Source organism: Aphelocoma coerulescens, chromosome 22 (assembly GCF_041296385.1).
Source record: "Aphelocoma coerulescens isolate FSJ_1873_10779 chromosome 22, UR_Acoe_1.0, whole genome shotgun sequence".
NCBI lineage: Eukaryota > Metazoa > Chordata > Aves > Passeriformes > Corvidae > Aphelocoma > Aphelocoma coerulescens.
Window position 1 is genome coordinate 1,434,195 of NC_091035.1, and position 277,524 is coordinate 1,711,718.

At 56.4% G+C, this 277,524-nt stretch overlaps 13 protein-coding genes, 1 long non-coding RNA gene and 1 other non-coding gene across 20 annotated transcripts; 5 read left to right on the forward strand and 10 right to left on the reverse strand.

Annotated features, from left to right (window-relative positions):
• Positions 1-29,237: 29,237 nt before the first annotated feature.
• Positions 29,238-32,894, reverse strand: LOC138121780 (interleukin-36 receptor antagonist protein-like). Its single transcript, XM_069035614.1, has 4 exons — positions 32,799-32,894; positions 31,607-31,756; positions 31,399-31,523; positions 29,238-29,550 (listed from the first exon to the last, which is right to left on the reverse strand). Exons 1-4 carry the CDS (start codon positions 32,857-32,859, stop codon positions 29,347-29,349), a joined length of 540 nt encoding a protein of 179 aa, XP_068891715.1. The 5' UTR covers positions 32,860-32,894; the 3' UTR covers positions 29,238-29,346.
• Positions 32,895-34,795: 1,901 nt separating this feature from the next.
• On the reverse strand, positions 34,796-37,673 carry LOC138121650 (interleukin-1 family member 10-like). 2 transcript variants are annotated; one of them, XM_069035378.1, is made up of 5 exons: positions 37,380-37,673; positions 37,124-37,184; positions 36,957-37,045; positions 36,737-36,870; positions 34,796-35,786 (listed from the first exon to the last, which is right to left on the reverse strand). In XM_069035378.1, exons 1-5 carry the CDS (start codon positions 37,381-37,383, stop codon positions 35,574-35,576), a joined length of 501 nt encoding a protein of 166 aa, XP_068891479.1. In that variant the 5' UTR covers positions 37,384-37,673; the 3' UTR covers positions 34,796-35,573. The 2 variants fall into 2 exon arrangements, with proteins under 2 accessions (XP_068891479.1, XP_068891478.1); XM_069035377.1 differs by having other exon boundaries at positions 37,124-37,673.
• Positions 37,674-37,860: 187 nt separating this feature from the next.
• TMED4 (transmembrane p24 trafficking protein 4) lies at positions 37,861-40,852 on the forward strand. Its single transcript, XM_069035613.1, has 5 exons — positions 37,861-38,041; positions 38,527-38,627; positions 40,034-40,159; positions 40,245-40,391; positions 40,472-40,852. The coding sequence occupies exons 1-5, from the start codon at positions 37,897-37,899 to the stop codon at positions 40,619-40,621; spliced, it is 669 nt and encodes a 222-aa protein (XP_068891714.1). The 5' UTR covers positions 37,861-37,896; the 3' UTR covers positions 40,622-40,852.
• Positions 40,853-41,122: 270 nt separating this feature from the next.
• Positions 41,123-57,876, forward strand: DDX56 (DEAD-box helicase 56). Its single transcript, XM_069035623.1, has 14 exons — positions 41,123-41,190; positions 42,117-42,278; positions 42,782-42,942; positions 43,501-43,671; positions 44,286-44,376; positions 47,345-47,589; positions 49,737-49,850; positions 50,334-50,468; positions 51,191-51,285; positions 51,796-51,869; positions 53,731-53,820; positions 55,115-55,220; positions 56,719-56,807; positions 57,062-57,876. The coding sequence occupies exons 1-14, from the start codon at positions 41,128-41,130 to the stop codon at positions 57,152-57,154; spliced, it is 1,689 nt and encodes a 562-aa protein (XP_068891724.1). The 5' UTR covers positions 41,123-41,127; the 3' UTR covers positions 57,155-57,876.
• An 818-nt stretch (positions 57,877-58,694) lies between these two features.
• On the forward strand, positions 58,695-77,390 carry NPC1L1 (NPC1 like intracellular cholesterol transporter 1). Its single transcript, XM_069035495.1, is given in 20 exon segments — positions 58,695-58,784; positions 58,786-58,890; positions 59,936-61,452; positions 62,326-62,426; positions 62,523-62,695; positions 63,656-63,784; positions 64,498-64,680; positions 65,096-65,210; positions 65,954-66,081; positions 66,534-66,671; positions 67,615-67,704; positions 69,317-69,507; positions 69,586-69,713; positions 70,954-71,068; positions 72,057-72,112; positions 73,340-73,490; positions 74,830-75,061; positions 75,872-75,985; positions 76,127-76,289; positions 77,207-77,390. Coding segments are annotated over 20 exon segments (4,074 nt in total). The 3' UTR covers positions 77,362-77,390.
• Positions 77,391-78,723: 1,333 nt separating this feature from the next.
• On the reverse strand, positions 78,724-81,001 carry MRPS24 (mitochondrial ribosomal protein S24). Its single transcript, XM_069035379.1, has 4 exons — positions 80,933-81,001; positions 80,026-80,094; positions 79,762-79,873; positions 78,724-79,033 (listed from the first exon to the last, which is right to left on the reverse strand). The coding sequence occupies exons 1-4, from the start codon at positions 80,957-80,959 to the stop codon at positions 78,750-78,752; spliced, it is 492 nt and encodes a 163-aa protein (XP_068891480.1). The 5' UTR covers positions 80,960-81,001; the 3' UTR covers positions 78,724-78,749.
• A 1,636-nt stretch (positions 81,002-82,637) lies between these two features.
• On the reverse strand, positions 82,638-97,645 carry C22H2orf42 (chromosome 22 C2orf42 homolog). The gene is made up of 9 exons (XM_069035603.1): positions 97,518-97,645; positions 96,243-97,045; positions 95,177-95,287; positions 94,302-94,436; positions 92,402-92,506; positions 89,226-89,333; positions 88,315-88,415; positions 85,793-85,955; positions 82,638-82,898 (listed from the first exon to the last, which is right to left on the reverse strand). Exons 1-9 carry the CDS (start codon positions 97,541-97,543, stop codon positions 82,702-82,704), a joined length of 1,749 nt encoding a protein of 582 aa, XP_068891704.1. The 5' UTR covers positions 97,544-97,645; the 3' UTR covers positions 82,638-82,701.
• Positions 97,646-99,955: 2,310 nt separating this feature from the next.
• On the reverse strand, positions 99,956-120,349 carry TIA1 (TIA1 cytotoxic granule associated RNA binding protein). Of its 5 annotated transcripts, XM_069035689.1 has the most exons (12): positions 120,189-120,349; positions 115,437-115,533; positions 114,896-114,994; positions 113,206-113,260; positions 111,271-111,358; positions 107,986-108,061; positions 105,888-105,996; positions 105,304-105,399; positions 105,114-105,198; positions 103,294-103,417; positions 102,166-102,305; positions 99,957-100,175 (listed from the first exon to the last, which is right to left on the reverse strand). In XM_069035689.1, exons 1-12 carry the CDS (start codon positions 120,212-120,214, stop codon positions 100,055-100,057), a joined length of 1,116 nt encoding a protein of 371 aa, XP_068891790.1. In that variant the 5' UTR covers positions 120,215-120,349; the 3' UTR covers positions 99,957-100,054. The 5 variants fall into 5 exon arrangements, with proteins under 5 accessions (XP_068891786.1, XP_068891785.1, XP_068891789.1 ...); XM_069035685.1 differs by lacking the exons at positions 114,896-114,994; positions 115,437-115,533; positions 120,189-120,349 and adding an exon at positions 113,443-114,476 and having other exon boundaries at positions 99,956-100,175; positions 103,312-103,417; XM_069035684.1 differs by lacking the exons at positions 114,896-114,994; positions 115,437-115,533; positions 120,189-120,349 and adding an exon at positions 113,443-114,474 and having other exon boundaries at positions 99,956-100,175.
• Positions 120,350-121,520: 1,171 nt separating this feature from the next.
• On the reverse strand, positions 121,521-121,591 carry TRNAG-CCC (transfer RNA glycine (anticodon CCC)). Its single transcript has one exon. It is a non-coding gene; the product is annotated as a tRNA-Gly (tRNA).
• Positions 121,592-121,690: 99 nt separating this feature from the next.
• On the forward strand, positions 121,691-127,032 carry PCYOX1 (prenylcysteine oxidase 1). Its single transcript, XM_069035683.1, has 6 exons — positions 121,691-121,788; positions 122,547-122,753; positions 123,473-123,647; positions 123,989-124,200; positions 124,282-124,434; positions 124,840-127,032. The coding sequence occupies exons 1-6, from the start codon at positions 121,695-121,697 to the stop codon at positions 125,496-125,498; spliced, it is 1,500 nt and encodes a 499-aa protein (XP_068891784.1). The 5' UTR covers positions 121,691-121,694; the 3' UTR covers positions 125,499-127,032.
• Positions 127,033-127,184: 152 nt separating this feature from the next.
• Positions 127,185-130,171, reverse strand: SNRPG (small nuclear ribonucleoprotein polypeptide G). The gene is made up of 4 exons (XM_069035691.1): positions 129,872-130,171; positions 129,587-129,609; positions 128,896-129,020; positions 127,185-127,348 (listed from the first exon to the last, which is right to left on the reverse strand). Exons 1-4 carry the CDS (start codon positions 129,901-129,903, stop codon positions 127,298-127,300), a joined length of 231 nt encoding a protein of 76 aa, XP_068891792.1. The 5' UTR covers positions 129,904-130,171; the 3' UTR covers positions 127,185-127,297.
• An 878-nt stretch (positions 130,172-131,049) lies between these two features.
• Positions 131,050-134,491, reverse strand: FAM136A (family with sequence similarity 136 member A). Its single transcript, XM_069035690.1, has 3 exons — positions 134,384-134,491; positions 132,219-132,359; positions 131,050-131,238 (listed from the first exon to the last, which is right to left on the reverse strand). The coding sequence occupies exons 1-3, from the start codon at positions 134,468-134,470 to the stop codon at positions 131,050-131,052; spliced, it is 417 nt and encodes a 138-aa protein (XP_068891791.1). The 5' UTR covers positions 134,471-134,491.
• A 1,567-nt stretch (positions 134,492-136,058) lies between these two features.
• Positions 136,059-148,090, reverse strand: TGFA (transforming growth factor alpha). The gene is made up of 6 exons (XM_069035398.1): positions 148,009-148,090; positions 144,709-144,762; positions 140,483-140,597; positions 138,639-138,788; positions 137,907-138,019; positions 136,059-136,762 (listed from the first exon to the last, which is right to left on the reverse strand). Exons 1-6 carry the CDS (start codon positions 148,037-148,039, stop codon positions 136,755-136,757), a joined length of 471 nt encoding a protein of 156 aa, XP_068891499.1. The 5' UTR covers positions 148,040-148,090; the 3' UTR covers positions 136,059-136,754.
• On the forward strand, positions 148,038-149,018 carry LOC138121615 (uncharacterized). Its single transcript, XM_069035309.1, has one exon. The coding sequence runs from the start codon at positions 148,038-148,040 to the stop codon at positions 149,016-149,018; it is 981 nt and encodes a 326-aa protein (XP_068891410.1).
• A 58,786-nt stretch (positions 149,019-207,804) lies between these two features.
• LOC138121801 (uncharacterized) lies at positions 207,805-213,813 on the reverse strand. Its single transcript, XR_011156266.1, has 4 exons — positions 211,621-213,813; positions 210,871-211,136; positions 209,609-210,061; positions 207,805-208,785 (listed from the first exon to the last, which is right to left on the reverse strand). It is a non-coding gene; the product is annotated as an uncharacterized lncRNA (long non-coding RNA).
• Between the last annotated feature and the right edge of the window lie 63,711 nt (positions 213,814-277,524).

Here is a 277,524-nt window from a genome sequence, read left to right on the forward strand (position 1 = left end):
TGGGAGGGGATTTTTGGGATGTGGGGGTGGATTTTTGGGATCTAGGGGGGATTTTGGGGGGATTTTTGGGGTCTAGGAGGGGATTTTTGGGATGTGGGGGCGGATTTTTGGGATTTGGGGGAGGATTTTTGGGGTCGGGGGGGATTTGTGGGATCTGGGGGGGATTTTTGGGGATTTGGGGGATTTTTGGGATCTGGAGGGGGATTTTTGGGGATTTGGGGGATTTTTGGGATCTGGAGGGGGATTTTTGGGTATTTGGGGGACTTTTGGGATCTGGGGGGGATTTTTGGGGATTTGGGGGACTTTTGGGATCTGGGGGGGATTTTTGGGGATTTGGGGGACTTTTGGGATCTGGGGGAGATTTTTGGGGATTTGGGGGTTTTTTGGGATCTGGAAGGGGGGGGTTGGGTTGGAAATTCCCTGAGTTGTTCCCAAATCCCGAGGAGGGGGGGGAGGGGGAGGGAATCGGGACCCCTCCCGGCCCCCCAAAAAAGAGCCTCGTACCGAGGGGGGGGAGGGGACATTGGGGGCTCCCCCCGGGGGTGTCGGGGACGATCCGGGGGTCCCGGGGGTGTCACAGCCGCTCCCGGTGCCGCTCGGGGACAATCCCGGGGTGTCGGGGACAATCCCGGGGTGTCGGGGACAATCCCGGGGTGTCGGGGACGATCCCGGTGGCTCTTGAGGACAATCCCGGGGGTGTCACAGCTGCTCCCGGTGGCTCTCCGGGACAATCCCAGGGTGTCGGGGACAATCCCGGGGTGTCGGGGACAATCCCGGGGTGTCGGGGACAATCCCGGTGGCTCTTGGGGACAATCCCGGGGGTGTCACAGCTGCTCCCGGTGCCGCCTGGGGACAATCCCGGGCTCCCGGGGGTGTCGGGGACTGTCCCGGTGCCGCTTGAAGACAATCCCGGGGTGCCGGGGACAGTCCCGGGGGTGTCGGGGACAATCCCGGTGGCTCTTGGGGACAATCCCGGGGTGTCACAGCGGCTCCCGGGGGTGTCGGGGATGATCCGGGGGTGTCACAGCGGCTCCCGGTGGTGTCGGGGACAATCCCGGGGTGTCGGGGACGATCCCGGTGGCTCTTGGGGACAATCCCGGGGGTGTCACAGCTGCTCCCGGTGGCTCTCCGGGACAATCCCGCGGTGTCTGGGACGATCCCGGGGTGTCAGGGACAATCCCGGGGTGTCGGGGACGATCCCGGTGGCTCTTGAGGACAATCCCGGGGGTGTCACAGCTGCTCCCGGTGGCTCTCCGGGACAATCCCGCGGTGTCGGGGACGATCCCGGGGTGTCGGGGACGATCCGGGGGTGTCACAGCCGCTCCCGGGGGTATCGGGGACAATCCCGGGGTGTCGGGGACAGTCCCAGGGGTGTCACAGCGGCTCCCGGTGCCGCCTGGGGACAATCCCGGGCTCCCGGGGGTGTCGGGGACTGTCCCGGTGCTGCTTGAAGACAATCCCGGGGTGCCGGGGACAGTCCCGGGGGTGTCGGGGACAATCCCGGTGGCTCTTGGGGACAATCCCGGGGTGTCACAGCGGCTCCCGGGGGTGTCGGGGATGATCCGGGGGTGTCACAGCGGCTCCCGGTGGCTCTCTGGGACAATCCCGCGGTGTCGGGGACAATCCCGGGGTGTCGGGGACGATCCCGGTGGCTCTTGGGGACAATCCCGGGGGTGTCACAGCTGCTCCCGGTGGCTCTCCGGGACAATCCCGGGGTGTCGGGGACAATCCCGGGTGTGTCACAGCGGCTGCCCGGGGGTGTCGGGGACAATCCGGGGGTGTCGGGGACAATCCGGGGGTGCCGGGGGTGTCACTTGGGGACGATCCTGCGGCTGGCCCTGCGCTCCGAGATGTGGCGGCGGACGCGGCCCGCGGGGCGCGGGGGGGGGCTCGGGGGCGAGCGAGGGGCTCGAGTGGGCTTTGGTGAGCGGCGCGGGGCCACGGGGACACTCCGGGCCAGCCCCGAGCTCCTCCAGGTCGCCGCGCAGCCACGAGCCCAAGGCCTGCACGTAGGTGTGGGAGCGCCGCCGCTGCGGGGACAGCGCGGGGTCACCGGGCGGGGACAGCGGTGGCACCTCCGGGCCGGGGCACCCCCCGGTGTCACCGTGGGACCCCCCGGGACACCGGGGCACCCTCTGTGTCACCCCCCGGGACACCGGGACACCCCTCAGGACACCGGGGCACCCTCTGTGTCACCCCCCGGGACACCGGGACACCCCTCAGGACACCGGGGCACCCTCTGTGTCACCCCCCGGGACACCGGGGCACCCCTCAGGACACCGGGGCACCCCCCGGGACACCGGGGCACCCTCTGTGTCACCCCCCGGGACACCGGGGCACCCCCTGGGACACCCCTCAGGACACCGGGGCACCCTCTGTGTCACCCCCCAGGGTCACCCTGTGTCACCCCCCCCCCCCCGTGTCCCTGTGTCCCCCCCATCCCAGTGTCCCCCTGTCCCCCGTGTCCCTCTGTCCCGCCCCCGTCCCCCTGTCCCTCTGTCCCTCTGTTCCCCCCTGTCCCCTTTGTCCCCCCCTGTCCCCCCCGTGTCCCCCCCGTCCTTCTGTTCCCCCCTGTCCCCCCGTGTCCCCTCTGTCCCCGTGTCCCCCCCGTCCCTCTGTCCCCCCGTGTCCCCTCTGTCCCTCTGTCCCCCCGTGTCCCCCCGTGTCCCTCTGTCCCCCCCGTCCCTCTGTCCCCCCCTGTCCCCGTGTCCCTCTGTCCCCCCGTGTCCCCCCGTGTCCCTCTGTCCCCCTCTGTCCCCGTGTCCCCCCTGTCCCTCTGTCCCCCCTGTATCCCTCTGTCCCCCCGTGTCCCCCCCATCCCTCTGTGCCCCCCCGTCCCTCTGTCCCCGTGTCCCTCTGTCCCCCCGTGTCCCTCTGTCCCCCCGTGTCCCCCCCTGTCCCTCTGTCCCCCCCTGTCCCCGTGTCCCCCCCTGTCCCTCTGTCCCCCCGTGTCCCCCCCTGTCCCTCTGTCCCCCCCTGTCCCCGTGTCCCCTCTGTCCCTCTGTCCCCCCGTGTCCCCCCGTGTCCCTCTGTCCCCCCGTGTCCCCTCTGTCCCCCCGTGTCCCCCCCTGTCCCTCTGTCCCCCCGTGTCCCTCTGTCCCTCTGTCCCCCTCTGTCCCCGTGTCCCCCCCGTCACCTCCTCCTGCAGGAACTCCCCCTGGGCCCGGTGCTCCTCCAGGTCCCGTCCCCGTCCCTCGGGCAGGAGCCGCTGGTGCTCCAGGAGCTGGCACGTGGCGGTGCCCAGCCAGCGCTGCAGGCGGCACAGCTGCTCCTCCTGGGGACACCGGGGACATCAGGGTGGCACAGGGTGACACGGGGTGACACAGGGGTGACACAGGGTGGCACAGGGTGACACAGGGTCACAGTGCCCAGCCAGCGCTGCAGGTGGCACAGCTGCTCCTCCTGGGGACACCGGGGACATCAGGGTGGCACAGGGTGGCACAGGGTGACACAGGGGTGACACAGGGTGACACAGGGACATGAGGTGACACAGGGTGACACAGGGTGACACGGGGTGACACAGGGACATGGGTGACACAGGGTGACACAGGGTGGCACAGGGACATGGGGTGGCACAGGGTGACACAGGGTCACAGTGCCCAGCCAGCGCTGCAGGTGGCACAGCTGCTCCTCCTGGGGACACGGGGTGACACAGGGTGACATCAGGGTGGCACAGGGACATCAGGGTGACACGGGGTGACACAGGGTGACACAGGGTGGCACAGGGTGACACAGGGTGACATGAGGTGACACAGGGTGACACAGGGTGGCACAGGGTGACACAGGGTGACATGAGGTGACACAGGGTGACACAGGGTCACAGTGCCCAGCCAGCGCTGCAGGTGGCACAGCTGCTCCTCCTGGGGACACCGGGGACATCAGGGTGGCACAGGGTGACACAGGGTGACATGAGGTGACACGGGGTGACACAGGGTGACACAGGGGTGACACAGGGTGACACGGGGTGACACAGGGTGGCACAGGGTGACACAGGGTCACAGTGCCCAGCCAGCGCTGCAGGCGGCACAGCTGCTCCTCCTGGGGACATCGGGGTGACACAGGGACACGGGGTGACACAGGGTGGCACAGGGTGGCACAGGGACATCAGGGTGACACAGGGTGACATCAGGGACATGGGTGACACAGGGACACGGGGTGACACAGGGTGACACGGGGTGACACAGGGTGGCACAGGGTGGCACAGGGACATGGGGTGACACAGGGTGACACAGGGTGGCACAGGGTGACACGGGGTGACACAGGGTCATCAGGGTGACACAGACACGGGGTGACACAGGGTGACACAGGGACATTGGGTGACACCGGGGTGACCCAGCTCCAATTTGGAAGTTTTGGGGTGTTTGGGGTCACTCGGGGCTATTTGGGATATTTGGGATATTTGGGCTTTTCTGGGATTTCGGTTGTTTGGGCTGTTTCGGGCTGTTTTGGGGTATTTTGGGGTGGTTTTGGGGTATTTTTGGGGTATTTTTGGGTATATTTGGGATATTTTTGGGGTCTCACCGGGGGGCTCCGGCTCGGCGCCGAGGGCAGGATGGGCCTGGGCTGGTTTGGGGTATTTTTGGGGTATTTTTGGGGTGTTTTTGGGGTGTTTTTGGGGTCTCACCGGGGGGCTCCGGCTCGGCGCCGAGGGCAGGATGGGCCTGGGCTGGTTTGGGGTATTTTTGGGGTGTTTTTGGGGTGTTTTTGGGGTCTCACCGGGGGGCTCCGGCTCGGCGCCGAGGGCAGGATGGGTCTGACGAAGCGGCGCCGGGAGGAGCCGACGGCCGCCGGGAACGGGGGCGACGAGAAGAGCGCGGCCGCCAGGTTGATCCCGGCCACCCACGAGCGCAGCTCGGCCGCCGAGCTGTGACGTCACCGGTGACGTCATCGCCGACGTCATCGCGGCGGTGGGGTGATGTCATAACCCCCCCCTCCCACACACACACGGAGTTACCCCAAATATCCCCAAATTTGCCCCCCCAAAACCTCCTCAGGGACCCCAAATCCCCAAAATCCCAAATCCACCCCCAAACCACCCCAAATCCACAAAACCCCAAAGCCCCAAATCCGCCCCAAAGATCCCAAATTCTCCTCAGAGACCCCAAATCCCCCAAAACCCCAAAACCCCCAAAAAACCCCCAAAACCCCAAACCAGCCCCAAAGATCCCAAATTCTCCTCAGAGACCCCAAAAACCCCAAAAAGCCCCAAAAACCCCAAAACCCCAAATCCACCCCCAAACCACCCCAAATCCACAAAACCCCAAACCCCAAATCCACCCCAAAGATCCCAAATCCCCCCCAGTGACCCCAAAACCCCAAAAACCCCAAATCCACCCCAAAACCCCAAATCTGCCCCAAACCACCCCCAAACCCCAAAGATCCCAAATCCCCCTCAGAGACCCCAAATCCCCCAAAAACCCCAAAATCCCAAATCCACCCCAAACCACCCCAAATCCCCAAAACCCCAAATCCACCCCAAATCTCCCCCCCCCAAACCCCAAATCTTCCCCTGCCTTGGGTTTTTGGGGGTTTTTTTAGGGTTTTTGGGTTTTTTTGGGGGGATTTTTGGGGTTTTAGGGGTTTTTTGGGGGGGATTTTTAGGTTTTTTTTTAGAATTTTGGGGTTGGTTTTTTTTTTGGGATTTGGGGTTTTTTTAGGATTTCGGGGTTTTTGTTTAGGATTTCGGGATTTTTGTTGAGGATTTCGGGGTTTTTGTTTAGGATTTCGGGGTTTTCCAGCACTGGGAATTTTTTAGGATTTCGGGATTTTTTTAGGATTTCGGGATTTTTTTAGGATTTCGGGGATTTTTGTTGAGGATTTCGGGGTTTTTTTAGGATTTCGGGATTTTTGTTTAGGATTTCGGGGTTTTTTAGGATTTCAGGGGGTTTTTTTAGGATCTCAGCACTGGGATTTTTTTAGGATTTCGGGGTTTTTGTTTAGGATTTGAGGATTTTTGTTGAGGATTTTGGGGGTTTTTGTTTAGGATTTCGGGGTTTTCCCGCACTGGGATTTTTTTAGGATTTGAGGACTTTTTTTTAGGATTTCGGGATTTTTGTTTAGGATTTCTGGGTTTTTGTTGAGGATTTTGGGGTTTTTTTAGGATTTGGGGATTTTTGTTGAGGATTTCGGGGTTTTCCAGCACTGGGATTTTTTTAGGATTTCGGGATTTTTTTTAGGATTTCTGGGGTTTTTTGTTGAGGATTTCGGGTTTTTTTAGGATTTCGGGGTTTTTGCTTAGGATTTGGGGATTTTTTTGTTTAGGATTTCGGGGTTTTCCAGCACTGGGATTTTTTTAGGATTTCTGGGGTTTTGTTTAGGATTTTGGGTTTTCTTTAGAATTTCGGGGTTTTTGTTTAGGATTTCGGGTTTTTTTAGGATTTCGGGGGTTTTTTTTAGGATTTCGGGGGTTTTTGTTGAGGATTTCAGGGTTTTTGTTTGGGATTTCGGGGTTTTTGTTTAGGATTTCGGGTTTTTTTAGGATTTCAGGGTTTTTGTTGAGCATTTTGGGATTTTTTTTTAGGATTTCGGGTTTTTGTTTAGGATTTCGGGGGGTTTTTTTAGGATTTGGGGGTTTTTGTTTAGGATTTCTGGATTTTTTTTTTAGGATTTCGGGATTTTTGTTGAGGATTTCGGGGATTTTTTTAGGATTTCGGGGGATTTTTGTTGAGCATTTCGGGGTTTCCCAGCCCTGCTGGTTTTTTTCCCCCAGCCCTGGCAGAGGGGGGGTGGGTTGTTTTTTTTAGGATTTCTGGCGCGGGGCACTCACGGCGCCTGGCACAGGAACTGGCGGCGGTCGGCGGCGCGCAGGCGGAACACGTGCGGCCGCTTGGTGTATTCGGGGTGGCCCTCGGCCAGCGCGTGGGGCAACCCCAGCGGCTCCTCGGGGCCGTCGGGGGGGTCCCGCACGAAGCTCAGGAGGGGCCCCCGCAGCTGCACCCGAAAACGCTTCCAGCCCCGCCGGCCCCACGGCGCTTTGGGGCGAAAAACCCCAAAAACGGGGTCGGGAAGCAGCCCCAGAAAGGAAAGGAGCAGCCCCGAAATGAGGGGGGAAGAGCCCCAAAATCTCTCCGGGAATGGTCACGGGGGAGCCCCAAAAGTGCCCCCCCTGAAATGTGCGGCGAAGCCCACCCGGAAGGGCCCGAAATCGCCCGAATTTGGCCCAAAATCGTGGGAGTTCCCGCCCAAATTCAGCCCCGGATTCGCCAGGAATCGTCCCCAAAATCAGCCCCAAAATCAGCCCCGAATTCACCCTGAAATCGCCCAAATTCGCCCCGAATCCTCCCCAAAATCGCCCAAATTCACCCCAAACCACCCAAAAAAAACCCCGAAATCCCCCCCAAATCCCTCCAAAATTCCCCCAAATCCCCCCAAATCAAATTCTCCCCAAAATCCCCCCAAATCCTCCCCAAAATCGCCCAAATTCACCCCAAACCACCCAAAAAAACCCCAAAATCCCCCCCAAATCCCTCCAAAATTCCCCCAAATCCCCCCAAATCAAATTCTCCCCAAAATCCCCCCAAATCCTCCCCAAAATCCCCCAAATTCGCCCCAAATCCTTCCCCAAAATCCTCCAAATTTGCCCCAAATCCCGTGAATTCCCTCCCGAATTCACCCTGAAGGTCCCAAAATCCCCCAAATTCACCCGGAAGGCCCCAAAATTGCCCAAATTCGCCCCAAATCCTTCCCAAAATTGCCCAAATTCCCCCCAAATCCCACAAATTCCCCCTGAAATCCACCCAAGACCCCAAAATCCCACAAATTCGCCCCAAAGGTCCCAAAATCACCCAAATTCGCCCTGAACCCTCCCCAAAATCGCCCAAATTTGCCCCAAATCCCGTGAATTCCCTCCCAAATTCACCCCCAAGGCCCCAAAATCCCCAAAATTCGCCCCAAATCCTCCCCCAATCACCCAAATTCACCCCAAATCCCACAAATTCCCCCTGAAATCCACCTAAGACCCCAAAATCCCCCAAATTCACCCCGAATCCTCCCCAAAATCGCCCAGATTCACCCTGAACCACCCAAAATGGCCCAAATTCACCCCAAATCCCGTGAATTCCCTCCCAAATTCACCCGGAAGGCCCCCAGATTGCCCAAATTCACCCCGAATCATCCCCCAAATCCCCCCCAAATTCCCCCCAATCCCCTCAAAATCCCCCCAAATCTCCCAAATCCCCCCAAACTCCTCCAAAAAACCCCGAAATCCCCCAAAATCCCCCCAAACTCCTCCAAAATTCCCCCAAATCCCCCCAAATCAATCCCAAATCCCCCAAAATCCACCAAATCCCCCCCAAAATCCCCCAAATCCCCCCAAATCCCCCCAAATCCCCCAAAAAACCCCGAAATCCCCCCAAATCCCCCCAAATCCCCCAAATCAATCCGAAATCCACCCCAAACCCCCCAAATCCCCCCCCAAATCCCCCCAAACTCCCCCAAAAAGCCCCGAAATCCCCTGAAATCCCCCCCAAACTCCCCCCAAAAACCCCGAAATCCCCTGAAATCCCCCCCAAATCAATCCCAAATCCCCCCAATTCCCCCCAAACTCCCCCAAAATCCCCCCAAACCCCCCCAAATCCCGAAATCCCCCCCAAATCCCCCCAAATCAATCCCAAACCCCCCCAAATCCCGAAATCCCCACGGACCTTTCTTCCCGTCCGTCTCTGCCAGGACCTTCCTGGCCAGGACCCCGCTGAGGGCGGGGGCGGCCCCGGAGCCCCCCGGCAGCTCCGGCGGCTTTGGGGGATTTTGGGGATTTTGGGGACCCCCCCCGGGGCCGGCGCCGGCCTCGTCCGAGTCCTCGTCGTCCCTAGAGAGGGGGAGGGGCGGGGGTCCCAGAAATTCCCATGAAATCCCAGAAAATCCCAATGAAATCCCATAAAAACCCATCAAATCCCAAAAAATCCCAATGAAATCCCATCAAATCCCAATGAAATCCCATAAAAACCCGTCAAATCCCAAAAAATCCCAAAAAATCCCAATGAAATCCCATCAAATCCCATCCAGATCCCATCAAATCCCATCAAATCCCATAAAATCCCATAAAAACCCATCAAATCCCAACCAAATCCCGTCAAATCCCAACCAAATCCCGTCAAATCCCAAAAAATCCCAATGAAATCCCAACCAAATCCCAATGAAATCCCATCAAATCCCAACCAGATCCCATCAAATCCCATAAAACCCATCAAATCCCAACCAAATCCCAAAAATCCCAAAAAATCCCAATGAAATCCCAACCAAATCCCAATGAAATCCCATCAAATCCCATCCAGATCCCATCAAATCCCATAAAAACCCATCAAATCCCATCAAATCCCAACCAAATCCCGTCAAATCCCAAAAAATCCCAATGAAATCCCAACCAAATCCCAATGAAATCCCATCAAATCCCATCCAGATCCCATCAAATCCCATAAAAACCCATCAAATCCCAACCAAATCCCAACCAAATCCCATCAAATCCCAAAAAATCCCAATGAAATCCCAGTGAAATCCCATTAAAATCCCATAAAATCCCAATGAAATCTCATCAAATCCCAACCAAATTCCCCCCAAAATCCCCCAAGATTCTCCCAAAATCCTGCAAAAATCCCCCCCAAATCCCCCAGAATTGCTCCAAATTCCCCCAAAAATCCCTCAAATTCCCCCAAACCCCCCCCAAAAATCCCACAGAATTCCCCCAAATCCCCCCAAATTCCCACAAAATTCCCCCCAAAATCCCCCAAATTCCCCCAAATTTCCCCCAAATTTCCCCCAAAAATCCCCCAAATTCCCCCAAAATTGCCCAAAATCCCCCCAAATTCCCCCAAAATGCCCCAATTTCCCCCAAAATGCCCCGAATTTGCCCAAAATGCCCCGAATTCGCCCCAAATCCGCACTCACGTCGCCCACTGGAGCTTCCGGCTGCGGATGGAGCCGTAGAGAGCCTGCGGGGGGAGGGGATTTGGGGGCTTTTTGGGGCTTTTTTGGGGTTTTTTGGGGTTTTTTGGGGTTTTTTGGGGTGGAATCCCCATTTTTCGTTTTTTTTTTGGGGTGGAAACCCCATTTTTGGGTTTTTTTTCCGTTTTTTTGGGGGGGTTTTTTGTTTTTTTTTTCTGAGGTTTTTTGGGGGTTTTCTGGGTTCTTTTGGGTTTTTGGGGTTTTCTGGGTTTTTTGGGGTTGTCTGGGTTTTTTGGGTTTTTTTTTGGGGTTTTTTTGGGGCTTTTTTTTGGTTTTTTGGGTTTTTTGGGGGGGTTTTTCTGAGGATTTTTTTGGGATTTTTTGGGGTTTTTTGGGGGGGTTTTGGGGGGGTCTTTGGGGGTTTTTTTCTGGTCTTTTTGGGGGGATTTTTTGGGGTTTTTGGGGGGGTTTTTTGGGTTTTTTGGGGGGGGGGTTTCTGAGGTTTTTTTTGGGATTTTTGGGGGTTTTCAGGGGGGTTTTTTGGGGGGGTTTTAGGGGTTTTTTTGGGGGGTTTTTCTGAGGTTTTTTTTGGGATTTTTTGGGAGTTTTTTTCTGGGTTTTTTGGGTTTTTTTTGGGGGGGTTTTGGGGGGTTTTTCTGAGGATTTCTGAGGATTTTTTGGGGTTTTTTGGGTTTTTTTTCCCCGTTTTTTTTCCTGGTTTTTGGGGGGGTTTTGGTGGGGTTTTGGGGGGTTTTTCTGAGGATTTTTTGGGTTTTTTTTTTGGGTTTTTTGGGGGGTTTTTGGGGTACCTTGAGCTGCTCACGGGGGAAGTCGCTGCCGTCCATCATCCCGCTCAGGTTGGCCACGAACTCGGAGCAGCTCATGGCCCGGCCCAGGCGCTGGGGGGGAGATTTGGGGGCCCAAAATCACCCCAAAAACGGGCAAAAAACCCCAAACCAGCCCCCCAGACCTGACCCACCCCAAAACCGCCTCAAATCCACCCCAAAACCGCCTCAAATCCACCCCAAATAGCCCCAAAACCGCCTCAAATCCACCCCAAATAGCCCCGAATCTGCCCCAAATCCGCCCCAAATCTGCCCTGGAACCCCAAAAACCCCAAATCCACCCCAAATCTGCCCCAAATAGCCCCAAATTTGCCCCTGGAACCCCAAATCCACCCCAAATCTGCCCCAAATCCACCCCAAATCCGCCCCAAATCTGCCCCTGGAACCCTAGAAACCCCAAAAACCCCAAACAGCCCCAAATCTGCCCCAAACCCGCCCCAAACCCGCCCCAAATCTGCCCCAAAAACCCCAAATCCACCCCAAATAGCCCCAAATCTGCCCCAAATCCGCCCCAAATCTGCCCCTGGAACCCCAAAAACCCCAAATCCGCCCCAAACTGCCCCAAACTGCCCCAAACCTGCCCCTGGAACCCCAAATCCGCCCCAAATCTGCCCCAATCCCCCCAGTCCCCCCCCCCCCAAATTCCAGGTGAGGATTTGAGAGGATTTTGGAGGATTTGGGGTTGATTTGGGGGGGGTTTGGGAGGATTTTGGGGATTTTTGGGGGGTTTGGGGGCAATTTTTGGGGTATTTTGGGAGTATTTTTGGGGTATTTTGGGCAGGTTTTGGGGGTATTTTGGGGGGTTTTGGGGCAGTTTTTGGGGTATCTTGGGGTATTTGGGGGTATTTTGGGCGGGTTATGGGGTATCTTGGGTGGTTTTTGGGGTATTTTGGGGAGTTTTGGGCAGGTTTGGGGGGTTTTGGGGTGGTTTTTGGGGTATTTGGGGGTATTTGGGGGTATTTTGGGGGGTTTTGGGTGGGTTTTGGGGGTTTTTTTGGGTATTTGGGGGTATTTTGGGTGGGTTTTGGGGTATTTTGGGCAGTTTTTGGGTTAGTTTGGGGTGTTTGGGGCGGTTTTTGGGGTGTTTTGGGCAGGTTTCTGGGGGTTTTGGGGCAGTTTTTGGGGTATTTTGGGTGGGTTTTGGGGTATCTTGGGTGGTTTTTGGGGTATTTTGGGGAGTTTTGGGCAGGTTTTGGGGGTTTTGGGGTGGTTTTTGGGGTATTTGGGGGTATTTGAGGGTATTTTGGGCGGTTTTGGGGGTATTTTGGGGTATTTTAGGGGTATTTCGGGGGTTTTGGGGCGGTTTTTGGGGTATTTTGGGGTATTTAGGGGTATTTTGGGGGTTTTGGGGCGGTTTTTGGGGTCCCCCCTCACCTGGCCGTGCAGGTCGGTGTTGAGCAGCATCAGGGCACAGGTGAGGGCGTGAACCGAGTCTGGGGGGGATTTGGGGTTTGGGGGGGTCAGAAGGGCCCCAAAATCCCCCAAAGAGCTCCCAAAATCCCCCAAACGAGGCCGCCCCCCCCCCCGCCCCAAACCCCTGAACCCCAAAAGGGCAACGGGGGAAGGTGGGAGGGGAAACTGAGGCACGGGGGGGGAGGGGAAAGGGTTGGGGGGTTTGGGGTGGATTTGGGGTGGGTTTGGGGTGGATTTGGGGAGGGTTTGGGGTGGATTTGGGGAGGGTTTGGGGTGGGTTTGGGGTTGGTTTGGGGTGGATTTGGGGTGGGTTTGGGGTGGGTTTGGGGTGGATTTGGGGTGGGTTTGGGAGTTTTGGGGTGGGTTTGGGGTTGGATTTGGGGTGGATTTGGGGTGGATTTGGGGGTTTTAGGGTGGGTTTGGGGTCTCACCCGAGGACGGGAACGCTGCGGGGTTTGGGGTGGGTTTGGGTCGGATTTGGGGGTTTTAAGGTGGGTTTGGGGTCTCACCCGAGGACGGGAACGCTGCGGGGTTTGGGGGTGGATTTGGGTTGGATTTGGGGTGGGTTTGGGGTCTCACCCGAGAACGGGAACGCTGTGGGGTTTGGGGTGGGTTTGGGGTGGATTTGGGGTGGGTTTGGGGTGGGTTTGGGGTCTCACCCGAGAACGGGAACGCTGCGGGGTTTGGGGTGGGTTTGGGGTGGATTTGGGGGTTTTAGGGTGGGTTTGGGGTGGGTTTGGGGTCTCACCCGAGGATGGGAACGCTGCGGGGTTTGGGGTGGGTTTGGGTTGGATTTGGGGTGGATTTGGGGTGGATTTGGGGGTTTTAGGGTGGGTTTGGGGTGGGTTTGGGGTCTCACCCGAGGACGGGAACGCTGCGGGGTTTGGGGTGGGTTTGGGGTGGATTTGGGGGTTTTAGGGTGGGTTTGGGGTGGGTTTGGGGTCTCACCAGAGGACGGGAACGCTGCGGGGTTTGGGGTGGGTTTGGGGTGGATTTGGGGGTTTTAGGGTGGGTTTGGGGTGGGTTTGGGGTCTCACCAGAGGACGGGAACGCTGCGGGGTTTGGGGTGGGTTTGGGTTGGATTTGGGGTGGATTTGGGGTGGATTTGGGGGTTTTAGGGTGGGTTTGGGGTGGGTTTGGGGTCTCACCCGAGGACGGGAACGCTGCGGGGTTTGGGTTGGATTTGGGGTGGGTTTGGGGTGGATTTGGGGGTTTTAGGGTGGGTTTGGGGTGGGTTTGGGGTCTCACCCGAGGACGGGAACGCTGCGGGGTTTGGGGTGGGTTTGGGTTGGATTTGGGGTGGATTTGGGGTGGATTTGGGGGTTTTAGGGTGGGTTTGGGGTGGGTTTGGGGTCTCACCAGAGGACGGGAACGCTGCGGGGTTTGGGGTGGGTTTGGGGTGGATTTGGGGGTTTTAGGGTGGGTTTGGGGTGGGTTTGGGGTCTCACCCGAGGATGGGAACGCTGCGGGGTTTGGGGTGGGTTTGGGTTGGATTTGGGGTGGATTTGGGGTGGATTTGGGGGTTTTAGGGTGGGTTTGGGGTGGGTTTGGGGTCTCACCCGAGGACGGGAACGCTGCGGGGTTTGGGGTGGGTTTGGGGTGGATTTGGGGGTTTTAGGGTGGGTTTGGGGTGGGTTTGGGGTCTCACCCGAGGACGGGAACGCTGCGGGGTTTGGGGTGGGTTTGGGGTGGGTTTGGGGTGGGTTTGGGGGTTTTAGGGTGGGTTTGGGGTGGGTTTGGGGTCTCACCCGAGGACGGGAACGCTGCGGGGTTGCAGCGGTGGAAGCGCCTCGAGAAGTGCCCCAGGACCCGCTCGCGCTCCTGCGTCTCCCCCGAGAGCACCAGAGCCCGCAGGAACTGCCTGGGGACCCCAAAGGCGCCTGGGCACCCCAAAAGCACCCCAAAAGCACCCCAGAACACCCCCGAAACCCCACAAAACACCCCAAAACAGCTCAAAACACCCCAACCCCCCCCGAAACACCCCCAAACCAGCCCAAAAACAGCCGAAAAACACCCCAAAAACACCCCGGAACACCCCCAAAACACCCCCAAAACCCCACAAAACACCCCAAAACAGCTCAAAACACCCCAACCCCCCCCAAAACACCCCAAAAACACCCTGAAACACCCCGGAACACCCCAAAACCACCCCAAAACACCCCAAAACATCCCAAAAACACCTCAAAACACCCCCAAAACCACCCTGGAACACCCCAACCCCCCCCCCCCAATCCCCCCAAATCCCCCCAAAATCCCTCAAATCCTCAAAATCCCCCCAAATCTCCCCCCAAAATCCCCCCAAAATCCCCAAAACCCCCAAAACCATCCCAAAACCCCCCCAAAATCCCAATTTCCCCCCGACCCCCCAAAATCCCCCCCAAACCTCTCCAAATCCCCCCAAATCCCCCCCAAACCTCCCCAAGTCCCCCCAAACCATCCCAAACCCCCCCCAATTTCCCCCCGACCCCCCAAAATCCACCCAAAATCCCCCCCAAACCTCCCCAAGTCCCCCAAAACCCCCCCAATTTCCCCCCGACTCCCCAAAATCCACCCAAAATCCCCCCCAAACCTCTCCAAATCCCCCCAAACCATCCCAAAACCCCCCCAATTTCCCCCCAAACCCTCCCAAAATCCCTCAAAATCCCCCCAAATCCCCCCTAAACCATCCCAAATCCCCCCCAAAACCCCCCTAATTTCCCCCCGACCCCCCCAAAATCCCCCCAAATCCCCCCAAACCTCCCCTAATCCCCCCAAACCATCCCAAAACCCCCCAAAACCCCCCCAAAACCCCCCCAATTTCCCCCCGACCCCCCCAAAATCCCCCCAAATCCCCCCCAAACCATCCCAACCCCCCCCAAACCCCCCCAATTTCCCCCCGACCCCCCCAAAATCCCCCCAAAACCCCCCCAAACCTCCCCAAATTCCCCCCAAACCCTCCCAAAATCCCTCAAAATCCCCCCAAATCCCCCCCAAACCATCCCAAATCCCCCCCAAATCCCCCCCAATTTCCCCCCGACCCCCCAAAATCCCCCCAAATCCCCCCAAACCTCCCCTAATCCCCCCAAACCATCCCAAAACCCCCCAAAACCCCCCCAAAACCCCTCCAAACCTCCCCAATTTCCCCCCAAACCCTCCCAAAATCCCTCAAAATCCCCCCAAATCCCCCCCAAACCATCCCAAATCCCCCCCAAAACCCCCTCAATTTCCCCCCGACCCCCCCAAAATCCCCCCAAATCCCCCCCAAACCTCCCCTAATCCCCCCAAACCATCCCAAAACCCCCCCAAAACCCCCGCAAACCTCCCCAATTTCCCCCCAAACCCTCTCAAAATCCCCCCAAATCCCCCCCAAACCATCCCAAATCCCCCCCAAAACCCCCCCAATTTCCCCCCGACCCCCCCAAATCCCCCCAAATCCCCCCAATCCCCACCTGAGCGCCTGGTCCAGGCTCAGCCCCCGGAACTGGAACAACTCCAGGTATTCCCGCGCCACCCGAGCGCTGAAATCGTTGCTGGGGAGGGGGCGGGGACGGGAATTTGGGGGGGGGTCCCGACCCCAGGGACCCCCAAACCCTCAATTCCCCCCCAAAATCCCCATTTCCTCCCCCAAAATCCCCATTTTTCTGCAGCAAATCGTCATTTTTCCCCCCAAAATCCGCTTTTTTCTCACCCCAAATCCCCATTTTTCCCCCAAATCTCCATTTTTTTCCACCCCAATTCCTCCTTCCCTCCCCCCAAATCCCCATTTTTTCCCCAAAATCCCCAATTTTTCCACCCCAATCCCCATTTTCTGCCCCAAATCCTCGCTATTTTTCCCAAAATCCACATTTTTTCCCCCCAAAATCCGTACCTGCCTCCCCAAAATCCAAAATTTTTCCCCCAAAATCCCCATTTTTCCTCCCCAAAATCCTCGGCTTTTTCCCCCCCAAAATCCCCATTTTTCCCCAAAATCCCCATTTTCCGCCCAAAATCCTTGCTATTTTTCCCCAAATCCACATTTCCCCCCCCCCAAATCCCCATTTTTGCCCCCAAATCTTCAATTTTTCCCCCAAAAATTCCCTTTTTCCCCCCAAAATCCCCATTTTTTTTGCCCCAAATCCACATTTTCCCCCCAAAAATTCCCTTTTTTCCCCCCAAATCCCCATTTTTCCCCCCAAAATCCCCATTTTCCGCCCAAAATCCTCGCTCCTTTTCCCTCCCAAAATCCACATTTTTCCCCCCAAAATCCCCTTTTTTTTGCCAAAATCCCCATTTTTTCCCCCCAAAATCCCCCTTTTTCCCCAAAAATCCCCATTTTCCACCCAAAATCCGCGCTATTTTTCCCAAAATCCCCATTTCCCCCCCCCCAAACCCCCGGTTTTGCCCAAAATCCCCCTTTTTTGCCCCAAATTCCGCACTTTTTCCGCAGGAACGAGGCCACCTGGGACTTCCGGACCCCGTCCAGGCGGAAGAGCCGCGAGGCCAAAGCCCGGGGGTCCTCCCTGGGGGGAGAAACGGCGATTTTGGGGGGAAAAACGGCGATTTTGGGCAAAAATGGGGGTTTGGGGGAAAAAATGGGGATTTTGGGAAAAAAACCCGGGGATTTTAGGGGGGAAAATGGGGATTTGGGGGGAGGGGAAAGGGGATTTTGGGGAATAAAAATGGGGATTTTGGGAGGAATAAAAAGAGATTTTGGGGGGAAAAATGGGGATTTTGGGCAAAAAAATGGGGATTTGGGGGGGGAAAAGGGGATTTTTGGGGGAAAAATTGAGGATTTGGGGAGAAGAACGGGGATTTGGGGGAAAAATGGAGATTGGGGAAGAAAAAGGGGATTTTGGGGGGAAAACGGGGATTTGGGGAATAAAATGGGGATTTTGGAAAAAAAGTGGGATTTTGGAGAGGAAAATGGGGATTTGGGGGAAAAAATGGGGATTTGGGGGGAAAAAATTGGGATTTTGGGGAAAAAATGGGGATTTGGGGGGAAAATGGGGATTTGGGGGGGAAAAAGCCGAGGATTTGGGGGGAAAAAAGGGGAATTTGGGAAAGGAAAAGGAGGATTTTGGGGAAAAAAAGGCGAATTTTGGGGGGAAAACGGGAAAAAAGGAGGGGGGTGGGGGTTGGGGGGGGACGGGACACCCCAAAATCTGCCCGGGGGGGTCTGGGAGGGTCCAATGGGGTTGGGGGGGGGGGTCTGGACAGGATTTTTGGGGGGGTTTGGGGTGGGGGGACCCCCAAAAATCTGTCCCGGGGCTGGGGGAGGGGAGAGGGGATTTTGGGGGGGGTTTTGGGGGGATTTTGGGGGTTTTGGGGGGATTTGGGGGGATTTGGGGGGGATTTGGGATGGTTTGGGGGGGTTTGGGGGGAATTTGGGGGGATTTTGGGGGGATTTGGGGGGTTTTAGGGGGGATTTGGGATGGTTTGGGGGGAATTTGGGGGGAATTTGGGGGGATTTGGGGGGATTTGGGGGGGATTTGGGAGGCATTTGGGGGGTTTTGGGGGGATTTGAGGAGATTGGGGGGGATTTGGGGGGTTTTGGGGGGGATCTGGGAGGCATTTGGGGGGTTTTGGGGGGATTTGGGGAGATTGGGGGGGATTTGGGGGGTTTTGGGGGGATTTGGGGGGCATTTGGGGGGATTTGAGGGGGTTTTGGGGGTGGTTTTTGGGGGTTTGGGGGGGATTTGGGGCGGATTTGGTGGTGGTTTTGGGGGGATTTGGGGGGTTTTGGGGGGGTTTTGGGGGATTTTGGGGGGATTTGGGGGGTTTTGGGGGGGTCCTCACCCGGGGGGGTCCCGTGGGGGGTCCGGGCCCGTCTTGGGGGGCGGCTCCTCGGGGTCTGGGGGCGGCGCTGGGGGGGGACCCCCCTGAACCCCACCCTGGGACCCCCCTGAGTCCCCCCCTGGGGCCTGGGGGGGTTTGGGGGGGTCCTGGGGGGGTTTGGGGGGGCTATGGGGAGGTTTTGAGGGGTCCTGGGGGGTTTTGGGGGGGTCCTGAGGGATTTTGGGGGGGCTATGGGGAGGTTTTGGGGGGTCCTGGGGGGTTTTGGGGGGGTCCTGGGGCGTTTTGGGGGGGCTCAGGGGGGGTTTAAGGGGGGTCAGGGGGTCCTGGGGGGTTTGGGGGGGGCTCAGGAGGGTTTTTGGGGTGGTCAGGGGGCTCAGGGGGGGTTTTAGGGGGGTCAAGGGGATTTGGGGGGGTTTTGGGGGGCTCAGGGGGGGTTTAAGGGGGGTCAGGGGGATTTGGGGGGGTTTTGGGGGGCTCAGGGGGGGTTTAAGGGGGGTCAGGGGGATTTGGGGGGGTTTTGGGGGGCTCAAGGGGGGTTTTAGGGGGGTCAGGGGGATTTGGGGGGGTTTTGGGGGGCTCAGGGGGGGTTTTAGGGGGGTCAGGGGGATTTGGGGGGGTTTTAGGGGGGTCAGGGGGCTGGAGGGGCTCTGGTGTAAATTGGGGGGGGGCAAAGGCAGCTGGACCCCCCCTTTTGGGGGCAAATTTGGGGGGGCCTCGTGCCCCCCTTTTTGGGGCAAGTCTGGGGGGTTTTGGGGAGGTTGGAGCCCCCATTTTTGAGGCACATCTGGGGGGCTTTGGGGGCCCCATTTTTGGGGCAAATTTGGGGGGTTTTGGGGAGGTTGGAGCCCCCCTTTTTGGGGCACATTGGGGGGCTTTTGGGGGGGCTCTTGTTCCTCTTTTTGGGGCAGATCTGGGCGTTCTGGGGGGGTTTTGTCCCCCCCTTTTTGGGGCAAATCTGGGGGGGTTTGGGGGCTCCCCTTTGGGGGCAAATCTGGGGGGGCTGGGGGAGGTTGGACCCCCCCTTTTTGGGGTAAATCTTGGGGGGCTGGGAGGGTTTGGGGTCCCTCTTTTTGGGGCAAATCTGGGGGGATTTGGGAACCTCCTTTTTGGGGTAAATCTTGGGGGGCTGGGAGGGTTTGGGGTCCCTCTTTTTGGGGCAAATCTGGGGGGATTTGAGAACCTCCTTTTTGGGGTAAATCTTGGGGGGCTGGGAGGGTTTGGGGTCCCTCTTTTTGGGGCAAATCTGGAGGGGTTTGGGACCCTCCTTTTTGGGGTAAATCTTGGGGGGCTGGGAGGGTTTGGTGCCCCCCTTTTTGGGGCAAATCTGGGGGGGTTTGGGACCCTCCTTTTTGGGGTAAATCTTGGGGGTCCCAAGGGCTGGGGGAGTCCCCCCCACCCCTCTCTGGGGTGACCTCCAGGGGGGTGCGGGGAGAGTCCAGCCCCCCCCACTCGGGGTCCATCCGAGGGCCGGGGGGGTCCCCAAAAGTTGGGGGCGGATCCGGGGGGTCGGCGAGCGCCGGCTCGGGGGGTCTGGGGGGTCCTGGGGGAGGAGAAGACACAAGGAAAGGGGGGGGGGGGGGTCCCCATCAACATCCGTGTGACCCCTCCCCCAAATGAACCCCCCCCCCGGAAGGTTTGGGGTCACCACACTCACCCCACCCCAGGGTGCCACCGATGTCCCCGACGGCGGCTCCTCCCGAGGGGTGACACCGGAGGGTGGCACCGAGGGTGGCACCGGGCAGGGTGGCACCGTGCGGGCGGTAGAGGGGCACCCCCGGGGGCAGCCGGCTCTGGAACAGGGGGTTGGTGTGGAAATGGGGCTCCTCGTCCTCCTCCAGGTCCTCCTCCAGGTCCTCCTCCAGGTCCTCCTCCAGGTCCTCCTCCAGGTCCTCCTCATCCTCGTCCTCCTCCAGGTCCTCCTCATCCTCGTCCTCCTCCAGGTCCTCCTTGTCCTCCTCCAGGTCCTTCTCCAGGTCCTTCTCCAGGTCCTCCTCGTCCTCCTCCAGGTCCTTCTCCAGGTCCTCCTTGTTCTCCTCCAGGTCCTTCTCCAGGTCCTCCTTGTTCTCCTCCAGGTCCTCCTCCAGGTCCTCCTCGTCCTCCCGGGAGGAGCCGCCGTGGTCGTCGGCGTCGTCGGTGTCAGCGTGGTCGTGGTCGTGGTCGTGGTCACCTTCCTCTTCCTCCTGGCTGCGTTCGGGGGCTCGGGGTCTGGGGGAGATGGGACTGTCCGTGGTCATGGTCTGGGATGAGGTGGGACCGTCCGTGGTCATGGGTCTGGGGGAGATGGGACCGTCTGGGGAGGTGGGTCTGGGGGAGATGGGATCATCCATGGTCATGGTGTGGGATGAGATGGGACCCTCCGTGGTCATGGGTCTGGGGGAGATGGGACTGTCCGGGGTCATGGGTCTGGGGGAGATGGGACCATCCATGGGCAGGTGCTCCAGAGAAAGGGTCCCACCCCTGATCATGGGTCTGGGGGAGATGGGACTGTCCATGGTCATGGGTCTGGGGGAGATGGGACCATCCATGGTCATGGGTCTGGGGGAGATGGGACCATCCGGGGTCATGGGGCTGGACAAGGTGGTCCCATCCATGGTCATGGACTCGGATGAGATCCTTGAATCCGTGGGAACGTCCGGCGGAGAGGTGGACCCATCCGTGGTCATGGATCTGGGGGAGAGGGTTCCACCCACGGTCACGGTCTTGGACAAGGTGCTCCCATCCGTGGTCATGGTCTGGGATGAGATGGTCAAATCCATGAGCAGGTGCTCCAGAGGAAGGGTCCCATCCATGGCCACGGGGTTGGACAAGGTGGCCCCATCCATGGTCATGGACTCGGATGAGATCCTTGAACCCATGGGAACGTCCTCCACAGAGATGGATCCATCTGGGGTCAGGGATCTGGGTGAGATGGGACCATCCATGGTCACGGACTTGGGGGAGATGGTTGAACCCGTGGGCAGGGGCTCTGGAGAGATGGACCCATCCATGGCCATGGGTTTGGACAAGGTGGTTCCACCCACGGGCGTGGGCGTGGATGAGATCCTTGAATCCATGGGAACATCCTCCAGAGGAATTGTTTCATCCGGGGTGATGGACTTGGGTGAGATGGGACCATCCATGGCCATGGGCTGGCATGAGTTGGTCAAATCGGTGGGCACGTGTTCTGGAGAAATGGTGCCATCCGTGGTCATGGATTTGGGTGAGATGGGACCATCCACGGTCGCAGTCTTGGACAAATTGGTGACATCCATGGTCATGGGTTGGGATGAGGTCCTCGAATCCATGGGAAGGGGCTCCAGAGAGATGGACTCATCCATGGTCATGGACTTGGGTGAGATGGTTCCACCCATGGTCATGGGTTGGGATGAGGTCCTCGAATCCATGGGCAGATGCTCCAGAGAAGGGGTCCCATCAACGGCCATGGGTTTGGGTGAGATGGTCCCACCCACGGTCATGGTCTTGGATGAGCTCCTCGAGTCCATGGGAAGGGGCTCTGGAGAGATGCACCCACCCATGGTCATGGGTTTGGGTGAGGTCCTCAAATCCATGGGAAGGGGCTCCAGAGAAAGGGTCCCATCCGTGGCCATGGACTTGGATGAGACGGTCCCACCCATGGTCATGGTCTTGGATGAGCTCCTCGAATCCATGGGAAGAGGCTCCGGAGAGATGCACCCACCCATGGCCATGGGTTTGGGTGAGATGGTCCCACCCATGGTCACGGTCTTGGCCAAGCCAATCTCATCCACACTCATGGAGTTGGGTGAGGCGGGACCTTCCATGGCCACGGATTTGGATGAGATGGTCCCACCTACGGTCATGGTCTTGGGCAAGCTGGTGCCATCCATGGCCACGGGCTGGGATGAGGTGTCCGAAGCCGTGGATGTGCAGGAGATGTCCCCACCCATGGTCACGGTCCACGATGAGATGTCCGAAGGCACGGACACGTGGGGGATGTCCCCACCCATGGTGACGACAGCGGGTGAGACGCTCCTGTCCCTCCGCACGCACTCCCAGCGCTCGGACAGCTCAGTCCTGGGTGAGGTGGTCCCGTCCGTTGTCACCTGGCCGTGGGAGGTGTCCCCACCCATGGACGTCTGGAAGATGCTCCCGAAGAGGAACCCAAAGCGTTGGTCCTCGGGGAAGGTGCTCCCGTCCACGGGAACGGCCTGGGGTGGGATGTCCTTATCCATGGCCATGGGATTGGGTGGGATGGGCTCATCCATGGACACGTGGAGAATGTCCTCAAATGGGGATCCGTGGCTTTGGAGCTCCTGGAAGATGTTCCCATCCATGGCCATGGGTTTGGGTGGGATGGAGCCATCTGTGGACACCTGGAAGATGTCCTCAAATGGGGATTCATGGCTTTGGAGCTCCTGGAAGATGCTCCCATCCATGGCCATGGGCTTGGGTGGGATGTCCTCGTTCACGGCCATAGATTTGGGTGGGATGGGCTCATCCGTGGACACCTGGAAGATGTCCTCAGATGGGGGTCTGTGGCTTTGGAGCTCCTGGAAGATGCTCCCACCCACAGTCACGGACACAGGTGGGATGTCCTCAGCCTCGGCCATGGATTTGGGTGGGATGTCCCCACCCGTGGACACCTGGAAGATGCTCTCGTGGGTGGATCCAAGGTTTTGGTGCTGCTGGAAGATGTTCTCATCCTTGGCCATGCATTTGGGTGGGATGCCCTGGACATCCTGGAGAACGTCCTCAAATGTGGATCCGTGGGTCTCCTGGAAGATGCTCCCACCCATGGTCATGGACAGGGGTGGGATGGACCCATCTGTGGACATCTGGAAGATGCTCTTAGAGGTGGATCCATGACTTTGGTGCTCCTGGAAGATGTTCTCATCCATGGTCATGGACAGGGATGGGATGTCCTCATCCTTGGGCATGGATTTGGGTGGGATGTCCTCATCCTTGGCCATGCATTTGGGTGGGATGTCCCCACCCATGGACACCTGGAAGATGCTCTCGTGGGTGGATCCATGACTTTGGTGCTCCTGGAAGATGTTCTCACGCGTGGTCATGGACACGGGTGGGATGGACCCATCTGTGGACACCTGGAAGATGCTCTCATGGGTGGATCCATGGAACTGGTGCTGCTGGAAGATGTTCTCACCCATGGTCATGGACAGGGGTGGGATGTCCTCATCCTTGGCCATGGATTTGGGTGGGATGTCCCCACCCATGGACACCTGGAAGATGCTCTCGTGGGTGGATCCAAGGTTTTGGTGCTGCTGGAAGATGTTCTCATCCTTGGCCATGCATTTGGGTGGGATGTCCTCATCCATGACGATGGATTTGGTTGGGATGTCCCCACCCATGGACACCTGGAAGATGCTCTTGTTGGTGGATCCATGGAACTGGTGCTCCTGGAAGATGTTCTTATCCATGACCATGGATTTGGGTGGGATGTCCTCATCCTTGGCCATGGACTGAGATGGGATGTCCTCATCCTTGGCCATGGATTTGGGTGGGATGTCCCCACCCGTGGACACCTGGAAGATGCTCTCGTGGCTGGATCCAAGGTTTTGGTGCTGCTGGAAGATGTTCTCATCCTTGGCCATGGACTGAGATGGGATGTCCTCATCCTTGGCCATGGATTTGGGTGGGATGTCCTCCCCCACGGACACCTGGAGGATGTCCTCAAGCCCACACCCGTGGCCTTGGATCTCTTGGGAGACTCTCCCAGCCCCATCCAGGGGCTCCGGACCCCCGGGCAGGGGGAGGTCCCCGGTGTCCGGCTGCCCCTCGATGGCCCCCTGGAGCTCCTGGACACAGAGCTGGACACGGAGCAGGCTGGCCCAGAACACGTCGGGGGCGGGGGCAGGGGGCCGGGCGGGGGGCAGGGTGGGGGTCAGGGTGGGGACTGGAGTGGTCAGAGTAGAGGTCAGTGCAGGGGTCAAGGTGGGGGTCAGGGTGGGGGCCAGGGAAGCGGTCAGGGTGGGGGTCAGGGTGGGGGTCAGTGCAGGGGTCAAGGTGGGGGTCAGGGTGGGGGCCAGGGAAGCGGTCAGGGTGGGGGTCAAGGTGGAGGTCACGGTGGGGGTCAGTGCAGGGGTCAAGGCAGAGGTCAGGGTGGGGGTCAGGGTGGGGGCTGGTGCAGGGGTCAGGGTGGGGGTCAGGGTCGGCACAGGGGTCAGTGCAGGGGTCAGTGCAGTGGTCAGGGTGGGGGTCAGGGTGGGGGTCAAGGCAGAGGTCAGGGTGGGGGTCAGTGCAGGGGTCAGCACAGGGGTCAGGGTCAGGGTGGGGGTCAGGGTGGGGGTCAGCGCAGGGGTCAGGGTGGGGGTCAGGGTCAGGGTGGGGGTCAGGGTGGGGGTCAGCGCAGGGGTCAGTGCGGGGGTCTCGGCCCCTCCCCCCGAGAAGGCGATGGCGTCCAGCGCTGCCAGGACCCCGGGGGCGGGGGGGGCCCCGGGCGGCTCCATGGGTCAGCCCCTCCCTACGGCCACCGGACAGCGCGGAGCGGCCCCGGAGTGGCCGGAGTGGCCGGAGGAGTGGCCATGGCGTGGGGAGGCCCTGGGGAGAGGGAGGAGAGGGGAGAGGGTGAGGGGAGGGAGGGAGAGGAGGATGGAGGAGGGAGGAGAGAGGAGAGAGGGAGGAAGGAGGGAGAGAGGGAGGAAGGAGGGAGAGGAGGAAGGAGGGAAGGAAGGAGGAAGAGGAGAGGGAGGGAGGGGGGAGGGAAGAGGAGGAGGAGGGAGAGAAGGACCGTGGAGGAAGGGAGGGAGGAGGGAGAGGGAAGGAAGGGTGGGAGGGAGGGAGGAAGGAGGGAAGAAGGGAAGGAGAGAGGGAGGAAGGAGGAGGAAGAGGAGGACGGGGGGAAGGAAGGGAGGGAGGAGGGAGAGGGAAGGAAGGGAGGGAGGGAGAGGAGAAGGAAGGGAGGGAGGGAGGGAGGGAAGAAGGAAGGGAAGGAGAGAGGGAGGAAGGAGGAGGAAGAGGAGGAAGGAGGGAAGGAAGGGAAGGAGGAGGGAGGGAAGGAGGGGAGAAGGAAGTTGAGAGGAAGAAGGAGAGATGGAGGAGGGAAAAGGGTGGGAGGGAAGGAGGGAGGGAAGGGAGGGAGGATCCAGGAAGAGGGAGGAAAGGCGGCGGGGGGGGGGAGGGCAGCGGGAGCGAGGAGAGAGGGAAGGAGGAAGCGCAGGAGGAGAGAGGGAAGGACGGAGGGAGGGCTCGGAGGAGGAAGGAGGAAGAGGAAGAGGAGGAGGAGGAGGAGGAGGAGGAAGGAGAGGCTGGGGAGGGGTCTGGGGGTCCTCCCTCCCTCCTTCCGCACCTGCAGCCGGCGCGGTCACCCCGCGGCCACCCCGTGCCACCCGTGGCACCCGTGGCACCCACGGCCACCCCGCCTCACCGTCCCCCTGTCACCCGTGGCACCCACAGCCACCCACGGCCACCCAGGGCCACCCAGGGCCACCCCGTGTCACCCACGGCCACCCCGCCTCACCGTCCCCGTGTCACCCGTGGCACCCACGGCCACCCACGGCCACCCCGCGGCCACCCAGGGCCACCCAGGGCCACCCAGGGCCACCCCGCGGCCACCCAGGGCCACCCAGGGCCACCCAGGGCCACCCCGTGGCCACCCCGCCTCACCGTCCCCGCCTCACCCGCGCCGCTTCCGCCCCGCCGGGACAGGAAACGGGGGAGGGGGGACCCCAAAAACTCCCAAGCACCCCAAAAAGACCCCTCCCCCCCCCGAACCGGGGGGAGGGGAAACCCCAACGATCCCCCGGGGGGAGGGGAGGGGGGGCTGCACCCCCAAATTGTGCCCCCCCCCTTCCCCCTTCCCTCCCCCCCCCCAACCCCGGAGAAGCCACTTCAGGGTCGGGGGTCCCGGACCCCTCCCCCCTCCCCCGGACCCCAATTCTGTAGGGGGGGAGGGGGGCAGCACCCCAAAATTGAGGGGGGGGGTCTTGCACCCTGCCGCGAGTGCTGATTGGATGGGGGAGGGGGGCCCCCCAAAATCTGGTGAGGCCCCGCCCCCCCCCAAGTCACCCCCCCCACCCGGAAGTGGGGTTTGGGGGGGGGGGCTCAGAGGTTTTGGGGGGGTCACGAGGGGTGGGGGGGGGCCCCCCAAAAAGGGGCAAAGGTGACCTAAAACGTGGGGGGGGGGGCCCAAAAGTGGGGGGGCAGAGATCTGTGGGGGCTCCGGGGGCACTGTCAGCACCCAGGGGGGGACCCCAAAATTATAGGGGACCCCAAAAGGGGCAGGGGTGACTTCGAAGGGGTGGGGGGGACCCCAAAACGGACAGGAGGGGCAGAGATTTGGGGGGGGGGGGGGCGTTCCAGGGGGACCCTCAGAGTCCGGGGGGGGAGTGTGGACTCCAAGGACCCCAAAAGGTGCAGGAGTGACCCCAAAAGTTATAAGGGACCCCAAAAGTTATGGGGGCCCCCAAAAGTTATGAGGGGGGGGAGGGCAAAGGTTACGGGGGGCCCCAAGCGCGGCCCCGAGTTTTTGGGGTGCCCCTGACATTTGGGGGGGCTCTCCCGGCGGGGGGGGGAGCTCTGGGGGTCTCTGGGGACTCTCTGGGGACCCTCAGGGGACCCCTGACCCCCCCCCCGGGCCTTGGGGACCCCCGGGTGCCGCCCCCTCCCCTCCCCTCCCCCTTCCCTTACCGGCACTGCCGCGCGCGGGGGGGCGTGGTCTGGGGTGGCCACGCCCCCTTTGAGGGCGGGAGGGATTATTAGCATACAAAGCCACGCCCACCCCCGTGAGGCCACGCCCCCGGCTGAGGCCACGCCCCCTCCCGGCGCGGGGGGATCGGGCCCAAAAGGGTCCTGAGCCCAAAAAGGGGGGTTCTGAGCCCAAAAAGGGGGGGTCCTGAGCCCAAAAAGGGGGGTTCTGAGCCCAAAAGGAGGGTCCTGAGCCACCCCAAAAGGGTCCTGAGCCCAAAAAGGGGGGGTTCTGACCCCAAAAAGGAGGGTCCTGAGCCCAAAAAGGGGGGTTCTGACCCCAAAAAGGAGGGTTCTGAGCCCAAAAAGGGGGGTCCTGAGCCCAAAAAGGGGGGTTCTGAGCCCAAAAAGGGGGGTTCTGACCCCAAAAAGGGGGGTTCTGAGCCCAAAAGGGGGGTCCTGAGCCCAAAAAGGGGGGTCCTGAGCCCAAAAAGGGGGGTTCTGAGCCCAAAAAGAGGGGTCCTGAACCCAAAAAGGGGGGGTTCTGAGCCCAAAAAGGGGGGTCCTGAGCCCAAAAAGGGGGGGTTCTGAGCCCAAAAAGGGGGGTCCTGAGCCCAAAAAGGGGGGTTCTGAGCCCAAAAGGAGGGTCCTGAGCCACCCCAAAAGGGTCCTGAGCCCAAAAAGGGGGGTTCTGACCCCAAAAAGGAGGGTTCTGAGCCCAAAAAGGGGGGTCCTGAGCCCAAAAAGGGAGGGTCCTGAGCCCAAAAAGGAGGGTCCTGAGCCCAAAAAGGGGGGTTCTGAGCCCAAAAGGAGGGTCCTGAGCCCAAAAAGGGGGGTTCTGAGCCCAAAAAGGGGGGTCCTGAGCCCAAAAAGCGGGGGGCTGAGCCCAAAAGGAGGGTCCTGAGCCACCCCAAAAGGGTCCTGAGCCCAAAAAGGGGGGTTCTGAGCCCAAAAAGGGGGGGTTCTGAGCCCAAAAGGAGGGTCCTGAGCCCAAAAAGGGGGGTTCTGAGCCCAAAAAGCGGGGGGCTGAGCCCAAAAGGAGGGTCCTGAGCCCAAAAAGGGGGGTTCTGAGCCCAAAAAGGGGGGTTCTGAGCCCAAAAGGAGGGTCCTGAGCCCCCCCAAAAGGTTTCTGAGCTCCCCCAGAACGTCCTGACCCCAAAAAGGGGGGTCCTGAGCCCAAAAAGGGGGGTTCTGAGCCCAAAAGGAGGGTCCTGAGCCCCTCCAAAAGGGTTCTGAGCTCCCCCGGAACGTCCTGACCCCAAAAGGAGGGTCCTGACCCCAAAGGGAGGGTCCTGGTTCCCCCAAAGGGGTTCCTGCCCCCCCCCACCCCCCCGGAGCGGTTCTGCCCCCCCCCAGCCACACCCCACGAGGTGACCCCAACGTCCGGCCAGCGCTTTATTGGGAGCGGAGCCACAGCGGCCATGGAGGTGTCCCCAGCATGGAGGTGTCCCCAACATGGAGGTGTCCCCACCATGGAGGTCCCCAAGTCCTGGAGGGCCCCCAACATGGAGGTCCCCTCACCACGGATGTCCCCAAGCCCTGGATGTGTCCCCAAGCCCTGGAGGTCCCCCCGCCATGGATGTCCCTCACCATGGATGTCCCTCACCATGGAGGTCCCCAAGCCCTGGAGGTCACCCCCACCATGGATGTCCCCCCCCATGGATGTCCCCCCCAAGCCCTGGAGGTCCCCAAGCCCTGGATGTGTCCCCAGCCATGGCTGCCCCTCCAACCACGGATGTCCCCAAGCCCTGGAGGTCCCCCCCAAGCCCTGGAGGTCCCCCCCAAGACCTAGAGGTCCCCCCACCATGAATGTCCCTCACCATGGATGTCCCTCGCCACGAATGTCCCCAAACCCTGGATGCGTCCCCAAGCCCTAGAGGTCCCCCCACTATGGACGTCCCTCACCATGGATGTCCCCCCACCATGGATGTCCCCCCACCATGGAGGTCCCCCCACCATGGATGTCCCTCACCATGGATGTCCCTCACCATGGATGTCCCTCACCATGGAGGTCCCCAAGCCCTGGAGGTCCCCCCACCATGGATGTCCCCCCCAAGCCCTGGAGGTCCCCAAGCCCTGGATGTGTCCCCAGCCATGGCTGCCACTCCAACCACGGATGTCCCCAAGCCCTGGAGGTCCCCCCCAAGCCCTAGAGGTCCCCCCACCATGGACGTCCCTCACCATGGATGTCCTCACCCCCATGGATGTCCCCCACCATGGAGATTCCCCAGGCCCTGGATGTGTCCCCAGCCATGGCTGCCCCTCCAACCACGGATGTCCCCAAGCCCTGGAGGTCCCCCCACCATGGATGTCCCTCACCATGGACGTCCCCCACCATGGAGGTCCTCAAGCCCTGGATGTGTCCCCAAGCCCTGGAGGTCCCCCCTCCATGGATGTCCCCCCCATGCCCTGGATGTGTCCCAAGCCCTGGAGGTCCCCCCCCACCATGGAGGTCCCCAAGCCCTGGAAGTGTCCCCACCATGGACGTCCCTCACCATGGACGTCCCTCACCATGGATGTCCTCACCCCCATGGATGTCCCCCACCATGGAGGTCCCCAAACCCTGGATGTGTCCCCAAGCCCTGGAGGTCCCCCCACCATGGACGTCCCTCACCATGGACGTCCCTCACCATGGATGTCCCCCACCATGGAGGTCCCCCACCATGGAGGTCCCCAAGCCCTGGATGTGTCCCCACCATGGATGTCCCTCACCATGGACGTTCCCCCCCACCCACAGACGCCCCCTCGGCGGCGCCGCTGTCACTCGCGGCCCGGGCAGGGAGCAGCGGCAGACGGGGACGTCCCCCCCAGCACGGACGTGTCCCCTCGAGGTGTCCCCGCGGCGCTGGCACCGTCACTTGCGGCGCAGATAGAAGGCGGTGGCACCGGGGGGCGGTGCCAGGGCCAGCGCCTCCCCCGGGCCCGGGGCCGTGCTGAGGAAGAGCCCGGGGAAGGCGGCGGCCTCGAAGGTGTGCGTGGAGCCCCCGAAGGTCTTGTAGAAGGTGAACGGGGTGGCCCGGGCCTGGTCACTGGAGAACAGCTCCTGTATCCCCACGTCCTGCCCGGGGAGGGGACGGCAATGGGACACCGCCCACGGGGGCACCATGCCCAGGGGGTACCACCTCCAGGTGACACCACCTCAAGGTGACCCCCCATCTCCTGTTGACGCCATCTGAAGGTGGCCCCACCACCTCCAGGTGACACCACCTCAAGGAAGGCCCCCTCCAGGTGACACCATCTCTTGGTGACACCATCTCCAGAGGACCCCATCTGAAGGTGGCCCCACCACCTCCAGGTGACCCCCCATCTCCAGGTGACCCCCCATCTCCAGGTGACCCCCCTTCTCCTGGTGACCCCACCTCCACGTGACCGCCCCATCTCCTGGTGACCCCATCTGAAGGTGGCACCACCTCCTACTGACACCACCCCCAGGTGAGCCCACCTCCTGGTGACACTATCTCCAGGTGACCCCACCTCCACGTGACCCCCCCCATCTCCTGGTGACACTATCTCCAGGTGACCCCACCTCCAGGTGACCCCCCATGTCCAGGTGACCCCATCTGAAGGTGACCCCCCCCTCTCCAGGTAACCCCACCTCCACGTGACCCCCCCTCATCTCCTGGTGACCCCCTATCTCCAGGTGACACCACCTCCAGGTAACCCCACCTCCACATGACCCCCCTCATCTCCTGGTGACTCCCTATCTCCAGGTGACCCCATCTCCAGGTGACCCCATCTCCAGGTGACCCCATCTGAAGGTGACCCCACCAGGTGACCCCATCTGAAGGTGACCCCCCATCTCCAGTTGACCCCACCTCCACATGACCCCCCCCATCTCCTGGTGACCCCCTATCTCCAGGTGACCCCGTCTGAAGGTGACCCCACCTCCAGGTGACCCCATCTGAAGGTGACCCCACCTCCAGGTGAGGCCATCATTAAGTGACACCGCCCTGGGGAATCCCCACTTCCAGGTGACCCCACCTCCAGGTGGCACCGTTCTGGGATGACATCACTTTAGGATTGCCCCACCTTGGGTTGACCCAACTTGGATTGACCCACCTTGAGTTGGCCAATCTTGGGCTTTCCATCTTGGCTTGACCCGCCTTGTCTTGACCCACTTTGGGTTGACCCATCTCTGGGTGCCCCACCTTGGGTCATCCACTCTGAGTTGATCCAACTCAAGTTGACCCACCTTGAATTGTCCACCTTGGGTTGTCCACCTTGGATTGACCCACCTTGAGTTGACCCACCTTGGATTGACCCACTGGGGGTTGACCATCTTGGGTTGACCATTTTGAATTGACCATCTTGAGCTGACCCACCTTGGGTTGCCCACCTTGGGTTGACCCACCTTGAGTTGACCCATTGGGAGTTGACCATCTTGGGTTGACCATCTTGAATTGACCACTTTGAGTTGACCCACCTTGGGCTGTCCACCTTGAGTTGACCACCTTGAGTTGACCCACCTTGGGTCGTCCACCTTGGATTGACCCACCTTGAGTTGACCCACCTTGGGTCGTCCATCTTGGATTGACCCACCTTGAGTTGTCCACCTTGGGCTGACCATCCTGGGTTGACCACCTTGGATTGACCCACCTTGAGTTGACCCACTGGGGGTTGACCCGCCTTGACTTGTCCACCTTGGATTGACCCACCTTGAGTCGTCCACCTTGGATTGACCCACCTTGACTTGTCCACCTTGGCTTGACCCATCTTGGCTCATCCACCTTGGCTTGACCCACCTCGAGCCAACCCAACTTGCACTGACCCAACCTGGCTTGACCCACCTCAAGTTGACCCACCTTGGGCCAAGACCTTGGCCTGTCCCACCTTTGTGTCCCCCCCACCCCAGCTTGCCCCACATCGAGTTGTCCCCCCCTGGTCACCCCCAGGTCCCCCCGGTCACCTCCAGGCTCAGCCGGGGCTCGGGGCCGGTGCCGCAGGACAGCGCCCGGGTGCCACCGCGGATGCCCACGATGAGGGGACAGCGCCGGCGCTCCAGGTGCCGGTTGGGCACGACGCTGATGGGCTCTGCGGGACACGGGGGGTGGGCGGGGGTCCCACGGCGGGGGGGTCACCGCTGTCCCCCCCCCCCACCCCAGAGGGACACCCACCTTCCTGGGGGGCGTTGGCGCCCTGCAGGCTGGTGGCCACCAGGTGACCGTCCCGCAGGCACAGCCCCTTCTGCTCCGTGTCCCGCAGCACGTAGTGGTACGGCTGCGCCGGCGGGCGCGGCGCCACCGGGGCCACCTCGGTGGTCATCTCTGAGGGGACACGGGGACGTGGGGATGTGGGGACACAGGGATGTGGGGCAAGGGGATGTGGGGATGTGGGGACGTGGGGCAAGGGGATATGGGGATGTGGGGATGTGGGGATGTGGGGACACGGGGATATGGGGATGTGGGGACACAGGGATATGGGGACACGGGGATGTGGGGCAAGGGGATGTGGGGATGTGGGGCAAGGGGGGGACACAGGGATGTGGGGATGTGGGGACACAGGGACACAGGGACACGGGGATGTAAGAATGTGGGGACATGGGGATGTGGGGATGTGGGGACACAGGGACATGGGGATGTGGGGATGTGGGGATGTGGGGCAAGGGGGGGACATGGGGATGTGGGGACACAGGAATGCGGGGACGTGGGGGCGTGGGGACGTGGGGATGTGGGAATGTGGGGATGTGGGGATGTGGGGACACAGGGATGCGGGGATGTGGGGCAAGGGGGGACATGGGGACGTGGGGATGTGGGGATGTGGGGCAAGGGGACGTGGGGATGTGGGGACGTGGGGATGTGGGGATGTGGGGCAAGGGGGGGACATGGGGATGTGGGGACATGGGGCAAGGGGATATGGGGATGTGGGGATGTGGGGACACAGGGACACAGGGACACAGGGACACAGGGACACGGGGATGTAAGAATGTGGGGACGTGGGGATGTGGGGCAAGGGGATGTGGGGATGTGGGGACACAGGGATATGGGGACATGGGGATGTGGGGATGTGGGGACATGGGGACACGGGGACGGGGCACAGGGGGTGATGGGTATGTGGGATGGGGACATGGGGACACGGGGCTGGGACACGTGGGGGTGGCGGGCCCGTGGGCGTGAGGGACACGGGGACACGCAGGGGACGCCCAGGGAGTTTGGGCCACGAGGACATGGCAGGGACATGGGGACATGTGGGGCAGGGACACGGGCATGGGAACACGGGCACAGGGACATGGGGACAGGGACAGGGGGACAGGGACATGGGGACACGGGGACAGGGACACGGGGGCCACCAGCACCCGGCAGGCACTACCTGTCCCCAGGAAGTCCTCGAACAAGGCCACCATGTCGGGGTCGATGACGGGCTCGGCCATGTCCCCGCTGCCCGCCACGAGCCCCACGGGGCGTCCCCGGGGTGTCCCCCTGTGGGGACAGGGGGGTCAGGGGAGGTGACACCGGGGGGGAGGGGTGAGGAGGGGGAGGGGACAGCCCCGTCCCCGCGCTGTCCCCGCTCACCTGAGGGCAGCTCTGGACGTGCAGGACATGGCTGGGCCTGCGGAGAGGGTGGCACGCGGGTGGCACGGGTGACACGGGTGGGGACACGCGTGCCAGCAGCAGCGAACGCCCTTGGGGTTGTCCCCGAGCAGGAGGCGGCTTCGTGCCCGTCCCCAGCGGTACCTGCGGATGTGTCACCTCCCGGGATCCCGTCCCGCGCGCTCTGGGCTGTCCCCACGGGTGACAGCGGCTTTATAGGGCCGGCCGGGCGGGCGGGGGACAGAGCCCGCCCCGCTAATTGGAGGGATGGGTGACGGTGACGCCGAGCGGTGGCGAAATGCCACCTCGTGCCAGCGTCCCCAGCGATGGCCGCGGTCACCGTGGCGAGGATGTCACCTGGGCCATCCCCCTGGGCCGTGTCCCCTGGGCCAGCCCCGTCCCTGCAGTGTCCCCTGGCAGCGGGTGGCCCCTGGGTGGTCCCTGCCAGGCCCCCGTGCCCTGTCCCCAAGGTGCCGTGGGCCTTGTCACCATTGTCACCGTGAGCCCCGTCCCCAAGGTGCTGTGAGCGCTGTCCCCAAACTCCCAGGTGCTCCATCCCCGTGGTCCTGTGTGCCTTGTCCCCAAGGTCCCACATTCCCTGCCCCCAAATCCCCACATTTCCTGTCCCCGTGGTCCCACATTCCCTGTCCCCAAGGTCCCACATGTTCTACCCCCAAGGTCCCACATTCCCTGTCCCCAAGGTCCCGTGTGCCTTGTCCCCAAGTCCCCACATTCCCTGTCCCCAAGATCCCACATTCCCTGTCCCCAAGATCCCACATTCCCTGTCTCCGTGGTCCCACATTCCCTGTCCCCAAGATCCCACGTTCCCTGTCCCCAAGGTCCCCCATGTTCCATCCCCAAGGTCCCGTGTGCCTTTTCCCCAAGTCCCCACATTCCCTGTCCCCAAGGTCCCACATTCCCTGTCCCCAAACTCCCAGGTGCCCCATGCCCATGGTCCTGTGTGCTTGTCCCCATGGTCCTGTGTGCCTTGTCCCCATGATGCCACGTGCTCTGTCCCCATGGTGACCAGTCCCCAAAACGCCACATCCCCTGTCCCTATTGTCCCCATCCCCTGTCCCCACGTTCCCGTGTGTCCTGTCCCTGGGCTTGTGCCCCTTGTCCCCATTGTCCCCATTCCCTGTCCCCAAGATCATTCGTGTCCTGTCCCCACAGTGTCCCCTGTCCTTATTGTCCCCCATTCCCTGTCCCCACATTCCCCCATACCCCGTGTCCCTTCTGCGCCCTGTCCCCGGGTCCCACACCCCCTGTTCCCACGGTGTCCTGTCCCCCAAATCCCGTGTCCCCTGTCCCCACAGTGTCCTGTCCCCCAAATCCCATGTCCCCTGTCCCCACAGTGTCCTGTCCCCCAAATCCCGTGTCCCCTGTCCCCACCGTGTCCTGTCCCCCCAAATCCCGTGTCCCCTGTCCCCACGGTGTCCCCTGTCCCCACCGTGTCCTGTCCCCCAAATCCCGTGTCCCCTGTCCCCACAGTGTCCTGTCCCCCCAAATCCCGTGTCCCCTGTCCCCACGGTCCCCTGTCCCCACGGTGTCCCCCGTGCTGCGCGGTGTCCCCGGGCGTCCCCACAGGATCCGGGAAGGGGCCGGGCCGCGGGGCCGCGTCACCCTCGCCCGGGGATGTCCCGTTCTGTCCCCATCGCGCGGGTGGCGCAAGAGCGGCCACCCCGCCGCGGTGACGCGGCCAGCGGGGCCACCAACCCCGCCCTGGCCCCGCCCTGGCCCCTCCGTGCCACCCACGCCGCGGGCACCGCGTGGCATCAGCATCTTTATTCCCTCACCGCCCCGGGTGAGCGTGTGGCTGTCGCCGGGGGGATGGCACTGTCCCCAAGGGGATGGCACTGTCCCCAAGGGGATGGCACCGACGGCGGAGGGGGGCGGAGGAGGTGTCACCATCCCTGCTGGGGTGGCACCGTCCTGCGGGTGATGTCGCCACTCCGGGGAAGACGCCACCGAGGAGCAAGGATGTCACCATGCCTGGGTGAGGATGGCACCGTCCCTGGTGGGGATGTCACCGTCCTCGGGGGGATGTCACCCTCCCCAGGGGGATGTCGCCATCCTGGGGGGGATGCCACCCTCCCCAGAGGGATGTCGCCGTCCTGGGGTGAGGATGTCACCCTCCCCAGGAGGCTGTCACCCTCTCCAGGAGGATGTCACCATCCCTGGGGTGAGGATGCCACCCTTCCCAGGAGGCTGTCACCCTCCCCAGGAGGCTGTCACCCTCTCCAGGAGGATGTCACCATCCCTGGGGTGAGGATGCCACCCTTCCCAGGAGGCTGTCACCCTCTCCAGGAGGATGTCACCATCCCTGGGGTGAGGATGGCACCTTCCCAGTGAGGATGCCACCCTCCCCAGGGGGATGTCACCCTCCCCAGGGGGCTGTCACCATCCCTGGGGTGAGGATGCCACCCTCCCCAGGGAGCTGTCACCATCCCTGGGGTGAGGATGGCACCTTCCCCAGTGAGGATGCCACCCTCCCCAGGGGGCTGTCACCATTCCCGGGGCTCGGCTGTCCCCGCGCCGGTGGCCGGGGAGGGGCTCAGCAGAGCTGGAAGTAGAAGTCGAGCAGCTGGGAGGTGACATCGCGGTGGCGGCAGAGAGCCAGGGGCTGGTGGCCGCGCGGGGACGTGCACAGGAACCAGCCGGGGTGCGCGGCCGACTCGAAGCGCCACAGCCCGTCCCGGTAGGAGCGGAAGAAGGTGAAGGCGGCCGCGCTGTCCCCGGCGCGGGGCAGCTCCCGGATGTCCACGTCCTGCGGGCCACCCCCGTGTCACCCGCGGCGCGGGGACACCGCCCGGAGCACCCCCGTGCTCCATCGGCCCGGCGCGGTGTGGCCCCGTCCGGAGGTCCCCGTGTCCTCCTCACCCGCGTGGTGTCCCCGCGTCCCCCCAGGTGTTCCCTCCCCACGGTGTCCCCATGCCCGTGGTGTCCCCATCCCTTTGGCATCCCTGTCCCCACGGTGTCGCCGTGCCCGTGGTGTCCCCACGGTGTCCCCATCCCTTTGGCATCCCTGTCCCCATCGCTGCAGTGTCCCCACTCTCACGGTGTCCCCACAGTGTCCCCATCTCCATGGCTCTTGGGTCCCCATCTTTAACCCTTTCCCCATCCCCATTCTCATCCCTGTGGTGTCCCCATCCCTGTCCCCGTGGTGTCCCCATCCCTCTGCTGTCCCCATCCCTGTCCCCTTGATGTCCCCATGCCTGTGGCACCCCCATCCCCGCGGTGTCCCCTTGGCATCCCCATCCCCGCGGTGTCCCCATCCCCTTGGCATCCCCATCCCCTTGGCATCCTCATCTCTGTCCCCTTGATGTCCCCATGCCCTTGGCACCTCCATCCCCGCGGCGTCCCCGCGGTGTCCCCATCCCTCTGGTGTCCCCATCCCCTTGGCATTCCCATCCCCTTGGCATCCCCATCCCCGCGCTGTCCCCATCCCCTTGCTGCCCCCATCCCCGTGCTGTCCCCATCCCCTTGGCATCCCCATCCCCGCGCTGTCCCCTTGCTGCCCCCATCCCCGTGCTGTCCCCATCCCCTTGCTGTCCCCATCCCCGCGCTGTCCCCGTGCTGTCCCCATCCCCTTGGCATCCCCATCCCCGCGCTGTCCCCTTGCTGTCCCCATCCCCGTGCTGTCCCCATCCCCTTGCTGTCCCCATCCCCTTGGCATCCCCATCCCCTTGGCATCCCCATCCCCGCGCTGTCCCCGACCTGCAGCCGCAGCTGGGGCGCTGCTCCGGCCCGCCCGCGCTCGGCGCTCAGGCAGCGGGAGCCGTGGCGAATGCCCAGGATGACGGGCAGCCGGGCGGGCTCGAAGGCGCGGTTGGGCACCCAGAACACCTTCTCTGCGGGCGACACGGGCACACGGGGAGCCGTCAGCGCGTGTGCCAGCCGCGTGTGCCACCCGCGTGTCCCCGTGTCCCCGTGTCACCTTCCAGCGCGGCGTTGGCGCCCTGCAGGTGCCCGGCCAGCAGCTGGTCATCGCGCAGGTACAGCGACTTCTGGTTCACGTCCCAAAGCCTGCGGGGCGGGGGGACGGCCAGCGGTGCCACCGCGCTGCCCCCGCCACCCCCGGTGTCCCCCCGGGCTGTCCCTTACCGGTACTGGAAGACTTTGGTCTGCAGGGCGGGCGCGTGGCAGAGGGCGAAGCCTTCGGCCTCTGCGCAGAGGAAGAGGAGGGCGAGGCTGAGGGCGGCCGCCGTGGCCCCCCGGAGCCCCCTGCCCGCGCCCCCCGAGCCTTTGGGACCCCTCCTCAAATCCGGGGGGGTCCCCGAGGTGTCACCGTCGGTGCCAAGCGCTCCGTGTGCCCTCCCGCCCGGCCGGGCCGTGCCCGGGGTCGCCGGGCAGCGCTCACCCATGGGACCCCCGACTCCGGGCGCTGCGGGCACCGCGCGGGCGACGCCGAGAGAAGAAGGAAGGAAGGAGGGTGGCGGTGGTGTTGCCACACTGCCTGGAAGGGCGGGCCCCGCCCTGGCCGTTGCTCAGCACCCCCGCGGGGCGACAACCGAGGGGACACATGGCGGGGGGCGACAGCGCGGCACCACGGGGGGGGACACCGCGACCCCCGCGGCAGCGCTGGCGGGGCTCGAATCCTCGACCTCAGCAGCGAGGGAGCGGCGCCCTCCCTGTTGCGCCACCGCGGCGGCGGGCGCGCATGCGCAGTGCGGGAGCGGCGGGAGCCCCGCCGGGGCGGCGTGGGGAGCGCTGAGTGGCCGCGGGCGAGCGGCGCATGCGCAGAGCGAGGCGCGGAGCCGCGGGCGGGCGGGCCGGGCGCTGAGGGCGGCACTGCGCGTGCGCGCTGAACCGGGAGTGAGGTGCCCGCGCATGCGCAGAGCGCCCCCCGGCGGCCGGGCAGGCGGGCGGGAGGGACCATGGCGGCGCTGGGGGAGGCGCTGAGGGCGGCGGTGGCCGCGGTGCTGCTGCTGGGCTGGGGCGCCCACGGGCTGTACTTCCACATCGGTGAGACCGAGAAGCGCTGCTTCATCGAGGAGATCCCCGACGAGACCATGGTCATCGGTGAGGGCGGCGGGGGCGGCGGCAGGGACCACCGGGGAGTGGCGGCGGGGGGTGGGGGGGAGAGGGGGTAGGCGGGAGAGACCACTGGGCACTTGTGGGTGGGGAGGGGGGGGAGACACGCACACACAATTTAGGGCCGGGGGGAGTTAACGGGAGGGACCACTGGGCTGGAGGGGGGGAGATGAGGAGACCACCGGGACCGGGGGTGGCAACGGGAGAGACCCCCAGGGCCAGGGGTGTGGGCGAGACCACCGGGGGTGATGGAAACGACCACTGGGGACCGGGACGGGGGGGGCGGAATTTAACGGGAGGGACCATTAGGGACCGGAGAGGGGTGCTGAGACTACCGGGGACCGGGAGGAACCATTGCGGGATGGGGGGGGGAAGGAAGAGACCACCGGGATGCGGGGCGGGCAGCGGGGCCGGGGGTACCGGGCCGGGGGTCCGGGTCCGGGCCGACCCCGTGCTCCCGTCGCGGCTGCCAGGGAATTACCGGACGCAGCTGTGGGACAAACAGTCCGAGTCCTTCCTGCCCTCCACGCCGGGGCTGGGCATGCACGTGGAGGTCAAAGACCCCGACGGAAAGGTGGGGAGGGGGCTCTGGGGGGCTTCGGGTACCCCCTGGGCATGGGGAGGGGGCTCTGGGAGGGTTTGGGTACCCCCTGGGCATGGGGCGGGGGCTCTGGGGGCTTGGGGCACCCCCTGGGCATGGGGAGGGGGCTCTGGGGGGCCTGGGTACCCCCTGGGCATGGGGAGGGGGCTCTGGGGGAGCTTGGGCACCCCGGGGCATGGGGAGGGGGCTCTGGGGGGTTGGGGCACCCCCTGGGCATGGGGAGGGGGCTCTGGGGGGTTGAGGCACCCCCTGGGCATGGGGAGGGGGCTCTGGGGGGTTGGGGCACCCCCTGGGCATGGGGAGGGGGCTCTGCGGGGGGTTTCCCCTGGGTGCTACTGCAGCTGGGATGGGGGTCCCTGAGGGTCCCTTGGGTGCCGCTCCATCCTGGCCAGGGGTTCCTGAGGGTCCCTTGGGTGCCGCTCCATCCTGGCCAGGGGTCCCTGAGGGTCCCTTGGGTGCCGCTCCATCCTGGCCAGGGGTCCCTGAGGGTCCCTTGGGTGCCGCTCCATCCTGGCCAGGGGTCCCTGAGGGTCCCTTGGGTGCCGCTCCATCCTGGCCAGGGGTCCCCGGCCCAGCCCAGCCACATCCCAGTGCCTGGGGCTGACAGAGGCCACGTCTCGGTCCCCGCGGGGTGACAATGACTGTGCCCCGGTGCCCGGAGCGGTGCCAGTGTTCACACCCCGGTGCCCGGGCAGTGACCACGTCCGTGTGGTGGCCCAGGGGGTGCCACCATCCGTGCCCCGGTACCCAGGGCAGTGCCAATGTCCATACCCAGGGTGGTGCCACTGTCCATACGCTGGTGCCCGGAGTGGTGCCAGTGTCCATACCCAGGGTGGTGCCACTGTCCACACCCTGGTGCCCGGAGTGGTGCCAGTGTCCATACCCAGGGCGGTGCCACTATCCATACCCCGGTGCCCGGAGCAGTGCCACTGTCCACGCCCCGGTGCCCGGGCAGTGACAGTGTCTGTGTGGTGGCCCAGGGGCTGACAATGACTGTGCCCCAGTGCCTGGGAGGTGCCAGTGTCCATACCCCGGGTGGTGCCACTGTCCACGCCCCGGTGCCTGGAGCGGTGCCAGTGTCCATACCCGGGGCAGTGCCACTGTCCACGCCCCGGTGCCCGGGCAGTGACCACGTCCGTGTGGTGGCCCAGGGGGTGCCACCATCTGTGCCCCGGTACCCAGGGCAGTGCCAATGTCCATACCCGGGGTGGTGCCACTGTCCACACCCCGGTGCCCGGAGCGGTGCCAGTGTCCATACCCAGGGCAGTGCCACTGTCCACACCCCGGTGCCCGGAGCGGTGCCAGCGTCCATACCCAGGGCAGTGCCACTGTCCACGCCCCGGTGCCCGGGCAGTGACCGCGTCCCCGCCGTGCCGCAGGTGGTCCTGTCCCGGCAGTACGGCTCCGAGGGCCGCTTCACCTTCACGTCGCACACGCCGGGCGAGCACCAGATCTGCCTGCACTCCAACTCCACCCGCATGGCCCTGTTCGCCGGCGGCAAACTGGTAACGCCACCGGCGCTCCCCTCCGTGCCCCGGGGCCGTGCCAGCGCTGCCCGCAGCCCCGGTGACGGCCCCGTGCCCCGCGCAGAGGGTGCACCTGGACATCCAGGTGGGCGAGCACACCAACAACTACCCCGAGATCGCCGCCAAGGACAAGCTGACCGAGCTGCAGCTGCGTGCCCGGCAACTGCTGGACCAGGTGGAGCAGATCCAGAAGGAGCAGAACTACCAGAGGGTGAGCGAGAGGGCGGGGAGGTGGTTCTGGGGTGAATCCAGGCGGTTTTGGTGCCTGGTTGACTCCGGTTGCCGCGGCAGTACCGGGAGGAGCGGTTCCGCATGACCAGCGAGAGCACGAACCAGCGCGTGCTGTGGTGGTCCATAGCCCAGACCATCATCCTCATCCTCACCGGCATCTGGCAGATGAGGCACCTCAAGAGCTTCTTCGAGGCCAAGAAGTTGGTGTAGCCCCCCCCCGTGCCCACCCCCAAACCCACCCTCAACCCCCACACCCCCATTCCAAGGGGGGTGCCCACCCACCTCTGGCTTTGGGGAGGGATCCTTGGTGTCTGCTGGGACCCCCGGGGGGGAGGTGGGTGGGTTTGGGGGTTTGGGGGGAGCAGAGGGGCCGCCCTCCCCCCCCTCTCCCCTCGATGGGGTTATTTTGGGGGGAATAAAGGGTTTTTTTTTGGTTCCACCGAGAGTCGTCAGTTATTTTTGGGGTGGGGATGGGGGTCCTCGTGCTCCAGGCGTTCAGGTGCCTGTCTAAAGGGCGTTTTCTCGTTGCCGGAGAGGGGGGGGTGAATCCTCGCCAAAAATGATCCCGGTGGGGGAGGGGATTTTGGGGTGTCACGGGGTGAGGGGGGGGGGGTATGCTGTCAGTCCTCCACCGCCAGGGGGCGCTGTAAGCTCCCAGCCGCCCTGGCGGCGCTCTGGGCGCGCGACCGGAAGTGTCTGTGGGCGACAGGGCCGAGATGGCGGCGGAGGCGGAGGCGAAGGGCTTCGAGCACATGGGGCTGGACGGGCGGCTGCTGCGGGTGCGGGGGGCAACGGGGGGCGTGAGGGGGGCAACGGGGGGCTGCGGGCACCGGGAGAGGGGCTCAGCCCCCGGGGGGGGCTCTGAGGGGCCGGGGAGGAGCGGGGTGTGGGGGGGGGTAGCGGTCGACGACGTCCCGTGAGGGGGTGTGGGGGCCTGGGGTCGCTCCTTGGGGAGGGGATCGGGGTCTTTTTGGGGGTGGGGAGGGGATTGGGACACCGAGGGTCGCTGGGGTGGGTGGGGGGGATTGTGGGGTCAGTTTGGAGGTGGGACATTGCGGGCCCTCAGTGAGGGGCGGACCGGGACGTGGGGACGCTCTGAGGGGGTGTCCGGGAGGGGCTCTGGAGACCCCCACAGTGGGGAGGGGGTGTCTATGGGGCCGTGGGGTGACACTGGGGACCCCCACAGTGGGGAGGGGTGTCTGTGGGACCATGGGGTGACACTGGGGACCCCCACAGTGGTGGGGGGGGGGGGTCTGTGGGGCCGTGGGGTGACACTGGGGACCCCCACAGTGGAGAGGGGGTGTCTGTGGGGTGACACTGGGGACCCCCACAGTGGGGAGGGGGGTGTCTGTGGGACCATGGGGTGACACTGGGGACCCCCACAGTGGGGAGGGGGTGTCTGTGGGACCGTGGGGTGACACTGGGGACCCCCACAGTGGGGAAGGGGTGTCTGTGAGGGGGCACTGGGGGTTGTGCCGTGGACGTGGGGCTGTCCATGGGGTGACCCTGGGCACCCTGCCATGGGGAGGGGGTGTCTGTGGGACCACGGGGTGACCCTGGGCACCCTGCCGTGGGGAGGGGGTGTCCATGGGGTGACCCTGGGCACCCTGCCATGGGGAGGGGGTGTCGATGGGGGGACACTGGGTGCCCCCGCCATGGGAAGGAGGTGTCCCCGTGGTGCCACCGAGTCCCCCCGTGCCCGCAGGCGGTGGCAGAGCTGGGCTGGGCAGTGCCCACGGCCGTCCAGGCGCAGGCCATCCCGCTGGCCCTGGAGGGCCGGGACGTGCTGGCCCGGGCTAGGACGGGCTCCGGGAAAACGGGAGCGTACGGGCTGCCCCTGCTGCAGAAACTGCTGGGCATCAAGGAGGTGAGGGGCACTGGGGGGCACTGAGGGGTCTGGGGGGCACTGGGGGTATTGGGGGGCACTGGGGGTTACTGGGGGGCACTGGGGGATTGGGAATGTGGGGGCTGCCCCTGCTGCAGAAACTGTTGGGCATCAAGGAGGTGAGGGGCACTGGGGGTACTGGGGGGCACTCAGGGGGCTCTGGGAGTTACTGGAGGGCACTGGGGGCACTGGGGCATCCAGGGGGCACTGGGGGGTCTACGGGGCACTGGGGGGCCTGGGGGCCCAGGGGGGTCTGGGGGGTACAGGGGGGTCTGGGGGGCACTGGGGGGTCTGGGGGGCACTGGGTGGTCTGGGGGGCACTGCCAGGGGGGTTTGGGAGTGGGGCAGGCTGGGGGGCACTGGGGGCACTGGGACGGGAGGCGAGTGGGGGTCTGGGGGGCGATGGGGGCGGAGGGGGATCGGGGTGACCCCGGTGACCCCAGTGTGACCCCGGTGTGACCCCGGTGACCCCGGTGTGTCCGCAGGCGTCCCCGGCGGTGCCGCAGGCCGTGCGGGCGCTGGTGCTGGTGCCCTCGGCGGAGCTGGCGCGGCAGGTCGGGCACACCCTGCGCCGCCTCTCGGCCTTCTGCGCCCGCCAGCTGCGCGTGGCCGAGCTCTGCGGCCACTCCGACCTGGCTGACCAGCGGTCAGTGAGCCCTGAGAGCCCCCGGTGTCCCCAGCTGCACCCCCCCGCTGTTCCTGAGCCTCCTCCCTGTGCCCGCTGGCCGGTGCAGCCGGACATGGTGGTGGGCACTCCTGGCACACGTGGCTGGGCACAGCCTGAGCCCTGAGACCCCTCGGTGTCCCTGACCCCTCCCTGGGTGTCCCCTCAATGTCCCCAATCCCTCCCTGGGGGTCCCCAAGCCCCCCTGTGCCCACAGGCCGGTGCTGCTGGACATCATGGTGGGCACCCCAGGCCATGTCCTGGCACACGTGGCCGGGCACAGCCTGAGCCCTGAGACCCCTGGGTGTCCCTGACCCCTCCCTGGGTGTTCCTGACCCCTCCCTGGGTGTCCCCAAGCCCCCCTGACCCCTCCCTGGGTGTCCCCAAGCCCCCCTGTGCCCGCTGGCTGGTGCAGCCGGACATGGTGGTGGGCACTCCTGGCACACGTGGCCGGGCACAGCCTGAGCCCTGAGACCCCTCGGTGTCCCTGACCCCTCCCTGGGTGTCCCCCAGCCCCCCTGACCCCCCCTGTGCCCGCAGGCCGGTGCTGATGGAGCAGCCGGACATCGTGGTGGGCACTCCGGGCCGTGTCCTGGCACACGTGGCCGGGCACAGCCTGGCACTGCGGCCGTGGCTGGAGGTGCTGGTGCTGGACGAGGCCGATCTGCTGCTGTCCTTCGGCTTCGGGGACGACATCAAAGCCCTGCTCTGGTGGGGACGTGGGGGGCACAGGGGGAGGGACATGGGGGGCACAGGGGGGGCACAGGGGGGGCACAGGGAGAGGGAAATGGGGGGCACACGGGGGGCACATGGGGGGCACACGGGGGGCACACGGGGAGGGATATGGGGGGCACACGGGGGGCACAGGGGGAGGGACATGGGGGGCACAGGGGGGGCACACAGGGGGCACACAGGGGGAGGGACATGGGGGGCACAGTGTGGGTTCTTGGGGTGCCCCGAGAGATTTTGGGGCCACCCCTGATGGGTTTCAGAGTGCACTGAGAGGTTTTGGGGTGCTCCAAAGGTTTCGGGGTGTCCCGAGAAGTTTTGGGGTGCTCTGAAGGTTTTGGGCTGTCCCTGAGGGTGTTTGGGGCGTCCCGAGAGGTTTTGGGGTGCTCTGAAGGTTTTGGGCTGTCCCCGAGGGGATTTGGGGCCACCCCTGAGAGGTTTTGGGGTGCCCTGAGGGGTTTCAGAGTGCACTGAGCGGTTTTGGGGTGCACTGACGGTTTTTGGGGTGCCCTGAGGGGGTTTTTGGGGTGCAGTGACGTTTTTTGGGGTGCACTGATGGTTTTTGGGGTGCCCCTGACCCCCCCGGTGCCCCCCAGCCACCTGCCCAAGATCTGCCAGGCGCTGCTGGTGTCGGCCACGCTGAACCCCGAGCTGGAGGCGCTGCAGGAGCTGGTGCTGCACAACCCCGTGAGCGCTGGGATTCGGGGATTTTGGGGCATTTTGGGGGGATTTTGGGGGATTTGGGGGTGCCAGAGGGGGTTTGGGGCTTGCAGAGCGGGCACAGAGATGGAAAACACCGGGATTTGGGGCACACCCCGTCCCCAGGAGTGCAGTTTGGGGCCGTAGTCTGGGATTTTGGGGATGGGAAAACAGTGGGATTTGGGGCACATTTGGGGCTGGGAAATCACCGGGATTTGGGGCACATTTGGGACCATAACGAGGAATTTTGGGGCTGGGAAAACACCGGGATTTGAGGCACATTTTGAGACTGTAACATGGAATTTTGGGGATGGGAAAACACCAGGATTTGGGGCACATTTGGGGCTGTGAAATCACCAGGATTTGGGGCACATTTAGGGCACATTTGGGGCTGTGAAGTCACCAGGATTTGGGGCACATTTGGGGCTGTGAAATCACCGGGATTTGGGGCACATTTAGGGCACATTTGGGGCTGTGAAATCACCGGGATTTGGGGTACATTTAGGGCACATTTGGGGCTGTGAAATCACCGGGATTTAGGGCACATTTGGGGCTGTGAAATCACCGGGATTTGGGGCACATTTAGGGCACATTTGGGGCACATTTGGGGCTGTGAAATCACCGGGATTTGGGGCACATTTAGGGCACATTTGGGGCACATTTGGGGCTGTGAAATCACCGGGATTTGGGGCACATTTAGGGCACATTTGGGGCACATTTGGGGCTGGGAATTTCAGCGCTGTTACAACACCAGAATTTAGCCTCACCCCATTCCCCTTCCACCGCTTCCCAAACCCCAAACCCCAAACCCCAAATCTGCGCTGCCAGGTGCAGGTGCTGCCCCCGGAGCCGCGGCTGGGAAATCACCAGGATTTGGGGCACATTTGGGGCTGGGAAATCACCAGGATTTGGGGCGCATTTAGGGCACATTTAGGGCACATTTGGGGCACATTTAGGGCACACTTAGGGCACATTTGGGGCATATTTGGGGCTGTGAAATCACTTGGATTTGGGGCACATTTAGGGCACATTTGGGGCACATTTAGGGCACATTTACAGTACATTTGGGGCACATTTGGGGCACATTTGGGGCTGGGAATTTCAGGGCTGTTACAACACCAGAATTTAGCCTCACCCCATTCCCCTTCCACCGCTTCCCAAACCCCAAATCCGCGATGCCAGGTGCAGGTGCTGCCCCCGGAGCCGCGGCTGGGAAATCACCAGGATTTGGGGCACATTTGGGGCTGGGAAATCACCAGGATTTGGGGCGCATTTAGGGCACATTTAGGGCACATTTGGGGCACATTTAGGGCACACTTAGGGCACATTTGGGGCATATTTGGGGCTGTGAAATCACTTGGATTTGGGGCACATTTAGGGCACATTTGGGGCACATTTAGGGCACATTTACGGTACATTTGGGGCACATTTGGGGCACATTTGGGGCTGGGAATTTCAGGGCTGTTACAACACCAGAATTTAGCCTCACCCCATTCCCCTTCCACCGCTTCCCAAACCCCCAACCCCAAATCCGCGATGCCAGGTGCAGGTGCTGCCCCCGGAGCCGCGGCTGGGAAATCACCAGGATTTGGGGCACATTTGGGGCTGGGAAATCACCAGGATTTGGGGCACATTTAGGGCACATTTAGGGCACATTTGGGGCTGGGAAATCACCAGGATTTGGGGTGCATTTAGGGCACATTTACGGTACATTTGGGGCACATTTGGGGCTGGGAGATCACCAGGATTTGGGGCTGTGAAATCACCGGGATTTGGGGCACATTTAGGGCACATTTGGGGCACATTTGGGGCTGGGAATTTCAGCGCTGTTACAACACCAGAATTTAGCCCCACCGCTTCCCAAACCCCAAACCCCAAATCCGCGATGCCAGGTGCAGGTGCTGCCCCCGGAGCCGGGGCTGGGAAATCACCAGGATTTGGGGCGCATTTAGGGCACATTTAGGGCACATTTGGGGCTGGGAAATCACCAGGATTTGGGGCGCATTTAGGGCACATTTAGGGCACATTTGGGGCTGTGAAATCACCAGGATTTGGGGCGCATTTAGGGCACATTTAGGGCACATTTGGGGCTGTGAAATCACCAGGATTTGGGGCACATTTAGGGCACACCTAGGGCACATTTGGGGCGTATTTGGGGCTGTGAAATCACTTGGATTTGGGCCACATTTAGGGCACATTTGGGGCACGTTTGGGGCTGTGAAATCACCAGGATTTGGGGCTGTGAAATCACCGGGATTTGGGGCTGTGAAATCACCAGGATTTGGGGCACATTTAGGGCACATTTGGGGCACATTTAGGGCACATTTACGGTACATTTGGGGCACATTTGGGGCTGGGAATTTCAGGGCTGTTACAACACCAGAATTTAGCCCCACCACTTCCCAAACCCCAAACCCCAAATCCGCGATGCCAGGTGCAGGTGCTGCCCCCGGAGCCGGGGCTGGGAAATCACCAGGATTTGGGGCACATTTGGGGCTGGGAAATCACCAGGATTTGGGGCGCATTTAGGGCACATTTAGGGCACATTTGGGGCACATTTAGGGCACACTTAGGGCACATTTGGGGCATATTTGGGGCTGTGAAATCACTTGGATTTGGGGCACAGTTAGGGCACATTTGGGGCACATTTAGGGCACATTTACGGTACATTTGGGGCACATTTGGGGCACATTTGGGGCTGGGAATTTCAGGGCTGTTACAACACCAGAACTTAGCCTCACCCCATTCCCCTTCCACCGCTTCCCAAACCCCAAATCCCAAACCCCAAATCCGCGATGCCAGGTGCAGGTGCTGCCCCCGGAGCCGCGGCTGGGAAATCACCGGGATTTGGGGCACATTTGGGGCACATTTGGGGCTGGGAATTTCAGCGCTGTTACAACACCAGAACTTAGCCCCACCGCTTCCCAAACCCCAAACCCCAAATCCGCGCTGCCAGGTGCAGGTGCTGCCCCCGGAGCCGCTCCTGCCGGGCCGCCGGCAGCTGCAGCAGTTCCGCCTGAGCTGCGGCACCGAGGAGGACAAATTCCTGCTGCTGGCGGCGCTGCTGAAGCTGCGGCTGCTGCGGGGCCGGGCGCTGCTCTTCGCTGCCAGCCTGGCCCGTGCCCTGCGCCTCAAACTCTTCCTGGAGCAGTTCGGCATCGCCGCCTGCGCCCTCAACCCGCAGCTGCCAGCCCGGTCCCGGTGAGTGCTGAAGGGTTAGTGGGGTGGGAGCGATGGGAAATCCTATTTGTGTCCTAAATCTGCGCTGCCAGCCAGGTAACGGTGAGTCCTAAAGGGAAATCATGGGGTGGGATCAATGGGATCAATGGGAAATCCTATTTGTGTCCTAAATCTGTGTTGTCTGTAAGGTAACAGTGAATCCTAAAGGTTAGTGGGGTGGGAGTGATGGGAAATCCTATTTGTGTCCTAAATCTGTGCTGTCTGTGAAGTCATGGTGAGTGCTGAAGGGTTAGTGGGGTGGGATCGATGGGAAATCCTATTTGTGTCCTAAACCCGCAGCTGCCAGCCAGGTCCCGGTGAGTCCTAAAGGGTTAGTGGGGTGGGAGCGATGGGAAATCCTATTTGTGTCCTAAGTCTACGCTGCCAGCCAGGTAACGGTGAGTCCTAAAGGGAAATCATGGGGTAGGATCAATGGGATCGATGGGAAATCCTATTTGTGTCCTAAACCCGCAGCTGCCAGCCCGGTCCCGGTGAGTGCTGAAGGGAAATCATGGGGTGGGATCGATGGGAAATCCTATTTGTGTCCTAAATCTGCACTGCCAGCCCGGTCCTGGTGAGTGCTGAAGGGAAATCATGGGGTGGGAGCGATGGGAAATCCTATTTGTGTCCTAAACCTGCACTGCCAGCCCGGTCCCGGTGAGTGCTGAAGGGTTAATGGGGTGGGATCGATGGAATCAATGGGAAATCGTATTTGTGTCCTAAACCCGCAGCTGCCAGCCCGGTCCCGGTGAGTCCTAAAGGGTTAGTGGGGTGGGAGCGATGGGAAATCCTATTTGTGTCCTAAATCTACACTGCCAGCCAGGTAACGGTGAGTCCTAAAGGGAAATCATGGGGTAGGATCAATGGGATCAATGGGAAATCCTATTTGTGTCCTAAATCTGTGCTGTCTGTGAAGTCATGGTGAGTGCTGAAGGGTTAGTGGGGTGGGATCAATGGGAAATCCTATTTGTGTCCTAAACCTGTGCTGTCAGCCAGTTCTCCGTGAGTGCTGAAGGGTTAATGGGGTGGGAGCGATGGGAAATCCTATTTGTGTCCTAAACCTGCACTGCCAGCCCGGTCCCGGTGAGTGCTGAAGGGTTAATGGGGTGGGATCAATGGGATCGATGGGAAATCCTATTTGTGTCCTAAACCTGCACTGCCAGCCCGGTCCCGGTGAGTCCTAAAGGGTTAGTGGGGTGGGAGTGATGGGAAATCCTATTTGTGTCCTAAATCTGTGCTGTCTGTGAAGTCATGGTGAGTGCTAAAGGGTTAATGGGGTTGGAGTGATGGGGAATCCTATTTGTGTCCTAAACCTGCGCTGTCAGCCCGGTCCCGGTGAGTGCTGAAGGGTTAATGGGGTGGGAGTGATGGGATCAATGGGATCAATGGGAAATCCTATTTGTGTCCTAAATCTGCAGTGCCAGCCAGGTCCCGGTGAGTGCTGAAGGGTTAATGGGTGGGAGTGATGAGAAATCCTATTTGTGTCCTAAATCTGCGCTGTCTGTAAGGTAACAGTGAATCTTAAAGAGTTAATGGGATGGGAGCGATGGGAAATCCTGTTTGTGTCCTAAACCCGCAGCTGTCCCCGTTGGTCCCCGCTGATGTCCCTGTCCCAGGTGCCTGGGGGCACTGGGGGGTCCCTGGTGACACTGGGGGGTTCCTGGGGGCATTGGGGGTGTCCCTGTCCCAGGTCCCTGGTGACACTGGGGGGGTCCCAGGTGACACTGGGGTGTCCCTGTCCCAGGTCCCAGGTGCCACTGGGGGTGTCCCAGGTGCCACTGGGGGGTCCCTGGTGACACTGGCCTGTCCCAGGTCCCTGGTGGCACTGGGGGTGTCCCAGGTGCCACTGGGGGGTCCCTGTCCCAGGTCCCAGGTGCCACTGGGGGGTCCCAGGTACCACTGGGGTGTCCCTGTCCCTGGTGCCACTGGGGGTGTCCCTGGTGACACTGGCCTGTCCCAGGTCCCTGGTGGCACTGGGGGGTCCCTGTCCCAGGTCCCTGGTGCCACTGGGGGGTCCCAGGTGACACTGGGGGTGTCCCTGGTGACACTGGGGGGTCCCTGGTGCCACTGGGGGTGTCCCTGGTGACACTGGGGGTGTCCCTGGTGACACTGGCCCGTCCCTGTCGCAGGTGCCACGTCATTGCCCAGTTTAACCGTGGCCTCTACGACGTCATCGTGGCCACCGACGAGGAGGGGCCGGCGGAGCCCCCCCGGCACCAGCCACGCAAGGGGGGCACAGCGAGGTGAGCCCTGGGGAGAGCGAGGGGACACTGGGGGTGTCCCTGAGTGTCCCCTGCGTGTCCCTGAGTGTCACCTGAGTGTCCTCTGGGTGTCCTCTGAGTGTCCCCGTGTCCCTGAGTGTCCCTGAGTGTCCCCTGCGTGTCCCCTGAGTGTCCCCTGCGTGTCCCCTGCGTGTCCCCTGCGTGTCCTTGAGTGTCACCTGAGTGTCCCTGAGTGTCCCCTGAGTGTCACCTGAGTGTCACCTGAGTGTCCCCTGAGTGTCCCCTGAGTGTCCCCTGAGTGTCCCTGCGTGTCCCCTGCGTGTCCCTGAGTGTCACCTGAGTGTCACCTGAGTGTCCCTGAGTGTCCCCATGTCCCCTGAGTGTCCCCTGAGTGTCCCTGAGTGTCCCCATGTCCCCTGAGTGTCTGTGAGTGCCCCCTGAATGTCCCCTGAATCTCCCCTGAGTGTCCCTGAATGTCCCCTGAGTGTCCCCCTGTCCCCCCAGGAAGGGGCAGCCCCCTGAGTGTCCCCAGGACCCCGAATTTGGGGTCTCCCGGGGCATCGATTTCCACAACGTCGCCGCCGTCCTCAACTTCGACGTCCCCGGCTCGGTGGAGTCCTACATCCACCGTGTGGGCAGGTGGGGTCACCGGGGGTCACCTGGGGTCACTGGGGGTCACCTGGGGTCACCAGGGTCACCAGGGTCACCAGGGGTCATCAGGGGTCACCAGGGGGTCACCAGGGGGTCACCAGAGGGGCCTGGGGGTGCTCAGGGGGGTCTGGGTGTCCCCAAGGGGTCTGTGGTCCCAGGAGCTCTGGGGTGTCCCAGCGTGTCCCCAGGGGGGTTTTGGGGGTGTCCCCAGGGGTCTCTGGGTGTCCCCAGGGGCTCGGGGGAGTCCCAGCGTGTCCCCAGGGGGGTTTGGGGTATCCCCAGGGGTCTCTGGGTGTCCCCAGGGGTGTTTGGGATGTCCCCGGGGGGGTCTGGGGTGTCCCCAGGGGGGCTTGGGGGTGTCCCCAGGGGTGTTTGGGGTGTCCCCAGGGAGGTTTGGGGTGTCCCCAGGGGCTCGGGGGTGTCCCAGCATGTCCCCTGTCCCCAGGGGGGTTTGAGGTGTCCCCAGGGGGGTTTGGGGTGTCCCCAGGGCTCTGGGGGGGGGGTCCCAGCGTGTCCCCTGTCCCCAGGGGTCTCTGGGTGTCCCCAGGGGGGTTTGAGGTGTCCCCAGGGCTCTGGGGGGGGGGTCCCAGCGTGTCCCCTGTCCCCAGGGGGGTTTGGGGTGTCCCCAGAGGGGTTTGGGGTGTCCCCAGGGGGGTTTGGGGTGTCCCCAGGGCTCTGGGGGGGGGTCCCAGCGTGTCCCCTGTCCCCAGGACGGCGCGCGGGGACAACCCTGGCACGGCGCTGACGCTGGCACTGCCCGAGGAGCTCGAGCGGCTGCGGCGCATCGAGGACGCGCTGGCCGGAGGTCGGGGGGTGCTGGGGGGGTTTTGGGGGTGTTAGGGGGGGATTTTAGGGGTCCTGGGGGTGTTCAGGGGGGATTTTGGGGGCTCCTGCAGGGTTTTTAAGGGGTCTGGGGGACACTGGGGTGACCCCACAGGCCTGGAAGCTTCACATGGAGTAGATGGGTCTGGGGGGAGTTCTAGGGGATTTTGGGGGTCCTGGGGGGGTTCAGGGGGGATTTTGGGGGTCCTGGGGGTGTCCAGGGGGGATTTTGGGGGTCCTGGGGGCGTTCAGGGGGGATTTTGGGGGCTCCTGCAGGGTTTTTAAGCGGTGAGGGGACACTGGGGGACACCGGGGTGACCCCACAGGCCTGGAAGTTTCGCATGGAGGAGATGGGTCCGGGATGGTTTGAGGGGGATTTTGGGGAGTTCTGAGAGGTTTTGGAGCTCCTGGGGGGGTTTAAGGGGTGCTGGGGGTGTTTGGGGACACCGAGGGGACGCCGAGGGGACGCTGAGGTGGCCCCGTGGTCCCACAGAGAACGGCCAGTCCATGCTGCAGCCCTACGAGTTCCGCATGGAGGAGATCGAGACACTGAGATACCGCTGCCGGGTAGGGGACGGCGAGGGGACACGGGGGGGGACACGGGGGGACACGGGGGGACACTGAGGGGACAGCGAGGGGACACGGGGGGACACGGGGGGACAGCGAGGGGACACGGGGGGGACACGGGGGGGACACTGAGGGGACAGCGAGGGGACACGGGGGGGGACACGGGGGGGACACGGGGGGACAGCGAGGGGACAGCGAGGGGACACGGGGGGGACACGGGGGGACACTGAGGGGACAGCGAGGGGACACGGGGGGGACAGGGAGGGGACAGGGAGGGGACAGAGAGGGGACAGCGAGGGGACAGGGAGGGGACAGCGAGGGGACACGGGGGGACAGCGAGGGGACAGCGAGGGGACACGGGGGGGACACGGGGGGGACACGGGGGGACACTGAGGGGACAGCGAGGGGACAGGGGGGGGACACGGGGGGGACACGGGGGGACAGCGAGGGGACACGGGGGGGGACAGGGAGGGGACAGCGAGGGGACACGGGGGGGACAGTGAGGGGACAGGGAGGGGACAGCGAGGGGACACGGGGGGACAGGGAGGGGACAGCGAGGGGACACGGGGGGGGACACGGGGGGGACACGGGGGGACACTGAGGGGACAGGGAGGGGACACGGGGGGGACACGGGGGGACAGCGAGGGGACAGCGAGGGGACACGGGGGGGGGGACACGGGGGGACACGGGGGGGACACTGAGGGGACAGCGATGGGGGACAGGGAGGGGACACTGAGGGGGGACAGGGAGGGGACACTGGAGGGGGCTGGTGCCACCCAGTGTCCCCTGCTGAGGATGTGATGGGGGTGTCCCAATGCTGTCCCCTGTGACCCCCTCTGTGCCCCTGGACACTGTGGGGGTGTCCCTGCCGGTGTCCCCATTGATGTCCCCAATGTCCCCAGGACGCCATGCGCTCGGTGACCCCAATGCTGACCCCAATGACCCCAATGCTGACCCCAGTGACCCCACTGCTGACCCCAATGACCCCAATGCTGACCCCAATGACCCCAATGACCCCAGTGACCCCACTGCTGACCCCACTGACCCCATTGCTGTCCCCAGGATGCCATGCGCTCGGTGACCCCAATGCTGACCCCAATGACCCCAATGACCCCATTGCTGACCCCATTGCTGTCCCCAGGACGCCATGCGCTCGGTGACCCCAATGCTGACCCCAATGACCCCACTGCTGACCCCAATGACCCCAATGACCCCAGTGACCCCACTGCTGACCCCACTGACCCCATTGCTGTCCCCAGGACACCATGCGCTCGGTGACCCCAATGCTGACCCCAATGACCCCACTGCTGACCCCAATGACCCCAATGACCCCACTGCTGACCCCAATGACCCCAATGACCCCAATGACCCCATTGCTGACCCCGTTGCTGTCCCCAGGACGCCATGCGCTCGGTGACCCCACTGCTGACCCCAATGACCCCAGTGACCCCAGTGACCCCACTGCTGACCCCAATGACCCCAATGACCCCATTGCTGACCCCACTGCTGTCCCCAGGACGCCATGCGCTCGGTGACCCCAATGCTGACCCCAATGACTCCAATGACCCCAATGCTGACCCCAATGACCCCAGTGACCCCAGTGACCCCACTGCTGACCCCAATGACCCCATTGCTGACCCCGTTGCTGTCCCCAGGACGCCATGCGCTCGGTGACCCCAATGCTGACCCCAATGACCCCACTGCTGACCCCAATGACCCCAATGACCCCAGTGACCCCACTGCTGACCCCACTGACCCCATTGCTGTCCCCAGGACGCCATGCGCTCGGTGACCCCAATGCTGACCCCAATGACCCCAATGACCCCAATGACCCCATTGCTGACCCCGTTGCTGTCCCCAGGACGCCATGCGCTCGGTGACCAAGCAGGCCGTGCGGGAGGCGCGGCTGCGGGAGCTGCGCCAGGAGCTGCTCAACTCCGAGAAGCTCAAGGTGAGCCCGACCCCAACCGCCCCAAACCGGGGATAAAAACCCCTAAATCGGGATAAAAACCCCAAAATCAGGCTAAACCCGCCAAAATCGGGATTAAAAAAACGCCAAAATCGGGATAAAAACCCCAAAATCTGTATAAAAACCCCAAAATCAGGCTAAACCCGCCCAAAATCCGGACCAACCCCTGCTTTTCGTGCCGATGATCCCGGGATTTGTTCCCAGGTGGGAATCCCAAAATTCCCAACTCCACGGCCCCAAATTGCCCCAATTTCCCCCATTTCCGCCCAGGAATCGATGCCGGATGTCGGTTCTTGATGACGTCATCCCGTTTGTTAATTAGCAAGCCCGTCAGTTATTGATTTGTTAATTATGCTGATTAACCCTGGGCTTTTATTTGGCTTTTATTTGGCCTTTATTAGGCCTTTATTAGGCCTTTATTAGGCTTTTATTAGTCCTTTATCAGGCCTTTATTAGGCTTTTATTTGGCCTTTATTAGGCCTTTATTAGGCCTGTATTAGGCCTTTATTAGGCTGTTATTTGGCTTTTATTAGTCCTTTATCAGGCCTTTATTAGTCCTTTATTAGTCCTTTTTTAGGCCTTTATTAGGCTTTTATTTGGCCTTTATTAGGCCTTTATTAGGCTTTTATTTGGCTTTTATTAGGCCTTTATTAGGCCTGTATTAGGCCTTTATTAGGCCTTTATTAGGCTTTTATTAGTTCTTTATTAGGCTTTTATTAGGTTTTTATTAGTCCTTTATTAGTCCTTTATTAGGCTTTTAATAGTTCTTTGTTAGGCCTTTATTCGGCTTTTATTTGGCCTTTATTAGTTCTTTATTAGGCCTTTATTAGGCTTTTATTAGTCCTTTATTAGGCCTTTATTAGGCCTGTATTAGGCCTTTACTAGGCTTTTATTAGTCCTTTATTAGGCCCCATTAATTCCCCAATAATTCCCGATTAATTCCCCATTAATTCCCCAATAATTCCCCATTAATCCCCCATTAATTCCCGATTAATCCCCCATTAATTCCTGAATAATTCCCCATTAATTCCCCATTAATTCCTCAATAATTCCCGATTAATTCTCAATTAATTCCCCAATAATTCCCCATTAATTCCCAATTAATTCTCAATTAATTCCCCAATAATTCCCCAATAATTCCCGATTAATCCCCCATTAATCCCCCATTAATCCCCCATTAATTCCCCATTAATCTCCCATTAATCCCCTATTAATCCCCCATTAATTCCCCATTAATTACCACTCAGGGGTTAATTGCTGCTCCGGTTGTTCCCAGGTTTATTTCGAGGACAATCCCCGGGACCTGCAGGCGCTGAGGCACGACCGGCCCCTGCACCCGGCCAGCGTGCAGCCCCAGCTGGCACACGTGCCCGACTACCTGGGTACGGGGTGGGCAGAAATGGGGCAAAAACGGGCAAAAATGGGCAAAAAACGGGGAAAAACGGTGAAAAAATGGGGAAAAACGGGCAAAAAATGGGCAAAACTGGGTGGGAAATGGGGCAATGGGAGCGGCCCCTGCACCCGGCCAGCGTGCAGCCCCAGCTGGCACACGTGCCCGACTACCTGGGTACGGGGTGGGCAGAAATGGGGCAAAACCGGGCAAAAATGGGCAAAAAACGGGGAAAAACGGTGAAAAAATGGGGCAAAACCGGGCAAAAATGGGCAAAAAACGGGGAAAAACGGTGAAAAATGGGGAAAAACGGGCAAAAAATGGGCAAAACTGGGTGGGAAAAGGGGCAATGGGAGCGGTCCCTGCACCCGGGCAGCGTGCAGCCCCAGCTGGCACACGTGCCCGACTACCTGGGTACGGAATGGAGCAAAAATGGGGCAAAATGGGCAAAAAATGGGCAAAAACGGTGAAAAAATGGGGAAAAATGGGCAAAAAATGGGCAAGAAATGGGCAAAAATCAGGGAAAAAAACAGGGAAAAAATGGGCGAAAAACGGGCAAAAATGGGCAAAAAATGGGGCAATAACGGGCACAAATGGGGAAAATGGGGCAAAAATGGGGAAAAATAGGGAAAAACTGTGAAAAAATGGGCAGAAATGGGCAAAAAGTGGGGGAAAATGGGGCAAAACTGGGTGGGAAATGGGGCAATGGGAGCGGCCCCTGCACCCGGGCAGCGTGCAGCCCCAGCTGGCACACGTGCCCGACTACCTGGGTACGGAATGGGGCAAAAACAGGCAAAAATGGGGCAAAACGGGGAAAAAAGGTGAAAAAATGGGGAAAAACAGGCAAAAAATGGGGAAAAAATGGGGAAAAAATGGGGCAAAAATGGGGCAAAAAATGGGGAAAAAACCGGGAAAAAATGGGCAAAAACGGGCAAAAATGGGGCGAAAATGGGGGAAAATGGGCAAAAAACGGGGAAAAATGGGCAAAAAACGGGGTAAAAATGGGGAAAAAACAGGGCAAAAAATGGGGAAAAATGGGCATAAAAGGGCCAAAACAGGGAAAAACCGGGAAAAAAACGGGCAAAAACCAGGGAAAAAAATGAGGAAAAAAACGGGAAAAATGGGGAAAAACAGGCAGGAAATGGGGAAAATGGGGAAATAATGGGAGAAATGGGGGGGAATGGGGAAAAATGGGGAAGTAATGGGAGAAATGTGAGGAAAAAGGGGGAAATTGGGGGAAAATGTGGGAAAAACAGGGGGGAAGTGGGAAAAATTGGGGGGAAGTGGAGGGAAAATGGGAAAAACGGGGATTGGGAATGGTTTGGGGGGTGGGGAGAACCCCCTGATTGGGACAAAACGGGGTCCTGGGGTGGTTTTGGGGTGGGGAGTGGGGTGAAATGGGGCCTGGGGTGGTTTTGGGGTGGGGAATGGGGTGAAACGGGGCCCAGGGGTGGTTTTGGGGTGCCATAACCCCATTTTTGCCCCCCCAGTGCCCCCCAGCCTCCGCGGCATCGCCAAGCCCGGCCCCAAGAAGAAAAAACATCCCCGAGGAGCCGGGGCCCGCCGTTTGGGGAACAAGGTGAGGGACCCCAAAATCGCCCTGAACCCCCCCAAAACCCCAAAATCACCCCCCAAAACCTCAAATCCCCCCCCCAAGTTCTCCCCAAATCCCCCAAATCCTTCCCACCGCCCCCCCAGATTCCTTCCCCTTCCCTCCCAGGGGTCCCGCCGGGCTGGTCCAAGATGAGGGACCCCCCCTGAGGCACCCCCAAATCCCAAAATCCCCCCAAATCCCCCCCAAATCCCCCCTAAACCCCCCTGGTTCTCTTGCAGCCCCGCGGCTCCGGGAATCCCCTGCAGAGCTTCAGGTTCGCCCAGCGAGGGACCAAGAGAGGGAGCAAGCGCGGGGCTGGGGGCACCCCCTGAGCCCGGGGCCACCTGGGGCCACCCTGGGGCCACCCCAGGGACACCTTAGGGACACCCTGGGGACACCCTGGAGTCACCACGGCCACCCCCTGAGCCTGGGGCCACCCTGGGGCCACCCCAGGGGACACCCTCGGGGCACCCTGGGGACACCCTGGAGTCACCACGGCCACCCCCTGAGCCCCTGGGGCCACCCCGGGGCCACCCCAGGGACACCTTGGGGACACCCTGGGGACACCCTGGTCACCATGGCCACCTCCTGAGCCCCTGGGGCCACCTGGGGACACCTTGGGGACACCCTGGAGTCACCATGGCCACCCCCTGAGCCCCTGGGGCCACCTGGGGACACCCTGGGGACATCATGGCCACCCCCTGACCCACCTTGGGGACACTGTGACCGCCCTGGGGACACCGTGGCCACCTCCTGACCCACCCTGGGGACATCGTGGCCACCCTGGGGACATCGTGGCCACCCCCTGACCCACCCTGGGGACATCATGGCCACCCCCTGTGCCACCCTGGGGACATCGTGGCCACCCTGGGGTCACCATGGCCACCTCCTGAGGGCCGGGGGGGTCTCTACGGTGCCCACCGGGCTTGGTGACAATAAAGGTGCCCGGGCACCGCTCTGCTGGGCCCCGCTGTCCCGTGGTGGCCGCGTGGCACGGCCGTGCTGGGGACAGCGCCAGGCGGGTGACGGGGACACCTCGGGGCCAGGCTCGTGATTGAGGCGTGGGGTGCGGGCAAAGGTGCCAGGGCGGGACCCCCGTTATCGCCCCCCCCCCGCCCTTATCACCCCCCTTATCTCGCCAAGGCCACCCGGGCCATGAGCGGCGGGCCGGGGACAGCCCGCGGTGGCACCGCTGGCATCGGGGGGGACTCGGAGCCCCGCGGGGACCCGGCGGGGACCCGGCGCGGGCTCGGGGGTGGCACCGGGACCGGGGGGGGGGGGTGCGGGTGTGGCACTGCCACGCCCCGGTGACGTCAGCGGCGGGGGTGGCCCTGCCCTTATCGGGGCGGCAGCGCCTTATCGGGGTCCAAGGCTGCCCTGGTGGCCCTGAACCCGCCGGGCACGGAGACACAGGGCACCGGGGTGGCCCTGCCGCTGCTGGGATGGCACCGGGGTGGTTCTGTCACCGCCGGGATGGCACCGGGGTGGTTCTGTCACCGCCGGGGTGGTCCTGTCATCTCCGGGATGGCACCGGTGTGGTCCTGTCACCACCGCGATGGCAGCGGCACTGCCTGGATGGCACCGGGGTGGTCCTGTCACCTCCGGGATGGCAGCGGCACCGCAGGGTCCCTGCCCGCGCCGTGGGGGACACCGGGGCGGGATGTGGCACTGGCACTGTCACAGGGCCCGTGGGTGACGCCCCGTGCCACCCTGAGCTCCCAAATTCCCGGTTTCTCTCCCCAAACTGGCACCCATGGGTGACCCCTGCTGGCTCTGCCGCCCCGCGCTCCCGAATTCCCGGCTTCTCTCCCCAGATCGGCGCCGGCGTTGCCGCGGCCCCGCCCGTCGGGATCGATCGATCGATCCGGGTTAATGATCCCGGGATTTACGGCCCCGCGCGGGGCTGATTGGCCCCGGGGCCATCAGGCCAGCAGGGCCCTCCCTGGGTGGCACCGCGGGGGCGGGGGGGGCGGTTTATAGGGCCCGGTGGCACCGGGGACACCCCCCCGTCAGCATGGCCGGCAGCCTGGCACTGCCCGCAGCCCTGCTCGCCGCACTCCTGGCGCTGGTAGGGGACCGGCGACACCGCGGGTGGCACCGGGAGGGACGCGGGGACGGCGGGGGCGGAGGGTGGCACGGGGGGGGGACAGCGGTGCCCGTGGGGTGACACCGGGGAGGGGCTGAGGGTGGCCCAGGGGGTCGTGGTGCCCTTTGGGTGCCATTCGGGGCCACTGGGGGTGGCAGAACCAGGGGACATCGTTGTGGCGCCTGTTGGGTGGCATTTCGAGGGGCTGGGGGTGGCACAGGGTTGGGGGGACACCGGTGCGGGTGACATTTGTGGGCTGGAGGTGGCAGAGCCAGGGACCCTCGTGGTGGCATCCATTGGGTGATGTTTGGGTGGCACCTGGGAGGTTTGGGGGTGGCAGAACCAGGGGACACCCTCATGGTGCCCATCAGGTGCCATTTAGAGGTGGCAGAGCCAAGACCCCGTTGTGGCACCCAGCGGGTACCGTTTGGGTGCCATTTAGAGGTGGCAGGGCCAGGGAGGTGCCCTTTGGATGCCGCTCGGGGGTGATTCGGAGCAGCTGGGAGTGGCAGAGCCGCTCCTTGTGGTGCCCTTTGGGTGACAGCTGGGTGTGATTTGGAGGGGCAGAGGGTGGCACTGAGGGGACACCCTGGTGCGGTGCCCTTTGGGTGCCCTTTGGGTGCCCTTTGGAAGGGCTCTGGTGACAGTGGGGGGCGACACTGGTGTGGTGCCCTTTGGGTGCCCTTTGGGTGCCATTTGGAGGGGCTGGGGGTGACAGTGTGGGGGGGACACTGGTGTGGTGCCCTTTGGGTGCCACTTGGGTGCCATTTGACGCAACTGAAGGTGGCAGAGCTGTGGGGACACCTCCTCAGTGCCCATCAGGTGCCGCCTGGGTGCCATCTGGAGGGGCTGGGGGGGTGACAGAGAGGGGGGGACACTGCAGTGCGCCCACTGGGTGCCACTTGGGTGCCACTTGACGCAACCAAAGGTGGCAGAGCTGCGGGGACACCTCCTCAGCACCCATCAGGGCGGCTCCTCGAGGTGCCACCTCCACGCCACCAACCCGTCCCCGTGCCCATCCCCGCAGGCATCGCCGTCGCTGACCCCCACGCACCGGGCGGGCGTCTGCGCCTTCTACGGCGAGTGCGGCACCAACCCCGAGGTCAACGTGTCGCTGGTGTCCTCCAGGGTGCCCTGCCTGTCCAACACGCCGGCGCGGGTGGCCTCGGGGGCACTGCTGGCACTGCTGCGCTCCGTGTGCCCCGAGCTGGTGCGCGGCGACAACGACACCACGCGCGTCTGCTGCACCTACGGGCAGCTCGTCGCGCTGCGCTTCAGCGTGGGGCTGTCGGGCGCCGTGCTGGCACGGTGCCCCGCCTGTGCCCGCAACTTCGCCAACCTCTACTGCCACAACATCTGCAGCCCCGACCAGAGCCTGTTCACCAACGTCACCCGCGTCACCGACTACGCCCCGGTGCCCGGTGCCCGCGCCGTGCTGGAGTACCAGCTCTTCTACCGCTCCCGCTACGCCGAGGCCGCCTTCGCCTCGTGCCAGGGCGTGCGGCTGCCGGCCACCGGCGGCTACGCCATCGCCACCATGTGCGGCCGCTACGGTGCCCAGCTGTGCACGGCCCAGCGCTGGCTGGACTTCCAGGGCGACAAGAACAACGGGCTGGCACCGCTGCAGATCGACTTCCACCTGCTGCCCAACGGCTCCGAGCCCGGCCAGGACATCGCCCCGCTGGACGCGCCCGTGTGGAGCTGCGACCAAGCGCCCAGCGCTGACCAGGAGCCCTGCTCGTGCCAGGACTGCGCCCAGGCCTGCCCGCCCGTGGTGCCGCCCGCGGACCCGCCGCCGCCGTTCCGCGTGGGCGAGGCCGATGGCGCGCTGGTCATCTGCATCCTGATCTTCGCCGTCCTCGCCCTCGTCTTCCTGGTGGCCGTGCTGTGCCGCAGGGGCACCGCCGAGGTGCCACAGAAGCCACGCGGCCGCGGTCGCTCGGAGCGGGCGAGCGACAATTGGCACCGCGCCCTGGAGCAGGCGTTCCGCTGGTGGGGCACGACGGTGGCCTCGCACCCCGTGGCCGTGCTGGCGGTGGCCGTGCTGGCGACCGGCGGGCTCTCGGCCGGGCTGGTGACCCTGCGCCTCACCACGGACCCCGTGGAGCTGTGGTCGGCGCCGGGCAGCCGTGCCAGGCAGGAGAAGGCGTTCCACGACCGCCACTTCGGGCCCTTCCTGCGCACCAACCAGGTGATCGTGACGGCGCCGGGGCGCCCCGGGCTCACCTACGACTCCGTGGTGTTGGGGACGAAGAACTTCAGCGGGGTCCTGGCCGAGGACGTGCTGCGGGCACTGCTGGAGCTGCAGGACACGCTGGCAGCCACCACGGCGTGGGCACCGCGCGCGGGCAGGAACGTGAGCCTGCAGGACGTGTGCTATGCCCCCCTGAACCCCACCGAGCCCGGCGTGGGCGACTGCGCCGTGTCCAGCGTCACCCAGTACTTCCAGAACAACGGCAGCCACCTGGCGCTCACGGCCACGCAGGAGGTTGGCAAGGACCAGGGCACCGTGGACTGGCACGACCACCTCATGTACTGCGTCAAGTGCGTGCTGCGGGCGCGGGGGGCTGCGGGGGAGGGCGAGGGGCTGGGGGTGGGGGCACGGTGACTGTGGGGTGCCCAGCTGTGGGGTCAGGTGACATCTGGAGGTGGCACGGTGACCGTGGGGTGCCCAGCTGTGGGGTCAGGTGACATCTGGAGGTGGCACGGTGACCGTGGGGTGCCCAGCTGTGGGGCTGGAGTGCCACCGCTGTGTCCCCCAGCACGTCCAGGTGCCCGTGAGGTGCCAGGTTCTGGGGCTGGGGTGCTCTTGGTGTGACCCCCAGCACAGCTGGGGTGCCACCCGCGTGTCCCCCATCAGTGTAGGGTGCTCTGAGGTGGCACCTGCGTGTCCCCCATCAGTGTAGGGTGCTCTGAGGTGGCACCTCTGTGTCCCCCATCACTGTAGGGTGCTCTGGGGTGCCACCCACGTGTCCCCCATCACTGTAGGGTCCCCTGAAGTGCCACCTCTGTGTCCCCCATCAGTGTAGGGTGCTCTGAGGTGCCACCCGTGTGTCCCCCATCACTGTAGGGTCCCCTGAAGTGCCACCTCTGTGTCCCCCATCACTGTAGGGTGCTCTGGGGTGCCACCCACGTGTCCCTCATCACTGTAGGGTGCTCTGGGGTGCCACCCACGTGTCCCCCATCACTGTAGGGTCCCCTGAGGTGCCACCTCTGTGTCCCCCATCAGTGTAGGGTCCCCTGGGGTGCCACCCGTGTGTCCCCCATCACTGTAGGGTCCCCTGAAGTGCCACCTCTCTGTCCCCCATCACAGCGGGGTGCTCCCAGGTGCCCCCCCCCCGAGCGCTGGCGGGCACAGGGCAGGGGCCGGAGCGGGCACAGCCCCCGCTGACCCCCCCCGGGCCGTGTCCCCACCAGCTCCCCGCTCTCCTTCAAGGACATCACGGCGCTGGAGCTGAGCTGCATGGCCGCGTACGGCGGGCCCGTGTTCCCCTACATCGCCCTGGGCGGCTACCGCGGTACGGGGGGCACCGGCCGGGCACCGGGGGGGTGGGGGGGGCACCGGGGATGCCACCCACGCGTGTCCCCGCGCCCTCACCGCCGTGTCCCCGCAGACTCGGAGTACACGGAGGCCGAGGCGCTGATCGTCACCTACTCGCTGAACAACTTCGCCCCGGGGGACCCGCGCCTCGAGTGGGTGCAGAGCTGGGAGCGCCGCTTCCTGCAGGTCGTGCGCGACTTCCAGCGGCAGCACGGCCGCAACCTCTCGGTCACCTTCATGGCAGAGGTGCGGCCCCCGCCGTGCCCCCGCTGTGCCCTCGGTGCCCACCATGGTCCTGTGCCCCCGCTGTGCCGTCGGTGTGCCCCCGCAGTGTCCCCTCTGTGCCCCCGTTGTGTCCCCGTTGTGCCCCCGCTGTGCCCCCGCTGTGCCGTCGGTGTGCCCCCGCAGTGTCCCCTCTGTGCCCCCGTTGTGCCCCCGTTGTGTCCCCGTTGTGCCCCCGCTGTGCCTCCGCCGTGTCCCCGCCGTGTCCCCGCAGTGCCTCTGCATTGCCCTCGGTGCCCCCCATGGTCCGGTGTCCCCTCCGTGTCCCCCGTGCCCCCCATGGTTCCGTGTCCTCTGCCTCCCCGCTGTGCCCCCGGTGGCCCCCGTGTCCCCTCCATGTCCCTGTGCCCCCCCTGTCCTTGTGTCCCCTCCATGCCCCTGTGCCCCTGGTGCCCCCGTGTCCCCGGTGCTCCACAGGTCCCCCACACTCCTGTGCCTCCTCCGTGCCCCCCGTGGCCCCCGTGTCCCTCCCATGTCCCCTGTGCCCCCCGTGTCCCTGTGCCCCCCATGGTTCCGTGTCCTCTGCCCCCCCGCAGTGCCCCCGGTGCCCCCCGTGTCCCCTCCATGCCCCTGTGCCCCCCCCGTCCCTGTGTCCCCTCCGTGCCCCCTGTGCCCCTGGTGCCCCCGTGTCCCTGGTGCTCCCCATGTCCCCCACACTCCTGTGCCCCCCCGTGTCCCTGTGTCCCCTCCATGTCCCTGTACCCCCCGTGCCCCCTCCATGCCCCCCCATGTCCCTGGTGCTCCCGTGTTCCTTCCTGTCCCCGTGTCCCCCCCATGTCCCTGGGTGCCCCCCAGTGCCCCCCATGTCCCTGCTCCCCCTCTATATCCCCGTGCCCCCGGTACCCCCCGTGCCCCTTGTGCCCCCCCCCATCTTTGCGGGGCGGGGGGTGCGCGGTGCCCCCTCAGCTGTCGCTGTGCCCTCAGCGCTCTCTGGAGGACGAGATCAACCGCACGAGCGGGGAGGACATCCCGGTGTTCGCCACCAGCTACCTGCTGGTCTTCGTCTACATCGCGCTGGCCCTGGGCGAGTACACGGCCTGGAGGAGGGTCCTGGTGAGCCCGGGGGGCACGGGGGGGGGCACGGGGGAGATGGAGGGTCCCGGTGCGCCCTGGGGGGGGGGGTTCAGGGGTGGCAGAGGGTCCCGGTGCGCCCCGGGAGGGGGTTCGGGGGTGCTGGAGGGTCCCGGTGCGCCCCGGGAGGGGGTTCGGGGGTGCTGGAGGGTCCTGGTGTGCCCCGGGAGGGGGTTCAGGGGTGGCAGAGGGTCCCGGTGCGCCCCGGGAGGGGGTTCGGGGGTGCTGGAGGGTCCCGGTGCGCCCCGGGAGGGGGTTCGGGGGTGGCAGAGGGTCCCGGTGCGCCCCGGGAGGGGGTTCGGGGGTGCTGGAGGGTCCCGGTGCGCCCCGGGAGGGGGTTCAGGGGTGGCAGAGGGTCCTGGTGCGCCCCGGGGGGGTTCGGGGGTGCTGGAGGGTCTCGGTGCTCCCCGGGGGGGTTCGGGGGTGCTGGAGGGTCCCGGTGCTCCCCGGGGGGGTTCGGGGGTGCTGGAGGGTCCCGGTGCGCCCCGGGAGGGGGTTCAGGGGTGGCAGAGGGTCCTGGTGTGCCCCGGGAGGGTTCGGGGGTGCTGGAGGGTCTCGGTGCACCCCGGGGGGGTTCGGGGGTGCTGGAGGGTCCCGGTGCGCCCCGGGGGGGTTCGGGGGTGGCAGAGGGTCCCGGTGTGCCCCGGGAGGGGGTTCGGGGGTGACCTGGGGGTGCTGGGCTCGGGGTGCCGCAGGTGGAGTCGAAGGTGACGCTGGCGCTGGGTGGCATCGCCGTGGTGCTGGGCGCCGTGCTGGCATCCATGGGGCTCCTGGCGCTGCTGGGGCTGCCCTCGTCCCTCATCATCATCGAGGTCGTGCCCTTCCTCGTGCTGGCCGTGGGCGCCGACAACATCTTCATCTTCGTGCAGGAGTTCCAGGTCCGTGACGTGGGGCTGTCCGTGGGGCACCTGTGGGGCACCTGTGGGGCATCTAGGGCATGGGGGTGTCCGTGGGGCACGGGGGCACCTGTGGGGCACCTGTGGGGCATCTAGGGTATGGGGGTGTCCGTGGGGCACGGGGGCACCTTTGGGGACAGGTGTCCCCATGGGGCACGGGGGCACTTTTGGGATTCCCATGGGGAATGTGTCCCTAAGGGGGGTGCTGGGGGGTCCCCGCGGGGCAGGTGGGCACCCTCGGGTGGGCAGGTGGGCACCCTCGGGTGGGCGGGCGGGAGGTGCCCCTGGGGCACCGGGGGGGGTTTCCGGCGGGTGTCTGCTCGGAGCGGGGGGCTCCTGCGGGGGTCCCCCGGAGCGGGGGGTGCCCGGGCTGCCCCTGACCCGGCCCGGGCAGCAGCAGTCGCAGCGGGAGCCGGGCGAGACGCGGGAGCAGCACCTGGGGCGGGTGCTGGCACAGGTGGCACCCAGCATGCTGCTCTGCAGCCTCTCCGAGGCCGTCTGCTTCCTGCTCGGTGAGTCGGGGGCGACCGGAGGGCACCGGGGGCACCGCGGGGCACGGGGGGCACCAGGGCTACAGGGACATGGAGGGCACTGGGGGGCACAGGGGGATGGAGGTGGCACGGGGGGCACAGGGACATGGGGGTGCTCAGGGACACATGGGGGGCACAGGGACACATGGGGGTGCTCAGGGGCACATGGGGGGCACAGGGACATGGGGGGCACAGGGACACATGGGGGGCACAGGGACACATGGGGGTGCTCAGGGGCACATGGGGGCCACAGGGACATGGGGGGCACAGGGACACATGGGGGGCACAGGGACACATGGGGGTGCTCAGGGGCACACGGAGGGCACAGGGACATGGGGGGCACAGGGACACATGGGGGGCACAGGGACACATGGGGGTGCTCAGGGGCACACGGAGGGCACAGGGACATGGGGGGCACAGGGGCACATGGGGGCACAGGGACATGGGGGACAAGGGGGACAGGACGGGGGGGGTGGCGTGGTGTGGGGGGGCTGGCATGGGGTCCTGGCGACACGGGAGTGCCAGGGGAGGCGACACGGGTGCCACGGAGGGTCCCGGTGCCCCGGGGGTGCCCGGTGACCCGGGAGCGCAGGCGTGGTGCCCGGGCAGTGTCCGGTGGGTGAGCCGGGGGGTGGCCGGGCAGTGTCCGGTGGGTGAGCCGGGGGGTGGCCGGGCAGTGCCCAGAGGAGGTCCCGCTGACCCGGGGGTGGCCGGGGGTCCCGCAGGTGCCCTCTCGTCCATGCCCGCCGTGCGCACGTTCGCGCTGACGGCCGCGCTCGCCATCGCCTTCGACTTCGCGCTGCAGATGTCGGGGTTCGTGGGGCTGGTGGCCCTGGACAACCGGCGGCAGGAGGTGGCACCGGGGGGCACCGGGGGGGCGAGGGGACGGGGCACGGGGTGGGCACGGGGTGGGTATAGAGTGCCCAGGGTGAGCGTGGGGTTCCCAGGGTGGGTGTGGGGTGGGTGTGGGGTGGATATAGGGTGCTCAGGGTGGGTGTGGGGCCCCCAGGGTGGGTGTGAGGTGGGTGTGGGGTCCCCAGGGTGGGTGTGGGGTCCCCAGGGTGGGTGTGGGGTGGATATAGGGTGCTCAGGGTGGGTGTGGGGTGGATATAGGGTGCTCAGGGTGGGTTTGGGGTCCCCAGGGTGGGTGTGGGGTGGATATAGGGTGCCCAGGGTGGGTGTGGGGTGGGTATAGGCTGCCCAGGGTGGGTGTGGGGTGCCCAGGCTGTGCCCGGGCTGTGCAGGGGACACCCGCGGGGTGCGGGGGGGCCCGGAGCTGCTGTGCCAACCCCGCCGTGCCCCCAGGCCGGGCGCTTCGACCTCTGCTGCTGCTGCGGGACGGGCACGGGCGGCCCGGGCGGGGCGGGGGTGCGGCTGCTGCGCCCCTTCCTCGAGCGCTACTACACCCCCCTGCTGCTGCACCCCCTCGTGCGGCCCGCCGTGGTGAGGGGCACGGGGGGCACGGGGGGCACGGGGGGAATGGGGGGAATGGGGGGAATGGGGGGCACAGGGGGGAATGGGGGGAATGGGGGAAATGGGGGGAATTGGGGGCATGGGGGGCACAGGGGGGAATGGGGGGAATGGGGGGAATTGGGGGCACGGGGGGCACAGGGGGGAATGGGGGGAATGGGGGGAATTGGGGGAATTGGGGGCACAGGGGGCACGGGGGGGCACGGGGGGAATGGGGGGAATGGGGGGCACGGGGGGCACGGGGGAATGGGGAGCATTGGGGCACTGGGGGGCACGGGGGGAATGGGGGGCACACGGGGGAGCACTGGGGGACATGCGGGGCATTGGGGAGCACTGGGGGCACGGGGGGCACGAGGGACACGGGGGGCACGGGGGGAATGAGGGGCACGGGGGCACTGGGGGGGCACTGGGGAGCACTGGGGGGCACTGGGAGCACTGGGGGGCACTGGGGAGCATTGGGGGGCACTGGGGGGCACGGGGGGGCACTGGGGAGCATTGGGGGGCACTGGGGGGGCACTGGGGGGCACTGGGCGGCACTGGGGAGCATTGGGGGGCACTGGGGGGCACTAGGGGGCACTGGGGGGCACTGGGGAGCTACTGGGGGGCACTGGGGGGCACTGGGGAGGTATGGGGGGTTTGGGAGTATGGGGGAGTCCTTGGGGGGTTTGGGGGGTCGGTGGGGCTGTTTGGGGGATATGGGGAGTCCATGGGGGGGTTTGGGGAGTCCATGAGGGGGTTTGGGGGGGTCCTTGGAGGGGTATGGGGGGTTTGGGGGTATGGGGGGTCCTTGGGGGGTTTTGGGGAGTCCGTGGGGGGGTTTGGGGGTCGATGGGGTTGTTTGGGGGATATGAGGAGTCCACGGGGGGGTTTGGAGGGGTCCCGGGGGTCCCTGAACAGGAGCCCCCCGCCCCCCCAGGTGCTGCTGTTCCTGTTCCTGGCCTGCGCCGGGCTCTTCCTGCTGCTCCAGGTGTCCGTGGGGCTGGACCAGGAGCTGGCCCTGCCCGAGGTGGGGGCACGCGAGGGGCCAGCGGGGCCGTGGGGGGGCATCGGGGGGTGGCACCCATGGGGGCAGCTTGGGGGCGTGTGGGGGTGACACGGCCCTATAAGGGACATGTGGGGTGACACGGCCCTATAAGGGGCACGTGGGGGTGACACGGCCCTATACAGGGACATGTGGGGTGACACGGCCCTATACAGGGACATGTGGGGTGACACGGCCCTATAAGGGACATGTGGGGTGACACGGCCCTATGCAGGGACATGTGGAGTGACACGGCCCTATAAGGGACATGTGGGGTGACACGGCCCTATGCAGGGACATGTGGGGGTGACACGGCCCTACAAGGGACATGTGGGGTGACACGGCCCTACAAGGGGCACGTGGGGGTGACACAGCCCTATACAGGGACATGTGGAGTGACACGGCCCTATAAGGGACATGTGGGGGTGACACGGCCCTACAAGGGACATGTGGGGTGACACGGCCCTATACAGGGACATGTGGGGTGACACAGCCCTATAAGGGACATGTGGGGGTGACACAGCCCTATAAGGGACATGTGGGGTGACACGGCCCTATAAGGGACACGTGGGGGTGACACAGCCCTATACAGGGACATGTGGGGGTGACACGGCCCTATAAGGGACACGTGGGGTGACCCCTCTGAGTCACCCCTGTGGGTGCTGGGTGGGTGACGTGGCCCCGTATGGGGACACGTGGAGGGAGCTGACACAGCCCAACACAGGGACCCCTTTTGGGGACCCCCCAGGACCCTGAGGGTGCCAGAGCGGGTGACACGGCCCCATGTGGGGACACACAGGGATGCTGGGACCCTTTTGGGACCCTTTTTGGGACCCCTTTTGGGACCTTTTTTGGACCCCTTTTGGGACCCTTTTTGGGACCCCTTTGGGGACCCTTTTTGGGGACCCTTTTTGGGACCCCTTTTGGGACCCTTTTGGGACCCCTTTGGGGACTCCTTTTGGGACCCTTTTGGGACCCTTTTTGGGACTCTTTTTGGGACCCTTTTTGGGACCCCTTTTGGGACCCTTTTGGGACCCCTTTGGGGACCCCTTTTGGGACCCTTTTTGGGGACCCCTTTTGGGACCCTTTTTGGACCCCTTTTGGGACCCTTTTTGGGACCCTTTTTGGGACCCCTTTTGGGACCCTTTAGGGACCCCTTTTGGGACCCTTTTTGGGACCCCTTTTGGGACCCCTTTTGGGACCCTTTTGGGACCCCTTTGGGGACCCCTTTTGGGACCCCTTTTGAGACCCTTTTTGGGACCCTTTTTGGGACTCCTTTTGGGACCCCTTTTGGGACCCTTTTGGGACCCCTTTGGGGACCCCTTTGGGGACCCTTTTTGGGCCTGTTTTGGGACCCCTCTGGGGACCCCTTTGGGGACCCTTTTTGGGCCTGTTTTGGGACCCCTTCTGGGGACCCTTTTGGGACCCCTTTGGGGACCCTTTTTGGGCCTGTTTTGGGACCCCTTTGGGGACTCCTTTTGGGGACCCTTTTTGGGCCTGTTTTGGGACCCCTTCTGGGGACCCTTTTGGGACCCTTTTGGGGCCCCCTTTGTGGCGCCCCGTGGGTGCCGCGGCGCTGACGCGGGGCCGTCCCCAGGACTCGTACATGCTCCAGTACTTCTCGGCGCTGAACCGGTACCTGGCCGTGGGTGTCCCCACCTACTTCATCACCACGGGTGGCTACAACTTCTCCTCGGCCAACGGCACCAACGCCATCTGCTCCAGCGCCGGCTGCGACGCCGACTCGCTCACCCAGACCATCCAGCTGGCCACGCTCTTCCCCAACGTGTGAGTGACCCTGGGGCCACCCACAGGGCACCTGGGCTGGCCGTGCCCGGCTTCTGACAGCCCCGTGTCCCCACCCAGGTCCTACCTGGCCATCCCGGCCACCTCGTGGGTGGACGATTTCCTGGACTGGTTGAACCCCATGGGGCGCTGCTGCCGCTTCCACCAGTCCGGGGTGGATGAGGGGAAGTTCTGCCCTTCCACCAGCAGTGAGTGTGGGGCCTGGGGGGCAGAGGGTGCTCTGTGGTGGCCATTGGGTGGTCATTGGGTGGCCACTATGGTGGTCCTTGGTGTCCATTCAGTGTCCACCGCAATGGCCATTGGGTGCCCACCATGGTGGTCCATGGGTGTATGTTGAGTGACCATCATGATGGCCATTGGGTGCCCACCATGATGGTCCTTGGGTGAATGTTGGGTGACTGTCATGATGGCCATTGGGTGGCCATTGGGTACCCACCATGGTGGTCATTGGGTGCCCACCATGGTGGTCCTTGGTGTCCATTCAGTGTCCACCGCAATGGCCATTGGGTAGCCACCATGGTGGTCCTTGGGTGTATGTTGGGTCATCATCACGATAGGCATTGGGTGGCCACCATGGTGGTCCTTGGGCGTATGTTGGGTGAGCATCATGGTGGCCATTGGGTGGCCGTTGGGTGGCCACCATGGTGGTCCTTGGGCGTATGTTGGGTGAGCATCATGGTCACCATTGGGTGGCCATTGGGTGCCTACTGTGGTGGCCATTGGGTGCACATTGAGTGTCCATTGGGTGACCATGTGATGGCCATTGGGTGGCCATTGGGTGCCCACCATGGTGGCCATTGGGCGACCATTGGTGCTCACTGGGTGCCCACTTGGTGCCCACTGCAATGACCATTGGGTACCCGTTAGGTGTCCATTGGGTACCCACTGTGATGGCCACTGGGTGTCCTTGGGTGTCCATGGTGGCCATCAGGTGGCCATCAGGTGCCCTTTGGGTGCCCACTGTGACGACCATTGGGTGCCCGTTGGGTATCCATTGGGTGCCCACCATGGTGGCCATTGAGTGCCCACTGTGACGACCATTGGGTATCCATTGGGTGCCCACCATGGTGGTCATTGGGTGCCCACTGTGATGACCATTGGGTGCCCATTGGGTATCCATGGGGTGCTGACCATGGTGGCCATTGGGTGCCCACTGTGACGACCATTGGGTGCCCATTGGGTGCTCACCATGGTGGCCATTGAGTGCCCACTGTGACGACCACTGGGTGCCTGTTGGGTGTCCATTGGGTGCTGACCATGGTGGCCATTGAGTGCCCACTGTGACGACCATTGGGTGCCTGCTGGGTATCCATTGGGTGGCCACTAGCTGCCTACCACGGTTCCCACTGGGTGCCCACTGAGATGACCACTGGGTGCCCTTTGGACGTCCACCGCGATGCCCGCGCTGACCCCGCCGTGTGCCCGCAGGTGACCTGAGCTGCCGGCAGTGCCTGCAGTGGATGCGGCGCCCCACGGCCGAGGAGTTCCAGCGCTTCCTGCCCTGGTTCCTGCAGGACCGGCCCACCCTGCACTGCGCCAAGGGGTGCGTGGCACCGGGGGTGGCACCGGGGGCGGCACCGGGGGCGGCACTGAGGGGTGGTACCAGGGGGACACACGGGGTAGATGTCACCCAGGGGGACACAGAGGTGGGTGGCACTGTGGGGCATCTAGGGGTGGGTGCCACCTGTGGGGTCGCTCAGGGGTTGGTGTCATCTGGAGGAGTACCTGGGGGTGGGTGCCACCTGGGGGGACACCCAGGGCTTGGTGCCACCTGTGGGGACACCGAGGGGTGGGTGCCACCTGTGGGGACACCCGGGGCTCGGTGCCACCTGTGGGGACACATGGGTGGGTTCCACCTGAGGGGACACATGGGTGGGTACCACCTGAGGGGACACCGAGGGCTCGGTGCCACCTGTGGGGACACATGGGTGGGTGCCACCTGAGGGGACACATGGGTGGGTGCCACCTGAGGGGACACCGAGGGCTCGGTGCCACCTGTGGGGACATCTAGGGGTGGGTGCCACCTGTGAGGACACCCGGGGCTCGGTGCCACCTGTGGGGACACATGGATGGGTGCCACCTGTGGGGACACATGGGTGGGTGCCACCTGTGGGGACACCGAGGGCTCGGTGCCACCTGTGGGGACACATGGGTGGGTGCCACCTGTGGGGACACCGAGGGCTCGGTGCCACCTGTGGGGACACATGGGTGGGTGCCACCTGAGGGGACACCGAGGGCTCGGTGCCACCTGTGGGGACACATGGATGGGTGCCACCTGAGGGGACACATGGGTGGGTGCCACCTGAGGGGACACCGAGGGCTCGGTGCCACCTGTGGGGACACATGGATGGGTGCCACCTGAGGGGACACATGGGTGGGTGCCACCTGAGGGGACACCCAGGGCTCGGTGCCACCTGTGGGGACACCCGCAGGGTCCCGGCCAGTGAGGCCCAGCACGGCCCCAGCGTGGGCACTCGCCGGGTGTCCCCGGGTGCCCGCTGACCCCCCCGGGTGGCCCCCTGTCCCCACAGGGGCCTGGGCGCCTACGACACCGCGGTGAGCATGGATGCCAACGGCACCATCCTGGGTGAGTGCGGGGGCACACGGGTGGGACAGGGCTCCGGGGGTGGCCACTGAACCTGCTGGTGGCCACTGACCCCCGTGGTAGCCACTGTCCCTGCTGGTGGCCACTGACCCCCGTGGTAGCCAGTGTCCCTGGCGGTGACTGCTGATTCCTGGCGGTGGCTGCTGTCTTCTGTGGTGGCCGCTGGCCCCATGGTGGCCACTGACCACAGGGGTGACCACTGCCCCCCGGGGTGGCCACTGTCCCCCGGCAGTGACCACTGGTTGCCGGCGGTGACGGCTGTGGCCCGTGGTGGCTGCTGACCCCGCGGGTAGCCACTGCCCCCCTGGAGGTGACTGCTGCCCTCGGGGTGGCCACTGCCCTCTGGAGTGCCCACTGGCCCCTGGAGTGACCACGGCTCCCGTGGTGCCCGCTGTCCCCGGAGTGCCCACTGGCCCCTGGAGTGACCGCTGCCACCCGGAGTGATTGCTGTGCCCATGGTGCCCGCTGTCCCCGTGGTGATCACTGCCCCCAGAGTGACCAGTAGCCCCCATGGTGCCCGCTGTCCCCGGAGTGACCGCTGCCCCCATGGTGCCCGCTGCACCCGGAGTGACCAGCGGCCCCCATGGTGCCCGCTGCACCCGGAGTGACCACTGTCCCTGGAGTGACCAGTGGCCCCCATGGTGCCCGCTGCCCTCCGGAGTGTCCCCTGCCCCCTGGAGTAACCGCTGTCCCCGGAGTGACCACTGCCCCCGGAGTGACCACTGCTCCCATGGTGCCCGCTGCCCCCAGAGTGCCCCGTGCCCCCGGAGTGACCACTGCCCCCAGAGTGACCACTGCCCCCAGAGTGCCCCGTGCCCCCAGAGTGACCACTGCCCCCAGAATGCCCCGTGCCCCTGGAGTGACCACTGCCCTCAGAGTGCCCCGTGCCCCCGGAGAGACCGCTGCCCCCGGAGTGACCACTGCCCTCAGAGTGCCCCGTGCCCCCGGAGTGACCACTGCCCCCGGAGTGACCACTGCCCCCAGAGTGCCCCGTGCCCCTGGAGTGACCACTGCCCCCAGAATGCCCCATGACCCCAGAGTGCCCGCTGCCCCCAGAGCGCCCCGTGCCCCCAGAGTGACCACTGCCCCCAGAATGCCCCGTGCCCCCGGAGTGACCACTGCCCCCAGAGTGCCCACTGCCCCCGGAGAGACCGCTGCCCCCGGAGTGCCCCGTGCCCCCGGAGTGACCGCTGCCCCCGGTGCCCGCAGCGTCGCGGTTCATGGTGTACCAGCGGCCGCTCCGCACCTCGCAGGAGTTCACGGCCGCCCTGCGCGCTGCCCGCGCCCTGGCCGAGCGCATCACCCACACCCTGCGCAGGGTGCCCGGCACCGACCCCGCCTTCCACGTCTTCCCCTACACGTGAGTGGCACCGCGGGGACGCCACGGGGGTCAGCAGCGGGTGCCCAGCGAGGGGTGCCCATTCTGGTGCTGGGGGTGCCCAGAGCCCCTCACGGGGGTCATGGGTAGGTGCCCCAGGCAGGGGTTCCCAGTTAAGGAGTTCCCAGTTAGAGGTGCCCAGGTCGGGGTGCCCGTTCGGGGGTGCTGGGCTGGTGGGGTCACAAGTGGGTGCCCCGGTCAGGGGTCAGTGTGGGTGCCCATTTTAGGGGTTGCCAGTTAGAGGTGCCCAGGTCAGGGTGCCCATCCTGGGGTGCTGGGGGTGCCCCAGAACTTGTGATGGGGGTCACAAATGGGTGCCCAGACAGGGATTAGAGGGGTCCCCAACTCAGGCAGGGCCCAGGTAAGGGATGACCACTTAAGGGGTGCCCATGTCAGGGTGCCTGGTGCTGCTTTGGGGTGCCCAGTGCCTGTATCAGGGTGCCCAATGCCCATGCTGGGATGCCCAGTGGCCATATCAGTGTACCTGGTGCCCATTTTGGGGTGCCCGATGCTGTATTGGGGTGCCCAGTGGCCATATCAGGGTACCTGGTGCCCATTTTGGAGTGCCCAGTGCCATTCTGGGGAGCCAAAGTGCCCCTGTCAGCGTACCCGGTGTCCGTTTTGGGGTGCCCAGTGCCCACACCAGTGTACCCAGTGCCCCTATCAGCATATCCAGTGCCCATTTTGGGGTACCCAGTGCCCACACCAGTGTACCCAGTGCCCCTATCAGCATATCCAGTGCCCATTTTGGGGTGCCCAGTGCCCCTATCAGCATACCCAGTGCCCCTATCAGCCTATCCAGTGCCCGTTTTGGGGTGCCCAGTGCCCCTATCAGCATATCCAGTGCCCATTTTGGGGTGCCCAGTGCCCACACCAGTGTACCCAGTGCCCCTATCAGCGTACCCAGTGCCTGTTTTGGGGTGCCCAGTGCCCACACCAGTGTACCCAGTGCCCATTTTGGGGTGCCCAGTGCCCACACCAGTGTACCCAGTGCCCCTATCAGCGTACCCAGTGCCTGTTTTGGAGTGCCCAGTGCCCACACCAGTGTACCCAGTGCCCCTATCAGCGTACCTAGTGCCTGTTTTGGGGTGCCCAGTGCCCACACCAGTGTACCCAGTGCCCATTTTGGGGTGCCCAGTGCCCCTATCAGCATATCCAGTGCCCATTTTGAGGTGCCCAGTGCCCACACCAGTGTACCCAGTGCCCATATCCATGTGCCTGGTGCCCGCTTTGGGGTGCTCGATGCCCATCTCAGACTCCCAGCGCCACGCCGGTGCCCCAGCCGGTGCCAAGCGGTGCCCCCGCGGCGCTGTCCCCGCAGGGTGACCTACGTGTACTACGAGCAGTACCTGACCGTGGTGTACGAGGGGCTGATGACGCTGGTGCTGTGCCTCGTGCCCACCTTCGCCGTGTCCTTCCTGCTGCTGGGCATGGACCTGCGCTCCAGCCTGGCCACGCTGCTGACCATCACCATGGTGCTGCTGGACACCGTGGGCTGCATGGCACTCTGGAGCGTGCCCTACAACGCCGTGGCACTCATCAACCTCGTGGCGGTGCGGGCACAGCGGGGATATGGGGTGGCATGGGGACATGGGGCATGTGGGGTGGCACAGGGACGTGGCGGTTATGGGGTGGCACAGGGACATGGGGATATGGGGTGGCACAGGGACATGGGGATATGGGGTGGCACGGGGACATGGGGGACATGGGGTGGCACAGGGACATGGGGGACATGGGGTGGCACAGGGACATGGGGATATGGGGTGGCACAGGGACATGGGGGACATGGGGTGGCACAGGGACATGGGGATATGGGGTGGCATGGGGACATGGGGATATGAGGTGGCACAGGGACATGGCGGTTATGGGGTGGCACAAGGACATGGAGGATATGGGGTGGCACAGGGACATGGGGATATGGGGTGGCACAGGGACATGGGGATATGAGGTGGCACAGGGACATGGGGGACATGGGGTGGCACAGGGACATGGGGATATGGGGTGGCACAGGGACATGGGGGACATGGGGTGGCACAGGGACATGGGGATATGGGGTGGCACGGGGACATGGGGATATGGGGTGGCACAGGGACATGGGGGACATGGGGTGGCACAGGGACATGGGGACATGGGGTGGCACAGGGACATGGGGATATGGGGTGGTATGGGGACATGGGGATATGAGGTGGCACAGGGACATGGCGGTTATGGGGTGGCACAAGGACATGGAGGATATGGGGTGGCATGGGGACATGGGGATATGGGGTGGCACAGGGACCTGGGGTGGCACAGGGCCATGGGGCACAGGGGGTGGCTCTGGGGGTACGGGCGGTGCCCGGGGTGACAGCGCGGTGTCCCCGCAGGCTGTGGGCATCTCGGTGGAGTTCGTGTCCCACATCACCTGCGCCTTCGCCCACAGCCGCCAGCCCACGCGGGTGGCACGAGCCACCGAGGCCACGGTCACCATGGGCAGCAAGGTGGGCATGGGGGACACTGGGGACACCCGATGGGATGGGGGTGACAGCGGGGGATTCCCTCTGGGGCCGGGAGGTGACACCGCGGGGTGCCCTCCCCTCCTCGCCAGCCCGTGTCGCTGAGGGTGGCCGCTGTCCCCGCAGGTGGTGGCCGGGGTGGCCATGACCAACCTGCCGGGCGTGGTGGTGCTGGCCTTCGCCAAGGCGCGGCTCGTCCAGATCTTCTTCTTCCGCCTCAACCTCATCATCACCCTGGTGGGGCTGGCACACGGCCTGATCTTCCTGCCCGTGCTGCTCAGCTACATCGGTACGGGCTGAGTCACATCCCCCCGGGGACAGGGACAGGCTGGCACCGGCACCACTGTACCCCCGGGTCACACCCCAGGGGACAGGGACAGGCTGGCACCGGCACCACTGTACCCCCGGGTCACCCCCCCAGGGGACAGGGACAGGCTGGCACCGGCACCACTGTACCCCCGGGTCACCCCCGGGGACAGGGACAGGCTGGCACCGGCACCACTGTACCCCCGGGTCACCCCCGGGGACAGGGACAGGCTGGCACCGACCCCGTTGTCCCCTGTATCCTCATCCCCGGGTCTCAGGGACAGCCTGGCACCATCCCTGTTGTCCCCCCATTGTCCCCACCCTGGCCCTGTGCCCTCCAGGCCCCCGGGTCTCAGGGACAGCCTGGCACCGACCCCGTTGTCCCCACGCCATCCCCGTGTCCCCCACTGCCTGGGGGCACAGGGACAGCCTGGCACCGACCCCATTGTTCCCACCCCATCCCCGTGTCCCCCACAGCCTGGGGGCACAGGGACAGCCTGGCACCGACCCCATTGTTCCCACCCCATCCCCGTGTCCCCCACAGCCTGGGGGCACAGGGACAGCCTGGCACCATCCCTGTTGTCCCCACACCATCCCCGCATCCCCCACAGCCTGGGGGCACAGGGACAGCCTGGCACCGACCCCGTTGTCCCCACGCCATCCCCGCATCCCCCACAGCCTGGGGGCACAGGGACAGCCTGGCACCGTCCCCGTTGTCCCCACGCCATCCCCGCATCCCCCACAGCCTGGGGGCACAGGGACAGCCTGGCACCGTCCCCGTTGTCCCCCGTATCCCCATCCCCGGGGCACAGGGACAGCCTGGCACCGTCCCCGTTGTCCCCCGTATCCCCATCCCCGGGGCACAGGGACAGCCTGGCACCGTCCCCGTTGTCCCCACAGGGCCCAGGCCGCGGCTGCCAGCGGGGGAGGACACGGCGGGGGACACGGCACGGGGTGCGGGGCTGGTCCTTGGCAACCCCTACTTCAAGGACACGGACAAGGACAAGGACAAGGACAAGGACAAGGACAAGGAGGGGGTGTCCGGGAAAGGCTGAGCCCCCCCGCCCCCCAGTTTCCCCCCCTGTGCCCCCCCCTTTCTATTTACACTGGTTTTGTCAGATCCTGGACTGGTTGGACTGGGATGGGCAGGGGGGTGGGGAAGGGGTGCTGCGCCTCGGCTCCCAAATGTGCCAGGGGTTGGGGACGTGGGGACACGATGTGGGGCACAAGGACACTGTGGGGACAGGGGCGTGTGGGGCACGCGGGAACACGGTGGGGACAAGCTGATGGGCACTGTGGGCACAGGGGCGTGTGGGGCACAGGGGGACATCATGGGGCACGGCCCCATGGGGCACACGGGCATTGTGGGCACAGGGACATGGCCCCATGGGGCACTGTGGGGACAGGGACATAGAGGGCACAGGGACACGGCCCCATGGGGCACGGGGGCACTGTGGGGACAGGGACATGGAGGGCACAGGGACACGGCCCCATGGGGCACGGGGGCACTGTGGGGACAGGGACATGGAGGGCACAGGGACACGGCCCCATGGGGCACTGTGGGGACACCGTGGGCACAGGGGTGAGGCTGGATGAAGCCCCACAGGGCACACGGATACGGTGGGGGCAGGGCCATGGGGGCACGAGGCCACCACAGGGATGGGACCAGGTGCCCACAAACCCTCCCGCCCTTGGGTCAGATCCTGGACTGGTTGAACTGGGATGGCCGGAGCGGGGAAGGGGGCATGGGGGATATCCCAGAGCGTTATTTAGGGACCTTCATAGGGTTATCCCTGGCACTATGGGCACTTGCAGGGCACACAGGGGATATCCCAGAGCATTCCTTTTCAGATCTTTATCCCTGGCACTATGGGCACTTGCAGGGCACACAGGGGATATCCCAGAGCATTCCTTTTCAGATCTTTATCCCTGGCACTACGGGCACTTGTAGGGCACACAGGGGATATCCCAGAGCATTCCTTTTCGGATCTTTATTCCTGGCACTATGGGCACTTGTAGGGCACACAGGGGATATCCCAAAGCATTCCCTGTGGGATCTTTATCCCTGGCACTATGGGCACTTGTAGGGCACACTGAGGATATCCCAAAGCATTCCCTGTGGGATCTTTATCCCTGGCACTATGGGCACTTGTAGGGCACACTGAGGATATCCCAAAGCATTCCCTGTGGGATGTTCCCAGGTTTATCCCTGGCACTATGGGCACTTGCAGGGCACACTGAGGATATCCCAAAGCACTCCCCGTGGGATGTTCCCAGGTTTATCCCTGGCACTATGGGCACTTGCAGGGCACACTGAGGATATCCCAAAGCACTCCCCGTGGGATGTTCCCAGGTTTATCCCTGGCACTATGGGCACTTGCAGGGCACACTGAGGATATCCCAAAGCACTCCCCGTGGGATGTTCCCAGGTTTATTCCCGGCCCTACAGGTACTTGTAGGGCACGCGGGCGGGCACGGTCTGCAGCTCCAGGCGCACGGGGCACTTGTAGAAGTGTCCGAGCAGGGTCTCGGCGTAGCCCAGCAGGAAGTAGAGCTTGGGGGGTGGCAGTGCCTGTGCCAGCAGGGCACCGATGACCAGCAGGTTCCCGCGGCGCTTCAGCACCACCTCGTCCGCCAGCAGCCCCGGGAAGGTCCCGTACAGGAAGCGCCGCAGGAACGCGTCCTCCAGCGCCCGCTGCGCCGCGCCCGCCTCGCCACACAGGTTCCCTGCGGGGACAGGGACAGCGGTGGCAATGCTGGTGGCACTGGGTGCCAGCCCAGGCATGCTCCTGGCCCCGCAGGACTCGTGTGTGCCATCCCTGGGATGCTCATGGGTACCACGGGTCCCTGTCCATGCCATGCCCACGTGTCCCATGTGTCCCTATTCCTCACGTGTCTCTGTGTCCCGTCCCCAGGATGCCCACGTCACTGTCCCCACTGTGCCCACGTGTCCCATGTCCCATCCCCAGGATGCCCACGTCACTGTCCCCACTGTGCCCATGTGTCCCATGCCCAGGATGCCCACGTGTCCCTGTGTCCCATGCCCAGGATGCCCACATGTCCCATGTCCCATGCCCAGGATGCCCACATCACTGTCCCCACTGTGCCCATATGTCCCATCCCCGGGATGCCCATGTCACTGTGCCCACTGTGTCCACATGTCCCTGTGTCCCTGTGTCCCATCCCCAGGATGTCCCCTATGTCCAATCCCTGCGTCCCACACCCTCCTGCCCATGCCATGCCCATGTGCCCCACACGTCCCTGTCCCCACCATGTCCCTGTGTCCCATCCCCACGACACCCATGTGCCCCACAATGCCCAGTCCCCACAATGCCCCCGTGTCCCCATCCCCACAGTCCCCTCCTGCTCCACCTCCCTGTCCCCACAACGCCCCGTGACCCTTCCCCAGAGTGCCCTCAGGTCCCCGCTGTGCCCGCTGTGCCCGCGTCACCCACCGGTGTGCAGGGACAGCCAGCCCTTGCGGTGGCCGATGTAGTGGGGCGGGTGTGCCCGCTCGTAGGTCACCAGCTTGTCGCCCTTGCCCACGCGCACCCGCGCCGCTCGCGTCTGTGGGGACAGCGGGCTCAGCGGGGACACCGCGGCTGGCCCCGGGGGGACACGGGGGGACACGGGGGGACATAGGGACACGGGGGGACACGGGGACACGGGGGGACATAGGGACACGGGGGGACACGGCCCCGGGGTCCCCAAGGACTCACCTTGAGGCAGGCGGGGGTGGTGTGGAGGTGCCGGGTGGCGCTGGGGACGTGGAGCGCACAGGGCACTACCTGGAGAAGGGGGCACGGGGCTGGGGACAGCCTGGCAGGGGCACGGCCCGGTCCCCCGGCCCCAACAGCAGCCGGCGCGTCCCCGGGAGCCCCCCGGAGCAGTGCCGGGGTCCCCGGAGTGGGCACAGCGCCGGCGGGAGCCCACAGCTGGTGCCCCCCATCCCCAGTGACCCCACAGCCCTTCCCTTGGCTCTTATCCAGTGCCCCCCATCCCCAGTGCCCCCCATCCCCATGACCCCACAGCCCTTCCCTTGGCTCTTATCCAGTGCCCCCCATCCCCAGTGCCCCCCATCCCCATGACCCCACAGCCCTTCCCTTGGCTCTTATCCAGTGCCCCCATCCCCAGTGACCCCACAGCCCTTCCCTTGGCTCTTATCCAGTGCCCCCCATCCCCAGTGCCCCCCATCCTCAGTGCCCCCATTCCCGGTGCCCCCCATTCCCGGTATCCCCCCACACCTGGTGTCCCCAGAGCCCCCCGCGGCCCGTGTCCCCCACAGGCCTGCAGCCCCCGCTGTCCCCGCTGTGCCCTCCCGTTCGCGTCGTCCACCCCATTCCCGGTGCTGTTTTTCCCCCATTCCCGGTGCTGTTTTTCCCCCATTCCCGGTGCTGTTTTCCCCCATTCCCCGTGCTGTTTTCCCCCATTCCCGGTGTTTTTCCCCCATTCCCCGTGCTGTTTTTCCCCCCTTCCCGGTGCTGTTTTCCCCCATTGCCGGTGTTTTTCCCCCATTCCCGGTGTTTTTCCCCCATTGCCGGTGTTTTTCCCCCCTTCCCGGTGCTGTTTTCCCCCATTCCCGGTGTTTTTCCCCCATTCCCGGTGTTTTTCCCTCTCTCCCCTCACCTGCAGCGCGCGCACGGCCGCCGCCATCTTGGCTGGGGGCGGGGCGGGACGGCGGCGCCCCCTGGCGGCGGGAGGTCAGCGCGGGGGGGGCACTGGGGGGAACTGGGGGGAACTGGGAGCACTGGGGGGGAACTGGGAGCACTGGGAGGGAACTGGGAGCACTGGGGGGGAACTGGGAGCACTGGGGGGAACTGGGGAGAACTGGGAGCACTGGGAGGGAACTGGGAGCACTGGGGGGGAACTGGGAGCACTGGGGGGAACTGGGGGGGGACTGGGAGCACTGGGGGGGAACTGGGGAGAACTGGGAGCACTGGGGGGGAACTGGGAGCACTGGGGGGGAACTGGGAGCACTGGGGGGAACTGGGGGGGAACTGGGAGCACTGGGGGGAACTGGGGGGGACTGGGAGCACTGGGGGGGACTGGGAGCACTGGGGGGGAACTGGGAGCACTGGGGGGAACTGGAGGGGACTGGGAGCACTGGGGGGGACTGGGAGCACTGGGGGGGAACTGGGAGCACTGGGGGGAACTGGGGGGGACTGGGAGCACTGGGGGGGAACTGGGAGCACTGGGGGAACTGGGGGGGACTGGGAGCACTGGGGGGAACTGGGGGGAACTGGGAGCACTGGGGGGAACTGGGGGGGACTGGGATCACAGGGAGTACTGCAAGCACTGCGGATACTGGGGGCGAACTGGGAGCACTGGGGAGAAGGGGGATACTGGGAACCCTGGATACTGGGAACACTGGGGATATTGGGAGTACTGGGGGCTCTTGAAGGCAACTGGGAGCCTACTGGGAACTGCTGAGTGCTTACTGGGAGCAACTGGGAGCCTACTGGGAACTGCTGAGTGCTTACTGGGAGCAACTGGGAGCCTACTGGGAACTAGGTCCCGCTTACTGGGAGGTCTTGAGGGCCCCTGAAGGTAACTGTGATCTGAGGGCAACTGGGAGCAACTGGGCGCCTACTGGGAGCCAGCTGCTGTTTACTGGGAGCTTCTGCGTGCAACTGGGAGCAACTGGGAGCAACTGGACACCTACTGGGGGTGCTGGGGGTCTTTGCTGGGCATCCCCCGCTACCACTGGGGGGGTCTTGGAGGGTGTCCCCCCATTTTGGGGTCTCCCCCCCAATACTGGGGTCTCCCAGGTGCCCCCTCGTATTTTGGGGTCTCCCCCCATTATTGGGATCTCCCAGGTCCCCCTCCCTCATTATTGGGGCCTCCCAGATTCCCCCCCCCCTGTTTTGGGGTCCCCCCGTTATTTTGGGGTCTCCCCCCATTATTGGGATCTCCCAGGTCCCCGTCCCCTATTTTGGGGTCTCCCCCCCAATACTGGGGTCTCCCAGGTGCCCCCTCTTATTTTGGGGTCTCCCCGCATTATTGAGGCCTCCCAGGTGACCCCCCTATTTTGGGGTTCCCCCGTTATTTTGGGGTCTCCCCCCATTATTGGGATCTCCCAGGTCCTCCCCCCCCCCCTTATTTTGGGGTCTCCTCCCCAATATTGGCATCTCTCATGTCCCCCCCCATTCTGTCATCTCCCCCCAATATTGGGGTCTCTCAGGTCTCCCCCCTTTCCCCCCACTCCGGTGTGTCCCCCCCCCATTTTGGGGTCTCTCCCCCCATTTTGAGGGTCCCCCAGCCCCCCCTCCCCGCTCCGGGTGCCCCCCCAGACACTCAGCACACTGTGGGGTGGGGGTGGCACTGCTTTATTTTGGGGGGGGGTCTGCCCGGTGCCCTGCCCACGCCGAGCCCCCCGTGCCCCTTTCTCGGGGGGCTCAGGAGAAGGTGCCGGTGCCCGGGGGGGGCTCGGGGCCGGGGGGGGTCCCGCGGGGGGCGGGGGGCTGCCGGGGCCCCCCGTGGTGGCCGTACTGGAAGTTGAGGCGCAGCTCCCCGAGGCGCGAGCGGGGCAGGATGTCGGGGATCCACTCGATGGTGAACGGGGTGGGCTCCTTCTGCGTGGGGGACGTGTGTCCTGGGGGGGCACGGGGGTGCTGCAGGCCCGGCCCGCCCAGCCCCCCACCCTCTGGGACCCCCCTTTTCCATCCTCTGAACCCCCCAACCCTCTGGGAGCCCTTTTCCCATCCCTTGGAGCCCCCCCAACCCTCTGGGAGCCCCCCTCTTCCATCCCGTGGAGCCCCCCACCCTCTGGGACCCCCCTTTTCCATCCTCTGAACCCCCCAACCCTCTGGGACCCCCCCTTTTCCATCGCTTGAAGGCCCCGCCTCTGGGACCCCTTTTCCCATCCCTTGGAGCCCCCCAACCCTCTGGGAGCCCCCCTCTTCCATCCCTTGGAGCCCCCCACTCTCTGGGACCCCCCTTTTCCATCCCCTGAAGCCCCCAACCCTCTGGGACCCCCTTTTCCATCCCTTGGAGCCCCCAACCCTCTGGGAGCCCCTTTTCCATCCCCTAAAGCCCCCAACCCTCTGGGAGCCCCCCTTTTCCATCCCCTGAAGCCCCCAACCCTCTGGGACCCCCTTTTCCATCCCCTAAAGCCCCCAACCCTCTGGGAGCCCCCCTCTTCCATCCCTTGGAGCCCCCCACCCTCTGGGACCCCCCTTTTCCATCCCCTGAAGCCCCCAACCCTCTGGGACCCCCTTTCCCCCTCCCCTGAAGCCCCCCCGCCTCCGGGACCCCTCCTTTTCCATCCCCTGAAGCCCCAACCCTTTAGAACCCCCTTTTCCATCCCCTAAAGCCCCCAACCCTCTGGGACCCCCCCCTTTCCCATCCCTTGGAGCCCCCCAACCCTCTGGGAGCCCCCCTTTTCCATCCCTTGGAGCCCCCCAACCCTCTGGGAGCCCCCCTTTTCCATCCCTTGAAGCCCCCAACCCTTGAAGCCCCCTTTTCCCATCTCTTCTTTTGGGGTCCCCCCCTGCCCTTCCTGGGGGCTGTTTTGGGGTTCCCCCTTGCCCCTCCCTGGGGCTGTTTTGGGGTCTTACCCTGCCCTTCCCGGGGCTGTTTTGGGGTCCAGCCCTGCCCCTTCCCAGAGCTGTTTCGGGATTCCCCCCTGCCCCTCCCTGGGGCTATTTTGGGGTTCCCCCCTGCCCCTCCCTGGAGCTGTTTTGGGGTCCCCCCCTGCCCTTCCTGGAGCTGTTTTGGGGGTCTCACTGTGCCCTTCCCGGGGCTATTTTGGGATTACCCCCCTGCCCTCCCCAGAGCTGTTTCGGGGTTCCCCCCTTGCCCCTCCCGGCTGTGTTTCGGGGTCTCACTGTGCCCTTCCTGGGGCTCTTTTGGGGTTCCCCCCTGCCCTCCCCAGAGCTATTTTTGGGGTTCCCCCCTGCCCTCCCCAGAGCTGTTTTGGGATTCCCCCCCTGCCCTCCCCAGAGCTATTTTGGGCTTCCCCCCTGCCCTCCCCAGAGCTATTTTTGGGGTTCGCCCCTGCCCTCCCTGGGGCTATTTTGGGGTTCCTCCCTGCCCCTCCCGGGTGTGTTTTGGGGTCCCCCGGTGCCGCTCCTGGATGGGTTTTGGGATCCCCCCCCTGCCCTCCCTGGGACTATTTTGGGCTCCCCCCCTGCCCTCCCCGGAGCTATTTTTGGGGTCCCCCCTTGCCCCTCCCGGCTGTGTTTCGGGGTCCCCCGGTGCCCCTCCCTGGAGCTATTTTTGGGGTCCCCCCTGCCCCTCCCGGCTGTGTTTCGGGGTCCCCCGGTGCCACTCCCGGATGGGTTTTGGGATCCCCCCCCTGCCCTCCCCAGGACTATTTTGGGCTTCCCCCCTGCCCTCCCTGGAGCTATTTTTGGGCTTCCCCCCTGCCCTCCCCAGAGCTGTTTTGGGGTTCCCCCCTGCCCATCCCGGGGCTGTTTTGGGGTTTCCCCTTGCCCCTCCCTGGGGCTGTTTTGGGGTTCCCCCCTTGCCCCTCCCTGGGCTGTTTTGGGGTTTCCCCCTGCCCTCCCCAGAGCTGTTTTGGGGTTCCCCCCTGCCCTCCCTGGGACTATTTTGGGCTTCCCCCCGCCCTCCCCAGAGCTGTTTTGGGGTTTCCCCCTGCCCTCCCCAGAGCTATTTTTGGGGTTCCCCCCTGCCCTCCCTGGGGCTATTTTGGGGTTCCTCCCTGCCCCTCCCGGGTGTGTTTTGGGGTCCCCCGGTGCCGCTCCCGGATGGGTTTTGGGATCCCCCCCCTGCCCTCCCTGGGACTATTTTGGGCTTCTCCCCTGCCCTCCCCGGAGCTATTTTTGGGGTCCCCCCTTGCCCCTCCCGGCTGTGTTTCGGGGTGCCCCGGTGCCCCTCCCTGGGGCTATTTTTGGGGTTCCCCCCTACCCCTCCTGGCTGTGTTTTGGGGTCCCCCGGTGCCCCTCCCGGATGGGTTTTGGGCTTCCCCCCTGCCCTCCCTGGAGCTATTTTTGGGGTTCCCCCCTGCCCTCCCCAGAGCTGTTTTGGGATTCCCCCCCTGCCCTCCCCAGAGCTGTTTCTGGGGTTCCCCCATGCCCTCCCCAGAGCTGTTTTGGGGTTCCCCCCTGCCCTCCCCAGAGCTATTTTTGGGGTTCCCCCCTGCCCTCCCTGGAGCTATTTTTGGGGTACCCCCCTGCCCTCCCCAGAGCTGTTTTGGGGTTCCCCCCTGCCCTCCCCAGAGCTATTTTTGGGGTTTCCCCCTGCCCTCCCTGGGGCTATTTTGGGGTTCCTCCCTGCCCCTCCCGGGTGTGTTTTGGGGTCCCCCGGTGCCGCTCCCGGATGGGTTTTGGGATCCCCCCCTGCCCTCCCTGGGACTATTTTGGGCTTCTCCCCTGCCCTCCCCGGAGCTATTTTTGGGGTCCCCCCTTGCCCCTCCCGGCTGTGTTTCGGGGTGCCCCGGTGCCCCTCCCTGGGGCTATTTTGGGGTTCCCCCCTTGCCCCTCCCGGCTGTGTTTCGGGGTGCCCCGGTGCCCCCCCGGCTCTCACCGACTTTGAGGAAGGTCTGCAGCTCGAGGGGCCGCAGCGGGGGCTGCTTCTCGGGGGGGCCCAGCCCCTCGGGAAGCCGCTCCACCTCCACGCGGGGGCTGCGGAAGGGCTCGAAGGAGCCGTCCCGGTTCTGCACGAAGCTCCGCGTGATCTCCAGCGGCACCTGGAGAGCCAGCAGAGGGGGTTTGGGACCCCCAAGGAGTCGGTTTAGGGGGTTTGGGGACCCCCCAAGGAGGTTGGTTTAAGGGATTTGGGATCCTCCCAAAGAAGGTGGTTTTAGGGGATTTGGGACCCCCCCAAAAAGGTGGTTTTAGGGCATTTGAACCCCCTTAAGGAAGTCAGTTTAAGGGATTTGGGACCCCCCCTAAGGAGGTCGGTTTAGGGGATTTGGGACCCCCCCAAAGAAGGTGGTTTTAGGGGATTTGGGACCCCATCAGGAGGTGGTTTTAGGGGATTTGGGACCCCCTAAGGAGGTCGGTTTAGGGGGTTTGGGACCCCCAAGGAGTCGGTTTAGGGGGTTTGGGGACCCCCCAAGGAGGTTGGTTTAAGGGATTTGGGATCCTCCCAAAGAAGGTGGTTTTAGGGGATTTGGGACCTCCCCAAAAAAGGTGATTTTAGGGGACTTGGGACCCCATCAGGAGGTGGTTTTAGGGGATTTGGGACCCCCTAAGGAGGTCGGTTTAGGGGGTTTGGGACCCCCAAGGAGTCGGCTTAGGGGATTTGGGGACCCCCCCAAAGAAGGTGGTTTTAGGGCATTTGGGACCCCTTAAGGATGTCAGTTTAAGGGATTTGGGACCCCCCTAAGGAGGTCAGTTTAGGGGGTTTGGGACCCCCAAGGAGTCGGTTTAGGGGGTTTGGGGACCCCCCAAGGAGGTTGGTTTAAGGGATTTGGGATCCTCCCAAAGAAGGTGGTTTTAGGGGATTTGGGACCCCCCCAAAAAAGGTGATTTTAGGGGACTTGGGACCCCATCAGGAGGTGGTTTTAGGGGATTTGGGACCCCCTAAGGAGGTCGGTTTAGGGGGTTTGGGACCCCCAAGGAGTCGGTTTAGGGGATTTGGGGACCCCCCCAAAGAAGGTGGTTTTAGGGCATTTGGGACCCCTTAAGGATGTCAGTTTAAGGGATTTGGGACCCCCCTAAGGAGGTCAGTTTAGGGGATTTGGGACCTCCTAAGGAGGTCAGTTTAGGGGATTTGGGACCCCCCCAAAGAAGGTGGTTTTAGGGGATTTGGAACCCCCCCAAAGAAGGTGGTTTTAGGGGATTTGGGACCCCCCCAAAAAGGTGGTTTTAGGGCATTTGGACCCCCTTAAGGAAGTCAGTTTAAGGGATTTGGGACCCCCCTAAGGAGGTCGGTTTAGGGGATTTGGGACCCCCCCAAAGAAGGTGGTTTTAGGGCATTTGGGACCCCCCCAAAAAGGTGGTTTTAGGGCATTTGGACCCCCTTAAGGAAGTCAGTTTAAGGGATTTGGGACCCCTTAAGGAAGTCGGTTTAGGGGATTTGGGACCCCCCCAAAGAAGGTGGTTTTAAGGGATTTGGGACCCCCCTAAGGAGGTCGGTCTAGGGGATTTGGGACCCCATCAGGAGGTGGTTTTAGGGGATTTGGGACCCCCCCCCCCCAAAAAGGTGGTTTTAGGGGATTTGGGACCCCCCAAAAAAGGTGATTTTAGGGGACTTGGGACCCCATCAGGAGGTGGTTTTAGGGGATTTGGGACCCCCCTAAGGAGGTCGGTTTAAGGGATTTGGGACCCCCACAAAGAAGGTGGTTTTAGGGCATTTGGGACCCCCCCAAAAAGGTGGTTTTAGGGCATTTGGACCCCCTTAAGGAAGTCAGTTTAAGGGATTTGGGACCCCCCTAAGGAGGTCGGTTTAGGGGATTTGGGACCCCCCCAAAGAAGGTGGTTTTAAGGGATTTGGGACCCCCCTAAGGAGGTCGGTCTAGGGGATTTGGGACCCCATCAGGAGGTGGTTTTAGGGGATTTGGGACCCCCCCCAAAAAAGGTGGTTTTAGGGGATTTGGGACCCCCCAAAAAAGGTGATTTTAGGGGACTTGGGACCCCATCAGGAGGTGGTTTTAGGGGATTTGGGACCCCCCTAAGGAGGTCGGTTTAAGGGATTTGGGACCCCCACAAAGAAGGTGGTTTTAGGGCATTTGGGACCCCACCAGGAGGTTGATTTAGGGGACTTGGGGACCTCCAGCAGAGCTCAGCAGGGGCTCAGGGCCGGGGCCTGGTCCCCGAGTGTACCCCACTCTCTGAGGGGTCCCAAATCCCCCCCCAATCACCTCCTGGTGGGTCCCAAAATGCACTAAAAGTACCTCATGATGAGGTCCCAAATGCCCTAAAACCATCTCCTTAGGGTGGTCCCAAATCCCCTAAAACCACCCTGCCCTCCCCGGGGCTGTTTTGGGGTCCCACCCTGCCCTCCCCGGGGCTGTTTTGGGGTCCCTCCCTCCCTGCCCTCCCCGGGGCTGTTTTGGGGTCCCTCCCTGCCCTCCCCGGGGCTGTTTTGGGGTCCCCCCTTGCCTGGGGCGTGTCGAAGATCTGCTTCACCTGCAGGACGTTGGTGATGTGCCAGGTGTACTTGGAGAAGGTGCCCAGGGGCAGCGCGTCCCTGCGCACGAAGGCTGCGGGCAGGGGTGGGCAGGGGTGGGCAGGGGCTCGGGGGGGCCCTTTGCCCCCTTTCTTTTTCCCTTTCCTTCCCCTTTTTCCCCTCTTTCCCCCCATTTTTGCCTCTTTCCCCCCATTTTTTGCCACTTTTCCCCCATTTTTGCCTCTTTTCCCCCTTTTTCCCCTCCCCCCCATTTTTGCCTCTTTCTGCCCCCATTTTTTGCCACTTTTCCCCCCTTTTTTCCCCTTCTCCCGTCCCCCCCATTTTTGCCTCTTCCCCCCATTTTTGCCTCTTTCCCCCATTTTTTTTGCCTTTTTCCCCCCCATTTTTGCCTCTTCCCCCCATTTTTGCCTCTTTCTCCCCCCTTTTTTCCCGTTTCCCCCCAGTTTTGCCTCTTCCCCCTCTTTTTTCCTCTTCCCTCTTTATTTTTCCCTTTCCTTCCCCCTTCCCCCCCCATTTTTTGCCTCTTTTCCCCCATTTTTGCCTCTTTTCCTCTTTATTTTTCCCTTCCTTCCCCATTTTTTGCCTCTTTTTCCCCCCTTTATTTCCCATCCCTCTTTTTCCCCCCCTTTATTTCCCATCCCTCTTTTTCCCCCTTTTATTTCCCATCCCTCTTTCCCCCCCTTTATTTCCCATCCCTCTTTTTCCCCCCTTTATTTCCCATCCCTCTCTCCCCCTGCTTTTCCCTCTCAGCATTTCCCACTCGGCACCAGCCAAGAAAAATCCGGGCAGCGCCGAATCCTCTCCGTGCCCCCGATTATCCCCCCAAACACAGCTCCCAGAGGGGTTTTCCCAGGTTTTCCCCCTTTTCCTTGGGATCCCTCACCCGTGGTGGAATTGGGGAGCCTCTTCTTGCCGCTGCCGCTGGAGATGCGCTGCTGGAGCGCCTCGAAGAAGGACTGGGGGATGTGGAAAACCAGCGGCTCCGGGCGGCCTGGGATGGCCACAGTGGGGTCAGGGGTGTCCCAAACCCCCATCCCAAAGTGGCCCTGCAGCTCATGGGATCAGCAGGGCAGGGCTCTGCTTGAATTCCCAGGAAAATGTCTGGGATTTGGAGGCTGGCCCTGTTTTGGGGGGTCCCTGTGGAGGATGCGGTGGAGGGGGGTGGTGACAGTGGCATTGGAGCTGAGAGGCACAGATGGTAAGGATGTGGTTCCCAAAATGGCACCCAAAAGTGGTCCCAAAATGGCACCCAAAAGTGGTCCCAAAAAGGGACACGGTGTTCCCAAAATGGCACCAAAGTCGTCCCCAAAAAGGGACACGGTGTTCCTAAAATGGCACCAAAAGTGTTCCCAAAAAGGGACACAGTGTTCCCAAAATGGCACCAAAAGTGTTCACCAAAAAGGGACACGGTGTTCCCAAAAAGGGACACAGTGTTCCCAAAATGGCACCAAAGTCGTCCCCAAAAAGGGACACAGTGTTCCCAAAATGGCACCAAAAGTGTTCCCAAAATGGCACCAAAAGTGTTCACCAAAAAGGGACACGGTGTTCCCAAAATGGCACCAAAGTCGTCCCCAAAAAGGGACACAGTGTTCCCAAAATGGCACCCAAAAGTGTTCCCAAAAAGGGACACAGTGTTCCCAAAATGGCACCAAAAGTGTTCCCAAAATGGCACCAAAAGTGTTCACCAAAAAGGGACACGGTGTTCCCAAAATGGCACCAAAGTCGTCCCCAAAAAGGGACACGGTGTTCCCAAAATGGCACCAAAAGTGTTCCCAAAAAGGGACACAGTGCTCCCAAAATGGCACCGAAAGTGTTCCCAAAATGGCACCAAAAGTGTTCACCAAAAAGGGACATGGTGTTCCCAAAATGGCATCAAAAGTGTTCCCAAAATGGCATCAAAAATGTTCCCAAAATGGCACCCAAAAGTGTTCCCAAAAAGGGACACGGCGTTCTCAAAATGGCACCAAAGGTGTTCCCAAGATGGCACCAAAAGTGTTCCCAAAAAAAGGACACACTGCCCCCAAAATGGCACCAAATGGTTCCCAAAATGGCACCAAAAATGTTTCCAAAATGACACCGAAGTCGTCCCCAAAAGGGACACAGTGTTCCCAAAATGGCACCAAAAGTGTTCCCAAAAAGGGACACAGTGTTCCCAAAATGGCACCAAAAGTGTTCCCAAAATGGCACCAAAAGTGTTCACCAAAAAGGGACCAAAGTCGTCCCCAAAAAAGGGACACGCTGTTCCCAAAATGGCATCAAAAATGTTAACGAATGGCACCAAAAGTACCCCCAAAATGGGACCAAAAGTGTTCCCAAAATGGCACCCAAGTGCTCCCAAAAAAGGGACACAGTGCTCCCAAAATGTCCCCCAAATTGTTCCCAAAATGTCCCCAAAATCATCCCCAGAAAGGGACACGGTGTTCCTGAAATGGCACCAAAGGTACCCCCAAAATGGCACCCAATGGTCCCCATAAAGGGACATGGTGTTCTCAAAATGGCACCCAAATGGTTCCCAAAAATGGCACCCAAATGGTTCCCAAAAATGGTTCGCAAAAGTCCTTCCCAAACTGGCACCAAAAGTACCCCCAAAATGGCACCACCCAATGGTCCCCAAAAGGGACACGGTGTACCCAAAATGGCACCGAATGGTCCCCAAAAAGGGACACGGTGTTCCCAAAAAGGCAGCAAAAGGACCCCCAAAATGGCACCCAATGGTCCCCAAAAGGGACACGGCGTTCCCAAAATGGCACCCAAATGGTTCCCAAAATGGCCCCCAAATGGTCCCCAAAAGGGACACGGCGTTCCCAAGATGGCACCCAATGGTCCCCAAAAGGGACACAGTGCTCCCAAAATGTCCCCCAAATTGTTCCCAAAATGTCCCCAAAATCATCCCCAGAAAGGGACACGGTGTTCCTGAAATGGCACCAAAGGTACCCCCAAAATGGCACCCAATGGTCCCCATAAAGGGACATGGTGTTCTCAAAATGGCACCCAAATGGTTCCCAAAATGGCACCCAAATGGTTCCCAAAAATGGTTCGCAAAAGTCCTTCCCAAACTGGCACCAAAAGTACCCCCAAAATGGCACCACCCAATGGTCCCCAAAAGGGACACGGTGTACCCAAAATGGCACCGAATGGTCCCCAAAAAGGGACACGGTGTTCCCAAAAAGGCACCAAAAGGACCCCCAAAATGGCACCCAATGGTCCCCAAAAGGGACACAGCGTTCCCAAAATGGCACCCAATGGTCCCCAAAAGGGACACGGCGTTCCCAAAATGGCACCCAAATGGTTCCCAAAATGGCCCCCAAATGGTCCCCAAAAGGGACACGGCGTTCCCAAAATGGCCCCCAAATGGTCCCCAAAAGGGACACGGCGTTCCCAAGATGGCACCCAATGGTCCCCAAAAGGGACACGGTGTTCCCAAAATGGCACCCAATGGTCCCCAAAAGGGACACGGCGTTCCCAAGATGGCACCCAACGAGCAGAGGGCCTTGAGAACCCTGGAATCACGGGATGGTTTGGGGTGGGACGGGCCCTAAATCCCGTCCAGTCCCACCCAGGGACACCTCCCCTGTCCCAGGGGGCTCCAGCCTGGCCTGGGACACTCCCAGGGATCCAGGGGCAGCCACAGCTGCTCTGGGAATTCCAGCCCAGCCAGGAATTCCTCCCCAAAATCCCATTTAAATCTCCCCTTTCCCACTGGGAAGCCGTTCCCTGTGTCCTGTCCCTCCACCCCTGTGTCCCCAGTCCCTCTCCAGCTCTCCTGGAGCCCCTTTAGGGCCTGGAATGTTCTGGAAGCTCTCCCTGGATCCTTCCCTTCTCCAGGGGAACATTCCCAGCTCTCCCAGCCCCACTCCAGAGGGGACTCTGGGAGCCCCGAGCTGCAGGTGGGGTCTCACCTGAGCGGGGCAGAGGGACAGAATTCCCCAAAATGACACCAAATCCTCCCCAAATTTGAAGTGCCTGCTCTTGATGTGACCTGGATCAAATCCCAGAAAACTTCCCAGGGGGAAAATCCACATCCTGCAGCCGGACAAAGGCCTTGGAGGGGACACTCACCCTCGAACTGGTAGTGCATGGTCTGGTGGATGCGCTCCGTGACGCTGGCCAGCCACTCCTGGAAGGACAGGGACACCTGGGATTCATCCAGAGCCTGGTGACAGCCTGCAGGAGACAGGGCAGGGACACTGGAATGCCACCCTGATGCCACCCTGATGTCACCCTGCTGCCACCCTGATGTCATCCTGATGTCACCCTGCACCAAACCACAACCCCACAGAGCTCTGTGACACTGGAATGCCACTCCTGAAGGGACAGGGACACCTGGGACTCATCCAGAGCCTGGTAACAGCCTGCAGGACACAGGGGACACTGGAATGCCACCCTGATGCCACCCTGATGTCACCCTGATGCCACCCTGGACACATCCCCACAGAGCTCTGTGACACTGGAATGCCAATCCTGAAGGGACAGGGACACCTGGGATTCGTCCAGAGCCTGGTGACAGCCTGCAGGAGACAGGGCAGGGACACTGGAATGCCACCCTGATGCCACCCTGATGCCACTCTGATGCCACCCTGATGTCACCCTGCACCAAACCATAACCCCACAGAGCTCTGTGACACTGGAATGCCACTCCTGAAGGGACAGGGACACCTGGGATTCATCCAGAGCCTGGTGACAGCCTACAGGAGGCAGGGCAGGGACACTGGAATGCCACCCTGATGCCACCCTGATGCCACCCTGCACCAAACCTTGCCCCCCAGAGCTCTGTGGGAGCTGAACCAGCCCTCTGGGGCAGGATGGGCGAGCTCCATGCCAGGGAAAAGCAGGAGAAGGAGGGATTTGTACCAATTTCCATGCCAAAGGGAAGCCAAGAGCGGGAAGAGCAGCAAGCAGAGGCTGCTGGCCTGGCACGGGGCAGTGCCAGCGTGGAGAGAGGGCTTCCCACAGGGCTGTGGGGAAACCCACAGGATTCCACGGTGCTGGAGGGACTTTTCCTCTCCCGACATCCCACACAAACCCAACGCAAATAACTCATGGAATCAGGGAGTGCTTTGGGGTGGAAGGGACCCTAAAGCTCATCCTGCTCCAGCAGGGACATCCTCCCCAAGACCAGGTTGTTCCAACCTCCAGGGATCCAGGGACATCCAATATTTCTTCCCAATATCCCATCTAAACCTGCACTTGGAATCCTGGAATGGTTTGGGTTGGAAGGGACCCTAAATCCCATTCCATCCATCCCACCCCGATCCCATCCCATCCATGCCATGCCATGCCATGCCATGCCATGCCATGCCATGCCATGCCATCCTATCCCATCGCATTCCATCCCATCCCTTCCAATCCCTTCCCATCCCATCCCATCCTATCCCTTCCCATGCCATGCCATGCCATGCCATGCCATGCCATGCCATCCCTGCCATGGGCAGGGACATTTTCCCCTATCCCAGGGTGCTCCAAGCCGGCCTTGGGCACTTCCAGGGATCCAGGGATGGCCACAGTTTCCCTGGGAATTCCAGCCCAGCCCCTCCCCACCCTCATTCCTTCCCAAGATCCCATTTAAATCTCCCCTTTCCCACTGGGAAGCCGTTCCCTGTGTCCTGTCCCTCCATGCCTTGTCCCCAATCCCTCTCCAGCTCTCCTGGAGCCTCTCCAGGCCCTGCAAGGGGCTCTGAGCTCTCCTCTGGGCAACTTCGCCACCCTCACAGTCAAAAATCCCATCCCAAAATCCCATCCGAAGCAGCCCACAGGGTCCTGGAATGGTTTGGGGTGGAAGGGACCTTAAATCCCATCCCACGAAATCACCTTCAATCGCCTTCCTCTGTCCCAGGGTGCTCCAGCCCGGCCTGGGGCACTCCCAGGGATCCAGGGATGGCCACAACCCCTCTGGGAATTCCCTCCCAGCCAGGAATTCCTTCCCAAAATCCACATCAATCCACGCAACCCCAGCGCTCACCGTGTCTCTTCAGCGAGGAGGAGGACGAGGAAGAGGAGGATGAGGAGGAGGCGGCCGGCGGCTTCCTCAGGCTGCTCCTCCTGGGGCCGGGATGAGCCGGGTCTGGAGCCAGGAGGGGCCCGGGCCCCTGCGGCCCTGAGGGAGCGCTGGTCACTCACAGCCACGGGGCTGCCCCTGCTGGTCACTCACAGCCCCCGGGGCTGGCCCGGCACCCGCTGGTCACTCACAGCCCCCGCTGGTCACTCACAGCCCCCGGGGCTGCCCCGGCACCCCCCAGCCCCACTGACCCCCTCGGGCCCGGGGCAAGAGAGAGCCCAACAGCTGGAGCTGCCCCGGAGGCTCCAACAGCTGGATCTGACCCCATGGAGCCGCCCCGGAGGCTCCAACAGCTGGATCTGACCCCAGGGAGCTGCCCCAGAGGCTGCAACAGCTGGATCTGACCCCAGGGAGCTGCCCCGGAGGCTCCAACAGCTGGATCTGACCCCAGGGAGCCGCTCCAGAGGCTGCAACAGCTGGATCTGACCCCAGGGAGCTGCCCCGGAGGCTGCAACAGCTGGATCTGACCCCAGGGAGCCGCTCCAGAGGCTCCAACAGCTGGATCTGACCCCAGGGAGCTGCCCCGGAGGCTCCAACAGCTGGATCTGACCCCAGGGAGCCGCTCCAGAGACTCCAACAGCTGGATCTGACCCCAGGGAGCTGCCCCGGAGGCTGCAACAGCTGGATCTGACCCCAGGGAGCCGCTCCAGAGACTCCAACAGCTGGATCTGACCCCAGGGAGCTGCCCCAGAGGCTCCAACAGCTGGATCTGACCCCAGGGAGCTGCCCGGGGGGATTTCAGCTCCCTGCCACCCCCAGCCCTCCGCAGGGACACTCACCTGGCCCCACGTCCCTTCTCCTCCTCTTGGCCTTGGCAGCAGCCGCCCCCCGAGGCCGCGCCATGGCTCCGGGGCCGCGGAGCAGCTGCGGGGTCACCGTCCCCTTCAGACCTGGGGACACAAGTCCTGTCCCTAAAAACATCCCAACCACGAGCCACGGGGCCACAGAGGGACAGAGCGACCGCCCAGCACATCCCAAATGTCCCCAAGGACCCCCCACCCTCCCAACAGGGGGGACACGGAGGGGAGGGGGGATTTTATCCCGCTCCCGTTGGGCCTTCAGGGTGCGTTTTCACCTTTGGGGTGCCCAAGGACTGGGTGGGGTTATTGGGGTGCACCTTTTGGGGTGCAGAACCCTGTTAATGGGGTGAATCCCGGATATTCCTGCTCTGGGAGGGGTTTGGGGGATGAACCCCAGATATTCCTGCTGTGGGAGGGGTTTATGGGATGAACCCCAGATATTCCTGCTCTGGGGGGTTTGGGGGATGAACCCCAGATATTCCTGCTGTGGGAGGGGTTTATGGGATGAACCCCAGATATTCCTGCTGTGGGAGGGGTTTGGGGGATGAACCCCAGATATTCCTGCTGTGGGAGGGGTTTATGGGATGAACCCCAGATATTCCTGCTCTGGGAGGGGTTTGGGGGATGAACCCCAGATATTCCTGCTGTGGGAGGGGTTTGGGGGATGAACCCCAGATATTCCTGCTGTGGGAGGGGTTTATGGGATGAACCGCAGATATTCCTGCCCTGGGAGGGGGCTCACAGGGAATGAACCCCAGAGGCTGCTCTGGGAAGGGGTTCAGAGTTTCCAGCCCTGCTAAAGGACCCCCAACCCAGCGGGATCTGCCCCCCCAGCTCCCAGCAGAGCCCCCCACTCTGCTCCCACAGGAGCTGGCTGCATCCCGGTGCAAATCCCTCCCCAGGGACGGGGCAGGACACAAACCCAACCCCAGCTGATGGGAAGCACCCACTGGGAGCCACGGGATGGCTGCTGGGAGAACCCAGGCAGGCGTTTGGGGTGACCCCAAGCCCCCGGACCCCCCCCCCAACCCCTGCCCGCTCCCACCGCCGGCATCGGAGGCCAGGAACTCAGAGAACTCCTGGGCCAGGCTCTCGTCGCTGGCGAAGGCGCAGATGCAGGCGAGGAAGTGGATGCAGCGTGGGGGGGGCGACTCTTCCTCCTCCTCCTCCTCCTCCTCCTCGTCCTCCCCCTTGCTGGGGCCGTGCCCGGGGGCGCGGCAGGCGCAGGAGAAGCGGCGCTGGCCGAAGCTGGCGTGCAGGTAGCCCAGGCTGTGCCTCTGGCTGGCCTTGCACTTGACCACCAGCACGCTCTTGGTGACCCTCTGCACCAGTGGCCCCGTGGGCTCGGTGGCCAGCTCCCACAGGCTCTGCTTGGCCTCGGCGGGCGCCTGCACGGCGCCCAGCACCGAGCTCTTGAGCGGCAGCGGCGTGGCCTCGGCCTGGCAGCCCAGCGCCAGCTTCAGGTGTTGGCACTGCTTGTCGGCCGCCGCCTTGGAGCAGGCGGGCGCGTGGCAGCGCCCCGAGCTCAGCTGGGTGATCAGGGTGCCCTCGGGGGTCTGGATGGCCGTCTCGGACACCCCCAGCTCCACGAAGCAGCGGGAGTCGCGCTGGCGCACGGAGTAGAGCTGGCTGTGGGAGCCGGTGAGGACGCGCACGGCGTCGGCGCCCGGCTGGCGCCGCGTGCCCGCGCGGAACACGGTGCCACACGTCTTGTTCTTGCAGCTCAGCCCCCGCGTGCCGTTGTAGGTGCCGCAGCGCGGGCACTTGCGGATGCCCCGCAGCGTGGCCTTGCCCAGGTCTGACAGGAAGGACGGGGCTTTGGGCCTGGCCGGGCACGGATCCATGGAGCTGGGGGGAGAGAGATGGGGAGAGGGGAGTGAGGGCGTGGGGGGGGACCTGCTGGGCACAGGGGCATCCTGGCAGGTCTGGGCTGCCCCAGTGGTCACCCTGAGAGTCCCTGTGCCACCCCAGTGGCCACTCTGGCAGTCCCTGTGCCACCCCAATGGCTACCCCGACAGTCCCTGTGCCACCCCAATGGCCACCCCAACAGTCCTTGTGCCACCCCAGTGGCCACCCCAACAGTCCCTGTGCCACCCTCACAGTCCCTGTGCCACTCCAGCAGTCCCTGTGCCACCCTAATGGCCACCCTGACAATCCCTGTGCCACCTTGAGGCCCGAGGTCTCTCCCCTCACGGCCAGGCTCTCCCCTCACCACCAGGCCCCGGCTCCCCTCACGGCCAGGCCCGGGGGCTCTCCCCTCACCACCAGGCCGAGGGTCTCTCCCCTCACGGCCAGGCCCGGGGGTCTCTCTCTCCCTCACCGGCGTCTCTCAAGGTTTCCCAGCATCCCTCGGAGCCCGTGACGTCACCTCCGCCGCCGGGCCCACCCCGGTACCTGGGCCCCGTTACCGCCGCCGAGAGCGCCGTGAAGGGAGTCCCGCTACCGCCATCGACGCACTCCTATTGGTTCGCTGGTACCACGTGGTGCCCCGCAGAGGCTGCTGGGAGATGTAGTCCAAGAAGGCGCTGAAACCCTAAGAGCGCTTAGACTACAACTCCCATCGGCCCCCGCGGCGAGAATTCCCCACTTTCCCCTTTTTCCCCCCAAATTTCGCCTTTTCCCCCGCCCAAATTCCACTTTTTTCCCCCACCAAATCCCACCAGCTCCACCCGCCCCCTCTCAGCCCCAACGCAGCACCAGCTGAGACACCACCCAACAAAACACAGCACACAAGCAGCTCGGTTTTTTCATTTTTCCTTTTTTTTTTTTTTTAAAAAAAAAAAGCTTTTCGTATTTTTTTTCCATTTTTGTGTTTTTTTTTTTTTTTTTAAAGGCTGGGCAAGAGGTAGGATAGAAAAGGGCGTTTTTGGCCTCTGATAGGTCAGGTTTGGGAGCTCTTCTCACCTTCACTCCCTTGTGAAACACACCTGGGCTACTGAGGGAATTTCACACAACGGATTAAAAACTTTATATTCCAAGAGAAAGCTCATATTCACAAAAACACTTAAAAAAAAAAACCAAAAAGAGGAAGATTTGAGGCATAAATCCCATCCAAAGCCTCCGTGTCCTACCTTTAAATAAGGAAAAGTACAAAAGTGGCCAAGGGTTGTGCAAAAAACTCTTCAATTTGCTCGAATATTTTACAGAATCAGTACAGGAAAATGTAGAAATCAGTAAAAAATAAAAAATAAAAAATAAAACAAATCAAAACCGACAAGAACGACCTCCTGGAGGGCTTTGTCACGTTCTAGCAAGAGGAATTTTGCTGTCCCAGGGTGGCAACCTTGGCTCACGTGGGGAGTTGGGCACTTTCAGGTCCCTTTTTTTTTTTAAAATTTATTTTTTTTTCTTTTTCTTTCCCCAGCATAAGGCAAAACCGACCCTGAAAAACACACTGAGATCCACAAAAAGGATGTAAACGAAGGATTTATCTGCCCAAAAAACCTTTTCCCCTCCCCCGGTGGAACAAAAGGGGGAGGGATTCTCCCAGAGGCTCCTAAAAAGCAGAGGGTGGGAGGCTGAAGGCAGCTCCAGCGTTCCCACACTTTTGGCTTCTTTTTGGGGCTTTTTTCTTTCTTTTTTGTATTTTTTTGTTGGTTTTTTTCCCCAGCTGTTTCTGGTTTCTCCGAGGGGAAAAAAAAATCCCCTCTAAAAACAAAAAATTGATTAAAAACTAAAATTACAAACCCCCCCCCGAGGATGACTTTGTGCAATTCCTGCCTCGATTCTCAGCTAAGGCAGTGAAGTCCCTGCATTCGTGTTTTCAAAAACATTAAAAAACAAACAAACAAAACCCCACGGATTTAAGAAACACAAAAAATAAAATAAAATAAAATAATATAAAACAACAAAAATAAATTAAAAAAGAAAATAAAAGATAAAATAAAATAATTAAAAGAAAATAAAATAAAAATTAAAATAATAAAAAGAAAATAAAAAAGAAAATGAAACAAAATGAAATTAAAAAATGAAAATGAAAATAAAATAAAATAAAATAAAACAAAACTAAACTAAAATAAAATAATTAAAATAGAATAGAATAGAATAGAATAGAATAGAATAGAATAGAATAGAATAAAATCAAATCAAAATAAAAGGAAAGGAAAGGAAAGAAAAACAAAATAAAATAAAACAAAATAAAACAAAAAATAAAATAAAAAAATTAAAATAGAATAGAATAGAATAGAATAAAATCAAATAAAAATAAATAAAAAGGAATGGAAAGAAAATAAAAACAAAATAAAATAAAATAAAACAAATAAAAATCAAAACAAAAAATAAAAAAATAGAATAGAATAGAATAGAATAGAATAGAATAGAATAGAATAAAATAAAATAAAAAAGGAAAGAAAAGAAAAGAAAAGAATAAAATAAATAAACAATAAAATAAAACAAAACAAAATAAAATAAAATAAATAAAACAAAACTAAATAAATAAAACAAAACAAAATAAAATAAGATAAAATAAATAAAACAAAACAAAATAAAATAAAATGAAATAAAATGAAATAAAATAAAATGAAATAAAATGAAATAAAATAAAATAAAAATAAAATGAAATAAAATGAAATAAAATAAAATAAAATAAAATAAAATAAAATAAAATAAAATAAAATAAAATAAAATAAAAACCACCAAACCAAACCAAACAACAAACAAAAAGGACAAACAAACCCGAAGGCGGCAGAAGGCGGCGGCGGTGGCGATCCAGCATCTGGGTTTTGTTTTTTGGGGGAGGGGAGAGGAGGAAAAGGGGGGAGGGGAGGGGGGGGATTCTGTCAAATCTGAGCGCTGGGGGAGGGCTGGCTCCATGCTGGCCCCCGGAGGTGCTGCGGCAATGAACAGCGGGCTCGCGGCTCAGGGCGCCTCGAAGCCCACGCGGAAGCCGGGCTGGGCCGGCAGCACGGCGCCGTTGTGGCCCTGAGCCGCCGGCACGCCGAACGCGGGGCCCATCCACGGCGCCGACGGCGAGCTCTGCCTGCGGGCAACGGCACGGCTTGGGGGGCGAGCCAAGGCTTGGGGGGCGAGCCAAGGCTTGGGGGGCGAGCCAAGGCCGGGGGCGAGCCAAGGCTTGGGGGGCGAGCCAAGGCTTGGGGGGCGAGCCAAGGCTTGGGGGGCGAGCCAAGGCTTGGGGGGCGAGCCAAGGCTTGGGGGGCGAGCCAAGGCTTGGGGGGCGAGCCAAGGCCGGGGGCGAGCCAAGGCCGGCGGGGCTGCGGCTGCCCCGGCCCATCCCCGACAGGCGGGCGAGCGGCGGCTCAGGAGGCTCAGCCGCACCCGCGGGCAGTGCCCGGGCACAAACAACTGCCCTCCCTTGTTGGGGCAAGTGCCCGGGCACAAACAACTCCCTCCCTTGTTGGGGCAGTGCCCGGGCACAAACAACCGCCCTCCCTTGTTGGGGAAAGTGCCCGGGCACAAACAACTCCCTCCCTTGTTGGGGAAAGTGCCCGGGCACAAACAACCGCCCTCCCTTGCCCAGGAAAGTGCCCGGTTCCTCGGTGGTTCGCTGGCTCTCTGTTGGATCTCCCCCCTCCCTCCCTGTTTACCCCAGTGGTTCTTTTGGTGGATTGTATCCCCCCCTTGGCTGTTTGCCCCTTTCACCGGGGTTTTCAAATTCCCTATAAAACTGAGGGCGAGCCTCAGGGGATGAGCCCATCCCATTGCATCCCATTGCATCCCATTGCATCCCATCCCATTGCATCCCATTGCATCCCATTGCATCCCATTGCATCCCATCCCATTGCATCCCATCCCATTGCATCCCATCCCATTGCATCCCATTGCATCCCATTGCATCCCATCACTTCCCATCCCATTGCATCCCATTGCATCCCATCCCATCCCATCGCATTCCATCCCATCCCTTCCAATCCCTTCCCATCCCATGCCATCCCATCACTTCCCATGCCATGCCATGCCATGCCATACCATGCCATGCCATGCCATGCCATCCTATCCCATCGCATTCCATCCCATTCCTTCCAATTCCTTCCCATCCCAATCCAATCCATCCCAACCCAATCCATCCCATCCCATCCATCCCACCCCATCCCTTCCCATCCCATCCCATCCCATCCCATCCCATCCCATCCCATCCCATCCCATCCCATCCCATCCCATCCCATCCCATCCCATCCCATCCCTTCCCATCCCATCCCTTCCCATCACTTCCCATGCCATGCCATGCCATCCTATCCCATTGCATTCCATCCTATTCCTTCCAATCCCATCCCATCCCATGCCATCCCATCCCATCCCATCCCATCCCATCCCATCCCATCCCATCCCATCCCATCCCATCCCAATCCAATCCATCCCAACCCATCCCATCCCATCCCATCCCATCCCATCCCATCCCATCCCATGCCATCCCATCCCATCCCATCCCATCCCATTAATTCCATCCCATCCCATCCCATCCCATCCCATCCCATCCCATCCCATCCCATCCCATCCCATCCCATCCCATCCCATCCCATCCCATCCCACCCCTTCCCACCCCACCCCATCCCATCCCAGCTCGTTCTGCTTCTGAAACTTCCAACACTGAACCTGTCAGGAGCCAGCCCAGAGCGGCCTCTCTGTCCCTTTGTCCCCGAGCCAACGGGAGCCGATCCCGCCGGCTCCTGCCCCGTTCCCTCTGGAAGAACCCAGCGAGCCAGCCCAGCCAGCAGCACCTTCCTGACCCCAACATCGCTTCTGCGACCCACAGAACGCAGCTGGACTCTCTCTGACCTGGGGCACGCCCGTGCCTCGAGCACCACAATTAGGGGGCAAACCAATCCTTTAGGAATTCCTAACCAAACCCCACAGCTCGGCAGGGACGGGGTTCAGGCAGGATCGGGGCGCTCCGGGGCTGTTGTGACCCGCCCGAGCTGCGGGATGGCTCCGCTGTGGGATGGCTCCGCTGAGGTGCAAAAATCGCTTCCCAGGGGGGATAAAAATTGGGATAAAAAGGGCTCTGGACTCACCCAAATCCCTGCTGGTTCCAGGCCTGGCCGTAGACGCCGTAGGTGGGCACCTGCCAGCCGTTGGGCACGTACTGGCCCAGCTGGGCGCCGCCGTACCACTGTCCCCACTGCCCGTAGGCCGGCGGGTAGCTCAGCTGGCTCTGGGGACAGGGAATGACGGAATTAGGGAATTCTCACCCCCTGCTAGACAGACCTGGTGGCTCCAGCCTGGCCATGGATGTTTGCAGCTGCTCAGGGAATCCCATCCCTGCCCAAAATCCCGTCTATCCCTGTCCTGTGCCACGCTGATCCCCATGTTCTCTGGGCCGAGCCCCTTTCCCCGCTCCCTCAGGAATTGCACATCTCTGGACTCTCTCCAACCCCATAACCCATCCCTGGATGCTCTCCAACCCCATAACCCACCCCTGGACGCTCTCCAACCCCATAACCCATCCCTGGACGCTCTCCAACCCCATAACCCATCCCTGGATGCTCTCCAACCCCATAACCCATCCCTGGATGCTCTCCAACCCCATAACCCATCCCTGGACGCTCTCCAACCCCATAACCCATCCCTGGACGCTCTCCAACCCCATAACCCATCCCTGGATGCTCTCCAACCCCATAACCCATCCCTGGACAATCTCCAACCCCATAACCCATCCCTGGATGCTCTCCAACCCCATAACCCACCCCTGGACAGTCTCCAACCCCATAACCCATCCCTGGACAATCTCCAACCCCATAACCCATCCCTGGATGCTCTCCAACCCCATAACCCACCCCTGGACAGTCTCCAACCCCATAACCCATCTTTGGACAATCTCCAACCCCATAACCCATCCCTGGATGCTCTCCAACCCCATAACCCACCCCTGGACAGTCTCCAACCCCATAACCCATCTTTGGACAATCTCCAACCCCATAACCCATCCCTGGACGCTCTCCAAACCCATAACCCACCCCTGATCTCCCTTTTCTCCAGGCTGAGCCCCTTTCCCAGCTCCCTTAGGAATTCCCCATCCCTGGACGCTCCCCCTCCCCACACCCCACCCCATATCCCCCTTTTCTCCAGGCCCAGCCCCTTTCCCAGCTCACTCCCACTCCCCATCCCTGACCAGGCTGAGGAGCGAGCAGGGCACCCCTGACCTGCTGGACGGGGCTGACCATGTCGGGCGTCTCCTTGCCCCAGTAGCACTTCACCACGTGGCCCTCGATGGTGGTGCCGTTGACGGAGACGATGGCATGGGCAGCGCTCTCGTGGGCACTGAACCTGGCGGGGTGCAGGATGGGGATTTGAGAGGGAAGGACTCAGCTGGGAACAACCCCAGAGAGGATTGGGGTGGGTCAGAGCTGGAGGTGTCCCCATGCCCCACAGTGGGTGCAGGACTGGGATTTGAGCGGGAAGGACTCGGGAAGCACACCAGGAACAACCCCAGAGAGGATTGGGGTGGGTCAGAGCTGGAGGTGTCCCCATGCCCCACAGTGGGTGCAGGACTGGGATTTGAGCGGGAAGGACTCGGGAAGCACACCAGGAACAACCCCAGAGAGGACTGGGGTGGGTCAGAGCTGGAGGTGTCCCCATGCCCCACAGTGGGTGCAGGACTGGGATTTGAGCGGGAAGGACTCGGGAAGCACACCAGGATCAGCCCCAGAGAGGATTGGGGTGGGTTAGAAGCAGGCTGGGTGCCAGAGGTGTCCCCGTGCCCCACAGTGGGCGCGGGATCGGGATTTGAGCGGGAAGCACACCGGGAACAACCCCAGAGAGGACTGGGGTGGGTCAGAGGCAGAGCTGTCCCTGTGCCCCACAGCGGGTGCAGGATTGGGATTTGAGTGGGAAGCACACCGGGAACAACCCCAGAGAGGATTGGGGTGGGTCAGAGCCAGGCTGATGGAGATCCTAAATCACAAAGGGTCCTGCTCCAAGGGGTTTCTGGGGTTTTCCCCCACTTGTTAAGGCCATAAACTCCTCTTCAGACCACAGGAAGGAAAAACCCTCTAATCTGGGAGGCTTCAGTGACTCCTCTGTGCTGATGGAGATCCTAAATCCCACAGGGCCCTGTTCCAAGGGGTTTCTGGGCTTTCCCCCACTTGTTACAACCACAAACCCTCCTCAGAGCAGAAACCCTCTAATCTGGGAGGGCTCAGTAACTCCTCTGTGGTGTTCCAAGGGGTTTCTGGGGTTTCCCCCACTTGTTACAGCCATAAACTCCTCCTCAGAGCAGAAAGAGCAGAAATCCTCTAATCTGGGAGGCTTCAGTGACTCCTCCGTGCTGATGGAGATCCTAAATCACACAGGGCCCTGCTCCAAGGGGTTTCTGGGCTTTCCCCCACTTGTTACAACCCCAAACCCTCCTCAGAGCAGAAATCCTCTAATCTGGGAGGCTTCAGTGACTCCTCTGTGCTGATGGAGACCCTAAATCACAAAAGGCCCTGCTCCATGGGGACCTTAAATCACAAAAGGCCCTGCCCCATGGGGACCCTAAATCACACAGGGCCCTGCTCCATGGGGACCTTAAATCACAAAAAGCCCTGCTCCATGGGGACCTTAAATCACAAAAGGCCCTGCTCCATGGGGACCCTAAATCACACAGGGCCCTGCTCCATGGGGACCTTAAATCACAAAAGGCCCTGCTCCATGGGGACCTTAAATCACAAAAGGCCCTGCCCCATGGGGACCTTAAATCACAAAAGGCCCTGCCCCATGGGGACCTTAAATCACAAAAGGCCCTGCTCCATGGGGACCCTAAATCACACAGGGCCCTGCTCCATGGGGACCTTAAATCACAAAAGGCCCTGCTCCATGGGGACCCTAAATCACACAGGGCCCTGCTCCAAGGGGTTTCTGGGCTTTCCCCCACTTGTTACAACCACAAACCCTCCTCAGAGCAGAGGAAGGAAAAACCCCTTGACATCCAGGACGCTCCCACCCTTGCAAAGCTCCCCTCCCTCCCCAAACCCCGCCGCACCTGACGAAGGAGTAGCCTTTATCCGGGAACACTCGGATCTCCATGATTTGCCCGAAGGGGGAGAAGGTCTGGCGCATCAGCTGCTCTGGAGCAGGAAGGACAAGAGAGAGAGCGGCGTGAGGCAGCCGTGGTGGCACGGGGACAGCGGGCACAGCGGGCACAGCGGGCACGGGGGCGAGGCCACACGTACCTGTGAGGCCCGAGGTGACCCCCCCGCAGTACACGGTGCAGTTGCTGGGGCTGGACTGAGTGACCACCTCGTCGTAGGACAATTGTTTGGTGTTGGCTGGAAGAGATTGCACGGGGATTTTTAAGGGATGGGATGGGAATTGGGGAGGAGTTTTAGTCCTGACTGGAACGGGACTTGGAGCACAACCCACAAACACCTGCTGGGGTCATGGAGGATCTCTACAGGGAGAGCTCAGAGCCCCTTGTAGGGCCTGGAGGGGCTCCATGAGAGCTGGAGAGGGACTGGGGACAAGGGCTGGAGGGACAGGGCACGGGGAATGGCTTCCCAGTGGGAAAGGGGAGATTTAAATGGGATCTTGGGAAGGAATGAGGGTGGGGAGGGGCTGGGCTGGAATTCCCAGAGCAGCTGTGGCTGCCCCTGGATCCCTGGAAGTGCCCAAGGCCAGGCTGGAGCCCCCTGGGACAGCGGGAGGTGTCCCTGCCCGTGGCAGGGGTGGCACTGGGTGGGCTCTGAGGTCCTTCCCACCCCAAGGACAGCGGGATCCCCCGCCCCAGGAGCTGGCAGGGCACAGGGTGGGCACCTACTCTCATAGGTGCTCTTGGGAGCCGGAGGTTTCCTCGTGGCCCAGTTGGTCCGGATCTGCCGCCCCCCGAGCCACTGCCCCCCCATCTGCTGGATGGCGTTCTCGGCGTCCTGGCACAGAGGGAGACAAAAACCCCCCTGCTGGCACCGGGTCCTTTGGGACAGAGCCACGGGAACGACAGCACTGCCCTCCTGAGGGACCCATCCCTGCGAGTGTCCCTGGCCAGGCTGGATGGGGATTGGAGGTGTCCCTGCCCACGGCTGGGGTGGCGCTGGATGGGATTTAAGGTCCTTTCAGCCCAAATCGTTGTGGGACTCTGTCATGGGTTAGTAAGCAGAGTCCTGGAAGTGATGTCCTTGCCAAGGGGTGCTTACAGCTTCCTGTGTGACCTGACAGGGCCTAGCAGTGGCCAGTTTGCATATGGACAATTCTTTGAGCCACTTAAAGCTGTGACCACCTCTGTGATGCACACCTAAGAACAGAAGCCCTGAGGCAGAGGCTCTGGCTCGTTTCTGGTGTTGGGACAGGTGGCTGCGGGCCCCATGTGGGGGCCAGTGGGCTACGACCATCCTGGAGCCGATGGCCCTGTTCCACCCACGGAATCCCCCCCACAGCCCTGCAGCCAGGGCGGGCTCTTCCCCCCTCCACTTCGATAGCCACATTCCAGCTGCAAGGCCGAGGTGAGATTAACCCTTTTATTGCTGTGGAGAGCTGAAAACCTGAGGGAAGAGAAAGAGGAGATGCTTAGAGCTGAAATTCTGTTGTGAAGCTCTGATATATCAGAGTATCCCGTTGTAATTTCATGGAGATCTGGCGGGTGGAGTGTTCAACTCGTGAGCAAAAGCACCTGCGCTGAGATAGGCAGATGCTGACACAGCTGTAATTTCATGAGAAGTTTGGACAGGGAGAGATGGAAGCCATGAGGACTTTTGCTCCAAATGGGAAAGGAGAAACCTCAGTCTCTAGAGATGGACCAGATGAGGATTTTGGTTCCAAATGGGAAAGGAGAAACCTCAGTTCCTAGAGATGCTCCCAGAGATAGTCCTAAAGATGAAGATGAGGAGGACCCTTTGCTCCCAGGGAAGGAGAAGGGCCTCTGTTCTTAGAGATGAAATGTTCCCAGAGATGGGTGAAGAGAACTTTTGTTTCTGAATGGCTCAACCTTAAAATTGTACCCCAAAAACCTTCAAGAGTGGACCCTCGAAAGCAGTTGTGGGAAAAGCTGCAGGTCAGGGAAGGGACTCACATGGGAGCAGAGAGACTCCTCTTCCTAAATGGACTGAACAATATTTGGAAGTGGGTGGCTGTCTCAGTGTGATACTGTTTTCATAGCATGAGCAAGAAGAGAATTTCTCTTCCTAAATGGACTGAACAAGGTTATTATGGAAGTGGTAAACAGACTGAACATCTTAAGGGTTGTCTTTTTATATTGTCAGTGGGAGAAGGGAGGAAGGTGGGAAGAGGAGAAGTGTTCTGAAGGTATGGTATGATTTTTTTCCCCTTCTTTTAGGTCTGTTCATAAACTTCTTTATATTCTTTCAAGTTTGGTGCCTGCTTTGCATTTCTCCTAATTCTTATCTCACAGAAGATAAACAAGAATGAATATTTTGGGCCAAACCACTACATTAAATTGGGGTTTCTGCCTGATTACAAACCCAACCTGCTACAGATTCTGTGACTTCTGTGGATTTAGAAACAGAGAGAGAAGCTTGCCCTTGTTACAGGCAGGGAAACCAAAGTGAAAATCAGCTGGGGAAGCTCGAGTGTGACAGAGATTCAGCTGCTCACCAGAGAGGGAAATGAAGGGATCTTCCCTTTTAATGGGGAAGGAAACAGAAGGAAATGAAGGAGGAAATGAAGGAGGAAATGAAGGAGGAAATGAAGGAGGAAATGAAGGAGGAAATGAAGGAGGAAATGAAGGGATCTTTCCCATTTATTGGAGAGGGAAATGAAAGCATTTTACTCATTTATTGAAGAGGGAAACAGAGGGCTCTTACCCATTTATTGGAGAGGGAAATGAAAGGATTTTACCCATTTTTTGGAGAGAGAAATGACGGGATTGGACCCATTTTTTGGAGAAGGAAATGAAGGGCTCTTACCCATTTATTGAAGAAGGAGACGAAGCCGTAGCCCTTGGACTTGCCCGTGGCCATGTCCTTGACCACCCGTGCATCCCTAAAAAGCACAAACAGGAGCCAGCTCAGCCCCCCCAGCCCGGCTGGGGCAGGCTCAGCTCCACCTCTTCCCCTGCACCAGCACCACACTCAAAGCAAAAAAGGCTCCTTGTCTACACACAGCTCGGCTAAAGGAGCAAAATTAAATTTAAAACATGCAAATCAAAGAGCTTCTCTAACAAATGGCTGCGTTTTACAGCTGGCTCCTGCTCCAGACACTGTCACAGGCTGGGGAAGACACAAAGCGTGGTCAAAGCAGCTGTTCCAAATCACTTCAGGAGCTTGGCTGGCTCTCTGGAACCATGCAATTTTTTAAAGTCTTAATTTATTTGCCAGCACATTCTACCTGCTCATTCCAAAGACTGAATAGAAAATAAAAATGAAAATCAAAAATAATAAAAAAAAATAGGAATTAAAAGGCATACGTCGCCTGTTAACTGAATTCTTTAATTCTCGGGTCAATTCGTTACCCCCTTTTTGGGCTGTGGGCAGCTGTAAATTTTGAGAGATTGATATTTCAGAAATTACTGAGGAAAAGAAAACATATTTCAACTCTTCAAACCACACATCATCGGCACAACAGCAATCAAATGGGAGTGATTGGAACTACGAGGTGTAGGAAGAAAAAAAGGGGGGGGGGAAAGGGATAAAATGGATAAAATGAAATAAAACTACAACGTTTGTCCACTGTGAAGCTTGTGGTTAGCCATGGAATTCTGTCCATTCTTCAGGGACACTCTGCAAAATAACCAGAGCCCCGTTATTTGGGATTGAGGTAGGAGAGATCCCAGCTCCAGAGCCAAACCCACCGGTGGCACAGGGCGCTGCTCGGGCAATCCGGGCACAAAGGCAGCCTTGGGGGGACGTGTCCTCAGCCCCAGGCCACCCTCTGCTCCCCTCCCCACAGGGACAGGCAGGGAAAGAAACAGAAAAAAAAAACCCCAAACCCAGTCAGGAAATGATGGAAGTGAAAAGAGAGGGGGGGCAGAGAAACCAGCAGAGCACGGGCACAGCACTGAGCCACGGCGGGCACAGAGTTCATTAAGGCTCGGAGGTTTGAAGCCTTAATTAAGAGTAATTCTGGCACCCACAGGGGCAGATGCCTGAGGAAAAGCCCTCTCCAAAGCAGCAGGGATATTTGTTCTCTGTTACATCCCTCTTCCTCTTGAACTTCCCTAGAATTCGGGTCCAAAGTCCCAAATTGCCTGGAAAAGCCACTCCGGGGAGCTGAGCTGGGCTTGCTTGAGAGGGAAGGGGGGAAAAACTCCCCTCTACTCCCCCTCAACTGAAAATTTGGGAATAAAGACTCAAAACAGGAGCAGAGTGAGCACAAAGGGAGGGAGAGGGTGTTTGACAGGGATTCAAACCAGCCAGAGGCCAAGAATCACCCCAGCTCCTCTCTGTGCTCATCATGACTCGAGGTCATCAGTAAAAATTAGTTTAGCACCAGTAAAGATTCAAATTAAAAGGAATCAATCAGGAAACAGTCAATTAGCAGCACATTTCCAGAGGTGAAACACAGCTGGAGAAGTCACTTCATTCCACCCTGTGGTTTTCCAGGGTGGATTTAAATAAGGAGAAAATCCTTTGTGGTTTGGAACGAGAGTTCAAAAGGGAGAATTCTGCTTTTTGGGGGAAAAAACTGAAGTTTGAGGTTGGATGGTGAGTCTGAGCCAGCGTGAGCTTCGTTCCCTTCCCGCCAGCACCGGGCAGGGACAGCTCTTGTAGGGGAAAAAACTCTTCCAGGGAAGGTGGGACAAAGGGCCTGGCCCCAGCTGTGGGGTTGGGAGGGAATTCGGGGGTTCTGGGGGAGTTTTGTGCAAGGTGCTCACTGCCACCAGGGATGGGAAACTCTCACACCAACACCCTGCCTGCTCCTGCCTCCCTCCTGCACCATTCCAGCTGTGCCAGCCCCTCAGCCCTTCATCCAGCCACAGCTGGCCAGAGGCTGGACCCCCTGGAGCCTCATCCCTTCCTTCCAGCCACATCTGGCCAGAGGTTGGACCCCCTGGAGCCTCATCCCTTCTATTCAGCCACATCTGGCCAGAGGTTGAACCCCCTGGAGCCCCATCCCTGCTATTCAGCTACATCTGGCCAGAGGTTGGACTCCCTGGAGCCTCATCCCTTCCTTCCAGCCACATCTGGCCAGAGGTTGGACTCCCTGGAGCCTCATCCCTTCCTTCCAGCCACATCTGGCCAGAGGTTGGACTCCCTGGAGCCTCATCCCTTCCTTCCAGCCACATCTGGCCAGAGGATGAACCCCCTGGAGCCTCATCCCTTCCCTCCAGCCACATCTGGCCAGAGGATGAACCCCCTGGAGCCCCATTCCTTCCCTCCAGCCACATCTGGCCAGAGGTTGGACTCCCTGGAGCCCCATCCCTTCCCTCCAGAGGATGAACCCCCTGGAGCCCTCCCTCTGCACTCCCTGGTGCCCCTGAGCTGCCCTCAGGGGACGTCCGAAGCAAAAAAAAAATCCCATTTACAGAACTTTTTAAACCTTCTAATAAAAGCAAATCAAGCTGGCACGAAAAAGAGGAATAAACTGCAACTCTTGAGGAGGGGTGGGGAGAAAAATATAAAGCAACAAAAACCAAACTTACTTCAATTAAATGCTTCACTACCCAACACTCCAAAGCACTCTATGTTCTTACATCCAATGTCCAGTACAGACAACACTACAAGGAAAATTAAGGGTTTACGTTTGGGGGCTGGAATGGAGGTGCTGCTCCTCGCTCTGCTGCAGCCTGGCAGGGACAGGCTGGCAGGGAGAGCCTGGCACCAGCATGGGACATGCTGGGACCGTCCCAGCTCCCTGACCCAAAGGGTTTGGACAAAGCTCTGGGGCCTCAGGACAAAGTGATGCTGCCCCAACGTGCTCCAAAAAAAAGCTCGTTTTGAGGGAAATGGGAATTAACTCCATAAAAAAATGCTGGCTGTGGGTGGCTGGCAGCAAAAATCCGGAGTGCCAAGGGACTCTGGGGGTAGGGAATGCACAGCCCAGGTGCAGGACCTGCATTTTCCAGCTTTGCCCAACGAGGCAAGGAGGACAAAGTCAAAGCAAGCTGGATGCAACTTCCCTGGGAAAGCAGAAGAGAGGGGGATAAAGGATGTGGCTGGGGGAGAGGGAACCCCTGCACTGCCACGGTGACCCTCACTCCAGCACAAAGCTGCCTCCACTCAGGAGCTGATCTGCCCTAAAAAAGGACTTACGAGATTCTTCCAAAGGGAGCGAAGGCTGCTTTGATGTCTTCAGTTGTGATTTCGGGGCTGAGGTCTCCAACAAAGACGTGGAAATGGTCTTTGGGGGAAGAAGAGAAAGGAGGGTTCAGTGGCTGAAGTGAAGAAATGAAGTGCTTTACTCTGAGCAGAGCAGAGGAAAGAAACTCTTCTACAAAGCCCTTTATTAAAGCTCCAGCTGCTATTCAAAATACATTGTTAAAAAGCACAAAAATACCTATTAGACACCACAAAAACCCATCCTGGATGCTACAGGAAGAGCAGAGTTCGCTGTGGAACAGAATTCCTGCTGTTCCTGACAGCCCCTGCGCTTGGCAGTGCCACAAGGCCGTGATTTGAAGGGCACACATTTGGATCTCGAATTTTTACAATCTGCTTTTAAGGCCTGCCAGCATTTACTGCACAAATCTGAGATTATTTACACTTGGTGTGCCCAGTCCCCAGGAAAATCTCTCTGTCTCCCTGGGCCAGCATTAAGCTGTGATGTGGAATCCTGCAATGGTGGGGTGGGAAGGGATTTAAACCCATCCAGTGCCAGGGGCAGGGACACCTCCCACTGCCCCAGGCTGCTCCAGCCTGGCCTTGGGCACTGCCAGGGATGGGGCAGCTGCAGTGAGCCAGGACTGAAGGTGTCAGGATGGAAAGAGGGATCCCTTCCTGATGAAAACAGGCACAAAAGGCCTGAATCCGAGGAGTTTTCCATCCCAATCCTACAGTGTGTGGCCCAGACTGAGCTGTGCCACAGCAGGCACCAACCTCTCCACTCTGCTTGGGCACTGACAGGGTTTAGCCCCATCGGCCTGAAATTCCAAGATTTTCTGCACAGAAATAGTTGGGAGTGATGGAACCTGTTTTGGAAGGAGCCTGGATGCTGCCAAGGAGCAGCAGCCCTGCTGGGAGATGCTGAATGTGCCTCAAAAAGCACAGAATGAGCCTTTGGGGCTTAAATCACAACTGCCCTGGTACCAAACAGCCACGGGTTTGCACCAACCCGAAACTCTGGACACCAAATCCCTTCCTGATGCTACAGGGAAATGAAAGGGAAGTCTTTCCATAAAAAAATAAATGGAAAACAAACCCAAACCCCCCAAACTTAGCTTCAGGGACCACCCTGGAGATCCACCATTTGCTGTTGAAGAAGACACAATTAATTACCTTGTGAACACTGTGCGAACCTGATGGCAAAGATCAGATTTGCCCTGAAGTTTAATTAACACAAACACAATAAATAATTAGGATTCCAATCAGAACCATTCCCACAGAGCTCTGCGTGGTGCATTTCTGTTTAAGAACTTGCACAGCTCGGGGCACAGGTGACACTGAGCCAAGGTTTTAAAAGGTTGAAATTTTAGCTAAGAGTTAGAAGAAATTGGCATTAATTAAGACACAAAGTAGAAAAACAAAAGATAAGTTAATGATTATTAGATGCCTAAGCTAGAGCCAAGTGATGCATTATTTGCCATGATATTTTAAAGTTTTGTTTCTAGAAGGAAACAGAATGAATGAACTGTCATCAAAAGAAATTGAAACTAACAGAACCAAGAACAGCACCTGGGGCTTGTAACAATTAATCAAAAGTAGGAGATCCTGGGCTGTGCCAAGAGGTCATGAAGGCAAGGAGGTAAAAAGGTCACGGTGAGGAAGACGTTCCTGACTTCATCGAGAGCACTGACCCAATTTGAGAGAGAAACTGCTCATAATGACCTCATTTGCATATAAAGGGAGGTGCTGGGGCCACACAAACCTGGAGTGAGTAACAACCAGAGAACAGAGAACCTGGCACTCGGCTGGCACGTCCCATGCTGCTCCCATGCCACCTGCCAGTGCCTGGATAAACACCCCACTGTCTAACTTTAATTAGAGGGGCTTTTGTCCGTGGATATCGGGATTTAACCAATCAACACTTACTGCTGGTGTCTTTCTTCTGGCTGCTGGGGGTGGTGGCCCAGTTCACTTTGACCTCCTGCAAATGGGAATCACACATCAGGTTTGGTAAATCCCAAAAAGGTCAGACACATCCAGTGCTTAGTTCTGACTTTACAGGGCCCCCCCCCAGGTGCAAGGCTGGGGTTAAAACTCAAGTTTAAGACGTTTTTCTAGGGAGAGGGTTTGTTTTTAAATTAACAGGGGCTGAGGGGTGCTCACCTGGAGAAGGGAAAGATCCAGGGAGAGCTCAGAACCCCTTGCAGGGCCTAAAGGGGCTCCAGGAGAGCTGGAGAGGGACTGGGGACAAGGGATGAAGGGACAGGACACAGGGAATGGCTTCCAGATGTCTTTGGGGTGAGCGTGAAGAGGATGGGGATAGACCCTTATCAGTGGTGCCCAGTGACAGGGTAAGGGGCAAGGACTGAAACATGGGAAGTTCCACCTCAACATGAGGAAAATAAGAAGGAAAATAAGAAGGAAAATATGAGGGAAAACTTTCCTTTGAGGCCTGGGACAGGCTGTGGCATCTCCTTCCCTGCAAACACCAAAACCCTGCCTGGACACGACCCTGTGCATCCTGATCTGAATGGACCTCAGGACGGGATCATCTCCGGAGGTGCCTTCCAACCCCACCCACTCTGGAATTCTGAGATTTTTCTCCAAGTTCCACATCCCCAGCTCCCTCTGAACTCCTCCCAGCACCCTGAACTCCTGCTCCCGACACCCGAACCTCTCCCGACACTCTGAACTCCTCCTTCCGACACTCTGAACTCCTGCTCCCGACACTCTGAACCTCTCCCGACACTCTGAACTCCTCCTCCCGACACTCCGAACCTCTCCCGACACTCTGAACCCCTCCCGACACTCTGAACCTCTCCCGACACCCTGAACTCCTCCTCCCGACACTCTGAACCCCTCCCAGCACCCTGAACTCCTCCTCCCGACACTCTGAACCTCTCCCGACACTCTGAACTCCTCCTCCCGACACTCTGAACCTCTCCCGACACCCTGAACTCCTCCTCCCGACACTCTGAACCTCTCCCGACACTCTGAACTCCTCCTCCCGACACTCTGAACCTCTCCCGACACTCTGAACTGCTCCTCCCGACACTCCGAACCCCTCCCGACACTCTGAACCTCTCCCGACACTCTGAACCTCTCCCGACACTCTGAACTCCTCCTCCCGACACTCTGAACTCCTCCTCCCGACACTCTGAACTCCTCCTCCCGACACTCTGAACTCCTCCTCCCAACACTCTGAACCTCTTCCGACACTCTGAACCTCTCCCGACACTCCGAACCTCTCCCGACACTCCGAACCTCTCCCGACACTCCGAACCCCTCCCGACACTCCGAACCCCTCCCGACACTCTGAACTCCTCCTCCCGACACTCTGAACTCCTCCTCCCGACACTCTGAACCTCTCCCGACACTCCGAACTCCTCCTCCCGACACTCTGAATTGTTCCTCCCAGCACGCTGAACTCCTCCTCCCGACACTCTGAACCTCTCCCGACACTCTGAACTCCTCCTCCCAGTCACATCCCATCAAGCTCTCCACCCCAAACGAAGAGTCCCCATGGCCCGCAGCGGGATGTGCCCCTGGAAGGCCGCAGGGCCCCTGGCCCAGCCCGTGTGGCAGCCCAAACTCACCCCGGGCCATGGCAGCTTACCTTACCCATTATCTTCCTGCCGTTCATGGCGGCCAGCGCGGCGGCCGCGTGCCGGTGCTCGTAGAACTCCACGAAGCAGTAGGGATCATTCCCAGCTGTCTGAGACAGGAAACGAGCCCGGGATTAGGGATACAAACCCGGACTCCGGCTGCTCTGCTCAGCCTCTGATTGCTGACACCTCCACAGCCCCGTGTGGACAGGTTTTCTGACTCTACAGGGAGAGTTTTCTTACTCTTACTCTACTACCAATGCTCCCAGAGGTTTCAATTCCGCTTTAGAAAGGTAAAATTACGGTGAAAAATTTGTAAAACCTCATTTACAACCTCCCCGTGATTTAATGAATTCATTGCCCCTCTCCATGTCCACCCATCCTTAAATTGACCACCAGGCATGTGGCAGAAATGATGCCAAGAACACCTGACTGCATCTCCAGATTTATTTAAGGTGGCTGTGTGTTTCCAGAGGAATTCCCAGACCCACAAGCACAGCCTGGAGCCAGCAGCTCTCAGGAACAGGGGAATCAGAGGATTCAGGCTCTTACATCCATGATCATCTTGCAGTTCTTGCAGGGTCCGATCTGACTGAAGAGCTGGAGGATCAGAGCCTCGGTCACGTCCCTGGAGAGGTTCCCCACGTACCTGAGGGTCAAACACAGGGATGGACACGGATGTTGGACATGCTGGAACCTGGGGAGGGGCCTGGGATAAGGGATGGAGAGACAGGAAAAGGGGGAATGGCTTCCCAGTGCTGGGGGGCTGGGTGAGATGGGATAAGGGGAAGGAATGAGGGTGGGGAGGGGCTGGGCTGGAATTCCCAGAGCAGCTGTGGCTGCCCCTGGATCCCTGGAAGTGCCCAAAGCCAGGCTGGAGACCCCTGGGACAGCAGGAGGTGTCCCTGCCCATGGCAGGGGTGGCACTGGGTGGGTTTAATGTCCCTTCCCACCCAAATCATTCCATGATCCCATGACTCCATGAACTCGACCTTCCAAACTGATTTCCCAGTACAGACTCCAGTTCCCACATCCCTACACCCATTTACTTCCCAGTACAGAAACTCCAGTTCCCATATCCCTACACCCATTTACTTCCCAGTAGACTCCAGTTCCCACATCCCTACACCCATTTACTTCCCAGTACAGAAACTCCAGTTCCCATATCCCTACACCCATTTACTTCCCAGTACAGACGCCAGTTCCCACATCCCTACACCCATTTACTTCCCAGTACAGACTCCAGTTCCCATATCCCTACACCCATTTACTTCCCAGTACAGACTCCAGTTCCCACATCCCTACACCCATTTACTTCCCAGTACAGAAACTCCAGTTCCCATATCCCTACACCCATTTACTTCCCAGTACAGAAACTCCAGTTCCCATATCCCTACACCCATTTACTTCCCAGTACAGACGCCAGTTCCCACATCCCTACACCCATTTACTTCCCAGTACAGACTCCAGTTCCCATATCCCTACACCCATTTACTTCCCAGTACAGACTCCAGTTCCCACATCCCTACACCCATTTACTTCCCAGTACAGACTCCAGTTCCCACATCCCTACACCCATTTACTTCCCAGTACAGAAACTCCAACTCCCATATCCCTGCACCACCACCCCTTCCTGAGCACCACTTCCCAGCTGCCCCAGCAGCTCAGGCTGGTGTTTATCCACGTTCTTCACAACATTTGGTCGGTTCCTCCCAAAGCCCTCAGGTTTTGGAAGCACCAGATCTGCCTGGAATAACCGAGGGCCAACGTGCTTGGGGGCACACATTCCCAATTCGGGCATGCATCAGCCTCCTCAAGCACAACCACATCCCAAATCCCCACTCCCACCTGGGATTTTGGCTTCCTTGGCCACGAAGCCCATTCGTGACCCACGGGTGGCTGCTGCTGTTGTTGTTGTTGAGCCCAAGTCACGGGATTTTTATAAAAAGCCCAGCGAGAAACCTCAGCCCCCGAGGTGTGGCCGCAGCTTCCCGCAGAGGAACGTCCCACGGGAAACCTCTGCCACGGGAATCCCGGCCAAAACACCTGCAGTGCCCCCTGAGCTGCTGCCAGAGGGGCAAAGGGGCTGTCAGGAAACCACCAGGAGCGGATCCAGGCTCTGCTCACGCTCCTGCTGCTGCCACCAGGCCGGGAAGGTTGGGTCACGCAGGGAATGTGGGAAGGAGACAGAGTTTTGTGGCAGAAGGGCTCAGACAGGAGCTCTGTGTTCATCGTCTGGAAAACTGCTCAGCCAGGAGGCAGGATTGGGTTTGAAAATCTCCAAACTTTCACAGGCATTGTCTTGCTCTAAGGGAGCGATTCCTGCACTTCTGAAAAGTTCCCTTAAAAAAAGGGAGGGATTAGAGCACTTCATTAAAGTAATTAACACCAGGACATTGTCCCCCCAGCAAGTCCAACTGAGAGGGGCAATCGGAGAGGCTGGAAAAGACCTCCAAGATCAGAGTCCAACCTTTGATCCATCACCACCTCGTTAACCAGAGCAGAACTAGCAAGGCCTCTCTTTAACTCCCTGTTTTTTTATATCTTATAATTATTTGGATAACAGATCAATGGAAGCAGCAGAGGGATGAGCCTCACGGGACCTTCTGGGTCCCAACTAATTAATTTGTGACCGGAAGATTCCCAAACAGGGGAATCAGGGTCCCTGACCTCTGCACTAAGGGGATTTCATCCCCACAAACAGGCGTCTCCTGAAGCATTCCTGACCTCAGCACTGGGTTCAGCTGGAGAGAGCAGGTTTTAGGGAATCTCGGCATGCCCAAAGGCATTCCCTCAAGGATCCACTGCAGGAACACGTGTGCACACACACAGAGCGTGCCAAGGCGGGTGGGGAACACCCAGAGCTGCAACCCCACTCTGAGCCACGAACTGCTGCCTGACTTTTCCATGGAATTTCGGTGCTGCTCCACGTCCCACGGAGCTGGCACAGGCAGGATCCAGCACACCTGGACCTTGTCCTGGGCCACTCACACACAAATAACCCAGCACCCAGGTGACCCTGCCAGGAAACAACTGAGGAGAGCTCAGCCCTGGCTCTTCCCGCACCTCTCCCACCCCTCTCTTTCCTGCTAATTGCACGAGAATCCAATTAACGAATCAGTTGATGACTTTGCAGGTGAAAGGCTGTGTTATCCACATTAATCTCGAGAAGCCCAACCCAACTGCTGCCAGCACTTGCGCGTGCTTCAGACCACAAATTGATTTAATTTAGGACACGTACGCCACGTGCACCCACGGAAAACACAAACAACAGGACTCTGCTGCCTCGTAACTGCTCTGCAGATCCATGACCTGCTGCTGAAAGTGCCTGTCAAGGAAGGGGACTGCCCACGGGAGAAGGAGCTGCCTCTCCAGGAATTCATTTACACGAGGAAAAACAGCTCGTAACGAACACGGGGCTCTGCACCCCTCTCACTAAACATGGGTGAGGTGGGAAAGGCAAAACCAAGGAGTTCCTTCCAGGAGTGTCTGTGATCTGCTCCAGAAAAACAACTGGAATGTGCTAAAGGAAGGAAAGGACAGGGTGCAGAGGGCTTTGGGGGCCACACAACTGAGGGAGCCCCCAAATGCACACACAGGGGGGTTTTCTGGAGCAGAAATCCTACAGAAATCCCCGTGTGAGCGTGGATTTAAAGATCACCTTTAGCTGCACTTTCTGCCTTCACCTGCTCCTTCTAAACCCGACCTGTGACACCCAGCTGGTGACAACTCCCTGTGTGAGCCCAGAAAGTCACTGGGGTCAGAGAAATCTGTGCTGTTGCTCAGTCCTCAGCTGTTTTAGGGCTGGACTCGGTGATCCTGGAGGTCCTTTCCAGCCTCACTGGTTCCCTGTCCGTGCCACCAGCCGCACGTGCTCCAGGACAGGGACCTGCTTCCCTTGGCACATGCCGAGGCCACCAGGCCCCACACGACCCTTGGGATGGGGGGAAAACATCTTCCCAAATAAACACACAAACACACCAGCGGCTCTGTGTTTGCAGAGGCCAGGAATAGCTCCCCAAATGTGGGAAAACACTGGGATTTGGGTGGCAGAGAGTGGTCACTGCTCAGGACAGCTGGGGCGAGGCACGTCAGGGTCTTGTTGTCCTGTGGTCACTCGGCCAAGTCGTTTCTCAACCCCTGGGGAGGGGCAGCAGTCCAAGGGCACAACATTCCCTCACCCTGGAATGATTCCCTCTCCCTCCTGTCTTTCCTGCTGCACTAGAGAACAAGGCTTCTAGAGGTGGGATGCGAAGACTGGAGCCTGATTTCCCTGATCCAAACACAGGAAAACTACTCCAGATAACACCTGCCTGAGAAAAGGAGGGAAACACAGCCCAGGTGTGCACAGGAGCTGCGGGGAAACAGTCAGGTGTGCACAGGACCAGCACCTTTTGCTAAAATCCAACCTAAACCTCCCCTGACGTGGCTTCGTAATTCATTCCTTGGGAAGCAACAGGTTCAGAGAGTGCTTTGAACACGGGGACAAGCACTGGATCCGTGGGCACCAGCAACCACGGAGGTGCTGAGCATGGCAGTGGGGCTCCGGCTGCTTGCCAGCCAGTCGCTCACAAAAACCTACATGGGTCATGCAGAATGACAGGATCATCATCATCATCATCATCATGGAATGGTTTGGGGTGGAAGGGACTTGGATCATCCAGTTCTATCCCCTGCCATGGGCTGGGATGGACTGGGGAGCGGGGGGACACACACCTTCCAGACTCCCTTTCCCTCCAGACGTGAGCGTGGATGTACCAGGGAGGGGGGGACACCTTCGACACTGCCCTTCCCTCCAGATGTGACCTGGGATGGACTGGGGAGAGTGGCACACACTTTCCAGACCCCCTTTCTATCCAGGACAAGGGGACACACACCTTCCAGACCACTTTTCCCTCCGGATGTGACCTGGGATGGACTAGTAAGGGGGACACACCTTCCAGACCCCTTTTCCCTCCAAATGTGAGTTGGGATGTACTGGGGAAGGGACACACAGCTTCCACACAGCCCTGTCCCTCCACATGTGAGCTGGAGGCCCAGGGTAACGCCCGGAGCGTAGGGCAGGCCGGCGGTGCCCAGCACTGGGAACGGGGAAAGGGCAGGAATACCGCGGGAGCCGGGCTCCCCCCGCTGCCGGAGGGGGCCGGCTACCCCTCAGCCCCGGGCGGGGGTCGCTCCCTCAGCACTGCGGGCGGCTGAGGGTCCGCGGCGGAGCCCTGAGGGGCCCGTCCGTGAGGCGACCCCGGGGCCGCCCCTCCCCGCGGAGCCGGGAACAATAGGCGGTCTCGCCCCCTCCCCACTCACAGGGTCTTGGGCATTTCATCCTCCATGGCGCCGCCGCCGCCCGCCCCGGCTCTTCCCGCCCGCCGGGGCGGCCCCGTGAGCCCTGGGCAGCCCGGGCAGCCCGAGCGGCGCCGGCCCCGCCGGCGGACGGTCCCGCGGCGGCTCCTCGCAAGATGGCGGCGGGCGGGCGGGCTGAGGGGCTGGGGGGGGCTGGACGGGGGGGAGAAGGGGGAGGGAGGAGCCGGGGGCGGGAACGCGCGTGCGCGGGGAGAGCGCGGGAACGGCGCGGGGACGCGCGGCCCGCCCGCCGCGGCCGCTCCGCGCATGCGCGGCCGTGAGGCGAGGAAAGTGGTGAAAATTGATTTAAAATCAAGGCGTTAAACGTAAAGGGGTGAGAAATGAAGGGGTGAGAAGGAAAAGGCTTCAAAGTGAAAGGGTTAAAAGAAAAGCGCTTAAAAGCGGGGTGAAAAGGCGCTGGCGGGCACGGGGGTATCAGCGCGGGGAAATGACAATAAAGGGGTGAAAATAAAGGTGTTGAAAGGAATTTAAAATTGAGGCATTAAAAAGAAAATACCTAAAAGTAAAAGGGTTAAAACCGCGGTGGAAAGGGGTATGGGAGTCAGGGACATGTGGGGTGCTGGGAATGGGGGCAGCAGGGCTGGGAAATAGAAATAAAGGGAGTTAGAATAAAGGAGTTAAAGGAGTTAAAATAGAGGAGTTTAAAATGGAGGAGTGTAAAATTACAGGATTGTAAATGAAAGAATTGAAAGTAAAGTCGGGGTGAAAAGGGACGTGTGGGCATTGGGAACGGGGCACCGGGGTGGGGAAATAAAAATAAAGTTTATAAAATACAGGGACTAAAAGTAAAGGAGCTAAAATAAAGTAATTAAAAATAAATGAATTAAAATTAATTAATTAAAGGGATTAGAAATGAAAGAATCAAAAGTGAAGGGTTTAAAAGCAGGATGAAAAGATTCATGTGGGCACCAGGAATAGAGGCCTTGGGGGGGGGGTGATAAAAATAAAAAAGTTAAAATAAGGTAACTAAAAATAAAGGAGTTTAAAACAAAAGGGTTGAGACTAAAGGAATTTGAAACGAAGGAGTTGAAAGAATTAGAAGTAAAGGGATTAAAAGTAAAGGGATTAAAAGCAGGGTGAGAAAGTACGTGTGGGCACCGAGAAAGGGGGTGCCTTCCACAGGGGCGGGGAAATTAAAATAAAGGAGTTAAAGTGAAGAAAGTAAATCAAAGGAAGTAAAAGGAAGGCATTGGAAAAAAAAAATTCAAAGGGAAGTAAAAGAAAGGACTTTGGAATTCAGGACAGAAGAATTCAAAGGGACGTACAAAAGATTTCTGCGCCGCCCGGGAATCGAACCCGGGTCGCAAGAATGGGAATCTTGCATGATACCACTACACCAGCGGCGCGCACGGGAGAGCCGCTCCCCGTGCCCCTGATGTTCCCGCCGCCCGCTGCCTGCCCGGGCAGCTCTCCCAGCCCGCCCATCGCCCTCTGCCCTCGGCAGGCGCCATGCCGGGCCTCCGCCGGCTCCTGCTGCTGCTGCTGCTGCTCGCCGCGCTCTGCCCGCCCGCCCTGAGCCTCCGCGATGGGCCCGGCAGGATCGGTGCGGCGCGGGAGAGAGGGGTTAAGGACGTGGGGGTGTGAGGGGAGGCGTGAGGGGCACGGGGTGAGAGGAGGGGAGCTGGGGGGGTTGTGTGAGGGAGGGCGGGTGTCAGGGAGGGGGTGGGGGGCGAGAGGGGGACTCTTTGAGGGGTCTGTGAAAGATCTGTGAGGGGGGAATCTCTTAAAGGGGTCTGGCGGAGGGGGTATGGCGGGGGGGGGTCCCTTGAAAGGATCTGGGGGGGGAGACTGAGGGGATCTGTGAGGGGCGGGGGGTGCGAGAGGGATCCTTTGAGGGGATTCGTGAGGAAGGTGTGAGGGGAGAATAATTCAAGGGACCTTGAGGGGCTTCGTCATGGGAGGCCCGTGAGGGGATCTATGAGGGGCAGGGAGTGTGAGGGGGTGTCCCTCGAGGGATCTGAAGTGGGGGGACCCCGTGAGGGGTCTGAGAGGGTCGGGGGGTGTGAGGGGAATCCTTTGAGGGGATCTGTGAGGAAGGTGCGATGAAGGGACCCCTCAAGGTCCCTGGAGGTCAGGGGGGGCCATGAGGGGATCTGTGAGGGGCGGGGGACACGAAAGGGGATCTCTTGAGGGGATCGGGCTGGGGGGACCATGAGGGATCTTTGAGGGGGGGTCCCTTGAGGGGATCTGTCGTGCAGGGATCTGTGAGGGGTGGGGGGTGTGAAGTGGGGGTCCCGTGGGGGGATCCGTGAGGATCGGGGCCCCTGGGGGTGTGAAGGTGACCGGGCCCGCTTCTCCCAGCCGTGGTGGGGGGCGGCATCGGCGGCTCGGCCGCCGCGTATTTCCTCCGGCAGAAGTTCGGCCGCAGCGTGCAGCTGCACGTGCTGGAGAAGGCGGTGGTGGGCGGCCGGCTGAACACGCTGGACGTGGAGGGGGCCACCTACGAGGCAGGGGGGTCCGTGATCCACCCCCTTAACCTGCACATGAAGCACTTTGTCAAGGAGCTGGGTGAGCAGGGACCCCCCATACCGGTGTCCCCGAGCCCCAAAGTTATCCTTCCGTCCCAAAATTATCCCCCTGGGGTGTTCTGGGTCCCACTCTGCTGGGGGATATCCCTTGAAAGAACAAGGCTTGGTAGCCCCTTATCCATCCCCAGTAGGCCTCATATCCTTATCCAGTAGTCTCGCTTCTTCCCCAGTAACCCCCATATCCTTCCCCAATAGCCCCCCCTTCTTCTCCCAATATTCTCCCCATATCCTTCCCCAATAGCCCCCCTTTCTTCTCCCAATATTCTCCTCATATCCTTCCCCAGTAGCCCCCCCCCTTTTTCTCCCAATATTCCCCCCATGTACTTCCCTAGTAATCACCTTTCTCCAAAATCCCTCCCCCACAGGCCACTTTCCTTTCCCAGGTAGCCCCCCATCACCTCCCCCATGCCCCCTGTGCTATCCCAGCCCCACTCCAGGCAAAGGAAACCTACATCCCAATGGGAATGGTCCCCCCCTCCCCACAGGTGACCCACTAAGGGCATCATAAAGGTCCAAAAGTCACTTCCAATCATTCCCTGGCTCCTGGTCAAGGGCTAATTCCATTTTCCATGCCTTGGGACTCCAATCTTCAATCACTCACCCTTATCAGCATGAAGCCAGGATGTCTCAGGAAGTTAAAACTGAGTTGGAATAGCTCTGCCTTTCCCTGAATTACCTTTTTCCATCCTTTTCCCAAAGGCCTCTCGGTCGCCTCAGCCCAGGGCAGCCTCGCCGGTGTTTACAACGGGGAGGAATTTGTGTTTGAGGAGAGCAGCTGGTCCTTCATCAACCTCCTCAAGCTGCTCTGGCACTACGGCCTCAACCCCCTGCGCATGTCCATGTGGGTGGAGGACATCCTGGACAAGTTCATGAGGTGGGCTGGGGTCCTGAGGGGGAAAAAGTGGGAAAGGCCATTAAAAACACCTCATTCCATGGCCAGGGACACCTTCCACTATCCCAGGTTGCTCCAAGCCCTGTCCAGCCTGGCCTTGGACACTTCCAGGGATGGGACAGCCCCAGCTTCTCTGGGAAAACTGTGCCAGGACCTCACCATCCTCACAAAACTCCCCAATATCCAACCTAAACCTCCCCTCTTTGTCCTGTCCCTCCAGGCCCTTGTCCTGCAGCTCCCACAAAGCCACGCCATGAGATCCCCTGCAGCTTCCAGGGCCCCAGAGCTCATTAACAGAGACAATTTCTTGTGTGCAATTAAAGGATCTACCGGTACCAGATGCACGACTACGCCTTCAGCAGCAACGAGCGCCTGCTCCACGCCCTGGGAGGCAACGACTTCACCCGGCTGCTCAACCAGACCATCGACGAGGCCATGCAGAAAGCGGGCTTCTCCCAGAAATTCATCAACGAGGTCGTTTGTCCGGCCATGAGGGTGAATTACGGGCAAGGGGTCACCATCAATGGCTTTGTAGGTGAGTGTTTTGGGATTTATCCCCCTAATTTTCCAGTTTTTCCAGTGTTTCCTTGCTCTGACAGTGGTGGTTTCCTTGCAGGTGCTGTGTCCCTGGCTGGGGTGCAGTCAGGCCTTTGGTCTGTGAAAGGGGGGAACAAACTCGTGTGCTCCGGCCTCATCTACTCCTCCAAGGCCGAGGTTATCCCGGGAACAGTCGTGTCCATAGAGCCGAAAATCAGACAGAGGCCTGGCGGTGAGTGGGGTTGGAATTCCCTTCAGTGGGGAGGGGAACGGTGATGCTGGAGGCCAACCTCGGCCCCTTAGGGTTTCAAAATGAAAATTCCTCCCTGGGAGGGTGGGGAGGGGCTGGGATGGAATTCCCAGAGAAGCTGGGATCCCTGGAAGTGCCCAAGGCCAGGCTGGACAGGGCTTGGAGCAGCCTGGGGACAGTGGGAGGTATCCCTGCCCATGGCAGGGGTGGCATTGGATGGGCTTTAAGGTCCCTTCCAATCCAAGCCATTCCAGGATTCCATGAAAAGAGGGCTCAGAACGCAGCTGTACAAGTCTATAAACCCAAACGCGGTGGCATTTTGAAATGCCAGGGACAGTCGGGATTCCCTCCCACCCCGGATCAGGATAACCTAGCTGTTCTCCGCAGGGGACCCGGTGAAGCTGTACCAGGTCACCTACAACACCTCCTCGGGGCTGACAGGGGACACCTACGACATCGTCATCATCGCGGCCCCGCTCGGCCGCAGGATGGCCAACATCACCTTCCGCAACTTCGACCCTCCCATCCCAGAATTCCCAAATCCCTACCACCAGACCGTCACCACCTTGGTGCACGGGCGCTTGAACACCTCTTTCTTCGGCTACCGGGACCCCCAGGCCTTTCACTTCGGGGCCATTTTCACCACGGACAACCCCAAACTGTTCATCAACAGCCTGGGCGTGGTTTCCCCCGTGGGGGACACCGGCGTGGGCGGGAAGCTGCCCTTACAGTCGGCCGTCTGGAAGGTGTTTTCCAAGGAAGTGCTCACCAAGGAGCAGCTCAGTTTGCTCTTCTCCTCGTACGACTCGGTGAAGGTGAAGCCGTGGTTGGCGTATCCCCAGTACAGGCCTCCCGAGAAGTGCCCTCCCATCATCCTGCACGAGCAGCTGTACTACCTGAACGGGCTGGAGCGCGCGGCCAGCGCCATGGAGATGAGCGCCATCTCCGCCCGCAACGCCGCCCTGCTCGCCTTCCACCGCTGGCACGGCCACAGCGCCAGCATCGACCAGGAGGACCTGCACGAGAAGCTCAAAACAGAGCTCTGAGACCCCTCCCGGGGCTTAATTAACACTAATGAACTCTGTGCTTCACCCCTCTGAAGAGGTGTTCTGTAGGATCGTGGGATCCTTAAGGTTGGAAGACCTTCAAGATTGTCAAGACCTTCAAGATTGTCAAGACCTTCAAGATGGTCAAGACCTTCAAGATCAAGACCTTCAAGACCATCAAGATGCCGTAATTAACACCAATGAACTCCATACCATCTCCATACTTTGCCCCTCCAAGGAGGTGTTTCATAGGATCATGGGATCCTCAAGGTTGGAAGATCTTCAAGATCATCAAGATCTGGAAGAACATCAAGACAATCAAGACCTTCAAGATGATCAAGACCTTCAAGACCATCAAGATTCCGTAATTAACACTAACAAACTCCATACTTCACCTCTCCAAGGAGATGTTTCATAGGATCATGGGATCCTTAAGGTTGGAAGATCTTCAAGATCATCAAGACCTTCAAGATCTTCAAGACCTTCAAGACCATCAGGATGCCGTAATTAATACTAATGAACTCCATACTTCACCCCTCCAAGAAGGTGTTTTGTAGGATCATAGGATCCTTAAGGTTGGAAGATCTTCAAGATCATCAAGACCTTCAGGATCTTCAAGACCTTCAAGACCATCAAGATACCGTAATTAACACCAATGAACTCCATACCATCTCCATACTTTGCCCCTCCAAGGAGGTGTTTCATAGGATCATGGGATCCTCAAGGTTGGAAGATCTTCAAGATCTTCAAGATCATCAAGACCTTCAGGATCTTCAAGACCTTCAAGATCTTCAAGACGCCATAATTAACATTAATGAACTCTGTGCTTTGCCCCTCCAAGGAGGTGTTTTGAAAGATCATGGGATCCTTAAGGTTGGAAGATCTTCAAGACCTTCAAGATCATCAAGACCTTCAAGTCCAACCATCAACCCAACCACGTTCACCATTAACGATGTCCTCAAGTGCCGCGTCCGTGCGTTGTTCGGACACTTCCAGAGATGGTGACTCCACCACTGACCTCGGCTGGACAACCCTTCCATGACACCCCGTTATCTCATCTCAACCTCCCCTGGTGCCACTTGGAAGCCGTTTGCCCAACTCAGGCGGGAGCAGGACAGCAGTGAAGCGTTCCCAAGTAAGCCAGGACATCTTCCTCAAGCAAATTCCTCCCAGTTTTCCTCCAAACCCTCCATTCATGCCTGTCTGAGATTGGGGAATTGGTTCAAAGTTCCCTATTCACCCCAAAAGTGCCCTGCAGCTGGGGATCTCTGTGAAGCCACGCCCATCCCATGCCCTCTCCAGCTGGGAATATCGACTCCCTGCCTCTCCAGCCCTCTGCCCCAACTTTTCCAAAGGAATTACTCCTCAGGGTGGAAATGGGGGCTTTGTTTGCTTCCCAAACTTCACTGTAGCCTAAGGATGGGGGGGAATGGAGCGCTGGGAGCTGCCAAAATGGGTGGGAAAGAGGAAAAACCGCCGGTATCTGTCGCTGTGTAGAGGTGTGAAGGAGTTAATAAAGAATTTAATGACCTGAGTGCTTTTTAAGGAGAAAACCACCCAAAAGAACACAAATTTAACACCCGCTTCAATAAATTCAGCCGCCTCAAAGTTTTCCCAGGAGATTTCCCAGGATTTGGAGTGGAATTAACACCCAGCTGCCAAAAACTGATGCAAGAAAGGCTTGAGTTAGGTCAACCATTACAAAATTTAATTAACAACAAAATAATTGTACACTTGTGGGCGGCGTCTTGGACGAGGGAACGGAACCGGTGGGTTGGGATTTGAGGTTCTCCAGGGTTTTATACTCGTTCCAAAGCTTCCAGCATGATGATGCTGTTCCCTCGGATCACCTGGAAGGGGCAAGTTGAGAGTTGTTACCTCCCATCTCAGGGTTCTTTCCTTCCAGTTTTATTTCCCCAAAGCACTGATCCTTGGAAAACCGGCTGGAATTCCCCCACAAGGATGAAAATGGGTTGATTTTAACCTTGAATCCCCAAGGATTACAGAATCCCAGAATCCTTGAGTGTGGAAAAGCCCTTGGGATCATCGAGTCCAACCTTGTCCCCAGCCCAGAGCCCTGAGTGCCACCTCCAGGAGTTCCTGGGACACCTCCAGGGATGGGCACTCCAAACCTCCCTGGGCAGCCCCTGCCAAGGCCAGACCACCCTTTCCATGGAGAAATTCCTGCTGGTGTCCACCCTGAGCCTCCCCTGGCCCAGCCTGAGGCCGTTCCCTCTCCTCCTGTCCCTGTTCCCTGGCAGCAGAGCCCGACCCCCCCGGCTGCCCCCTCCTGTCAGGGACTTGTGCAGAGCCACAAGGTCCCCCCTGATCCCCCTTTGCTCCAGCCTGAGCCCCTTTCCCAGCTCCCTGAGCTGCTCCTGGGGCTCCAGCCCCTTTTCCCAGCTCCCTCAGCCACTCCTGGGGCTCCAGCCCCTTTTCCAGACAATCCACATCCCTCCCACCATGGTGCCATCTGTAAATTCACAGAGGGTGCCCTTAATCCCCTCGCCCAAATCATTGATGAAGATATTACACAGGACTGGATCCAATCCTGATCCACGGGGACATCACTGATGCCTGGCCCCAGTTGGATTTGGCCCCATCCCCACCAATCCTTGGGTCTGTCCATCCATCCATCATCCATCCCTCCATCCCTGTGTCCATCCCTCTATCCATCATCCATCCCTGTGTCCGTCCGTCCATCCATCCATCCATCCATCCATCCATCCATCCATCCATCCATCCATCCATCCATCCATCCCTGTGTCCGTCCATCCATCCATCCATCCATCCATCCATCCATCCATCCATCCATCCATCCATCCATCCATCCCTGTGTCCATCCATCCATCATCCATCCCTGTGTCCGTCCATCCATCATCCATCCCTGTGTCCGTCCATCCATCATCCATCCCTGTGTCCGTCCATCCATCATCCATCCGTGTGTCTGTCCATCCATCCATCATCCATCTGTGTGTCCATCCATCCATCCATCCATCCCTGTGTTCATCTGTCCATCCCTCCCTCCCTCCATCCATCCCTCCCTCCCTCCATCCACCCATGTCCATCCATCCCTCCCTCCCTCCCTCCCTCCATCCATCCATCCCTGTGTCCATCTGTCCATCCATCCATCCCTGTGTTCATCTGTCCATCCCTCCCTCCCTCCATCCACCCGTGTCCATCCCTCCCTCCCTCCCTCCATCCATCCATCCATCCCTCCCTGTGTCCCTCCCTCCACACCTCCATCCAGGTGTTTCCAGCCAAGCCTTCACCTCTCTGGGAAGGAGAAGCACCCAAAGCTCTGCTGAAGTCCCCGCTGACACATCCCAAACCTGTCCCGCTCATTCCGCCCACGGCGGCCCCACCAGTGGCTCCCAGTGCTCCCAGTGGCGCTCACCACCATGCCGATGTTGTTCTGCTGCCCGCCCGGCGCCATCTCCACGCACTCGTCGATGACCAGGTTCATGAAGGGGTCGAAGCCCCGCAGGATGCCCTGGACGTGCCGGCCGCCGTTCAGCTTCACTGCGGGGAATGCGGGCTCTTAGGGGTGGCAATTCCCAAAACGGGACCGTTTCCCCCCAAAACTGCAGCGTGGAAGGAGCGGGACCCGCGGGGAGGGTGAATGGAAAGGATTAAGCACAGCCCATGGATGGGGTAAGGAAAGGGGGCAAAGAGTGAAGTTTTGTATTATAAAAGTATTATAAGTTAAATTAACGAACTACGGCTTAAATGAACGGATTGTTTTAATTAATTATTTTCATTTTAATTAATAGCTTGTGAGGCCTGAAGTCAGTCAGGACCTGCTCCAGGCGGGCTGTTCTGAGCACCAGCCTCAGCGGCCGGGACCCCTCCCTGAGCACCGTGAGGGGTGCCCGGGGGTCCCCAAAACCGGGCGGGGGGCTGAGGAGGAGTCCCCAACAGCGGGGGCCATGAGGGGGAAGCGCGGCTGGGGAGGATCCCCCAAACCGGGCGTTGTTGGGGGGCGCGGGGCGGGTTCCCAACAGCGGGGGCCGTGAGGGGGCTCAGGGCGGGCGGGGGTCGCCGGGCACCGCGAGGGGGAGCGGGGTGGGATCAGCTCCAGCACTCACACGACAGCTTCTTGTCCATGAACCTGCAACGAGATGGCACCGGGTCAGCACCGGCGGGAAGGGGGGGACGGGGCCAGAGACCCCCACCCGTCACCCCCTCATGACACCGGGGCGAGCCCCTCGTCCCCCCCCCGCCGCCGCCATGACACCGGGCCCGCGGTGCACGCCGGGACACCGGCAGGCGGCGGATCGCGCCGTTTCGGTTCCCGCTCCCCGCCACACCCTCCCCAGCTCCCCTCGCCCCCCGGCCCAGCCCCGGCCCCGGCCCGGCGCCCCCAGACCCACTTTTTCAGCTCGGGCGGGTGCGCTTTGCTCATGGCGCCCACAGCCCCCGGCCCGTCTCTGCCGCGCGCCGCGCTCTGACGTCAGCGCGCCGTGCGTCTCCCCGCGCCGGCCAACGGCAGCCAATGATGGCCCGCGGGGCGCTACCGCATTCACCCGAGTAGCGGCGCAGCGGAGGGGAATGTAGCGGGGCGGTAAGAGGGCAGAGCAGGGGGCGGTGGGGGAGTGCGCGGCTACACGGGGAGGTACAGCGACATGGCGGCCATGGTGTGCGGTGCGAGTGAGCACGTGTGCGAGTGAGCGCGTGCGTGTCTGTGCATGTGTGTCCGTCTGTCCACACGTGTGTCCGTCTGTCCGTGCGTGTGTGTCCACGTGTGTGTAGGTGTGCACGGCCTGGGGACCGCGCGCCCGCCCTGCACACGCGCAGGGTCACCGCGTGCACTGCACACGCACAGGGGCTGCCCCTGTCCCTTGCACACGCCCGGGGACAGCCCAAGCCTTGCACAGCACACACCTGGGTCACCCCACACCTGGGTCACCCCACACCTGCGTCACCCCACAGGGGCTCCCCCCACTGTGCCCCCATCCCCCCCAGTGCCCCCCATCACCTGCAGCATCCCCTCCAGTGCCCCCCATCACCCCCCAGTGCCCCCATCACCTCCCAGTGCCCCTCATCACCTTCCCAGTGCCCCCCATCACCTGCAGTGTCCCCATCACCAACCCCATCACCCCCAGTGCCCCCCATCACCCCCTTAGGGCTCCCCATCACCTTCCCAGTGCCCCCCATCACCTGCAGTGTCCCCATTACCCACCCCATCACCCCCAGTGCCCCCCATCACCCCCTTAGGGCCCCCCATCACCTTCCCAGTGCCCCCCATCACCTGCAGTGTCCCCATCACCAACCCCATCACCCCCAGTGCCCCCCATCACCCCCTTAGGGCTCCCCATCACCTTCCCAGTGCCCCCCATCACCTGCAGCATCCCCTCAGCACCAACCCCATTCCCCCTCCAGTGCCCCCCATCACCCCCCAGTGCCCCCCATCACCTTCCCAGTGCCCCCCATCACCCCCCAGCGCCCCCCATCACCCCCTTAGAGCCCCCCATCCCCCCCATCCCCCGCGGTCGCTGGCAGGTGCCCCTCGCCTTTCCTGAGCGCGCGGGTGCCCGGGGGTGCCGCGCTGTCACTGCTCGATGGCCGCCAGCCCGTCCCGCATCTTCTTGGCCATGGCGGGCACGAGGCGCAGGTGCTGGTCCCCGCAGGTGGCCAGGCACGCGTCCAGCTGGCCCCGCACGCGCGGCTCCGAGCCCCCCGACTCCAGCGCGTCCTTGGCCTGGTCCGAGCACTGCAGCGAGCAGCGGCTCAGCCGGTCCTGGGGACAGCGGGGCCAGCGGGGTCAGCGGGGGACTGGGGGAGTCAGTGGGGTCAGGGGGGGACAGCGGGGTCAGTGGGGGGGACAGCGGGGTCAGTGGGGTCAGTGGGGGTCAGCAGGGTCAGCGGGGGACTGGGGGAGTCAGTGGGGTCAGGGGGGGACAGCAGGGGGGACAGTGGGGTCAGTGGGGTCAGTGGGGGTCAGCAGGGTCAGCGGGGTCAGTGGGGGACTGGGGGAGTCAGTGGGGTCGGGGGGGACAGCAGGGGACAGCAGGGGGGACAGTGGGGTCAGTGGGGGTCAGCAGGGTCAGCGGGGGACTGGGGGAGTCAGCAGGGGGACAGCGGGGTCAGTGGAGGGGACAGCAGGGGACAGCAGGGGGGACAGTGGGGTCAGTGGGGGTCAGCAGGGTCAGTGGGGTCAGCAGGGGGACTGGGGGAGTCAGCAGGGTCAGTGGGGGACTGGGGGAGTCAGTGGGGTCGGGGGGGACAGCAGGGGACAGCAGGGGGGACAGTGGGGTCAGCGGGGGACAGCAGGGTCAGTGGGGTCAGCAGGGGGACTGGGGGGTCAGCGGGGGGACTGGAGGGTCAGCGGGGGACAGCGGGGGGACTGGGGTGTCAGGGGGGGAACAGCAGGGGACAGCGGGGTCAGTGGGGTCAGCAGGGGGACTGGGGGGTCAGTGGGGGGACTGGGGGGTCAGCAGGGTCAGCAGGGGGACAGCAGGGTCAGTGGGGTCAGTGGGGGGACAGCGGGGTCAGTGGGGGGACTGGAGGTGAGGGGCACAAGGGGTGTCTGTGGGGGGCACAGGGGATGGATTGGGGGGCACAGGGGATGTTGGGGGGCACAGGGTGTATTTAGGGGGGCCCAGGGTGTATTTAGGGGGGCCACAGGGAACGCACTGGGGGGCACAGAACGGGCAGTGGGAATTGTAGAGATTTGGGGCATTCCGGGTTTTCCCGGGGGGTCCCGGTGCCCGTCCTCACCTGGAAGTGCTCGAGCTCGGCGGTGACGATGGCCTGGGCGCGTGCCAGGGGCGCGTGGCAGCGCTCGATGCAGCGCTGCACCTCCTGCATCGAGGCCGCCGCGTCCTCGCAGCACCGCGCGCTGCACCGGAACATCGTCCCCTGGGGGGGCACGGGGGTCACACCGGGGGCACACCGGGGGCACACCGGCACCCGGGGGACACTGCGGGCACCGGGGACACCGTGGGCACCAGGGGCACACTAGGGGCACACCGGGGGCACACCGGGGGCACACCAGCACCCGGGGGACACTGCGGGCACCGGGGACACCGCGGGCACCAGGGGCACACTGGGGGCACACCGGGGGCACACCGGCACCCGGGGGACACTGCGGGCACCGGGGGCACACTGGGGGCACACCGGGGACACTGCGGGCACGGGGGTCACACGGGGACCCGGGGTACACCGTGGGCACACTGGGGAAACACTGGGGGCACACCGGCACCCAGGGGACACCGTGGGCATGGGGGTCACACGGGCACCCAGGGGACACAACTGGCACCCAGGGGACACCGCAGGCACACCGGGGAAACACTGGGGGCACCCAGGGGACACCGTGGGCACGGGGGTCACACCGGGGGCACCCAGGGGACACTACGGGCACGGGGGTCACAGCGGCACCCGGGGGTCACACCGCGGGCACACCGGGAACACAGCGGGCATGGGGGTCACACGGGGACCCGGGGGACACTGGAGCACCCTGGGGACACTGTGGGGACAGGGTCACACCGGCACCCGGGGGCACCCTGGGGACGCTGGGGTCAGAGAGGGCACCCTGGGGACACTGGGAGTTAATGGGGGGCACCCTGGGGACACCACGGTTAATGGGGGGTGCCCTGGGCACGTGGCGGTTGATGGGGACAGCCTGGGGACACCGGGGCTCAGAGGGGCACCCTGGGGACCTGGGGGTCAGTGGGGGGCACCCTGGGGGATTCCTGGGAATAAGGGGACACCCTGGGGACCTGGGGGTCAGTGGGGCACCCTGGGGGATTCCTGGGAATAAGGGGACACCCTGGGGACCTGGGGGTCAGTGGGGCACCCTGGGGGTCAGTGGGGGGCACCCTGGGGGATTCCTGGGAATAAGGGGACACCCTGGGGACCTGGGGGTCAGTGGGGCACCCTGGGGGTCAGTGGGGGGCACCCTGGGGGATTCCTGGGAATAAGGGGACACCCTGGGGACACCCTGGGGACACCCTGGGGACCCGGTGGGGAGGGAGGGTCGGCCTGGGGGGACACGGTGGGGGTGTCAGTGGGGGCACCCCCAGGGCCATGGTGGGGCGGGGGGGGTCATCTGGGGGACACGGGGGGCAAGGGGTCAGTGGGGGGCACCCGGGAGGAGCTGGGTGTGCCCTAAGCACGGGGGGGCACGGGGGGTGTTGGGGACACCGGGAATGTTGGGGGGCACGGGGTGTATCTGGGGGGCACGGGGGGTGCCCTGGGGGGGGCACAGGGTGTATTTAGGGGATCCAGGACGTGCCCTGGGAGGGTGCAGGGATTGGGGGGGCTCAAGGTTGTTCTGGGGGGGCTCTCAGTGAATTGGGGGAGGGTTCCAGGGTTGTTCTGGGGGGGGGGCTCAGTGAATTGGGGGGGGTCCCAGTGAATTGGGGGGGGCTCAGGGTTGTTCTGGGGGGGCTCAGTGAATTGGGGGGGGTCCCAGTGAATTGGGGGGGGCTCAGGGTTGTTCTTGGGGGAGGTCCCAGGGTCGTTCTGGGGGGGGGTCCCAGTGAATTGGGGGAGCTCAGGATTGTTTTTGGGGGGTCCCAGTGAATTGGGGGGGGCTCAGGGTTGTTCTGGGGGGGCTTAGTGAATTGGGGGGTCCCAGTGAATTGGGGGGACTCAGGGTTGGTTTTGGGGGGGTCTCAGTGAATTGGGAGGGCTCAGGATTGTTTTTGGGCGGTCTCAGTGAATTGGGGGGGGGTCCCAGTGAACTGGGAGGGCTCAGGGTTGTTCTGGGGGGGGGTCTCAGTGAACTGGGGGGGGTCTCAGTGAATTGGGGGGGGTCCCAGGGCCGGTCCCGGCGCTGCCCGGGGCACGCACGTGTGTGGTGGCGATGTGGGGTGGGGGGTGGGGGGGTTGCAGCCGCAGCCCCGGGACGCCCCCAGACCCCTCCCCGCCGTGCCCGGTACCTGCATGGCGCGGATCCGCTCCCGCTCCAGCCCCTGCACCGCGCTCTCCACCGCGGCCTGGACCCGGCCCTGCGCCGCCTCCGCCATCGGCCCGCTGCGTGCCCTGAGCCCGCCCTAAACCCGCCCTAAACCCGCCCTAAACACCGCCCTAAACCTGCCCCGAACCGCCCTAAACCCGCCCTAAACCCGCCCTAAACACCGCCCTAAACCTGCCCTAAACACCGCCCTAAACACCGCCCTAAACCCGCCCTAAACCCGCCCCGAACCGCCCTAAACCCGCCCTAAACCCGCCCTAAACCTGCCCTAAAACTGCCCCGAATCGCCCTAAACACCGCCCTAAACCCGCCCTAAACCCGCCCTAAACACCGCCCTAAACCTGCCCCGAACCGCCCTAAACCCGCCCTAAACCCGCCCTAAACACCGCCCTAAACCTGCCCTAAACACCGCCCTAAAACTGCCCCGAACCGCCCTAAACCTGCCCCGAACCGCCCTAAACCCGCCTTAAACCCGCCCTAAACACCGCCCTAAACACCGCCCTAAACCCGCCCTAAACCCGCCCCGAACCGCCCTTAAACCCGCCCTAAACACCGCCCTAAAACTGCCCCGAACCTCCCTTAAACCCGCCCTAAACACCGCCCTAAAACTGCCCCGAACCGCCCTAAACCTGCCCTAAACCTGCCCTAAACCGCCCTAAAACCCCGCCCCAAACCGCCCTAAAACCCGCCCCAGAACCGTCCCTAACCGCCCTAAACCCGCCCCAAAACCGCCCCAAACCCCGCCCCCAAACCCCGCCCCCGAACCGCCCTAAACCCGCCCCGAACCGCCCCAAAACCCGCCCCAAACCTCACGGGAACCGCCCTAAAGCCCGCCTGGAACCGCCCTAAACCCGCCCTAAAACCCGCCCCAAACCTGAGCGGAACCGCCCCCAAACCGCTGGGAAACCCAAAAGCGCCGGGGACCGCCCCAAACCTGAGGGGAATCGTCCCAAAACCTCCGGGAACCGCCCCGAACCCTCTGAGAAACCCAAAAGCGCCCAAAACCTGCCGGGAATTGTCCCCAAACTGCCCCAAAACTTCTGGAAAATCCCAAAGCGCCCTGAACCCACCTGGAACCGCCCCAAAAGCGCCCCAAACCTGCTGGAAATCACCCGAAACCCGCCCCAAAACTGCCGGGAATCGCCCCAAAACTGTCGGGAATCGCCCCAAAACTGCCGGGAATTGTCCTAAAACTGTCGGGAATCGCCCCAAAAGTGCCGGGAATTGTCCTAAAACTGCCGGGAATCGCCCCAAAAGTGCCGGGAATTGTCCTAAAAGGGCTCCAAAGCCGCCCCGAATTCCGCTGGGAATTGCCCCAAACCTGCTAAACCCAAAACTGGGACATTGGGGCTTCAAAAATTTGGGATGAAATCATGGAAAAATGGGGCTGAATCCATTATTGGGGCATCAGACCTTCAAAATTTGGGATGAAATCATGGAAAAATGGGGCTTGGCAATCCCTGGGGATATTCCCCCGACTCCCACCTGTGGGATCCAGCATCTCCTTCCCAAATATCCCCCCCAAAAAAGCCCCAAACCACGAATTTCCTGAAAAACATTTGCCTTTTATATCCCTTAAACACCTCAAATCCAGGTTTTTTAGGACGGGGATAAAAACAAACAAAGCCCCGAGACCAGGCGATGACAAGAACATATTTATAGGAATCAAAATTAATTTAAACCACGCAAAATAAATTAAAACATTAAATATTAACTTTCAGTGCAACATATACAGAAGACATGAGAGTAACCATGACTTTAAAAAAAAAAAAAAACCAACAACAAACCCCAAAAACGGCCCCAAAACAGAGGGAAAAGCTCCGGGTTGGTTAAAGGACTATGGGGGGAATTAAGGCCGGGCTGGAGGTTGGAGCTCTGGCCCGAGGAGGTTTCCTAGGATTTATGATCATTAATTATTCATAAAAAGCTGGGATCTGTCCCCAAAAAATGAGCTGGGGTTTGGGTTTTTTTTTTTTGGTTTTTTTTGGGTTTTTTTTGGGTTTTTTTGATTTTTTTGGGTTTTTTTTGGGGTTTTTTTGGGGTTTTTTTTTGTTTGTTGTTTTTTTTTTTTGTTGGTGTTTTGTTTTTTTTCTCTGTAGAAAAATAAAGCCCCACATCCTGCCGGGGGTTCTGCTTTAAACCCCAAATTCCTGGGAGGGTGAAAATCCCGGGAAAACAACCCAAAAGCCAAGGGGGAAACTCGGGGCTCGGCTCCCGCGGCGCGCGGCGTCCCGAGGAAAATGAGGGAAAACGGGGAAACGGCCCCAAAAAGGATCCCAAAGAGAGGATGGGGGTGCGGGGCCGCTCTCGGGGTGTCCCCGGGGGTCCCGGATCTGTCACACACCTGTGGGGTGGGAATGGAGGAGGTCACAGCCCCGGGCGCTGGCACCGGGGCCCCAGCGGGCAGGGGACAGCAGCAGGTGCCACCCCCTGGGTGACCCTCACCTGGCGCAGGAGGTGCCACCCCCAAGTGACCCCCGTGTCCCTCACCTGGCTCAGGAGGTGCCACCCCTGGGTGTCCCCTTGTCCCTCACCTGGCTCAGAAGGTGCCACCCCCGCTGTCCCTGACCTGGCTCAGGAGGTGCCACCCCCCGGTGTCCCCGTGTCCCTCACCTGGCTCAGAAGGTGCCACCCCCGCTGTCCCTCACCTGGCGCAGAAGGTGCCACCCCCCGGTGTCCCCGTGTCCCTCACCTGGCTCAGGAGGTGCCACTCCCCATGTCCCTCACCTGGCTCAGAAGGTACCACCCCCGGTGTCCCTGACCTGGCTCAGGAGGTGCCACCCCCCGGTGTCCCCGTGTCCCTCACCTGGCTCAGGAGGTGCCACCCCCGGTGTCCCTCACCTGGCACAGGAGGTGCCACCCCCAGGTGTCCCCGTGTCCCTGACCTGGCTCAGCAGGTGCCACCCCCTGGGTGACCCTCACCTGGCTCAGAAGGTGCCACCCCCGGGTGTCCCTCACCTGGCTCAGAAGGTGCCACCCTCAGGTGTCCCAGTGTCCCTCACCTGGCACAGGAGGTGCCACCCCCAGGTGTCCCCATGTCCCTCACCTGGCTCAGCAGGTGCCACCCCCGGGTGTCCCTCACCTGGCTCAGGAGGTGCCACCCCCGGGTGTCCCTCACCTGGCTCAGGAAGTGCCACCCCCAGGTGTCCCCGTGTCCCTGACCTGGCTCAGGAGGTGCCACCCCCAGTGTCCCTGACCTGGCTCAGGAGGTGCCACCCCTGGGTGTCCCCATGTCCCTCACCTGGCTCAGGAGGTGCCACCCCCGGGCGTCCCTGACCTGGCTCAGGAGGTGCCACCCCTGGGTGTCCCCATGTCCCTCACCTGGCTCAGGAGGTGCCACCCCCGGTGTCCCTCACCTGGCTCAGGAGGTGCCACCCCCAGGTGTCCCCTTGTCCCTGACCTGGCGCAGGAGGTGCCACCCCCAGGTGTCCCCATGTCCCTCACCTGGCTCAGGAGGTGCCACCCCCAGGTGTCCCCGTGTCCCTCACCTGTCTCGGGGTGGCAGCAGGACGCTCCCCCCTTGAGCAGCCCCCCCGGTTTGTCCTGGCCGGCTCCGGGCTCCCGGCACCACCCGGGGCAGCGCCTCCGCAGGCGGCAGCAGCTGTGGGGACAGGGATGGGATGGGATGGGATGGGATGGGGTGGGATGGGATGGGATGGGATGGGATGGGATGGGATGGGATGGGGTGGGATGGGGTGGGATGGGGTGGGATGGGGTGGGATGGGATGGGATGGGATGGGATGGGATGGGATGGGATGGGATGGGATGGGATGGGATGGGATGGGATGGGATGGGATGGGATGGGATGGGATGGGGTGGGGTGGGATGGGATGGGGTGGGGTGGGATGAGATGGGGACAGGGACGGGGATGGGGATGGGGATGGGGATGGGGATGGGGATGGGGATGAGATGGGATGGGGACAAGGATGGGATGGGGACAGGGACCGGGATGGGACGGGGTCAGGATGGAGTCAGGGACAGGAACAGGGTGGGGCCAGGGTCAGGGACCGGGTCAGGGATGGTACCAAGGACTGGGTCATGGATGGGGGTCAGGGACGGGATGGGGTCGAGGACAGGTTCAGGGCTGAGGCCAGGAATGGGATCAGGTCAGGGGTCTGGGCCAGGGCCAGGGCCAGGGCCAGGTCAGGGATGGGGTCAGGGCTGGGGTCAGGGGGTCCCTTGTCCCCGGATGCCCCCGGGAATTCCCGGCCGGCACTCACTGGACCAGGACGCAGACGGTGACGAGCAGCGCCGAGGCCACCACGGCCACCACGAGCAGGGCCGTGATCGTCTGCTTCTTCTGGTTGGCTGCCACCACGGCCAGCAGGTCAGCGTGCTCACAGCGTGTCCCCACAAACCCTGAGTGACACCTGGGGGACAGGGAGCGGGTCAGGGTGCTCACAGCGTGTCCCCACAAACCCTGAGTGACACCTGGGGGACAGGGAGCGGGTCAGGGTGCTCACAGCGTGTCCCCACAAACCCCCAGTGACACCTGGGGGACAGGGAGCGGGTCAGGGTGCTCACAGCGTGTCCCCACAAACCCTGAGTGACACCTGGGGGACAGGGAGCGGGTCAGGGTGCTCACAGTGCACCCACAGCGTGTCCCCACAAACCCTGAGTGACACCTGGGGGACAGGGAGCGGGTCAGGGTGCTCACAGCGTGTCCCCACAAAGCCCGAGTGACACCTGGGGGACAGGGAGCGGGTCAGGGTGCTCACAGTGCACCCACAGCGTGTCCCCACAAACCCTGAGTGACACCTGGGGGACAGGGAGTGGGTCAGGGCACCCACAGTGCACCCACAGCGTGTCCCCACAAACCCTGAGTGACACCTGGGGGACAGGGAGCGGGTCAGGGTGCTCACAGTGCACCCACAGCGTGTCCCCACAAACCCTGAGTGACACCTGGGGGACAGGGAGCGGGTCAGGGTGCTCACAGTGTGTCCCCACAAACCCCAGTGACACCTGGGGGACAGGGAGCGGGTCAGGGTGCTCACAGCGTGTCCCCACAAAGCCCAGTGACACCTGGGGGACAGGGAATCATCCTGGGACAGGGAGTCACCCCGGGACAGGGACACACGGGATGGACATCAGGGTCAGCCCAGGACCCACCAGGAGCGTGGCCAAACCTGGTGTTTGGGGGATTCCTGGGACACCAAACCCGGTGTTTTTGGGATCCCCAGGACACCAGATCTGGCTGTTCTGGGATGCCCAGCAGGAGCACCCCGGTGTTTTGGGGTGCCCTGGACCCCGACCCCGGTGTCTTGGGCTCCCAGGATGAGCACCCCGGTGCTTTGGGATGCCCAGGAGGAGCACCCCGTGTTTTGGGCACCAAACCCAGTGCTTTGGGCTCCCAGCAGGAGCTCCCCGGTGTTTTGGGATGCCCAGGACCCCGACCCTGCTGCTTTGGGCTCCCAGGATGAGCACCCCAGTGCTTTGGAACGCCCAGGACCCTGACCCCGCTGCTTTGGGATGCCCAGCAGGAGCACCCCGGTGTTTTGGGATGCCCAGCAGGAGCACCCCAGTGCTTTGGAACGCCCAGGACCCTGACCCCGCTGCTTTGGGATGCCCAGCAGGAGCACCCCGGTGTTTTGGGATGCCCAGCAGGAGCACCCCCAGTGCTTTGGGATGCCCAGGACCCTGACCCCGGTGTTTTGGGATGCCCAGCAGGAGCACCCCCGGTGCTTTGGGGTGCCCTGGACCCCGACCCCGGTGCTTTGGGCTCCCAGCAGGAGCACCCCAGTGTTTTGGGATGCCCAGGACCTGGACCCCGGTGTTTTGGGCTCCCAGGATGAGCACTCCGGTGTTTTGGGATGCCCAGGACCCCGACCCTGGTGCTTTGGGGTGCCCAGGACCCCGACCCCGCTGCTTTGGGCTCCCAGCAGGAGCACCCCAGTGTTTTGGGCTCCCAGGATGAGCACCCTGGTGCTTTGGGATGCCCAGCAGGAGCACCCCCAGTGCTTTGGGATGCCCAGGACCCTGACCCCCGTGCTTTGGGGTGCCCAGGACCCCGACCCCGCTGCTTTGGGCTCCCAGCAGGAGCACCCCGGTGCTCGTGGGCACTCACACGCAGGCGGGTTTGTCCTCCTGCACCAGGAAGCGGCAGGTGCCGTGGAAGCAGAACTGCCGGTGCGAGTCGGGGCACTCGTGGAAGTGGGACCTCACCGCCGCCGCCACCGGAGCTGCCGGGAAAACGGGGAGAGAACGGCGGCTTTGGGATCCCCCTGGGCTGGCACCAACCCAGCTGGGCTTTAGGGCCAGCGGGGATCCCCAGGACACCAAACCTGGCTTTTTTGGGATCCCCGGGACACCAAACCTGGTGCTTGGGGGTCGCCAGGACACCAAACCCGGGGTTTTGGGATAACCAGGACACCAAACCCGGTGCTTGGGGGTCGCCAGGACACCAAACCCGGCTTTTCTGGGATCCCCAGGATGCTAAACCCAGTGTTTTGGGCACCAAACCTGGCTTTTTTGGGATCACCAGGACACCAAACCCAGGGTTGTGGGCACCAAAGCCGGGGTTTTGGGATCCCCGGGACACCAAACCCAGCTCTTTTGGGATCCCTGGGACACCAAACCTGGCTTTTTTGGGATCCCCAGGACACCAAACCTGGGGTTTTGGGATAACCAGGACACCAAACCCAGCTTTTTAGGAATCCCCAGGACACCAAACCCAGTTTTTTTGGGAGCTGGGGTTTTGGGATCCCCGGGACACCAAACCCAGCTTTTTAGGGATCTCCGGGACACCAAACCCAGGTTTTTGGATCCCTGGGACACCGACCCCACTGTTCTGGGATGGCCAGGACACCAAACCCGGGGTTTTGGGATCCCCAGGACACCAAACCCACTGTTCTGGGATGGCCCAGGATACCAAACCCGGGGTTTTGGGCACTAAAGCCGGGGTTTTGGGATCCCCAGGATACCAAACCCGGGGTTTTGGGCACTAAAGCCGGGGTTTTGGAATCCCCAGGACACCAAACCCGGGGTTTTGGGCACTAAAGCCGGGGTTTTGGGATCCCCAGGACACCAAACCCGGGGTTTTGGGCACTAAAGCTGGGGTTTTGGGATCCCCAGGACACCAAACCCGTGGTTTTGGGATCCCCAAACAACATTATTTGGGATGGCCGTGTCGGACACAATCCAGCGGCCACCGACAGAGCCCAGGCAGCTCCTGCTCAAACCAGCAGGGAAAATAATCCCAAAGGAATTTCCTAAAGAGCTTAAAAAGGAGGAGGAGAGAGTTAAACCCTAAAGCAGGCCGGGGCTGCTTTTGGGATCCTGTTTCCCATTACATCCCACGCTGGTTCGAATTATCCTGCGGGAAGGGAATATCCTGATCCCGGCAGCGAGGCACATCCGATCGCTGCCCTTTCAAAGCCACCTCCAGTTCCTGCGCCGTGGATTTGTGGCCGCCCCAGAAGGAGCCGGGGATCCCAAAACCGCTCCCAGGTTTTTTTAAGGAAAGCGCAGGAATTCCCCGTGCGGGTGGAATGATGGAGAATGGGGGGGGGGGGGGGGTCCCGGTGGGAATGACCTCCCTGAGCCGCCCCTTTTTGGGGGGACAGAGGGGCTCCCCCCTGGCCTGGAGCATTCCCAGCAGCTGTTTTCCCTGGATTTGACCCCATTAAACCCACGGATGTGGGAATGCTGCCGGATCCTCGGGATGTCTCCCGTGTCCCCAGCTCTGAGGAGGGCTCGGAGCTGGGATTTGGGGTGGGAATCACCGCTGGAATCCTCTCCAGGGAAACCCCCGACAGCTCCATCCCTGGGGGTGGATTTATCCCAGATCCCTGCCGCTGGAATAGCCCCACAAAACTCCCCTTTTTAGGGTTTTACCCCTCAAATCCGCCAGCCCCCCCCGGATGGGACCCTCTATCCCTGCGGTGCATCCCGATCCCGGAGTGTCCTGGCTCCCGCTCAGCCCCGCTCGCAGCTGTCGCCCACATTGCAGCTTCCTCCTCCTCCTCCTCCTCCTCCTCCCACCCCACAGATCCGTCCCTGTCCCTGTAGGGTCCCCTCGGAGCGGCCCCTGCCCTGCAGCCCCCGGGATGGGCACGATCCCATCGGGAATGGGGCTGCCAGCACCCTCGGGGTGACGGGAATGCCACGGGGCTTTGCTCCCAAGCGATGCCGTTGAGCCATCCCCTTTTCCACCCCGAAAGGGAGATTGTCCACCCCAAAAAAGGACATTTCCTGGCCCCACAAGGGAGATTGTGGAGATTTTCCACCCCAAAAAGGAGATTTTCCACCCCAAAAGGGAGATTTTCCACCCCAAAAGGGAGGTTGGGCACAAATCCATCAGGAAAGGAGCTACTGTGGGGTTTTGCTCTAAAGCCTCCCAGCACCGTTCCCATTATTGCTTCCCAATCTCCTTTTCCAGCCCCAGAAGGGATTTCTTCCACCCCAAAAGATTTCTCTGCCCCAAGAGGGAGATTTTCCACCCCAAAAGAGAGGTTGGGCACAAATCCATTGGGAAAGGAGCAGCCAGCACCCTGGGGGTGCCGGGAATGCCCCAGGACTTTGCTCTGAAACCTCCTGGTCCCACATCCCAAATAATGCTGTGGAACCATCCCATTCTCCAGCCCCACAAGGAGAGGGCTCCAGCCCCAAAAGGAAAGGGTTTCCAGCCCCACATGGAGAGGGTTTCCGGCCCCACAAGGAGAGGGTTTCCAGCCCCACAAGGAGAAGGTTTCCAGCCCCACAAGGAGAGGGCTCCAGCCCCAAAAGGAAAGGGTTTCCAGCCCCACATGGAGAGGGTTTCCGGCCCCACAAGGTGAGGGTTTCCAGCCCCACAAGGAGAAGGTTTCCAGCCCCACAAGGAGAGGGCTCCAGCCCCAAAAGGAAAGGGTTTCCAGCCCCACATGGAGAGGGTTTCCGGCCCCACAAGGTGAGGGTTTCCGGCCCCACATGGTGAGGGTTTTTGGCCCCACAAGGTGAGGGTTTTTGGCCCCAAAGGAAAGGGTTTCTGGCCCCACAAGGAGAGGGTTTCCAGCCCCAAAGGAAAGGGTTTCCAGCCCCAAAGGGGGAGGGTTTCTGGCCCCAGAGGAAAGGGTTTCTGGCCCCAAAGGGAGAGGGTTTCCAGCCCCAAAGGGAGAGGGTTTCCAGCCCCAGAGGAAAGGGTTTCTGGCCCCACAAGGAGAGGGTTTTTGGCCCCAAAGGAAAGGGTTTCTGGCCCCACAAGGAGAGGGTTTCTGGCCCCAAAGGAAAGGGTTTCTGGCCCCACAAGGAAAAGGTTTCTGGCCCCACAAGGAGAGGGTTTCTGGCCCCAAAGGAAAGGGTTTCTGGCCCCACAAGGAAAGGGTTTCTGGCCCCACAAGGAGAGAGTTTCCAGCCCCACAAGGAGAGGGTTTCCAGCCCCAGAGGAGGTCTCCCCTCACCGCCCCCGGCCCTGCCCAGGCTCTCGTGGCTCTGCAGGGCCCGGGGCTGCCCCGGCCGCTGTGGCCCTGCCATGAATGAGCCGATTGATGCTCTGGAGTCAGGCACGGCACTTCCCGCTGGGAGCGCAGCTTCCCACTGGGAACGCACCTCCGAGCGTCCCTGAGCTGGGACTTTTGGGAATTCTGCCCCCCAAAACAATGTGCACGCACAACACCCACCACAGAGCCTTTCCTTTCCTGGTGGGGCTGGAAACCTTTTCCTTGGGGGGCTGGAAACCTTTTCCTCGTGGGGCTGGAAACCTTTTCCTTGTAGGGCTGGAAACCTTTTCCTCGTGGGGCTGGAAACCTTTTCCTTGGGGGGCTGGAAACCTTTTCCTTGTAGGGCTGGAAACCTCTTCCCTTTGGGGCTGGAAACCTTTTCCTCGTGGGGCTGGAAACCTTTTCCTTGTAGGGCTGGAAACCTTTTCCTTGGGGGGCTGGAAACCTCTTCCCTTTGGGGCTGGAAACCTTTTCCTCGTGGGGCTGGAAACCTCTTCCCTTTGGGGCTGGAAACCTTTTCCTCGTGGGGCTGGAAACCTTTTCCTTGGGGGGCTGGAAACTCTTCCTCGTGGGGCTGGAAACTCTTCCTTTTAGGGACAACCCCCTTTTTTTTGGGGCTGGAAACCACTCCCAGTTTTCCACGGGGATCAAGGGCCGGGACCCCACCCAGGGCCCCCTTATCCCCCCAAGGGAGAGGGCTGGGATGCCGCAGCATCCCTTTGGGGCTGGAAACCCTTTCTTTTGGGGACAAACCCCTTTATTTTGGGGATGGAAACCATTCCCGGTTTTCCCACGGGGATCAAGGGCCGGGATCCCACCCAGGGCTCCGTTATCCCACAGAGAGGGGGGGCGGGATGTCCCGGGAATTCTCACTCACCGTTCTGGGCGGCCGTGGTGTTCTCCAGCGCGTGGCACGCGGCCAGCAGGACACCTGCGGGGACGGACACACGGCGTCAGCTGCACCCTGACCCCAAAACCCCGGCGGGAGCCCCAGAAGGAGCCGGGCTTCCCAAAACCGCTCCCAGGTTTTTAAGGAAAGCGCAGGAATTCCCTGCGCGGGCGGAATGATGGAGAACGGGTGGGGGGGTCTCGGCGGGAATGACCCCCCTGAGCCGCCCCTTTGTGGGGACAGAGGGCCCCCCCCGGCTGGGAGCATTCCCAGGGCACGGAGCCAGCGGCCGTTTTCCCTGGATTTGACCCAATTTCCCGCACGGATTCGATCGAACGGCGCGGAAAAGGCGGCGGGCGGGAGACGGAGCCTGAGGCGGCACATCCCGCAAATCCTGGCGCCACCGGAGCCTCGGGGATCCACTGGGGCTTTGGGGATGCTCCCTGGCTTCAGGGATCCTCCACAGCCTCAGGGATCCACTGGAGCTTCAGGGATCCTCCACGGCCCCAGGGATCCATCCTGGCTTCAGGGATCCTCCACAGCCTCAGGGATCCACCGGAGCTTCAGGGATCCTCCCTGGCTTCAAGAATCCACGAGAGCTTCAGGGATCCTCCATGGCCTCAGGGATCCACCGGAGCTTCAGGGATCCTCTACGGCTTCAAGAATCCACCAGAGCTTCAGGGATCCACCGGAGCTTCAGGGATCCTCTACGGCTTCAAGAATCCACCAGAGCTTCAGGGATCCTCCACAGCCTCAGGGATCCACTGGAACTTCAGGGATCCATCCTGGCTTCAGGGATCCTCCACGGCCTCAGGGATCCACTGGAACTTCAGGGATCCATCCCAGCTTCAGGGATCCACCAGAACTTCAGGGATCCTCCTCCAGAGCTTCAAGAATCCACCAGAGCTTCAGGGATCCTCCATGGCCTCAGGGATCCATCCCGGCTTCAGGGATCCTCCACGGCCTCAGGGATCCACCGGAGCTTCAGGGATCCATCCCGGCTTCAGGGATCCTCCACGGCCTCCTCGGTTTCCTCGCAGACCTCGAGGATTCTCCTCCCGCCGAAATCCAGTCAGGAGTCCCATCTCATCCCAGCTTTTCCCATTTTTCCTGCCCCGGGGCTTCGTCCTCCGGCCCCACTGGTGCCGATCACGACCTCACTCCGGGGTTTTTTGGGAAATGGCCCATCCTGTGGGATGGGGTGGGCGTCCATCCCCTCGGCATTCCGGCTCCTCCGCTCTCCGGCTGGGACCCGCTCGGCTCCGGTGCCTCTTCCCAAAGCTCCGCTCCGTGGGCAGGTGGAGAGCCCAGCCCTCATCCTTGATCCCAGCCCTCATCCTTGATCCCAGCCCTCATCCCCAATCCTGGCCCTGATCCCTGATCCTGGCCCTGATCCCTGATCCTGGCCCTGATCCTGGCCCTGATCCCTGATCCCGACCCTCATCCCCGATCCTGGCTCTCATCCCCGATCCTGGCTCTCATCCCCGATCCTGGCCCTCATCCCTGATCCCGGCCCTCATCCCTGATCCCGGCCCTGATCCCCGATCCCCGATCCTGGCCCTGATCCTGGCCCTGATCCTGGCCCTGATCCCTGATCCCAGCCCTCATCCCCAATCCCCGATCCTGACCCCGATCCTGGCCCTGATCCTGGCCCTGATCCCTGATCGCAGCCCTCATCCCCGATCCCTGATCCTGGCTCTGATCCCGGCCCTCATCCCCGATCCTGGCTCCGATCCCGGCCCTCATCCCCGATCCCTGACCCTTGGCCCTTGGCCGCAGTTTTCCAGCCCCTGGGCCGATGTGGGGACTCCGGACACCTCCTGGACACTCGGACACTCCACACCCTCGGTGCCTCCGAGCCCCGGAGCGGGGCTGCACCCACCCACCCTCCCCCCCTCCCCCGCTTGGTTTTCCAGCCCCATCCCACCCCGTTCCCCGGGATTTTCGGGAATCGCCCCCGCCAGCCCAGCCCCCCTGAGCTCAGCCTCCCGGCAGGAGCCCCCCGACTCTCCAAAGCGCTCCCAAGCCTTCCCAACGCGCTTCCAGCAGCTCCATCCCGCTAATTCCCAGCCCCCGGCTCTCCCCACGGCGTCTCCCAGCTCCCCGTTATCCCTGGGGTTCGTTCCCCGCTCCAAGCTTTCCCCCCGGATCCGCCCGGCCCCATTCCCGCTCGGCTCCATCCCGGAGGTGTGGGGAGCTCGACGGGTCCCCCCTTTCCTTCCCCGCCATCCCAAGGGGATGCTCCGATCCGCTGGGGTTTATCCAGGGCTCCTCTCCCACCCGGATCCGATCCGGGATGGGAACCGGGAGCAGCCAGCGCCGGCTTCAGGGATCCACCAGGGCTTCAGGGATCCACCTGAGCTTCAGGGATCCTCCACGGCCTCAGGGACCAACCGGATCTTCAGGGATTGGGGTTCCCAGACAGGTGGGAAAGGCGCGGCTCAACCCTCCGGTTGCGCGACCACCGGGAGACCCGGAGCCACGGGAATGGGAAGGAGCAGGGAGGGAGGAAAAGGGACACGGGAGCTCTGGATGAGCCGAGGAAGAAGGGACACCCCGCCGGAGCCACCGACCCCCCGAGGGACGCCCGGACCCCCCGAGGGCCGCTCGGCGCAGGAGCGGGACCGGGACACGCCGCGGCCGTGCCGGAGCCAGAACGGCAGCGCCGGGAGCTGGAGCGGGGCCAAGCCCAGCCGCTTTCCCGAATCCAAGCGCTCCAAAGCGCCGCTTTCCCACCGGGATAGAACCCCCCGGAGCTGCGGGTGACACGGGCGGGGACAGCGGGACAAAGCCAGCCGGGCTCCAGCCACCCGCACCGGGATCCTTCCCCCGGGAGCATCCCCGGTGCCGCTCCCGTCCCGTCCCATCCCGTCCCGTCCCGTCCCCGCATCGCCCCGCTCCAGCCCGGAGCACCCCCAGTTCCCACCGCTGCCCCTTCCCCCCGACACCCACCCCCCACCAACTCTAATTAGCCCCGGGCCCTAATTAACCGCCCTAATTAAGCGTCTGACCGTGGCCGTACTCACGCGTCGCGGCGAAGGCGCCTTTCCCACAGGGAACGAACTTCGGGAGCGCCCGCGCGGGGGATTTTTATGGGGTTTTTATGGGGTTTTCACCGCGTTACCGCAATTCACGGAGCCGACCCCCACACCCCACCCCCAGAACCCTCCGAGCCCTCGGGACCGCCCCGGTCCGGGGGCGCCGCGGGCGCTTCCCCCCTCGGCGGGGTCTGCCCGGGGTTGGGGGCGCGGAGCCCCCCGGGCCGAGCCCCCCGCGCCCCGCACGTACCGAGGGCGAGCGCGGCCGGGCCGCCCGCCATGGCGGGGCTGCACCGGAGCGAGCGGGGCCGGGCCGGGCCGGGCGGGCGCTGGCGGCGGGGCCGCTGCGGGGCCGAGGGGCGGCTCCGCCCGGCGGAAATGGGCGGCACCGGCCGGGCCGGGGCGGGGACAGCGCGGGCAGCGGCACCGCCGGACCCGCCCGGACACCCTGCGGGACCCGCCCGGACACCCTGCGGGACCCCCTCGGGAATCCCCCGGGGACCCGCCCCGGACACTCTGCGGGATCCTCTCCCCGAGACCACCCGGGACCCGCCCCGGACACCCTGCGGGACCTCCCCCCGGACACGCTACGGGATCCCCTCGGGACCCCCCCGGACACCCTGCGAGACCCCGCCCCCCTCCGAGACCACCCAACCACCCGGGACCCCCCCCGGACACTCCGGCGGGACCCCCCCGAACACCCTTCGGGACTCCCTCGGGAACGCCCCGGGACCACCCGCGATTCTTCCCCCGGGACCCCCCCGGAGCTCCCTGGGACCATCCGGGACCACTCCCCCCGGGATCCCACGGGACACCCCGGGACTCCCCCGGACCCCTCAGGAACCACCCGGGACCACCCGGGACCATCCGGGACCACCCCTCCTCGGGACCATCCGGACCCCCTCGGCCACTCCACCACGGGACCCCCCGGGACCCTCCCGGGGTTCTCCGAACCCCCCAGCCCCTCAGCCCTGCACCCCCCAGAGACCCACCCGCACCCCCAGACCACAGAGACCACGGGACCCCCCCGGGTATTTCAAACTCCCTGAACCCCCCAAGACCCCTTGGACCCACCACCCACAGACCCCATCAATCCCCCAGGACCCCCCAATCGCCCTGGAGCCCCTGCCCTGGGTGCTCCTGGACTCCCCTGGGACCCCAAGTCCCCCCGGAGCCTCAAACCTCCTCTACAAACGGCCCTGCCCCCCACGGGACCCCCGTGGCCCCCCCCCGGTGTGCAGCCACTGCCCCTCCCCCTGATGCCACCCGGGTGTCCCCAGGGGATCCCCCCACCCCCTCCACGGCTGAACTTTGGGCTGGGGTCACCCCGTGTCACCCACATGAGGGGGGAGAGTCCCAGGGGAGCCCCAGCTCAGTGTCACCCCCTGACCGTGTCCCCCATGGAGGGGGCAGGAGTGACCAGGCCCCCCCATGCCCCTCCCTGCCCCCCATGACTCCGGGATTGCCAAACCCCTGCCAGCACATCCTGTGTCATCCTGAGCTGCTGCTGAGCCCAGCCTTGGTCATCCCGAAATCTGCGGGGCCACCACCCTGCTGATCCCAGCTGCGGTCATCCCGAAACCCAGAGAGCCCTCACCCCGCTGATCCCACCCTCGGTCATCCCGAAATCCGTGGGGTTCTCACCCCGCTGATCCCATCCTTGGTTATCCTGGAATCCGTGGGGTTCTCACCCCGCTGATCCCACCCTCGGTCATCCTGGAATCCGTGGGGTTCTCACCCCGCTGATCCCATCCTTGGTTATCCCGAAATCCGTGGGGTTCTCACCCCGCTGATCCCACCCTTGGTCATCCTGGAATCCGTGGGGTTCTTATCCCACTGATTCCAGCCTTGGTCGTCCCAGAATCGGCTGGTCCCACTCTTGGTTATCCTGGAATCCATGGAGCACCCACCTTGCTGATCCCAGTCCTGATCATCCCAAAATCTGCTGATCTTGGTCATCCTGCAATCCATGGGGTTCCCACCCTGCTGATCCCACCCTGCTGATCCCACCCTTGGTCATCCCGCAATCCATGGAGCTCTCACCCCACTGATCCCAGCCTCAGTCATCCCAAACTCCGCAGGGCTCAGCCTGGATTTCTTTGGGAGGGAGGGATGTGTTGTGGGCACGGGGCTCAGAGTGTCCCCACAGAGCGTTGGGGACAGAGCTGGTGACCCAAATCCGGCCGGTGGTGACCCAAATCCGGCCAGTGGTGACCCAAATCCCGTGTCCCCATCCCGTGTCCCCCTCCCGCGTCCCCATCCCGTGTCCTCATCCCGAGTCCTCCCCCGTACCCCCCATTTCCCCCTCCCGTGTCCCCCCTCCCGTGTCCCCCCCCGTGTCCCCCCCCGTGTCCCCTCCCGTGTCCCCCTTCCGTGTCCCCCCCCGTGTCCCCCCTCCCGTGTCCCCCCCCGTGTCCCCCCTCCCGTGTCCCCATCCCGTGTCCCCCTCCCGTGTCCCCCTCCCGTGTCCCCCTCCCGTGTCCCCCCCGTGTCCCCTCCCGTGTCCCCCTCCCGTGTCCCCATCCCACGTCCCCATCCCACGTCCCCATCCCGTGTCCCCCCCGTGTCCCCATCCCGTGTCCTCCCCCCGTGTCCCCCCCCATTTCCCCCTCCCGTGTGTCCCCCTCCCGTGGGAGCAGCTCCCAGCCCCGGGGGGAGCGGCCCGGCCCTGCCCGTTCCCAGGTGATACCATCTCCCCTCGGCACTTGAAAGCGGCTCTTTGAAGGGGCCGGGAGCCTGCGCTTCCCAACGCTGCCGATCCCAAATCCCAGCGCCCCACAGCCCTTGGAATGTTGCTCCGGAACCTGGGAATTCCGGCACAAAGGCCACCCAAAATCCCACTGGAACCCATTGGATCGCGGGTGGTCCTGGAGGCTGCACATCCCGGGCTCCCCATTCCCTCTGACACCTCCCCAGCATTCCCACCCCACAGGGCTCATCCCAAGCACCCCAAAACGCATTGGAATGCGATCCCACAACCTGACCATCCCAAAATCCCACCGGAACCCGTTGGACCAGGGGTGGCTCTGGGGGCTGCACATCCCGGGCTCCGTGTTCCTTTGGACATCCCCCAGCATTCCCACCCCACAGGGCTCATCCCAAACCTCCCACCCCTTTCCCAGCCTCTCCAGGTGGATCCATCCCCTGGCACATTCCAGGGTGGCTCCGGGGTGGTCCCACCACCCCCAAACCCTCGGCCATAACCAGTGACCCCTTTCCCGGCCATCCAGAGGGAAACACCCCGGGAGACGCCCCCGGCACAGGGTGTTCCCTCTGATCCCAAATCCCGGGATGAGGACTGGCATGAACTCCCACTCCTGCCCGGGTGGGAATCAGCGCTGGGAGCTGGAATGGGAACGGTGGCAGGGCAGGGAGCAGCTGGAGGGATTTGGGGGTGATCCCGAGTACCTGGGAGTACTCCTTGAGAGTACCTGGAATATGGGAATGGTGAAGAGAAGGCGGCTCGCTCCCGCGTGGCACCACCGGGATTCCCAACATCCACTGGCATTCCCGACCCCAAAAAACATTCCCAACCCCAACGGACATTCCCAACCCGCACTGGTGTTCCTGATCCTAAAAAGCATTCCTGACCCTAAAAAATAATCCCAACCCCCACTGGCGTTCCTGACCCCAAAAACATTCCTGACCCCACCAGCACTCCCAGCCCCAAAAAACAATTCCAGCCCCAAAAACATTTCTGACCCCAAAAACATTCCCGATCCCCACCAACATTCCCAACCCCAAAAAGCATTCCCGACCCCCAAAACCATTCCCAACCCCAAAAAGCATTCCCGACCCCAAAAAGCATTCCCAACCCCAAAAAGCATTCCCGACCCCAAAACGCATTCCCAACCACCACCAGCATTCCTGACTCCCACTGATATTCCCAGCCCCAAAAGCCATTCCCGACCCCAACCAATATTCTTGACCCCAAAAATTATTTCCGACCCCAAAAACCATTCCCTACCCCCACCAACATTCCTAACCCCAAAACCCATTCCCAACCCCAATGAACATTCCCAACCCCCACCAACATTCCCGACCCCCACTGGCGTTCCTGACCCCAAAAACATTCCTGACCCCCACCAACATTCCTGACTCCTACCAACATTCCCGACCCCAAAAAACATTCCTGACCCCAAAAATCAACCCCAACTCCACCCAACAGTCCCAACCCCCCCCGACATTCCCGACCCCCCCAACATTCCCGACCCCAAAACCCATTCTCGCCCCCCTTTGGAAGCCCCATCCCAGAGCGTCTCCCTCCCTCTCCAGGTGCCGGCTCCGGGAGTTCCAGGATTCCCAATTCCTTTTCCCGAGTTACGAAACCGCAACCCCAAACCCAGGGGTTGTTTTGGGATTATAATAATTAATAATAATTAAATTGGGGTTATTTAATTGTTCCTGCCCTGGGAGCCTCCGGCTGTTGGGTTTTCCTCTTGGAATTGTGCTTTGTCCGTGGCTTAGGCCGGGTTTGGGATTAAGGGGTCATTCCGAGGGCAGATCCGGGATAAATCCATCCATTTAGGGCAAATCCCTGAAAAAGGGGCGTGAACCCCTTCTCCTTCATCCCCCATTCCATCCCATTTTCCTTTCTTGGGGATTTCTGGGTTGGAAAACCACACAAAATGTGGGATTTAGGAATTTATCCAGGCTGGAGAGCGACACTGCAGGCCCCGGTCCATGGGAAAACCCCCCCAAAATATGGGATTTAGGGATTTAGAGAGCCACACTGCAGACCCCAGTCCATGGGAAAACCCCACAAAATATGGGATTTTGGGATTTATCCAGGCTGGAGAGCGACACTGCAGACCCCGGTCCATGGGAAAACCCCCCCCAAAATATGGGATTTTGGGATTTAGAGAGCCACACTGCAGACCCCAGTCCATGGGAAAACCCACCCAAAATATGGGATTTTGGGATTTAGAGAGCCACACTGCAGACCCCAGTCCATGGGAAAACCCCCCCAAAATATGGGATTTTGGGATTTAGGGACTCCCTGCTGCCAAACACCCTCTGTGCCCCCATGGAGACGACTCCAACACCCTGGGATGGGCCGGGAATCTTCTCCTCGGTGCGGATCCTCATCCCTCTCCCTCTCGCATGACTTCAATCCCAGATATTCCGACGTGGCGAGGGAGAGAAAAAAAGAAGGAAAAATCCCCCAAATCCCCCCGTTCCGGGAACAAGGGCGCTGTGTGCTCGTGTCCGGCAGGAATCCTTCGGCCGCCTGTTGATCTTGGATCGGGAAGGTGAAAATGAGGCCGAGGGAAAACACGGCCCCGGGCTCCCCCCGGCCCTTCCCGGGGCTCGCACAATCCCAAATTGTCGCCTCCGGGATGGTTTTGGCTCCTCGGCGGGGCCCTGGAATCGCTCAGGCGGCGGCGGCGGCGGGCGGGGAGCGGCCCCCCCGGTGTGTTTGCTCAATGTATGGGCTGAGAATAAATCCAATGTTATTCCCAGGGTCGGGAATGCTGCTGGCCCCAGGATGATCCCATGGCTGCTGCCCCTATCCCGAATTTTGGGGGGCTGTATGGAAGGGCAGCGCCTCTGGGATCTCCCCTATCCAGAATTTTGGGGATCTGACCCACCCTGGGGCTGTTTTTGGAAGGGCAGCACCTCTGGGATCTCCCCTATCCCGAATTTTGGGGGGCTGACCCGTCCTGGAAGGGCAGCGCCTCTGGGATCTCCCTCATCCCAAATTTTGGGGGTCTGACCTGTCCTGGAAGGGCAGCACCTCTGATTCCTCCCTCATCCCAAATTTTGGGGATCTGACCCATCCTGGGGCTGTTTTTGGAAGGGCAGCACCTCTAGGATCTCCCCTATCCCAAATTTTGGGGGTCTGACCCATCCTGGGGCTGTTTTTGGAAGGGCAGCACCTCTGGGATCTCCCCTATCCCGAATTTTGGTGGTCTGATCCATCCTGGAGCTCTTGGTGGACACGCAGCACCTCCAATGTCCCTTCTATCCCAGATTTTGGGGGTCTGACCCATCCTTGAAGGGCAGCACCTCTGATTCCTCCCTCATCCCGAATTTTGGGGGTCTGACCTGTCCTGGAAGAGCAGCACCTCTGGGATCTCCCCTATCCTGAATTTTGGGGGTCTGACCCATCCTGGAAGGGCAGCGCCTCTGGGATCTCCCCTATCCCGAATTTTGGGGGTCTGACCCACCCTGGGGCTGTTTTTGGAAGGGCAGCACCTCTGATTCCTCTCTCATCCCGAATTTTGGGGGTCTGACCCATCCTGGAAGGGCAGCACCTCTGGAATCTCCCTCCTCCCAAATTTTGGGGGTTTGACCCATCCTTGAAGGGCGGCACCTCTGATTCCTCCCTCCTCCCAAATTTTGGGGGTCTGACCCATCCTGGGCCTGTTTTGGGGTGGGCAGCACCTCCAACATCTCCCCCATCCCGCTAAAAGTGGGGCTTTATTGGGAATTTTTTCCTGGCTTTATCTCACGGCTCCTGTTTTTCCACCAGCTTAAAAGGCCCTTTCATAGCCGGGATTTTCCCCGTGAATGTCCATTTTATTCCCATTTTTTTTTCTTCCTTCCTTTCCTAAACAACTCTTCGGGGCTTCCTCCCTTCCCACCCCTTTCCCTGCTCCCCCTTTTCTGTTTATGTCCCGTTTTTTTGGGAAAGCCTCCATAAAGAAAGGATTTTGGAGCGGCCCAAGCCTGGCCACTGACGAGGGTTTTGTTGGCTGCGGGAATGCCGCCAGCTCCGGGCTGGCAGCTCCCGGGAAATGTCAATATTGGATCACTTAGCACCACATTATTTTATTTCTGGTTTTATCCCCATCCAGCAGGGATGAGCATGTCCTGCAGCGAGCAGGAATTCCCCCTGGGAATGCGGCTGAGGGGCTGATCCCGCTCCGGAGGCGACCCCGTGGTGGCTCTGGCAGGTCCCGTGGTGGAGCTGATCCCGTGGTGGCTCTGGCAGGTCCCTCTGCCAGGTGTTTTGGGGTTTCCCGGCTCTCCGTGGTCACGGGAAGCCGCGGCCGGCCGTGCCACGGACACTGGGATCATTCAGCCGCGGTGACCGGAGCCTGGAGAGCACCCGGGCGGCCGCACGTCTGGCAGTGCCCTCAGAAACCCCGAATCCACACCCCGCTCCTCCTCCTCCTCCTTGGGATCCCTGCAGGGCTTTGTGGTGGGACCCCAAATCCACAACCCAGTTCTTGTCCTCGTCCTTGGGGTCCCTGCAGGGCTTTGTGGTGGGACCCCAAATCCACACCCCAGTTCTTGTCCTCCTCCTTGGGGTCCCTGCAGGGCTTTGTGGTGGGACCCCGAATCCACGCACTGGTTCCCCTCCTCTTCCTCAGGATCCCTGCAGGGTTTTTGTCCTGGCATCCCAAATCCACATTCCAGTTCTCCTTCTCTTCCTCAGGATCCCTCCAGGCGTTTTGTTCCGGGATCCCAAACCCTCGCTTCGCTTCTCCTCCTGCCCCTCGGGACCTCTCCGCGGTTTCGCGGGGACCCCGTGGCTGAGCGGGGAAGGGCAGGGGGGTGCTGGGGTGGCTTTTGGGGGAGCAGCATTCCCGAAGAACACCGGCCAGGGGCTGGCAGCTTTGCGATGTCCCCAACCTCCATCCGAGGTGCCCAGGCCCGGGAGGCCTCCCCGTGTCCTTTTCTCCCGGTGCCACCGGAGCGGGCAAAGGGCCAGCGGTGCCCGGCCGGGCCAAAGCCCTCGGATGGCCGGCGGGGCAGAACAGGCGCTCAGCGGCCGTGCCATGGCCCGGCTGGTGACAATGCTGGCACCGTCCCCAGGCCGGAGCTGTTTGTCCCTGTCCCGCCTGTTTGTCCGGCGCTCCCTTTGTGCCCGGCGGGAGCTGAGTCAGCGCCGCGGCCCCGCTCCCCACGCGCGACCGCCCGGGAATCCGCGCCCACTGCCGGGGCACGGGGGGGCATCGGCACCTGCGGTGGGATTGGCACCTGGGGTGGGATTGGCTCCTGGGGTGGCATCGGCACCTGGGGTGGGATTGGCACCTGGGGTGGGATTGGTTACTTGGAGGTGGCATCGGCACCTGGGGATGGAGTCAGTAACTTGGGGGTGGCATCAGCACCTGGGGTGGCGTTGGGAACTTGGGGGTGGCATCGGAACCTGGGGTGGCATCGGCACCTGGGGATGGAGTCAGTAACTTGGGGGTGGCATCGGCACCTGGGGTGGCACCGGTAGCTTGGGGGTGGCATTGGAACCTGGGGTGGCATTGGTTACTTGGAGATGGCATCGGCACCTGGGGAGGCATCGGCACCTGGGGATGGAGTCAATAACTTGGGGGTGGCATTGGAACCTGGGGTGGCATTGGCACCGGGGGTGGTGTCGGTAACTTGGGGGTGGCATCGGCACCTGGGGTGGCATCAGTAGCTTGGGGGTGGCATCGGGACCTGGGAGTGGCACTTGCACCCCAGGGGGGGCATCAGCACCTAGGGATGGCATCGGGACCCTGGGGGTGGCGTTGGTGTCTTGGGGATGGCATCGGCACCCTGGGGGTGGCATCGGCACCTGGGGGTGGCATCGGGACCCTGGGGGTGGCATTGGTGTCTTGGGGATGGCATTGGCACCCTGGGGGTGGCATCAGCACCTGGGAGTGGCATCGGCACCTGGGGGTGGGATTGGCACCTAGGGATGGAGTCAGTAACTTGGAGGTGGCATCAGCACCTGGGGTGGCATCGATAGCTTGGGGGTGGCATTGACACCCTGGGGGTGGCATCGGTGTCTTGGGATGGCATTGGGACCATGGGGTGACATCGGGACCCTGGGGGTGGCATTGGCACCTAGGGACGGCATTGGCACTGGGGGATGGTATCGGGACCTGGGGGTGGCATTGGCACTGGGGATGGTCTTGGTACTTGGGGTGGCATCAGTGCCTGGGGATGGCATTGGCACAACTGGAATTGGGAGGTTTGGTGTGGCATCGGCACCTTGGGAGGGCATCAACACAACTGGAGCCAGGAGGTTTGGGATGGCATCGGCACCTGGGGATGGCATTGGCACCCTGGGATGGCACTGGGACCCTGGGGATGGCATTGGCACCCTGGGATGGCGTTGGCACAGGAGGAGATGAGAGACTTTGGGTGGCATCAGTCAGTACCTCGGGATGACATCGGCACCTGGGGATGGCATTGTCAGGACCGGAGCCAGGAGATTTGGGATGCTCTCAGCACCTGGGGGTGGCATCGGCACCTGGGGATGGCATTGCCAGAGCCGGAGCCAGGAGCTTTGGGATGTTCTCAGCCCCTGGGGGTGGCATCGGCACCTGGGGATGGCATTGTCAGGACCGGAGCCAGGAGATTTGGGATGCTCTCAGCACCTGGGGGTGGCATCGGCACCTGGGGATGGCATTGCCAGAACCAGAGCCAGGAGATTTGGGATGCTCTCAGCACCTGGGGGTGGCATTGACACTTAGGGATGGCACCAGCACCCTGGAACGGGATTGCCACCTGCGGATGCCATTGCCAGAGCCGGAGCCAGGAGCTTTGGGATGTTCTCAGCCCCTGGGGGTGGCACCGGCCCCGGGACCTGCACCCCGGGATGGGCTCGGCACAGCCGCTCGCCTTCCCGGGATGGCGCCCGGAGCTTTCCCCGCGAAGGTGGGAAAGCAGCGAGGCCGTGCCCCGCCTCCCTCGGGAATGAGGCAGCCCTGGAAGCGGAGCCGGGCCCGGGGAGCCGCGGGAGCCACGCGTGACTCAGCGCCGAGGCACGGCAGGAATGTCCCTGCCCGGGAAGCGCGCACAGGTAGAACAGGTCCCGGCGCTCCCCGCAGCTCCTCCGGGAAGCAGCAGAGCGAGGCCCCGGAGCCAGCGGATGTTCCCAGGCGCTCTCAGATCCCGCAGATCCCTCAGATCTCACACCTGCGTTTCCCAAGGGAGACAAGCCCGGAGGGGAAGGTTGGGATCTGCTCCCGGTCCCAAGGGCACGGCGCAGCCCAAACCCCAAACCACCCCAAAGCTCCCATCGGAGCTCCTTATGGAGCAGGGAAGAGCCGCCAGCCCCCTCTGGCAGATGGGAATCCGGGAATTTGGGGTCCCCCCTCGGTGTCGCTGTTCCGGCCAGTCTTGGTGACCAGGGACCCCAGCGGGGACCCTCAGGCAGGAAGTGTCGGGCTGGTGGCACCACGAGGGTCCCTTTCACGGATGAGATGGGAATGGGGGATGGAGGAGGCCTCCACCCCGGCAGAGACCCCCGAGAGCCCCTTCAAGGCCCGAGTGTGACCCCCTTGGGACGGGAGCCGAAGGGACCGGGCAGGGGACGCGTCCCGGCCGGGCCGGCGCGGCGCTGGTGGCAGCGGGGTGGAACACAAACATTCCACCGGGAAGAGCCCGCGGAGAGCCGGACTTTGCCCCGGCGACAACACTGAGCCGATTCTGCTCCGCTGCCAAACCAACCCCGGCGCTGGGACGGGGCCAGCGCTGGAAAATTTCGAGTGCCAGGAGCGGCGAGGGCACGGCCGGGAGTCACCGGAGGGGACAAAGCCTGGGGCGATGCCACCGCCGCCAGCAGGGCTGTGCCCCCCGGTGGATCCGGGAGCAGAGGACGGGGCTGGAGCGAGAAGGGGAATCCGGGCAGCGAGCAGGGATCGATTTTCCCGGGATTGCTGCCGTTTTGGGGTTTTGTCTCAACGGTGCCCGAGCGGGGCCTGGGCCGGGTCGCGGCACCCGCCGGGTGTCACCGGGGGGACACTCCCGGTGCCACCTCTGTGCTGGCCTCCCCTGGGCCCAGGGCATCGATGGCTCCTCATCCTCATTTCCCTACCACGGAAAAGGCACCGGGAGCCTCCATCCCGGAGCTGGAGCCCTGCAGGGACACGGAGCCCTCGGTGGGTGCCGTGCTTGGTGTGGACAGGCTGGAAAATCCTCTGCAGACGGTCCCCAAAAGCCCGGGAATTAGTAAAAACCGGGATAATGATGATAAAGAAAAATTACAACAGTGTGAACAATCTTGAGAATAATGGGAATAAGAATCAGAATAATGCGATTAACGATAAAGAAATAAAAATAAAAAACAAAACAAAACAAAAAAACCAACAAGAACAAGAACAAAATAATAACAATGATGATGATGATAATAATAATAATAACAATGGTAATAATAGTAATAGTAATAGTAATAGTAATAATAATAATAATAATAATAATAATAATAATAATAATAATAATAATAATTTTCTTCTCCCATCACACCAAGAAACTCGATTACGAAGTTCTCCACATCCATGCGGGGCTCCGTGCCGGTTCCCAGGGATCTCAGCCCTGCTCGGATCCCGGTGCCAAGGCCCCGTCTCCATCCGAATCCCCCCGCGGCCGCCCCGCTGCCCCTCACCCCGCGCTCGTTTAAAGGCAGTGAAAAGAACCAGGAGCGCAAAATTCCAGCCGGAGCATCACAAAGGCGGGCTGACGTCAGGGAGGCGGAGGGCTCCGGGCCAGGAGAAGGGAAGCTGTGTTCGGAAAATGACAATTTCTGTCTAGGAAAGGCGGCTGTGAAAGGAGCCCTTCTGCGGGAACAAGAAAAGCCTTTGAACGGCCGGGGAAGCGGCTCGGCCGGCGGCCAGCCCGCCGAGAAATCCATGGACACGCTGGCTCGGCAGCGGGACACATCCCGGAGCGCCAGCCCCGCCGGGCTGGAATCCCGCCCTGCTCCCCTCTGGGATGGGGATGGAACCGGGATAAAGGTGCCGACCCGCCTGGGATCCCCGTGCCGGCAGCTCTGAGGGAGGATTGGAGAGAAACCTGAAAAAAAAAAAAAAAAAAAAAAGGAGGAAAAATCCCCGTTTTTAAAACTGCTCCTCCAGCCAGGGATTTTGGAAGGTTCCTCCTGCAGCCACAGGCCCGGAGGCACCCAGGAACAACAATTCCCTATAAAAACCCGGTTCTTGCCGAGCCGGCCACCCGCGGGGGCCCTGGGTGAGGTGTGGGGGGATGCTCCTCACATCCCAGCTCCATCGATCCCGAACGTCCCCAAAACTGGGATTTTACCCCCTGGATTCTCCCTGTGCTTGGATCCTTTGCTTGATGCTGAGAGGAGGAGGAGGAGGATGAAGATGAAAAGGAGGAGGACGAGGACGAGGATGAGGATGAGGAGGAAGATGAGGATGAGGATAAGGAGGATGAGGAGGATGAGGATGGCAGGAAATAACTTCGGGTTGTGCCAGGGAGGTTTAGGGTGGATGTTGGGGAAATTCCTCCACGGGAAGGGCTCTCCAGCCCTGGCACAGCTGCCAGGTGGAGTCCCCATTCCCGGCGGGATTTATCGGTGGATGTGGCACTTGGGGACACGCTCAGTGCTGGGGGCGCGGGTGGACTCGGTGACCTCGGAGGGCTTTTCCAACCTTCGTGATTCCACGGTCCTGGATGATTCCATGCTCCCCGGATGATTCCCCGGGCTGGAGAACCCTTTTTTTTGGGGTGTTGCTGTGGGGGTGGCAGCTCCAGCCGGGAGGATGGTGCCATCTCCTGGCATTCCCAGGCTCCTCCCGCCGGAGCCGCGGGCATGGAGGATGCTCGGGAAGGGAAACTGAGGCACGGAGCGAGGGAACACCTGGAGCAGCCATCCCTGGGGACCCTGCTGGCGTGGAGCCCAAATCCCCTGGCATTCCATGCGAATCCCCGTTGGATCCCTGGCTCCCGGCAGGCGCAGGGAGAGAGGATCAGGCTCCACGGGGTCAGTCCTGCCCCAGTTAAATCCCAAAAGAAACTTCTGGGGGCCTCCGAATCCCGCCCCTCCTGTCGGGGAGGGAAGAAACCCTCCAGCACTGCCTTGCCAGGGGTTCCCGTTTCCATGGCTGAGCTGGGAAAAATCATGGAAAAACCACTTGTTAGGTCAGGCTGGAATAAACCGGCGGCTCCCGGGTTTCCAGGGAAGGGAAAACCCCGCGGGTCGGGCGGGAGCGGCTCCAGCATCGGGGCTGTCCTTGGAGTTCCAGCTTCTCCTTCAGCGCCCTTTCCATGGAAAAATCTGCTCTAAACAGAGTCCCCCTCTCCCAAATTCCTGCTGGAACCCTGGAGCTCTCCCAAAATTCACTTTTTTAACGGTCAGACGGGAATGTTGTGACATTTCCCAGCGCTGCCCCTCTCCAGCCAGGAGGATTTGCTGGATTCAAAGAAGTTTTGGTCCTTTTTTTCCCCCCCAGGGAACGCAGAATGTGTGGAAAGGGAATAATCACAGCACGGATTTAAACCCACACCAGGATCCGTCCCCTCCACACTGATAAATTCCCAGGAATTCCAGCGGGCGCCAGGCAGGACAGACCCCAGGGAGCACTCGTGGGAATCGTTTCCAGCCATGAATAATGCAAAACAAGATTTTATTTTATTTTATTTTATTTTATTTTATTTTATTTTATTTTATTTTATTTTATTTTATTTTATTTTATTTTATTTTATTTTATTCTATTCTATTCTATTCTATTCTATTCTATTCTATTTTAATTTAGTTTTATTTCATTATTTAGTTTAATTTAATGCTGTTTTATTTTCTTTTAAATTTTGTTATTTTATTTTACATTTATTTTATTTTATTTTATTTTATTTTATTTTATTTTATTTTATTATTTTATTTTATTTTATTTTATTTTATTTTATTTTATTTTATTTTATTTTATTTTATTTTATTATTTATTTTATTCTATATTTCAATTTTATACTGAACCACATAAGTTTTAATAAACAAAGGCCCCATGGGGAGAAGTCATCCGTGGTTTATTCCCTGGTTTATTCCATGGTTTAGTCCATGGTTTAGTCCATGATTTATTCCACGGTTTAGTCCACGGTTTACTCCATGGTTTAGTCCATGGTTTATTCCACGGTTTAGTCCACGGTTTACTCCATGGTTTAGTCCATGGTTTATTCCATGGTTTAGTCCATGGTTTAGTCCATGGTTTAGTCCATGGTTTATTCCATGGTTTATTCGATGGTTTAGTCCATGGTTTAGTCCATGGTTTATTCCATGGTTTATTCGATGGTTTAGTCCATGGTTTAGTCCATGGTTTATTCCATGGTTTAGTCCATGGTTTATTCCATGGTTTAGTCCATTGTTTAGTCCATGGTTTATTCCATGGTTTAGTCCATGGTTTATTCCATGGTTTAGTCCATGGTTTATTCCATGGTTTAGTCCATGGTTTAGTCCATGGTTTAGTCCACGGTTTATTCCATGGTTTAGTCCATGGTTTAGTCCATGGTTTATTCCACGGTTTAGTTCGGCTTCCTGCGGATCCCAGAGCTCTTTTGGGACCCGGCCTGGAACTGGGGACAGCAGGGATGGAAAACTCCGGGTTTGGATTCTGCCGGGGGTGACTGGAGGCTTCTTTTCCGTGCCAGGGTTTGCCTTGAGAATTTGAGCCAGTTTAGGGATCAACACCCAAAAAATCAGGGAAAACAGAGGCTTTTATGACAGGAAAAAAAAAGCAGGGAAAAAAGGAAAATCAAGAAAACAGAGCCATTGCTGTCTTTATTTGATCCATTTTCTGTGATGTGATGAGAAAATGATTTCCATGTCATGATTCTCTTCCTGATTTTTTATTTTCCTTTGGAAGGGGAGGGAATTTTGCAAACCCTCATCTCCCATCCCAGCCGGTCCCCCTGGGATTCTCCAGGGTCACCCACACCCAGCCAGGGGACACCCCAGCCCTTGGGCTGTCCCAGTTTGAGCCATCAGCACACACTGGGATAATCCTCGGAGCTGAGGGAAGCTCCGGAGCCTCAGGGATACTTTGGAGCCTCAGGAATTCTCAGATTCTGGTGGATATTTGGGACATGGATCATCCTCTGTCCCCCCAAATGGGACAGTGACACTGCTGCTCCCTCTGGGGTGTCCTGGTCCCTTGGATGCGGCTGAGAGGGACAAGCAGCCTGGGAAAATGAAAATTCCTGGATTTTGGGAACATGGAGCACAGTGTGGGACCACAGGACAGGATGAGGCGATTCCGGTGGTTCTGCTCAGCCTGAGGAGGTGGGGAAGGAGAGCTGAGACCCAGAGGGGCTTCCTGCACCTGCCTAAATCCCAAAAGCGCTTCAGAATTTAGGGATCAAATCCCAAGTTTTGTGCTTTCTACTCTGTTTTGTTCACTTCTGGCCAAGCCCTTGTAAAGCCACCGTTGTCACCGGAAGGGATCAGAACCTTCCTCCTTCCCAAAGGATCTGGAATTTCTGCACTTGTGCCGTGTTTTGAGGCACGGAGGGCGCAGGGTCCTGTACCTGGGATGGTTTGAGGGGTTGAGGCTCCTCAGGGAGATCCTGGATTGGCTGGAAGCACAAGTCCCCAGAGCCTTGGTTAATTAAAATGCTCATCAAGAGACTGCAGTCACTAACGCATCGTTTCTAGATGAGATGGGAAGGGAAGGGTTAACAGGAGCTACAGGGAGAACCCTGGGCTCTTCCCTGGGTGCAGCAGGCAGGGACAGGGATGGAAAATCCCACGGGATCACAAAAACTGAGAATGGAGGGAGCAGATGGACGAGCAGAGCTCAAGAATCCCAGGATCACGGAATGGTTTGGGTTGGAGGGACCTGAAATCCCACCCAGTGCCACCCCTGCCCTGGGCAGGGACACCTCCCACTGTCCCAGGCTGCTCCAGCCTGGCCTTGGGCACTTCCAGGGATCCAGGAGCTGCTCTGGGAATTCCATCCCAGCCCCTCCCCACCCTCATTCCTTCCCAGCATCCCACCCATCCCTGCCCTCTGGCACTGGGAAGCAGGGTGGGGAATGGACTGGGAGCAGCCTGAGGATGCCGATCCCTGATCCCCACCCGAGGACACCGAGCCCGAGCTGTCCTTGCCCTTTGTCCTCATCCAAGCTCCCCCCCAGTCGGTTTTTCCATGTTTTTCCGGGCACTAGAGGGCTGCAGAGACCCGCGTTTGCGGCTGCAGCGCGGCTCCAGCCCTCGCTCGGCTCCTGGAAGGAAAAAGGGGACCCGCGGGTGCGGGAATGGGATTGGATGTCCTCTCCCGGCATGAGGATTTGGGATGTTGGGGGGCAGGAATTGGGGAGGAAGGGAAGCAAGAGGGAAGGGAGGGATGGGACGTTCAGCTCCTAAATCCCAGAGCAGCCCAGTTTGTGCCCAGTCCCTGCCCGGAGCAGTGTCCCGGTGGGATCTGAGCATCACCCAGGACAAGGACACCCCACCCTCCCTGGAAAACTCATCCCGGCTTTGATCTTTGTACATTTAAGGGGAAAAAAGGGGGGAAAAGAAGGAAAAAAGCTTTTCTTTGGCATGTGAATGATTCCCATTTTTGCCCCCTGACTCCCATCCTTCTGGTGAACACCCCTGGGAAGAGCCTGGCTCCCTCTGGAAGGTTCTGTAGGATCTCTCCTCTGGAATTGTGGCTTTTCCTGAGGTTTGTGTTTATCATCAGGAACCTTCGCCCGGATCCTCGTGGTTGTTTTAGTGCCTGAGGGTCTCCCAAGACCTTTCCTCCAGCACTGCTTCCCTAAAAGCTGCTTCCCTCCATCCCACACTCCTTAGAATCCCCTTCTTCTTCCCAATGGATATGGGATCGTGGAATTCCAGAGTGGTTCAGGTGGGAAGGGACCTCAAAGCCCATCCAGTGCCACCCCTGCCATGGCAGGGACACCTCCCACTGTCCCAGGGTGCTCCAAGCCCCATCCAACCTGGCCTTGGACACTTCCAGGAGCACCCACAGCTTCCCTGGACAACCTGCTCCACTTCCTCACCAAAAAATCCACCTGGAATTCCACCCTCAGGACCTGCGAGGGGGATGCAGCGAGGGCTGGGAGGGTTTCGGACATTCCCGGGAGCTCCTTCTCCTAAAAACACCCAAATCCCACCTGAGCAACCTCCAACCCCTTCCCTTCCTGGATAAATTCAGGTTTATTTAAATTCATCCAGGTTTTTTCCAGCAGGTGGCAGGGAGAGACCAGGGAAGCAGGGAGGGATGCGGAGGTGTGGGACAGCCCGGGATGAGACCCCAGGGAGCCCCTCGGTGGAGGGAGCGGGTTCCTGCCAGAATTTATATGGAATTTTCTACCGCTGGAGCAGAAAAGGAGCCTTTAAGGGACATTTCTGTCTGCACCACGTGACCCCGTGTCCCTCTGGAATAAATTCCCTCTGCTTAAAAGGATAACCGGGGAGAGGTTTTAATTCAGGTGGGACAATTTGGCCACCGCGTTTTCCCTCCAGGTGATGGGGGCCAGAATTCCAAGGAAAAGAATTCCGAGGAAATCGGAGCCAGCCCCGTATGAAATCCCTCAGCCTGGGCTGTTTTCCCGTTGGAATTCTGTTGGAATTCGCTGTGCTGGTGCTGAGCAGGGCCGGGAGTTGCTGCGGACGGGAGCGGGGTGAGGGAAGGGACACAGGGACGGCACAGGGACAAGGAGGGATGGCACATTCCCGGCTCTGGAACAGCAGGAAAAGTCCGAATTCCCAGCCCTGAGCACCCTCCCACTGGAATCGCTCCCTCCCCGTGTCCCTGCCATGCACTCTATGCCTCCTCCAGCATTTTTGAGGTGTTTAATTACTCTTTAAAATATAATTTATGTAAATTAAAGCTTTTTCTTTGGATAAGAGAGCCGGAAAGGGCCTCACACTGAGGGCACATTCCCAGAATGGCTCCTGGTCCCCTTTCCCAGGGCTAAAGAGGCTCCAGGTTTCCTAAAACAAGACCAGACTCCTTAAAAATATCCCTTTTACCTCTCTGCTGAAGGCACAGAAAAAGGAGCTGGTTTGATGCTCAATCTCCTGTTTTTTAGGTATTAAAAACATTTACAAATTTATATTTTTGTATCAATGACCCCAAGGTCGCTTTGCTGAGGAGGATTCAGCCCTGGGAGATATTTCATGGAATCCTGGGATGGTTTGGGTTGGGAGGAACCTTGGAAACATTTCCCCATCATCAGGTTGTTGTAGAGCAAACTAACATGGAATTACGGGATCGTTGGGGTTGGAAAAGGCCTTTAGGATCATCGAGTCCAACTGTGCCCCCAGCACTGCCAAGGCCACCCTAAACCAAGTCCCCAGGTGCCACATCCACTGCTAAATCCCCCCAGGAATGAACTGGACAACCCTTTCCATGAAGGAATTTCCCCAATATCCAACCCGAACCTCCCCAGTTTGAGGCTGTTTCCTCCAAGCCACGGGAACACAACAAAGCCTCATCCCAGACCAGGCTGTGGCGCCGCCCTTTGCCCATTCCAGCCCTTTCTCCTTGACTTCCAACAGCTTTTCCCAAAGGAACACTGCTCCAACCACTGCAGCCATTATTTCTCTACCCTTTATATCGCCGGTGAACGATATTTTTGCACAGAAAAAGAAATCACTGCCTTGCTTTTTATCTCTCTGTCTGTTCCCAGGAAGAAGCTGGAGAAAATTCTCCCCGTGATCCTGACTGATCATCTCCAGGTTTTCTCTTGGGTTTATCATTCCAGGATTTAAGAATCCCAGAATGGTTTGGGACCTTCAAGACCAGCCAGTTCCACCCCTCTGGTGTGGTCTCCCACCAGGCTGGGCTGCTCAATCCATACCTTAGGAAACCAGGAACAAATCAACAGCAAATAAATGGAAATAATTCCATGGCTTAAACCCTTCCTATCCTTTCCCCTTTGCCTTAAGCCTGGCTCCTCCATCCTGGGAAACACCGTTGGTGGGAAAACACACCCGGAGTGAGTCGTACCCCAAATATTGAGACACTGATGCCTCCATTTCACACAGGAATGGAAACAGGAGGAGAAGGAGGCTCCTGGTGAACATTCCCGCTGCCTGCTCTGCCATCCAGGGCTGATGCCTTCCCAGGTCCTTCCTCACAGCTCTGGAAGTGGCTGGTTTGGAGGCTGGATGTGGAGATGGACCTTGGAAAAAAGGTCTGGAGGTTTATTCCGTACAAAGAACCTTCCTACGCAGGGGGTTTGGGCAGCTCTGCTTCCTCCTCCTTCTCCTTCTCCTTCTCCTTCTCCTTCTCCTTCTCCTTCTCCTTCTCCTTCTCCTTCTCCTTCTCCTTCTCCTTCTCCTTCTCCTTCTCCTTCTCCTTCTCCTTCTCCTTCTCCTTCTCCTCCTCCTCCTCCTCCTTCTCCTTCTCCTTGGGCTCCACCCTTTATTTTCCTTTTATTTCCCTCTAAGCAGTTGGAATTCACGGGGACACGCTGGGGACACACAGGGGAGGCACTGACCCAGCCCGATCCTGATTTTAGGCAGAGAATCTATAAAAAGGGGTATTTTCTGGAAGGGAAGAGTGAAAAGATCTATAAACACCCACATCCAAGGGCGGGTAAGGCCGGGTGCTAATGAAGGGCACTCGGAATTGACCAGGATGTGGGAGGAGAGATCCAAATATTTTGGGGCTGGAGAGCAGGTTCTGCCTGGCTCCCCATAAATTTAGATCCCCAAAAACTGGGAATCAGAGAATCCCAGACTGGTTTGGGTTGGGAGAGACCTTAAAGTCTGTCCAGTTCCATGGGCAAGAACACCTCCCACTGTCCCAGGCTGCTCCAAGCCCTGTCCAGCCTGGCCTTGGACACTTCCAGGGATCCAGGGGCAGCCACAGCTGCTCTGGGCACCCTGTGCCCGTGACCATCAAATCCAACCATTAACCCAACAGGATGTGGAGACAACGGCGTGAAAATCCCAGCAGATTCCTTCCCTCAAGGATCAGATCCCGAAAATCCCAAATGGAAAAAACCTCCCAGGTTTGCCAGACAGGGGAAAAAGTGAAATTGGGCAGATCAGGGAAAACCCATCACCACCAATGCTGAAAACCCTGGGAGGTGGAGGAGAATCCATGGAACCATTTGGGTGGAGGAGAATCCGTGGAACGTTTTGGGTGGAGAATTCATGGAACCTTTTGGGTGGAGGAGAATCCGTGGAACCATTTTGGTGGAGGAGAATCCGTGGAACCATTTGGGTGGAGGAGAATCCGTTGAACCTTTTGGGGAGGAGAATCCGTGGAACCTTTTGGGCTTCAGAGGACACAGCCTGAAAACGACTTTAGTGGAATAAAAGACAGAAATTTTTGGAGCTTTACGAGCCCCGTAAAGCTCCCGAATGCTAATTCCTGACTGCAGGAAAAATCCCTTTCCATATGTTTATTAAAACCAGATGCCCGTGCCCGTTAGGCTGCGGAGCGAACGATCCTCTCTCCTCCCACTGGAAGGAAAACTCGTTTCCAATTGTGAGGAAATCCTTCTGCGGCAGAAGGAGCCCTCCAAGGGAACAGCCTCCTGCAGGAAAAGGCCTTGGGATTCTTTCCTGCTCCAGAACGTCTCAGTTTTAATCAATGCATTAATTATTGCAAACACAAAGCCCTTAATTGCTGTGTTCGTTCCTAACGAGGGCGGTGAAGGAGTGGGAAAGGGCAGGTTGGAAGCACAGACTGGAGGGTTTAACATCAAAGGAAATGGGAATTTGATTGGATGTAATAAATTTTTGGGTTCTGGTTGATGAACAGAGAAGAGAAGGCTCTGGAGAGACCCTAAAGTCCCTTCCAGAGCCCAGAGGGACTGGGGACAAGGGATGGAGGGACAGGACACAGGGAATGGCTTCCCAGTGCCAGAGGGCAGGGATGGATGGGATATTGGGAAGGAATGAGGGTGGGGAGGGGCTGGGAGGGAATTCCCAGAGCAGCTCCTGGATCCCTGGAAGTGCCCAAGGCCAGGCTGGAGCAGCCTGGGACAGTGGGAGGTGTCCCTGCCCATGGCAGGGGTGGCACTGGGAGGGATTTCAGGTCCCTCCAACCCAAACCATTCCATGATCCTGGGATTCTTGAACTCTGCTCATCCATCTGCTCCCTCTACTCTCAGTTTTTGTGATCCCATGGGATTTTCCATCCCTGCTGTACCCAGGGAAGAGCCCAGGGTTCTCCCTGTAGCTCCTGTTAACCCTTCCCTTCCCATCTCATCTAGAAACGACTCGTTAGTGACTGCAGTCTCTTGACGAGCGTTTTAATTAACCAAGGCTCTGGGGACTTGTGCTTCCAGCCAATCCAGGATCTCCCTGAGGAGCCTCAACCCCTCAAACCATCCCAGGTACAGGACCCTGCGCCCTCCGTGCCTCAAAACACGGCACAAATGCAGAAATTCCAAAGAAAACTGAAAATACAGGAGTTTTTCGGCTCTGCCTGAGGTTCAGGTCGTTGTGGAGCAAACGAACATGGAATTATGGAATCGTTTGGGTTGGAAAAGCCCTCTGAGAGCATCGATTCCAACTGTTCAGCACTGCCAAGGCCACCACTAATCCACGTCCCCAAACGCCACGTGCCCTGTTAAATCCCCCCCAGGGACTGCACCCCTGACAGGACTGGGCAGCTCTTCCCACGGAGGATTTTCCTTAAATCCAACCTGGCACAACCTGAGGCCGTTCCCTCTTGTCCTGTCAACATCATCTCATGGAATCAGTTTAAGCCATGGAGTTATCCTGTGTTTTCCTCTTTCTCCCAGGCGTGGTTAGAAATGAGAAGTTCACTTTAAAACCTCTTGGGAGGGGAGGTCATAAAATTTCCCCCCGATCTCACGTTGCTTTATTCCATAATTTGCATTTTGGGAAGGAAAAAGCAGCTTTTCCACAAGGCTCCCGTGTATAAATCCCAGTTTATTGTTCTCCATCAGGGCAAAACGCTCACTCCCCGCCAGGTGCCTGAAGTTGGGAGGCTTTGGGTTTCTAGGAAGGAGAAAATTGGCACAGACCACTCCTGGATTTGTTGTAGGCTTGAAAAGCCCTGATTTAATTAATCTGCCTTCATCAGGAGCACAAAGCCTGGGTCTAACTGTGAGCTCTGAAGTGTCGGTTGTCCAAGTGGTTGGAGAGTGGTTATGGATGAAAGGGAGGGAAACAAGGCAGTGATGGATGCGAGGATTTTTGGGAGCTCTGTCTCATTGCCTCCTCGTGGGAAGCGGTTGGAAATCGGCTGCGAAGTCGTAAAAGAAAATTAAAACACATAAAACTTTGTTAAAGTAACGGGGAAAGGCCTGTGTGAAACGGGAAAAGCGGCGAGGAGCTGGGAATTGGGGAGTGAAACACCTTGAAAAGATGTTTGTGTACTCTGGGAAAGCATGGAGTGGAATCTTGGAATGGTTTGGGTGGGAAGGGACCTTAAATTCATCCCATCCCACCCCTGCCATGGGCAAGGACACCTCCCACTGTCCAGGGGGCTCCAAGCCCCGTCCAACCTGGCCTTGGACACTTCCAGGGATCCAGGGGCAGCCACAGCTCTGGGAATTCCAGCCCAGCCCCTCCCCACCCTCACAGGGAGGAATTCCTTCCCAAAATCCATCCAGCTCTGCCCTCTGGCAGTGGGAAGCCATTCCCTGTGTCCTGTCCCTCCAGGCTCTTGCGAATGGTCTGTCCCCAATTTCCCTCTCCACTGGCAATGCCAGAGCCTGGAAAATCCAGCATAATCTTCTGAGAGCTGGGAATGTCCAGCCTGGAGAAGGGAAAGGCTCCAGGGAGAGCTCAGAGCCCCTTGCAGGGCCTAAAGGGGCTCCAGGAGAGCTGGAGAGGGACTGGGGACAGGGGATGGAGGGACAGGACACAGGGAATGGCTTCAAAGTTATGGAGAGTAGGATTTGATGGGATTTTGAGAAGGAATTCCTCTTTGTGAGGGTGGGGAGGGGCTGGGCTGGAATTCCCAGAGCAGCTGTGGCTGCCCCTGGATCCCTGGAAGTGCCCAAGGCCAGGCTGGAGCAGCCTGGGACAGTGGGAGGTGTCCCTGCCCGTGGCAGGGGTGGCACTGGATGAGCTCTAAGATCCATCCCCAGCATTCCTTCCACTCCCTGCTCTCCCTCAGTGCTTTGGAGCTCCATTCCCATGATGGCACTGCAGGGAATGGGGCCCACAGCTCCTCATTATCCAAGGAAAAGGGAAGAAATCCACCCAGGAAGCAGCAACACAATAACAAGACACGTTATTGAACCTCTGCCTCCCGAGCAGGACCGCGGCCAGGCACAGGAATTATTTATTGTGAAATCCCCACTTTTCTATAAATGCAGACTTTCAAAAGAAAACCTCGTCGGCAAATCTGCATTAAAGACCTAATCCAGGCGCATTGTTGCTCCTTATCCCACGAAATTGTGATTGAAAAAGGGGCAAGATAATGGGAGCTTTTGTCCTGGATATCTGAGGAGACTTTGGGAAGCCAAGACTTTCATGTGAGTCATGTTAAAGGATTTTCTGCAAAATTCTCTGTCTGAGGGAGAAGAAAAACCAGGCCTGCAGCCCTCAGGAGCCCTCATTTTAAGTTCAGTAAACCTTAAAAAAGTTTTACCTTTATTTATCTCGGGGATTTTATTTTCCTCTCCCCTTGGACGCAATCGCTGTTGGAAAATCCTGGTTAGGGAGAAGCCAAAGCTGATGATTTCCAAACCCCTACAGAGGAGGAGCTCAGCAGCTTTTCTGCATGGAAACCCTCCTCCTGCAAGCAGGATCCAACCCCAGCCAAGTGAGAAAATTCAGGAAAAAAAATGGGATTTGGAGCGATTGGCTGGAAAAGCGAGATCCCCGTGGCTGGAAGCGCAGGAGACGTCGGGGCTGAGTTAGCACCGTGCTCTCTCCATAATTTCCTCGTGACAGCCCCGGCTCTGGTGGCATCTCCCTGGTTCCAGTGACGTCTCCAGCATTCCCTGCTCCCGCCGAGAAGCTCTAAACCGCCAGATGTGAGCAGTAAATCCTGGTTTTCTCTTCTGGGAACTGAGGCAGATGCAAAAGAGGCTTCGCCAAACTCCGTCCTGGAGCTGGGAGCAAACTTTTGCCTCCTGCAGCAAGAGCTGAAGCCGGCTCTGAACTTCCTGATTAGTCTGATCCCTGATTAGGCTGCAGATAGGCCCTGATTAAAGTGCTCTTGGCTATTTTGGAGCTCCATTTGAATATTCATGAGTGGAGGAGAGGAGAAAAGAGTAAACAGAAAACAAAGCAGAGCCTGGCAGCGCTCGCCAGGAGATCCGGGGCGAGGATCCAGGTCCGGGGTGATGGAGATGGTGGAATCATGGAATGGGTTGGGACGGAGGGATCTTAAAGCTCATCCCTGTCCCCATGGGCAGGGACACCTCCCACTGTCCCAGGGGGCTCCATCTGGGCCTTGGGCACTTCCAGGGATCCAGGGGCAGCCACAGCTGCTCTGGGAGTTCCATCCCAGCCCCTCCCTGCCCTCCCAGGTAGGAATTCCTTCCCCATATCCCATCTATCCCTGCCCTCTGGAAGGGAGAAGCCGTTCCCCCTTGTCGGACTGGAGTGGGGATGGGTCCCGTGGGAAGGCTCCGTGGGAGTTGGGACCTCCCTGAGGCCACCAAGGGCTCCCTGGTTGGAGTCAATGGAGCCTCACCTGGGCCAGAGGTGCCACCAAGGGGCTTTGGGAGCTTGGGCTCAGCTCTCCATAGGCCCAGAACATGGAGTCACCTCCACCTCGGACACTTCTTGGAGCACTGAGGGTCCAGAGCCAGCTTCCCACCTGGGGATCCATGCTTGGACATTCCAGGTTCATTCCAGAGAACAAAGCTACAAAAGCCCCCAGTGTCACCCGTATTTTCCCACTTCTTGGATATGTTTGGAAGGGATACCTATAGGGTGGTACCCACAAATTAATTAATTAATTGATGAATTCCATTCAGGAATGCAAAACCTTGTGATTTAAGCCCTAAAATCCTCCTGCCATGAGGAAATAGGGATGAGGCTTTCCCACGGGAGATGGTTTATCCACTCTGGCCGAGCTTCTCCATCCCCACCTTCCTCTCCAACACCTGACCCCAACCAAGCCCCCAGATCTGGTCTGGTCCCGTGACTCCGGCTCCTCCCATCCTTCCAAGACTTTCCATTATTACCTAAATCTGATAAAAAAGGAGATGAAAAGCCAAAACCATCTGGCAGCTCCCAATACAATGGAAAATAAATAAGGGCATAATCAAATCAATGACCTCACGCTTCTCTACCCCTTTTCCTGCGTTTTATCCCTTTTCCAGATATTTCCACCTCACCTCCTTTGCATTTCTGTGCCACAAACAGCAGCAAATTCCCATCTTTTGATCGAAAAGCAGAAAAACCCAGCCCAGTGCTGACGATTTTTGTTTCAGGTCAGCTCGGAGGAGGCTGCAGGCACAAACCTCCTCCTCTTCTCTCCAGCACCCAGGGAGCTCTTCCCGCTTGTTTCCTCCCGGGTCTTTTCATCCCAAATCCCTGCTTCTCATGGTGACCTTTTTTCTCCCCAGGTTTTTATTTTTGTCTCTGCTTTCCCCCCCGAGGCTTTGCTGAAGACGAAGGAGAACTCGTTCAGCTGGAATAGTGAAAAGCCGGGTTTTCCACCCAAACTGCGCCACATCTGGTGGAATCTGACGGAAAACAACAAAGGGAGGAGCCCCTGCAGTGCTGCAAATTTTGTTTGGATAATAAAAAAATGTCTTTGGGAAATGGGAGCCCTCTTTGGCTGCTCGGGAATGGAATTTTCTCTTGGAATTACAGGGTTCGTGCCACAATAATCAGGGATGGCCATGACCAGAGGAATTGTCACCTTTGGGGCTCCAGCACACCCTAAAGAGGGGTTTGAGGTCCCCAAATGTCACCTTGGCACCTGACAGGGCCCAGCCACATGGAATTAAAGTTCCTGGGCAACCTCCTCTGTAGTGTCCCCTGTCTGCCACTGCTGGTGCCTCCTCTCTTAGTGCCCACCTGTCCCTTAAAAACCACGAAAACTCTGAACTTAGGAAAAATAATGGAAATTTTGTCATTTTCCAGCCCAGCTCTGGGATTGGCAAGCACAGATGTGGGAAACAGAGAAGATGAGCCATGACAGGAGTGAGACCTCCCCACTGCAAGTCTGGCTGAAAAGTACAACCAAAGGATTGTCCCACCCCTGCCATGGACAGGGACACCTCCCACTGTCCCAGGGGGCTCCAGCCTGGCCCTGGACACTTCCAGGGATCCAGGGGCAGCCACAGCTGCTCTGGGAATTCCACCCCAGCCCCTCCCCACCCTCCCAGGGAGGAATCTCTCCCAAATGTCCCACCCAAACCCATTTTCTTATCATCAGCCCATTTCTTTCTGTGTTAATGTGACTCTTTTCTCCTCGGCCACGAACATCTCCATCCTCAGCTGCTGCTCCTCTCCGGGACTTGTGGAGTGGAGGAGGGAGCAGGAGTCATGGTGGGGACACTCTGCAGGGAAGACACTCTCCTCTTTTCCATCAGAATGGGAATAAAGCCCTTTCCAGGAGATCTCTGGCCTCCTCAGCCCCACTGAAGGCCTTACATCGCCCTTTCCAACAGCCCCGGCGCCAACTCCGAGCTGGGTTTGGGATCATAAAACTCGTTCCTAAACGGATCCTCCAGCCCAGCTGGATCCCAGCCCCTCCTGAACTGAGTCCCACAGACCCATCCCTGTGGAAATCCAGGAGAACCACCTGGATAATGATGGATTTTGGCCTTTTTTTGGCTCTCTGGGGTGAGAACGGAGCCGTTTAATCACCCCACACCCGTGGCCAGGGCATGTTGGGATTTAGGCCTCCCCATCCCATTTGCATCTCTGTCTTTAAGGAATATCCGTAAGTGGCTCTGATGGCACCAGTAATTCCATACCCTCACCAGACTTCCAAAAAATCAACTCCCTCCCAGTGATAATTATGGATTTAATTATGGATTTTTCTGTCAACCGAGAAATACATTCCCTTCTCAATTATTTTCTTTCTTCTGGGAAAAAAAACCCCAAACCCCAACTCATGCAACCAATCAATTTCTTTGATAAGCTCCACAACACAGGGAATATTTTCCAGCTTTTCCGTGGTGGTGAAGAGTATCCTCATTTCTCCATTAAAAAAACCCACAAACCCCAACCAGGGAATGAAAAACATCAGCATCAACAGATGGACAAGGCAGCGGGAGGATTTGCAGGAGCCACCTGAAGCAAACGAAGCTGATGGAATTTGGCATTTCTATCACAACAGATCTGGAGCAAAAGCTCCTAAATTCAGCCTGACAAACATTTAGGCCGCTTTTTCCCAGGATTTTTCCGCTCTGCTGCTGCACCTGAACAACAAAACAACCCCAGAAATAAACAATGTCAGAGGCACAATCAAGGTTTGCCCCAACTGAGGCAAAGCCAACAGTTTATACATTAAAAAAATCAAGGCTTTGGGTAGCACACGGCCTGGTGGATGTGGTCCTGACACGATTTTCCATAAAAATAGCAGCCAGACCAGGTATTGTGGGGTGCTGACGCCTGGAAGAGCCAGTTTGGGGGATTATCAACCCTTCAACCTCAAAGACTCACTCGTCTGCAGAGAACTCCAGGCTCAAGGCTCCAATTTGTGTTTGATTAGGCCCTTTCAAAGCCTCTCTCGAGAATAAAAAGGGAAAAATATAACATTGTTCTCTTCAATTCCGACGGAAAAGTTGCGAGATCAGCCTGTTTAGAACAAAAAAAGGATGTTTTTTCCCATTTCCCCCCGGTTCTGCAATGAAAAGCACCTTTTTATAAATATAAGACAACCCAACCACCTCCTGATGATAATGACCCAGCCAATTTATCATAACAAAATGTCAGTGTCACCCATGGAATAATCATGGCAAAATACCTCGAAAACAGGGAAAAACGGGAAAAGGAACACACCCAGTTCTGGCATAGCTGGAGGAGCTGCTTGCGAGAATGATGAAAGTCAGAGGCTTAAGTGATTCAGACAAATATTGAGCTGGTTCATTTGCAATTTGATTTTAACCGCGGCCACGATGAGGGAAAACAAGAGCGGGAGCGTCGGCATCCCAATATTAATAAAATATAATTAGCAGGGAGATTTGCATAGGAGGAAGGAAAGCGCCTTAATTCCCCCTCCCTGCTCCTGCCAACCTTGCTCGTGCTGCTGGTGACGATTTTCCGAGGGCTGGTGTTTACAGAGGGTTGATTAGAGGGGGAGAGTGCAAATTAACAGGGAATTCATCATGATGTTTCCCTCTGGAAGGTGCTTGAAAATCCCAGCTGGAATGTCCTGGAATCATGGAATGGGTTGGGTTGGGTTGGGTTGGGAGGGACTTAAAGGTCAGTCCAACAAGGGTAGGGACACTTTCCACTAGACCAAGGCTCCAAGCACCTTCCAACCTGGCCTTGGGCACTTCCAGGGATGGGAACTGGCATGGAAGAAGAGCTGGATTCAGTGGGAAGAAGAGCTTGACTCAATGGGAAGAAGAGCTGGACTGAATGGGAAGAACTGGATTCAATGGGAAGAAGAGCTGGATTCAGTGGGAAGAACGGGATTCAATGGGAAGAAGAGTGGGATTCAGTGGGAAGAAGAGCTGGATTCAGTGGGAAGAACGGGATTCAATGGGAAGAAGAATGGGATTCAATGGGAAGAAGAACAGGATTTAATGGGAAGAAGAGCTGGATTCAATGGGAAGAAGAACAGGATTCAATGGGAAAAATAATGGGATTCAATGGGAAGAAGAATGGGATTCAATGGGAAGAAGAACGGGATTCAGTGGGAGGAAGAGCTGGATTCAATGGGAAGAAGAGCTGGATTGAATGGGAAGAAGAACAGGATTCAATGGGAAGAAGAGCGGGACTCAGTGGGAAGAAGAACAGGATTCAATGGGAAGAAGAGTGGGATTCAATGGGAAGAAGAGCGGGATTCAGTGGGAAGAAGAACAGGATTCAATGGGAAGAAGAACGGGATTCAATGGGAAGAAGAGCGGGATTCAATGGGAAGAAGAGCGGGATTCAGTGGGAAGAAGAATGGGATTCAATGGGAAGAAGAGCGGGACTCAGTGGGAAGAAGAACGGGATTCAGTGGGAAGGAGCCAGGAAGGTGGGAAAGATGGGGAAAACTGAACAACACAACAGTAGGGACAAGGGAATTGATTTCTTTTGGGAATTCTTATGGGAGATGGAGCAGTGGAATAAAATCAGGGAGTAAAAAAATCCTTTCCCCTCCCTGTTTCCTCAAGGGAAAAATTCACTTTTTCTGCTGCACTTCCTTCAACACCAGGGCACTGTTTCCCTTTGGAAATAGGGCTCAGCTCCCAGTTAAAAACCACTCCTGGAACAATTCCTGGGCTTCCTGTAGCCACAGGAGAACAGCCCAGAGAAGCTTTCCAGTCACACTCCAGGCTGGGAAATAAAAGGGGATTTTTTCCCCTAGGAAACTGCCAGAGGAGAAGGGGTGGAAATCATCCTGAACACAGCAGCACGAACTAAAAATCCCAACTTTTTGCAGGGAAAATGGTGGACGAGGGATTTGGGGAAAGGCATCTCAGGTGTTTTTAGACCTCCAGGTTCCCCCTCCTCTCTCAGACCCAATTCTTTATTTTTCACCTTCAAGGGCACAAAAAGAAGATGAAAAAAATTTCCTCCTTCAGCCTCCACGTGACGTCTTTTGTTCCACTCTGAAGGCAGAAAATCTGGGAAAATCATTGCCTTGCTCTCCAGCCGAGACTGGCAAAGTGACAGCTCGGAGACAAAGCCACTTGCACATTTTATTCATACAATATTTTAAAATTATCTAAGCTCTGCTTGAGTCTTGACATTGAATATAGCCCAGTCAAGGGAGAAATCCAGCTTTTTGGAGCTGCTCCCAATAACTTCAGCTTTCACTGCAGAGATCTCATAAAAAACCACCAAATTCTGGATTTTTGTGCCTAATCCAGAGCCCACATTCCCTTTCCGAGAGGAAGGTTGAAGTGGTTTATGCAGCAAAACTGTTTGCATGGATTAACAGATATTTGACCTGGGACTAAAGAGCAAATTCGATCCGTTAAAATTAAAATTATGGCGTTTTTTAGGTGTTTTGACCTGGTGCGAAATGGATGACACCGGTGTGGGTGATTATTTTGGATCCATCCCCACCTTTTCTCTTCTCTGACCAAAAACATGGATAAATCCTATCCCTGAAGTTAAAATTAATGGATGGTCCTCGATGTTCTAAAATCCCTCTCCCACGGCTCTTATCACCTGAACCCTTTCTTATCAGCAGAACCCATCTGTGCTTAATCACGCCAGGGGCAAAGATGGATTTTTGTGCCTCTTTCTCAAATCTGGGAGTTTTTCCATCCTGTGAAAAGAGTGATTCCCTCCCATCTGACACTTTGGAGCAGCAATGTTTTAACTGGAAAAGCTCAGCTGTGTTTGACGTTTTTCCTCACGGGATTTATAATTTGAAATATTTTTTAAAAATCAAATATATTTAAAATAAAATATATCTTTAAATAAAATGTATTTAAAATAAAATATATTTAAAAAATAGGTTTAAAAGAAAATGTATTTAAAAGAAAATGTATTTCAAATAAAATGTATGTAAAGTAAAATATGTTTAAAATAAAATATATTTAAAATAAAATGTATTTAAAATAAAATATATTTAAAATAAAATGCATTTAAAATAAAATGTATTTAAAATAAAATATATTTAAAATAAAATGCATTTAAAATAAAATGTATTTAAAATAAAATGTATTTAAAATAAAATGTATTTAAAAGAAGATATATTTAAAAGAAGATATATTTAAAATAAAATATATTTAAAATAAAATATATTTAAAAGAAAATATATTTAAAATAAAATGTATTTAAAAGAAGATATATTTAAAAGAAAATGTATTTAAAAGAAAATATATTTAAAAGAAAATATATTAAAAATATTTAAAATAAAATGTATTAAAAATAAAATGTATTTAAAAGAAAATGCATTTAAAATAAAATGTATTAAAAATAAAATGTATTTAAAATAAAATTTCTCCATGGAAAAGGGTTGCTAAGCATTGGCAGGGGCTGCCCAGGGAGGTTTGGAGTCCCCATCCCTGGAGGTGTCCAAGGAATTCCTGGAGGTGGCACTCAGGGCTCTGGGCTGGGGACAGGGCGGGCATCGGGCACAGCTTGGCCTCGATGACCTTGGGGAGCTTTTCCAGCCTTTGTGATTCCATGATTTGGCTGCATCGCTCTCTCCTTGACCCTAGAAAAGCCTTAAGGATCTATTTCCATAATTTTATATGAATTTACATGAATTTATATGAATTTATATGAATTTATATGAATTTATATGAATTTATATGAATTTATATGAATTTATATGAATTTATATGCCTGCCAACCCCATGGCAGCACTTCATGGTCCCCCCCCACCAGCACCGTGCTAACGAGGGACAGATACGATGTCACTAACTCTGGGCTCTACTTCCCATTTAATTAGCTCAACTATGCTTAATTAATTAGAGATGCACCGTTTGAGACCTGATGGATGATCCTGTTTGGAATGGGCTGCTCCAGGCCAGGCTGGACAGGGCTTGGAGCACCCTGGGACAGCGGGAGGTGTCCCTGCCTATGGCAGGGCTGGCACTGGATGGGCTTTAAGGTCCTTCCAACCCAAAGCATTCCCTGATTTTGTGACTCCTGGCACCCGGCAGTGCTGGCACAGCTCCTCCCTTCCCACCACAGCAGCCTTGCCCTGAGGAATGAGGCAGCCGGGATGATGGATGGACGCCTGCTGCTCCACCAAGAGCCCGCGATGACGGATGGGCCCGAAGAGAAAGATGCGGTCCCTTGATTAAAACAGAAATTAATTGATGGGCTGGGAGATGCAGATGATGGCTCGGAGCTGGGATGGATGGCGAGCCGGGAAATGCTGGCTCAGCAGGAAAGGGAAAAAGGAAATGAAAAACTTGGATGGCACCTGGATCAGACACCAGCAGAAGGCCGGAGTCAGCAGCACTTTTTCCAGACACCCTGAGGGATCTGCCCTGCTCACACGGAAACACTGAGCAAGGACTCTTCAAGGAAGCCCAACTTTCTCCAGGCTACCAGAATTTAGGGAATGTCGGGTGAGGAGTCAGGAAGGGCAGTGGAGAGCTCAGAGTGTTGGAGTGAGTGGATGGGTTCACGAAGCCTGAAAAGCTTTGTTTCATTCACACATTTGAGTAGAATCCAGATTTAAAGAGAAATTCTGCCTGGTTAGCTGTAATTAAGTAATTGCTCCTGCTCTCTGACGTGCCAGGGAATCATTCCTGGCACGTGGGATGGACTTCCCGCTTGCTTTCCCCATCCTGCCCTAACTTACCCAAAAATATCAGCTGGAACTCTTTGTTCGGGTCCTTTCTACATCAGATCAGAGCAGCCCTGGACCACCGAGCTCTTTTTGCCATTGGCACGTGGGAGTAGGAGATCAGGGGTAGGGTTAGGGTCAGGTACCCCAACCCCAACCCTAACCTTTGTGCTACCCGAATGCCCAGAATCCCTGAGGCTGGAAGGGAATCGAGGCCAAGCTGTGCCCGATGCCCACCCTGTCCCCAGCCCAGAGCCCTGAGTGCCACCTCCAGGAGTTCCTGGGACACCTCCAGGGGTGGGCACTCCAAACCTCCCTGGGCAGTTCCAATCTCTGAGCACCCTTTCCATGGGGAAATTCCTGCTGCTGTCCACCCTGAGCCTCCCCTGGCCCAGCCTGAGGCCGTTCCCTCTCCTCCTGTCCCTGTTCCCTGCGAGCAGAGCCCGACCCCCCCGGCTGCCCCCTCCTGTCAGGGACTTGTGCAGAGCCACAAGGTCCCCCCTGATCCCCCTTTGCTCCCAAACATTCCCAGTTACCCATCCCTGCCAATCCCAGTAATCCTGCCCAGTCAGCTCCCAACACTTGGCTGGGATGTTGGGGGCTCCAATTTTTAATGTGCCCCAGCAAAATATTCCCTTTTTTCCTCTGTGTTTCGATGAAATCTCTCTGATTGAAGGAGTCTCCTTGAGCAGGAGCAGCAGCCTGACAGCAACATCCTGATCCTTGCCACGCACCATAACACCGAGATTAAACCCAATCACCATTCCATTCATTAACGTGCTGCATCCAGAAAATTTCCGGCAATTTCCGCTCAAGGAGGTCCGGCGTGTTTTTATAGCTCTCCTCATTTCTCCCCAATGGCTGCAGTTTTGGGATTATGAACAAACTCCGGGCAAAAATACAGCTTTGCCGAAGTTTCACTTGATTCAGCCGCAAATTTGCCTCCGAGGAACTTAAATTTAGGTCCAACATGGAGTCTGCAAAAGTTTGGGAACTCCAGTGGGAGGGGAAATCCATGATGAACTCCGAATTAATGCCAACAGTCTCACCTATTGATTTTTTTCTTGTTATCAATTGAACTGCTTGTTCCCAATAACTCCTTTCCAGGTAATGGACTGAAATACGCGAGTCCTACTCAGTTCTAATTGACACTTTTTCCTAGAACACCTTAATCAGAAATTATTGGCCTAATAATGATTTTCCAGATACCAGGACAGGCTAAACAAGCTCCAGCCTGGCCTAAAGAAGCAGAAAGTTGAAATAAATTTTATTTCAGCAGCTCCAGCATCTTTTCTTCTCTCTCCCAAAGTGGGGCAAACCCCTCCCGATTCCTGGGGGTGAAGAAATGACCAGCTGGAATTGATGTTATAAACCAAAAATTGAGCTTTTTAACCTCGAGTTGGTACAAATATGATTTGTCTTCTGTGGGGGTGGTGAGGGGCTGGGATGGAATTCCCAGAGAAGCTGTGGCTTGAGTAAATGTTGTGGAATCCTGGAATGGTTTGGGTTGGAAGGGACCTCAAAGCCCACCCAGTGCCACCCCTGCCATGGGAAGGGACACCTTCCACTGTCCCACGCTGCTCCAAACTGGCCTTGGGCACTTCCAGGGATCCAGGGGCAGCCACAGCTGCTCTGGGAATTCCATCCCAGCCCCTCCCTGCCCTCCCAGGGAGGAATTCCTTCCCAAAATCCCATCCATCCCTGCCCTCTGTGTCCATTCTCCAGCAGGTCCTGAGGGTAGATGGGAGCACCCAGCAGGGTGAGGAATCCAATCTGCTCTTCCCTTCCCTCCGCCGCAGCACGGATTCTGCCAAGCCCTTCCCCAGGACCATCCCTTCTCCACCTCTTTCCTTTCCAGGAAGGAATGAGCATCTTTTCCCGAACTCTGCACCCTCCGCAAGGCTGGGAATCGCATGGAAAGGAGCAAACACCGGTGGGCACATGATGATAAATCCCTCAATTATTCCGTTTGCCTTAAATCATCTTTCCGTCTTTTCTGGTTTTGATTCTTTAAAATACATCCCAGATTCTCCTGGGTCGAAGTTTCTTCATTTTGAATTTTAAATAAGGACTTTTGAGATGATCAAAACCCGCGGTGAATAAGAATTCTCTATTTAGTTAAAAAAGGGCTCCTAATTGATTCTGATCAATGCAGCGCGTTCAGCTGCTGCCACTGGATGTAAGGCTGGAATCTATGGAGCGAGGAGGAATTGCTGCTGATGGGCGCACACAGAGGCATCCCATGCTCCATTTGTACCACGGCCTTTTTATTTCCATGAATAAAATCAAAACCAGACCACCATTAAAGAAATATAAAACCACTGAACGGACTCTGCGCATTAGAAGTTCATTTTCTTCCGTTTTCCCTGTTTTTTTCTCTCCCGGAGCTTGTCCTTTGGGCCATCCTCTCTTTGCATTTCTGTTTAGTCAGGTGGATTTCATGTCTGTGCCACAGAGGGATTGACAGAGTGACAGGAGAAGCAAATCCAAAAAGAATTAATCAGGAGAAGGGATTTTTGTTCCTTTATCTGAGGGGTGACCACACTAATGGGAGGAGCTGGCAGTGACCGTGTCAGAGCCACCCCTGCTATTCCTGACCAGGGTTCGAGGAAAGCGCTGGAAATGCCACCATTCCCACCTGGGACTCCTCCAGAGGAGTTTTCCCACCCGCAGCCCATCGGAACTTTGATCGAGATGGATGCAGCGTTGGGAATAAGGAAATCAATGCTGGATGTGGCAGGAGGAGGGAGTGGGGAGAAGGAGCAGCTGCTCAGCCTGTCCGAGGGAGAGGAGGATCCCTCTGAGGGAGATGGAGAGAGGGAATTCCCACAAACCATCCAGCCCCATCCCTGCCATGGACAGGGACACCTCCCCCTGTCCCAGGCTGCTCCAACCCTGCCTTGGACATTCCAGGGATCCAGAGGCAGCCACAGCTGCTCTGGGAATTCCATCCCAGCCCCTCCCCACCCTCACAGCCAGGAATTCCTTCCCAATATCCGACCTAAATCTCCCCTTTCCCACTGGGAAGCCATTCCCTGTGTCCTGTCCCTCCATCCCTGTGCCTCCAGTCCCTCTCCAGCTCTCCTGGAGCCCCTTTAGGCCCTGCAAGGAGCTCTGAGCTCTCCCTGGAATTTCCCTTCTCCAGGTGAACACCCCCAGCTCTCCCAGTCCGGCTCCAGAGCTGCTCCAGCCCCTCATGGCCTCCTCTGGAGTTTCTCCAATTTTTTCTCTGTCATCTGGGGCACAACATGTGTGGGATGGGAACATGGGAGGGACATCCCTGTTCCCCCCAAAACTCCTCTTAATCCCAGTTTCCCAAAGCCATTCCCTGCTCTCCCAACCCCAGCTCTCCCAGCTTGGCTCCAGATCCTAGAGCAGTCTCATGGCCTTCCCTGAACTCTCTCCAGCAGCTCCACATCCTGAATTAAACCCCGAATTAACCCTCAACCCCAAGCCCAGGTTCTGCTCATCCCAAACTTCCTGCTTCCCGTGCTCCTGACACAGCTGCTCCTTGAAATGATCTCCAGCTCCCTGGAAAACAAAACAAATCCAAACACGCCTCATCTCAGCAGCTCCATTTCTCATTCCGCTGCTGACAACACCTAATGAAGTGGATAAATGATTAATTAAGAAACAATATTTCTTTACAGAAGCTCGCTCTTGGGGAGAGCAAAGCGAATCCCTCGGTGCTATTGTTCACTGGAATGTTTTCCACTATTTTTAGTAAGCGGAGGAGAAGCTGCAGCGGCACGAAGGGAAGCGGAGCCGTGTTCGTCAGAGCAGGAACAACAAACAACCCTCCAAACAAACCTCCAGGTGTTCCTTGACTCTGGAATTCACTCCTCTGCCACTCCTGGTCAACACCAAGCTCCGGGAACGGGATTCATTGCTGATGCCAGGATTGGGAAAAATGATACATCCAAAGGGGGAAAAACAGGCTGGCTTTTGGTCATCCCGGCGCCCAAAGCACGAAATAATGGGAATAATACAAGGCTGAACCTTCTCCTCAAAGAAAATCCTCCACAGCCTTTGTGTTCCTCCACACACTGACCGTGGCGCTGGGACTATGGAGCAGGATATTAAATCTCTCCAAGTATTAATTCTGGGAAAAGCCCAGACTCGAATTAAACGACGTCCAATTAACAGCTTGAAAAGACCCATCTGAAAGTTGCAGTTACAAACTTTGACTCCAGTGCCCCCCTGGAGCACTGGGAGATGATTCCCTTATCTCCTTTAATTAAGATATTCATAAGAATGCCAGGCAGGGATTTTGGAAAGGGCTTTTTAAGCTTCCCATTCCCATTTAGGAAGGAACAGCAGCGGCTGGATCCACGTGAGACCATCAAGAGCTCAATTAAAAAATAACTTTCTGATGGACAGTTTTACTCCTTTCTGTGTTCTGGTGTAGAGCAAAGGAAAAGATTATTAAAAATATAATTCACACATTGAAGTGCTATAGTTAGAATGGGAATAGGCCCATTCAATCCTGTTATTCCAAGCAACAGGAAACGAAACTTTAGATTTTAGCTTGGAATTTCACAGAATCCTGGATTGGTTTGGGTTGGAAGGGACATTCAAAGACCATTGAGTCCAACCAAGGGGCACCTTCCACTAGACCAGGTTACTCCAAACTGCATCCAGTTTCTCCTTGAATATTTTCCTTAAAAACACCATTTTTCCCCCTAAAAATACCAAACAGAGCACCTCAATGAAGCACTGACAGCAGGGATTTGACTTTTCCTCTAAAACTGCTGACAAACCCCCCATCGCTTCCCATTCCCTTCCCATTCCCGATGTCATTTTGGAGAGCAGCTCCCGTTCAAACCCTCGTGCTCACATCGATCCCCTGCAGTTTAACCTCAGCCACATCCAGGTCCTTTTCCTCAAAAGCACATCCCTTCTTTCCCTGTGTTCTGGGAGAAGGCTGATGTGGCAGGACCGAGCTCAAGGCCTCTCCCAGCAGCGCCAGCAGCCTTTGGAATTGTTCCACCTCCATTTTCTCTGGGAGAGAGCAGCTGAAATCAATCTCTCTGCTGCATTCCCCTCTCTCCTCTCTCATTTCTCTTCCCTTCCTCGCCCGAGACGGGAGGTGGAAAAGCCATTTCTTGGGAACCAAGCTTTTGTCAGGATGATTTTCCACTCATTATTCCTTCCTCGCCTCCAGCTCCACACAGAGACCTCCTACCTCCCCTCTGGAGGGGACACCCCTGATTGTATTTTTCAGCTGTGTATCCCCAAATTACAATAAATTCCTTGCTCCTACATCACTCCTTAACCTCAGTTAAGTTTATTCCTCTTTTTCCCCCCTCAGGACCCAACAGATCAGAATTCCCGATGCATCCACTTCCTCCAAAACTCATTTATCCCTTTTTTTCTGAAGCCCATTTCCCAACACATGGTTTGCCTTGGGGAGATCCTTGGGGTATTTATTCCTCTCCAGCCAGAAATTTGGGATGTTTCCCTTCATGTTTTTTCCTCCTAAGGATTCCGAAACCAAAGGCTCTGGATAGAGATCATTAAGCCTTAAATGACCTATAAATTCCTATTAAAGGAAGGTTATACTTAATTCACTCCCCAAATTTCCACCCCCCATTACTTCTGGCTGTGCCAAACTCCAGGAGGATCAATAATTCCAACCTGGTTGCAATTCCATTCCCGCTCAGGAACAGTTGCTCTCCATCCCGGGATTTCTCACGGCCTCATTGCTTTCATTCCCGAGCATTTCATTTCCTGCACAAAACCAACCACACCCACAAAGTCCTCAGAGGGTTTCTTGGGAGACTCCCCCAGTTCTCCCCTGCTGAGGAAAAGCATTTTCTGCCTGAAATGGTTTTTTTTTTGGATCTTTTTCTTTTCCCTGGATAGGTGGGAACAGGGAAGAAAAGGGTTGGCAAAGGTTTCTCCCGAGAAAAGCGTTGGTAAAACTCGTTTCCTTTGGATTTGAAGATCCCAGCCCTGGGCCAGGCCTTGGCAAGCCCGGCTTTTCTGTCCCAATCACCCTCTGCAAAGCTGTTTTGTTCTGCTCCATGAGCTGGCAAAGGAAACTCCGCAGTTTTCACCAAAAAATGCACATTAATCCCGTTGTATCCATCCAGGTTGTTCCTTTAGGGACGGGATCTACCCCTGGCTCCCAGCACGGCCTCGGTTCTCCTTGGAGGGATCCTTTGTGGTGCCCCGATCCCACCTGGGCCGCGTGAGGGTTTGTTCCCGCTCACTGGAGACCATCCCTGAGCACAGGGTCCGGCTGTTCCCACGTGGGCACGACCCAGGAGAGGCAGCCGGGGCCTGTGCCGATGGCAGATGGCTGCAGGCACAATTCATGGAATCCTGGAATGGTTTGAGTTAGAAGGGACCTTAAAACTCATCTGCCACAGGCAGGCACACCTCCCACTGTCCCAGGCTGCTCCAACTGGGCCTTGGGCACTTCCAGGGATCCAGGGGCAGCCACAGCTGCTCTGGGAATTCCAGCCCAGCCCCTCCCCACCCTCACAGCCAGGAATTCCTTCCCAATCTCCCATCCATCCCTGCCCTCTGGCACTGGGAAGCCATTCCCTGTGTCCTGTCCCTCCAGCCCTTGTCCCCAGTCCCTCTCCAGCTCTCCTGGAGCTCCTTTAGGCCGTGGAAGGGCTCTGAGCTCTCCCTGGATCCTTCCCTTCTCCATGGGAACACCCCCAGCTCTCCAGCCTGGCTCCAGAGGGGCTCCAGATTTTGGATCATCCTTGTGGCCCTTCAGTTTCTTCCTACTGGAAGCTGAACCAGGGACCAGGCTGAGTCCATCTTCCATAGCTCCGGCCCCGACACCACTGGAATCCAGTGGTTTTCCAAGCCCTAATCCTAGACCTGCCCTGGTGAGATCAGGATTAAGATTTTGATACCTGCCCTGGACCTCCCAGCCCAGCAGAGGAGTTCTGCTGTCCCCTGGGCAGCTGGAGGGACGCATCTCCTCTGAGTTCCTTCTGAAGGAACAAATCCCTTCTCCAGCCAGGCAGATCCCACTCCCAGCACATCCTTTCCCTGCACTGCTCCGAATCCCTGACGGATCGCAGCTCCTGAGCCGGGGAGATCCATCTGCTGACAGCTCCGGAGCCATCAGGACACGATTCCCAGCCAGGCCCAGAGAGGATTCCGTCCTGGAATCACCCGGCCCTTCATAGGCAGGGACACCAGACCAGCTCCTTCTACGTGTCCTGGGGAATTGAAAGCATTTTTCCCAGATATCCCTCAGCAGAAATCCCAGGTGGATGGAGAGCTCCTTCCCTTGCGGAAGGCGCTGGAGCCCAGCAGATAAGATGGACGCTCCAGGAGGTCCCAGCCCATCTGCAGATGTGCACAGATGTGGAGGTGTGGACAGGCTGACAGGAGGGTGCCCAAGTTCAGCTGCCTGCACCAATCCAGTTTTAATTAATATTAATTGGGAAGAGGTTAAAAGGCACTCCAAAATTTTCCTCTCTCAATCAATCAATCAATCAATCAATCAATCAAATAAATAAATCAAGTCCATGTTACAAGCTGACAGTTTCCCCATCAGAAAAAAAAATTAGAAAAGTCATTGAATCACAGAATCTTGGAATTGTTTGGGTTGGAGAAGCCCTCTAAGACCATCGAGTCCACCCATTCCCCCAGCACTTCCAAGGCCACCCTAACCTGTGTTGCCAAGTGCCACATCCACTCTCAAATTCCCCCCAGGAATGGGGACTCCACCACTGCCCCGGACAACCTATAAAGAGAGGACTGGACAACTGCTTCCATGAAGAAATTTCCCCCAAAAATCCCATACTCAATGGGGAATTCCATCCTGAGTGTGCAGGGGCTGGGATGAGCGTCGGGAGGGGATCATGAGTTGTGTCTTCGCTGAGCAGCAGCCTCCTGTTAGTCCAGAGAAAGCTTTTGGATGTTTCATTCGTGTTAAACATCTGAGACAAAGCGATGCTGACGTGGCAGAGGGGCTCCCTGGGCCTGCTCTCACATTTTTCATGCTTTATTACCCAGGATCTTCCCCACCACCTCCAAAACGCCTGGGGAAAACACGAGGAGATTAAAAGTAAAGCTATTGCTTAATATTAGAATGAAATAGATCCAAACTCTCGGGCTGGTTATGGAATAATAATAATTACAGCCGGGAGAGCTGGGCCCGGGAGAGCCCTGAGTCCTCCAGCAGCTTTGTCTCTCTAAATGAATTTGTCCTATAAACATTTTTAGTGATCTCATTAGCATTGCTAATAAAAGTCATTAACTATGACACCATCAAGAGCAGTTTGGGGACGAGGCTGGATGTAGGTTTGGAGCACAAAGGCAGAGGGAGTGTTATCCAGGGAATTTGTGCATGAACCATCTCTGGAAGGGTCCAGGACCAGGTTGGATGAGGCTTGGAGCAACATGAGATAGTGGAAGGTGTCCGGGCTGGAACTGGGTGATTTTTAAGGTCTTTCCCACCCCAACCCATTCCATGATTCCACGATAATGTCAAAAAGCACAGGACTCAAGATGCTCTTTGCCTGCTCTCCCCTGCCCTGTGCGGCTTTCGCAGTCAGAACACGGAATCGGGAGGTTAAATCGGGATTTTCACCCCATGGATTCACTTGGGTTGGATGTTTTGCTCTGAAATCCCCCCTTGTTTGTCCACATGTCCTGGGGGTGCCTGGCTGAGCTCTCCATTCCCAAAGGATGTCCAGAAAAACAGATTTTCCACCTCAGTTTGCACAAAACCTGGAAAGCCAAACAGACAAATCGGAAGAAATACAAGGGGAAGAAAAACCCAAGCTACACATCCTCGATCTGCATTTCACAACCCCAGTTTCTGGGGAAAAGTGGCTGTTTTATCCCATAATCACAAATTCAGTGTTTCCAGCCACGGCTGATCCACGGGAGGCTGCATTTCACCCCCTCTTCCCCTCCATCTGCCTCTCCTCCCCTCCAGCCGCGTCCCTGGGATGGCTCTGGCACCGAGAGCCCGGAATAAATGTGTTGTCTCCCTCCGTCTGGGCTGAAGGTGTTCTTGCAGGGGCCTGGAAATATCCGCAGCCAGGAATCCATCGCAGCTACTTCGCTCTGGGCTGACTCCGAGACATCCTGAAAATTTAATGTGATTGGAGAGGCAGGAGGTGCCGCTCCGCGAGGAAATGTCACGGCTGCGCTGGAGACAATGGCACCGCAAATGCCACCCCGAAGGACGCCTCTGTTTTCCCTTCCGTGGAGAGCGGGGGCAGAGGCAGGAAAAGAGAAGGGAATCAGATGATTTGTGTCAGATGAGGGATTTGATGTCCCATTCCCGAAAATGTTTTGTTGGGAGGAGAAGTCGATTAATTTGATGGATCCCTCTGGGGGTGCACAGACGTGTTCGTCTACCTCGTGGGTAGAGAGGCCCGTGACGGATGAAGTGCTGGCAGAATTCTCCGGGCTTTTGGAGCTGATTTAGGGCAGGACGGGATGCGGTCGCTGCTGATGGAAGCGGAGCCTGCGTAAGGAACACAGAGCTCACGTCAGAGAAAAGCCTCCAGGGGAAACGAGGGGAAGAATCATCCTGAGGGTGAAAAGTGGGGAAGGACAGGGAGAGAAGGGATCTACTCAAGCAAAACCAGCCCTGCTGGGTGCCAAATTTATCAGTAGTTCTGGATTTTATGATTATAAAACCATGGAATGCTTTGGGTTCAAGGGACCTTAAATCCCATCCAGTCCCACCCCCTGCCATGGGCAGGGACAGCTCCCACTATCCCAGGGTGCTCCAAGCCTAATCCAGACTGGCTTTGAACACATCAGGAAAGCCCCAGGACAGCGTTTTTTAACCAAATATTCTTCCAAGGCTGTTGCCTCCCTCACCTCTCGGGGATAATTTGGAGTCGAGATCTCGGATTCAGGACCACAATGTGCCAGAGCCATAGGAGGAAAAATGCTTTTACACCCCCCATCAGCATCCAGTGAACCACCCAGAGCTTCCCCCAGGCCGGAGCAGGTCCTGGAATGACTGAGGGAAGCACAGAAACATCAGAGAAGGAAATCTGTGCTGCTTTGTAAAGGTACAAATTTCTCCAGGCGGGGGACTCGTGTTACTGAAGCGTCTGGGAATGCTGCAGACATTTCTCCTGAACGACCCACGACCCCTTCTGCATGACTTGGAGCTGCTTAGATGCGTGGCAGGAGATAATTCTCACTCCAAAGGACTCATCCACGAGGCAGCCAGAGGAGCGAGAGCACATCAATATTTTATATTTGCTCAGACGCCTCGATCCGCAAGGACAGGGAGAGTCTGCTGGCCACTGAGCAGGGCAGGAGTTCAGGCCCACGCTCCTGACGCCAGCAAGGATTTTGGACAATTGGCTTGCCTTCTGAATGCCTCATTGCCACAGTCTGAGCGCTCTTCCTCAGGGATCTGATGTGAATTTAAAGCTTGGAGCCGCTGCACCGGAACGTGAAATGTTGTTTATTGTATTAATGCTTTTGCCCGTTCCCGCAATTCTGTCTTGTCAAAGCATCGCTGCCGTGTCCATATTGATGGGAGGGGACAACACCCCCCTGAGCCAGGCTGAGGGCTGTGACACGGGCAGATTGTCCCTGGGACATAAAACCAGAGGTGGAGGAGCAGGGCAGGTGTCTCTTGGGTTTCCCAGTTTCAGGTTTTTACGGGGAACTAACGGTGCTCGGAATGAGCGGGACATTCCTGCATCCCAGAATTATCCTCCCCCTTCAGCAGCTGATGGAGCACGTTCATTCTTATCTCCAAAGGCAAGGATTCTGTGTTGGGAGACGCTGGAAAACTGCAGCCATGACCACCAGGAAACTTCCAATCCAAGGGGGTGGAATTGGCTCCACACTGCCAGAGGGCAGGGATGGATGGGATTTTGGGAAGGAATTCCTCCCAGTGAGGGTGTAAGAAGGGCTTGGATGTAATTCTCAGAGCAGCTGTGGCTGCCCCTGGATCCCTGGAAGTGTCCAAGGCCAGGTTGGACCCACCTGGGACAGTGGGAGGTGTCCCTGCCCATGGCAGGGGTGGCACTGGGTGGGTTTTAAGGTCCCTTCCAACCCAAAGCATTCCAGAATTTTAGGATTTAGAGTGCCTGGAGTTCACCTCTACATTTCTGACCCCCTTCTAAACACAAAAAGGGGTCTGACCCCTCCCCCCCCCCCAGCTCTATCTGCTACTCTGCCTGGGGCCATTTCAAGCATTCAAACAGCCCAAATTCATCCTAAAACATCCCTTGTCAAAGGGAACCAAAAAAGCCCAAACCCTTCCCCAGCGGGGACTCGCCCTCTCACAGGAGCTCGCAGGAGACACAAACCACGTGTTCCACATGGAAACATCCTCAGGGTGTTGGGGACGCCAAAAGCTTGGCACAGCTCCCCCTGACTCACTCCTGACTCTGGAGTTGGGAATTTTAACACAATCCCAAGGAAATGAAACCTCCAGAAGCTCCATGCTCTTCTCATGCCGGGGGCCCAGAGCTGGACATGGTGTTCTGTCTTTATCTTATCATGCCCTATCTTGATTTGGATTTAACAATCGAAACGCTCTGCCAGATCCCGATTTCCAAACCCAGCTTGTCTTGGGTTAAAAACTCAAATGAGTCAGAGGGGGAAAACCCAAAGGGGACACGTCCTGTCCCAAGAATTTCGTTGTCTAAGAGTAAACAGCTCCTGCAAGTTCTACATCACCAAAATTAATGAATTAAAAACTTTAATTCAGTTTAAACCCAAATTTTGCCCGACTCAAGTCCAACTGCAGAAGTCAGAGGTCAGGTTCAGAGGCAGATTCCAGATCTAGAGACACCCCGAGCCCTGAACTTTGCTGGATGCCACCGCAGGTCTGTGCTGGAGAGAACAGACGTCCCCGCCAAGTCCCCAGGCGTAAAACAAAGTGAGATTTGGATCCGAAACCCATCCCTGCCTTCGTGCCCGTCTGTTACCTGGCTCCGGGCTGGCTCTGAGCAGCCCTTCTGCCAGGGGCTGACGTGTGACTCAGCCCCCAGACAGCCCTGGGGTAAATAAATAATATTGACTAATTATGATGAAGTGTCAGCTCAGCCGTGCTGGCGTTTCAGAAACCTGGGAGAGGCTGGGGAGGGCAGGGAGCGATTTCCCAATCCCAGGAGCAGCACAAACGGCTCCAAGCCCCAATTTTGATGCTCGCTTTCTCCATCCCCGCCCTGTTCTTTGCAGCTGGGTCTGTGATGCCTCACAAATCTCCTCTCATCTGTTCTTTTTCTCCTCTGGATTTCCACCGAGAAGCAATAAACTCCCTTAAAGTGACATCGGGGCCGGAGCTTTATGCGGGAAGAGGCTCATCCAAGACTGACAAATGCCCTCAGCCTTCCCGTACCTTGTCCAGCACATCCATGGATTCACACCATCCCTCACCCGTGCTCCAGATGGATAACAAGTGTCTCACCCCAAAGAAATGCTCCTCTGACAGCTCCAAACCTCCCTGACTCCCAGGAATGATGGCGAAGGGCTCTCAGAGCTGGTTTTCTCTGCTCCAGAGCATCCTTTATCTCCCTGCCTGCTCCGAGTCCCACGGGAGGCTTTCCCAGCCCTCACGTCTTCGAGATCTCCCCAGGAACACACCCCAATTCCCTGACTGCTGTCACCTCCTCAGCGCCTCGTGAGCTCTCTCACCTCAAAGTTGTGTTTTGTGGTGTTTGGAGCCTCTGAATTTATTGGCTGCCGTGGGGTGATTCGGAACAGGAATCTCCAGGGAGAGTGAAAACATCACCTTCGTCCCAGGGTGTGTATTCTCCTGCAGTGACTACACAGGATCCAGGACAGCTTTGAGGCCTCAGGTTCACCGTGGATTTATCACGGCTCAGCAGCATCCACAGATCCATCCTGAGCAGGGGGGATTCCCAGATCCAACTGTTGCCCTCAGCACCAGCCCCGAGTGATGTTGAGTTTTGTGTCGGGTTGAATTTAATCTGGATTTAACACTCGGGGACCACAGCCTTCGTTTTCCCTGTGTTTTACACCCATGGCATCCTTGTCCATCCACGGAGAGCTGTGCTCCTGCTCCAACCCACTGATGGCACCTCACAGTGGGTTTTCCTTCCTCATCCTACCAAGCCACCTATGGGAAGGACAATTTTCTTTCCTTATCCTATCAAGCAGCCCTTTGGAAGGATTCTTTTCCTTCCTTATCCTATTAATCAGCCCTTTGGAAGGATTCTTTTCCTTCTTTATTCTATTAATCAGCCCTTTGGAAGGACTGTTTTCCTTCCTTATCCTATCAAGCATCCCTTAGGAAGGACAATTTCCCTTCCTTATCCTGTCAAACATCCCTTAGGATTATTTTATCCCTTATCATTATTTTCCTTTCTCACCATCCCAAGAGTCCTTCCCAAGCCAAGCTCTTCCAGGGAACTGCAAGCCTGTTGTCAGACTGAGCAAACACGACAGTTTTTTTCTCCCCCAGCTTCACTCCAGAAAGACAAAAGTCCTATTTTGGGACACATCAGCCAGAAGGAAGTTCCCTAAAATAACCCCAGCTCCCAGGAGGTGCTCAGCCGTGGCACAGCTCCTGTACCGTGGTTCGGGCTGCAGGGATCCGTTCTGCCGACACCTTCCCAAGGCTTTTTATTCCAGTGACGCCCACGCTCCGGCGCCTCGTTGTGTTTTGAGGAAGGCCTGGAGTCCTCCTTGCTTTTATTTTTAGGCAGAGGCCGTCCCGAGCTTTCCCTCCCCGTGGGTGGGAGCAGTGTCGGAACGTCTGGGGTGCCTCTGGTGACAGCTCAGGGGGCCAGGGCTGTTCTCAGCTCCCTTTGGAGCTCCGAAGTTCCTGCTGGATTCCTCTTCCTGCCTCGTGTCTGTGTTTAGTTCTGAGATGGGAGCGATTGCCGATTCCCAATTCCCAACTCCCTTCATGGGTGACAGACGTGCGGAGGTGAAGGTGCCGAGCTGCTGGTGCCGCGTGTGACAAGAGAGTGACGGTGTCCCTGCTCCTCCTGGGTCCCTGCTGGCTCAGGAGATCCACATGGCCACCCCGCAGCACCACCTCCTCCTCAGGAGGAGCAGGAACAGACTGGGGAGCCGGGTTGGAGCCAGGTTGGAGCTGGGTTGGAGCTGGGCTGGAGCTGGGGCTGGAGCTGGGTTGGAGCTGGGCTGGAGCAGAGTTGGAGCTGGGTTGGAGCTGGGATTGGAGCCAGGGTTGGAGCTGGGTTGGATCTGGGTTAGAGCAGGGTTTGGGCCTGGTTGGAGCCAGGGTTAGAGTTGGAGCTGGGTTAGAGCCAGGGCTGGAGCTGAATTGGAGCCAGGGTTGGAGCTGGGTTGGAGCCAGGGCTGGAGCTGAGGTTGGAGCTGAGGTTGGAGCTGAGGTTGGAGCCGGGGTTGGAGCAGAGTTGGAGATGGGGTTGGAGCTGGTTTGGAGTTGGGATTACGGCTGGTGTTGGATCTTGGCTGGATCTGGGTTGGGGCCAGGTTGGAGCTGGGTTAGAGCAGGGTTTGGGCCTGGTTGGAGCTGGGTTAGAGCCAGGGTTGGAGCCAGGGTTGGAGCTGGGTTGGAGCCAGGGCTGGAGCTGAGGTTGGAGCCAGGTAGGGGCTGGGGTTGAAGCTGATGTTCCTGCTTGTCACCTCACCATACCACGGTCAACTTCCACAAGAACCAGCTTCTTTTTCACAAAAGCTTCTCCTCCATGGATCTCAAAGCACTTCAAGGAGAACATCAACTTACGGCTTTTTTTCCCTTCAAATCAGAGAAAAACCAACTTGCTAAATGTCCAAGGCCAGGTTGGACAGGGCTTGGAGCTCCCTGGAACAGTGGGAGGTGTCCCTGCCCATAAAAGGGATGGCACTGGATGGGCTTTAAGGTGCCATAACACCCAAAACATTCCAGGATTCCATGATTTTCATCTCCGTGGCTGCAAATCCACAGATGCAGCTGGAATCACTTCCAGGCAATCCAAGACTCAGCTCAGGACTTTGGTCATGCAGTTTTGAGCTCGGGTGACCACGCAAGAGGCAGAGCCCCCATTAATGGGAGAAGGGGACATTGTCTGAGCACCCCTAAATGGGAAGGGCAACAACCGGGAGCCCTAGGATTAAGCTGGGTATTTCTTGGGATTTGGAAATGGCCTCGAGTTGTGCCAGGGGAGGCTGGAGTTGGATATTGGGATAATTTCTCCCCACAATGGGCAGGGAGTCCCCATCCCTGGGGGGATTTAACAGCCGTGGGGATGTGGCACTCGGGGACATGGTCAGTGGTGGCCTGGCAGTGCTGGGGAATGGTTGGACCCGATGATCTTAGAGGGCTTTTCCAACCCAAACAATTCCATGATTCCCTGATTTCTGTTGCTGGGTGTCCCTGGCAGGGGCTAGAAGGAGATGATCTGCACAGTCCCTTCTATCCCAAACCATCCTGGAGTTCTACAGCTTCCCTCGAAGCAGAGCAGGAGCGACAATCTGCTCACCTGGACATCTTTAACATCCCAGAATCCCAGCAGAATCCCACGTGCAGCCCCTTCCACACCGAGAGTTTTCCTCAAACGACACCAGCTGGAAACCCAAGTTCCTTTTGTTGGTAACGAAGGACGAAGCGAGTGCACGGAGAATGAATAAAAACACCCGGAGAAAAGGATTGTGAGGGATGTCAGGAAGGGCCGAGTGTTCCGTCTGAAATCCGAGCCTGTGACAGACAGTGGATTAAACAGAAGATGAGTTACAGCTCCCCAGAGCCCGGCAATGTGAGTCCCCCTGCGCAGGCAGCGTGACAAACAACCCCTGATATGGAGGAGTAAAAATAAACCATGGCTGAGATCAGGGCAGGCATCACCGCTCGTATCTGCCACGGAAATCAGCTCCAAAGCTTGGGATGAGGATTTGAAATGCATGGATTCACTGGCGTAAAAACGATGAAACCTTAAAGGAAATAAAAGGCGAGTTCATGGAAAGTGGTTTTTTTTTACTCTGGTGAAATAGTGAAAAAGGAGAGGGCTGTTCCAGCTGTTTCCAAAGGAAAAAATTCCCTGGAAGGCGAAAAAATCAAACTCGAAGTTGTTTCCAGAAGCACAAGTGAGCCATGGACAGAGGACAGTGATTCTGAGAGGAGATCCGGAATTTCTATGGAGCTTTTCCAGACTCCCTGGACCTCCCCAGGTACTCAGACAGGGATGGAGTTATTTTCTCTTCTTCATTAAAGTTATACCATGAAAAATCTCAGCAGGAATCAGGGAATCATGGAATTGTTTGGGTTGGAAAAGCCCTCTAAGATCATCGGGTCCAACCATTCCCCAGCACTGCCAGGCCACCGCTGACCATGTCCCCGAGTGCCACATCCCCACGGCTGTTAAATCCCCCCAGGGATGGGGACTCCCTGCCCATTGTGGGGAGAAATTATCCCAATATCCAACTTCAGCCTCCCCTGGCACAACTTGAGGCCGTTTCCAAATCCCAAGAAATACCCAGCTTAATCCTAGGGCTCCCAGGTTGTTGCCCTTCCCATTTAGGGGTGCTCAGACAATGTCCCCTTCACCCATTAACGGGGGCTCTGCCTCTTGCGTGGTCACCCGAGCTCAAAACTGCATAACCAAAGTCCTGAGCTGAGTCTTGGATTGCCTGGAAGTGATTCCAGCTGCATCTGTGGATTTGCAGCCATGGAGATGAAAATCATGGAATCCTGGAATGTTTTGGGTGTTAAGGCACCTTAAAGCCCATCCAGTGCCATCCCTTTTATGGGCAGGGACACCTCCCACTGTTCCAGGGAGCTCCAACTTGGCCTTGGACACTTCCAGGGATTTTGGGGCAGCCACAGCTGCTCTGGGAACTCCGACTTCCCAAATCGCTCCAAGATTTTGCTCTGAAAGACTTCTTGAGAGATCCCAGAGGAGTTGCTTGGAAAAAGACTGCCAGGGGTTTAGCACCAGGAATGCTCCAGCATCTTCTCCACTCCAATGCCTCATTGCCCCTCTCCAGCTCGGCCGACGCTGATCTGGAACGTCAAACACACCAATGCCAAGGACTGGGATGGTTTTCCAAGGAACTCCCCTGGATGCTGAAGGCTGAGAAGGGGTTGGTGGTGTGGGAGCAAGAAACCTTCACCTCCTCCCCACCAGTTTGGCTCGAAGCAGCTGAAATGAGGCGCTAAGAAGTAGCAGTTTGCTTTCAAAAGCAATTTACTTGAAATATTCCCATTTTTTTCTGGGAAGAAAATGCTTGTGGTACCCAGGAGCTGAACGTGGACGATTTTACTGCTGGTGTTGGGGTTTTTTCTTTTCTTTGCTAACAAGGGAAGGCTGCGAAGCAGAAATGTGACACCCAGCAGTACCAGGGCGGGGCTTTATCCCCATCTCAGAACTCTTTTTCTTCATTCCACGTCATCTTCCCTCTTCTAATCTTCCCTGACAGGTGCTGGCTAAAAGCAGGAGCAGGGAAAAGGCGGTGTTCAGGGTTGGAAAGATCCGCCAGCAGCTCCTGAGCCCGCTCAGGGTGTGACTTCTCACACCCGCTCCGTGCCCGGAGCTGCGGCGGATCCATCCTGTCTGGTGCTGGGTCAGAGCCTCTCCCAGAGACCAGGACTGGGACTGGGAGCAGCAGCTGAGGGTTTAAATCACACCCATTCCATCCCTGAATCGGGAACTTTCACACATGGGAGCGGAAGGAAATTTGCCACCCCTGTGAGCTCCGACACCTCTCGGTGTAACACGTTGGGTGTTCCAGGCTGGGAGCTGCGGTGTTCCAGGATGTCTTGGCATTTGGAAGACCCAAGAAAAGTCCAAAGTTCCCCTTTTTCCCAGCACTGGGTACTTTTACCCATTCCCAGCGGCTGCTCCCAAAGTTGGGTGAGAGGTCCGGTTACTTTGGAAGGTGGAATTCAGGTGTCCCTGCCCATGGAAGGGCAGGTGGAACAAATGGGTTTAAACTGAAAGAACAGGAGGTATTCATTGGATTTGAGGAGGGAATTGTTCCCTGTGAGGGTGGGGAGGGGCTGGGATGGAATTCCCAGAGAAGCTGTGGCTGCCCTTGGATCCATGGCCAGGCTGGACGGGGCTTGGAGCCCCCTGGGATAGTGGGAGGTGTCCCTGCCCATGGCAAGGGTGACACTGGATGGGCTTTAAGATCCTTCCAACCAAACCATCCCATGAATATCCCTGATTCAATGGCACGAGGAGACATTTTGGCTCCCTGTGTCCTGATTTTTCCCCTCTGGAGCTGCAGGTCTCCGGGCTTTCCCTACAGGCGACTCCCAGATCCAACGGCACCCGACCATCTCAGCTGCCCCAGAGCGTCCTGAAGGCACAGCATTCCCAGGAGGGCCTCTTCCTCCCCCGGGATCATTAAAACCCTTCCCATTTCTGAGAGCAGGACATGGAATTTGGGGAGAAACTTCTGGAGGCAGAAGAGCAAATCTTCTGCTTCTCCTCCTCCGTTATTGCGGTTTCCTCTTCCCGTCTCTCTGGGAATGCTGCTAAAGGAGAGGGGCTGTGACAGCTCCTCAGCGCCCATCACGTCAAACCCGCTGGAAAAGATGTTCAGGGAGTGAAAGGAAGTGCCAGCACCTGTTTTAAAATCATAGACTGGGATTTTCACAGGAGTAAAGGAAGTTTAAGTGCCTCAATTCCATCGGGGGGCAGTGGGATTTGGATTCCTGACTTCCTTGGGTTCCTGCAGAAGTCCCTGTCTTTTTCTGGATTTGCATTTCAGCTGGGCAAAGAACAGTTCGGGGTTAAAGCACTGAAATAAAGTTCATTTCTGAAGGAGTGAGGATCTGGAAGTCAGTGAGTTACTCCCAGCAGAAGCTAAAAAGAAGGATTTGCATCCTCAGTGAGCTGGGTCTAGCAGAGCCTGGTTTTATCTGAGTAAAAATAACTCTTCTGGACCAAATCCTCCTCCTCCTACAGGTCCTGTAAAGTCTCCAGAGACTCCAGTGCCGTTGCTCTGGATTTATCTGGATTTTTCTGGATTTATCTGGATTTAGTTGCCCTGATCCCTGATGTTGGACAGAGGAATTCAACATTCCCGGGACAAGGATGGCCCCTGCTCCGGGTCCCCAGGAGGAACTGGCCCTGCCCTCCCAACCCAAACTGCTACTCATGCTCTGAGCAAAAATTGACATTTCCCAGGAATTCCTGCTGCCAAGGCAAGGCCCAGGAAAGCATCTCAGCACAGATTCTTCTTCCATGAAAAAGCTGCACGAGCCAGCACCGGCAGGAATTAAAAAATAAATTTACAGCTGGGTTTCTGACCTGTTTTAAGCAAAAAACCATGAGAAATCGTGGGCTTTCCTCTCTCCTTTGGGGTTGAATAATTCACATTTCCATTGGTATAAATCCAGAGCCATTTTTTAAAGCACTCTTGATTCCATGGATTTTTTTTTCCAGGGAAAGGCTCTGATCTGCAGAATATCTAAATCAATGTCAGCCGGTTCGAGGTCCAAGACCTGGAGCGTTGAGTTTCCTGTCAGGTGGATGCACACGGACATGGATCACAGCATTCCCCCAAGGAAACTCCGGGATAAAGTGGAATTAATTATTGGATTTTTCTGGCTGTGGTTTCGCTCAGCATCTCCATCACTCCGGAATTAAGAAAGCAGAATTATTTATTTTTTGGGCTGTTCTCTGCATGGTTGAGTTTGTTCCCACTGAAAGAGACAACCAGGATTGTCACAGCTCCGTAGGGGATCTTCCATCCCTCCCTCCGGGGCTGTCATTCCCTTCCCATCACTCCTGATCTCAATTCCCACATATTCGCCTCGTTTTTGGAAGGAATTCTGAATTAACTGGAAATCTCTGCAGGTCTCTCAGGTGGGGAAGGGGTTAAACCTTGGTCCCCACCATCTCCCATCTATCAAACCTCAGAAAAGACCCCAAAAATCCCAAATTAAACCCAGCTGCCCAATCTAAGTAAAAAATTTGGGATTGATGCCCAGCTGGTGCCACGTGGCTCAACTTTCCCATTACCCAGTGAAGCTCAGGGTCCTTCTGCAGCCTGAATTTGGTGTTTTTACACATTTACACCAATTTTACCATGGATTATCCCCATGGAATGTCCCAGAACCAAATCCTGATGGATTAATAGATGAGTCCAGGACTGGTCACTGCCATGCCAAGAACTTCCCCTGAGTAAATGGAAGAGCTTTAAATAATACAGGAAGACAGATATAAATATAAATATATGTTAAAAAATGTATACATATATGTATAAAGGGTGGACAAATGAATATAAATATGAATATATGGATATAAAAATATAAATATAAATATGAAAATACAAATACAAATATATAAATATATATTAAAAAATATAACTGGCCTTCACCAAAGTCTCCTCTCTAGCACAGGGAGAAAAGCTTCTGCCTTTGTCAAATATTTTGAGAGGAATTTGACAACATAGAGAATATTTGTAATATATTATTTATATTATATATTATAAATCCATATTTTCGATACTATAATTGGACAATATCTAATTACTCATAATCAATATAGATTCCATCAGCATCAATAGCCACAGAACAATTAACTGCTACTATTAATAACAATATCACCCGTGGTTAGAGATAACAGATAATGGACTGATAATGAAATATTTGAGGTTATTTCTCTTTGGGTCTGTCCAGGGATTTGACACAATCCACGGGATTCCACCTGTGTACAGCCAGGAATCCCTGAATTCCTGATCCAACGGCCAGGAATCCCTGAATTCCTGATCCAATGGCCAGGAATCCCTGTATTCCTGATCCAATGGCCAGGAATCCCTGTATTCCTGATCCAACGGCCAGGAATCCCTGAATTCCTGATCCAACGGCCAGGAATCCCTGAATTCCTGATCCAACGGCCAGGAATCCCTGAATTCCTGATCCAACGGCCAGGAATCCCTGTATTCCTGATCCAACGGCCAGGAATCCCTGAATTCCTGATCCAACGGCCAGGAATCCCTGAATTCCTGATCCAATGGCCAGGAATCCCTGTATTCCTGATCCAACGGCCAGGAATCCCTGAATTCCTGATCCTACAGTCAGGGATCCCTATATTCCTGATCCTACGGCCAGGAATCCCTGAATTCCTGATCCAATGGCCAGGAATCCCTGAATTCCTGATCCTACAGTCAGGGATCCCTATATTCCTGATCCTACGGCCAGGAATCCCTGAATTCCTGATCCAATGGCCAGGAATCCCTGTATTCCTGATCTTACAGCCAGGAATCCCTGAATTCCTGATCCTACAGCCAGGGATCCCTATATTCTTGACTCTACAGACAGGAATCCCTGAATTCCTGATCCAACAGCCAGGAATCCCTGTATTGCTGATTGTACAGCCAGGAATCCCTGAATTCCTGATCCAATGGCCAGGAATCCCTGAATTCCTGACTCTACAGCCAGGAATCCCTGAATTTCCGATCCTGCAGCCAGGAATCCCTGTATTCCAGCCCTGCCACTCTGCCACAGGTTCAGATGTGGGATTCAAATCTCCCTTTATCTTCAAACATTCCCAGTTTTATGACTCTTGTTTCCGTTCCCAGTCAGGAGCAGGAGCCTGGGGGGACACAGGGAGCCGGCACCTGGCACTGGGAAATCCAGAGCCTCCTGTGCCAAGAGGGAAAATTTATTCTGTTGATGATTTTTCCTGACTTTCAGTCCCCCCAGCTTGCTGGGATGCAGATTCCAGCAGTGCCCGAGGCATCCTCTGCCTGGAGAAACAATAAAACTTCCGAGTGCCAAGGGAACGGCGCCAGCTGAGCACAGCTGGCAGCTCATTCCCGCCATTAATGTGGTTTTCGGGAGCTCGTTGACTCCTTTTTCCCAGAAATTCCCAGGGGTCCTTGGATAAACTGCAAGGAACATTTGGAGGATGCTCGTGAAACATTTGGAGAGGGGGAAGAACATCTCTGACAGCCAGGAGATCACAGAATCACAAATTTCTGGAATGATTTGGGTTGGAAGGAACATAAAGGATTATCCAGTGCCACCCCTGCCGTGGGCAGGGACACCTCCAGCTATCCCAGGGTGCTCCAAGCCCCATCCAGCCTGGCCTTGGACAATTCCAGGGATCCAGGGATCTGCCGTGTCCATGTCTCTCCCATTCTGGGAGCTCCGGATGAGTCTCCCAGTGCCGAGGGAAGGAGAATAATCCTGTCCCTCCCAAATCAGGCTCCAGGTGCAGCGTCTGCTGCTGGTTTCCCAAAAAACTATCCTGGGGCAGTTTCCATCTTTAAAGGTCTCTCAGGAGATGAATTTTTGGTCCACAAGGACCTGGGAGCTCAATTTTCCACCCCTTCATCATCTGCAAGGACAAGATCCAATGGATTGGGTGTCCCAGAGAATTCCAGAGGGATTGTTGTCTGCCTGCGCTGTTCTGGCTGTATTTTTCCACCAATCCATTAGTCACCAGCACCATTCCCATGCCGCTGGAGATATCCATATTGGAGTGCAGTATCTGATTCCCGGCGCTCTATCGATTCCCAGCTCTGCTCCGAAGGGCACTGACTCATCCTGCGGAGCTCCGGCGGAGGAGCTGCTGATAAAAACAACATTTAACATTTGGAGCCAGAGGCTGGGGGTGAGAAATGCTCCTCCACCACAGACATCCAGGGATCGTGAGCTGGATTCACAACGGGAAGGCTTTTCCCCCTGCCCTGATGCTGAACGCACGCACGCTCCCGACGGGATCATTTCTGGGGGATGGATTTGCTGGGATAGCAGGGAATGGCTTCCCAGTGTCAGAGGTTGGGTTAGGTGGGATATTGGGAGGAATTCTTCCCTGTGAGGGTGGTGAGGGAACAGACAGGTTGCCCAGAGAAGCTGTGGCTGCCCCTGGATCCCTGGAATTGCCCCTTCCGACCCAACCATCCTGTGATTCCATGGGTGCACAGCCCTCTGGCCTGGCATCATTCCACGGGATGCACAACCTATGGAAAAGTCCCAATGGGGAATTCCTTTCTGTGTGTGAGTGTTGGACGGGACAGAGAGGGTTTCTGGAGAGGGAAGTTTCCCCCTGCCCTCATCAGAACACAACCACCCCGTTTTTATTCCCTCTGAGTATTCCAGCTGGGATCTGAACTAGACTGAGGAACTGAATCACAAAATCCTGGAATGGTTTGGATGGGAAGGACCTCAAAGCCCATCCAGTGCCACCCCTGCCATGGGCAGGGACACCTCCCGCTGTCCCAGGGGGCTCCCAGCCCTGTCCAACCTGGCCTGGGACACTGCCAGGGATCCAGGGGCAGCCACAGCTCCTCTGGGAATTCCATCCCAGCCCCTCCCCACCCTCCGACCTTGCACCAGCCTGAGCTTTACGAACTCTTAAACTTCCAGAACCCATTTTTATTAAAGCTAAAAAGAGAAAAAACTGAGTGGAGAGAGAAAACTGCACATCCCAACGCGGGAGAGCCATCCCTCAGTCCTGGATCAATAACGCCTGAGGAGCTCCTCTCCCAGAGCTCCCATCGATTTCCATTGGAACCTGATTCCAAGGGAACCAGTGCCACCTACTGAGGCAGTTTCTCAGTCTCGTGGCATTTTTCTTCATAATTATGAAGACATCTTTAATTTTTTTGAAAGCAGGAACCGTGAGATTAATGAGCATCCCAGCTTTTGATGCATGTTTGTCTTCCTGTGGAGTAAAACCTCCGAGAACTCGGAATAAAACTGGAAGGGCCCCACCCAAAAGGCAAAATACAAAAGGAAGAATGATAAAGTTGGGTTTTATTTGATAAGCACATTTTTTTCTTCCCTCCCATGACCTCATGAGCTCTTCTGCCCAACCTCACCTTGTCAGGACACATTTGATGTGAATCCAGAAGGATTAAAGGAGTGGGTGTGGTGGCTCTGGTGCCGGGAATGCAGCATTCCTCCTCTCTGACACACAGCAGCCAAGAATTTGACTCATGTGGCTCCTCACATCTTAAAAAGACAGAGGTAAAATGGTGTCACCCAGAGAATTGGTGGCTGCCACACCCCTGCCCAAGGCCAGGAAATGAACCTTGGAAGTGTGAATGTGCTCAATCCTTCCAATGCTTCTCCTTTTCTCATTTTCCTTCACGGAAACCTCACTGCTCTGGGAGCCTTTTGATTCTTCTTGATCCTAAGGAAGTCATGCTACAAAAATTCCAATTCCACTGAAATCACCGAAATCAAGGAAACACTGGGACTCTGATTAACTCAATTCATTATCAGTTTAAGGGACTTTATTCTAATATGGGCAGTAAGTGAGGGTTTTTCAGTCGAATCAGCATTTGGGGCCCTTATGCAAAATTTCCCCAACAGCTCCACCTTTTTCAATCTCATCCCTAACTCCAGCCCTATCCGGGCCTGCAATTAAGTGTGGCAGGAAGAGAATTAAATGTGGACACGATTTTTAATGAGGATGTTTTCCAGGACTGGGGCCAAATGAGCCCAAATCCATCAGTACCCAGGGGTGAGTGTGGAGCTGCAGCAGGGAAAGGAGAGTCAGAAAGTTTCCCATTTGGACTAAACCCGAAGCATTAATTAGGACATTAATTTAATTTCCCTTCCTGTGTCAGCTTTTAATTAAGCCTTCATTCACCCTCTGATGTTGGCTTTGGGATTGCATGGAATTGCCACGGAGTCTGTGGCATCCTACGGAGCGTTGCCAGCTCTGAGCCCGGGGGTGGCTGGGCAGAGGGGGCAAAGGGACACAGCTGTCACCTGGGCTGGTGGCCTTGGCAGAGGGAGAACAGAATTCCTGAGGCTGCTCCAAATCCCAGCACAAAAGCTCAGGCCTTCCACTAACCTGGATCTCTGCAGATGCCCAAATTTCCCCCCACTTCAGAGCGGGCTCTAAAATAAATGCAGGAAAATTCCTAATGGTGCCTTCGTTAAATCCTCTCCTAAGCCCAGCTCATTAAATGTAATATCTGGTGGCTCTTCATTCATTACTCCTCAATTTCAACTTTTTAAGGCTTTCTTTTCATTCCAGGATATTGGATTTGATGAAACAACAATGGCCTTAGCAGAGGAAAAAGCTTTTCCCTAAATTATCTTTCCTGCTTCAGCACGATCGTCCTTCTCCATCTCCCTTCCCATTGTGTGCTCGCTCCGTTCCTCATTTCCATGGTGCAAAGAACACCCAGAGCCACCCAGACTTCAGGATGACCTCAGCTACTCCCTCAATGGGAAGTTTTATGGGAATTAGGACCTGGATGTGGACAAAGACACAAGACTGAGTTGGGTAAACCAGATTGGAATCCTGGTCCTGCCTCAGTCTCCTTGGAGGATGCTGGAAAAGCCATTTCAGGGGTTTCCTGGGAGAGTGGAATAGCAGTTCCTAACCCCCTGAAAGGATCCATTCCCAGTCCTTGGGGAAGGCTGGAAATCCTTCCACATCCTGCACAGAAACGTTGGTTCAGTCAGGAAACAGAACAGACTCTCTTGGATCTGATTTCCCAGAGAAGCTGGGACTGCCCCATCCCTGGAATATCCCAGGCCAGGTTGGATGGGGCTTGGAAGTTGTCCCTAAGGTCCCTTCCAGCCCCAACCCCTCCATGTTTCCATGGTTCTGTGTTCCCACAGAAATCCTCAGTCCAACGCTTCCAGAAAAATCTCATGGGCAGAAATTCATTGCAAAAAGCCCAACTCTTCCCATCTTGGAAGAAATCAGTGGATCACCACTGGGGTGCTTTGCCAGCCCATTTAGAGCAGGAGGAATCCAGTGAATTTAATGGAGCGAGGATTTTCCCGGACACGTTCCTGCAGATCCAGCAACGAGATTTTTGCTCCCAACGTGACTCAGCAAAGTCCCTCCCCATCATTCCTTCCCCTCTTTCCAGGAAATTTGGCCAAGAATGAACTTTGGCAGGGGGGCTGTGGAGGATATTCAAGTGAATTATATTTTGTCATATAAAATTAAGAGAGGAATCAGTTAAAAATCATTTTAATCAGGAAAACAAATGGAAAAAGGAATGGAATGATCCCTTGTAGACTGCTTTTGACATTTGTGGATTTGTTTTGTATTCCCTCTCACTCAATAAACTGAAGGATGACTGAGTTCATTTCACAGGAGATGGATTGGATTTTCTCCGAGCAGCTCTGCCGTGTCCATGGAATTCAACCAGAAAAAAACCCAGACCCTTGTGCTTTAAAAGTCCTGGATTCTGCATTATCAGAGCCCCACTGCACCCCTGGGGCAGGGCCAGGGGAGCAGCACAGCCGCTGTCTGGGAGGGAGGTGATTTTCTGATGGTGCTGCGGAATATTTGGGTGGAATTTAAAGCAAATCTGTGCCCAGACACAGCCATGAGCCCAAATTGGAGAGTTTAACTTATGTATGAGCTGTCACCCAACCCAAATTCCAGGTTTGTTGTGGGGAGCCAGTTTGGGAGTGGGGAGAAGAACAAGGGGGAAACCAAAGAGGACATAGGGAATGGCTTCCCAGTGCCAGAGGGCAGGGATGGATGGGATATTGGGAAGGAATTCCTGGCTGTGAGAGTGGGGAGGGGCTGGGCTGGAATTCCCAGAGCAGCTGTGGCTGCCCCTGGATCCCTGGAAGTGTCCAAGGTCAGGTTGGATGGGGCTTGGAGCAGCCTGGGACAGTGGGAGGTGTCCCTGCCCATGGCTGGGGTGGGATGAAAGGATTTTAAGGTCCTTCCCATCCAAACCATTCCAGGATTCTGTGATCCTATGAAAGCAAACGACAGTGGATGAAAAGGAGACAGGAAAAGCCATCGAGGCTCAGTTCTGCCTGGCTGGATGAGGTCTTTTCCCTCCCAGCCTAATCCAGAAAAGTCCCCACCACTGGGCTCTGTGCCTTTGGGGTGAAGAGGCTTTTCAATATTGTGGGAAAACTGGTCTTCCCTAATTTTCTGCAGCCTCAAGCATCAGGGAAATCGATGTCAGTGCAGGGTTTATGTCAGGGCAGCCCCCACCAAAGCCTCTGCAGCGACTGACAAGAAAAAAGCAGAAAAAAGCAGGAAAAATAAATAAAACTAAACCAAAACCAGCCTGCTTATTCCTGGCAGAGACTGAAAACACGGAAAGGGGGAGGCTCTCCTGCCACCCAGGAGGTCCTGACAGGGATCAGCCACCAGCTAAAGGCACTCAATAAATCTGCAGCCTGCATACAAGACCTGCAGGACAGGTTGGATCAGGCACGAGCTCCCTTGAGGATTTTGGGGAGATGGAAGATAAACGTGAGCCCTTTATCAGTTACATCTCTGCCTTTTAAGCTTCTGGGCTTCTTTTATTATTTTAAGTGTTGAGGGGAATAGGGAAGCATATTTGATTTATTTGTGGGCATGAGAGGGAGCATAAAGCCAAAGTAAATCCCGATCCAAAGTCTTGGCTCTGCAATTCCATCACTGCAGGAGCCTGACTCCAAAATCAGAGTGTCAAATGTCAGGGAGAACACCTCTCCCTGTCTTTTCAGCCAGATAAACTCCCCACCTCCACACACGCTCCTCTCCTCCTTCGGCAAAGCCAGAACATCAATAAAAATATTTCCATGAGGTTTTTTTTTTTTCCCACTGGGATTTCTTTATTCCCTCGTTGTCCTCAGGTGATGGTGGCACAACAAGGAAATCATCCCCATGCCAGCACGGGCCGTGCTCCAGGCAGGAACTTGCAAATTGGCATCACCATTTAGCACGAGAAGCTTGATCAAGATTTAGCAGATCCATTGCCAAAAAACTACTTTGGGAAATTGTTGCTTTTCCCTGCTGCCTGGGCACAGGCTCATTGGAATGCTGTGAACACTCGGTGCAGACGCTGAGGACACTGAATTATTTAATGCTCCACACCTCGCTGAGCTGAGACCCTGCGGAGCCAAAGGGAGTTGGGTGCAGTTCCTTCACCCACAGTAGATGGGGATGAGACAGGCCCTGGGAAATATTGCAAGCATGGATTTGGGAATTAGGAGAAATTCCTTTTGGCAGTCCCTCCCAGCCTCTCACACACCCAGTTCCATCTTTTCCGTCCCCATTAACACTTCAGTCTGTGGTGTCCAGGGTCTCAGTTCCCTCCATTCCCTCCCTAAAGCTTTTCATAGAATCCCAGAATGGTTTGGGTTGGAAGGGACCTCAAAGTCCCACCCCCAGCCATGGGCAGGGACACCTCCCACTATCCCAGGGTGCTCCAACCTGGCCTTGGATGCAGCCAGGAATGGGGCAGCCACAGCTGCTCTGGGAATTCCATCCCAGCCCCTTCCCACACTCACAAGGAAGAATTTCTTCCCAATATTTAGTCTAAGCCTACTCTCCTTCGGTTTAAAGCCACAACTCTGTGGCAAAATCCTAAAACCTTCTGAAAATTGGATGAATCTCAAAGAGTCACTTGCTCCTTCTCTCACTTATCCTTGTCAGCCTCAGCTCCGAGCATCTTGTGGCCCACACCCCAAAACTCGTGAAAACCCGAGGAACAAGGACACCACAGATCAAAAAGTCACCCTCGCCCCTCTTGGCCACTCTCCGACCCTCACACCAAGCAGGTTCCGAGAGGATTCCACAGCACAGGACCCTGTTACCTTAAGAAAGGCCATTTTTACTCTCCCAAAAATGCATTTTTCCCCTGGAAATAAATGCACGGCAGTGAGTTACAAAGACTCAAACAATTAATCATTCCAGGAGCACCCCAGGCCACTGCAGCCACAGCTGGGATAATGTATTCCAGACAGTCCACGCTTTTCACTGGAATAATAAACATTTTCAGAAATACTCAACAGCCAATGTGCTGAGTTAGGCAGAACCTGAAGTTTTGGCAGTGCAAAATCACATTATCATAAAAGCATTGGAAAAGCCCTCTGAGGTCATGGAATCCAAGTGTTCTCCCAGCCAAGCCCAAGGCTAACCCACGTCCCCAAGTGCCACATCCACACATTTCTTAAACACTGCCAGGGTGCTCTAACCAGGCTGAAGGCCTTGACTCAAACATCTTTATGACTGGAGATGCAAGACCAGTGGTCTAAGACCTGCAGGAATGAATTTTGAATACTCACCCTCGCTGATAAAGTTCAAAAGCGCCCATGGAACACCCGGCAGGACAAAACCACCTTTTCTATATTTTTTAAAAGAACTCTCCCATATCTCCTCTCTCATCTGCCTCGTCTCACCAAGCAGAACCTGTGTTTAAATCCAATTAAAGCCCATTTGTCACAGGGTAGAACTGACACCGAAATGCTCCTGGTCTGCTCACAGCTCACTCGCTGCTCCTCCAAGTCACAAATCACAATAACCATTCTGTGGAAATCGTAAGAGAGGACCTTGAAATCCCACTGAACTCAATGAGCCGTTAAATAGTTGACAATATTCTTTATAGGAACCACGAATAGTTAATTAATCCCCAAATACGAATGGTGAGCATGAATAATTACCACCATAGATCCCGATCAAGAGATCTGCAGTGAGCATAAATTGACATTGCTTCGTGTACAACAGCTCACACCAGCTGTGAGACTGGTCCTAAAATGCTGGGCTTGGGTTTAAAATGAGGGAATCCCAGATGGGAAGGTCTCAGTTCTGTTCCCAGTGTGCCACTCCGTGGACTTTCCATGAAATCTGCACTTCTTTTTTTTTTATCAGTTTTCCTGTTTGTGTCATTTTTGTCAGTCTCAACACGTACAAAGGGTCTGTCTATTCCTTCATCTTCATCGCTATGAGAACCTCTTTTCCTGGTTCCTATTCCTTCACACTTCCTGGATTAACAACTCCAGGGTTCCCCTTCCCTTCCCTTCCCTTCCCTTCCCTTCCCTTCCCTTCCCTTCCCTTCCCTTCCCTTCCCTTCCCTTCCCTTCCCTTCCCTTCCCTTCCCTTCCCTTCCCTTCCCTTCCCTTCCCTTCCCTTCCCTTCCCTTCCCTTCCCTTCCCTTCCCTTCCCTTCCCTTCCCTTCCCTTCCCTTCCCTTCCCTTCCCTTCCCTTCCCTTCCCTTCCCTTCCCTTCCCTTCCCTTCCCTTCCCTTCCCTTCCCTTCCCTTCCCTTCCCTTCCCTTCCCTTCCCTTCCCTTCCCTTCCCTTCCCTTCCCTTCCCTTCCCTGCCCTCAAGTTTTGTGCCATTGAGATGTGACCTTCAGAAGTTCTTGCATGACACAAAAACAAACAAGGAGCCACCATGGTGGTGAGTGCAGGGAATTTCTCGATCAGTGAATATTTGCATATCTTTGGATGAGAGGTATCAGTGGTACCAAGAGTTGACATTAATCAAAGCCCACTGAGAGTCTCCTGCCAGGCAAGTGCTGCTCGTGACGTGTCTTGGCTCTGTCTTGGTGTCCCACCAAGTGTCACACAGGCTTTATCAAATCCCAGCTTCTTGCCTCAGCACACAAAGCCCAGTAGAGTTTGGAGGGGTTCAGATGATCCAGGTGGGAGGCAAAGTTCAGCCAGGAGAGACCCTCCCACATCATCTCAAAGATGTCACATCCTGACAGCGTGCACTGAGGTGGCAGCAGAATCGGTCCTTTGAGATCTTCACTCCCCTTGCACCGTCTGAAGGTGACTTCCAAATCCAGCTGCTCAGCTACCTGGAGATAAACTCAATTTGAGTATTTCCTGGCTAAGGGTCATAGGGCTCATCATTCCTTAGGAAACTCATTCTGCATCCTTTTGTATCCAAACATCCTTTCCAACTCAGCCCCATTTTCCAACCCGACCACCCTTTCCAACCCATGCACCCTTTCCAGCCCATCCACCCTTTCCAACCCATCCATCCTCTTCAACCCAACCACACTTTCCAACCCAACCACGCTTTCCAGTCCAACCACCCTTTCGAACCCAACCACCCTTTCCAACCCATGCACCCTTTCCAGCCCATCCACCCTTTCCAACCCATCCTCTCCAACCCAACCACACTTTCCAAACCAACCACCCTTTCCAACCCAACCACCCTTTCCAACCCATCCTCTCCAGCCCATCCACCCTTTCCAACCCATCCTCTCCAACCCAACCACACTTTCCAACCCAACCACACTTTCCAACCCAATCACGCTTTCCAGTCCAACCACCCTTTGCAATCCAACAATCCTTTCCAGCTCAACCCAACCACGCTTTCCAATTCAGCCATTCTTAACCTGACCATCATTACCAACCCACCCATTCTTTCCAACCTCCCTCTTCAACCCAGATACCCTTTCCAACCCAACCACCCTTATCAATGCAACCACCCTTTCCAACCCATCCATTCTTTCCAACCCAACCCAACCCAACAAGCAGCAAAACAGTGCCCTGGATGCTGCAAATATTCCCAAAGCATCACAGCTGCCCACATCCAGCTTCTGACAGTTCCATCCTGTCTAACTGCTTCGTTTTTGATGGTGGAGGTTTGAAACCTCACCTCGACCGACTGACAAAACACCTTCAATTGAGCTGCAGCAGCTCCGTGACCTCTCGTGCACCTTTTGTCTTTCAAAACACAGACAGGTGCTGCAGGAGGGAATATTTGAGGACTTGGAAATGGTTCCTTCCCCTTTTGCTGCCGCGGTGTCCATGGGGAGCCGAGCGCCAGGATGTGCTGTACAAATCCATTTGTTACAGTAAACAGCCCCGGGCAAGTGCCTGCACTCCGGACCTTGGGAGGATTCCTTGGAGGGTTTGTTCCTCCTTGCAAATTTAAAGATACGAACTCAGGAGGGACCAGAAGCTTCTTCCTGGCCTGAGGCCAAGCATGCAAAGCAAGCATGCAAAGTATACAAACAGACTCTGACAATTTTATATGCAACACCAACGAAAGAACAATAAAAACAGCTAAAACAAATAATATTTGAACTAAACTGGACAGACGGTCAGCCGTCATTTCATAGAATGGAATCATGGAAGGGATTGGGTTGGAAGGGACCTTAAAGATCACCCAGTTCCACCCCCTGCCATGGGCAAGGACACCTTCCACTAAACCAGATTGCTCCAAGCCCATCCAACCTTGAACACTTCCAGAGACAGGGATCTTAGAAGTCTTTTCCAACCTTAACGATCCCAGGATTCATTAAGTTTAGAGGCAGCTCTCACCGCTGGGTGAATCCACCTGGAGAACTCTGACCTGCTGCCAGGACCAAAGCCAGGACCAACATTTCTGTGTTTCACCACTCACCAAATTCCCACCTTTCTGCTGAGGCTGGGACTAGCAGGGATCTGCAACAGGAGTTTCCTTGTGGGAACCTGACTTTAGTTTCCCTTTCCAAGGCTCCATCACCTTCCCCATGGAGGTCCCATCAGATAAGCTCTGTTTAAGGCTTTGAGGGCTGTGAAAATAAATAAACCAGACCTTGCTGGCAATGCTGGGACAGACTGAGCCTGACCCTATTATTGCTGTGACACGAATGCCATTAAAATCTGGAGTGGCACAGAGATAAGTTCCTATTGAAGACTATGGATGGCAGTGAAATTCCAGCAGAGTCTTGAGTCAATGGCAAGTTCAGCCCCCCTCGTCCTTGAAATAATGATTTGGCCACGGTGGCTGCGAGTTTGGAGTGTCACACAGAGCAGCACAAAGTGATTTTTCCCAAAGATGTCCCTGGAGAAGGGCTGCAGGCAGAGGGAGGAAATGAGGTTGACATCACGCTCGATGCAGGCAGCAACAAGCCCGGTTGGATTTACTCTGCTTCTGCGGCATGGGAGGGGTTTCAACAAAGTTCAGCTGCTTTTTAGGGCATCAGAAGAGAACAGAGATCTTCAAGAGGCACAAAAAAATGTAAAAACTCCAAGATCTGGTAATAATCCTGCTTTCTCTGGTGTTTATAACAACAGCAGCAGGGAACTCTCATGTTATGGTCCAACTTCTTTTCGATCTACTTGACCTCAACTTTCACCAGCTGCACAGAGCAATAAAGTTCTGTCTCAGGCACAGCCTAATTAGCCCTGAAAAATCGGATTCATCCAAAGGAACAGCACAGGGAAGATCCAGCTCCTGTCCCAGAAGCCCTGTAGCTCCAAACCCCCCAGCATCAGTTTGGGATAATTAACGGGACGAGGCTGGGTCTGGTCTGGTCCCCCTGTGCAGCGAGCATGAGCCACCGTCAATTTAACTCAGTGAGAGAGAATCTGTCAAGTTATTTCCAGGGTTAACAACTCACACTGTTTAAAATATAAATTCCATGTCTGGCCTGAACTTGGCTGCTTTCAGGTTCCCACTCTTGGGTCTTGTGATGCTTTTGTCAGACACATTAAACAGCCTCGATGATCAGAACCATCCTCCCCACATGGACGGGGATAAACCACATCAAGTTACTTTTGGAAGGATTTTTTTTCCTCAAATTAAGGTAACAAGGACTAAACCACACCAGGGCTGGTTCCACCATGGGGAGAACCTGAGCAGAGAAGGCTTTCAAAGGCACAAAGGAGCAGTTAAATGCTCGTTTCCCACCGAAAATCACGGGCCCCTGTGTGTTCTGATCCATTTGTGAAACTTCGAAAGCCTCCTCCCCTGTCTTGGACAGATTAATGGGAAATAATAAAAATATCATTTAAACGTAGAGTCTCAGGGAGGTGATTCAGCTCCCAGTCCCGGCTGCCACAGTTGTCAGTAAATTAGGGAGAAAAGAAATACAAAATGATCCTTTTCCAGTCCCTCCAATTACTCCAGGATGGTTCTGCCTCTGATGAGTGATTTTGAGAGCCTTTCCCTTCATCGAGTTGGGAAACTGCTCGGTGAGGAGTGGAGAGCCGGGGAAGAGGGGCCAGGAGGGCAAGAGAGGACACCCCAGCAATTCATGGTGTGCCAGGACACAGAGCACTGTCACCAGGTGCCGGGTGACATCCGCCATCCGACAGGGAACACACGATGCCAGGGAAGGAAGGGAAAAGAGAGAACACAACCCCTGTCTCCTCTGCACCAGCTGTTCCCAGGGGACGGCTGTCAGGAATGGAGAGTTCCCAACAAAGCCGGCTGAGGAGGGAGAGACAGCGCAGAAAAAGAAGTGAACAATGAAAAACGACACATCACAGGTGCACCAAATAAAACAAATCCTGATTTTGGAGCCTGGGACACACACATGGCTGAGCTGCCCAACCGGCTCAGGTGCAGTTTAACTCCTTCTGGATCTGCCTCAGTCCTCCTGTTTCCTCCCACCAGGATGTACAGGAACTGCCGAGCACTCCAATTGTTCCACATATTCTTGTGTAAAAGAGCTTCGATGTTTTCATGTTGTAAATGTGAAACTTTGAACTCTAAGAGGGGATTTTGGGTTGTGGAGTCCAGACCTGGGACAGGATAAGGGGGAATGGCTTTCCACCACCAGAGGACAGGGATGGATGGGATATTGGGAAGAAATTCCTCCCTGGGAGGGTGAGGAGAGACTGGGATGGAATTCCCAGGACAGCTGTGGCTGTCCCTGTGTCTAGGTTTGAAAGACAGGTGTCTGCTAAGGAAGGCAGGAGCCTCCCTTGGAGTGGCAGAGATAACCCCTTTCCCTCTGAGTTATTATAATTTTGAAATCAAGGGTCTTTAGGCAAAGATGTGGGAAATAGGAATAACAGTTCTTTACTATATATATATATATATATATATATATATATATATATATATAACTAGTCAAACAAAACAGCAACAACTATGACAGTAACAGCAAACACAAACCCAGTCCCAGCCTTCTCGGCTGTCAGGCTATTTCCCCTCGGGTGCAGTTCCGCTCGCAGCCGACAGGGATCGCTGGTGGCTCCCGGTGAGCAGGGCAGGTGCGATGGCTCCCCCGCAGCTGCAGGGGGCGCTCCGGAGCGAGCTCGGGGAACACGCGGCACCGGTGCCCTGGGATCCCGGGGAAGGATGGAACAAAGGAGCTTCACAAACCGGTGGGCAGCTGGTCCCGGTTCCCGGAAACAGCAGGCTGGACTGGTAGGCTGGAGCGGCAGGCACAAACACAAATCCCGGGTGGCAGACGAGATGTATCCAAAAGGGGAACCCCCCGGGGCTCCAGGCAGGCAGGGTAAGCACGGCTACAGCGTAGCGAAGGCTCGAAGCAGCAGCGGGGCGGGCGGCCACAGCCCAGCCTCCAGCAGGGCAGGGAAAAGCAGCTTTGGGATCCCCGGTGTTGTTCCCAGCAGAAAGGAAAGACGCCGAAAACGGGAACCAGCAGCTCTTCTCTCCGCGGCTTCTCTCTCCAGACGCTGAGAGCCAACTGAACTGCCCGCCAGGTGAGAACAAAAGCCTGGACGGGCCCTTTTGTCTTTCTTAAGTATGGCTATCTCCTCTCAAGTATGGCCATTTATCTCCTAGCAACATGCTATGGGAAAAAATTCCTTTAACAGAAAAAAAACTAGGACTAAACTGAAACCCCAACATTATCCACCCCGAATTTTTTTCCATACTAACATGTTACATGAAACTTAACTTTTTAACCATATAAATACAAGCATCACCTAAATTATATACATATGTACATGCTGATACTGATACAAGTACAGAGCCATGGGTAGTTCACCCTAAAACAAGGTCCCCTTGCGGTATGCATCGGGTCTCTCCATCCCTTTGCATCACCCACCAGGTACAACCTGGTCCCTGAGCAAAAACAACCCCACGGATGGGTTTGCCTTTGCTCAAGGCAGACTTTACCCAAACAGTTTTTCCAAGCATACCTCTCATGTGCACCACTGGAACCTTATCCCCATCTGTTGTTTGTAGGGGTTCGGATTGGGCAGGGCCGGCTCGGCTGGTGGAGCCTCGGGTGTTAACTAACCAGGTGGCTTTTGCTAAATGCACCTCCCAGTTTTTGAAACTCCCCCCACCCAGCGCCTTCAAGGTGGTTTTAAGCAGTCCATTACACCGCTCAACCTTCCCAGCTGCTGGTGCATGGTAAGGGATGTGGTACACCCACTCAATGCCATGTTCTCTAGCCCAGGTGTTTATAAGGCTGTTCTTGAAGTGAGTCCCATTGTCAGATTCAATCCTCTCAGGGGTACCGTGCCTCCAAAGGACTTGCTTTTCAAGGCCCAGGATGGTGTTCCGGGCAGTAGCGTGAGGCACAGGGTAGGTCTCCAGCCATCCTGTGGTGGCTTCTACCATTGTGAGCACATGGCGCTTGCCTTGGCGGGTTTGAGGCAGTGTGATGTAATCAACCTGCCAGGCCTCCCCATACTTGTATTTGGACCACCGCCCACCATACCACAGGGGCTTCACCCGCTTGGCCTGCTTGATCGCAGCGCATGTCTCACAGTCATGGATCACCTGGGAGATACTGTCCATGGTCAGATCCACCCCTCGGTCTCGTGCCCACTTATAGGTGGCATCTCTGCCCTGATGGCCTGAGGCATCATGGGCCCATCGAGCTAGGAACAACTCTCCTTTATGTTGCCAATCCAGGTCTATCTGGGACACCTCTATTTTCGCAGCCTGATCTACCTGCTTGTTATTACGATGTTCTTCATTAGCCCGGCTCTTGGGAATGTGAGCATCTACATGACGGACCTTCACAGATAGCTTCTCTACTCGAGCGGCAATGTCTTTCCACTCCTCAGCAGCCCAGATTGGTTTTCCTCTGCGCTGCCATTTTGCCTTATTCCACCTTTCCAGCCAACCCCACAGAGCATTGGCTACCATCCATGAATCAGTGTAAAGGTAGAGCTTTGGCCACTTCTCTCTTTCAGCAATGTCCAGAGCTAATTGAACGGCTTTGAGTTCAGCAAATTGGCTCGATCCACCTTCTCCTTCCGTAGCCTGTGCAACTTGTCGTGTGGGGCTCCATACAGCGGCTTTCCATTTCCGGCTAGCGCCTACAATTCGGCAGGAACCATCAGTGAAGAGGGCATATTGTTTTTCACTCTCTGGTAGCTCGTTATACGGTGGGGCTTCTTCGGCACGCGTCACCTGCTCCTCTTCTTCTTCAGAAGATAACCCAAAAGTCTCACCTTCTGGCCAGTTCGTAATTATTTCCAAGATCCCAGGGCGACTTGGGTTTCCAATTCGGGCGCGCTGCGTGATGAGGGCGATCCATTTGCTCCAAGTAGCATCGGTGGCGTGATGCGTGGAGGGAACCTTTCCTTTGAACATCCACCCCAGCACCGGTAGTCGGGGTGCCAGGAGGAGTTGTGCCTCAGTTCCAATTACCTCTGAGGCAGCTTGGACTCCTTCATAAGCTGCCAAGATTTCTTTCTCTGTGGGAGTGTAGTTGGCTTCGGACCCTCTGTAGCTTCGGCTCCAGAATCCCAGCGGTCGGCCACGAGTCTCACCAGGCACCTTCTGCCAGAGGCTCCAGGACAGACCATTGTTCCCGGCTGCAGAGTAGAGCACGTTCTTCACCTCTGGTCCTGTCCTGACTGGGCCAAGGGCTACGGCGTGAGCGATTTCCTGCTTGATCTGGGCAAAGGCTTGCTGTTGTTCTGGGCCCCAGTGGAAATCGTTCTTCTTGCGGGTAACCAGGTAGAGAGGGCTCACAATCTGGCTGTACTCAGGAATGTGCATCCTCCAGAAACCTATGGCGCCTAGGAAAGCTTGTGTTTCCTTCTTGTTGGTTGGTGGAGACATCGCAGTGATCTTATTGATGACCTCAGTGGGAATCTGACGCTGTCCATCTTGCCACTTCACTCCCAGGAACTGGATCTCTCGGGCAGGCCCCTTGACTTTGCTCTTCTTGATGGCGAAACCAGCTTTTAGGAGAATTTGGATTATTCTCTCTCCTTTCTCAAACACTTCTGTTGCGGTGTTCCCCCACACAATGATGTCATCAATGTACTGCAGATGTTCTGGGGCCTCACCCTTTTCCAGTGCAGCCTGGATCAGTCCATGGCAGATGGTGGGACTGTGCTTCCACCCCTGGGGCAGTCGGTTCCAGGTGTACTGCACACCCCTCCAGGTGAAAGCAAACTGAGGCCTGCACTCTGCTGCCAGAGGAATGGAGAAAAATGCATTGGCAATGTCAATAGTGGCATACCACTTCGCTGCTTTGGACTCCAGCTCATACTGGAGCTCCAACATGTCCGGCACAGCAGCGCTCAGCGGTGGAGTCACTTCATTCAAGCCACGATAGTCCACAGTCAATCTCCATTCCCCATCAGACTTGCGCACAGGCCAAATGGGGCTGTTGAAGGGTGAGTGGGTCTTGCTGACCACCCCTTGGCTCTCCAGCTCACGAATCATCTTGTGGATGGGAATCACAGCATCTCGATTTGTCCGGTACTGCCGGCGGTGCACTGTCGAGGTGGCAATTGGCACTCGTTGCTCTTCCACTTTCAGGAGCCCAACTGCAGAAGGATTCTCAGACAGTCCGGACAGGGTGTTCAACTGCCTAATGCCCTCTGCCTCCACAGCAGCAATCCCAAATGCCCACCTGAGTCCCTTTGGGTCTTTGTAATAACCATTCCGGAGGAAGTCTATGCCCAGAATACATGGGGCCTCTGGACCGGTCACAATTGGATGCTTTTGCCACTCCTTCCCAGTCAGGCTCACCTCAGCTTCCAAAAGGGTCAACTGCTGTGATCCCCCAGTCACCCCAGCAATGGATACAGGTTCTGCCCCCACATGTCCCGATGGCATTAAAGTACACTGTGCCCCAGTATCAACCAATGCATCATATTTTTGTGGCTCTGATGTGCCAGGCCATCGGATCCACACCGTCCAGAAAACCCGGTTCTCCCGTGCCTCTTCCTGGCTAGAGGCAGGGCCCCTCTAGCCCTGGTTATCATTCTTTCCCTGGGCATACATACTAGAGGTACCTTCGAGGGGATCTGACATATCATCCTCCTGTCTGTAATACCTGGCAGCTCGGTCACGGGAGGCTGAGGCTACTTTCACCTTAGCGGAACCCCCTCGGTTAGTGCCTCCCTCCTTGAGTTCACGCACCCGCGCTGCCAGGACAGAAGTGGGTTTCCCATCCCACCTTCTCATGTCTTCCCCATGCTCACACAGGAAAAACCACAGCTCAGCTCGTGGGGTGTACCCTCTCTCTCTCGCAGGGGGACGACGGGCTCTGACCTGGGGGCCTGTGACTCGCACTGGTGCCACACTGACCTTCCTCATCTCCTCCATCTCCTCCCTCATTTCCTTCCTCATCTCCTTCATCTCCTCTTTGAGGTCCTGGACCACAGCAGAGACATGAGCTTTCAGTGGACCATTGACCATGCTGTCATAATTCCTGAGCTTGTTGGCAACAGAGCCCACTGTTTCTCGGTTATTGTCAGCATCAATGGTTGCAATGAAGGTGGTGTATTGCGATGGCCCTAGTCTTGCCAGGTTCCACATCATCTGTCCTGTGCACCTGACCTTATCGGGGTCATTACCGTGCTGTCCATCCCTCCCAAAGAGTACCTCTAATACTGCCACCTCTCTTAGCTGCTGGATCCCTTCCTCAAGTGTCTTCCACTGCATTCTATGATGGTACTCCTGCATTCTTTCTTTGTGAATGAACCTTTCTCTCACACTCATTAAGAGCCGGTCCCAGAGAGAAAGGGGCCCTGGCTCCCTCACAAATACCTGGTTCACACCTGGGTCCTGGGTCAACGATCCCAGATACCTTGCCTCACCACTATCCAATTGCACACTTGTGCCCATGAGGTCCCAAACCCGAAGCAGCCAGGTGGTATAAGGCTCACGCCCCCTTCGCACAATGTCATCTCGCATACCACGGAGACTGTCGTACGAGAGGGACTCAATGATGATTTCTGGCTCTGGCTCACCTGCTGGTTGTGAGGGCCCTGGTTCCCCATCATCATTAACTGGTCGTACTGATTTGGTCTTACACTTCCTCCTCTGCACAGGGGCGACTGCTGCTGGCTGTGCTTGTCCTTGGGGTTCAGCTGAAACCTGGGTGGTTGTAACATCCGTGGGTTCCACTGCTGCACCGTCAGACTCACCCTTTTTGGGGCAGGGAGAGGTTTTTTCACTAGCTGAGGAGGTGTATTCCCTTAGCAATTGGCATATCCCCTGGTGCACCTGGCCCATCTCCTGGCGCACCTGGCCCATCTCCTGGCACATCTCCTTGCGCACCTGGCCCATCTCCTGGCATATCTCCTTGCGCACCTGGCCCATCTCCTGGCACATCTCCTGCATCCCTTTCGCCAGTACCCCCACCCATTTCGGGTAGTCCATTTCTGAGGTGGGCTGTTGGGCGGTATCTGGCTGTGGGGGAGGGTCTCTAGTGTCTGGGGCTGTGTCAGGCTCTGGGGCTGAATCAGGCTCTGGGGTAGGATCTCTAGTGTCTGGGGCCGTGTCAGGTTCCGGGGCAGGATCAGGCTCTGGGGTAGGAACTTTACTCTCTGGGGCCATGTCAGGTTTTGGGGCAGGATCAGGCTCTGGGGCAGGATCTCTAGTCTCTAGGGCTGGTGTCTGGGTAGTTATCCAAGCCAATCTCAACTTATCCTTGAATGCTAAATAGAGTAGGCCTACCAGCAGCAGGTGGTTAGTATTCAGAGGGAATCTAAACCCTTCGAAAATTGATGGGGTGGGTCCAAATAACTGGTTGAGGGGTTGGGGGAAAACTTCCCCTGGTGTCATTTCCTCACAGAAGGTACCATTGTTAACATAACCCCAAAAACATGCGCTCAGTGTGTGATAGCCATTTATCCACGTGCCCACATTCCGGAGGAAGTTAAAAACCCATGAATTCCTCACCTTCTCGACCCATAGCACAAGCTGGATAACAGCAATGGTAGCCTTAGTCAGAGGACCCATATTCAAGTAAGGAGCTGCAAAGGGGAAGAATATAGCCACGGCCACATGCCACCCGAACCAGGGCAAAGTAGACCACGTAGTGCTGCCTACCAAGGTTCCTATATCCAACACACCAAATTAAGTTATCCAGGAACTGTTATTCCTTTTTCACCTCTCTCTCTTAATGCCCTCAGGCCCCACGTTGGGCGCCAAGATCTGTCTAGGTTTGAAAGACAGGTGTCTGCTAAGGAAGGCAGGAGCCTCCCTTGGAGTGGCAGAGATAACCCCTTTCCCTCTGAGTTATTATAATTTTGAAATCAAGGGTCTTTAGGCAAAGATGTGGGAAATAGGAATAACAGTTCTTTACTACATATATATATATATATATATATATATATATATATATAACTAGTCAAACAAAACAGCAACAACTATGACAGTAACAGCAAACACAAACCCAGTCCCAGCCTTCTCGGCTGTCAGGCTATTTCCCCTCGGGTGCAGTTCCGCTCGCAGCCGACAGGGATCGCTGGTGGCTCCCGGTGAGCAGGGCAGGTGCGATGGCTCCCCCGCAGCTGCAGGGGGCGCTCCGGAGCGAGCTCGGGGAACACGCGGCACCGGTGCCCTGGGATCCCGGGGAAGGATGGAACAAAGGAGCTTCACAAACCGGTGGGCAGCTGGTCCCGGTTCCCGGAAACAGCAGGCTGGACTGGTAGGCTGGAGCGGCAGGCACAAACACAAATCCCGGGTGGCAGACGAGATGTATCCAAAAGGGAAACCCCCCCGGGGCTCCAGGCAGGCAGGGTAAGCACGGCTACAGCGTAGCGAAGGCTCGAAGCAGCAGCGGGGCGGGCGGCCACAGCCCGGCCTCCAGCAGGGCAGGGAAAAGCAGCTTTGGGATCCCCGGTGTTGTTCCCAGCAGAAAGGAAAGACGCCGAAAACGGGAACCAGCAGCTCTTCTCTCCGCGGCTTCTCTCTCCAGACGCTGAGAGCCAACTGAACTGCCCGCCAGGTGAGAACAAAAGCCTGGACGGGCCCTTTTGTCTTTCTTAAGTATGGCTATCTCCTCTCAAGTATGGCCATTTATCTCCTAGCAACATGCTATGGGAAAAAATTCCTTTAACAGAAAAAAAACTAGGACTAAACTGAAACCCCAACACCCTGGATCCCTGGGAGTGTCCAAGACCAGGTCAGATGGGGCTTGGAGCAGCCTGGGACAGTGGAAGGGGTCCCTGCCCATGGCAGGGGGTGGATGGGATGGACTTTAAGGTCCCTTCCCACCCCAACCATTCCGTGATTCCCTCCCTCGTTAACACCCATGATCCCTTTCTAGCCCATTTTTATACCTCTCTCGTTCTTAGTTGACCTCCAACAAGTTAAGAGGGAAATGAATGGGAACTTCTCAAAACCAGCTTTGCTGTGCTCCAAGGACACGGCCAGGACCTTAACAGCCAACAATTTCATTGGGAAAAGGAATTCTTGCTCCATTGAGAAAGGGAATTCCTGCTTAATTGAGAAAAGGAATTTCTTGCAGCTCCTTTTGTACGTGGGAAGTTTGAGGTCCAGGCTCAGGAGAACAAATCCCTCCCACTCCACACGAACACTCCATTTAGTGAGGCAGCCCAGGTCTGACGCCCCCAGCACTCGTTGGTTTGATGGTCTCAGCTGTCCATTTTTGATGGAAAATTTGTGCTGATTTCATGGTGGCTGCTTGGAGAAAAGTCACCACATGTCACGGTTGTTTCATCGCTGGGGGGCAAGTGGAGAAAATGATTTAATTAGGTTTCTGTAATAACATCTCCATTTCCAAATGTCTGCCCAGATGTGCTAGCAGGGAAGGATTTCAATTACTTTGTTTCCTTTAATTCTGTGACTTTAATGCTGATGGAGGCTGAGAAAGGCTGAGATCAAAAACTAAACCGGGAACTCTTTGTCCACAGAAAGTCTTGAATGTATTGAATATATGAAATTAATGTATCCATGGATGCATGAAGCATTTCACGCTTCATCTCCCTGCAGCCACATCCACGTGTAAAATCCAAGCCTGTATCAGAATGAGGGAATCAGGTTGGAAAAAACCCTTGACATCATCGAGTCCAACCATTTAACCCATAACTAATTAGTGCAAACATTTGTATTGGTGACGATGCTGCCCAACCGAGGCCACCATCACAAACACAACCCTGAGGAGAGGAGCGTCCTGGTGCTGGATCGGTTCCCACAATTCCAGTTGCAGAGTAAGGAAAAGATCAGCCAAGAGTTTGTGGCATCCCCTCATGTTTGACTTTAACTTCCACCCCATCTTCCAAAATCACAGAATATCCACCTTCTACCAACACAAATCCATGAAATAATCTGGGTATCTTGCCTGGGAATTTCAGGAGCTGGCATAAACACGATTTACCCAGTCTTGATCATCCATCTTGTCCATAGGGCTGGGCCAGGGAATGTCTGGGGATGTGTTATGGTCAGCCTGGTTGGGGTCAGCCTGGTTGGGGTCAGCCTGGTTGGGGATGTGCTATGGTCAGCCTGGTTGGGAATCTGTTGGGGTCAGCCTGGTTGGGGATGTGTTGGGATCAGCCTGGTTGGGATGTGTTATGGTCAGCCTGGTTGGGGATGTGTTGGGATCAGCCTGGTTGGGATGTGTTATGGTCAGCCTGGTTGGGGATGTGTTGAGATCAGCCTGGTTGGGATGTGTTATGGTCAGCCTGGTTGGGAATCTGTTGGGGTCAGCCTGGTTGGGGATCTGTTGCTGTTGACAGAAGTATCAGGGCAAATAAAACATAAATAGACCACAAAGAAGAACCCAACCAGCAGCTTCTACCTCCTAATTTCCTCATTAGAGTGTCAAAGCCTCAGCTCAGCTCATCCTGCTGTACCCTCACTCCATCTGTTCCGCCTCTAATTTCAACGTCAATCAAAATAAACAGAATTCCTGAAAATGTGAAAGAAATCTGATATTTCCAAGTTCCTTTGTCTCTTTGAAGACTTTACACCCTCCTGTTTGGCACAGGCAGTGTTCCAAGCTGATTTTATTAGGGAATACTACAAATTGGAGAACTCCGAGCCCTCCTAGAGAGCTCTTGTAAAACTCCATGGTTGGATGGAAGCTGGAACAGATGGGAGAGCTCCTCCAGGCTCTACATTAACCCTGCTGTTCCCTGACTGGGGGCCAACAACACTTTCGAAAAGTACAGAGCTAAAAATACATCTCCAAGCCAGAGATGATCCAAAGTTTCAATAAACATCAACAAGATGGGTGACACCCTTTTTCTGGGATGACAAGCAGCTCCTTCCCGGGAAATGCAGGAATTTCAGCATCTCAATGGCTGAAAGAGGGGAGGTGTTTAAGGGAAAGATGTTTCGAGGGAATTTGGTGGCCGCTGGTCCATTACAGCTGAAATCCTTCAACCATCACCTCATTACATGGAGAACAGAGCCAAGAGAGAGCAACGAGGGCCTTAATTGGGGTGGAGAAGCGAAGCAGAATTCCTGTGGGGAGATTTGCCATGCTCCACTTGGTGCTGTTTGATAAAAAGTCTCCATTTTTGCAGCCGAGGACACAAATTCCCGTTAGATTCCAAAGGAGCTATGGGTGTCCAGAGTCTTTTAATCTCAGCCTATCTGAGGTTTTCCACACCCACCTTCCCTCCCTGCCACACAGGAGTTGAATGACACAAGTCCACAGCTGGCCTGGGAGCTCTTGGATACCACAGGGTGAGGATATCAGAGGTGTCAAAGGGACTCGGGCAACCCCAGGATGCTCGGAAGGGTCTGCTGTGGAAAATGTTCCATCTCTGCCATGAGGACTCTCCTTTTCATGGAACCATGGAATGTTTTGGGTTGGAAGGGTCCTTGAAGCCCATCCAGTGCCGCCCCCTACCATGGGCATGGACACCTCCCACTATCCCAGGGTACTCCAACCTGGCCTTGGACACTTCCAGGAATGGGGCAGCCACAGCTGCTCTGGGAATTCCGTTCCCTCACCACCCTCACAGGGAGGAATTCCTTCCCAACATCCCATCTAACCCCTCTTTCAGTTAAAAAATCCATCTCTCTCATTCCATTCCGATGATATTATTCCAAACCCTCAGGTGGGCAGACACTCCAGGAGCTCCATACAAGCCATGCAGCAACGTGTCCCTAAAAGCCACCCCTAAGGGAACAGCCTAATCCCGGAGGAGCAGGACCCAAACAGCTGAAAAATCCATTAAAATCCCATTTTTTTTGCCCTGAGCAGGCATCCAAAAGCCTCATCCAGAGGAGCAGATCCCTGCCCTGGTTTGTGGGATGATTATTCCCCCAAACAAACCCACCAAGCTCCATCGTTCATCCTTTCTGCTGACAGGCACGAAGGTTAATTGGTCACAATTGCATTTCTAATGTCCTAGCTGAGAGAAATGCCAGGAGCCGGAGGTAAATCACACAACTACCCACTTGCTGCCTCTGAGTTTAAATAAATAGAAATTCCAGGCTAATTAATATTTAGGAAATGCGAAAGTTGTCATCTTAAATCAGGCTGAAACACAATAATCACATTAAGTGCTTACTTCAGCAAAATACCCCTGAAATGCAAAGTGTTGGTGAGTTATGGGAGTGTTTATCCCCTTAATTGACTCCTGGCTCTGGCAGAACTCCATTACCCAGGAGTTAGGAGGGAATTTAATTCTGATCCTCGCGTTTGCACTCAAGGACTCCTGTTTGACTTGGGTTTATTTTCAGCGGCGGGACTGAAGGGCTGCATTTTTCCAGTTGCAATCCTGCTCAGTTGAGCAACAAATGTGACATTTCGTATTTCATCTGCTGACCTTCCGTTCATATCTGGGAAATCTTTCATCCTGTTCCCCTTCTGTTTCCCTTCCAGACGTCCCTTAAGGCAAGAAGGAGCCTGATGTTTTAGCAGGCAGAGCCTGGTAGGAATTATTTAGACAAAGAGGGGATTTCAGACACACTTTTCTCGGGCTCAGTGAGCAGCCTGGCTGCTTCTTGGACCTCAGTTTCCATGGAATCGTGGAATATCCTGAGCTGGAAAGGAACTGAAAGGATCTTTGAATCGGTGTCCTGGTTTGGCAAGGGACAACGCCAAGAATCAACCCAAGAAACCCCAAGAATCAACCCAAGAAACCCCAAGAATCAACCCAAGAAACCCCAAGAATCATCCCAATCACACTTCATTTTAGGAAAAATTTCTTCATCAAAACGGTGGTCAAGCATTGGAACCAATGTTCTCAGGACATTGGTGGAGTCCCCGTGGCTGGAAGTGTTCCAAAAACGTGTGGGTGTGGCAGCTGGGGACCTGGGTTAGTGGTGGCCTTCGCAGTGCTGGGTTGGACTTGATCTTAGAGGGCTTTTCCCACCTTAGCAATTCCCGATTCTCTGATTCCATGGCAGCACTGTCCCAATGTTCCTGGAGCTCTGGCAGCCTCAGGGCCGTGACCATTCCCTGGGGAGCCTGGGCAGTGCCCAGCACCCTCTGGGCGAAGAACCCTGACAGGAATCAGAGCTCCCTCCTCGTGCACAACTCCTCATCCTGAGGGTGAATCCAAAGCGTTTCTGCTGTACCCAAAAATTGATTGTTTGAGGGTCACTCCCCACTGTCCTGGGTTGCATTGTTGTATTCTATGCCCATCCCCATGAGCTGCTGGAACCAGGTGGGGCAGGGTTTCCTTTGTCTCCTCCCTCCAGACTATCTTCTGTTAATGCCTGGCCTCATCACTCATCATCCCATTGTGAGATGCTCTGCCCAGAAGGAGGAACCAAGCATCCCATCCTGGATATAATCTGAGATTCCCAACACCACAGACGCCCTTTCCACGGGATTCCCAGAGGACAGGAGCTACACAGCCACCACTGGACCTTCCGAGGCAGAGCAGCCCCTTCTACAGGATCACTGCTCCTACAGAACCACATCCAGCACTTCAGGAGGACTGCAGCCCCCATCTTATGGGGCTGCTACCACCCCCCTGACTAACAGGGTGTCAGGTTGTATCCTGGCTCTGTCACTTTGAACCAGCGTTTTCTGCCTTTTTTTCTTTTTTTAAATTTCCCTATTAAATTGTTATTCTGACTTGGTGCCTCCTGCTGGTTTGTTTTCAAACCAGTACACCCACACACCACAAGGAGCCCCAGAGCTGTCACAGGGCGAGGACAGCTCTCGTGCAGCCACGGTTCATGTGACAACTTGACCCAGCCGGGGGCACAAAACCTCTCCTTAAAGCCGGGTTTAAAATCATCCCGTTAAATAATCCCTGTGCTGGAAGAGGAGGGAGCGTGATCGTAGCTCCTCTGGCACCCACACCTTTGCCCAAGGGCTTGCTGGGGTTTCACAGCAATTTGGGAATGTCAGCACTTGGGCTGCTCCAGGGGATTCCTCCTCTCTCCTCCTGTAAACCATCCCAAAACCTGTTTCCTCCTTCCCACAGGCACAAGGCTGGAGCTGCTCCTGCCGGTTCTCCCGTGGGTGACACATTTCGATGTTTTAGCAAGTTCAGGAGGTGTTTGCCACATTTGCCTGACTTCCTGCCACTCTGGAAATAATAAAGCACCCTGGAAACCTGCACAATTCCCACCTGGCACAGGATTGAAGGAGCTAATTGTGCCTCTCGGATTGACAGCGATTCCGACAGGCAGCGCTCCGGGATTTACAGGAGTCAGGCTGAACAGGGGAATGGAAATACACGCACAGGAGTGTTGGCACACAGGGTTTCACAGATTAAAGAGCAGGATTTCACAGATCAGATCAAGGACTTCACACATTAAAGACCAGGACGTCACAGAAAAAATCCAGGAGTTCACAGATCAAACCAAGGACTTCACAGAATAAATCCAGAAATTCACACATTAAATCCAGGACTTCACATATTAAATCTAGAACTTCATACTTTAAAGGCCAGGATTTCACAGAATAAGTCCAGGATTTCACAGATCTAATCCAGAAATTCACACATTAAATCCAGGACTTCACATATTAAATCTAGAACTTCACACATTAAAGGCCAGGATTTCACAGAATAAATCCTGAACTTTACAGATTAAATCCAGCATCCTGAGCTGCAGCAGGAAGCAGAATAGGAACTCATGGAGAAGTGATGATGTGGGAAGAAATGCCATGAAAAGAAATCTCACTGGAACCCATGGGAGTCCCTGTGCAGGTGCAGCATTTACAGGTTTTATTTTAGCATCTGGAGCCAGTTTTGGGGGGTTTTCTGTGAGCTGACCTGGCCCAGAGGGAAGAAAGTTGAGAGTAGTTCAAAATCCACAATTCCCAGCCCAGGTATGGATGATCCAGAGCAAGCCCTGATGGAAGCTCAGAGTTCCTGATGTAAGAGAAGGGCTGTGCTTGCAGGGGAGGGGGACAGGAGGGAGCTGGGGCAGGGAAAGGGAGCATGGGGAGGGGACGAGCCGGAGAGCCCAGACTGGAAATGGAAAAAGCCTCAGTTCCAGGGATACTGGGCAAAAAACCATAAGGGAGTCCTTGTCTGGCTCCAGTGCTCGAACCAAGCCAAGTGCAACAGAGCTGCTCCCCTTCCCTGCCTCCAGCAAGGAAAATCAAACACAGGGAGCTGCTTTGTTCTGCTTGGCGAGGGAACTGAGATAAGGTTCACTCACAAAGCCACAGCGACGCTCCCGCTCCACCTGAGAGCAGCAATCGATGTCTCCAATCCCTTTTAGAGGCACCCCACGAGGACAGGCCTTGGAAGTGAGGTTTTGATGGATGCTCCAGCCCCTGGCAGTGCCTGCTCCATTATCCAGCAGCAGGAGGGCTCTGCTGGCACTGTCAGGGGGGCAAACGCCCCTCCCCGACCACGATGCCTTTGGCTGGACCAAACACTGCTGTCAGCTCCCCCACTGCAACCCGGCCTGGGACATTCCAGGGATCCAGGGGCAGCCGCAGCTGCTCTGGGAATTCCATCCCAGCCCCTCCCCACCCTCACAGGGAGGAATCCCTGACCAATATCCCATCTCACCCTGGCAGTGGGAAGCCATTCACCCTTGTCCTGTCACTCCACCCCTTGTCCCAAGTCTCCTCTCCAGCTCTTGGAACCCGTTTTGGCACTGAGGTCTCCCCAGAGCCTTCTGAACACCCTCATCTCTCTCACCCTTTATCTTTGATTTTCATACTATTTTAGCAGCAGAAAACCCCTCCCAGAGTCGCAGACAGGGCCTGGGGAAGATCATTAAAGGCAGAGCGTGGCACAGCCATCGTTATGGAGATGGTAGGTTTAATTCTGCAAAGGAACCAATCCCCTCGGTGCTCTCAGGCGATCAATACCCACCTCATATCTGCCTACAACAGGGACAAACCCGGCGACACTGAACTGCCACCACACACTTCCTGCAGTCCCTGCACTCGGATCCCTGATTTCCATGCTGGAGTCATTAGGAGAGGTCCCGAACTGTTCCCAGCCAGGGAGGCTCGCCCCAGGCCAAGATTAATGAGTCTGACTCCTATTGACTCAACAGATCCAGAGCGGAGCTGCAGCCCTTGAAGCACAAAGAAAAGCTCCTGGCACTGGGAGAGAGGCCCAGACCCGAACTGAGACCGGAGCCTCCAAAGGCCCCGTCACTTTTTTCTCTCCGTGAAATAAACAGCTCCAAGCGCTTTGATTCCACAACCCAGATCAGTTCCCGGGAGCTGAAATTCCACACCAAATTCCATACACGGGGAGCAGTTTGTGCTCGGATTTGTGCCCGTACAAACCCACAGAAGTGTCTGTGGGTGAGCCTGGGCTGGATGAAATGCGCACGGAGCAGAGGGATGGAGAATGGAAAATAACACAAAGGCCTCGTTCATTTTGTAGTATTGATTCCAGCGCCAGCCAGCGCCCAGCCTTCAAAAGCAATCAAAAAGCTACAGTGAAAGGAGGGGCTGCAATTCCCAGATTTGCAGGCAGTCCCTCTATTCCTGTCTGGCTCATCCCAGCAGGTAAAAGAGTTGCCCCAAGCTGAGGGCACAACTTTAGGATTCAGGAACAATTCCTTGCTGAAACTCGCTAGGAGTGACTCAAGCCCCTGTGCCTCAGTTTCCCTGCAAAGCTGAGCTGAGATTTCCCACCCCACACAGAAAATGGGAATATTCAGGCATCAGATACCGACCATGATCAGAAAATACACAAAATAATTAACATTTAGCACTAACAACCCTTGTGCTCTTAACCACACACACCTGGCTTGGTACCTCTATTTATTCATTTTTTAATTGCATATTCTGCTATTTCCAGCTCAAAATCTCAGTAAAGAGATTTATCAATAAAGGAAATTGATCAGGAAAGGAAATGGGACTGACTTCATCCCAACACAGGATCCTGCCAAGAAGGTGAAGCTGCCTATTCCCTCCTTTTTTAAGAGTCAAACCCTGCCTAGAGAGGTGATTAAACTGATAAATTTGAATATAACCATGACATCATCCCACACTGGATCCCGGATCAGCTCCAGACAAAACCACCTTGTCACCCGCACGCCCCGCGAACGCCTCCAAGTGCTTATCCTGAAAGAAATCTAATTCCCTCCATTTTCCCCATCCCAAAGTTGAGGAGTAAACTATATGTTTAATTATAAACTTTCCACTCGGAGCAGCTATAATTAATGAGCCAAGGAATCTGCAAGATGCCTGGAGCAACCTGGGTTCCTCCCGGGGACCTCGGCGCCGCTCACGGTGCAGTTTGAGTCACTTCCCATTAGTTTTAGGAGCTGGAGTGCCCACCCAAGGCATTAATCATGGAATGCTACAGCTCCCAGACTCTTAATTACCCTCACTCCATGTGCTGTGCATGGATTGTCCCACCCTGGTAATAAATGGCCTTCCTGGGGCTACCGAGGGCCTTGCTGGGGTTTGGTTCGTGTTGTTCAGTTTTTATGCAAGGTTGTCGGAAAAATGTGATTCCCAGCGCTGGGAATGGCTCTGAGATGGGGCAGAATGAGCTGCAGCCTGGAAATACTGAGGGATTAACATGGTCTGGAGAGTGGGATGCTGGTGGGGGACAGGATTTGGGCACCACTTCCAGCTTTTCCACGTCCAGTGATTTTCCCTCCTCTCTGAGAATGCCTTGTCACTGAATCCTCTGCAATGGGTTCCTCTGGAAGTGAAATCTCTCCTCCCCTCTGCCTCTCCACTCCTCTCCGAACTATAATTTCAGGATAATTTTATCATTTTTCCCCCTTATTTAAGTAAAAATGACCGGTTGGGCAGCACAAGGTGTCAGTCCATCCGTAACTCCCTCTGTGCTCTAAGGAAAACCCTTCAGAAGAGACTGGGCGGCTTCCCAGATCCTGGAATCATGGAATGCTTTAGGTTGGAAAGGACCTTGAAGATCATCCAATTCCAGTTCCCCTCCCGTGGTCAGATGTTTAACAACGACTTGGACGAAGGGATCGAGTGCAGCCTCAGGAAGTTTGATTTTAAACCCCTGGGGGGATTTAACAGCAGATGTGGCACTTGGGGACAGGGTCAGTGGTGACCTCAGCAGTGCTGAGGAAGAGTTGGATTTGATGATTTGGCTTTTCCAACCCAAACAATTCCATGGTCTGTTGATTCACCACTTTTTGCCCCTGGATGAATGACTCTTACTGCGGTGATTTTTCTCCAGTGCAAGGGGAGCCACCCCAGCTCTGACTTCCAGAGGACTCTGGAAAGCAGAAAGGAGAAAAAAAAAGGCCTTAACAAAGTAAGAAGCAAAGAGATCTGAGAGGAAAAGGAAGAGCAGAGGAATTTATAAAATGATGTGGTTTGAATTGGTGCCAAATGGGGAAAATCAGGGTGAAAATACCCGGGTTTATCAATGGTCCAGAGGAGAAACAGCACCTCTGGTCGTATTCGGGTTTGTCTTTGTGGAAAGCAAACATGATTTAAAAAAAAGGAATCTACAAGAAAAATCACTTCAATATTTTCCCTTCGTAAATAAAGGAAATGAAAGAACATCTGAGGTGTCCCTTTCCCAAGATCCTCAGCTGTTTTCCATGGATTCCCCTTCTGAGTGGGATCACAGAATCCCAGAATGGTGGGGTTGGAAGGGACCTTGAAGTTCACCCAGTTCCACCCCTGCCATGGACAGGGACACCTCCCACTAGAAGTGGAACTGGACTTCCCACTAATGTCCAGTACAGGCTCCGCTGCACCACTGGAATCACTGGGAATCAGATTCCCAGGCCCCACGGGTCCCTCTTTACATCCAGGAGCAAAGCACAGGGGACAGGAGCTTGTAAAACATTGAAACCCAAGGCTCAGAATCTCCCTTTCAAACGCTACGAAGGTGTGATTGCTGGAATATTCATACCCTGCTCGTCTGCCTGGCTCGAGGCTGCTGAAATTTTCATTCAAGGACGAGGCGGTAAAAGCAGGAAGTTTTGTGAGATGGGAAAACGGGCATGGAGAAGGAAAAGGGGGATTTAATTCAGCTCTGCCGTGGTTGGAGCCCCCACCCAGGTGCACAAACAGCTCTTCCACTCTCAACAGATCCTTGAGTAAAGACCCTGTGAGAGAAGACTCAGCCCCTCTCCTGCCCCGCTTCCAGCTGCAATTCCCAAATCCTGCCCTCGGCAGCTCTGCAGAAAATTCCCTTTGTTCTCCAAGTGTGCCGTGCGTTATTCCCAGGCTCGGGACGAGCGGCTCTGAGCAGCAGCTCCCAGAGAGCCCCGTCAGTCACGGCCGCTCTGAAGAGCTCCTCAAGAATTCATCCAGCGCTCGAAGCGTGTCTGAGGCCGCCTTTCCGTGGGTGCCACTTGAGGCCACCCATCCTGCTCCCAGTGTTTTAACATTTCCTCGGGATTTAGGGGCAAAACCGCCTCATTTTCTGGTGTATTCATTGTTTTCCCTGAGTTGGAGGGGGTTGGATGGACACGGTTTTGTCACAGCTGCCAAAACCAAATCTGCATCAGTTCTGTCTGTGCCTGCTCACAGGGACACCTCCCGCTGTCCCAGGGTGCTCCAAGCCCCGTCCAACCCGGCCTTGGGCACTTCCAAGGATCCAGGGGCAGCCACAGCTGCTCTGGGAATTCCATCCCAGCCCTTCTTACACCCTCACAGCCAGGAATTCCTTCCCAATCTCCCATCCATCCCTGCCCTCTGGCACTGGGAAGCCATTCCCTGTGTCCTGTCCCTCCATGCCTTGTCCCCAGTCCCTCTCCAGCTCTCCTGGAGCCCCTTTAGGCCCTGGAAGGGCTCTGAGTTCTCCCTGGATCCTTCTCTTCTCCAGGTGAACATTCCCAGCTCTCCCAGCCTGTTTCCACGGCAGAGGCTTCCACTGCTCAGGAATTTCTGACAAATCCATCGGGAACATCTCAGTCAGGACAAACTTGTGCCACTCCTGAGACACCTCAGGCGACGTCACCTTCATCAGCTTTTCCTCCTCAGACACTTCTTCCCCCGCTCTCAGGCACAGACCTACCTAATGACTATCAATTAGCACTTAAGCACTAATTAGGGCTATATTTGAGCGCCTGAAAGCAGCTACAGCTCTATTTGTGCTTCTTGATCTAGAGGAAAAAAAAAAACCCTTCATCATTTTCGGCAGCTCTTCCCTGCTAAATTTATCAAAGCCTTTAAATAAGACAGGGCTCAGAGAGAATATCGGGAATGGGGAGAACTTGATATTCCTTGGATAGCGGAGGTTTTTTTTGTCTTGATTAACTTTTTCTATTTATGATATTTATCAGGGGAAGAAGAGCGTGATGGTGATTCTCTAATGTATTAAATGTGTCCTCTGCCTTCAAAAAAAGCTGCTCCAGGATGACACTTAAAAAACTTATCCACAAATATAAAATAAATAAAGGTTTACTCCCAGCCCTGAATTCACTCAGTGACAAAGAAATGGAACTGCTGAGCTCCAATGAAGGGCCAGAAAAAACAATGATTGTCCCCAAAACCAGTTCATTAAACAGCCAAATTCTCTCTTTGATATTCTACAGTTGGCGTTCAGTGCTGGGGAAAAACCCTGTGGAAAGAATTCCTGATGGTGGCCTCCTGTTTCTCTCCTTCAGCCTCTCCTGAAAAATCTTACTGGGATTTTCCATGGTCCATAAAATCTGTCTCAGCTGAACAAGTCCATTTTCACCTCAGGACCCCCCACTCTGATAAGAGCTGGGAACTGAGGATGTGCCAATCACACCCCCCTGCTTCGTGAACCTTATCAGACACAAACCCCAGGACTGATTTCCTTAAAAACAAATTTCCAGAGCTGAATCCTGCCTGGAAATCTGGGAGAAGCACGTGGATTTTATTTTACTTAATTTAATTTAATTTGTATTTTATTTTATTTTATTTTATTTTATTTTATTTTATTTTATTTTATTTTATTTTATTTTATTTTATTTTATTTTATTTTATTTTTTATATCCTGAATATTATTTCAGAATCAAAGAAAAATGAAATGAAGTCCTGGTTGATTTTTCTGCTCATCCAGGATATTCCAGACACTGGAGAATGAAGGGAAAAGAAATGGACAGGGAATATGGAGGGGATGAGCTTTCATTTTTCAGCCTGTGGGTGTGAATGGGCAGAAGAGGGCTTTAGGCTGGGGGAAAAACGTGGAATGGGATTGACTTTATCTCTCTTTATTGGCTAAACATCCACAATCAGGGCCAGGAGGGTGCAGAAATTTTTCCAAACTCGAGTGGCGAACAAATGGCACAATTGAGGTTGGTCCTGTTTATCCCGGGGAACGAACCTCCTGGGTTCTGCCTCCTCAGGAGGGGAGGACGCTCGCAATTTTTGGGTGTTATTCACCAGACTCGGACTCAGCACGTGGCCCTGGAATGTCCTTGGACAAACTCATCCGTGTCCCTTCCCAGACTGTTCCCAGCACTCAAAGCCCTCCAGAACCTCAATAATTCCTGTAAATCCAGGAAAACAGATTCCCTTTGGATGAGGAGAATCCCCCAGTGCCCCGAGTGTCTGTGAGTAACTCCCCAGCCCTTGATGAGCCTCAGAGCCCCCGTGCTGAGCTCAGGGTTCATTCACCATTCCTCGGTGAAGGAATTTAAATTTCCATGGATTTCTTTCACACAAAGCCAAGATCCAGGTAATGTTGATGGTGGAATCCCCATTCCTGGGGGGATTTTACATTGGATGTGGCACTTGGGGACATGGTCAGTGGTGGCCTTGGCAGTGCTGGGGAATGGTTGGACTTGACGGCCTTTGAGGGCTTTTCCAACCCAAACAATTCCATGATTTTGGTGCCTTCTCCATCCTCTATGAGATCACGTGAATTTTTTTGGGGTTGGATTATTGGGATCTCAATTCCTGACCAGATTCTGCACCTCCTGCTCATCTGTGAGCCCAAGATGGTGTGAACAGCATTTATTGACCAGAAAATCTTTTTTTAAACCCATTTATTAATGGCACATCCCCACGGGAGCGCTGGGCACCTTTATCCAGGCTTTCCACACCTGAATCCATTTATCCATGGCCACAGATGAATTCCCTGGGCTCTGCCACCGCCGTGGGGACCTGCTGGAGATGTGGAGTTATGGCCAAACGTATCACGAGGCGCTGTTGCTGTTCATCACACCTGGCAATAATTCTCAGCTCTGCTCCGTAGCTCGGAATGGGGAAGCAGCGAAATTCCAGCAGTAAATCCTGGAAGATACTGTCTGTTAACATTTAATGGTGTCACCACGGGGCACTAAATAATTCCTGCTGGAAAATCCTACAACTTCCCCCATTTTGTTATTCTTCAAACGCTGGTGAAGCCCAACCCAACCCAACCTGTGGATTAAACAGGAGATTCTTCCAGAGTCATGGTTATTCCAATGGACACAATTCCATTAACATTCCTTTCCTGTTATTTCTTTAAAAGGAGAGGATAAATATTGGCTGTGCTGGATGCTCACCAACTCTGCTGGGTGCTACTTTCAGCCAAATTTCATCTTGGTGTTGTCACCATCCCGTGTTTGAGGACACTTTTCCTTCATTAGCACTTCCACTCGCATGGGAGAGGGATGGAATGGGATTCCTGTGAATATTGCGGGAGACGGCTGCGAGTGGAGTTGGGAATATTGATACTCTGCAGGGAGAAATCGCTGCTTTCTTCAGATCTCGGAGTTCTTTGTGATAGATTGGAATAATCCCATTTTTCCTGACCCGTAGCCAGGCACAGGCAGATCCAATCAGCAAAATTGGGATTAATAATTGGGTTGGGAGAATGTGTTAAGGCTGATCAATAGGAAATCCTCATGAGAGGCAGCACCAAACAAACCAGGAGCAGAAGGCAATTCCCATCTGAAGGAGCCTAAAGATGAAAATGTCACGGAATCCCAGAATTTTTTGGCTTGGGAAAGCCCTCTAATGTCATCAAGTCCAAATGTTTCCATGTCACCAAGTGCCACATTCCCAAATCTGTTCAACCCTCCCAGGGATGTGACTCCACCCCTGCCCTGGGCACCTGTGCAGGGCTGGACAACCCTTTCCATGAAGAAAATATTCCCAATATCCAACGTGAACCTCCCATGGCACAACGTGGGGCTGTTTCCTCTCATCCTGTTGCTTGTACCAACCCCCACCTGGCTCCATCCTCCTTCAATGTCAGCAACAGATCCCTAAAAACTGGATCCAAAAAGTCCCAAACTGGAGCTTGGCGGACTCTTCCCGGTATCCTGGAGTGAGACTTTGGGAAAGGAATTTGGGAAAGGAATTCAAACCCCACAACACCGGCAACTTAAAAAATGCTCCTACCTTCCAAGCCAAATTTTGGGAAGGGACACAACTTATCAGGACCTCAATTCATCCCTAAGCTCTGACCCTCCAAAGCTCTTTCCCAGTTTGTCCCCTCCGAGTCACTCACCTGCTTGTGGCAGGGATAATTAGGAGGAGGAAGAGGAGGCACGGAACAAGCTGGAAATTAGGAATCAATATGGGAGAACCATCCTCAGATCTTGTCCTTGTCCCACTGTTTGGTGGGGTTTTACCTCCTCTCACCTGATGCCCAACCCACCCCCAGAAATAAAGCACAGGAGCCGTGGAGGTTAATTATTAATTATCGACAAATGACATTTGAAAGTCAATGATGCAAAACTCAAAGCGATCCAGCACAGCTCCATTTGTTTCCGGGATATCCAGAACATTTTCCCATGCCCAAGACATCACTCTCCTGTCATGGCAGGAATATCGGAGCCACATCAGCCCGCAAACGCTTCTGCAGGAAATTGGGTTTTTCACTCTAATAGGAGCATTTCATTTTGATGATTAAAATCAGACAACAATGTTTTCCCCGGTCAAAGTGCGACGTGCAAAGTACGGCTCTGCTGGAACTGGGTTTTGAAATTCTTATCTAAAGTGCTCGGAAGAGGCATTCATAAATAAGGATGAGAAATGACAACTGCATTGCTGGCGTGGTGCATATTCTGTATTTGCTGTGAGTTATGGACAACAGGCTTTGGGGAAATAATAATAATAATAACAACAACAACAATAATAATAATAATCAGAGTTTACATTTTTGTACAGCAGCTCTCAGCGGAGAAACTTCCATCAATAAAACACCGAGCTGCAATCAGAGAGAAAGGAGATGCTTCCTTTGTCACGGAAAAATTAGGGAAATCCAGGCAGAGATTAATAAGAACCAACATTTAAACCCACAAAAACTTCACCTGGACTCTTATTGACAGAACTGTTCTTACGATCCCTGTACAGTTCCAGCAGGACAGCCTGACTCATGATTTTATCCCCTAAATATAATGGACAGAGGGGTTCTGAGACACCTTTAATAATTCTGGATACTGAGTGTCCAAATTCACCCTTTCTCACACAAAATTCACTATTTCTCACACAAAATTCATTATTTCTCACACAAAATTCCCCATTTCCCACACAAAATTCCCCCTTTCCCCCACAGAATTCATTCTTTCCCACACAAAAGTCCTCCTTTCCCCCACAGAATTTATTCTTTCCCACACAAAATTCCCCATTTACTACACAAAATTCACCTTTCCCACCCAAAATTTCCCACATTAAATTCACCCTTTCCCACACAAAATTCATCCTGTCATACACAAAATTCCCCATTTCCCACACAAAATTCCCCATTTCCCATGCAAAATTTCCCATTTCCCACATGAAATTCACCTTTCCCACACAAAATTCACCTTTCTCGCACAGAATTCCCCATTTCCCACACAAAATTCCCAATTTCCCATGCAAAATTTCCCATTTCTCACACAAAATTCCCCATTTCCCCCACAAAATTCCTCATTTCCCCCACAAAATCCCCCCTTTCCCACACAAAATCCCACAGAAATTGGGATTTTGTGGGGGAAATGGTGAGCTTTGAGGTTGGGAGGGTCTCACTGGAGGTTGTTCAGTCCAATCCCTGCCCAGAACAGGGACAGCTTCAGGAGGGTCCTCGCTGCTTTTCCAGCTCAGCTTTGAGATCCCCAAGGATGGAGGCTCCACAAACCCTCCCTGCTCTCCTGCAGGGTGGAGGTGAGTTCTGTCCTCTCCCAGCACCAGGCACTCCCCAAATCCCAAACCCGCACAGTTCCCTCCTCCCTCAGCAGCTCAGGGTCTCCGATGATGAGGAGCAGCTGCTCCATAGAATCCTGGAATGGTTTGGGTTGGAAAAGACCTTAAAATCACCTTGTTCCATCCCCTGCCACAGGCAGGGACACCTCCCACTGTCCCAGGATGCTCCAACCTGGCCTTGGGCACTTCCAGCGATCCAGGGGCAGCCACAGCTGCTCTGGGAATTCCATCCCAGCCCCTCCCCACCCTCCCAGGGAGGAATTCCTTCCCGATATCCCATCCATCCCGCTTCCTGCTACACCTTCCCCACAGAGCACTGTGCAAAGTGCTGAGACTTCTGGCTGCTCCACCTGCACGGAGCTCTGTGGCTGCTCTGCCCTTCAGCTGCACTCACAGGATCAGGGAAAGCAATCCTGGAATTGTTCAGGCTGGAAAACCCCTCTGAGATTGAGTCCAACCATCCCCAGCACTGCCAAGGCCAGCACTGCCCATGTCCCCTGGTGCCACATCCTGTCCCCCCAGGGGTGGGGACTCCACCACTGCCCAGGGCTGGACAGCACTTTTGGGGAAGGAATTTTCCCTAGAATCCAATTTGATCCTAAACGAGAGCCGTGCTCTAGGCCAGCACTTGCACTCAGACTGTCCCCACCTGCTGAAGGGTTGGTGACCCTCACGCTGATTAACTGCTCTTGCAAATCCTCCTCCTGAAGCCACGTTTCTGTGCTGGAGAGGGGAAACTTCAATGGGGCAGCTTTAAAAAGGGACCAAAGAAGAGCCAGCGGATCAGAGGAGGAGCCCTGAGGGGAACTTCGGGAGTGCTGGTCCAATCCCAGCGCTGTTCTGACAATGCGCTGAGCGAGCTGGGCCAAAGGCCACGGAGCTATTCTGGATTTCCTCCCGAGACCTCCAAAACTTCAGCAGCTTCCAATTCCACACGGCCACACTCCGGAGACTCAGGAAGCGTTGTGGAGGCTCCCACCCCTCCTTTTCCTTTTGAGATAAACGACAGCCCAAAGTCTTCAGAGAAAAGGCCGAAATTGTAATTTAAGTTCATTTAAAGTCTCAAAAACCAGGACAAACCCCATGTTTCTCTTCCGCTGCTCCCTCCTGCCAGCACACCTGATTCCGGCTTTGTGAGCATTCCGGGCTCATCCCGCTCATTTCAGTTCAGGTAACAGAGCTGACACGTTCCTGCAGGATTTTAACAACCCCCGGTCACACCTGCACCTGCAAGACTCTCCAGAGTCCATGAGGAACGACCACCCAGCCATTTCTTTCCTTTTGGATTTAGCTGATGATCCGCAGACACATGGACCGGCCCATGCCCACCATGAAGCACCTCGGGGCTGCGGGATGCGTGGGGAGCCTGAAAACACGGGATCCCTGCCTTCAGGAACCACTTTTCCTCGGTTTTCCTCCAGGCTCTGTCAGCTGGCACTGATGTGAGTGCAGTAAAAGGGAATTTGAGACCTCTGGCTCTGCCTATTCCATCGCCCCTGTCTGCGTGTCCATCTGCAGGACACTCCTGTGGCCTCCCATGCACCAATCACCCACACAAATCCCTTAATTCCTTGCTTTTTCTGGGATCTGTCACACAAACTACACAATTTCCTGCTCTCAGAGCCAGCCAGCAGCTCCCTGTGTTACATAATCCTGGGCAGAGCTCGACATTTGTTGATTTATTCCTCTGCAGGAGCTGGAGCTGACGGAGCTTCCAGTTCTTCCTCCTCTAATTCCGCCTCGTTTGGATCCACCCTGAAACCAGGGGGGCTGGAAGGCTCTTGGCAGGAAGGTCTGAGATGACAAAGCCTTGAGTAAAAGAAATAAACAGAGAGAAGCTCAGGAAAAATGGAATCCCCGTTTCTTCTGGAGATGAAGAACCGGTTTTGGATGCTCCGTTCTCAGCGGGGCCAGAGGAAGAAGGAATTCCCCTCAACCACAGGATGGTTTGGGTTGGGAAGGACCATGGACAGGGACACCTGCTCCTAGCCCAGGTTGCTCCAAGCCCTGTCCAATTTGGCCTCGTGGATTATCCCTCCCCATTCCACCCCTGCCCCCTCCCACCCCGGCTCTGGATGTCTCTGGGAGCAGGACACAGCTCATCGTCAGCGGGAGCAGCCCAGGGAACACAGTCCTTAGGGTGGCATCACCCAGAGGTCACTGCTCTTCACAGCCAGCCCGGGACCTGGAACCAGCAAGGAATTTCACTTCCCAATTTCCCAGTAGCAGCCACTAATTAATATGGATTATTAATTACCAGAAACATGGTAAATTAACCTCCTCCTTTCCCACCTTGGTCTGCCTCTTCACATCACAAAAATACAATCAGTGATGGTTAAACCCAGCCTGGTTGTTTCTGGAGCAGGTATTTCCCCCTCTCCTGTAAATCACCGCCACCATTAATTTTAAACAGCGCTAATTGCCGTCGTTTGGCCTTTCCAAGCACATCTCGCCCATCTGCACCGGCAGGACCTGAGCACGCTCAGAACAGGCTCTGAGCCTTGTCAGAGGAGGGAGAATGTGCAAAGCTGCGCCCAGGCTGTGAGGAGGAGGTGTCAAAGGCACCATCTGGATATCCCACATCCCGCCTGGAGCTGCTCGGAATTAGGAGAGGCACTGTTCGAGCGCTGATATTCCTGCAGGGAGCCACAGCCACCGCGACTTCAGCGTTTCAGTGAGCTGGGGAAAAGGCTGCATGGAATCCTGGAATGGTTTGGGTGGGAAGGGACCTTAAAGTTCATCCCCTGCCATGGGCAGGGACACCTCCCACTGTCCCAGGCTGCTCCAGCCTGGCCTTGGGCACTGCCAGCGATCTAGGGGCAGCCACAGCTACTCTGGGAATTCCGTCCCAGCCCCTCCCCACCCTTATTCCTTCCCAAGATCCCAGCTCTCCCTGCCCTCTGGCACTGGGAAGATATTCCCTATGTCCTGTCCCTCTGTCCCCTGTCCCCAGTCCCTCTCCAGCTCTCCTGGAGCCCCTTTAGGCCCTGGGAGAATGGAACAAAAGCAATGTGTGCCTTGGGATGCACAAGCACGGGAATGGCAGGATACTGAGAAGGGACCTTGGAACTCATCCAGTGCCACCCCTTCCATGGGCACCTCCCACTGTCCCAGGATGCTCCAAACCCCGTCCAACCTGGCCTTGGACACTCCCAGGGATCCAGGGGCAGCCACAGCTGCTCTGGGAATTCCAGCCCAGCCCCTCCCCACCCTCATTCCTTCCCAATATCCCATCCAGCCCTGCCCTCTGGCAGTGGGAAGCCATTCCCTGTGTCCTGTCCCTCCAGCCTTTGTCAATCCCAGCCAGTGCTCTCAAATATCCCACAGAGTAAGGGCTCACTTTGAAGCTCTTGCAAAGACCCCCATGCATAAAATCCCATTTGCTTTCACAATTCCAATTTAATTTGCAGGAAATCTGCATATTTCCAGGAGGCAACACCTCCAAAAAAGTCCACCAGCCACTTCTCCATGGAGACAGACCTGCTAAAATAAAGTCTCCACACAAAATTTTAAGCCAATGTGGGATAAGAGGCTGGGAATGTCCCATCCCTGCTATCCTTAGGCAAGGATGATGGAGCCCAACATATTTCATTAGAAAAGCCCCTGCCCAAAGTCAGCTGGGCTCTGGCTGGTGCTGAATTAACAGTATTTAGGACAAAAAGGATTAATTAGCTCCCCTGGTGTGACACCGTGGAGCTGCTCAGTGTTGAAGCCAAGCTGAACAAATCCAATCTCGAAATTCTCAGAAATCCAACCAAAACTGGAATGAACTTTTCCTGCTCTCTTTGTGTTGGTGTCAAGTGCCTTCTTTCCATCCTTGACCATTTCTTTGTGCCAAATAAAATCATAACCCATGCGAAGGGAACCACAGAGATCACAGATCCAACCCCTGGACCCCCCAGATTCCCACCTTTTCCCTGGGAGCGTTGTCCAAACACTCCCGGGGCAGCTTTGGTTCTGAACGAGTGGAGAGCAGAACCTGCAGTGTCTCCTGACAAAAGTCTGTTTGATTTGCAGCTCAGTTCTACGCACCTCAAACATTCTCACACCTCCAGCAAGCCAGGGACAAGCTGGAATATCTGGAATGAACCTCCAAACCTTCCGAATTTCCCCAGCATATGCAGGGAAGCAGCTGCCAATCTCAGTGTACGTCTGATGAGGCAGCTCTGGAAAAATAGAGAGGAACTATTTTCTAACAGAGCCTCCTATGAGTCAGCCTGAGCTCGAGTTTCCACATTCTGTGACTAAATATTGGTTACACAAGAGGAATTTGGGCCCAGCTCCTCCAGTGCTGATTGTGATTTGTTCAATTAAATAATGTGAGGCTGATTTGTCTTCAATTTGTGTTTTGAAGTCCAGCATCGGGTTGGACTCGATGATCCTTGCGGGTCCCTCGGGATAATCTCTGGTTCTGCGAGCTCTTTGAAGTGATAATGTTAATTTTTTATACTTGTTGCAGGAGCCGAGGGTGTTTGAAGCCCTTTTTTTTCACTCATGCCAGTGGAATCAAGGAGATTTTGCCATGGAAAACGCAATGGATGTTGCCAGCCAGGCCGTTCTTTGGGATGAGGGATAAACTCCACAGTCCTGACCGGTTTTTGGCCTGCAGACCACACAGGCACTGAGGGTGCTCATCTAAACCATTGTGCTAATCCCCAGCTCTGCCAGGAATGATGGTTTTTCCCAGAAAACAGATCCCTGAGCTCCCACAAACCGGGGAAAGCTGCGGCTTTGCTGCCTTAATCGGATCCCACAGAGCTGGGGCTTCCCTGCACTCCTGGAACGTCCTGGACATTTCCCTTCCCAGGCTCAAACCCTCGGTTTGTTGAGCCAAGACCAAACTGTGTCTGCCAGCTGGGAACAGAATGGGAAAAGGAAACATGGGAAAAGGAAACACGGGACAAGTTGTGCAGGCTTAGTGATCCCAGCTCTGCTGCAAAGGGAAATCCAGGGAGTGAAGGGATGACTCTCTTGGAGAATCCTGGAATCCTGGTTTGAGCGGGAAGGACCTTAAAGCTCTTCCCAGCCCCTCCCCACCCTCCCAGCCAGGAATTCCTTCCCAATATCCCATCCAGCCCTGCCCTCTGGCACTGGGAAGCCATTCTCTGTGTCCTGTCCCTCCATCCCTTGTCCCCAGTCCCTCCCCAGCTCTCCTGGAGCCCCTTTAAGCCCTGGAAGGGCTTTAAGGTCTCTCTAGAACCTTCTTTTCTCCCAGCTGGACAGCCCCAGATATTCCCTATTTACCTATCCCCTGTACACCTGGATTTAAACAGCTCCTGTTCCTTATCCACGACAAACCCAAGGGTTTTATGCAACATCTTTTTGGGATGTTTTCAGGGATTTTTTTGTATCCCAACCTCCGGCATTTGTTAGGATGCAGATCCTCCAATAATTGGGTTTTTGTGGCTGTCACATTCTCAGCCCTGTGATGCTGCTAAAACCAAGCCCCAGACTCCAAATACGGAGCGCTCTGATCTCCAGGGAGAGAAGCAGCTCATTTTTATTTCTCTTTCAAGCCTAGTTTAGGTTTGGGATTCTGTCTCTTACCTCAATCCCGAATTTCAACAGCTCTCCAGATAACAAGGCTTGAGACTCGCAATCCAAACGGAACCAAAATTCAGATAAATATAATTGGAGTCCATAATGAATTTACCCATCAAACATCAGCCAGAGCTGCCCTTTTTCCCCTGTAGTGCCAATATTAAAATCATTGGATACGAGGGGTGGCAGCAGGGCTGTGCCAGGCTCTCAGCTGTGGTGCCACAACAGCCACAGGGTTCCACAGGAGTTAATTTTCCTGTGTTGGTGGAAGAGGTTGGCCCAAACTTCCCACACGGAATTGATCCGATCATCCTCTAATGAGAACCATAATTCCAGCAGTGCCTTTTTGACACGATCTTGACAACATAATTAACCTGGGAGATGCTGGGGCAGCGAAAGCAGAAGGGAAACCTGTGCAATGATTGGCAATAAAATCTAAAAAATGCTACAGAATAATAAAAATCTTCATCTTTTGCCTCCTTGGTTCATCACTGTAATTACACCTTTGAAACCGTTGCTCCAAATCCTGTTGCTGTCCCAAATTTGAGATCTTTTTAGAAGAATCCCATTCTGGATCTTGCTTTCCATGTCCAGAATTTCAGGCAGCCTTATCCCTGGATTTTTACCAGTTCAATGGCACAGCTGTTTGGAGAATCAAGGAATGTAGATTATCAAGGAAAAGGTGAATTTAGGAAGCAATTCCCAGGGAACAGGAAATTATATTACTCATAACTGATGGCCTCAGTGGAAATATGTCCCTAAAGATGGGGTAGGACCTGAATCCTCACTTTTGGAAGCTGAAATGTGCAGCTTTTAATTGCCCTGATTTAAAGCAGAGAATGATTCCTGTATTTTATAGTTTTATTATTGCTTTTTATCTCCTCTCAGCGTGGGTATTTTATAGAGGATCTTCCTCAGCTTGCCGTGGGGCTGAACAAACACCAATTAATGCTCTCCAAACACGGGGCATTTGTCCAGGAATGTCCCAGACGAGGTTCCCAAAAGCCTTTTTCTCACCTTTTTTTTTCCTCCACAGGATTTTTTTCTCCTCTCATTCAGAGGGGACTCCAAGGGGAGGGAGAGATGCTGCTTCCAGTTCTGGAATTGCTTCACTCACTGACACCAAAAGGAAGGAGGGGATTCGTGGTGTTCTCCAGCTGTTTCGCACAAATACGAGGGGAAACAATACAGAAGGTGCAGCTCAGCAGGGCAGGATTTCTGTGTGGCCCTTGGAAACTCCGGGATTTGGATTCAGAGAGGTTTGGGATCGATTTCTCAGAGGCTTTCCCAGAGTTTCTGACTCCTCCAGCTCTTGGATTCGGAATGAGCTATAAAACCTGCAGGACTGTGAGACTGTAAATTATAAACTCTGAGAGCTACCACGTCTCTCATGGATAAACCCCTCCTCTGGAGTTCATGGAAAGGATGAATTGAATTCCAACCCTACAAATTCCTCCTTTTTCAGGGACCAGCTCCCGTGGTGCTTTGGGACTGACCCGTGGGTGGGAGGCTGAGCTTCCCTGTGATGCCTCTGGAGTGAAGACGGTGAAATCCCCTCCAAAGGTGAAGCATTTACCAGCTGGGAGGAGCTGGGATAACAGGATTCTTGATTATATTGGATAATTGAATAGGATTGAGTAATATTGATTAATTGAATAGGATTGAATAATATTGAATAATATTGAAGAATATTGAATAATTGAATAGAATTGAAGAATATTGAAGAATATTGAAGAATATTGAATAATTGAATAGGATTGAATAATATTGAATAATATTGAATAATTGAATAATATTGAATAATATTGAATAGTATTGAGGAATTGAATAGAATTGAATAATATTGAAGAATATTGAAGAATATTGAAGAATATAGAAGAATATTGAAGAATATTGAATAATTTAATAACATTGAAGAATACTGAAGAACATTGATTAATTGAATAGAATTGAATCATATTGAAGAATATTGAGTAACTGAATAATATTTAATGATGTTATCAATGAAGCAGATTCACAGTGGATCTCCTGATCTGCTCCCATTCATGGGACAGATTAAAGAGGCTCTTCCCTCTTTCCCATCCCGGTGTTCCCGATGGCCTTTGGGGAGGAGGGAGGGGAGTCTCCTGCAGTTGTTGGACAGGGAATTTCGTGTTTAACCTGCACGAACACCCAGCTGCCAGCACAGCTCCTCACGGAGCTGTAACACCAACCTCATCAGCCCAGAAAGAGCTGCTGGCACAGACACGGCACCTCCTCAGCCCATAAATAATCCCAGGTGACCGGGATGGGGTTTTTTCATCAAGAGAAGGAGGAAGGGGGATGTTAATCCTGCATGGAGGAGGCAGCACAAGGTGGGTTTGTGGGGTGGGGGTTCCCTTGGGGGGTTTGCTCTGCTCCTTGGCACAGTTTAAGGTGCCCTAACCCCCTTTTCACACCTCCCATCGCCCTTTTGCTGCTGATCTCCGACCACTCGTGGCTCAGAACATCTCGGGAGGTGGACAAGGGGCAGCAGCTGAGTGGGACAACCACAACTGTCCCTAAAAACGGTGTAGGAGGAGCGGGAGGAGGCGCTGGCTCAGGGGTGATGCCCCTGGAGTGGTTTGGGTCATTCACTGCTCTGTGGGGCTGCTCTTGGGTGGGGCAGTCAGACAGGTGGGGATGGAGGAGGATTCCAGGGGTTTATGCTGAATTTGTGGAGTTTTGGAGCCCTGACCCAGCCTCCCCGACCTGTTGCACGAAGAGTCCGATTCGCTTTGAGCTGAAAACACCTGGGTGGGTGAGGAGAGCTTTGACTCTGCTAAAGACCCACTAAAACCCTCTGGGCATCAACTTCAGGCAATTTTTAACCATCTCGTTGCTTCCCACACCCCATTCCCTGCAGAAGGTGCTGGTTTAGAGGGACAACTTTTGGAGGAAAGGCTCACAGAGCTTTTTAGAGCATCTCACACACAACAGGACCCATCTTCCACCTCTGCTGTGCTCACTCAGCACCAATCAGGGCGTGAGGAGCCCTTGCGCGATGCCGTTAGCCGGGGATGTGCTTTGGGTCAGAAACGCCAGGGATTGGTGGCTTTGGAAGAGTTCAGATTGGGAAAAGACAACGAAGCTGTTGAGAAACTGCTCTCCTGCTCATCCTTCTGCTGCCCTTCCTCCTTTTTTCCCAGTATTCATGAGTCCAGAAGGAAAAGCAGCTCTTTCCTGTTCAATTTTAGGGAAAGAAACACCTCCCTGGTGCTGTTTAATCTCTTTTCTTCCTACCCCGGCAGCGAGAGATGAATTTGGTGGGGAGAGAGGAAAACAGGAGCAATCCCACACCTTCCCCGATGGGATGGGATGGGGAATCCAATTTTGGATTGGAATTGGAGAACCCAGTTTTTCTGTCTGTTTTTTGCAGTCATTTGACTCCAGCCTTCAGCCTCTCCACCTCCAACAGCAGCAGGAGGAGGAGGAGGCCCCTGGGGAGCTGGAAATGGAGTTTAAAGCTGGATTTTGTAGGTTTTGGAGGAATGGGAAGGAGAGGGAGCGGAAGGAAGGCACCACAGAGCCTCTCCTCAGATCCTGGCGTGGGACCCACGCAGCAGCAGAAGAAAAGAAGGATTTGATACAAATCTGTGATATATGCACATAAATGCATTTCCACATGCATAGAGAGATGTGCATATTTTGGGGTGGGTGGGCTGCACGGATTCCTCCGAGGGGGAGGGAGCCATAAATATTTTCAGAGTCTCTCTGCACACATTTTGCAACCCATAAATCAGATTTTCGGTGACGTGCAGTGCAGCTGAATATTGGAGATAAACGCAACTTTCAGGCCATGATTTCTAAATCAAAACCAAGGGTTTTAAATTCACTGGCAGCTTTTATAAATCGGTGGCCCAGGATGTAAAAGCCCAAGCGCTGGGATGCGCGGAGTTTTAATTTCTCCTTGTAAATCACGGTGGGAGGAGGTGGGAGAAAGGGAGAAAGGGAGGAAGGGAGAAAGGCTGTGGGGTTGGAATGTTTATTTGCAGAAACACACAAGGAAATACAAGAGAGCTGGAGAGGGGCTTGGGACAAGGGCTGGAGGGACAGGACACAGGGAACGGCTTCAAACAGGGAAAGGGGAGATTTAAATGGGATCTTGGGAAGGAATGAGGGTGGGGAGGGGCTGGGCTGGAATTCCCAGAGGAGCTGTGGCTGCCCCTGGATCCCTGGAAGTGCCCAAGGTCAGGTTGGACGGGGCTTGGAGCCACCTGAGATAGCAGGAGGTGTCCCTGCCTGTGGAACTGGATGGGATTTAAGGTCCCTTCCCATCCAAACCATTCCAGGATTCCATAACATTCGCCACTTCGCAAGCCTGGTTTTGGGACATTAAACATTCCCCATCCACAGCCAGAGGTGAAAACATGGGATAAGAGGTCAGGAGCAGGAGATCCAAGGGCCAGGTGGCTCCTTAGGGAAAAGCAAAGGGAATTTTCCCCACATTCCGTCGCCAGGGTTAACTCGAGACATTCCAGCTCTCCCTGAATCCCCACATCCCATGTTTGCTTCCTCCAAACATTTCGGTGCTTTGCTTTTCCCTGCCAAAATCTGTCTTGGGGAGGGGAATTTTAAAGCTGCATCTGTGAATGTGCAGAGCAGGAATGTTTTAAAACACTCCCTCGCTGCATCCCGGGCTCCAGAACAGGATGTGCAGTCAGAAATAACGCGGAGTGGTTTTCCAGGCTTGTCACGGAATGAATGACAGAGTTCGTGTCATTCCAGCTCCCCAGTGAGGAATAAAGGTGGAATTCACCAGTCTACTGGAGAAACCCAAAACGTGCTCATAAATGTGGATAATCCTCAGATCAGTGAGGCTGGATTACATCCCAAATCCCGAATCCAGGTGGGAAGGGGTCACTCCAGGCCCCCAGATCCAAACAGTGCAGAGAGCTCAGCAAACTGCCCCGACAGTGTGATCCACTTCCGTGGAATTATTAATTGTTCAGCGCAGAAATATTTCCTAGGGGAAATTACCTTGGTGTGAGGGGTTGTCCAAGGAGGAATACGGATGATGAGAAAGGCATTAAAATCCCAATTTTTGTGATCACAACATGCTCTGCTCTCACAATCCCAAACGAGCCTGTGGAGCTGCTTAAAACCCCTGGGATTTCAGAGTGGAGTTCAACACAGGCACAAATAAGGAGGCCAGGCCAGAGCAGCCCAAATCCAAGGAATTTAGCTGAGGAATCAAAGCATGGATCAAGGATCAGGCACAAGACGTTGTGAGTTCTGATGGAAGATAAAAGTTGTAAATGAGTTTTACATCTAAACCCACATCTGAATTCCCATGTAAACCCAGAAACGTTCCCTCCTCATTCCAGTGAGAATCCATAAAAAAGCAGCTTCATTCAATAACTGAAATGCTCCAAACTGCACATGCATGGATGCAAAAACCAGGAAAAAACTGGCATAAAAATTAATTCCCAGTTCGTTTTTACGCCATGCAGATGCTGCAGAACCCTCCAGACACGGAATGGTAGAACCATGGAATGATTTGGGCTGGAAGGGACCTTACAAGCCATCAAATTCCACCCCTGCCTGGGCTTTGCTTCCAGAGGTTGCTCCAAGCCATGTCCATGCTGGCCTTGAGCACTTCCAGGATCCATCCGTTCCTCAAACAGCCCCAGCTGCTCTATTTCCTTTTCCCAGCACAATTATTGCCCCTTCCTCTCCCATCTTTTCCCTCCTGGGGGTACCTGGGTGGTCCTGGATTCTCCTGAGGAGCCTGGGATGATGACCAGGCTGCCTCTGAGCTGGGAAAAGCAGGAATCCAGAGTTATCCCTGACCCTCCTGATAAATGTGCCTCACACCAACCAGCCACTGGTGTTCTTCCCACTTAGCTGAAGCCTCTGGAATGGTTCCACTGGCAGTCAAGGTGCTCCATGGATTGTCTGACCCCCTTATTCATCAATCAGATGAAAAACGATGATGGCAAATCTCCAGTAGTTATGGAGCATAATTAAAAGCCTGGGAAACCTGATTTAGGGCTTGTTAACCCTCAAAGTCCTTCATTAGCCATATTAGCTTCCTGCATCCGATCCCAAAGGGAAGACGGGACTGTTACCCACGAGTCATCAATATCCGTCTGGGATATTCATATTTAGGAATATTCGGTACTCAGGTATTGGGCTCACTCCTGGATTTGGTGACCTTTGGGATGTCAGAGTGGAAAACCAAAGGGTTTTGCCCTTCAGTCTTTCAGTGCAGACAACACCCATGGATTTTATATCAAATATTTCCGCGTTTTATGGGGAACACCCTTCTCCATAAGGGAAACCAGAAGAGAAATCCACGATGACCAACTCTTTTATCCTAATGGATAAAATATCCTCTGTCCTCCTGACAACTCAAATTCTGACCTTGATTAACAAAATATTTTGACACAAATCTGCTCTTTTTCATCTTACCCAGATTTATATTTTTCAGGTGCATTTGCTCTTGGACTCTGGGACAGAAAAGAGTGGGAAAATCAGGGGTTTCCTCTTCAAGGCAACCGAACACCCAGGCCAGGTACCACCACACAGCCCTGCAGGGCCTGTCCTCGTTAATTAGTGGTAGAACCTCTTCAAATTTGCCACTTGAACTTTAAAGAATGGAGACAAATGAAGATGATGAGGGCTGGATCCACAGCGCTCCTGGGAATCATCCTCTTCCCTATGTTCTGGATCACAGAATCCTGGAATGGGTTGGGTTGGGAGGAGCCTTTAAGATCATCCCCACTCCAACCCCTGCCATTGGCAGGGACACCTCCCGCTGTGCCAGGGTGCTCCAGCCTGGCCTTGGGCAATTCCAGGCATCCAGGGGCAGCCACAGCTCCTCTGGGAATTCCATCCCAGCCCCTCCCCACCCTCATTCCTTCCCATTATCCCACCTGACCCTGCCCTCTGGCACTGGGAAGCCATTCCCCTTTTCCTGTCCCTCCATCCCTTGTAAACAGTCTCTCTCCATCATTTTTGTTGGCTCCTTCAGGTGGATGATCCCTGAAACAAAAGATTATTCCCTTCAAACTTAAATGCTGAACAAAGGATCCACCAAAGTCGTGACAATCCTGAAGACACGGAAGCAATGCCAGGAATCCTCTGTGGATGGCGGGGAGCTCACCCTGGATCAGCCAAGGCGCTTTCAGGTGACCTGGCTGAGCTGAGTCTGCTCAGCACCGCGAGATCGTCCCTCACCAACGTTCCAGGCTGTAAATTCCGAGCAGGACACACAAACCAGAGGAGCTGTTGTTGCCCAGGCAGCATCTGGCACCTTCCGAGGGGCTGCGCGAGCAGCTGCTGGCACACGAGCGCCAGAACTCTTCAAGTGGCTCCCCCTGTGTGACAGCAGCTGGCGTCCTTCCCATTCCCTCCTGTCCTTCCCCTCCTTCCTGTCCTGCTGCAGCGTCCAAGGATCCTTCTATGCAGCCTTCCCACCTCCGGGCAGGAACTCACGTGCAGGTCTGGGAAGCTGAGGGGGAACATGGAGTTTTTCCCCAATAAAACCAGGAGGCTCCTGGGTCCCTGGGTGCTGCTCCAGACCAGCATCTCCCAGGATCACCTTCTCCATTCAGGACTGTGGAAAAGGCTGGAATTGATGGTTTTGGAGGCCTTTTCCAACCTAAATGATTCCATGATTTTCTCTGCTGCCTCCCACATCTCTCTGGAATCCATCCCTCACCTGTGATGGGAGCACCACCTATTGAGCCCTCCATGGGAACTTCCCACACTGGAATTTCACCCATTTCCCAGCCTGCTGTCCCATGGATTAAAGACTCATTGGAGATCACTTCTGACCTAAACTCAGGTTCAACAGGTTCATATTTACCTTAATTCCTCTTTTTTGGATAAACCCTCCCATCACTCCACAACTCTGCTGGTTTTTTCATCCCTAGACAATCCCAGGGGACAAACAGGGATTGTGCCAATATTTTCCAAGTCAGCTTCACCTCCAGGTTTTCCTGGACAGGTATTGGCACAGTCCCTATTAGCAGGGTTCTGCTGCTAAGTTCTTAATTAACTTTATTTATAATCTCCACCTTGTTTGCACGGGGTGAGGAAACCCTCATTTGCATGATCAGACAAGCCCTGATCCCCTGACGGAACCAGCCGAGCAGGAGCTGAGGAAAATCAGGGAAGTCCTTCCCTGCCACCCACTCCAGGGCAGGATCCATCCTGCCCACCACAGCATCCGGGCAGCTGGAATTGGGTATGGAACACCTGCTGGAATTGGGCATGGAACAACTGCTGGAATTGGGTATGGAACACCTGTAAATCCCAAAACTCCTCCCATTTTCCTCCTCAGCGGAGCTTTCCAAGACTGAGGAATTATTTTGGCTGGGCTGGCACGGAGCTAATCAGAGCTGCTTGTTCCTGAGAGCCTCTGGAGCACGTTCCCGATTGCTCCTTGTCTCCACGGGGCTGAGGCGCCTCCTCCCAGCCCTACTGCTGGTGCTTTCCCACAAAGCATCTTCCCTGCTGCAAAACGGGAAGGGATCTGCTAATTAAGTCCCATTGCCAGTGGCTCCTGGTGGGGAGGCAGCTGCCCCACGTGTCCTGGGGTTTTAAAAGCATCCTGTTGTTTCCAGGAATTTTTCCACATTATTTTCTCTCCAGCTCCCTCCTGGATCCCATTTAACACATGGAGGGAACGCATTCGCTCCGACATCACCTTGCAGGGATCAGGTTTTCCTAAAGGACTGTGACTGTGGATTGTATCCTTGCCTTCCACGCTTCCAAGTGGGAGGAGATGGTCCTGGGTTTAAAGAGCTCCCAGCCTAAATGCACGGAAAGAGGAGAAAATATCTAAAATTAATAAATAAAGGGTTGGGTGAGAAGTGCAAGGTGACAACACGGGGCTGTTCCCAGTGTTTCAGACACAGCCAAGGATTCCATCATCATTTGCACCCGGATCCTTCCCACACCGTGAACTCTCTACCGGAGAGCCAGGCATTGCCATGGAATCCTGGAATGGTTTGGGTGGGAAGGGACCTGAAAACCCATCCACCTCCCGCTGTCCCAGGCTGCTCCAAGCTCTGTCCAGCCTGGCCTTGGGCACTTCCAGGGATCCAGGGGCAGCCACAGCTGCTCTGGGAATTCCATCCCAGCCCCTCCCCACCCTCACAGCCAGGAATTCCTTCCCAGTATCCCATCTGACCCTGCCCTCTGGCAGTGGGAAGCACATGGAGGTTGGATCCTTCTATAAACTGTAAAACTTTCAGATTATTTGAATTTCACTGATCTGGATAATTTTCCCAGTCCTTAGGAGGAGAAGGGCAGTGGCTTGGATGCCACCAAGGGCAGTGAGAAAATCACTCCTGACATGTTCTGGTCCCCCAACAATTTCAAATTCCTCATCCAATCTTTGCAATTTACAGCATCTAAAATGGGAATTTTTTTGAATCATGGAATCCTGGAATGGTTTGTGTTGGGAGGGACCTGAAAGCCCATCCAGTGCCACCTCTGCCATGGGCAGGGATACCCACTGTCCCAGGGAGCTCCAAGCCCCAGTGTCCAGCCTGGCCTTGGACACTTCCAGGGATCCAGGGGCAGCCACAGTGAGAAGGAGCAGAAGGAAGAAGGAGAAGTGGATCTTTAAGGGATCTTTGCAGAAGACAAAAGTATTTCTGGAGAAAATGATCTCCTGAGAAAGGGGTGGGAAAGGCACGGACTGGGCAGAGCTTGAGACATGACAGCAAAGCAGCACCGAGCTCTGAAGATCTTTTAAAACCAGGACTTTAAAAAACAACTTTTAAAATTGATTCCCTTCCCTGGGCATCCACAGCCGAGAGCTGGAAGGTTCACCTTGGATGGGGCTTTAATTCCACGATAACAATTAAATCAACGTTCTTCTCCAGATGCCATTCACTCGAAGGAGGAGCTAAATCAGCAGGAAGAGCGTGGATGAGACGTGGAATGTGAAAATTGCCTTCTCCAAGCACCAAACCCCCCCAGCTAAAGAGAGGATTAGGCAGGAAAAGCTCAGCCTGGGCTGTACCGGCTCCGTTCTAGGCAGAGCACCTGAGTTTTCAGTTAATAAAGGGCAGGAGATAACTACTCCTATTACAAATAATTGCCAGGAAAAAGAATGGATCAGGCTAGGAAAATACAGAGCCCATAAAAGCTCTCGTTAACATTCTTTCTCCGTGCTTATCATCAATTTTATACAGGGTTAAATATATTTTCTGGTGACTACCACGGCAAGGCTGAGGATTAAAAAGGATAATGTACAACGTGATTTATGAAGTTTTAATGGAAAATCCCCATGGGTTGTGTATAAATCTTATTTATAGCCTTAAAAGTATGTAATATACTTATTGTATATTTTAAAAACTGTGGGAGTGCAGTCCCTGTCATAGTTAATCCATTAAAAAAAGCAGCTCCTGAGGGGCTCCTGGGGACAAAGCGTTGGATATTTCAGAGACTCTCCGTGTGTTCAGCGGGAAATGTCCAACACGATTTGGTTACTGGGGGGGAAAGGGGAATCAAAGAACCCAAACTGGCTGGAAGGAAGGGCCAGGCTGGCTGGGTTTGGAGTGAGCTGGGACCATCTGGATCGAGGGGGGGATTAAACAACTCATGGGGGCCCAGCCTGATGCCTGGGCTGGGTAATCCCCGCCTGAGGCTCAGACTAAGCTTCAGCTTTGGGTTTAAGTGAGAGGAGCCACCACGGTGCCTTGAATGTCACCTGTCCAACGAGGCACATTCTCCTGGATCATCTTAAATGGAACCCACAGAGCCCAGCAGCTCTGCCTGGGGAGGAAAACAGGGTCCAGTCCACCTGTTCTTGTGGAATTGCTTCCTCTTATCCTTCTGAAAACACAGATTTTTTTTCCCCTAAACATTACAGAATCCATTTTCCATCAATTCAGGATAGAACCTGATGGACTCCGTGCTTTGGGTTTAGAGGGAAAAAACCCAATTTTATCTCTTTTTTTTTTTGTCTCTACCTGAAAAAATCTTCATTGCCACCAATGCAGAAAAGCCACTAAAAGGATGAGGCAACACATTTTCTGCTTCAGACCACCCAGGCCTGGTTTTTTCCAAGGGGAATGTTTCCCAGATAGTCCCATAACTCCTAATCAAGAAGCGAGATTATCTCTTGCAAGATAAAATCAGGCTTTATGAAAGATCCTGATCTGCTGCGGGAGGCTGTGTTGGGTTATTTTTAATATAGGGAAAAATTCCCAGGCTCTGGCCAGGGAAATAAAATCCCTGATCTCATCTGAGTCAGGTACAGGGGACTGAAGGAGGGGGGCTGAAAGTTAATTTTGTTTTTTTTTTTGTTTTCCTTGCAGTTTCTTAGAAGGATGTTGATAGATGGGAATTCCTAGACAAGACAATTGGAACCGATGATTCATTCCCAAAGTGCCAAAATGAGCCAGCACAGGCCTTGGATGAGAACACGGCATGAAATCAGATTTTTTTTAAAAAGATATTTTGGAAGAAATGATGATTTCTTCTCTCCTAAGACACTCAGATGTTTTAAAATTATATCCTGTGGTTCAACATCTTTGCTCCTAATTACAACGTGAGGAGTTCAGGCGTATTTCAGCCTATCCAGGGAATCAAAGACAAGCAGGGCTGGATGTGCTCACCTTTTCCATGTGCCAGGCAGGATCACTCAGGGAATAGGGAATATTGCTGTTCTCACACTTTACATCCAGCCAAGGGCTCATTTTCTGCTTCAACAAAGCAACACCGGGATACAGAGGAGGATTCACTGCTGTGGGAATGAGGGAGCAAAGAGCACTCTCAGAAAGTGGATTTTGGTGAAATCCATAATTTCCATGGAATTGGAATAAATGTGGTCCTCATGGAGCAGAGACAGGGCTGGAAGGACCCTCAGGAGAAACCCCCACATGAGGAGAGACATCCCCCACTGGAGCTGATCTCCAGGAGGGAGGAGATAAAGGGAATGTGAACATCCCAAATCCCAGAGGAACATGAGCCTTCCCAGCCTGCAGAGCTGCATTTTATCACTGAGTGTTATCACTGAGTGTTATCACTGCCCCTCATCACTGCCCCTCATCACTGCATCACTTTTGTTTCCCAGGGTAGGACTCTGATCCAGCTCTCCCTCATCCCTTCCAAGTTCACACCTCCAGATCCATCTCATCTCTTCAACACCCAGGTCCCTGCAACAAAACCCCCCTGGTGATGGTGCCAAGGTGTGGAGCGTCAGATGGAATTCCCATCTTAGGAAATGCTCTGGAAATGCCCCACACTGGATGGAATCGCCCCACATTGGATGGAATTCCCCCATACCGGATGGAACTGTCCCACATTGGATGGAACTGCCCCACATTGGATGGAATCTCCCCACACTGGATGGAATCGCCCCACACTGGATGGAATCGCCCTACATTGGATGGAATCTCCCCACACTGGATGGAATCTCCCCACACTGGATGGAATCGCCCCACACTGGATGGAATCGCCCTACATTGGATGGAATCTCCCCACACTGGATGGAATCTCCCCACACTGGATGGAATCTCCCCACACTGGATGGAATCACCCCACACTGGATGGAATTGCCCCACGCTGGATGGAATCGCCCCACACTGGATGGAATCGCCCCACACTGGATGGAATTGCCCCACACTGGATGGGCTTGGACCAACCTGGTCTATGGAAGGTGTTCCTGCCCACGGCAGGGGTGGAATGAGGCGTTTTCTTTAAGGTTGCTGCCAACCCAAAGCATTCTGGGATTTCTGTGATCCCATGGGCTTGTGCTCACCTTCCTCCTTCCAGGAATAAATCAGGACCTCACTGAGAGACTGAAGGAATTGCCATGGAGTCATTCCCTCTCTGAAGAAATGCTCCAGCTCTTTCTGCACCCTTTCATCCCTGAGTTTTCATGCCCCCATTTCAATTTTGGCAATGGCACCAAGCTCCATGGTGTGGTTGCTGTGCTGGAGGGAAGGGATGCCAGGATGCTCCAAGGGCTGGAGAACCTCTGGAGCCGGGCTGGGAGAGCTGGGGGTGTTCACCTGGAGAAGGGAAAGATCCAGGGAGAGCTCAGAGCTCCTTGCAGGGCCTAAAGGGGCTCCAGGAGAGCTGGAGAGGGACTGGGGACAAGGCATGGAGGGACAGGACACAGGGAATGGCTTCCCAGTGCCAGAGGCCAGGGATGGATGGGATATTGGGAAGGAATTCCTGGCTGTGAAGGTGTAAGAAGGGCTGGGATGGAATGGAATTCCCAGAGCAGCTGTGGCTGCCTCTGGATCCCTGGAAGTGTCCAAGGACAGGCTGGAGCAGCCTGGGACTGTGGGAGGTGTCCCTGCCATGGCAGGGGAGTGGAACAAAATGACCTTTAGGGTCCCTCCCACCCAAAGCATTCCATGATTTTATGATTTCCACAGAACTTCTTGGATTTACGAGTTTCACAGAAGTTTTTTTTGGGGAGCTCTGGACCTCAAGAAGGGCTCACCAAACCCTTTGCTATCAGAGGAGAAGGCACTGACCAGCGCTGGCACCACAGTTGGGAAGCAACAAGGACAAAGATTGAGGACCAACACATGGAATTTCCTTCATCGCCTCTGGAAACACCTCCTGGAAGGGATCCACCCCTCAGAGACACAAAATACAGCAAAATCCTGTCAGATCCATGTTGGGAAAGCAGAGCAGAGGATGCAGCAGCAACGAGCTGGGCCAAGAACTGACAACATTTCATCAACCCGGCCCCAAAAATTCCAGGGGACTTCAGGAAGTGCTAATTTATTGGCAAGGCAAATCATCACCTATGAAATATTTACACTCCTGACAGCCTCATAATCGGAAATTCCGCCAGAGAGGGATCTCAAAGGCGTTTTTCAGAAAGGAAAGACAGCTGAGAAATTAGAGAGGGGTGATAAAGTTTTCCCAGATAACTGCAAAAAAGAAGCTGGGAAACAGCCTGAGATCCATTCCCCCAAAAAGGTCTCTTGCTGTTACCAGAGTAATCCCTGGGGGCATCTCCAGTCCTATAGAATTTAATAGGAGTAAATCCTGATAGGATTTCCCAGGAAGTGCATTAAATTCTGTATTTGTGATAGAAAATGATAACCTTTCTGTAGGGTTGGAGCAGCAGAATTCCATGGCACAGCCAACATTTCCTATTACATTTTATGGGATGATTTAAAACCTTTTTTTTTTTTTTTTTTTTTTTTTTTTTTTTTTTTTTTTTTTTAATGCCAGTGCTGCAGATATTGAAAAGATCACCGTAGAAAGGGGGGAAATACCAAGTAGCAGAGGGAAAGTGTGACTAAATAAACCCTGGAGAAAACGGAATGAGAATTCCTGAGCATCCCATCATAACTTATTGGGACAAAAAGAGTTTCTTTCCATATCACACTGAGGTATCAGGAAAATCAAGAGCTCAACCAACTCGGAGCTTCTGGATTTCCAAATGCTTCCAGGTGTCTGCTCCTGGCCGGTGCCCGAGCGAATCCAATCAGAACAGGATCTTTAAAGGAAAAACCAGCCCCTTTATGGGCATGGACGTCTCAGATCCCACAGAGAGAGCGGGGCTGTGTGGCTGCATCCATCAACTCCTGCTGGATGCTTTCCCTTCCCTCATTACCACTTCCATTCTCCCGAAATCCCAACGGAAAGGCTCTAAAGGCGCTGTTTCAAGCGGATCAGTGACGTGAGGCAACAATCACAGGCACAAAGTTCAGCGAGAGGAATGAAGTGTTTGGGAAGGGGAATGTGTGGGAGTGGAGAGCAGAATGGAATCGCTGCTGCTCGTGGGCAGCTTTGATCTAAGAAAGGAAAGTGGGTCACGGTGGCAGCGCACGGAGAGGAACTCGGCAGCGCCGGAGTTCGGGATCGGTGTTAATGAGGCGGCCCTGATGTGTCCAGGAGGGGATGTGGCAGCAGAATTCCACTCTTAAACCATCACGGGCACAGCTGGGAGAACAGGCACGGGCAGGGATCCTGGGGATGGCAATGCCACGGCTCCTGTCGAACATCCACGGAGTGAAATGGCCCTAAAACACAGGGAAGGGCCTCTCCTTCCCAGGAAAATGGGGAAACTGAGGCAGGGCAGGGAAGGCAGGAGATCACTCGGAGCAGGACATGGAGCTCGTGGTTCCTCCTGCTCCACGTGGAGTTATTTGCCAAATATGAAGTAAATTTACCTCAGCCTTAGAGTGGGGTTTTGTTGTGTCTTCCCAGTGCTGGATAAACCACAACTGTAGGAATTTCTCCAAATTCTGCAGGAATTTCTCCAAATTCTGTAGGAATTTCTCCAAATTCTCACTCACTTCACAGGATCATGGGGTTGTTAAGGTTGGAAAAGACCTCTCAGATCAAGTCCAGCCATAACCCAGCACCACCCCAGGGTCACCAGAACCCATGTCCCCAAATGCCACATCCACATGGTTTAACTTCCAGAGAGGTGATTTTTAGAGTCACTTTAAAGAGTTCACCTTCAATTTTGAGATTTTTTTCCCTAAATAACTCCCAGCTATCAGGAACTGCTGTTTCATTATCACTCAGGATAAAAGCCCTTTATAATCACGTCACTCCTCCTGGGGGGACAGGCTGCGATCAGGTTTCCTTCGGCACTATTTTGATTAACTTAATAAATTGAACTCCTTAATTCCTTTGTTGCAGGGGAGATTGTCACCCCTTTTCTCTCCACCTGATCTGCAGAAATAGTGAATCCCTGAGGAATAAAAGCCCATTTTGCTTTCAGTTGTGGAAATCCTTTGACAAAGGCAAAGATTTACTATTGGCGTCACACCTTTTATCTGGAGTGAGACACAAACACAAAACCTGCAGCTGGAGTTGGAAAAGAGACAATTCTTTTTTCAGTCACTCCACGAAAAACGACCAAACAAACCTCTCTTAACAGGGGAATTTTGCTCTAAAAACCTGTGTCCTCTCTGTGTGATCAAAATGCCATAAATCCAGTTCCCTGCCTTATCAGACAATTCCCAAATGGCCCCCAGGGTACCGGGAGCAGCTCAGCAGTGGAGAAGCAGCTCCATGTCTGCAGCCCCTGCCAAAGCACCAGAGCTACAAGAGACACTTCATTCCTTTAGAAGGCAAAGAATGAAACACAAAAATCAACCTGTGTGCCTGCACAGGGAGGTGAGAGCCAAACACCCTCTTGGTGCTGTCACAGAACACAAAATCGTGGAATATCCTGAGCTGGAAGGATCCCGCAGGATCACTGAGTCCAGCTCCAAGAGTGCCAAGTGCTGACGCCAAACGTTTTTCCTCAAAAGTAAAATTCCCAGGGATTTTTTTTTTCCCTTTGTGTCCTTTTTTCTTCTTTCATCAGAAGTGCATCTCTGACTTTCAGCCTCATCCTGGCTCCGAAGTTATTTTAATAATGAGATGCAGCCCACGGATCTCTGAATTTATCTGGCGTTTTTGGATAAAAAATAACCCCCAGACAAACCCAAGCAATTGGACATTTTTTAAAGTTCGTTTTCTGAGTGTGGGAGCATCCCTGGAGGTGCTGGATGTGCTTTGAAGACCTTGGTGATGCAGAGGGTCGAGTCCCTCCTGCTGTGTCCAGGTTGCAGCACATTTTTCAGGAATTTTGTTGCTAAATCCCATCAATATCCTGATCCACAGCAGCCTGAGTGCTGCAAAGACAACGTTTAAAGGCAGCTGGTGCTCCCTGAGTGGGAACAATGAGTTTTCCTGATGTTTCCCAGTAATTCCCAGATGATCAATGTGGGATATTGCTCCTGCTCCATCAGCAGAGCGGCCACAACACATCAAATAAATCAGGATCAGCCTCCTTCCTGCCAGGCATGTCCTGGATGTGGGACTGGTGGGATTTATCCCCCAGGGCCTCATTACCTGGAATATTCCAGCCTGGAGCCACCTGTCCTTTGGCATCCCCTGCAGAAATGGAATCAAAATCATTTCCCATCCCTCTAAAGAGTCATTAAAACCCCCCTTTTCCTGAAAACAGCCTCAATAATTAATCCCTGCGATTGCAGAGGGAGAGCCGTGGGATCTGTTGGAATTTTAAGCACCAGCTTTCACTTTCTAGGAGAGGCAAGAACACCGAGATTCCCACTCCACCACCACCACAACCCCTGGAAACACTGAAAAATCCATGCCTGCCTTTTCCTGGCCATCTGACACTAAAAACAACAGAGAGGGGTTTCCAACACCTGTGTTGCCTTTTGCAGAGGGAACAGGTTTGTTCCAAAGGAGTAGAAGTGGAAACCCACAACTTTTGGGATAGTTTTAGCTGGAGACACTCACGCCGTGATCCCGCCTAGACATTCCATTTGGGATGGAGCACTGGGAGCCACGGCAGAAACAGAGTGTCCTTCCCTTTGCAGTCAACAAAATAATTAGTTGGATGTGCCAAGTCTGTAGAAAGGAGTCAACGAGGAGTTTGTAATGCCAGGAACAGGTGGGAAATAGGAAATAAAATGTCAAAACTGGGCACGAATTACTCCTCCCCTGTGCAAATCACCTAAACTTGTGGGTAGAGCTTAATTTATCCCCAAATCCTCACAAATTTGAGAAGTTCTTACAACTGGGGAGGCACTGAAAGAGCTGCTGCTCCTGAGGGTGTGGAATCCCTGCTGGCAGAACCACCATAGCACCTGAAACCCTCAAATTAAGTAAAACAAAACCAGGGAAGACCATTTTAAATAAATTTACCCCAAAAGAGACACGATTTTGGAAAGCTATCAACCGTGGAGGGAGGGAAATGGCAAATTCCTGTCACTCGGAGTCCTAAATCAAGGCTTGATTTCTTTCTAGAACACATCCAAGAGCTCCCAGGGACTTTCACAGGCTGAGCAAGGCAGATGTTGGGGAGGGAAAGTTTTCCAGCCTCTGTTTCCCAGGATGCAGGAGCCGATTTTCAAACTCTGGCCTGCATGAAGGACTGCCCCTAAATCAGAAATAAAAACTCAGATGAGAGGCTTCTCTCAGGCATTTGAGGAAGGTGGCACCAAAATTCAGCCCTTGAGCAAACGACATTACTCAAAAAAAAGGAAGAAAAACATTATTCAAAATCCATGAACAAACCCTTAACTTGGAAGGTGGGAAAAATAAGGTGGAAATGACAATTGTTCAGGCCCTGAGCTCTTTTGAATCCGAAAAACATGAAGGTTAAGGGCCCTTTTAAAATTATTTTTAGGATCTCAGTAGCTTTGGGATGTTACAGAGAACAAACCTCAGACTCCACAAGGAACTGGGGGTGAAAAAACCCTGTCAAGCTCTCACCAATTACTGCAGCAGGAGGAGTTACATTAACAGGGGCTTTTTATAAAATTTTTTATAATATTTTCCTTGGTTTCCAGGAGCCACTTCCATCCCAGCACCATCCTGGCTGTCAACAGGATCCAGCACAATCCTCATTAGCGGTGTGGAGGGAGGGCTCAGAGAAGGTCAAATCATGGGCCATGACCATGCAATTTTGTTCCCTGCTAGAAAGGTCACTTTTCCTCATCAGACTAATTATGCTGACAGGATTACATTTATTTCCACGGATTTTAAGGCAAGAACTTTGCCAGTGCCTTGGCCTGTCTGATTCCAGCAGTGCCTTTGGCTTCTCTTCCCAACAAATCCTTCTTGGGGTAGAGAACAACCAAAATGGGATCCCAGGAAAAAAAATCCAATCAAACAACAGCCAGGGAGAATTGTAATTAAAAGTTAAGGAAAAAGTTATTTTGCAGTTTTAAGGACTAATTCTCACAGGTTTTGTTTTCATTGTTGTGTGAGGAGACTTTGTGGGGAAAAAGCAACATCAGGAGGATGTGGAACTGCTGGAGCCAATCCAGAGGTCACGGAAATGCTCCAAAGGCTGGAGAACCTCTGGAGCCGGGCTGGGAGAGCTGGGGGTGTTCACCTGGAGAAGAGAAGGATCCAGGGAGAGCTCAGAGCCCCTTGTAGGGCCTAAAGGGGCTCCAGGAGAGCTGGAGAGGGACTGGGGACAAGGCATGGAGGGACAGGACACAGGGAACGGCTTCCCAGTGCCAGAGGGCAGGGATGGATGGGATATTGGGAAGGAATTCCTGGCTGGGAGGGTGGTGAGGGGCTGGAATGGAATTCCCAGAGCAGCTGTGGCTGTCCCTGGATCCCTGGAAGTGCCCAAGGCCAGGCTGGAGCAGCCTGGGACAGTGGGAGGTGTCCCTGCCCGTGGCAGGGGTGGCACTGGGTGGGATTTAAGGTCCTTTCCAACCCAAACCATTCTGGGATTCCGTGCCTTTCAAACCAGCCCAGAGTCACAGGTGCCTCTGTAAATCTGGATTCTTTAACTTTCTGTGAGCAGGGGAGGCTGCAAGGAAGAAAAATAAAGATTAAACAAAGAGAAAAAGAACTTTTATCAGCGAGTGATTGATTTATCCCAGGCTGCTGAAGAGAGGAGGCTGCCTGGGACACATTCTCAGTTCAGCAAACACACCAAACACTTGTTCTTCATTCCTACACCTGCTTTTCCCTCTCCACAGCATCCCAAACAATCAGAAATTTCTTGTGGCCATCCTGGAATAAGTTTTACTCCTTCATGGTGCTGCTACAGCGAGAGCTGTGCTGTGTCTTTGCTGTGGACACTCCATGGAGTCCCCAAAACAATGCCCACGAGTCCTCAGAAGAGTCTCGGTTCTCTGTGCTTCTCTCCCTGCCCTTTCTTAGCAGCAGGATAAGCAGAAAAAAGCATAAAAAAATTAAAAGTCTCTGATTCCTCGCTGCAGCCAGGGCTATATTCATGACTCTGCAGTGGTCCATGGCCCAATTTCGAGGTTTAAGAAGTGCAAAGGGTCACATTGGAAGAGAAAGAGGCAAATTCAGACACCTCTCCCCAGCTCCAGGCCCTTTAACTCTTCCCAGCTCAAGGAAGTTGTTCTGCTTGTGGGTGAATTAATTAAGGAGATGGCAAGTGTGAAGGAAGAGGCAGAAAAGAAGCTCCTCTCCCAAATATTCTTCCCTGTCACGGTGCTTAAACACATTTATGGCACCTGTGACCCACAGCAGGTTTGCTTGAATCACCCTGAAATCCCCCCCAAAGTCCAGGCCCTGCCTTGAGCCCTCTGAAAACAGAGGCTCAATCTTTGCTGCTGCTCTGTGTTTGCATTTTAGGGTCACTGAAACATTTTCATTTTAGGGTCCTTCTGAGCCGTTTTCATTTTAGGGTCACTCTGAACCGTTTTCATTCAGCTTTTGCACCCTGAAATCCCCCACGGGCCCAGCCCAGGCTCCTCCCTGCCCTGCTGGGTGGGGTGACTGCCACCCACAGCCAGAGTGACAAAGACCTGGTTTTGTGGGCAGGACATGGTTTTATTCCATGATTTCCGAGAATATTTAGGTTAGAAAAGAATATTTAGGTTGGAAAAGATCTCCAAGGCCATGGAGTGCAGCCATGAACCCAGCTGGGTCATGGCAGGCAAGGCACTGTACATAACCTGGCAATTATTACATTAATATCACTTTGTCAAGGGGTTCAAGGCCATGAAAGAAATGAAAATGTTATTGAGGAGCCTGAACCCACCTCTTTGAGGCACTAAACATTTTCCCTCTGAATGGGAAGTCAATTTACCCTTTAAAAGCTCCAACAATTCCCTTCTAAAGCACAGCCAGCTCTGTACACAGGGAAAGGCTGCAAAAAATTTGGTTTTATAAAGTACTGGCAGCCCCCATGTACAGAGAGAGCAAAAAACCACTCTCCCTCCTCCCAGAGGAATTCCTCTGTGCCAGGAATCCGGGATCGATCACACGGAGAAGCCCTGGGGTCGATGGCTGCACACTCCTGGAAGGGGCAATGGGTTGTTTACAGCCTCCCTGGCACCACACCACAGGAGCCAGAGGAAAAATAGGTGAGTGCAGGGCTCGTATAAATCATCAGAACTGAACTCCCGGCCTGCTTTATCCCATCCATCACAGGCACGCCGTGCTGAAAGGAGAACCCACCCTCATTTCCCACGGAAAAATTGTGAGGGAAGCGAACTCCCTCTCATCCCAGGGTAACACGGTCATGATCCCAGAAATATGTCAGGTCTCCGATGGTTTTAAAGTAATCTGTGGAGCAAGTTCCCATCCTGATTTATGGCAGGGAGAAAATGCTGGGCAGGCGCAGCCCCCAGAGCCAAAGGGAGGAGGAGGGGATGGTTCTCCCGATTTTACAGCCCTGGATTGGGAATGGGAAACTGGGTCAGGACAAGAGGAGCAGCTCATTGAGGAGGGGGAGACACTTAGGAACAGAGCAGGTCTTGTGCATTTTGAACAAAGCATCATTAAAAAAGTCACTTCCTGGCCAGGCATAGAAATGGCCAAATTAAAAAAAGGAATAAAAATTCAACCCATCCCAAGCAAAGTGGAACAACCTGGAAACGTGGCCATGAGTGGCACAGGGGGAAGTTTGGAGGAGTCATTTTACAAAATCCATTGGAAATTTGTTCTCCAAACCTTTTGACACCTTAGAGCTGAAGACTCTTGGACACCTGATCCCTTCTGGAATCACACTGTCCATCCTCCCTGAGGGATGGAGGATGGCAATTCCAAAAAAGCTAAAACTCCTTTCCTAGAAGCAGGTCAGGCCCTGTGAAATGCACCCAGTGGGAGCAGAGAACCTCGGAACAAAGGGGAACACAGCCAGGTTTGATTTTTAAATGAGTTCTAAAAATCAAATCAACCTAAAAGGAAAAAAAAAAGAAAATCGGTGTCAGGTGCTGCTTCCACACAGAAGCCACACAAATACCCAGAGGTTCCTTTCATTCCAGCACTGTTTTCCTTGAATTTCCATAATTCTTACAGCACCAATGAACCACTTAATCACCCCAGAGCAAACCCTCCTCATAGACAGAGGTATTTTTAGGAGGGAAGAAAATATATCCGAGTTCTCATTCCCGATTTCCATCTCCGAGGCTCCACCACTTTACGTTTAACACCAGCTATAAAAGACACCCAAGCAATACAAGGGCTGCTCAGTCCTCGGTTTAAATCTGGATTCCTTCTTTTATTTCCTTTTTTCAAAATTGTTTTTTTAATATCAAATTTCTGCTTTAATTAGCGGCAAATGTAGGACACTTAGGGCCTGAAATGAGGAGACCTTCCTGCTCGTTTCACTGGAGTGGCGCAGCCCTCAAGTATTAATTAAATCTTAAATTGCTTTCTGGGGCAGAAGGGCTGCTCTGGTTTTTCTGGTCACAGGAGCATTATCGAAAACAGGGTCTGTGCCATGCCCAGAGACATTCCGGGAATCCATGTGAGCTCCAGGAAAGTGGGAATTCAAAGTCAGACCTCTGTTTTCCCCGGAAAATGCTCTATCCATGCTCCAAATTTACAAATGGTGGAGTGATTGAAGCAGCCAGAGAGGAACCAGTGAGGATGAGGAGCTCAAAGCCCACTCCAAAGTCAGGTTTGTTCAATTATTTGAATTCAGGGAAAAGAGGTGGGGACAGGAAAGGCAAAGGATGAGGGTGATAATGGATAATGGGGCTGGATTTAATTTACACCACGATCTCTCTAAACACTCAGCCTTATAATAGCTTAAAAGAGGCAGAAATAGGCTTAAAATAGGCCAAAACCTGGAGTTTTTAGCAGAGGGTGCTCCCTCAAAACAGCTCATGTAAGACTTGGGAAAGTGGAAGGTGTCCCATGGCAGAGATGGGAAATGGATGGGCTTTAAGGTCCCTTCCCACCCAAACCATTCCAGGATTCCAGGATTCCATGGTCTGGTACCAATCTCAGTGTTGAGGAACCTTCCAGACCACTCCAGGATTCCATGATCTGGTACCATTGTCGTTGCTAAGGAACCTTTCAGACCACTCTGGGATTCCGTGATCTGGTACCAGTCTCGTTGTTTAGGAACCTTCCCAGTCTGACATTCCTGGGATTCTCTGGCAGTCACACTCCCACCCCCAGACTGTGGCCACTGAAATCCAGTCAGATTTCCCCGGTTCCACCCCAGGTTTCCCAAGGCAGAGTCTTGGATATCCGGCTCAAATCAGTTTATTCCCGGTGCAGCCACACAGGAACAGCCCGAGCTGGTGCCTCTGAGGTTCCTCAACAAAGAATTCCTGGGTTTTTATCCCCTCCCATGCAAAAAGTTTTGCTTTTTTACCGAATCCTCAGCTCCTGCCACATCCATCAGTGTCCCTCACCTGGCTGTGCCATAGCCCCTTTGTTATCCAAAGGTTTGGGAGTTTTCCTGGCCTCTTATCCCAGATCCCAGCCCCTCACAGCTCCATGTGCCCCAAAGGTGTTCCTCCACACCCACTTCCAAGGGGAAGCAGGGAACAAACCAAAGAAATGCTGAGGAATTGATTACAAAGGCTGGTTTCTTCCCCACTTTGGCTTTCAATCCCAAATCCATACAAAAACTCCACGGGCCTGAACCATGGGAAGCACAAAGATATCCCCAAACTGTCTTTGCTTCCTGCTCCTTCCAAAAAGGAGCTGAGGATGGGGCCAAACACAAAGCCAGAGGAGCCACCAACTTCCCAAAAACCAGCCAGGAATACTCCCTGGAGCTGGAGTCTGGGGAGTGTTTTTCATTTTTCCCTGGATAAACAGAATTTCCTAATGCTGAGGGATAGGCCTGGTTTCTATGGCACAATCCTATTTCCCCACAGGCTGGTGTTTCCATGCTAATTAGCAAACAAATAATCAAAACAAAGCCATTTTGGGCAGGTTTAGATTGGATTGGGAAGGAATTGTTCCCTGTGAGGGTGGGGAGGGACTGGGATGGAATTCCCAGAAAAGATGCCCCATCCCTGGAAGTGTCTAAGGGAGAAGAGAAGGATCCAGGGAGAGCTCAGAGCCCCTTCCAGGGCCTGAAGGAGCTCCAGGAGAGCTGGAGAGGGACTGGGGACAAGGGCTGGAGGGACAGGACACAGGGAATGGCTTCCCAGTGGGAAAGGGGAGATTTAAATGGGATCTTGGGAAGGAATGAGGCTGGGGAGGGGCTGGGATGGAATTCCCAGAGCAGCTGTGGCTGCCCCTGGATCCCTGGAAGTGCCCAAGGCCGGGTTGGAGCAGCCTGGGACAGTGGGAGGGGTGGGATGGGATTTAAAGTCCCTCCCAACCTAAACCATTCCCTGGATAGATTTAAAATTCCCAAGATCTCCGAAGATTTTGGGGCCCACAGGAGCTCAGAGCTGGGTTCAGAAAGGCTCGAGAGGGGCAGGATTTAGGGAGGTGACTTATTCCACGTGACTGAGCCTTTCATCATCTTTATTTAGCGGGAGAGAATTCCAGAGCTCATCGCAGTCACCTTCCCAGGCTGCTGAGAGGAAAACCTGCCACGGGAAAATGCATTTGTGGTGCCGAACTGAAGCCAGGGTAAGGATTTCATCGGTTCCACTCTGCTCCAGGTGTGACGGATTTATGGGAGTCCTGCTGAGCTGCTGCTCTCCCCCAGCCTGCAAGAAAAGGTGGATCATGCTAGGAAGAGCTCGGAAAACTTCCAAAGCAGCACAGGGCAAACACAAAGTTCACTGATTTGTTCGGGAGCTGCTGCTTTTATGTTTCAAGTTGATTAGGAGCAAAAATTAACATTTCATGAAAGCCTCTGACAGGAGACAGGACCCTTTCATTAAACACAAAGTGTGTAATTAGTGATAATAACGATACCTGGGGGCTCTTTGTGCACAGCTCATTCCGTGGGAGATGGAACAGGGAAACACCATTTGCGCCCATTGTCGGCAGCTGAAAGCGCGAAAATTCCCAATTTCTTTTTGTAATCAGGACTAAACTCCACTTTTTAAACTTTAAACATTCACAAGGATGAGAGAAAGAATCCCAGTGCAACTCACTCGGAGTTTGGGTCTGAGCCTTGTATATTTTATACCCGTGAAGAACTCATTTGGGTCAGAAGGGTTTTCTGTACCTGATTCTGTGATAATTATAAGACTTATTAGGATGCGCTGGAAGGAGCAGAAAGGTTCAGGATTGCCATGGATTTAATGAACTATTGGAAAAAATCCTCTCTTTTCCTCTTGGCTGAGGATTTTATTGTTGGCATCGCTCACACTCTTCGTTATTGGGTGCCCAGGGAAGCTCCTGGATCCCTGGAAGTGTCCAAGGCCAGGTTGGACGGGGTTTGGAGCAGCCTGGGATAGTGGGAGGTGTGGGATTTAAGGCCCCTTCCAACCCAAACCAGTCTGGGATTCTGTGATTATTTAAACCAGGAGTTAAACCAGGAAAATCCCATTAAAATCCCAGCTATCTTCACACACACGCTTGGACTTCATCATCTTGGGAATCTTCTCCAACGTTTTCTGTGACTCCACAGCCCGGGACGCCCTTGCCTGCACTCAGAACCCCCCAGGGAATTCCCAAAAAATCTCTTGGCAGGGATCAAACTTCTCCAGGTTGGTGGCTCAACAATTTAACCCAAAATGAGACACCCAAAAATTCCATTTCTTGGTGGAAACGGCCCCAAAACGACCCCTCAGGAATGAGGATGTCAGGGAGGGGATCTTGTATCTCCCAGCTCCAGCCCAGGGTGGATGAGGAGGTGTCTCCCTTTGATCCAACCCTTCCCAGCGAGGATTTATCCATTTTGTCCCAGATCCATTCCTGTCCCAGCCTTATCACCGTGGAAATTCAGATTTCCCAGGTGTGATTGCACCTCCCTGAATCCTGAGGGGCTCCAAGGCTGGCAAGGCTTGGAAAAACGTGCCCTGATTACAAAATGTCCAATTCCAGCCTGTCCTGGCGGTGTTGAAATGCACAAGGAGCGGGAAGAGAGGAGGAAAAGGAGCCTCAGGTACCAGCATCCATCCAGGACGCATCCCTAATTTTGATTAGCTGGAAAATAACCAAACATTCCCGATTTTTATCCATTTCGGGGGATGCTGAGCGCTGCTGGGAATGCTGCTGCCAGGTTTCATCGGAATGATTGCTGTGCAGACGAGGAAAATCAAAGCAGGACCTCGGTCCCAGGTTTTAATGAGTCCCAGGGAAGATCATTCCGTGTTTGCAATTCCGCGGCTCCTCAGTAAATACAGAAGGACACAAGGCTGGAATTCCAATTTCTCAGGAATCCTGGTGCTCTGGAACTGAAAAATCCAGAATTTTCCATGCAGTTGAAGAGATCCCACTCATTTGGAGGCACTGCTTGGAATCAGAGGCTCAAACATCAGGAGAGTTGGAGAGGGACTGGGGACAAGGGATGGAGGGACAGGACACGGGGAATGGCTTCAAACAGGGAAAGGGGAGATTTAAATGGGATCTTGGGAAGGAATGAGGGTGGGGAGGGGCTGGGATGGAATTCCCAGAGCAGCTGTGGCTGCCCCTGGATCCCTGGAAGTGCCCAAGGCCAGGTTGGAGCCCCCTGGGACAGTGGGAGGTGTCCCTGCCCATGGCAGGGGTGGGGCACTGGGTGGACCTTCCAACCCAGGATATTCCAGGATTCCATGAACTCACAAATTCCCACTGCTGAGAGGCAAAGAGGGGCAGAACTAAGAGACAAATTTAAAACATAAATAAATTTCCACGTCCCAGCTTGGGCTCAGGAGCAGGGCAGGACTCCACAGAGCTGCCATTTCTCGGGATGGGAAGGAAAATCACTTTAGGGGGTAGAAAAACTCCAGTGATGGAAAACTCCAGGATTTCAGGGCTTGGAGGAGATGAGAGCAAGTTCCAAACTCTGTTTTAGTCCATTAAAACAACGGGGAGCAGCACCCCAGGCAGAAAACCAGGGACTGGCAGCGCTGGAATTCATTCCATGTGTCTGGAAAGAAAAGGATTGGTCTCCAATCCAAGAGGCTGCTGCCTTCGGGGAGAACAGGAGAGGCAGAATCCAGGTAAAATCCAGCTAAAAATGGTCTGGAGAAGGGAACAAAGAACCCACTCCCTGCTGCTTCATCCCTGCTGAACCCCGGAAAGAGGAGTTCAGGAATATTCTGCACAAATACCGAATCCAAAGGGTAGCTGACCTCAAACACAGTGTTTGCTCTGAATTAAAATAACCTCCAAGACCTCAAATTCCAATTTCTTTTCGCTCGCATCAAGCAGGGGAAGGGTGAATTTGGAGTTCTCCTGTCAAATAAATGAACTTTTCTGAGTGTGCAGCATTCTGCTTCCATTTCCCACAGCCCCAAAAACACATCCTGGAGGAAAATTTTCTGTGGTGAAGAGATTTTTGTCTATGGGGAGGCTCTCCGGGTTTTCCCAGCTGCCCTTGAGGCTGCCCAAAGTTCTCCTTTTTGGGGCTAAAATCTTGTGGGGAATAAATTGCTGGAATATCCCATTACAGAGGGCGGCTCCATCCGAGAAGTTTCCTGTCATTAAGAGCTCTGGAAGTGCGCTTTGAGGGGAACAGGGAGAGAAAACCAAACCCTGCTGAAAATTAACCCCAAGAGTGGTCATTCCTTAACTCCAGCCCCCTCTGCAATGGGAATTATTGAGGGAGTTTTATCCAATTCCGGGTGATTTTCCCCCAGATTGATAAAAACTGATTGGGAATGGTGGGACTGCCAAGATTTGCCTCTGGAAGCTTCTCTGAGTAGTTTAACCTCCTACCCAGCCTCTTTTCCCTGGAAGTAGAGACAGGAATAAGCAGCAGAGGAAAGAGCTGTGCAGCTCCCCGAGGTTTTCCATGGGGATTGCAAAGACAGGGAGAACAAATGCCATGGCTTGTTCAGCATCCGGGTTGGAATCCGAACAGAAATTTCCATCCAAACAATGTTGCTCTGCTCCTGCTAATGCAGGTTTTCCCCCTGGCACCGAACAAGATCCTTCCTCAGCCGATGGAAAACTTGTTCTGAAAAACACCTTGTTCAAAAAACCCCTTAAATGAAAAAGGAAAAGAAAACAAACGGGAAAAGCATCTGGAAAACCCCCAAAGATTCCTGAGTGGGAACATTGTATCACCCAAATCTCCTTGTTTTTCCCTCAGTAATTGAATCCGTAAAGATTCAAAAGATTTAATTATATTCCAAGGTTTTGCCTCCCTTTTTTTTCTGCCTCAGGAAAACCTTAAGCACAGGAGCTGCTGTGAAATCCCACTCACATGGGTGGGGCTGGAGCAGGAATTGTCTCCCAGTCATCAGGAGCTCCATGGATTATTCTGGGCTGCATCTTCCTCATCCCAGGGCTCTGAGGTTTTATTAAATCGCACAATGAGCTCTGGTGGCTTTTATTAAATCTCTCACGGGGAAATTCCAATCACAGGCCAAGAGCCTGGAATGGAAGGTCCTATAAAACCAGGGAATCATGGAACAGTTTGGGTTGGAGGGACGTTTAAAGCCCATCCAGTGCCACCCCTGCCATGGGCAGGGACACCTTCGCCTATCCCAGGCTGCTCCAGCCTGGCCTTGGGCACTTCCAGGGATCCAGGGACAGCCACAGCTGCTCTGGGAATTCCATCCCAGCTCCTTCCCACCCTCACAGCCAGGAATTCCTTCCCAATATCCCATCCAGCCCTGCCCTCTGGCACTGGGAAGCCATTCTCTGTGTCCTGTCCCTCCATCCCTTGTCCCCAGTCCCTCTCCAGCTCTCCTGGAGCCCCTTTAGGCCCTGCAAGGGGCTCTGAGCTCTCCCTGGAGCCTTCCCTTCTCCAGGCTGGACCTTCCCACCTCTCCCATCCTCTCTCCAGAGCAGAGGGGCTCCAGCCCCTGGAGCACCTTTTACAATCCCATCTTTTTATCCTGATCTTTAACACCAGCCAGGGAGGTGCTTCACAGGGACCCTCTGTCACCAGGGTTAACCCAGTGATGACTTTGTCCCACAGTTCCCCTGTCCCTGTTTTCTGCCAGCTCTGAACGGACAAATAAAAAGTTCTGTCCCCTGAGGAGCTTTCCCGGGATGTTTTGCAGTGTGTGGAAGCACCTGGCAGACCGGGCAGGACCCACATCCACTTGGAGCCCAGCAGCTCCATCAACTCCTGCAGGACAATCCCTGCAGTGGGACAGAGCTGAGCTGCCCAGAGCCATCAGAGCCATCCGAGGGCAAATCCCAAATTCCCTTCATCATTCCCTCCTCCCTGCCCCACCGAGCAAACACTGTGTTTGAGGTCAGCTACCCTTTGGATTCGGAAGCACTTTTCCCATCGTTTGAGGCACGGGAATCTCCCCAGCTAAGCCAGCATTCCCAAGCACTGCTGCCACAGCTCCCTCCTTCCTCACCTGCGAGTGCAACGAGCTGAGTACAGAACCATCCCAAATCTCTGCTGATTCCAATTCCCCTCATCTTCAGCCAGGCCTGCTTTAAATCCCCTCCCCTCTCTCTGCACGGACACAGCGGAGCCGGAGCGTTGGGCTGGATCCAGCACATTTAAATTCAATGGGCCTAACGCTGCTCGCTTTGCCTTTTCAAGTCTCTTCTTTCATCCCTGGATCCTGTGGTTGTTTCAGCCTTGACAGCGTTGGAAACACTGACAGCTCCAATACAGAAATATCTGAAACAGGTGAGGCGGGTCCGGATCCCGCGGGAAATGGCGCCACGTTCCCGATATTCACACTCGATTATTTGTGTGGTGAAATAAGGAAGGAAATTGCCAACAAAGCCAGGCCTGGCCTTGCTGCGCTGCTCCACTTTGCCTTTCTCTCCTCCCCTCCTGGAATTGCTCTCTGATCAGGAATGAGGAAGAACATCCTCGTTTCACAACTGGAATGGGATGTCCAGGCCTGGGGTAGCCAGATCTTCACCACCCTCACAGGGAAGAATTTCTTCCCAATATCCCATCTAAATCTCCCCTCTTTTCATTTAAAACTGCTCCCCTTTGTCCTGGCACTCCAGGCTCTCTCCAGGGAGTCCTCAGAGCACCTTCCAGGGCCTAAAGGGGCTCCAGGAGAGCTGGGGAGAGACTGGGGACAAGGGCCTGGAGTGGGACATCCGGGGATGGGGCAGCCTCAGCTTCCCTGAGAAAGCTGTGCCAGGGCCTCACCTCCTCACAGGGAGGAATTTCTTCCCAATATCCCATCTAAATCTCCCCTCTTTTAGTTTAAAACTGTTTCCTTTCACCCTGTCCCTCTATCCCTTGTCCCAGGTCCCTCTCCAGCTCTCCTGGAGCCCCTTTAGGCCCTGCAAGGGGCTCTGAGCTCTTTTCTTCTCCAGGCTGGACATTCCCAGCTCTCCCAGCCTGGCTCCAGAGCAGCTCCAGCATTAGCCTAATGATACACACATTAGAATTTCTTCTCAATACCCCACCTAAACCTGCCCTTTGTCCATCCGGAACAGAAATGGAGCAAAAAGAAAGGATCTCCCCATAAAAGTTTAATAGGCTGAAGTGACCTCAACCTAACCCTGCTCCCCCACTTCCAGGGATTCCACCCAAAAGCAGCATCAGGGCTCACACCTGGCTGAATCCCAGGAGTTCTAATCCCAAATCAATGCCCACATCCGCTCCTGTCCTTTGCCATCCACATCCCTTCTGCTCTCTCAGGCTTTTCCTGCCTTGCTCCTCCTGACTCGTGCTGGGGGAGGCTCAGCCCTTGGAGTTTATTCCTGGGATTGTATCCGTGTCCCACACACACAAATCCAGCTGAAATCCAGTCTGTGAGACACCAACCTCTCGTTATTAACCTGGGAAATGAGGTGCAGCCACCACTAAACCCCTTCCAGTTTAACCCACACAAATGTTGGTGTGTTTGGGATCCATTCCCATTAAATTTGCCGCCGGATTTTCCCAGGAGCACTGTGTAAAAGATTCCGTGTGAAGGAATTTTGACTCAATCACTTCAAAATTAGTCCTTTCTTCCCCTTGAATCCTTCTCTGCTCATGTTTATGGAGAAGTTACAGTGATGAGGAATTTACTGACATCAGCCAGAGCCTTCTGCTTGTGTTGTTCTTCTGCTCAGATCCCGGTTTTCCACCCAAAACGTTCCTTCTGGACTTTTGCAACTGGCAGAGAAATGAATTGGAGGGAATGGAAGCAGAGGAACCCATGCCCACATGGCACAACAAGGGACAGAGGAGGGGGAGCAGCTCCAAGCTGTGCCCGGGGAGGGTCAGGTTGGATGTTGGCAGAATTCCTGCATGGAAAGGGTTGTCCTGTCCATGGCAGCCCCCATTCCTGGGGGGATTTCCCAGTGGATGTGGCACCTGGGGACATGGATTGGGGTGGCCTTGGCGGTGCTGGGGATGGTTGGACTCGGTGACCTCAGAGGGCTTTTCCAAGCTAAACAATTCCATGATTTTATGGATGAGTAGACACTGACCACTGCCAAAGGTCACTGAGAAATTCCCACTTGGAGATCAAGAAGAGACCCAAGCTGACCACCCGTAGGCAATTCCTGTGCCAGCTGAGATCAGACATTGAAAGGAGAATTTGGGAATTTACCTCTCCAAGAGGATGGGCAGGAGAAGGATGTGACAGCAGAGACCACGACAATCAAAATATTCTCTCCCTGTATCATCACTTTGATGTCTTGAGCTCACTTTCCAAAGCTTAGTTTAATGGCATTTAACTTCTAATATGAAATATTTTTAATATTAATATTTTTAATATTAAATACAGAGAAAAATGGCAAAATTTGTGCTACCCTAACTTCTTAATGGATGCACTTCTGATCTTTTTTAGAACTTCTGCACGCACTTGGTTATTTTTTATAATATTTGTATATTATATTTTTATTGTAATAAAACCCTTCAGTAGTTATTATTCAGGTATTTAGCAGGCCAGCTCCCAAATTTTTACATTTTTTTGGGCCAATACATGCAAAAAAATTGCACAGAAACACTGAAAATGGAAGAATCACCTGCATTTACCTCATTAAACACCTACTGAGTCAGAGCAAGCACCAACCTGTATTTCGGGACTTTCTCTTCCAGTAATCGAATTCCCAATGATTTACTGCAGCCATGGAGACAATTCCCAGCTATTGACTTCAATCCTGCAGGATTTAAACCTAATTAAAAGGAACTGAGATTGTCAGCCTCGAGCTTGGCTTTTTGCTCCTCTTAAGTGGCAGAAATGGGCAAACGAAGCCAAACAAGGAGCAAAATCAGCTGGGTGGGTTGGGAATTTTGATGATTCCCATTTCCCGGTTTTCCTGGGCTATGTCAGGCACATTCCCTGACATTTAAAATGAACTTTTTTGGGCTGCATTTATCAAAAGGCAACAGGTTGGATTCAGAGTGTTGCAAAGCTGACACCTGGATAGGGATGGTGGAGGATTCAGCCCTTGAAAATTTCAGGAAGCAGCAGCAAATCGGAGCTGATGGATACTCCTTTGATCTGACAACTGGAACTCCCATGGAATGTGGAATTTCAGCTCCTCTCAGCTCCAGGACGGGCGGATCCACCCTGAGCAGTCGGTGCAGCTCACCCTGTAACAACTGACAGCACCAATCAGCTGCCTCACAGCAGAGCTGCTTGGAAGAGCTCGGGATTATTTTCCTTTATTTTGACACCTCCAGACTCCACGGAATCCATCGGAAGATAAATCGGGAGTCACGTGCCTGGGCAGGGATGCCAATCTGTCACTCTGCCTCCTCCAGAAATACTCCTCCTGCTGATGCAACAAAGGGAAGTGGGTTGGAGCCAGAAGAATTTTCCATTTGCAGCTCCCAGATTCCGGGTGTTTTATCCCAGGTTGTTTGCAGGGAGCAGGGAAGTGACAGCTCCATGCAGTGTTGCATCAGCAAAGCCTGAAATGCCATTTTCTTTTTATTAAACATTCTGGAATCAGCCCTCCCGCTCAGCTGAGTGGGAGAAAGATATTGCCAAGGATTCAGGGACTAAAGGAAGATTTAGGATATTCAATTCCTCCTAAGGAGGAGCTGGAGGAAATTTTGGAAATGACATTTTTGTGTTCTCGATCCAACAGACAAAATACCTACAAAGGCATAAATGTTGGAATTGAAAAACAACGCTTTTGAAAATCCCTTAGAAACAACCCACCAGCAGCAGGGATGTGCACACGGGATCTGGGATTTCACACCCCAGCTCGGGGATTTGTTTTGGAATCAGCACAGTTTCCATCCCTAATTCCCGTCAGGTTTGATTGATGAACCCCAATAACTCAAATCCCATTAAAATCCTTTCAAGAACCATCAGCGAGCCTGGAAAGGAGGAAAGGACAGGTCACACCATCAGAAGTGTTGTTGTGGCAGAGCAAACCCTCCAAGGGGCAATTTTGCAGATGAAAAGTCAATTTTGGAGGCAAAGAACTGAAAGCTCGGAAATACAGCCCAGCTGTGTCATGGAATCATGGAACTGGGTGGGAAGGGACCTTAAAGATCATCTCATTCCAACCTTCTGCCATGGGCACCTTCCCCTATCCCAGGGTGCTCCAAGCCCCATCCAGCCTGGCCTTGGGCACTTCCAGGGATGGGGCAGCCGCACTTTCGGGACACCCTGAGCTCCAAAACAGAGCAATTCCATCTTTCCTGGCTATTTCCCTCTTCCATCCCTTCTCTCCCCTCACCAGGGTCGGATCCATGGTGCCCAGGGCAGGTTGTCCTCACTTACCCAGCATCCATCCACCACTCTGTCAGGTCCTTGGCTGTTCCCTGAGAGCTCCTACCCCTGATTTCCAGCACATTCCCCCAAACCTTCCCCCAGATCCAATTAAAGCTCCTCCACGGGTTTTTTATGGCTCCCAGCTCTCCGTTCTGGAGATTTTCAAGAAACAATTTATTTTTCACGGCATCTCCAAGAGATAAAAGACAAAATGTCCGGATGACAAAGAGCAAACGGAGAGAAGGAGACTCTTAATGGTCAGGGGAGACCACTAAGGTGAGGTGTTTAATTCCCAGTGTCCTGGAATGCAATGCAGGCAGTAATGTATACCCAGATCCGGGTTTTCCATCACTTCCCAGCACAGCTCTGACTGCTCGGCTCTTTTGGGCTGGAATATGTAAACCAGGAGCATTTTTCCTGGAGTGCTTGGGAGGGTATGAACGGAACTGAATCCACCAGGAGAGAAATCTCTGCAGCATCGCTCATCCCTCTTCCAGGACGGTTCCTCCCAGGCACAGCAACTCCATCCAGCAATTTATTTCAGTCAGGATGGGCATTGCTGGGAGATGAAATTTATCCCCATAAAGAGACCCAGGACTACTCCTCTGAGGAATTTAGCTCCCGTTTCGAGGCTCTAAACGGGACCTAAACACGTGCTGACACTTAAGACAGCGAACTCCACCTTGTGTGCTCTGTTATGCCATTTTCCATTCAATGGGATCACGTTTCCTCTTGTCTTTCCAGATTAAATGAGGATTCTCTTCAACAGTTGCTAATTTTAGGGGGTATTTAAACAATCACCTGCCGAATCGTTCGCTTTCCCAGAGGATTTAATTAGGGAAGACTGGGGTGTGTCTGCAAGGGCAGGAATACAGATTCCACTGCAGCTAAAAGGAGGGAAAACACTAAAACCAATCAGCAGGACCCCCCCCTGAAATCTAAAGAGGCTGGAGAAAGGCAGCAGCCATTGCTCAGCGGCTCTAATTACCCCCATAATTAGTAAATATGGTTAAGGAAATAACGATTCCTGCTCTCAGGGTGGCTGGCCCAGAACAATCCTCTGCATTTTTGTCGTTCTCAGTGGATTGTTGTGCTCAAGGC

Excerpts from the sequence above, each read along its gene's own strand:
- MRPS24 (XM_069035379.1), bottom strand. The coding sequence starts at position 80,959 with ATGGCGGCGGCCGTGCGCGCGCTGCAG. Across the intron at positions 79,874-80,025 it reads CCACCCCCGCCTGCCTCAAG|ACGCGAGCGGCGCGGGTGCG; the intron begins GTGAGTCCTTGG and ends CTGTCCCCACAG. Across the intron at positions 79,034-79,761 it reads CTGGCTGTCCCTGCACACCG|GGAACCTGTGTGGCGAGGCG; the intron begins GTGGGTGACGCG and ends CTGTCCCCGCAG.
- TIA1 (XM_069035684.1), bottom strand. The coding sequence starts at position 113,895 with ATGTGGAACTTGGAGAAAAATCTCAGAATTCCAGAGTGGGTGGGGTTG. Across the intron at positions 113,261-113,442 it reads TGGATCTTTCCCTTCTCCAG|GAGGTCAAAGTGAACTGGGC; the intron begins GTGAGCACCCCT and ends TCCCATTTGCAG. Across the intron at positions 105,400-105,887 it reads TCCCAAGAGCACCTATGAGA|CCAACACCAAACAATTGTCC; the intron begins GTAGGTGCCCAC and ends AATCTCTTCCAG.
- TMED4 (XM_069035613.1), top strand. The coding sequence starts at position 37,897 with ATGGCGGCGCTGGGGGAGGCGCTGAGGGCGGCGGTGGCCGCGGTGCTG. Across the intron at positions 38,628-40,033 it reads TCAAAGACCCCGACGGAAAG|GTGGTCCTGTCCCGGCAGTA; the intron begins GTGGGGAGGGGG and ends GCCGTGCCGCAG. Across the intron at positions 40,160-40,244 it reads TGTTCGCCGGCGGCAAACTG|AGGGTGCACCTGGACATCCA; the intron begins GTAACGCCACCG and ends TGCCCCGCGCAG.
- LOC138121650 (XM_069035377.1), bottom strand. The coding sequence starts at position 37,383 with ATGGGTGAGCGCTGCCCGGCGACCCCGGGCACGGCCCGGCCGGGCGGG. Across the intron at positions 36,871-36,956 it reads CGCCAACGCCGCGCTGGAAG|AGAAGGTGTTCTGGGTGCCC; the intron begins GTGACACGGGGA and ends TGTCGCCCGCAG. Across the intron at positions 35,787-36,736 it reads CGCCCCAGCTGCGGCTGCAG|GACGTGGACATCCGGGAGCT; the intron begins GTCGGGGACAGC and ends GGTGGCCCGCAG.
- SNRPG (XM_069035691.1), bottom strand. The coding sequence starts at position 129,903 with ATGAGCAAAGCGCACCCGCCCGAGCTGAAAAA. Across the intron at positions 129,610-129,871 it reads CACCCGCCCGAGCTGAAAAA|GTTCATGGACAAGAAGCTGT; the intron begins GTGGGTCTGGGG and ends ATCTCGTTGCAG. Across the intron at positions 127,349-128,895 it reads AGAACAACATCGGCATGGTG|GTGATCCGAGGGAACAGCAT; the intron begins GTGAGCGCCACT and ends TGCCCCTTCCAG.
- DDX56 (XM_069035623.1), top strand. The coding sequence starts at position 41,128 with ATGGCGGCGGAGGCGGAGGCGAAGGGCTTCGAGCACATGGGGCTGGAC. Across the intron at positions 42,279-42,781 it reads AACTGCTGGGCATCAAGGAG|GCGTCCCCGGCGGTGCCGCA; the intron begins GTGAGGGGCACT and ends GTGTGTCCGCAG. Across the intron at positions 51,286-51,795 it reads CGAGGACGCGCTGGCCGGAG|AGAACGGCCAGTCCATGCTG; the intron begins GTCGGGGGGTGC and ends GTGGTCCCACAG.
- C22H2orf42 (XM_069035603.1), bottom strand. The coding sequence starts at position 97,543 with ATGCTGGGAAACCTTGAGAGACGCCG. Across the intron at positions 88,416-89,225 it reads GCTCCCCAATTCCACCACGG|CCTTCGTGCGCAGGGACGCG; the intron begins GTGAGGGATCCC and ends CCCTGCCCGCAG. Across the intron at positions 82,899-85,792 it reads GCAGACCTTCCTCAAAGTCG|GACACACGTCCCCCACGCAG; the intron begins GTGAGAGCCGGG and ends GTGCCCCCCCAG.
- LOC138121615 (XM_069035309.1), top strand. The coding sequence starts at position 148,038 with ATGGCGGGGCTGCACCGGAGCGAGCGGGGCCGGGCCGGGCCGGGCGGG.
- PCYOX1 (XM_069035683.1), top strand. The coding sequence starts at position 121,695 with ATGCCGGGCCTCCGCCGGCTCCTGCTGCTGCTGCTGCTGCTCGCCGCG. Across the intron at positions 122,754-123,472 it reads GCACTTTGTCAAGGAGCTGG|GCCTCTCGGTCGCCTCAGCC; the intron begins GTGAGCAGGGAC and ends CTTTTCCCAAAG. Across the intron at positions 124,201-124,281 it reads CACCATCAATGGCTTTGTAG|GTGCTGTGTCCCTGGCTGGG; the intron begins GTGAGTGTTTTG and ends GTTTCCTTGCAG.
- FAM136A (XM_069035690.1), bottom strand. The coding sequence starts at position 134,470 with ATGGCGGAGGCGGCGCAGGGCCGGGTCCAGGCCGCGGTGGAGAGCGCG. Across the intron at positions 132,360-134,383 it reads AGCGGATCCGCGCCATGCAG|GGGACGATGTTCCGGTGCAG; the intron begins GTACCGGGCACG and ends GTGCCCCCCCAG. Across the intron at positions 131,239-132,218 it reads CCGAGCTCGAGCACTTCCAG|GACCGGCTGAGCCGCTGCTC; the intron begins GTGAGGACGGGC and ends CGCTGTCCCCAG.
- LOC138121780 (XM_069035614.1), bottom strand. The coding sequence starts at position 32,859 with ATGGCCGAGCCCGTCATCGACCCCGACATGGTGGCCTTGTTCGAGGAC. Across the intron at positions 31,757-32,798 it reads CGAGGACTTCCTGGGGACAG|AGATGACCACCGAGGTGGCC; the intron begins GTAGTGCCTGCC and ends GTGTCCCCTCAG. Across the intron at positions 29,551-31,398 it reads AGCCCCGGCTGAGCCTGGAG|GACGTGGGGATACAGGAGCT; the intron begins GTGACCGGGGGG and ends CTCCCCGGGCAG.
- TGFA (XM_069035398.1), bottom strand. The coding sequence starts at position 148,039 with ATGGCGGGCGGCCCGGCCGCGCTCGCCCTCG. Across the intron at positions 144,763-148,008 it reads CCCGGCCGCGCTCGCCCTCG|GTGTCCTGCTGGCCGCGTGC; the intron begins GTACGTGCGGGG and ends CCGTCCCCGCAG. Across the intron at positions 140,598-144,708 it reads CACCACGGCCGCCCAGAACG|CTCCGGTGGCGGCGGCGGTG; the intron begins GTGAGTGAGAAT and ends TTTTCCCGGCAG.